The 288,358-nt window shown below is 45.5% G+C and overlaps 41 non-coding genes across 41 annotated transcripts; all 41 read right to left on the bottom strand.

The window, feature by feature from the left end:
* Positions 1-772: 772 nt before the first annotated feature.
* On the bottom strand, positions 773-845 carry TRNAV-AAC (transfer RNA valine (anticodon AAC)). The gene has a single exon. It is a non-coding gene; the product is annotated as a tRNA-Val (tRNA).
* Positions 846-943: 98 nt separating this feature from the next.
* Positions 944-1,016, bottom strand: TRNAV-CAC (transfer RNA valine (anticodon CAC)). Its single transcript has one exon. It is a non-coding gene; the product is annotated as a tRNA-Val (tRNA).
* Positions 1,017-13,874: 12,858 nt separating this feature from the next.
* TRNAG-CCC (transfer RNA glycine (anticodon CCC)) lies at positions 13,875-13,947 on the bottom strand. The gene has a single exon. It is a non-coding gene; the product is annotated as a tRNA-Gly (tRNA).
* A 1,256-nt stretch (positions 13,948-15,203) lies between these two features.
* On the bottom strand, positions 15,204-15,276 carry TRNAV-UAC (transfer RNA valine (anticodon UAC)). Its single transcript has one exon. It is a non-coding gene; the product is annotated as a tRNA-Val (tRNA).
* A 97-nt stretch (positions 15,277-15,373) lies between these two features.
* On the bottom strand, positions 15,374-15,446 carry TRNAV-CAC (transfer RNA valine (anticodon CAC)). The gene has a single exon. It is a non-coding gene; the product is annotated as a tRNA-Val (tRNA).
* Positions 15,447-16,373: 927 nt separating this feature from the next.
* On the bottom strand, positions 16,374-16,446 carry TRNAV-UAC (transfer RNA valine (anticodon UAC)). The gene has a single exon. It is a non-coding gene; the product is annotated as a tRNA-Val (tRNA).
* Positions 16,447-16,539: 93 nt separating this feature from the next.
* On the bottom strand, positions 16,540-16,612 carry TRNAV-CAC (transfer RNA valine (anticodon CAC)). Its single transcript has one exon. It is a non-coding gene; the product is annotated as a tRNA-Val (tRNA).
* A 19,742-nt stretch (positions 16,613-36,354) lies between these two features.
* Positions 36,355-36,427, bottom strand: TRNAV-CAC (transfer RNA valine (anticodon CAC)). The gene has a single exon. It is a non-coding gene; the product is annotated as a tRNA-Val (tRNA).
* A 5,169-nt stretch (positions 36,428-41,596) lies between these two features.
* On the bottom strand, positions 41,597-41,669 carry TRNAV-UAC (transfer RNA valine (anticodon UAC)). The gene has a single exon. It is a non-coding gene; the product is annotated as a tRNA-Val (tRNA).
* A 97-nt stretch (positions 41,670-41,766) lies between these two features.
* TRNAV-CAC (transfer RNA valine (anticodon CAC)) lies at positions 41,767-41,839 on the bottom strand. The gene has a single exon. It is a non-coding gene; the product is annotated as a tRNA-Val (tRNA).
* Positions 41,840-42,755: 916 nt separating this feature from the next.
* Positions 42,756-42,828, bottom strand: TRNAV-UAC (transfer RNA valine (anticodon UAC)). The gene has a single exon. It is a non-coding gene; the product is annotated as a tRNA-Val (tRNA).
* A 99-nt stretch (positions 42,829-42,927) lies between these two features.
* Positions 42,928-43,000, bottom strand: TRNAV-CAC (transfer RNA valine (anticodon CAC)). Its single transcript has one exon. It is a non-coding gene; the product is annotated as a tRNA-Val (tRNA).
* Positions 43,001-43,086: 86 nt separating this feature from the next.
* TRNAV-AAC (transfer RNA valine (anticodon AAC)) lies at positions 43,087-43,159 on the bottom strand. The gene has a single exon. It is a non-coding gene; the product is annotated as a tRNA-Val (tRNA).
* Positions 43,160-55,220: 12,061 nt separating this feature from the next.
* TRNAV-UAC (transfer RNA valine (anticodon UAC)) lies at positions 55,221-55,293 on the bottom strand. The gene has a single exon. It is a non-coding gene; the product is annotated as a tRNA-Val (tRNA).
* A 97-nt stretch (positions 55,294-55,390) lies between these two features.
* TRNAV-CAC (transfer RNA valine (anticodon CAC)) lies at positions 55,391-55,463 on the bottom strand. The gene has a single exon. It is a non-coding gene; the product is annotated as a tRNA-Val (tRNA).
* A 4,001-nt stretch (positions 55,464-59,464) lies between these two features.
* Positions 59,465-59,537, bottom strand: TRNAV-CAC (transfer RNA valine (anticodon CAC)). The gene has a single exon. It is a non-coding gene; the product is annotated as a tRNA-Val (tRNA).
* Positions 59,538-59,623: 86 nt separating this feature from the next.
* On the bottom strand, positions 59,624-59,696 carry TRNAV-AAC (transfer RNA valine (anticodon AAC)). Its single transcript has one exon. It is a non-coding gene; the product is annotated as a tRNA-Val (tRNA).
* A 768-nt stretch (positions 59,697-60,464) lies between these two features.
* Positions 60,465-60,537, bottom strand: TRNAV-CAC (transfer RNA valine (anticodon CAC)). Its single transcript has one exon. It is a non-coding gene; the product is annotated as a tRNA-Val (tRNA).
* A 19,719-nt stretch (positions 60,538-80,256) lies between these two features.
* On the bottom strand, positions 80,257-80,329 carry TRNAV-UAC (transfer RNA valine (anticodon UAC)). Its single transcript has one exon. It is a non-coding gene; the product is annotated as a tRNA-Val (tRNA).
* Positions 80,330-86,061: 5,732 nt separating this feature from the next.
* On the bottom strand, positions 86,062-86,134 carry TRNAV-CAC (transfer RNA valine (anticodon CAC)). The gene has a single exon. It is a non-coding gene; the product is annotated as a tRNA-Val (tRNA).
* A 4,726-nt stretch (positions 86,135-90,860) lies between these two features.
* Positions 90,861-90,933, bottom strand: TRNAV-UAC (transfer RNA valine (anticodon UAC)). Its single transcript has one exon. It is a non-coding gene; the product is annotated as a tRNA-Val (tRNA).
* A 97-nt stretch (positions 90,934-91,030) lies between these two features.
* TRNAV-CAC (transfer RNA valine (anticodon CAC)) lies at positions 91,031-91,103 on the bottom strand. The gene has a single exon. It is a non-coding gene; the product is annotated as a tRNA-Val (tRNA).
* Positions 91,104-91,522: 419 nt separating this feature from the next.
* On the bottom strand, positions 91,523-91,595 carry TRNAV-AAC (transfer RNA valine (anticodon AAC)). Its single transcript has one exon. It is a non-coding gene; the product is annotated as a tRNA-Val (tRNA).
* A 938-nt stretch (positions 91,596-92,533) lies between these two features.
* TRNAV-CAC (transfer RNA valine (anticodon CAC)) lies at positions 92,534-92,606 on the bottom strand. The gene has a single exon. It is a non-coding gene; the product is annotated as a tRNA-Val (tRNA).
* A 4,733-nt stretch (positions 92,607-97,339) lies between these two features.
* Positions 97,340-97,412, bottom strand: TRNAV-CAC (transfer RNA valine (anticodon CAC)). The gene has a single exon. It is a non-coding gene; the product is annotated as a tRNA-Val (tRNA).
* A 14,420-nt stretch (positions 97,413-111,832) lies between these two features.
* On the bottom strand, positions 111,833-111,905 carry TRNAV-AAC (transfer RNA valine (anticodon AAC)). Its single transcript has one exon. It is a non-coding gene; the product is annotated as a tRNA-Val (tRNA).
* A 768-nt stretch (positions 111,906-112,673) lies between these two features.
* Positions 112,674-112,746, bottom strand: TRNAV-UAC (transfer RNA valine (anticodon UAC)). Its single transcript has one exon. It is a non-coding gene; the product is annotated as a tRNA-Val (tRNA).
* Positions 112,747-112,843: 97 nt separating this feature from the next.
* Positions 112,844-112,916, bottom strand: TRNAV-CAC (transfer RNA valine (anticodon CAC)). The gene has a single exon. It is a non-coding gene; the product is annotated as a tRNA-Val (tRNA).
* Positions 112,917-113,002: 86 nt separating this feature from the next.
* On the bottom strand, positions 113,003-113,075 carry TRNAV-AAC (transfer RNA valine (anticodon AAC)). The gene has a single exon. It is a non-coding gene; the product is annotated as a tRNA-Val (tRNA).
* A 768-nt stretch (positions 113,076-113,843) lies between these two features.
* TRNAV-UAC (transfer RNA valine (anticodon UAC)) lies at positions 113,844-113,916 on the bottom strand. The gene has a single exon. It is a non-coding gene; the product is annotated as a tRNA-Val (tRNA).
* Positions 113,917-131,358: 17,442 nt separating this feature from the next.
* TRNAV-CAC (transfer RNA valine (anticodon CAC)) lies at positions 131,359-131,431 on the bottom strand. Its single transcript has one exon. It is a non-coding gene; the product is annotated as a tRNA-Val (tRNA).
* Positions 131,432-132,528: 1,097 nt separating this feature from the next.
* On the bottom strand, positions 132,529-132,601 carry TRNAG-CCC (transfer RNA glycine (anticodon CCC)). Its single transcript has one exon. It is a non-coding gene; the product is annotated as a tRNA-Gly (tRNA).
* Positions 132,602-142,757: 10,156 nt separating this feature from the next.
* Positions 142,758-142,830, bottom strand: TRNAV-AAC (transfer RNA valine (anticodon AAC)). Its single transcript has one exon. It is a non-coding gene; the product is annotated as a tRNA-Val (tRNA).
* Positions 142,831-146,696: 3,866 nt separating this feature from the next.
* On the bottom strand, positions 146,697-146,769 carry TRNAV-CAC (transfer RNA valine (anticodon CAC)). The gene has a single exon. It is a non-coding gene; the product is annotated as a tRNA-Val (tRNA).
* A 1,097-nt stretch (positions 146,770-147,866) lies between these two features.
* TRNAV-CAC (transfer RNA valine (anticodon CAC)) lies at positions 147,867-147,939 on the bottom strand. The gene has a single exon. It is a non-coding gene; the product is annotated as a tRNA-Val (tRNA).
* Positions 147,940-161,732: 13,793 nt separating this feature from the next.
* On the bottom strand, positions 161,733-161,805 carry TRNAV-UAC (transfer RNA valine (anticodon UAC)). The gene has a single exon. It is a non-coding gene; the product is annotated as a tRNA-Val (tRNA).
* A 97-nt stretch (positions 161,806-161,902) lies between these two features.
* TRNAV-CAC (transfer RNA valine (anticodon CAC)) lies at positions 161,903-161,975 on the bottom strand. The gene has a single exon. It is a non-coding gene; the product is annotated as a tRNA-Val (tRNA).
* A 2,249-nt stretch (positions 161,976-164,224) lies between these two features.
* On the bottom strand, positions 164,225-164,297 carry TRNAV-CAC (transfer RNA valine (anticodon CAC)). The gene has a single exon. It is a non-coding gene; the product is annotated as a tRNA-Val (tRNA).
* A 21,236-nt stretch (positions 164,298-185,533) lies between these two features.
* Positions 185,534-185,606, bottom strand: TRNAV-AAC (transfer RNA valine (anticodon AAC)). The gene has a single exon. It is a non-coding gene; the product is annotated as a tRNA-Val (tRNA).
* A 768-nt stretch (positions 185,607-186,374) lies between these two features.
* Positions 186,375-186,447, bottom strand: TRNAV-UAC (transfer RNA valine (anticodon UAC)). Its single transcript has one exon. It is a non-coding gene; the product is annotated as a tRNA-Val (tRNA).
* A 97-nt stretch (positions 186,448-186,544) lies between these two features.
* TRNAV-CAC (transfer RNA valine (anticodon CAC)) lies at positions 186,545-186,617 on the bottom strand. Its single transcript has one exon. It is a non-coding gene; the product is annotated as a tRNA-Val (tRNA).
* Between the last annotated feature and the right edge of the window lie 101,741 nt (positions 186,618-288,358).

Below are 288,358 nucleotides of genomic sequence, written 5' to 3' on the forward strand. Positions count from 1 at the left end.
GGGAAACAAAACCATGCTCCACAAAACATTCTCATGCCTTTGTCCAAAAGCCAAAAAGAAAAAGCACCTAGATGCCTGCTTTCGCACCTTGTTCCTATCAGGTGTTTCTTGAATTAGGAACACTTAGACACTGTCAAAAACACACATGCTTGCCAAAAGCAAAAACGGGTAGAAATAATCACATTGGTAAAAGTAATGCTCATTGAACCAGCAATAGAATATGCTAACTAATGCTAATTAAGCCAACAATATACATTTGTGATCAAAATAAAGAAAAGCCACATGTTTCTGCCTGGGATCAAAACATGGAACTTTTAGGAGGATGGCAAACAGGACAATCACTACACTACAGTAACCAGACAAGAGAGTTTACTGTGGTCATGGAAAACATTAAAGATCAAGCACTCATTGTCAAAAGCACTAGTTTGCAAAAGAAGCGCTGTGTTTCTTCCCAGTTTCAAACCGAGGACCTTTCGTGTGTAAAGCAAACGTGATAACCACTACACTACAGAAACCAACCGATTCAAAAGCAACAAAAAATGCTGTGGTCATGGCAAGCAATAAAGAACAAGCACTGAAAGTCAAAAAGATCGTTTTCCTAGAGAAAACGCTGTGTTTCTGCCCAGTTTCGAACTGGGGACTTGTCTCTTGTGAGGCGAACATGATAACGGCAACACTACAGAAACCGGATGCAAGTGCTTACTGTGGTGACAACAAGCAATCGAGATCAAGAACTGAAAGTCAAAAGCTTGGATACCAAAGAGTAACATCGTGTTTCTGCCCAGTTTTGAACTGGGGACCTTTCGCGTGTTAGGCGAACGTGATAACCGCTACACTACAGAAACCAACCGATTCAAAGAAAACAAAAAATGCTGTGGTCATGGCAAGCAATAAAGAACAAGCACTGAAAGTCAAAAAGATCGTTTTCCAAGAAAAAAAGCTGTGTTTCTGCCCAGTTTCGAACTATGGACCTTTCGCGTGTGAGGCGAACGTGATAACCGCTACACTACAGAAACCAGATGCAAGCGCTTACTCTGGTGACAACAAGCAATCGAGATCAAGAACTGAAAGTCAAAAGCTTGGATACCAAAGGGTAACAGCGTGTTTCTGCCCAGTTTCAAAATGGTGACCTTTCGCGTGTTAGGCAAACGTGATAACCACTACACTACAGAAACCGGCTGCGGAAGGTTACTGTGGTCATGACGAGCCATTGAGAACAAAGACTCAACGTCAAAAGCTTTAATATGAACGCATAATGTCATGCTTCTATCCAGTTTCGAACTGGGGACCGTTCGCGTGTGAGGTGAACGTGACAACCACTACACTTCAGAAACTCCATGCAAAGTTAAATACTGTATGTTTAAACATGCTGAAATGAACTTGAAAAAGAAAAAAACATCCAGCCAAAGTCAAGAGGTCTTCCTCTATGTCTGAAGACAGGACAAAGTGCATTTTGCAACACAGGAACCTTTCATTTGTCAGGCTATTGGAGAAAAAGAACAAACAGGGAAACAAAACCATGCTCCACAAAACATTCTCATGCCTTTGTCCAAAAGCCAAAAAGAAAAAGCACCTAGATGCCTGCTTTCGCACCTTGATCCTATCAGGTGTTACTTGAATTAGGAACACTTAGACACTGTCAAAAACACAAATGCTTGCCAAAAGCAAAAACGGGTAGAAATAATCACATTGGTAAAAGTAATGCTCATTAAACCAGCAATAGAATATGCTAACTAATGCTAATTAAGCCAACAATATACATTTGTGATCAAAATAAAGAAAAGCCACATGTTTCTGCCCGGGATCAAAACAGGGAACTTTCAGGAGGATGGCAAACAGGACAATCACTACACTACAGTAAACAGACAAGAGAGTTTACTCTGGTCATGGCAAGCATTAAAGATCAAGCACTCATTGTCAAAAGCGCTAGTTTGCAAGAGAAACGCTGTGTTTCTGCCCAGTTTCGAACTGAGGACTAGAGTTGAGCGACTTTTGGTTTTTTAGGGTCGCGTTTCGTTTCGTGAAACCCGAGTTTTCCAAAAGTCGGGTCGAGCAAGATCGTCCGATTATAGGGAAAAGTCGGGGTCGTCCCGAAACACGAAACCCAATGTAAGTCAATGGGGAATAAAAGTCGGCAGTGAGAGGAGGACAGGAAACACACCTACAGTGCCCATTTGAATGCCAAAAGCATCAATTCTTCTTACTTAAGCTTGTCAACCTTAATTAACTTCATAATATAAGATACGCACTGAAAAATGGGTGTTATTTGGCTAAAGTTGTGGGGGGGGAGGGCTGGTTGCAGGTTTTCATGTGCCCTGGGCGAAAGAGCGCCCCTTTAACACATACCACAACTCATCATGCTCCGATACGGCAGATAAATAGCGGTATAGTACAATGAAAAATACCTCACTTTTTACATCTCATGACGAGGCCCATCTATTTCTCCATACAGAATCATTGGTCCCATATAATGTTTGAAACAGTATATGATGAGCTCCACATAATGCTACAGTATATGTTGGTCCCCATGGATGAAGCTCCACTGTCTTATGGGCCCAAATAATGCTCCAAACATAATGGGCCCCATTTCTAATGCTCTAGTGTATAATGGGCCCTGTAAATGCTGCTCCAGTGTCTGATGTCCACCTTTGGAATGTTCCAGTGTATGGTGGGCCCCATCTATCATTCTCCAGAGTATAGTGCTCCCCAAAAATTGCTGTCCCAACATTGAAAACAATCAAATAAGTCTCCTCGCTAGGGAATCCCTGTACTTGTCTGGACAGGTGCTGTAGCTTGCTTAAAAGCTCGCCAGCCGTTCTCACGCCCAGTATGGATTGCACGTGATTGCACAAAGGTTAGAAAGGGTACCATATCCCTGGATAACATGTATGGATAGCGTACACATTCAAAATATATGTCTATACAGCATGAGGCAGGCTCAGACGGTGTTAGGCCCAGTATGGATTGCACGTCATTGCACAAAGGTTAGAAAGGGTACCGTATCCCTGGATAACATGTATGGATAGCGTACACATTCAAAATATATGTCTATACAGCATGAGGCAGGCTCAGACGTTGTTAGGCCCAGTATGGATTGCACGTCATTGCACAAAGGTTAGAAAGGGTACCGTATCCCTGGATAACATGTATGGATAGCGTACACATTCAAAATACATGTCTATACAGCATGAGGCAGGCTCAGACGGTGTTAGGCCCAGTATGGATTGCACGTCATTGCACAAAGGTTAGAAAGGGTACCGTATCCCCGGATAACATGTATGGATAGCGTACACATTCAAAATATATGTCTATACAGCATGAGGCAGGCTCAGACGGTGTTAAGCCCAGTATGGATTGCACGTGATTGCACAAAGGTTAGAAAGGGTACCCTATCCCCGGATAACATGTATGGATAGCGTACACATTCAAAATATATGTCTATACAGCATGAGGCAGGCTCAGACGGTGTTAGGCCCAGTATGGATTGCACGTCATTGCACAAAGGTTAGAAAGGGTACCGTATCCCTGGATAACATGTATGGATAGCGTACACATTCAAAATATATGTCTATACAGCATGAGGCAGGCTCAGACGGTGTTAGGCCCAGTATGGATTGCACGTCATTGCACAAAGGTTAGAAAGGGTACCGTATCCCCGGATAACATGTATGGATAGCGTACACATTCAAAGTATATTAAAAACACACATGTGACATGCACAATGTGAACAAGTCTGTTGGACCATGTTCACTCCACCCTGACTGAAACACAAACAAAAAGCACAAAATGACAAATGTGCAAAAATACATTGCAATAAGACATAACAGTAGTCAGCAAGTGCTGATAAAAGGTAATAACAAACACAGGGTATTTAGTCGATACTTTTTTTGCAAAAAAATGTATACCAAGCTGCCTCACCAACGTCAAGGTAACCCGTATTGAAGCAGTCCCTATCTAATGTATTTAATACCTGAACATATGAACTGTGTCTAAATGAGCAGGATTAAGACAGGCGCTTTCTGGTATGGGCACGTGATGCAAGACAGCTCCTTATGTACATGTCACACAAGAGAGGGGTGGGGTCTCTCAAATCATGCATAAGCATGAAAAAAACTGGATTAAAAACACACATGTGACATGCACAATGTGAACAAGTCTGTTGGACCATGTTCACTCCACCCTGACTGAAACACAAACAAAAAGCACAAAATGACAAATGTGCAAAAATACATTGCAATAAGACATAACAGTAGTCAGCAAGTGCTGATAAAAGGTAATAACAAACACAGGGTATTTAGTCGATACGTTTTTTTGCAAAAAAATGTATACCAAGCTGCCTCACCAACGTCAAGGTAACCCGTATTGATAATTGCACATCATTGCACAAAGGTTAGAAAGGGTACCGTATCCCTGGATAACATGTATGGATAGCGTACACATTCAAAATATATGTCTCAGGAGGCAGGCTCAGACGGTGTCAGGCACAGTATTGATTTGACTGCCCAGATTACACAGCGGAGGAGCAGGGAGAGGTAAAGATTGCAAATGCTGGGGCCCTGCCCAAGCAAGGGGGGCCCACTCTTGGGCGTCGGTACTGGCACTGGGCCCCTCATAGTACAGCGGTGTGTCTGACAGTGGGTGTGCACCACCACCGTCAGAGACACTTGATTGCACTATGAGGGACCCTGTGCCAGTGCCCGCGCCCAAGAGTCGGCCTACCCACCTGTCCAGGGCAACGGCACTCGCACGGTGTCGTGCGCTAGGTGGTTACCCCGGCCATGGGGGGGGAGGCAGCACAGTTAGGGAGTTTTAGAAAGTGGCATATGTTGATGTTGGACATTCAGCTGATGCAAAAGGCGAAATAGGTGAAGTACCAGGAAGAGGTGGACCAAAGCAAGCCATTTTTCTGTCACCCTATGTGTCATCAGGGGAAAGTGGGACAAAATCCTTGGAAACCCATGCGTGGTTCATTTTAATGAAGGTTAGATCATCCACATTTTGGGTTGACAGACGGGTCCTTTTTTCTGTCAGGATTGATCCAGCTGCACTGAAGACTCTTTCCGATAGCACACTTGCAGCTGGGCAAGCGAGCTCCTGTAAGGCATATTGGGCCAATTCAGGCCAGGTGTCCAGTTTAGCGGCCCAATAGTCAAAGGGGAATGACCTGTGTGGGAGAACATCGATATGGGAGGAAAAGTAGTTTGTAACCATAGTTGACAACTGCTGTCTCCTGTCACTTTCCATCGATGCAGTATTACCAGTTGTGTGAGCGGTATTTGAAAAATCAGTCCACAACATTGTCATGAAACCCCTGTCTCCAACGCCACTTCTGCTGTGTGCACCACGAACACCTCTGCCAAGCTGCCCCCGGCCCGTACGGCTCGTGTGAGAACCATCACCGCTGCTGTGTGCTGGGAATGCCTCAAGCAACCGATTTACCAGAGTTGCTTGTTTATTAGCCAATATTAGGTCAAGGTTCTCCTGTGGCATGATGTTTTGTAATTTGCCTTTATAGCGTGGATCCAGGATGCTGGCCAACCAGTAGTCGTCATCGTTCATCATTTTGGCAATGCGGGGGTCCCTTTTTAGGATCCGCAAGGCATAATCTGACATGTGGGCCAATGTTCCCGGTGTCAATGATGCACTGCGAGTGCTGGGTGGAGGAGCACTTTCTGGCAAATCCACATCCCTCCAGTCACGCACAAACCCTGTACCAGACCTTGCCACGCCAACATTTTCACTTGCCCCACGAGATGCATCCTCCTCCCCTAAGTAATCATCCCCATCATCCTCCTCCTCCTCCTCTTCTTCCTCCACCTCGTCCAGGAGAGGTCCCTGAGCAGACAATGGCTGAATGTCATCAAGGATTCCCTCCTCCTCTTCCTCCTCATCAACATTGGCTGCAGACGCCTGCTCCTTAAGGTGCGTCAAAGTTTGCATGAGCAGACGCATAAGTGGGATGCTCATGCTTAGGATGGCATCGTCTGCGCTTACCAGCCGTGTGCATTCCTCAAAACACTGAAGGACTTTGCAAAGGTCTTTCAGCTTCGACCACTGCACGCCTGTCAACTCCATGTCTGCTCTCAAAGTGCCTGGCCGTGTATCCTCCCACAAATGCATTATGGCCTGCCTCTGCTCGCACAGCCGCTCCACCATGTGCAGGGTGGAGTTCCACCTTGTTGCAATGTCGATAATGAGGCGGTGGTTGGGAAGGTGGAGCAATCGCTGCAGCTTCTGCATACGAACGGAGTGTACAGGCGACCGGCGGATGTGCGCGCACAGTCTTCGCACCTTCTGGAGCAGGGCTGTTAACTCCGGATAATTTTTGAGGAAGCACTGCACCACCAGGTTCAAGGTGTGAGCCAAGCAAGGTATGTGGCTGAGTTTTGAAAGGGCTATGGCTGCCACAAAATTACGGCCGTTATCACTAACTACCTTGCCTGCCTCAAGATGTACACTGCCCAGCCATGACTCAGTTTGTCGCTTCAAGTACTCGGCCAGCACCTCGGCGGTGTGTCTGTCGCCCAAACACATCATCTGCAACACAGCCTGCTGACGCTTTCCACTAGCTGCTCGATAGGGGGACACATCGTGTGCAACAGTGGCAGCTGCAGATGGAGTGCTCGTACGACTGCGCTCTGTGGACGAGCTTTTGCTTCTGGAGGAGGAGGAGGAGGAGGGTCGAACGCCTACAGCCAACTGTTTCCTATACCATGGGCTAGGCAGCACTGTCCCACCACCGCTGTCCCCTGTGGACCCTGCATCCACCACATTAACCCAGTGCGCAGTGATGGACACGTAACGGCCCTGGCCATGCCGACTGGACCATGCATCAGTTGTGAGGTGCACCTTTCCGCTCACTGACTGCTTGAGTGCATGGACAATGCGGTCTTTCACATGATGGTGGAGGGCTGGGATGGCTTTGCGAGAGAAGAAGTGGCGACTGGGTAGGTCATAGCGTGGTACTGCATAGGCCATGAGTTCGCGGAAAGCTGTGCTTTCCACCAACCGAAAGGGCATCATCTCAAACGAGATTAGTTTGGCAATGTGGGCGTTCAAACCCAGTGTACGCGGATGAGAGACTGAGTACTTTCTTGACCTACTCATAGTGTCTGGGAGGGTGAGCTGGACTTGAGAGCTGCATATGGTGGAAGTAGCGGTGGACAGGGCGGACTGAGAGAGGGTTGATGATGGTGATGGAGTTGGTGTTCTTTCTGATGGCCTAGAATCAGTCTTTCGTTGATATAACAGTGGGATCCCCTGACTGCTGTGGCCTTGCAACGACACCTCAACATTTGCTGCTGTGCTAACCGGTGGGCTTACAGTGGGGGAAACAATGTAGCGTTGCTGACTACCTTCGTTGTGATCAGTTGCACATGTGGCACTTGAGGTTTGGTGTTGTGTCCACGCTTGCAAGTGCATGCTGGTTAAATGTCTAAGCATGCAACTGGTATTCAAATTTTTCAGATTTTTCCCTCGGCTAAAGGTCTTTGCGCACTTCTTACAGATAACCTTGGCCTGATCATGAGGATTTTGTTCAAAAAAGTGCCACACTGCACTCTTCCTACTTTGGCAGACATTTTGCGGCCTAGCACGCTGTGATCTTTTGACCCTCTGGACAAGCTGTCCAGCAACTCTTTTGATGTTTGGAACCTGTCTTTGGAGTGCTTCGGGCCTGCCAGATAACAGCTGTTGCGATGTCGATGTCTGCTGTGGATGCTCCTCATCTGAGCTATTGGAAGCAGCACCTTCTTCCCCCAATGGATGCCAATCTGGGTCAACAACTGGGTCATCCATCACCTCCTCTTCTATGTCATGTGCACCTTTCTCTGTGTCACCATGTATGGTGGTATAGTGTGCGGGAAGGGGCACCTGAGTCTCATCAGGGTCAAAATCTGGCTCTGTACACTGCGAGGACAATGTAGTGCTCTGAGTGAATGTACCAGCAGAATCATCCATCAGCGGCTGTGCATCAGTGCACTCCATGTCAGATTCATCTTGGCCTGGGTAATTCACCATTTGACTTGATAATCCAGGCATGGTATGTGAAAACAGCTCCATGGAGTAATCAGTAGTATGGCCTCCGTCATCCTTCAATCTTGGTTGGGGTGAAGGACACAAGGAAAGTGTAGTTCATGAACATGAGCCTCCAATGACGACTCAGTGCTTTTACTTTTTACAACTGAAGAAGAGGAGGCGATAGAGCTGGAGGCTGAGTCAGCAATGTAAGACAAAACTTTTTCCTGACGCTCTGCCTTTAAAAGCGGTTTGCCAACTCCTAGAAAACTAAGCGTTCGAGGCCTTATGTAGCCAGACGATGACGCAGGGTCAGCACCTCCTGCATTCGGTCCTATATTGCTCTTGCCACTACCATCAGATCCACCACCAACACCATCATTACCAGCTGCCAACCCCTGCCCAATTCCACGGCCTCTTCCACCAGCCTTCCTCATTTTTGGTAGAAATGTAGACAAAATCCAACAAACTATATAGTAATGTAAAACAAGGTACAAGGTGTCTATAGGACAGGGGAGATTTAGAATTTCTGCACACACTTGTGGACAGTGGACACTTTTGGATTGTGTGAGGCCCACTGATATCTGAGCGCTATGTGACACGCTCGATGGCACAGCTGCCTGTGACCAAAGTGACGAGAGGATAATGGAGATTTTGAATCTCTGCGTACACTTTTGGACACTGGACACTTGTGGATTGTGTGCGGCCCACTGATATCTGAGCGCTATGTGACACGCTCGATGGCACAGCTGCCTGTGACCAAAGTGACGAGAGGATAATGGAGATTTTGAATCTCTGCGTACACTTTAGGACACTGGACACTTGTAGATTGTGTGAGGCCCACTGATATCTGAGCGCAATGTGACACGCTCGATGGCACAGCTGCCTGTGACCAAAGTGACGAGAGGATAATGGAGATTTTGAATCTCTGCGTACACTTTTGGACACTGGACACTTGTGGATTGTGTGAGGCCCACTGATATCTGAGCGCTATGTGACACGCTCGATGGCACAGCTGCCTGTGACCAAAGTGACGAGAGGATAATGGAGATTTTGAATCTCTGCGTACACTTTTGGACACTGGACACTTGTGGATTGTGTGAGGCCCACTGATATCTGAGCGCTATGTGACACGCTCAATGGCACAGCTGCCTGTGACCAAAGTGACGAGAGGATAATGGAGATTTTGAATCTCTGCGTACACTTTTGGACACTGGACACTTGTGGATTGTGTGCGGCCCACTGATATCTGAGCGCTATGTGACACGCTCGATGGCACAGCTGCCTGTGACCAAAGTGACGAGAGGATAATGGAGATTTTGAATCTCTGCGTACACTTTTGGACACTGGACACTTGTAGATTGTGTGAGGCCCACTGATATCTGAGCGCTATGTGACACGCTCGATGGCACAGCTGCCTGTGACCAAAGTGACGAGAGGATAATGGAGATTATGAATCTCTGCGTACACTTTTGGACACTGGACACTTGTGGATTGTGTGAGGCCCACTGATATCTGAGCGCTATGTGACACGCTCGATGGCACAGCTGCCTGTGACCAAATTGACGAGAGGATAATGGAGATTTTGAATCTCTGCGTACACTTTTGGACACTGGACACTTGTGGATTGTGTGAGGCCCACTGATATCTGAGCGCTATGTGACACGCTCGATGGCACAGCTGCCTGTGACCAAAGTGACGAGAGGATAATGGAGATTTTGAATCTCTGCGTACACTTTTGGACACTGGACACTTGTAGATTGTGTGAGGCCCACTGATATCTGAGCGCTATGTGACACGCTCGATGGCACAGCTGCCTGTGACCAAAGTGACGAGAGGATAATGGAGATTTTGAATCTCTGCGTACACTTTTGGACACTGGACACTTGTGGATTGTGTAAGGCCCACTGATATCTGAGCGCTATGTGACACGCTCGATGGCACAGCTGCCTGTGACCAAAGTGACGAGAGGATAATGGAGATTTTGAATCTCTGCGTACACTTTTGGACACTGGACACTTGTGGATTGTGTGAGGCCCACTGATATCTCAGCGCTATGTGACACGCTCGATGGCACAGCTGCCTGTGACCAAAGTGACGAGAGGATAATGGAGATTTTGAATCTCTGCGTACACTTTTGGACACTGGACACTTGTGGATTGTGTGAGGACCACTGATATCTGAGCGCTATGTGACACGCTCGATGGCACAGCTGCCTGTGACCAAAGTGACGAGAGGATAATGGAGATTTTGAATCTCTGCATACACTTTTGGACACTGGACACTTGTGGATTGTGTGCGGCCAACTGATATCTGAGCGCTATGTGACACGCTCGATGGCACAGCTGCCTGTGACCAAAGTGACGAGAGGATAATGGAGATTTTGAATCTCTGCGTACACTTTTGGACACTGGACACTTGTGGATTGTGTGAGGCCCACTGATATCTGAGCGCTATGTGACACGCTCGATGGCACAGCTGCCTGTGACCAAAGTGACGAGAGGATAATGGAGATTTTGAATCTCTGCGTACACTTTTGGACACTAGACACTTGTGGATTGTGTGAGGCCCACTGATATCTGAGCGCTATGTGACACGCTCGATGGCACAGCTGCCTTTGACCAAAGTGACTAGAGGATAATGGAGATTTTGAATCTCTGCGTACACTTTTGGACACTGGACACTTGTGGATTGTGTGAGGCCCACTGATATCTGAGCGCTATGTGACACGCTCGATGGCACAGCTGTGACAAAAGTGACTAGAGGACAAGGGAGATTGGATTGCTTTTAAAAAAGCAGTTTGTGGAGCAGTGGGTAAACAGCAATGCAGCGTGTCAGGAAGCCTTAAAAGGCAGCCCAACAACCAACACCACTGATACACCACAATATAGCCTCCCCTTGCACTGCACACACAGTGACTTGTGTGTTGTGCAGGCCAAATCGCTAGCAGCAGAAGCAGTTTTTTTGTCTTCTTCCCTGCCTAACGCTCTCCCTACAGAATCAGCAGCAACCTCTCCCTATACTAAGATCGGCAGAAGTAAGATGGCGGTCGGCGTGCACGCCCTTTTATACCCCCTGTGACGCCCACCAAAGCAAGCCAATCACTTGCATGCCCTTCTGAAAGATGGTGGTGACCCGTGCCTAGGTCATCACGTTGCCCACAGTGTCCGTGGATCCTGATTGGCTGAAAAAGAGCGCAAAACAAACTTTTGAAACGCGACTTTGGCGCGTAAGTCGCCGGCCTCGTGGCCGACCTCATCCTAGGGTCGGGTTTCGTTTCATGAAACCCGACTTTGCCAAAAGTCGGGGAATTTTGAATTTTTTCGACCCGTTTCGCTCAACTCTACTGAGGACCTTTCGCGTGTAAAGCGAACGTGATAACCGCTACACTACAGAAACCAACCAATTCAAACAAACAAAAAATGCTGTGGTCATGACAAGCAATAAAGAACAAGCACGGAAAGGCAAAAAGATCGTTTTCCAAGAGAAAAAGCTATGTTTCGGCCCAGTTTCGAACTGGGGACCTTTCGCGTGTGAAGCGAACGCGATAACCGCTACACTACAGAAACCAGAAGCAAGCGCTTACTGTGGTGACAACAAGCAATCGAGATCAAGAACTGAAAGTCAAAAGCTTGGATACCAAAGGGTAACAGCGTGTTTCTGCCCAGTTTCGAACTGGTGACCTTTCGCGTGTTAGGCGAACGTGATAGCCACTACACTATAGAAACCGGCTGCGGGAAGGTTACTGTGGTCATGATGAGCCATCGAGAACAAAGACTCAACATCAAAAGCTTTAATATCAACGCCTAATGTCATGCTTCTATCCAGTTTCGAACTGGGGACCGTTCGCGTGTGAGGTGAATGTGACAACCACTACACTTTGGTTGTTTAGTTGGAATGTTTAGTTTGCAAAAGAGAAGACTGAGAGGAGACTTAATAGCTGTCTACAAATATCTAAAGGGCTGTCACATTGTAGAAGGATCAACTTTATTCTCATTTGCACAAGGAAAGACTAGAAGCAATGGGATGAAACTGAATGGGAGGAGACACAGATTAGATATTAGAAAAAACTTTTTGACAGTTAGAGTGATCAATGAGTGGAACAGGCTGCCACGAGAAGTGGTGAGTTCTCCTTCAATGGAAGTCTTCAAACAGAGGCTGGACAGACATCTGACTGGGATGATTTAGCGAATCCTGCTTTGAGCAGGGGGTTGGACCAGATGGTCCAGGAGGTCCCTTCCAACTCTACGATTCTATGATTCTATGACTTCAGAAACTCCATGCAAAGCTAAAGATGTTTAGACATGCTGAAATGAACTTGAAAAAGAAAAAAACAGCCAGCCAAAGTCAAGAGGTCTTCCTCTATGTCTGAAGACAGGACAAAGTGCATTTTGCAACACAGGAACCTTTCATTTGTCAGGCTATTGGAGAAAAAGAACAAACAGGGAAACAAAACCATGCTCCACAAAACATTCTCATGCCTTTGTCCAAAAGCCAAAAAGAAAAAGCACCTAGATGCCTGCTTTCGCACCTTGATCCTATCAGGTGTTACTTGAATTAGGAACACTTAGACACTGTCAAAAACACACATGCTTGCCAAAAGCAAAAACGGGTAGAAATAATCACATTGGTAAAAGTAATGCTCATTAAACCAGCAATAGAATATGCTAACTAAGGCTAATTAAGCCAACAATATACGTTTGTGATCAAAATAAAGAAAAGCCACATGTTTCTGCCCGGGATCAAAACAGGGAACTTTCAGGAGGATGGCAAACAGGACAATCACTACACTACAGTAACCAGACAAGAGCATTTACTGTGGTCATGGCAAGCATTAAAGATCAAGCACTCATTGTCAAAAGCGCTAGTTTGCAAGCGGAACGCTGTGTTTCTGCCCAGTTTCGAACTGGGGACCTTTCGCGTGCAAAGCGAACGTGATCATAGAATCATAGAATCGTAGAGTTGGAAGGGACCTCCTGGGCCATCTGGTCCAACCCCCTGCTCAAAGCAGGATTCGCTAAATCATTCAAGTCAGATGTCTGTCCAGCCTCTGTTTGAAGACATCCATTGAAGGAGAACTCACCACTTCTCGTGGCAGCTTGTTCCACTCATTGATCACTCTAACTGTCAAAAAGTTTTTTCTAATATCTAATCTGTGTCTCCTCCCATTCAGTTTCATCCCATTGCTTCTAGTCTTTCCTTGTGCAAATGAGAATAAAGATGATCCTTCTACAATGTGACAGCCCTTGAGATATTTGTAGACAGCTATTAAGTCTCCTCTCAGTCTTCTCTTTTGCAAACTAAACAATCCCAAATCCTGCAACCTTTCCTCATAAGACAGGGTTTGCAGACCGGTCACCATTCTGGTTGCTCTTTTCTGAACTTGCTCCAGTTTGTTGATGTCTTTTTTAAAATGTGGTGCCCAAAACTGGACACAATATTCCAGATGAGGTCTGACCAAAGAGGAGTAGAGGGAAATAATGACTTCACGTGATCTAGACTGTATGCTTCTGTTAATACATCCTAGAATTGCATTTGCTTTTTTTGCTGCTGCATCACACTGTTGACTCATATTCAGTTTGTGATCTATTAGTATACCCAAGTCTTTTTCACATGTGCAGTTGCTTAGGCCTATTCCTCCCATTCTGTATATGCTTTTTTCATTTTTATTGCCCAGATGTAGTACTTTGCATTTGTCCCTGTTAAAAACCATTCTGTTAGTTGCTGCCCAGTTCTCCAGTAACCGCTACACTACAGAAACCAACCGATTCAAACTAAAAAAAAATGCTGTGGTCATGGCAAGCAATAAAGAACAAGCACTGAAAGTCAAAAAGATCGTTTTCCAAGAGAAAAAGCTGTGTTTCTGCCCAGTTTCGAACTGGGGACCTCTCGCGTGGGAGGCGAACATGATAACCACTACACTACAGAAACCAGATGCAATTTCTTACTGTGGTGACAACAAGCAATCGAGATCAAGAACTGAAAGTCAAAAGCTTGGATACCAAAGGGTAACATCGTGTTTCTGCCCAGTTTCGAACTGAGGACCTTTCGCGTGTAAAGCTAACAGGATAACCGCTACACTACAGAAACCAACCGATGCAAACAAACAAAAAATGCTGTGGTCATGGCAAGCAATAAAGAACAAGCACTGAAAGTCAAAAAGATCGTTTTCCAAGAGAAAAAGCTGTGTTTCTGCCCAGTTTCGAACTGAGGACATTTCGCGTGTGAGAAAAACGTGATAACCACTACAGTACAGAAAGCGGATGCAAGCACTTACTGTGGTGACAACAAGCAATCGAGATCAAGAACTGAAAGTCAAAAGCTTGGATACCAAAGGGTAACAGCGTGTTTCTGCCCAGTTTCGAACTGGGGACCTTTCGCGTGTTAGGCGAACGTGATAACCACTACTCTACAGAAACCGGCTGCGGAAGGTTACTGTGGTCATGACGTGCCATCGAGAACAAAGACTCAACGTCAAAAGCTTTAATATCAACGCCTAATGTCATGCTTCTATCCAGTTTTGAACTGGGGACCGTTCGCGTGTGAGGTGAACGTGACAACCACTACACTTAAGAAACTCAATGCAAAGCTAAAGATGTTTAAACATGCTGAAATGAACTTGAAAAAGAAAAAAACATCCAGCCAAAGTCAAGAGGTCTTCCTCTATGTCTGAAGACAGGACAAAGTGCATTTTGCAACACAGGAACCTTTCATTTGTCAGGCTATTGGAGAAAAAGAACAAACAGGGAAACAAAACCATGCTCCACAAAACATTCTCATGCCTTTGTTCAAAAGCCTAAAACAAAAAGCACCTAGATGCCTGCTTTCGCACCTTGATCCTATCAGGTGTTACTTGAATTAGGAACACTTAGACACTGTCAAAAACACACATGCCTGCCAAAAGCAAAAACGGGTAGAAATAATCACATTGGTAAAAGTAATGCTCATTAAACCAGCAATAGAATATGCTAACTAAGGCTAATTAAGCCAACAATATACGTTTGTGATCAAAATAAAGAAAAGCCACATGTTTCTGCCCGGGATCAAAACAGGGAACTTTCAGGAGGATGGCAAACAGGACAATCACTACACTACAGTAACCAGACAAGAGCGTTTACTGTGGTCATGGCAAGCATTAAAGATCAAGCACTCATTGTCAAAAGCGCTAGTTTGCAAGAGGAACGCTGTGTTTCTGCCCAGTTTCGAACTGAGGACCTTTCGCGTGTAAAGCTAACGTGATAACCGCTACACTACAGAAACCAACCTGTTCAAACAAACAAAAAATGCTGTGGTCATGGCAAGCAATAAAGAACAAGCACTGAAAGTCAAAAAGATCGTTTTCCAAGAGAAAAAGCTGTGTTTCTGCCCAGTTTCGAACTGGCGACCTTTCGCGTGTGAGGCGAACGTGATAACCGCTACACTACAGAAACCGGATGCAAGCGCTTACTGTGGTGACAACAGGCAATCGAGATCAAGAACTGAAATTCAAAAGCTTGGATACCAAAGGGTAACAGCGTGTTTCTGCACAGTTTCGAACTGGGGACCTTTCTCGTGTTAGGCGAACGTTATAACCACTACACTACAGAAACCGGCTGTGGAAGGTTACTGTGGTCATGACGAGCCATCGAGAACAAAGACTCAACGTCAAAAGCTTTACTATCAACGCCTAATGTCATGCTTCTATCCAGTTTCGAACTGGGGACCGTTCGCGTGTGAGGTGAACGTGACAACCACTAAACTTCAGAAACTCCATGCAAAGCTAAAGATGTTTAAACATGCTGAAATGAACTTGAAAAAGAAAAAAACAGCCTGCCAAAGTCAAGAGGTTTTCCTCTATGTCTGAAGACAGGACAAAGTGCATTTTGCAACACAGGAACCTTTCATTTGCCAGGCAATTGGAGAAAAAGAACAAACAGGGAAACAAAACCATGCTCCACAAAACATTCTCATGCCTTTGTCCAAAAGCCAAAAAGAAAAAGCACCTAGATGCCTGCTTTCGCACCTTGATCCTATCAGGTGTTACTTGAATTAGGAACACTTAGACACTGTCAAAAACACACATGCTTGCCAAAAGCAAAAACGGGTAGAAATAATCACATTGGTAAAAGTAATGCATATTAAACCAGCAATAGAATATGCTAACTAAGGCTAATTAAGCCAACAATATACGTTTGTGATCAAAATAAAGAAAAGCCACATGTTTCTGCCCGGGATCAAAACAGGGAACTTTCAGGAGGATGGCAAACAGGACAATCACTACACTACAGTAACCAGACAAGAGCGTTTACTGTGGTCATGGCAAGCATTAAAGATCAAGCACTCATTGTCAAAAGCGCTAGTTTGCAAGAGGAACGCTGTGTTTCTGCCCAGTTTCGAACTGAGGACCTTTCGCATGTAAAGTGAACGTGATAACCTCTACACTACAGAAACTAAGCAATTCAAACAAAAAATGCTGTGGTCATGGCAAGCAATAAAGAACAAGCACTGAAAGTCAAAAAGATCGTTTTCCAAGAGAAAAAGCTGTGTTTCTGCCCAGTTTCGAACTGGGGACCTTTCGCGTGTGAGGCGAACGTGATAACCGCTACACTACAGAAACCGGATGCAAGTGCTTACTGTGGTGACAACAAGCAATCGAGATCAAGAACTGAAATTCAAAAGCTTGGATACCAAAGTGTAAAAGCGTGTTTCTGCCCAGTTTCGATCTGGGGACCTTTCGCGTGTTAGGCGAACGTGATAACTAGAGTTGAGCGAAACGGGTCGAAAAAATTCAAAAGTCGGGTTTCATGAAACGAAACCCGACCCTAGGATGAGGTCGGCCACGAGGTCGGCGACTTACGCGCCAAAGTCGCGTTTCAAAAGTTTGTTTTGGGCTCTTTTTCAGCCAATCAGGATCCACGGACAATGTGGGCAACGTGATGACCTAGGCACGGGTCACCACCATCTTTCAGAATGGCATGCAAGTGATTGGCTTGCTTTGGTGGGCGTCACAGGGGGTATAAAAGGGCGTGCACGCCGACCGCCATCTTACTTCTGCCGATCTTAGTATAGGGAGAGGTTGCTGCTGATTCTGTAGGGAGAGCGTTAGGCAGGGAAGAAGACAAAAAAACTGCTTCTGCTGCTAGCGATTTGGCCTGCACAACACACAAGTCACTGTGTGTGCAGTGCAAGGGGAGGCTATATTGTGGTGTATCAGTGGTGTTGGTTGTTGGGCTGCCTTTTAAGGCTTCCTGACACGCTGGCATTTCTGTTTACCCACTGCTCTGCAAACTGCTTTTTTAAAAGCAATCCAATCTCCCTTATCCTCTAGTCACTTTTGTCACAGCTGTGCCATCGAGCGTGTCACATAGCGCTCAGATATCAGTGGGCCTCTCACAATCCACAAGTGTCCAGTGTCCAAAATTGTACGCAGAGATTCAAAATCTCCATTATCCTCTCGTCACTTTGGTCACAGGCAGCTGTGCCATCGAGCGTGTCACATAGCGCTCAGATATCAGTGGGCCTCACACAATCCACAAGTGTCCAGTGTCCAAAAGTGTGCGCAGAGATTCAAAATCTCCATTATCCTCTCGTCACTTTGGTCACAGGCAGCTGTGCCATCGAGCCTGTCACATAGCGCTCAGATATCAGTGGGCCTCACACAATCCACAAGTGTCCAGTGTCCAAAAGTGTACGCAGAGATTCAAAATCTCCATTATCCTCTCGTCACTTTGGTCACAGGCAGCTGTGCCATCGAGCGTGTCACATAGCGCTCAGATATCAGTGGGCCTCACACAATCCACAAGTGTCCAGTGTCCAAAAGTGTACGTAGAGATTCAAAATCTCCATTATCCTCTCGTCACTTTGGTCACAGGCAGCTGTGCCATCGAGCGTGTCACATAGCGCTCAGATATCAGTGGGCCTCACACAATCCACAAGTGTCCAGTGTCCAAAAGTGTACACAGAGATTCAAAATCTCCATTATCCTCTCGTCACTTTGGTCACAGGCAGCTGTGCCATCGAGCGTGTCACATAGCGCTCAGATATCAGTGGGCCTCACACAATCCACAAGTGTCCAGTGTCCAAAAGTGTACGCAGAGATTCAAAATCTCCATTATCCTCTCGTCACTTTGGTCACAGGCAGCTGTGCCATCGAGCGTGTCACATAGCGCTCAGATATCAGTGGGCCTCACACAATCCACAAGTGTCCAGTGTCCAAAAGTGTGCGCAGAGATTCAAAATCTCCATTATCCTCTCGTCACTTTGGTCACAGGCAGCTGTGCCATCGAGCGTGTCACATAGCGCTCAGATATCAGTGGGCCTCACACAATCCACAAGTGTCCAGTGTCCAAAAGTGTGCGCAGAGATTCAAAATCTCCATTATCCTCTCGTCACTTTGGTCACAGGCAGCTGTGCCATCGAGCCTGTCACATAGCGCTCAGATATCAGTGGGCCTCACACAATCCACAAGTGTCCAGTGTCCAAAAGTGTACGCAGAGATTCAAAATCTCCATTATCCTCTCGTCACTTTGGTCACAGGCAGCTGTGCCATCGAGCGTGTCACATAGCGCTCAGATATCAGTGGGCCTCACACAATCCACAAGTGTCCAGTGTCCAAAAGTGTACGCAGAGATTCAAAATCTCCATTATCCTCTTGTCAATTTGGTCACAGGCAGCTGTGCCATCGAGCGTGTCATATAGCGCTCAGATATCAGTGGGCCTCACACAATCCACAAGTGTCCAGTGTCCAAAAGTGTACGCAGAGATTCAAAATCTCCATTATCCTCTCGTCACTTTGGTCACAGGCAGCTGTGCCATCGAACGTGTCACATAGCGCTCAGATATCAGTGGGCCTCACACAATCCACAAGTGTCCAGTGTCCAAAAGTGTGCACAGAGATTCAAAATCTCCATTATCCTCTCGTCACTTTGGTCACAGGCAGTTATGCCATCGAGCCTGTCACATAGCGCTCAGATATCAGTGGGCCTCACACAATCCACAAGTGTCCAGTGTCCAAAAGTGTACGCAGAGATTCAAAATCTCCATTATCCTCTCGTCACTTTGGTCACAGGCAGCTGTGCCATCGAGCGTGTCACATAGCTCTCAGATATCAGTGGGCCTCACACAATCCACAAGTGTCCAGTGTCCAAAAGTGTACGCAGAGATTCAAAATCTCCATTATCCTCTCGTCACTTTGGTCACAGGCAGCTGTGCCATCGAGCGTGTCACAAAGCGCTCAGATATCAGTGGGCCTCACACAATCCACAAGTGTCCAGTGTCCAAAAGTGTGCGCAGAGATTCAAAATCTCCATTATCCTCTCGTCACTTTGGTCACAGGCAGCTGTGCCATCGAGCGTGTCACATAGCGCTCAGATATCAGTGGGCCTCACACAATCCACAAGTGTCCAGTGTCCAAAAGTGTGCGCAGAGATTCAAAATCTCCATTATCCTCTCGTCACTTTGGTCACAGGCAGCTGTGCCATCGAGCGTGTCACATAGCGCTCAGATATCAGTGGGCCTCACACAATTCACAAGTGTCCAGTGTCCAAAAGTGTACGTAGAGATTCAAAATCTCCATTATCCTCTCATCACTTTGGTCACAGGCAGCTGTGCCATCGAGCGTGTCACATAGCGCTCAGATATCAGTGGGCCTCACACAATCCACAAGTGTCCAGTGTCCAAAAGTGTACGCAGAGATTCAAAATCTCCATTATCCTCTCGTCACTTTGGTCACAGGCAGCTGTGCCATCGAGCGTGTCACATAGCGCTCAGATATCAGTGGGCCTCACACAATCCACAAGTGTCCAGTGTCCAAAAGTGTACGCAGAGATTCAAAATCTCCATTATCCTCTCGTCACTTTGGTCACAGGCAGCTGTGCCATCGAGCGTGTCACATAGCGCTCAGATATCAGTGGGCCTCACACAATCCACAAGTGTCCAGTGTCCAAAAGTGTGCGCAGAGATTCAAAATCTCCATTATCCTCTCGTCACTTTGGTCACAGGCAGCTGTGCCATCGAGCGTGTCACATAGCGCTCAGATATCAGTGGGCCTCACACAATCCACAAGTGTCCAGTGTCCAAAAGTGTGCGCAGAGATTCAAAATCTCCATTATCCTCTCGTCACTTTGGTCACAGGCAGCTGTGCCATCGAGCCTGTCACATAGCGCTCAGATATCAGTGGGCCTCACACAATCCACAAGTGTCTAGTGTCCAAAAGTGTACGCAGAGATTCAAAATCTCCATTATCCTCTCGTCACTTTGGTCACAGGCAGCTGTGCCATCGAGCGTGTCACATAGCGCTCAGATATCAGTGGGCCTCACACAATCCACAAGTGTCCAGTGTCCAAAAGTGTACGTAGAGATTCAAAATCTCCATTATCCTCTCGTCACTTTGGTCACAGGCAGCTGTGCCATCGAGCGTGTCACATAGCACTCAGATATCAGTGGGCCTCACACAATCCACAAGTGTCCAGTGTCCAAAAGTGTACGCAGAGATTCAAAATCTCCATTATCCTCTCGTCACTTTGGTCACAGGCAGCTGTGCCATCGAGCGTGTCACATAGCGCTCAGATATCAGTGGGCCTCACACAATCCACAAGTGTCCAGTGTCCAAAAGTGTACACAGAGATTCAAAATCTCCATTATCCTCTCGTCACTTTGGTCACAGGCAGCTGTGCCATCGAGCATGTCACATAGCGCTCAGATATCAGTGGGCCTCACACAATCCACAAGTGTCCAGTGTCCAAAAGTGTACGCAGAGATTCAAAATCTCCATTATCCTCTCGTCACTTTGGTCACAGGCAGCTGTGCCATCGAGCGTGTCACATAGCGCTCAGATATCAGTGGGCCTCACACAATCCTCAAGTGTCCAGTGTCCAAAAGTGTACGCAGAGATTCAAAATCTCCATTATCCTCTCGTCACTTTGGTCACAGGCAGCTGTGCCATCGAGCGTGTCACAAAGCGCTCAGATATCAGTGGGCCTCACAAAATCCACAAGTGTCCAGTGTTCAAAAGTGTACGCAGACATTCAAAATCTCCATTATCCTCTCGTCACTTTGGTCACAGGCAGCTGTGCCATCGAGCATGTCACATAGCGCTCAGATATCAGTGGGCCTCACACAATCCACAAGTGTCCAGTGTCCAAAAGTGTACGCAGAGATTCAAAATCTCCATTATCCTCTCGTCACTTTGGTCACAGGCAGCTGTGCCATCGAGCCTGTCACATAGCGCTCAGATATCAGTGGGCCTCACACAATCCACAAGTGTCCAGTGTCCAAAAGTGTACGCAGAGATTCAAAATCTCCATTATCCTCTCGTCACTTTGGTCACAGGCAGCTGTGCCATCGAGCGTGTCACATAGCGCTCAGATATCAGTGGGCCTCACACAATCCACAAGTGTCCAGTGTCCAAAAGTGTACGCAGAGATTCAAAATCTCCATTATCCTCTCGTCACTTTGGTCACAGGCAGCTGTGCCATCGAGCGTGTCACATAGCGCTCAGATATCAGTGGGCCTCACACAATCCACAAGTGTCCAGTGTCCAAAAGTGTGCGCAGAGATTCAAAATCTCCATTATCCTCTCGTCACTTTGGTCACAGGCAGCTGTGCCATCGAGCGTGTCACATAGCGCTCAGATATCAGTGGGCCTCACACAATCCACAAGTGTCCAGTGTCCAAAAGTGTGCGCAGAGATTCAAAATCTCCATTATCCTCTCGTCACTTTGGTCACAGGCAGCTGTGCCATCGAGCCTGTCACATAGCGCTCAGATATCAGTGGGCCTCACACAATCCACAAGTGTCCAGTGTCCAAAAGTGTACGCAGAGATTCAAAATCTCCATTATCCTCTCGTCACTTTGGTCACAGGCAGCTGTGCCATCGAGCGTGTCACATATCGCTCAGATATCAGTGGGCCTCACACAATCCACAAGTGTCCAGTGTCCAAAAGTGTACGTAGAGATTCAAAATCTCCATTATCCTCTCGTCACTTTGGTCACAGGCAGCTGTGCCATCGAGCGTGTCACATAGCGCTCAGATATCAGTGGGCCTCACACAATCCACAAGTGTCCAGTGTCCAAAAGTGTACGCAGAGATTCAAAATCTCCATTATCCTCTCGTCACTTTGGTCACAGGCAGCTGTGCCATCGAGCGTGTCACATAGCGCTCAGATATCAGTGGGCCTCACACAATCCACAAGTGTCCAGTGTCCAAAAGTGTACACAGAGATTCAAAATCTCCATTATCCTCTCGTCACTTTGGTCACAGGCAGCTGTGCCATCGAGCATGTCACATAGCGCTCAGATATCAGTGGGCCTCACACAATCCACAAGTGTCCAGTGTCCAAAAGTGTACGCAGAGATTCAAAATCTCCATTATCCTCTCGTCACTTTGGTCACAGGCAGCTGTGCCATCGAGCGTGTCACATAGCGCTCAGATATCAGTGGGCCTCACACAATCCTCAAGTGTCCAGTGTCCAAAAGTGTACGCAGAGATTCAAAATCTCCATTATCCTCTCGTCACTTTGGTCACAGGCAGCTGTGCCATCGAGCGTGTCACAAAGCGCTCAGATATCAGTGGGCCTCACACAATCCACAAGTGTCCAGTGTTCAAAAGTGTACGCAGACATTCAAAATCTCCATTATCCTCTCGTCACTTTGGTCACAGGCAGCTGTGCCATCGAGCATGTCACATAGCGCTCAGATATCAGTGGGCCTCACACAATCCACAAGTGTCCAGTGTCCAAAAGTGTACGCAGAGATTCAAAATCTCCATTATCCTCTCGTCACTTTGGCCACAGGCAGCTGTGCCATCGAGCCTGTCACATAGCGCTCAGATATCAGTGGGCCTCACACAATCTACAAGTGTCCAGTGTCCAAAAGTGTACGCAGAGATTCAAAATCTCCATTATCCTCTCGTCACTTTGGTCACAGGCAGCTGTGCCATCGAGCCTGTCACATAGCGCTCAGATATCAGTGGGCCTCACACAATCCACAAGTGTCCAGTGTCCAAAAGTGTACGCAGAGATTCAAAATCTCCATTATCCTCTCGTCACTTTGGTCACAGGCAGCTGTGCCATCGAGCCTGTCACATAGCGCTCAGATATCAGTGGGCCTCACACAATCTACAAGTGTCCAGTGTCCAAAAGTGTACGCAGAGATTCAAAATCTCCATTATCCTCTCGTCACTTTGGTCACAGGCAGCTGTGCCATCGAGCGTGTCACATAGCGCTCAGATATCAGTGGGCCTCACACAATCCACAAGTGTCCAGTGTCCAAAAGTGTACGCAGAGATTCAAAATCTCCATTATCCTCTCGTCACTTTGGTCACAGGCAGCTGTGCCATCGAGTGTGTCACATAGCGCTCAGATATCAGTGGGCCTCACACAATCCACAAGTGTCCAGTGTCCAAAAGTGTACGCAGAGATTCAAAATCTCCATTATCCTCTCGTCACTTTGGTCACAGGCAGCTGTGCCATCGAGCGTGTCTCATAGCGCTCAGATATCAGTGGGCCTCACACAATCCACAAGTGTCCAGTGTCCAAAAGTGTACGCAGAGATTCAAAATCTCCATTATCCTCTCGTCACTTTGGTCACAGGCAGCTGTGCCATCGAGCGTGTCACATAGCACTCAGATATCAGTGGGCCTCACACAATCCACAAGTGTCCAGTGTCCAAAAGTGTACGCAGAGATTCAAAATCTCCATTATCCTCTCGTCACTTTGGTCACAGGCAGCTGTGCCATCGAGTGTGTCACATAGCGCTCAGATATCAGTGGGCCTCACACAATCCACAAGTGTCCAGTGTCCAAAAGTGTACGCAGAGATTCAAAATCTCCATTATCCTCTCGTCACTTTGGTCACAGGCAGCTGTGCCATCGAGCGTGTCACATAGCGCTCAGATATCAGTGGGCCTCACACAATCCACACGTGTCCAGTGTCCAAAAGTGTACGCAGAGATTCAAAATCTCCATTATCCTCTCGTCACTTTGGTCACAGGCAGCTGTGCCATCGAGCGTGTCACATAGCGCTCAGATATCAGTGGGCCTCACACAATCCACAAGTGTCCAGTGTCCAAAAGTGTACGCAGAGATTCAAAATCTCCATTATCCTCTCGTCACTTTGGTCACAGGCAGCTGTGCCATCGAGCATGTCACATAGCGCTCAGATATCAGTGGGCCTCACACAATCCACAAGTGTCCAGTGTCCAAAAGTGTACGCAGAGATTCAAAATCTCCATTATCCTCTCGTCACTTTGGTCACAGGCAGCTGTGCCATCGAGCGTGTCACATAGCGCTCAGATATCAGTGGGCCTCACACAATCCTCAAGTGTCCAGTGTCCAAAAGTGTACGCAGAGATTCAAAATCTCCATTATCCTCTCGTCACTTTGGTCACAGGCAGCTGTGCCATCGAGCGTGTCACAAAGCGCTCAGATATCAGTGGGCCTCACACAATCTACAAGTGTCCAGTGTCCAAAAGTGTACGCAGAGATTCAAAATCTCCATTATCCTCTCGTCACTTTGGTCACAGGCAGCTGTGCCATCGAGCGTGTCACATAGCGCTCAGATATCAGTGGGCCTCACACAATCCACAAGTGTCCAGTGTCCAAAATTGTATGCAGAGATTCAAAATCTCCATTATCCTCTCGTCACTTTGGTCACAGGCAGCTGTGCCATCGAGCGTGTCACATAGCGCTCAGATATCAGTGGGCCTCACACAATCCACAAGTGTCCAGTGTCCAAAAGTGTGCGCAGAGATTCAAAATCTCCATTATCCTCTCGTCACTTTGGTCACAGGCAGCTGTGCCATCGAGCGTGTCACATAGCGCTCAGATATCAGTGGGCCTCACACAATTCACAAGTGTCCAGTGTCCAAAAGTGTACGCAGAGATTCAAAATCTCCATTATCCTCTCGTCACTTTGGTCACAGGCAGCTGTGCCATCGAGCGTGTCACATAGCGCTCAGATATCAGTGGGCCTCACACAATCCACAAGTGTCCAGTGTCCAAAAGTGTACGTAGAGATTCAAAATCTCCATTATCCTCTCGTCACTTTGGTCACAGGCAGCTGTGCCATCGAGCGTGTCACATAGCGCTCAGATATCAGTGGGCCTCACACAATCCACAAGTGTCCAGTGTCCAAAAGTGTACGCAGAGATTCAAAATCTCCATTATCCTCTCGTCACTTTGGTCACAGGCAGCTGTGCCATCGAGCGTGTCACATAGCGCTCAGATATCAGTGGGCCGCACACAATCTACAAGTGTCCAGTGTCCAAAAGTGTACGCAGAGATTCAAAATCTCCATTATCCTCTCGTCACTTTGGTCACAGGCAGCTGTGCCATCGAGCGTGTCACATAGCGCTCAGATATCAGTGGGCCTCACACAATCCACAAGTGTCCAGTGTCCAAAAGTGTACGCAGAGATTAAAAATCTCCATTATCCTCTCGTCACTTTGGTCACAGGCAGCTGTGCCATCGAGCCTGTCACATAGCGCTCAGATATCAGTGGGCCTCACACAATCTACAAGTGTCCAGTGTCCAAAAGTGTACGCAGAGATTCAAAATCTCCATTATCCTCTCGTCACTTTGGTCACAGGCAGCTGTGCCATCGAGCGTGTCACATAGCGCTCAGATATCAGTGGTCCTCACACAATCCACAAGTGTCCAGTGTCCAAAAGTGTACGCAGAGATTCAAAATCTCCATTATCCTCTCGTCACTTTGGTCACAGGCAGCTGTGCCATCGAGCGTGTCACATAGCGCTCAGAAATCAGTGGGCCTCACACAATCCACAAGTGTCCAGTGTCCAAAAGTGTACGCAGAGATTCAAAATCTCCATTATCCTCTCGTCTCTTTGGTCACAGGCAGCTGTGCCATCGAGCGTGTCACATAGCGCTCAGATATCAGTGGGCCTCACACTATCCACAAGTGTCCAGTGTCCAAAAGTGTACGCAGAGATTCAAAATCTCCATTATCCTCTCGTCACTTTGGTCACAGGCAGCTGTGCCATCGAGCGTGTCACATAGCGCTCAGATATCAGTGGGCCTCACACAATCCACAAGTGTCCAGTGTCCAAAAGTGTACGCAGAGATTCAAAATCTCCATTATCCTCTCGTCACTTTGGTCACAGGCAGCTGTGCCATCGAGCGTGTCACATAGCGCTCAGATATCAGTGGGCCTCACACAATCCACAAGTGTCCAGTGTCCAAAAGTGTACGTAGAGATTCAAAATCTCCATTATCCTCTCGTCACTTTGGTCACAGGCAGCTGTGCCATCGAGCGTGTCACATAGCGCTGAGATATCAGTGGGCCTCACACAATCCACAAGTGTCCAGTGTCCAAAAGTGTACGCAGAGATTCAAAATCTCCATTATCCTCTCGTCACTTTGGTCACAGGCAGCTGTGCCATCGAGCGTGTCACATAGCGCTCAGATATCAGTGGGCCTCACACAATCCACAAGTGTCCAGTGTCCAAAAGTGTACGCAGAGATTCAAAATCTCCATTATCCTCTCGTCACTTTGGTCACAGGCAGCTGTGCCATCGAGCGTGTCACATAGCGCTCAGATATCAGTGGGCCTCGCACAATCCACAAGTGTCCAGTGTCCAAAAGTGTACGCAGAGATTCAAAATCTCCATTATCCTCTCGTCACTTTGGTCACAGGCAGCTGTGCCATCGAGCGTGTCACATAGCGCTCAGATATCAGTGGGCCTCACACAATCCACAAGTGTCCAGTGTTCAAAAGTGTACGCAGAGATTCAAAATCTCCATTATCCTCTCGTCACTTTGGTCACAGGCAGCTGTGCCATCGAGCGTGTCACATAGCGCTCAGATATCAGTGGGCCTCACACAATCCACAAGTGTCCAGTGTCCAAAAGTGTACGCAGAGATTAAAAATCTCCATTATCCTCTCGTCACTTTGGTCACAGGCAGCTGTGCCATCGAGCCTGTCACATAGCGCTCAGATATCAGTGGGCCTCACACAATCCACAAGTGTCCAGTGTCCAAAAGTGTACGCAGAGATTCAAAATCTCCATTATCCTCTCGTCACTTTGGTCACAGGCAGCTGTGCCATCGAGTGTGTCACATAGCGCTCAGATATCAGTGGGCCTCACACAATCCACAAGTGTCCAGTGTCCAAAAGTGTACGCAGAGATTCAAAATCTCCATTATCCTCTCGTCACTTTGGTCACAGGCAGCTGTGCCATCGAGCGTGTCACATAGCGCTCAGATATCAGTGGGCCTCACACAATCTACAAGTGTCCAGTGTCCAAAAGTGTACGCAGAGATTCAAAATCTCCATTATCCTCTCGTCACTTTGGTCACAGGCAGCTGTGCCATCGAGCGTGTCACATAGCGCTCAGATATCAGTGGGCCTCACACAATCTACAAGTGTCCAGTGTCCAAAAGTGTACGCAGAGATTCAAAATCTCCATTATCCTCTCGTCACTTTGGTCACAGGCAGCTGTGCCATCGAGCGTGTCACATAGCGCTCAGATATCAGTGGGCCTCACACAATCCACAAGTGTCCAGTGTCCAAAAGTGTACGCAGAGATTCAAAATCTCCATTATCCTATCGTCACTTTGGTCACAGGCAGCTGTGCCATCGAGCCTGTCACATAGCGCTCAGATATCAGTGGGCCTCACACAATCTACAAGTGTCCAGTGTCCAAAAGTGTACGTAGAGATTCAAAATCTCCATTATCCTCTCGTCACTTTGGTCACAGGCAGCTGTGCCATCGAGCGTGTCACATAGCGCTCAGATATCAGTGGGCCTCACACAATCCACAAGTGTCCAGTGTCCAAAAGTGTACGCAGAGATTCAAAATCTCCATTATCCTCTCGTCACTTTGGTCACAGGCAGCTGTGCCATCGAGCGTGTCACATAGCGCTCAGATATCAGTGGGCCTCACACAATCCAAAAGTGTCCACTGTCCACAAGTGTTTGCAGAAATTCTAAATCTCCCCTGTCCTATAGACACCTTGTACCTTGTTTTACATTACTATATAGTTTGTTGGACTTTGTCTACATTTCTACCAAAAATGAGGAAGGCTGGTGGAAGAGGCCGTGGAATTGGGCGGGGGTTGGCAGCTGGTAATGATGGTGTTGGTGGTGGATCTGATGGTAGTGGCAAGAGCAAAATAGGACTGAATGCAGGAGGTGCTGACCCTGCGTCATCGTCTGGCTACATAAGGCCTCGAACGCTTAGTTTTCTAGGAGTTGGCAAACCGCTTTTAAAGGCAGAGCATCAGGAAAAAGTTTTGTCTTACATTGCTGACTCAGCCTCCAGCTCTATCGCCTCCTCTTCTTCAGTTGTAAAAAGTAAAAGCACTGAGTCGTCATTGGAGGCTGAAGTTCATGAACCACACCTTTCCTTGTGTCCTTCACCCCAACCAAGATTGAAGGATGACGCAGGCCATACTACTGATTACTCCATGGAGCTGTTTTCACATACCATGCCTGGATTATCAAGTCAAATGGTGAATTACCCAGGCCAAGATGAATCTGACATGGAGTCCACTGATGCACAGCCGCTGATGGATGATTCTGCTGGTACATTCACTCAGAGCACTACATTGTCCTCGCAGTGTACAGAGCCAGATTTTGACCCTGATGAGACTCAGGTGCCCCTTCCCGCACACTATACCACCATACACGGTGACACAGAGAAAGGTGCACATGACATAGAAGAGGAGGTGATGGATGACCCAGTTGTTGACCCAGATTGGCATCCATTGGGGGAAGAGGGTGCTGCTTCCAATAGCTCAGATGAGGAGCATCCACAGCAGACATCGACATCGCAACAGCTGTTATCTGGCAGGCCCGGAGCACTCCAAAGACAGGTTCCAAACATCAAAAGAGTTGCTGGACAGCTTGTCCAGAGGGTCAAAAGATCACAGCGTGCTAGGCCGCAAAATGTCTGCCAAAGTAGGAAGAGTGCAGTGTGGCACTTTTTTGAACAAAATCCTCATGATCAGGCCAAGGTTATCTGTAAGAAGTGCGCAAAGACCTTTAGCCGAGGGAAAAATCTGAAAAATTTGAATACCAGTTGCATGCTTAGACATTTAACCAGCAAGCACTTGCAAGCATGGACACAACACCAAACCTCAAGTGCCACATGTGCAACTGATCACAACGAAGGTAGTCAGCAACGCTACATTGTTTCCCCCACTGTAAGCCCACCGGTTAGCACAGCAGCAAATGTTGAGGTGTCGTTGCAAGGCCACAGCAGTCAGGGAATCCCACTGTTATATCAACGAAAGACTGATTCTAGGCCATCAGAAAGAACACCAACTCCATCACCATCATCAACCCTCTCTCAGTCCGCCCTGTCCACCGCTACTTCCACCATATGCAGCTCTCAAGTCCAGCTCACCCTCCCAGACACTATGAGTAGGTCAAGAAAGTACTCAGTCTCTCATCCGCGTACACTGGGTTTGAACGCCCACATTGCCAAACTAATCTCATTTGAGATGATGCCCTTTCGGTTGGTGGAAAGCACAGCTTTCCGCGAACTCATGGCCTATGCAGTACCACGCTCTGACCTACCCAGTCGCCACTTCTTCTCTCGCAAAGCCATCCCAGCCCTCCACCATCATGTGAAAGACCGCATTGTCCATGCACTCAAGCAGTCAGTGAGCGGAAAGGTGCACCTCACAACTGATGCATGGTCCAGTCGGCATGGCCAGGGCCGTTACGTGTCCATCACTGCGCACTGGGTTAATGTGGTGGATGCAGGGTCCACAGGGGACAGCGGTGGTGGGACAGTGCTGCCTAGCCCACGGTATAAGAAACAGTTGGCTGTAGGCGTTCGACCCTCCTCCTCCTCCAGAAGCGAAAGCTTGTCCACAGAGCGCAGTCGTACGAGCACTCCATCTGCAGCTGCCACTGTTGCACACGATGTGTCCCCCTATCGAGCAGCTAGTGGAAAGCGTCAGCAGGCTGTGTTGCAGATGATGTGTTTGGGCGACAGACACACCGCCGAGGTGCTGGCCGAGTACTTGAAGCGACAAACTGAGTCATGGCTGGGCAGTGTACAACTTGAGGCAGGCAAGGTAGTTAGTGATAACGGCCGTAATTTTGTGGCAGCCATAGCCCTTTCAAAACTCAGCCACATACCTTGCTTGGCTCACACCTTGAACCTGGTGGTGCAGTGCTTCCTCAAAAATTATCCGGAGTTAACAGCCCTGCTCCAGAAGGTGCGAAGACTGTGCGCGCACATCCGCCGGTCGCCTGTACACTCCGTTCGTATGCAGAAGCTGCAGCGATTGCTCCACCTTCCCAACCACCGCCTCATTATCGACATTGCAACAAGGTGGAACTCCACCCTGCACATGGTGGAGCGGCTGTGCGAGCAGAGGCAGGCCATAATGCATTTGTGGGAGGATACACGGCCAGGCACTTTGAGAGCAGACATGGAGTTGACAGGCGTGCAGTGGTCGAAGCTGAAAGACCTTTGTAAAGTCCTTCAGTGTTTTGAGGAATGCACACGGCTGGTAAGCGCAGACGACGCCATCCTAAGCATGAGCATCCCACTTATGCGTCTGCTCATGCAAACTTTGACGCACCTTAAGGAGCAGGCGTCTGCAGCCAATGTTGATGAGGAGGAAGAGGAGGAGGGAATCCTTGATGACATTCAGCCATTGTCTGCTCAGGGACCTCTCCTGGACGAGGTGGAGGAAGAAGAGGAGGAGGAGGAGGATGATGGGGATGATTACTTAGGGGAGGAGGATGCATCTCGTGGGGCAAGTGAAAATGTTGGCGTGGCAAGGTCTGGTACAGGGTTTGTGCGTGACTGGAGGGATGTGGATTTGCCAGAAAGTGCTCCTCCACCCAGCACTCGCAGTGCATCATTGACACCGGGAACATTGGCCCACATGTCAGATTATGCCTTGCGGATCCTAAAAAGGGACCCCCGCATTGCCAAAATGATGAACGATGACGACTACTGGTTGGCCAGCATCCTGGATCCACGCTATAAAGGCAAATTACAAAACATCATGCCACAGGAGAACCTTGACCTAATATTGGCTAATAAACAAGCAACTCTGGTAAATCGGTTGCTTGAGGCATTCCCAGCACACAGCAGTGGTGATGGTTCTCACACGAGCCGTACGGGCCGGGGGCAGCTTGGCAGAGGTGTTCGTGGTGCACACAGCAGAAGTGGCGTTGGAGACAGGGGTTTCATGACAATGTTGTGGACTGATTTTTCAAATACCGCTCACACAACTGGTAATACTGCATCGATGGAAAGTGACAGGAGACAGCAGTTGTCAACTATGGTTACAAACTACTTTTCCTCCCATATCGATGTTCTCCCACACAGGTCATTCCCCTTTGACTATTGGGCCGCTAAACTGGACACCTGGCCTGAATTGGCCCAATATGCCTTACAGGAGCTCGCTTGCCCAGCTGCAAGTGTGCTATCGGAAAGAGTCTTCAGTGCAGCTGGATCAATCCTGACAGAAAAAAGGACCCGTCTGTCAACCCAAAATGTGGATGATCTAACCTTCATTAAAATGAACCACGCATGGGTTTCCAAGGATTTTGTCCCACCTTCCCCTGATGACACATAGGGTGACAGAAAAATGGCTTGCTTTGGTCCACCTCTTCCTGGTACTTCACCTATTTCGCCTTTTGCATCAGCTGAATGTCCAACATCAACATATGCCACTTTCTAAAACTCCCTAACTGTGCTGCCTCCCCCCCCATGGCCGGGGTAACCACCTAGCGCACGACACCGTGCGAGTGCCGTTGCCCTGGACAGGTGGGTAGGCCGACTCTTGGGCGCGGGCACTGGCACAGGGTCCCTCATAGTGCAATCAAGTGTCTCTGACGGTGGTGGTGCACACCCGCCGTCAGACACACCGCTGTACTATGAGGGGCCCAGTGCCAGTACCGACGCCCAAGTGTGGGCCCCCCTTGCTTGGGCAGGGCCCCAGCATTTGCAATCTTTACCTCTCCCTGCTCCTCCGCTGTGTAATCTGGGCCGTCAAATTTATACTGTGCCTGACACCGTCTGAGCCTGCCTCCTGAGACATATATTTTGAATGTGTACGCTATCCATACATGTTATCCAGGGATACGGTACCCTTTCTAACCTTTGTGCAATGACGTGCAATCCATACTGGGCCTAACACCGTCTGAGCCTGCCTCATGCTGTATAGACATATATTTTGAATGTGTACGCTATCCATACATGTTATCCGGGGATACGGTACCCTTTCTAACCTTTGTGCAATGACGTGCAATCCATACTGGGCCTAACACCGTCTGAGCCTGCCTCATGCTGTATAGACATATATTTTGAATGTGTACGCTATCCATACATGTTATCCGGGGATACGGTACCCTTTCTAACCTTTGTGCAATGACGTGCAATCCATACTGGGCCTAACACCGTCTGAGCCTGCCTCATGCTGTATAGACATATATTTTGAATGTGTACGCTATCCATACATGTTATCCGGGGATACGGTACCCTTTCTAACCTTTGTGCAATGACGTGCAATCCATACTGGGCCTAACACCGTCTGAGCCTGCCTCATGCTGTATAGACATATATTTTGAATGTGTACGCTATCCATACATGTTATCCGGGGATACGGTACCCTTTCTAACCTTTGTGCAATGACGTGCAATCCATACTGGGCCTAACACCGTCTGAGCCTGCCTCATGCTGTATAGACATATATTTTGAATGTGTACGCTATCCATACATGTTATCCGGGGATACGGTACCCTTTCTAACCTTTGTGCAATGACGTGCAATCCATACTGGGCCTAACACCGTCTGAGCCTGCCTCATGCTGTATAGACATATATTTTGAATGTGTACGCTATCCATACATGTTATCCAGGGATACGGTACCCTTTCTAACCTTTGTGCAATGACGTGCAATCCATACTGGGCCTAACACCGTTCTGAGCCTGCCTCATGCTGTATAGACATATATTTTGAATGTGTACGCTATCCATACATGTTATTCAGGGATACGGTACCCTTTCTAACCTTTGTGCAATGACGTGCAATCCATACTGGGCCTAACACCGTCTGAGCCTGCCTCATGCTGTATAGACATATATTTTGAATGTGTACGCTATCCATACATGTTATCCGGGGATACGGTACCCTTTCTAACCTTTGTGCAATGACGTGCAATCCATACTGGGCCTAACACCGTCTGAGCCTGCCTCATGCTGTATAGACATATATTTTGAATGTGTACGCTATCCATACATGTTATCCGGGGATACGGTACCCTTTCTAACTTTTGTGCAATGACGTGCAATCCATACTGGGCCTAACACCGTCTGAGCCTGCCTCATGCTGTATAGACATATATTTTGAATGTGTACGCTATCCATACATGTTATCCGGGGATACGGTACCCTTTCTAACCTTTGTGCAATGACGTGCAATCCATACTGGGCCTAACACCGTCTGAGCCTGCCTCATGCTGTATAGACATATATTTTGAATGTGTACGCTATCCATACATGTTATCCAGGGATACGGTACCCTTTCTAACCTTTGTGCAATCACGTGCAATCCATACTGGGCGTGAGAACGGCTGGCGAGCTGTTAAGCAAGCTACAGCACCTGTCCAGACAAGTACAGGGATTCCCTAGCGAGGAGACTTATTTGATTGTTTTCAATGTTGGGACAGCAATTTTTGGGGAGCACTATACTCTGGAGAATGATAGATGGGGCCCACCATACACTGGAACATTCCAAAGGTGGACATCAGACACTGGAGCAGCATTTACAGGGCCCATTATACACTAGAGCATTAGAAATGGGGCCCATTATGTTTGGAGCATTATTTGGGCCTATAAGACAGTGGAGCTTCATCCATGGGGACCAACATATACTGTAGCATTATGTGGAGCTCATCATATACTGTTTCAAACATTTTATGGGACCAATGATTCTGTATGGAGAAATAGATGGGCCTCGTCATGAGATGTAAAAAGTGAGGTATTTTTCATTGTACTATACCGCTATTTATCTGCCATATCGGAGCATGATGAGTTGTGGTATGTGTTAAAGGGGCGCTCTTTCGCCCAGGGCACATGAAAACCTGCAGCCAGCCCTCCCCCCCACAACTTTAGCCAAATAACACCCATTTTTCAGTGCGTAACTTATATTATGAAGTTAATTAAGGTTGACAAGCTTAAGTAAGAAGAATTGATGCTTTTGGCATTCAAATGGGCACTGTTGGTGTGTTTCCTGTCCTCCTCTCACTGCCGACTTTTATTCACCATTGACTTACATTAGGTTTTGTGTTTCAGGACGACCCCGACTTTTCCCTATAATCGGACGATCTTGCTCGACCCGACTTTTGGAAAAGTCGGGTTTCACGAAACGAAACGCGACCCTAAAAAACCAAAAGTCGCTCAACTCTAGTGATAACCACTACACTACAGAAACCGGCTGCGGAAGGTTACTGTGGTCACGACGAGCCATCGAGAACAAAGACTCAACGTCAAAAGCTTTAATATCAACGCCTAATGTCATGCTTCTATCCAGTTTCGAACTGGGGACCGTTCGCGTGTGAGGTGAACGTGACAACCACTACACTTCAGAAACTCAATGCAAAGCTAAAGATGTTTAAACATGCTGAAATGAACTTGAAAAAGAAAAAAACAGCCAGCCAAAGTCAAGAGGTCTTCCTCTATGTCTGAAGACAGGACAAAGTGCATTTTGCAACACAGGAATCTTTCATTTGTCAGGCTATTGGAGAAAAAGAACAAACAGGGAAACAAAACCATGCTCCACAAAACATTCTCATGCCTTTGTCCAAAAGCCAAAAAGAAAAAGCACCTAGATGCCTGCTTTCGCACCTTGATCCTATCAGGTGTTACTTGAATTAGGAACACTTAGACACTGTCAAAAACACACATGCTTGCAAAAAGCAAAAACGGGTAGAAATAATCACATTGGTAAAAGTAAAGCTCATTAAACCAGCAATAGAATATGCTAACTAAGGCTAATTAAGCCAACAATATACGTTTGTGATCAAAATAAAGAAAAGCCACATGTTTCTGCCCGGGATCAAAACAGGGCACTTTCAGGAGGATGGCAAACAGGACAATCACTACACTACAGTAACCAGACAAGAGCGTTTACTGTGGACATGGCAAGCATTAAAGATAAAGCACTCATTGTTAGAAGCGCTAGTTTGCAAGAGGAACGCTGTGTTTCTGCCCAGTTTCAAACTGAGGACCTTTCGTGTGTAAAGCAAACGTGATAACCGCTACACTACAGAAACCAACCGATTCAAACAAGCAAAAAATGCTGTGGTCATGACAAGCAATAAAGAACAAGCACTGAAAGTCAAAAAGATCGTTTTCCAAGAGAAAAAGCTGTGTTTCTGCCCAGTTTCGAACTGGGGAACTTTCACGTGTGAGGCGAACGTGATAACCGCTACACTACAGAAACCGGATGCAAGCGCTTACTGTGGTGACAACAAGCAATCAAGATCAAGAACTGAAAGTCAAAAGCTTGGATACCAAAGGGTTTCAGCGTGTATCTGCCCAGTTTCGAACTGTGGACCTTTTGCGTGTTAGGCGAACGTGATACCCACTACACTACAGAAACCGGCTGAGGAAGGTTACTGTGGTCATGACGAGCCATCGAGAACAAAGACTCAACGTCAAAAGATTTAATATCAACGCCTAATGTCATGCTTCTATCCAGTTTCGAACTGGGGACCGTTAGCGTGTGAGGTGAACGTGACAACCACTACACTTCAGAAACTCCATGCAAAGCTAAAGATGTTTAAACATGCTGAAATGAACTTGAAAAAGTAAAAAACAGCCAGCCAAAGTCAAGAGGTCTTCCTCTATGTCTGAAGACAGGACAAAGTGCATTTTGCAACACAGGAACCTTTCATTTGTCAGGCTATTGGAGAAAAAGAACAAACAGGGAAACAAAACCATGCTCCACAAAACATTCTCATGCCTTTGTCCAAAAGCCAAAAAGAAAAAGCACCTAGATGCCTGCTTTCGCACCTTGATCCTATCAGGTGTTACTTGAATTAGGAACACTTAGACACTGTCAAAAACACACATGCTTGCCAAAAGCAAAAACGGGTAGAAATAATCACATTGGTAAAAGTAATGCTCATTAAACCAGCAATAGAATATGCTAACTAAGGCTAATTAAGCCAACAATATACGTTTGTGATCAAAATAAAGAAAAGCCACATGTTTCTGCCCGGGATCAAAACAGGGAACTTTCAGGAGGATGGCAAACAGGACAATCACTACACTACAGTAACCAGACAAGAGCATTTACTGTGGTCATGGCAAACATTAAAGATCAAGCACTGAAAGTCAAAAAGATCGTTTTCCAAGAGAAAAGCTGTGTTTCTGCCCAGTTTCGAACTGGGGACCTTTCGCGTGTGAGGCGAACGTGATAACCGCTACACTACAGAAACCGGATGCAAGGGCTTACTGTGGTGACAACAAGCAATCGAGATCAAGAACTGAAAGTCAAAAGCTTGGATACCAAAGGGTAACAGCGTGTTTCTGCCCAGTTTCGAACTGGGGACCTTTCGCGTGTTAGGCTACTTTCACACATCATGTTTTCGGCGTTAGGCGCGATCCGGCGTCGTGCCGGAATGCCGGATCCGGCAAATGTTTTGTAAAACCTGATGTGCCGGATCCGGTTTTCTGCCGGATCCGTCTTGTTCTTGACAGACAAAACCGGATCCGTCTCATCCGGTTTTCTATCTGTTTTTCGACGGATTACGATTATCCGGTTTTTAAAATTGACCCTCAAGGCAGAGTACACTGGCAGGATGACAGAGTGTGAAAGATTTGTGCCCTAACCAAACTTGTGTACCTTCTGGACCAACAGTATATACCTTTGCCAACCAAAGTTGGCTATCTTGTCATGGTCTACTATTTTTAGCTTTAAGCCACAGGTGTGTACCTGGTTGTGTTTTATGCAAAGTATTTAACCTTTTAACAAAAGTTGTGTACATTGTTAGGAAATCACCAACAATAAACACAACTTTTTAGGTGAAATACTTTGCTTCAAACACAACCAGGAACACAACTGTGGCAAAAAGCTAAAATTTACCCACAGTTACATACCTGGTTTTGAATACCTTTTTACCTTTGAAATACCCTGTATTTAACCTTTTTTTTAAACATAGTTCGCCGCAGAAAGAAAAGACAGACAACCTTTGTGAAACGATAATTTAACTTTTATTTAAATTTTTTTTTTTTTTTTAAATGTTTTTAAAGTGCAAAAAACTTTTTTAATAAAGGTTTTAAACCCAATGGGCATTTTTATTAAAAAAAAAAAAAATTACAAATCTGTGTAGTGTGGGGTGGAAATACTGCTGGAGGGGCTGCGGGACACTTCGACACTGGGTGTGTGGAGAGAGGACTGGGATCGTGGTGGGGAAGGAACAGTTAGAGGTGAAGGTGTGGAAAAAGCTACAGAATGGGTGGACATGTTGGAGGCAGAAGAGGTGGTGGGCGGTGGAGTGGAGGGTTGGGCAGGGACTGTAGGAGCAGATGATGTTGATGGAAAGTTGTATGGGGAAGGAGTTTGGTACGGGGAAGGAGTTTGGTACGGGGAAGGAGTTTGGTATGGGGCAGGTTGCTGGAAGTGGGGAGATGTCTGGTACTGGGGAGGTTGCTGGTACTGGTGAGGTTGCTGGTATGTAATAGGAGGGGGAGGATGGAAAGTGGCTGGAGGGGGTGCAGATGTAATAGGAGGGGGAGGATGGAAAGTGGCTGGAGGGGGTGCAGATGTAATAGGAGGGGGAGGATGGAAAGTGGCTGGAGGGGGTGCAGGTGGAGGAACTACAGTCGTGGGAGGTGGAGGTTGGGAGGTAACCTGCTGTAGAGCACCGTGGCACGAATGCATAACATGCATCTGCTGGGTAGGAGATAGTGTTGCCATGCGCTCCACAACAGACCTGAAAAAGGTGTGGTTTGGCGAAGATCTTGCTTCTGAATGCATGGTTTGCAGAAGTGTCTTCACCTCCAGAATGCTGGAGTTGATCTGCTGAAAGCCTGCGGAGATTTGCTCTGACAAGACTTTTAGACAGTTCTGGAAAGAAGCATTCAGATGCAAGAACTCTTGCGCATAACTCTTTTCCTGACCCCTCTGCCGCTGCCGCCCAGTACCCGCAGGTGTAGTAGAGGTGGCAGGGGCAGAAGGGTGGGGTAAAGGGAAAGCGATCTCCTCACCAGCAGCTTCATGTAATGTAGGCGGCCACGATGCTCCTGTGCTGGTGGATGGGACAGATGGGTCGAATGTGTGGGAAGGCTGGGAAGGTGCAGATGTACCGGGGCGGTCGAAGTGTCCCTCGGTGCCGGTCTCCTCAGGGATCGCCTCAGAAGGGTCCAATCGTGCAGGCTCCCGAGTGCTGCTCACCGTGCTGTGGAATAAAGAGAAAAAAAAACAATTAAAATACTGACATGGTATGGCCCGGGCTGAAAAAAAAAAGTTACATCTAACATTTTTTTTCACATGTGGTGTGTAATATTTACCTTCTGGTGAGCATTGTTTCCCGGAGGAACGACAGGGCTTGTGCGTACTTGTACTTGCTCCTGCGTCCTCCAGATCCACTCGGGGCCCGCATCTCTTTATTGAACTCCTTCTTGAAACGATCCCTCACAGACCGCCACCGATTCACAATTCTGTTCCCTGAAACGAGAAAGGAGTGGTTAGTATACAACATCAGTGTTTCCCAAACTCCAGTCCTCATGGTCCCCAGGGGTCATGTTTTCAGGATTTCCATAGTAAATAGAAATCCTGAACACATGATCCGTGGGGACCACGAGGACTGGAGTTCGGGAAACACTGGTTTACATCAAGCAACCGGTACTGTATATACTTACGCTCTTTAATCTGGGCCCGAACATCGAGGTCCTCCCAGCGGCCCACAAGGAGCGAACAGATTTCCTCCCAGAGTCGTCGGGTAACGATCAGGTCAGCGTGGCGGCGGTCAGCCATATTCCAGAGCGGCTCCCTTTCTCTGATGAGATCGATGAGGCGGTCCACATCAATCCCTCCATCCTCACCGTCAGAGTCGGGAGCACGCTGTGAAGGCTGTTAAAGAAAAAGACAAAAATAACATAATTAGCCTCCACAAAAGAAATGAAATAAAAAGTGCAAAAAAACAAAGCAAAAATATTTATACTTACACGATGGTGACCGCCGCGTTGCTGTCGCCGACGACCCTGGGAGGCACTGCGAGGACCTCTTGGCCGAGCACCAGATTGGGAAGACTAGAGAAAAAAACAAAAAATGTTATGTATTTGGATGTAGGCATTTGTTTGCTGTGTGTGGTCTGCAGAACGTTGTTTTCTATGTGTTGTGTGTAGTGTGATGTTGTGTTTCTGCGTTTGATGCAAAAAACTTACCAATTGTGAGCCCACTCCAGGTGTCTGTCCACCCCTTCCTTCTTCTTCTGGGAGCTCCTCTTCATCTTGTGATTCCTGTTTTGAAATAAAAGGCAATGAATAGACATATATTACAGAGATGATGGATTTTGGAAATAAAAACTTACCGTCAAACGCTGACGATGCAAGGGAGGGCTCCCAGAAGAAGACGTGCTGTCCTGTTGATGGCCAGACTCCATGGCTGTGGGTATTGCTGCTGCTGTTGCTGCTGCCAGTGATGCCATTTCTGCTGCTGCTGCTGCTGCATCTCTTTGGCGGCTGTTGAATAAAGAGAAACAAAGGGCCAATGAATATCTTGATATTCCATGGCCCTAGTTTGGAGGAATGGGGGATTTGATAATTACCGTCTCTTATCTGCTGCTGGACTCCCCTCCTCAGCATGTTCCATTTGCTGCTCCATTTGTGGTGGTGCTGATGGTGCTGCTGCTGCAGATGTCTGCTGCCTTCTCCTGCTCCTGGTTCTTGGCTTGGGTGGCATGTTGGGTGTGGCTGAGGGTCCCATTGTCTTGCTTTTATATATCTCCTGTGGGCAGAGCTACTGAGCATGCTCAGACCAAAAAACCGGATTCGGCCGCCGGATCCGGCGCATTGCGGCGCTCATTGCGGCGCTCATTGTGTGAAAAAGCCGGACGCGCCGGATCCGGCGTGTCCGGCTTTTTCGCCGGAGACAAAAAACGTTACAGTAGCCATTTTTTCCAGACGCCGGATCGCGACACATTGCCGGATCCGGCGAAAACCGGATGAAACGCATGGCCATCCGGCGCGATCAGGCGCAAATGCAAGTCAATTGGGGGGAAACCGGAGCCGGCATTGCATTTCGCCGGATCCGGTTTCTGTCAAAAGCGCCGGATCGCGCCTAACGGCGAAAACCTGATGGGTGAAAGAGGCTTTAGGCGAACGTGATAACCACTACACTACAGAAACCGGCTGCCGAAGGTTACTGTGGTCATGACGAGCCATCGAGAACAAAGACTCAGTGTCAAAAGCTTTAATATCAACGCCTAATGTCATGCTTCTATCCAGTTGCGAACTGAGGACCTTTCGCGTGTAAAGCGAACGTGATAACCGCTACACTACAGAAACCAACCGATTCAAACAAACAAAAAATGCTGTGGTCATGGCAAGCAATAAAGAACAAGCACTGAAAGTCAAAAAGATCGTTTTCCAAGAGAAAAAGCTGTGTTTCTGCCCAGTTTCGAACTGGGGACCTTTCACGTGTGAGTCGAACGTGATAACGGCTACACTACAGAAACCGGATGCAAGCGCTTACTGTGGTGACAACAAGCAATCGAGATCAAGAACTGAAAGTCAAAAGCTTGGATACCAAAGGGTAACAGCGTGTTTCTGCCCAGTATCGAACTGTGGACCTATCACGTGTTAGGCGAACGTGATAACCACTACACTACAGAAACCGGCTGCGGAAGGTTACTGTGGTCATGACGAGCCATCGAGAACAAAGACTCAACGTCAAAAGCTTTAATCTCAACGCCTAATGTCATTCTTATATCCAGTTTCGAACTGGGGACCGTTCACGTTTGAGGTGAACGTGACAACCACTACACTTCAGAAACTCAATGCAAAGCTAAAGATATTTAAACATGCTGAAATGAACTTGAAAAAGAAAAAAACAGCCAGCCAAAGTCAAGAGGTCTTCCTCTATGTCTGAAGACAGGACAAAGTGCATTTTGCAACACAGGAACCTTTCATTTGTCAGGCTATTGGAGAAAAAGAACAAACAGGGAAACAAAACCATGCTCTACAAAACATTCTCATGCCTTTGTCCAAAAGCCAAAAAGAAAAAGCACCTAGATGCCTGCTTTCGCACCTTGATCCTATCAGGTGTTACTTGAATTAGGAACACTTAGACACTGTCAAAAACACACATGCTTGCCAAAAGCAAAAACGGGTAGAAATAATCACATTGGTAAAAGTAATGCTCATTAAACCAGCAATAGAATATGCTAACTAAGGCTAATTAAGCCAACAATATACGTTTGTGATCAAAATAAAGAAAAGCCACATGTTTCTGCCCGGGATCAAAACAGGGAACTTTCAGGAGGATGGCAAACTGGACAATCACTACACTACAGTAACCAGACAAGAGCGTTTACTGTGGTCATGGCAAGCATTAAAGATCAAGCACTCATTGTCAAAAGCGCTAGTTTGCAAGAGGAACGCTGTGTTTCTGCCCAGTTTCGAACTGAGGACCATTCGCGTGTAAAGCAAACGTGATAACCGCTACACTACAGAAACCAACCGATTCAAACAATCAAAAAATGCTGTGGTCATGGCAAGCAATAAAGAACAAGCACTGAAAGTCAAAAAGATCGTTTTCCAAGAGAAAAAGCAGTGTTTCTGCCCAGTTTCGAACTGGGGACCTTTCGCGTGTGAGGCAAACGTGATAACCGCTACACTACAGAAACCGGATGTCAACGCTTACTGTGGTGACAACAAGCAATCGAGATCAAGAACTGAAAGTCAAAATCTTGGATACCAAAGGGTAACAGTGTGTTCCTGCCCAGTTTTGAACTGGGGACCTTTCGTGTGTTAGGCGAACGTGTTAACCACTACACAACAGAAACCGGCTGCGGAAGGTCATGACGAGCCATCGAGAACAAAGACTCAACGTCAAAAGCTTTAATATTAACGACTAATGTCATGCTTCTATCCAGTTTCGAACTGGGGACTGTTCGCGTGTGAGGTGAACGTGACAACCACTACACTTCAGAAACTCCATGCAAAGCTAAAGATGTTTAAACATGCTGAAATAAACTTGAAAAAGAAAGACAGCCAGCCAAAGTTAAGAGGTCTTCCTCTATGTCTGAAGACAGGACAAAGTGCATTTTGCAACACAGGAACCTTTCATTTGTCAGGCTATTGGAGAAAAAGAACAAACAGGGAAACAAAACCATGCTCCACAAAACATTCTCATGCCTTTGTCCAAAAGCCAAAAAGAAAAAGCACCTAGATGCCTGCTTTCGCACCTTGATCCTATCAGGTGTTACTTGAATTAGGAACACTTAGACGCTGTCAAAAACACACATGCTTGCCAAAAGCAAAAACGGGTAGAAATAATCACATTGGTAAAAGTAATGCTCATTAAACCAGCAATAGAATATGCTAACTAAGGCTAATTAAGCCAACAATATACGTTTGTGATCAAAATAAAGAAAAGCCACATGTTTCTGCCCGGGATCAAAACAGGGAACTTTCAGGAGGATGGCAAACAGGACAATCACTACACTACAGTAACCAGACAAGAGCGTTTACTGTGGTCATGGCAAGTATTAAAGATCAAGCACTCATTGTCAAAAGCGCTAGTTTGCAAGAGGAACGCTGTGTTTCTGCCCAGTTTCGAACTGAGGACCTTTCGCGTGTAAAGTGAACGTGATAACCGCTACACTACAGAAACCAACTGATTCAAACAAACAAAAAATGCTGTGTTCATGGCAAGCAATAAAGAACAAGCACTGAAAGTCAAAAAGATCGTTTTCCAAGAGAAAAAAAGCTGTGTTTCTGCCCAGTTTCGAACTGGGGACCTTTCGCGTGTGAGGCAAACGTGATAACCGCTACACTACAGAAACCGGAAGCAAGCGCTTACTGTGGTGACAACAAGCAATCGAGATCAAGAACTGAAAGTCAAAAGCTTGGATACCAAAGGGTAACAGCGTGTTTCTGCCCAGTTTCGAACTGGGGACCTTTCGCGTGTTAGGCGAACGTGATAACCACTACACTACAGAAACCGGCTGCGGAATGTTACTGTGGTCATGACGAGCCATCGAGAACAAAGACTCAACATCAAAAGCTTTAATATCAACGCCTAATGTCATGCTTCTATCCAGTTTCGAACTGGGGACCGTTCGCGTGTGAGGTGAACGTGACAACCACTACACTTCAGAAACTCCATGCAAAGCTAAAGATGTTTAAACATGCTGAAATGAACTTGAAAAAGAAAAAAACAGCCAGCCAAAGTCAAGAGGTCTTCCTCTATGTCTGAAGACAGGACAAAGTGCATTTTGCAACACAGGAACCTTTCATTTGTCAGGCTATTGGAGAAAAAGAACAAACAGGGAAACAAAACCATGCTCCACAAAACATTCTCATGCCTTTGTCCAAAAGCCAAAAAGAAAAAGCACCTGGATGCCTGCTTTCGCACTGATAGGAACTGAAGGAGTTAAATTGAGTTCTGTCTATGTTGCATTCTCTTGTTTAAAACCTTATCTGTTCTTCGAGGAGATGTCTCAGACATCTCCCTTGTGAACCAAGGTCAAATACCTCTGCTTTTTTGCCTAAGTGACTTTCTTTGTAGAAAACAAGTTGTGAAATCATTTGTACTGCGCATGTCTGTAAATGTTTAAATTCTTTACTATAAAAGACGGAAGCCTAACTGATAAGCCAGAGGCGTCTTGGCAGGCATCCCGAGTGGTATTATACAGCCCGTGCCTGTGTTATCCTTCTCGACGGAGCAATTGATTAGAGACATATGGTGCTTCACACCTAAGAACATCGGTCCTTCAGATGAAAGAGTAATCTGAGGTATCCCGACAGTTTCCTGGCGCCCGAAACAGGGACCTGATATAGGCACCTCTCCAAGACTACCCGATCTACAGACCACTCCAGTTACTGATGAAATTGTGAACAGCAGACCTAAACACCTGGCCAGGTAAGAGATCAATTTTTCTCTTCTCTGCTCTTTATAATCTATCATTATAACTAAGGTCCGTATAAAGGGGAATCTAGTAGAGGAGGGGGCCGTAAAATCAGGTCCATATAAGAACTCTGAGGAAATCGGGTGTGACACGCATATGTAATTTCTGCTCGAATGAGAGGTTACTGTAGGTTCTGTCTGTGCACAGCTATTTTTAGAAAAAGAGCTGATGCAAATCAAAATGGGAGAGGTCTGACATTACGGAATATAAGGCTGGGTGAACAGTTCATACTGCGCAGCCCGGACGGACAAGTTTTTCACAATAGACGATTCCGCACTAGAAATAGAGGAGGTTGTTGAGTGACTGCCTTGATTTGAAGGACTGTGAAAAGTAGACAAATAAGCTGCACAGTAGGTATTCGTTCAAAGAGTGGTGATATTGCCTAACTGGGTCATGTGACAGCGTCCTTTCGGGGAGGTCACCGCCTAAGCTTAAATCAACACCCTTTACGAATAAACCTTGTGACAGATAAAAGTGTGATAGAATGAGCACAGGACCACGAAATGAGCCTGTGATAGGATATGACTGAAGAACCCCGATAGATGGACACTTTGTTTACAATCCTGTGTGTTGTGGGAGTATTTCTGTTCGGATGCTACATAGCATATAAGTACACAAAACACGTAGTACACCGAGGAACAGACACTCCATTTAGCCTGTTAGCACCTTAGGAAGAAGGTAACGAGGTATAGTAGAGCCTAGTCTTGAGCTTACCCAATACACCACCTAAGGCAGGGGACTAACAGGAAGACAACAAGAGAAACAGGATAAGAATAAAAGATAAAATGGGGAACAGTCAGGGAAAGACACCTGAAGAAGGAAATCGGTTATGTGATATAATTGAGGATAGATATGGAAGTAGTGCAGCAAAGAACCTGGAAAAAGTATTAATCAAATCCAAAGTGCAAGATAGGCAGGCTGTGTGAATCCTTGTATATATGTCTATGAGAACCTCTGAATAAGATGAGAGATGAGTAATTGAGTAAAAAAAAAAAAAAAAAAATAAAAAAAAATCAGTGAATGAGCACGTATGAATGAATCATCACACATCATTTTTGTGTCAAGAGATTTGTGACCTTTCTAGTTGTGGTGGAATCCCGGACAGATGCGTTATAGATAATTCAAATCTACATCTGAGACTGAATGAATTGAGTAATGATATAGTTCGTGTTATATGTGGCATTACATTGTAAAGTTTCCTGAATGCATTTGGCCAGAAAAAGGGCAAGGCATGGTTAATCTCATTATACAGTTATCTGCCCTTACAGTGAAATCCCGTGATTTTGAGTTTCTTTGTAGAAATTGATTTTGATAAGTCTAAAGAACTACAGAATTCTGTGAAGGACGACGCTGCATTCTGACGGGATGGGTGAAGGATGGCGCTGCGCAGTTTTTCTTATCCCTTCGCTCTTATCTCTGCTGAGTGTGAGCTGTGCTCAAAATTCTCTGTAATTCTATCCGTAAGGTACACGCTGAAAGATTTGTGCATTTTAAAGCAACAGTACTTAATTGAAGATTGGAAGTTAAAAGTAAGATATGGTGCCTAATTTAGAAGGGAATTGTAAGTGATTGTTTGGTCATTGTAAGTGATTGCTTGGTCATTAATGTGTTTGAACCTGCTTCTAGTTGTGTGATTGATTTGTATAGCAAATTGTGTCAAATTACAAGAGACAGAGAAGGAAGGAAGCAGTAAAACAAGTGGGACAAATATTGAAAAAGGCAAAAATACCAGAGTGTGAATGTTTGGATGTACAAAAAGGCACAGACAAGGGAAGAAAATAGCAAGTGAATAAATGATGCTTGAGAATGTGCAGCAGTGTGGAAGGTGTATTATGAATGTTTGATTGACAAAGTGTAATCAGAGACCCAGACAAAACAGATGGACTTGTAAACACTGTGGTCAGACTCAGACAAATCCAGACTGAATAGCTACTTGTGTGACCTGTGCTACTGACCTAAGAGAATTGCACTAAATCCTATCCAGACAAGATTATAAGAAGCTGACATAATAGTGTGGATAGTGGGTAGTGGGGACATTGGCCCTTGAGGAGTAAGCTGACAGTAGACATCAGACGACCAACCCCATCAGGACCTAGAAGTGTGACTAGAATAAGAAAGATACAGGTGTATTATCCCTGGAGCCCCTCTGACCAGCTAGCTTTGCTGAAGCAGCTGCCTGCCCCTGAAGACCAACCATTCCCGTTTTACAGACACATAAAGGAAGTACAGCAAACATATAAGTGTACCTGGGCAGACTTAGAGAGGTTGGTGAGTTTAAAGGCAGGTGACGCACTAGATCATATAATTAAGACACACAGATGTGACAAAGAATCAGGCTTGGGGCATGGATGATAAATCTGCACGATCTGGGGAGACGTACTGTGAGTCACTAAGACAATGGGCTGCAGTGGAACAATCAGAGCAGTCTGTACTCCTGACTAATGTGACACAGCAAAGATGAGAGAGAGTAGAGATATACCTTGGACGGTTACAGCTGAAATGGGCAGACATGGGGTACATTTGCATAAACCCACTTGATGTTAGAATACTGGTGAATGCATTCATTGACTGTATGAACAAAGACTTACGAGACGCAGTACAGACAGCCAGACCTGAATGGAGATATGTAGATCTGAAAGACCTCCTTAAGGTAGCTAAAGAAATTGAGCAAACAAGGACAATAAAACGACCTGTCATGTATGCTGGAGCACAAGGAAAAAAGTGGAGACGTAATAGGGAAGGCATGTGAGATGACACTGACGTTTCTTTTGACAATCTATTCCCCACATGACATCCATGCCATACTCCTACAAGTTCAACCAAAACATCTGTCTATGGCCAGACAGCTCCGACTTGAGTGTGCTCTACTAATTCCTGAGTATGTCACTCCTCACAAGATGTAACGTTCTGAATCCAGCCACCCTCCTGCCTGTGGATTCTGAAAAGGGGGAATTGGTGACCGTATTGGCAAGTGAGGAAGGATACTTTGACATGACGCATGAACATGTCTGCATAGAACTGATGAGTCAGGAGACAGTTGGGTTTGCACACATTCATGAAAAACCTGTTCCTAATGCAGACTTTGAGTTTCTTTTTTGTAGATGGCCCCAGATACCACCAGGATGGACGATTCTACACTGGATATGCAGTAGTATCCTCACATGAGGTAATCCGAGCGGAGCCACTCTCTCCTCACATGTCGGCGCAGGAGGCAGAGTTGAAGGCACTCACTGAGGCGTGTAGAGCCGCTGCAGGTAAAGTCGCTAATATTTTCACAGATTCGAAGCCCATTAAAAATGCAGAGCTGGTGAAACAATTGATGGAGGCATTGATGTTACCAGTCCAGGTTGGCATTGTCAAGGTAAAAGCACACACAAAGGTGACTCCGTGGAGGTAGAGGGCAATAGAAGGGCGAACGAGGCTGCTAAAATAGCACAAGGCGGCCTAGAGAGAGCAGTGGACGGTGGCGGGGAGTCAGCGTATTCCAGCCACATTGGGTCTAGAAGTCCTGAAATCCCTCCAGCAAAAGGCTGCCCAAACAGAGAAGGTACACCGGGGGAGACTGGGAGCTGAGCTGAACTCAAATGGAGTATGGGAGAATAAGGATAAAATGTGCCCACCAAAGTCCCTGTTCCCAATCATGGCGCAAGCAGCACATGGCCCCAATCACACCTCAAAAAGTCACATGTGTGCCATGGTAGATGCCTTCTGGATCGCTCCTGGCTTCAGTTGCGCAGCCGCGAAACTTGTACAATCATGCCTCATCTGTGCACAGCACAACCCAGGTAAAACAGTAAAAGTCCCTAAGAAAGCGACACCTAGGCCTCTCTACCCGTTTCAGAGACGGCAGATTGACGACATACAGCTACCAAGGTAGGAGTGTATGCAAATATCCTAGTATGTGTAGATCTCTTCTCTGGATGGCCAGAGGCCTACCCGGTGAAAACGGCTACAGCTCGAGCCACTGCAAAGAAACTGGTGATGGAACTAGTACCACGATTCGGTGTCCCTGAAACAATTGAATCAGACAGAGGTACACACTTTACTGCTGAGGTAATGCAAAATGTAATGCAAATGATCATAGAATCATAGAATCATAGAATCGTAGAGTTGGAAGGGACCTCCTGGGCCATCTGGTCCAACCCCCTGCTCAAAGCAGGATTCGCTAAATCATCCCAGTCAGATGTCTGTCCAGCCTCTGTTTGAAGACTTCCATTGAAGGAGAACTCACCACTTCTCGTGGCAGCCTGTTCCACTCATTGATCACTCTAACTGTCAAAAAGTTTTTTCTAATATCTAATCTGTGTCTCCTCCCATTCAGTTTCATCCCATTGCTTCTAGTCTTTCCTTGTGCAAATGAGAATAAAGTTGATCCTTCTACAATGTGACAGCCCTTTAGATATTTGTAGACAGCTATTAAGTCTCCTCTCAGTCTTCTCTTTTGCAAACTAAACATTCCCAAATCCTGCAACCTTTCCCCATAAGACAGGGTTTGCAGACCGGTCACCATTCTGGTCGCTCTTTTCTGAACTTGCTCCAGTTTGTTGATGTCTTTTTTAAAATGTGGTGCCCAAAACTGGACACAATATTCCAGATGAGGTCTGACCAAAGAGGAGTAGAGGGAAATAATGACTTCACGTGATCTAGACTGTATGCTTCTGTTAATACATCCTAGAATTGCATTTGCCTTTTTTGCTGCTGCATCACATTGTTGACTCATATTCAGTCTGTGATCTATTAGTATACCCAAGTCTTTTTCACATGTGCTGTCACTTAGCCCTATTCCTCCCATTCTATATATGCTTTTTCCATTTTTATTGCCCAGATGTAGTACTTTGCATTTCTCCCTGTTAAAAACCATTCTGTTAGTTGCTGCCCACTTCTCCAGTTTATTTAAATCTTTTTGAATCCTCTCTCTCTCTTCTCTAGTATTAGCTATCCCTCCTAGATTTGTGTCATCAGCAAATTTAATCAGTTTACCCTCAATTCCTTCATCTAAATCGTTGATAAAGATGTTGAACAATACAGGGCCCAGGACAGAGCCCTGTGGTACCCCACTTGAGACATTCTTCCAACTGGATGTGCAGCCATTTACGACCACTCTTTGGGTCCGATCACTAAGCCAGTTATGAATCCACCTAACAGTTGCCTTGTCCATTCCATACTTAATCATTTTTTCAATAAGGATTGTATGAGAGACTTTGTCAAATGCTTTGCTGAAGTCAAGATATACTATATCTACAGCATTTCCTTGATCCACCCAATCAGTGATACCGTCATAGAAGGAAATTAAGTTAGTCTGACATGACTTATTAGTTACAAACCCATGCTGACTCTGTTTAATCACTTCATTCTTATCCAGGTATTGACATACATGTTGTTTAATAATTTGTTCAAAGATCTTTCCTGGTATAGAAGTCAGACTCACCGGCCTATAGTTGCCTGGGTCCACCTTCTTCCCCTTTTTGAAGATAGGAACAACATTTGCTCTTCTCCAGTCTTCTGGCACTTCTCCTGTTCTCCAAGAATTTTCAAAGATTATAGAGAGGGGTTCAAAAATTTCTTCTGCTATCTCCTTCAGTACTCTGGGGTGTAATTCATCTGGACCTGGAGACTTGAATTCATTTAGGCTAGCTAAGTGTTTCCTCACTATCTTTCTGTTTATAGATATCCTGGATTCTTCTATTCCCTTAATAGGACAGTGAATAACAGTTGATGTTACATTTCCTTTCTGAGAGAAAACAGATGCAAAATAGGAATTTAAAAGTTCAGCCTTCTCAACATCCTGTCTTACCATTTCATCATTTTCATCCTGTAAAAATCCTATAGCATCTTTGACTTTTCTTTTACTTTTGACATATCCCCAAAATCCTTTATTATTGCTTTTGACATCTCTTGCAAGCCTCAATTCATTTTCAGCTTTAGCTAATCTGATTTGTGCCCTGCAGGTTCTGCAGACAGCATTATATTCTTCTTTAGATATGCCTCCCTCTTTCCATTTTATAAACATTTTTTTCTTCCTTTTTAGCATGTGCTTAAGTTCTGTGTTCATCCATCCTGGTTTCCTTAACTGCTTCCTATTCTTCCCTCTTTTCGGAATTGTTAACAACTGTGCTTTGAGAATTTCATTTTTCAAGATTTCCCATCCTTCCTGGACATTTTTGTCTTTAAGGATATCCAGCCATTGGATCCCTCCAATTCTCTTTCTGAATCCCTTAAAATCTGCCTTTCTGAAATCTAACCTTGACGTCTGAGTCTTCACAGGTCTTCCGCCTCTAGTTATCCAAAATTCTAAAATAGCATGGTCGCTACCTCCTAGGGTCCCAGCCACTTTTACCTCCTCAACCATTTCCTCCCTGTTTATAAGGATTAGATCCAAGGTAGCAGTTCCCCTTGTTTTCTCCCTGACCTTTTGGAAGATAAAGTTGTCAGCAAGAGAGGATAAGAATTTCCTTGACCTGTTAGTTTTGCCTGAGAGAGATTCCCAACAAATGTCTGGATAGTTGAAATCTCCCATGACAACTATGTCATATTTTTTGGAGAACTTGGCCATTTGATGCATAAAGAGTTCATCCATAGCTTCAGCTTGCACAGGCGGCCTGTAGTAAATGCATACAATGGTGTCCTTTCCATTGTTCTGTCCTTGTATTCTTACCCAAACAGTTTCCACAGAACTCCCAGTCTCTGAAGCTTCAATCTCTGTGCAGATATACGCATTTCTAACATACAATGCGACACCCCCTCCTCGTTTATCAAGTCTGTTTCTTGCAAATAAGTTGTATCCTTCTAGTCTTGTATTCCAATCATGTGTATTGTCCCACCAAGTTTCAGTGATTCCAATGACATCATATTTCTTTTCCTGTGTTAGTAGTTCCAATTCTCCTTGTTTGTTGCCCATGCTTTGTGCATTAGTATAGAAACATTTTAGTTTGTGATTGGTTTCTCTTTCTCCAATATTTTTATTAATTAGATTCTTTCGTCTTTGTTCTTCCTTTCCACTTCTAATAGCAGAGTTCTCAATAGCATTTGTCAGGTGTATGGCTTTTTCTGGTCTTTTGCTTCCCTTCCCATGTTGTTCTAGTTTAAAGCTCTCTTTACAAGTGTAGCAAGGCGACTTCCAAATACATGCTTACCAGTCTTCGTAAGGTGCACCCCATCTCTAGCAAGTAGTCCATCGTATAAGTAGTTCACTCCGTGATCCAGAAATCCAAATCGTTGCTGACGGCACCATCGACGTAGCCAGTTGTTCACCTGCAGAATCTTATTCCACCTCCTTGTTCCATGGCCATCCACTGGGAGGATGGAAGAGAAGACCACTTGCGCTCCCAGTTCTTTCACTTTCTTGCCTAAGTCTTCAAAGTCTCTGCAGATGGTTTCCAGGTCATTTCTTGCAGTGTCATTTGTCCCCACATGTAGTAGCAGGAATGGGTAGTCATCTGTAGGTCTGAAGAGTCCTGATATCCTGTCAGACACATCTTTAATTTTTTCACCTGGAAGACAACACATTTCTCTTGAAGTTATATCCGGTCTGCAGATAGCGGCCTCAGTTCCTCTCAACAGGGAATCCCCCATGACCACCACTCTCCGTTTCTTCTTCACAACATTTTTCTTTCTCCATCCAGGAGGACTCTGAAGGCGTACAAGGTTGCTGCTTGTTGGCAAAGTCTTATCCTGATGTATTTCTTCATTGTTTTCCTGCGTGAGAGCCTGGTACTGGTTTCTGAGCAGTATGGGTGCTGACTGCCTCCTGATCCTCCTGCTTCTCTTGGTCACATGTCTCCATTCCTCTGTTTCTTCAGGTGCACTTCGAATTTCTTCTCTTTCTGTAACATGAAGAGATAATTCTGCTCTGTCCAAGAACTCTTCACCTTCCTTAATGATCTTCAACGTAGCTAACCTCTCTTCGAGATTTTGCAACTTTTCGTCCAACAGGGACACAAGCTTGCATTTGTGGCATGTGAAGTTTGGCTTTTCCACTGGTAAGTCTGTGAACATGTAGCAAGATAGGTGTAGAACAAGCATTTCATACACCCTACCACCCACAGAGTTCAGGGAAGGTAGAGAGAATGAACGGGACACTAAAATTGAAAATACAGAAAACCATGGAACAAACCCATAAACCATGGCCAGAGTGTCTCCCATTAGCATTATTCTCAGTAGGGTACACACCCACGGGGAAAACTAAACTGTCACCCTTCGAGATACTGTTTGGAAGACCACCGAACACAGGGTTGTACTACCCACAGGTCTTAACACTCAATGTGGATAATTTGACAAGTTATGTAATCCAGTTGCAAAAGCATTTAACTCAAATGCATTCTCTAGTTTTCTCTTTCATTCCAGATCCAGATAGTGTGGAAGGAACTCACTGTCTTCAACCTGGTGATTACGTATATGTCAAGAAACACTCCAGAAAGACCCTTGAACCCCGATATCAAGGACCTTACCAAGTACTCCTAACAACGCCTACTTCTGTTAAGTTGGAAGGACGACCAACCTGGATCCACGCATCGCATTGCAAACTAGCCACAGGAGTTAACAAAGCATAAGAGTGCATAATGTTTTGGTTTGGTTTTGTTGCATTATCTGTAATAATGGTAGCTGCGTGGGACAGTCTAAATGCTCCAATGTCCTTGAATAATAAGTTTATACAACATCATGAAAAATTACTGAATGATTGGTCAAATGACACTCAGTCTCCAGCAGATTGCTGGATCTGCACACATTCACCAGTATCAGCCACTAGTATTCCGTTCCTTGTTATTCCTATGCCACCCGAGGAATTATTTGCCTGGACCAGTTGTTCTGATACACTTGCTAATAATGCCACAAATAATGTGAAGTTATGGAACACAACTGTTGGAATACCTATTGTGGGATGGGTAGGATACCCTTGGTGGCAGGGTAATCTTTCAGGAAGTAATACATACCTTCAATATCTGGCATATAAAGGGGGGGCTTGGGTACCCAGGAATAGAACTCGATTAACCTACCTGGGGCAAATTCCAATGTATGGCCTACAAGTTAGTTTTAATGTAACTTCCCACTCTACTGATGCCTTCAAACCAATACTGCTAGAAAGAAGGTTGCATAACACGTCCTGGGAGTATTCCAATTTATTTCCCCAGGGCAATAATGAAACTTGTTTTAATATTTCAGGTAATATACCTTGCAACGAGTCATCTGGATATGAGAAAGGAATTCCCACCTGTGGAAATCCCGATGTAGGGAATTGTAGCCCTTTAGGACAACTTCCAAATTGGTGTATGCTTCAGAATGTATCTGCGCTCATAGATTTAGTTCATAGACTGGTATTACAACATTCAGCCCTATGGGACCTACCTAGTGACATGTACTGGATATGTGGAGACAATGCATATAAATGGTTGCCAGTAGGGGTAAAAGGTGCTTGTACTCTGGGTCGTTTGACTCCAGCTAACTTTGTTATTCCGAATGACCAGTTGAATACTCAGAGCATACCTAAACACACGTTGTACAAAAGAGCTGCTGACAATACACCTCGCCTCTCTGGGAGACCACATATAGTGCAGATGAGTGTGGCTAATAAAATTGTCAGTTCTATTTTTATTTATCCTATGATTACTCAAATGTGGGATAAATTAGTCAGGGCTACAGATTACTTAGATGACCAAATATGGGATATATTGGATATATTGAACACCACCGTTGCTGTCCAAAATCAGCTCATCATAGCCACTAATCAGCATACCATAGTATTAGATTATTTAACTGCAGCGCAAGGAGGTATGTGTCAAGTCATCGGACCAGCTTGCTGTCATTATATAGATCCCAACAGCATTATAAAGTTAAAATTGAAAATAGAGGATGTTCAAAAACTTAGAGATCAGTACGATAAAGACAATGATCGTACTAAGGATAGTTGGTGGTCAGATACATTCTCCTTTCTTAATCCAGCTAATTGGTTTAAGGGTATTGGAGGCTGGATAGCTGGGATTATACTAAGTCTATTACGTATTGTTGTTTGTATCTTCATAATATATGTGCTATTGAAACTTGTTTTTTTGTGTATCTCTGTATGCAAGAAAAGATGTAGAAATAGATAAGGAAGTTTGACTGTAAACAACAAGAATTTAACTATTATTCCTTTGAGTCCTAGATTGACATCTCATTTCTGGCATGAAGGAGCGTACTCTTGCAATGATGGACGTGGCTTCAGTATCTGGGGGATGGAGAAGGTAGAAGACCTGTCTCCCTTGGGCAACCCGTCGGCCTGGGATAGTACCTGGTGAACGAGCCACTATCCGCTGTTGTTGCAGGATCCAGTGTTCCAGATTGTCAAAAATGAAGATGTCAAAGGGGGGAATGATAGGAACTGAAGGAGTTAAATTGAGTTCTGTCTATGTTGCATTCTCTTGTTTAAAACCTTATCTGTTCTTCGAGGAGATGTCTCAGACATCTCCCTTGTGAACCAAGGTCAAATACCTCTGCTTTTTCGCCTAAGTGACTTTCTTTGTAGAAAACAAGTTGTGAAATCATTTGTACTGCGCATGTCTGTAAATGTTTAAATTCTTTACTATAAAAGACGGAAGCCTAACTGATAAGCCAGAGGTGTCTTGGCAGGCATCCTGAGTGGTATTATACAGCCCGTGTCTGTGTTATCCTTATCGACGGAGCAATTGATTAGAGACATATGGTGCTTCACACCTAAGAACATCGGTCCTTCAGATGAAAGAGTAATCTGAGGGTTCCCGACAGCACCTTGATCCTATCAGGTGTTACTTGAATTAGGAACACTTAGACACTGTCAAAAACACACATGCTTGCCAAAAGCAAAAACGGGTAGAAATAATCACATTGGTAAAAGTAATGCTCATTAAACCAGCAATAGAATATGCTAACTAAGGCTAATTAAGCCAACAATATACGTTTGTGATCAAAATAAAGAAAAGCCACATGTTTCTGCCCGGGATCAAAACAGGGAACTTTCAGGAGGATGGCAAACAGGACAATCACTACACTACAGTAACCAGACAAGAGCGATTACTGTGGTCATGGAAAGCATTAAAGATCAAGCACTCATTGTCAAAAGTGCTAGTTTGCAAGAGAAACACTGTGTTTCTGCCCAGTTTCGAACTGAGGACCTTTCGCGTGTAAAGCGAACGTGATAACCGCTACACTACAGAAACCAACCGATTCAAACAAACAAAAAATGCTGTGGTCATGGCAAGCAATAAAGAACAAGCACTGAAAGTCAAAAAGATTGTTTTCCAAGAGAAAAAGCTATGTTTCTGCCCAGTTTCGAAATGGGGACCTTTCGCGTGTGAGGCGAACGTGATAACCGCTACACTACAGAAACCGGATGCAAGCGCTTACTGTGGTGACAACAAGCAATCGAGATCAAGAACTGAAAGTCAAAAGCTTGGATACCAAAGGGTAACAGCGTGTTTCTGCCCAGTTTCGAACTGGGGACCTTTCGCGTGTTAGGCTACTTTCACACATCAGGTTTTCGGCGTAAGGCGCGATCCTGCATCGTGCCGGAATGCCGGATCCGGCAAATGTTTTGTAAAACCTGATGTGCCGGATCCGGTTTTCTGCCGGATCCGTCTTGTTCTTGACAGACAAAACCGGATCCGTCTCATCCAGTTCATCTGTTTTTCTATCCGTTTTTCGACGGATTACGCCGGATCCGGTTTTTAAAATTGACCCTCAAGGCAGAGTACACTGGCAGGATGACAGAGTGTGAAAGATTTGTGCCCTAACCAAACTTGTGTACCTTCTGGACCAACAGTATATACCTTTTCCAACCAAAGTTGGCTATCTTGTCATGGTCTACTATTTTTAGCTTTAGGCCACAGGTGTGTACCTGGTTGTGTTTTATGCAAAGTATTTCACCTTTTAACAAAAGTTGTGTACATTGTTAGGAAATCACCAACAATAAACACAACTTTTTAGGTGAAATACTTTGCTTCAAACACAACCAGGAACACAACTGTGGCAAAAAGCTAAAATTTACCCACAGTTATACCTGGTTTTGAATACCTTTTTACCTTTGAAATACCCTGTATTTAACCTTTTTTTTAAACATAGTTCGCCACAGAAAGAAAAGACAGACAACCATTGTGAAACGATAATTTAACTTTTATTTAAATTTTTTTTTTTTTTTTTAAATGTTTTTAAAGTGCAAAAAACTTTTTTAATAAAGGTTTTAAACCCATTGGGCATTTTTATTAAAAAAAAAAAATTACAAATCTGTGTAGTGTGGGGTGGAAATACTGCTGGAGGGGCTGCGGGACACTTCGACACTGGGTGTGTGGAGAGAGGACTGGGATCGTGGTGGGGAAGGAACAGTTAGAGGTGAAGGTGTGGAAAAAGCTACAGAATGGGTGGACATGTTGGAGGCAGAAGAGGTGGTGGTCGGTGGAGTGGAGGGTTGGGCAGGGACTGTAGGAGCAGAGGATGTTGATGGAAAGTTGTATGGGGAAGGAGTTTGGTATGGGGAAGGAGTTTGGTACGGGGAAGGAGTTTGGTACGGGGAAGGAGTTTGGTACGGGGCAGGTTGCTGGAAGTGGGGAGATGTCTGGTACTGGGGAGGTTGCTGGTATGTAATAGGAGGGGGAGGATGGAAAGTGGCTGGAGGGGGTGCAGATGTAATAGGAGGGGGAGGATGGAAAGTGGCTGGAGGGGGTGCAGATGTAATAGGAGGGGGAGGATGGAAAGTGGCTGGAGGGGGTGCAGGTGGAGGAACTACAGTGGTGGGAGGTGGAGGTTGGGAGGTAACCTGCTGTAGAGCACCGTGGCACGAATGCATTACATGCATCTGCTGGGTAGGAGATAGTGTTGCCATGCGCTCCACAACAGACCTGAAAAAGGTGTGGTTTGGCGAAGATCTTGCTTCTGAATGCATGGTTTGCAGAAGTGTCTTCACCTCCAGAATGCTAGAGTTGATCTGCTGAAAGCCTGCGGAGATTTGCTCTGACAAGACTTTTAGACAGTTCTGGAAAGATGCATTCAGATGCAAGAACTCTTGCGCATAACTCTTTTCCTGACCCCTCTGCCGCTGCCGCCCAGTACCCGCAGGTGTACTAGAGGTGGCAGGGGCAGAAGGGTGGGGTAAAGGGAAAGCGATCTCCTCACCAGCAGCTTCATGTAATGTAGGCGGCCACGATGCTCCTGTGCTGGTGGATGGGACAGATGGGTCGAATGTGTGGGAAGGCTGGGAAGGTGCAGATGTACCTGGGCGGTCGAAGTGTCCCTCGGTGCCGGTCTCCTCAGGGATCGCCTCAGAAGGGTCCAATCATGCAGGCTCCCGAGTGCTGCTCACCGTTCTGTGGAATAAAGAGAAAAAAAACAATTAAAATACTGACATGGTATGGCCCTGGCTGAAAAAAAAAGTTACATCAAACATTTTTTTTCACATGTGGTGTGTAATATTTACCTTCTGGTGAGCATTGTTTCCCGGAGGAACGACAGGGCTTGTGCGTACTTGTACTTGCTCCTGCGTCCTCCAGATCCACTCGGGGCCCGCATCTCTTTATTGAACTCCTTCTTGAAACGATCCCTCACAGACCGCCACCGATTCACAATTCTGTTCCCTGAAACGAGAAAGGAGTGGTTAGTATACAACATCAGTGTTTCACAAACTCCAGTCCTCATGGTCCCCAGGGGTCATGTTTTCAGGATTTCCATAGTAAATAGAAATCCTGAACACATGATCCGTGGGGAACACGAGGACTGGAGTTCGGGAAACACTGGTTTACATCAAGCAACCGTTACTGTATATACTTAAGCTCTTTAATCTGGGCCCGAACATCGAGGTCCTCTCAGCGGCCCACAAGGAGCGAACAGATTTCCTCCCAGAGTCGTCGGGTAACGATCAGGTCAGCGTGGCGGCGGTCAGCCATATTCCAGAGCGGCTCCCTTTGCTCTGATGAGATCGATGAGGCGGTCCACATCAATCCCTCCATTCTCACCGTCAGAGTCGGGAGCACGCTGTGAAGGCTGTTAAAGAAAAAGACAAAAATAACATAATTAGCCTCCACAAAAGAAATGAAATAAAAAGTGCAAAAAAACAAAGCAAAAATATTTATACTTACACGATGGTGACCGCCGCGTTGCTGTCGCCGACGACCCTGGGAGGCACTGCGAGGACCTCTTGGCCGAGCACCAGATTGGGAAGACTAGAGAAAAAAACAAAAAATGTTATGTATTTGGATGTAGGCATTTGTTTGCTGTGTGTGGTCTGCAGAACGTTGTTTTCTATGTGTTGTGTGTAGTGTGATGTTGTGTTTCTGCGTTTGATGCAAAAAACTTACCAATTGTGAGCCCACTCTAGGTGTCTGTCCACCCCTTCCTTCTTCTTCTGGGAGCTCCTCTTCATCTTGTGATTCCTGTTTTGAAATAAAAGGCAATGAATAGACATATATTACAGAGATGATGGATTTTGGAAATAAAAACTTACCGTCAAACGCTGACGATGCAAGGGAGGGCTCCCAGAAGAAGATGTGCTGTACTGTTGATGGCCAGACTCCATGGCTGTGGGTATTGCTGGTGCTGTTGCTGCTGCCAGTGATGCCATTTCTGCTGCGGCTGCTGCATCTATTTGGCGGCTGTTGAATAAAGAGAAACAAAGGGCCAATGAATATCTTGATATTCCATGGCCCTAGTTTGGAGGAATGGGGGATTTGATAATTACCGTCTCTCATCTGCTGCTGGACTCCCCTCCTCAGCATGTTCCATTTGCTGCTCCATTTGTGGTGGTGCTGATGGTGCTGCTGCTGCAGATGTCTGCTGCCTTCTCCTGCTCCTGGTTCTTGGCTTGGGTGGCATGTTGGGTGTGGCTGAGGATCCCATTGTCTTGCTTTTATATATCTCCTGTGGGCAGAGCTACTGAGCATGCTCAGACCAAAAAACCTGATCCGGCCGCCGGATCCGGCGCATTGCGACGCTCATAGGCTTTCATTGTGTGAAAAAGCCGGACGCGCCGGATCCGGCGTGTCCGGCTTTTTCGCCGGAGACAAAAAACGTTACAGTAGCCGTTTTTTCCAGACACCGGATCGCGACACATTGCCGGATCCGGCGAAAACCGGATGAAACGCATGGCCATCCGGCGCAAATGCAAGTCAATTGGGGGGAAACCGGATCCGGCATTGCATTTCGCCGGATCCGGTTTCTGTCAAAAGCGCAGGATCGCTCCTGACGGCGAAAACCTGATGTGTGAAAGAGGCCTTAGGCGAACGTGATAACCGCTACACTACAGAAACCAACCTATTCAAACAAACAAAAAATGCTGTGGTCATGGCAAGCAATAAAGAACAAGCACTGAAAGTCAAAAAGATAGTTTTCCAAGAGAAAAAGCTGTGTTTCTGCCCAGTTTCGAACTGGGGACCTTTCACGTGTGAGGTGAACGTGATAACCGCTACACTACAGAAACCGGATGCAAGCGCTTACTGTGGTGACAACAAGCAATCGAGATCAAGAACTGAAAGTCAAAAGCTTGGATACCAAAGGGTAACATCGTGTTTCTGCCCAGTTTCGAACTGGGGACCTTTCGCGTGTTAGGCGAACGTGATAACCACTACACTACAGAAACCGGCTGTGGAAGGTTACTGTGGTCATGACGAGCCATCGAGAACAAAGACTCAACGTCAAAAGCTTTAATATCAACGCCTAATGTCATGCTTCTATCTAGTTTCGAACTGGGGACCGTTCGCGTGTGAGGTGAACGTGACAACCACTACACTTCAGAAACTCCATGCAAAGCTAAAGATGTTTAAACATGCTGAAATGAACTTGAAAAAGAAAAAAACAGCCAGCCAAAGTCAAGAGGTCTTCCTCTGTGTCTGAAGACAGGACAAAGTGCATTTTGCAACACAGGAACCTTTCATTTGTCAGGCTATTGGAGAAAAAGAACAAACAGGGAAACAAAACCATGCTCCACAAAACATTCTCATGCCTTTGTCCAAAAGCCAAAAAGAAAAAGCACCTAGATGCCTGCTTTCGCACGTTGATCCTATCAGGTTTTACTTGAATTAGGAACACTTAGACACTGTCAAAAACACACATGCTTGCCAAAAGCAAAAACGGGTAGAAATAATCACATTGGTAAAAGTAATGCTCATTAAACCAGCAATAGAATATGCTAACTAAGGCTAATTAAGCCAACAATATATGTTTGTGATCAAAATAAAGAAAAGCCACATGTTTCTGCCCGGGATCAAAACAGGGAACTTTCAGGAGGATGGCAAACAGGACAATCAGTACACTACAGTAACCAGACAATAGAGTTTACTGTGGTCATGGCAAGCATTAAAGATCAAGCACTCATTGTCAAAAGCGCTAGTTTGCAAGAGGAACGCTGTGTTTCTGCCCAGTTTCGAACTGAGGACCTTTCGCGTGTGAGGCGAACGTGATAACCGCTACACTACAGAAACCTGATGCAAGCGCTTACTGTGGTGACAACAAGCAATCGAGATCAAGAACTGAAAGTCAAAAGCTTGGATACCAAAGGGTAACAGCGTGTTTCTGCCCAGTTTCGAACAGGGGACCTTTCGCGTGTTAGGCGAACGTGATAACTAGAGTTGAGCGATACCGTCCGATACTTCAAAGTATCGGATCGGAATGGATCGGCCGATCTTTAAAAAAAGTATCGGTATCGCCGATTCCGATACCGGAAGTCCCATTCAAGTCTATGGGACTTCCGGTATCGGAATAAGAAAAACCCTGTTTTTGCCTTGTACAGCCTCTCTGGGGTCTGTACGGGCCTTTCGGGGGCTGTGCTGGCCTGCCAGGGGGTCTGTGCAGGCTCCGGTGGTCTGTGCCGGCCTGCCGGGGGGCTGTGCAGGCTCCGGGGGGCTGTGCCGGCCTGCCGGGGGGCTGTGCCGGCCTGCCGGTGGCCTGTGCAGGCTCCGGGGGGCTGTGCCGGCCTGCCGGGGGGCTGTGCCGGCCTGCCGGTGGCCTGTGCAGGCTTCGGGGGTCTGTGCAGGCATCGTCCGATGGGACTACAAGTCCCATCGGGCGATGCCTGCTATCATGACAGTGATTGACACATTAGCCAATTATGGGACAGTAGTAGTCCCATCATCCGGCTAATGTGTTGAATGTAAAAAAAAATACATGCTACATACATGCTACATTCATACTACATACTACATACATGCTACATTCATACTACATATATACTACATACATACTACATATATACTACATGCATGCTACATACATACTGCATGCTACATACATACTACATGCTACATACATACTACATATATGCTACATACATACTACATATATACTACATGCATGCTACATACATACTGCATGCTACATACATACTACATGCTACATACATACCACATATATACTACATACATACTACATGCATGCTACATGCTACATACATACCACATACATACTACATACATACTACATACATACTACATGCATGCTACATGCTACATACATACCACATACATACTACATGCATGCTACATACATACTACATGCATGCTACATACATACTACATGCTACATACATACATACTACATATATACTACATGCATGCTACATACATACTACATGCTACATACATACTACATGCTACATACATTCCACATATATACTACATACATACTACATGCATGCTACATGCTACATACATACCACATACATACTACATACATACTACATACATACTACATACATACTACATGCATGCTACATGCTACATACATACCACATACATACTACATGCATGCTACATACATACTACATGCATGCTACATACATACTACATGCTACATACATACATACTACATATATACTACATGCATGCTACATACATACTACATGCTACATACATACTACATATATACTACATGCATGCTACATAGAATCATAGAATCATAGAATCATAGAATCATAGAATCGTAGAGTTGGAAGGGACCTCCTCGACCATCTGGTCCAACCCCCTGCTCAAAGCAGGATTCGCTAAATCATCCCAGTCAGATGTCTGTCCAGCCTCTGTTTGAAGACTTCCATTGAAGGAGAACTCACCACTTCTCGTGGCAGCCTGTTCCACTCATTGATCACTCTAACTGTCAAAAAGTTTTTTCTAATATCTAATCTGTGTCTCTTCCCATTCAGTTTCATCCCATTGCTTCTAGTCTTTCCTTGTGCAAATGAGAATAAAGTTGATCCTTCTACAATGTGACATCCCTTTAGATATTTGTAGACAGCTATTAAGTCTCCTCTCAGTCTTCTCTTTTGCAAACTAAACATTCCCAAATCCTGCAACCTTTCCTCATAAGACAGGGTTTGCAGACCGGTCACCATTCAGCTCGCTCTTTTCTGAACTTGCTCCAGTTTGTTGATGTCTTTTTTAAAATGTGGTGCCCAAAACTGGACACAATATTCCAGATGAGGTCTGACCAAAGAGGAGTAGAGGGAAATAATGACTTCACGTGATCTAGACTGTATGCTTCTGTTAATACATCCTAGAATTGCATTTGCCTTTTTTGCTGCTGCATCACACTGTTGACTCATATTCAGTCTGCGATCTATTAGTATACCCAAGTCTTTTTCACATGTGCTGTCACTTAGCCCTATTCCTCCCATTCTATATATGCTTTTTTCATTTTTATTGCCCAGATGTAGTACTTTGCATTTCTCCCTGTTAAAAACCATTCTGTTAGTTACTGCCCACTTCTCCAGTTTATTTAAATCTTTTTGAATCCTCTCTCTCTCTTCTCTAGTATTAGCTATCCCTCCTAGCTTTGTGTCATCAGCAAATTTAATCAGTTTACCCTCAATTCCTTCATCTAAATCGTTGATAAAGATGTTGAACAATACAGGGCCCAGGACAGAGCCCTGTGGTACCCCACTTGAGACATTCTTCCAACTGGATGTGCAGCCATTTACGACCACTCTTTGGGTCCGATCACTAAGCCAGTTATGAATCCACCAAACAGTTGCCTTGTCCATTCCATACTTAGTCATTTTTTCAATAAGGATTGTATGAGAGACTTTGTCAAATGCTTTGCTGAAGTCAAGATATACTATATCTACAGCATTTCCTTGATCCACCCAATCAGTGATACCGTCATAGAAGGAAATTAAGTTAGTCTGACATGACTTATTAGTTACAAACCCATGCTGACTCTGTTTAATCACTTCATTCTTATCCAGGTATTGACATACATGTTGTTTAATAATTTGTTCAAAGATCTTTCCTGGTATAGAAGTCAGACTCACCGGCCTATAGTTGCCTGGGTCCACCTTCTTCCCCTTTTTGAAGATAGGAACAACATTTGCTCTTCTCCAGTCTTCTGGCACTTCTCCTGTTCTCCAAGAATTTTCAAAGATTATGGAGAGGGGTTCAAAAATTTCTTCTGCTATCTCCTTCAGTACTCTGGGGTGTAATTCATCTGGACCTGGAGACTTGAATTCATTTAGGTTAGCTAAGTGTTTCCTCACTATCTTTCTGTTTATAGATATCCTGGATTCTTCTATTCCCTTAATAGAACAGTGAATAACAGTTGATGTTGCATTTCCTTTCTGAGAGAAAACAGATGCAAAATAGGAATTTAAAAGTTCAGCCTTCTCAACATCCTGTCTTACCATTTCATCATTTTCATCCTGTAAAAATCCTATAGCATCTTTGACTTTTCTTTTACTTTTGACATATCCCCAAAATCCTTTATTATTGCTTTTGACATCTCTTGCAAGCCTCAGTTCATTTTCAGCTTTAGCTAATCTGATTTGTGCCCTGCAGGTTCTGCAGACAGCATTATATTCTTCTTTAGATATGCCTCCCTCTTTCCATTTTATAAACATTTTTTTCTTCCTTTTTAGCATGTGCTTAAGTTCTGTGTTCATCCATCCTGGTTTCCTTAAATGCTTCCTATTCTTCCCTCTTTTCGGAATTGTTAACAACTGTGCTTTGAGAATTTCATTTTTCAAGATTTCCCATCCTTCCTGGACATTTTTGTCTTTAAGGATATCCAGCCATTGGATCCCTCCAATTCTCTTTCTGAATCCCTTAAAATCTGCCTTTCTGAAATCTAACCTTGACGTCTGAGTCTTCACAGGTCTTCCACCTCTAGTAATCCAAAATTCTAAAATAGCATGGTCGCTACCTCCTAGGGTCCCAGCCACTTTTACCTCCTCAACCATTTCCTCCCTGTTTATAAGGATTAGATCCAAGGTAGCAGTTCCCCTTGTTTTCTCCCATACATAGTACATACATACTACATGCTACATACATACATACTACATATATACTACATGCATGCTACATACATACTACATGCTACATACATACTACATATATACTACATGCATGCTACATACATACTACATGCTACATACATACTGCATATATACTACATGCATGCTACATACATACTACATGCTACATACATACTACATATATACTACATGCATGCTACATACATACTACATGCTACATACATACTACATATATACTACATGCATGCTACATACATACTACATGCTACATACATACTACATATATACTACATGCATGCTACATACATACTACATGCTACATACATACCACATATATACTACATGCATGCTACATACATACTACATGCTACATACATACTACATATATACTACATGCATGCTACATACATACTGCATGCTACATACATACCACATATATACTACATACATACAATACATTCATACAGTACATACATAGACATACAGTACATATAACATAGAGTAACATACTTACCAATACTTGTCACATTGTTCCCCGAAGCCATTGTCTTTTCCGGAATAAATATTAACATAACAAACCACAAAAATACTCACCCACGATCCGAAGCAGTCCACGAGTGTGTCCCACGATGATCTTGGGTAGAGAACTGCAGCATCAGCTGATGCTGCCGTTCTCTACGGTCTGCAGGAATCCAATGACGGAAGGTAGGTATCCTTCCGCACTGTATTCCTCCGCCACTTAAAAAAAAAAAGTCCCTAGTCTCACTTTATGCCATTGCTGTGTGGGAATTTCCCATTGGCTAATGTGTCAATCACTGTCATGGTAGCAGGCATCGCCAGATGGGACTTATAGTCCCATCGGACGATGCTTGCACAGACCCCTGGACATCAGCACAGCCCCCCGGCAGGCCGGCACAGCCCCCCGGCAGGCCGGTACAGACCCCCACAGGGTGCACAGACCACCGGCAGGCCGGCACAGACCCCCGGCAGGCCGGTACAGACCCCGGGCTGTCCACACAGTCCCCCGGCAGGCTGGCAGAGACCCCCGGAAGGCCCGAAATGACGGTGCATCATGATGCTCACACACCGCGCATCATTATGACGTCAGGCTGTCAATCAACTTTGAACTTCCGATTCCGATACCGACTTCCGATATTGAAAAAATATCGGAAGTCGGTATCCCGATACAGCAAGTATCGGCCGATACCCGATACTTGCGGTATCGGAATGCTCAACACTAGTGATAACCACTACACTACAGAAACCGGCTGCGGAAGGTAACTGTGGTCATGACGAGCCATCGAGAACAAAGACTCAACGTCAAAAGCTTTAATATCAACGCCTAATGTCATGCTTCTATGCAGTTTCGAACTGGGGACCGTTTGCGTGTGAGGTGAACGTGACAACCACTACACTTCAGAAACTCCATGCAAAGGTAAAGATGTCAAAACATGCTGAAATGAACTTGAAAAAGAAAAAAACAGCCAGCCAAAGTCAAGAGGTCTTCCTCTATGTCTGAAGACAGGACAAAGTGCATTTTGCAACACAGGAACCTTTCATTTGTCAGGCTATTGGAGAAAAAGAACAAACAGGGAAACAAAACCATGCTCCACAAAACATTCTCATGCCTTTGTCCAAAAGCCAAAAAGAAAAAGCACCTAGATGCCTGCTTTCGCACCTTGATCCTATCAGGTGTTACTTGAATTAGGAACACTTAGACACTGTCAAAAACACACATGCTTGCCAAAAGCAAAAACGGGTAGAAATAATCACATTGGTAAAAGTAATGCTCATTAAACCAGCAATAGAATATGCTAACTAAGGCTAATTAAGCCAACAATATACGTTTGTGATCAAAATAAAGAAAAGCCACATGTTTCTGCCCGGGATCAAAACAGGGAACTTTCAGGAGGATGGCAAACAGGACAATCACTACACTACAGTAACCAGACAAGAGCGTTTACTGTGGTCATGGCAAGCATTAAAGATCAAGCACTCATTGTCAAAAGCGCTAGTTTGCAAGAGGAACGCTGTGTTTCTGCCCAGTTTCGAACTGAGGACCTTTTGCGTGTAAAGCGAACGTGATAACTTCTACACAACAGAAACCAACCGACTCAAGCAATCAAAAAATGCTGTGGTCATGGCAAGCAATAAAGAACAAGCACTGAAAGTCAACAAGATCATTTTCCAAGAGAAAAAGCTGTGCTTTTGCCCAGTTTCGAACTGGGGACCTTTCGCGTGTGAGGCGAACGTGATAACCGCTACACTACAGAAACCGGATGCAAGAGTTTACTGTGGTGACAACAAGCAATCGAGATCAAGGACTGAAAGTCAAAAGCTTGGATACCAAAGGGTAACAGCGTGTTTCTGCCCAGTTTCAAACTGGGGACCTTTCGCGTGTGAGGCTAACGTGATAACCACTACACTACAGAAACCGGCTGCGGAAGGTTACTGTGGTCATGACGAGCCATCGAGAACAAAGACTCAACGTCAAAAGCTTTAATATCAACACCTAATGTCATGCTTCTATCCAGTTTCGAACTGGGGACCGTTCGCATGTGAGGTGAACGTGTCAACCACTACACTTCAGAAACTCCATGCAAAGCTAAAGATGTTTAAACATGCTGAAATAAACTTGAAAAAGAAAAAAACAGCCAGCCAAAGTCACGAGGTCTTCCTCTATGTCTGAAGACAGGACAAAGTGCATTTTGCAACACAGGAAACTTTCATTTGTCAGGCTATTGGAGAAAAAGAACAAACAGGGAAACAAAACCATGCTCCACAAAACATTCTCATGCCTTTGTCCAAAAGCCAAAAAGAAAAAGTACCTAGATGCCTGCTTTCGCACCTTGATCCTATCAGGTGTTACTTGAATTAGGAACACTTAGACACTGTCAAAAACACACATGCTTGCCAAAAGCAAAAACGGGTAGAAATAATCACATTGGTAAAAGTAATGCTCATTAAACTAGCAATAGAATATGCTAACTAATGCTAATTAAGCCAACAATATACATTTGTGATCAAAATAAAGAAAAGCCACATGTTTCTGCCCGGGATCAAAACAGGGAACTTTCAGGAGGATGGCAAACAGGACAATCACTACACTACAGTAACCAGACAAGAGCGTTTACTGTGGTCATGGCAAGCATTAAAGATCAAGCACTCATTGTCAAAAGCGCTAGTTTGCAAGAGGAACGCTGTGTTTCTGCCCAGTTTCGAACTGAGTACCTTTCGCGTGTAAAGCAAACGTGATAAACGCTACAATACAGAAACCAACCGATTCAAACAAACAAAAGATGCTGTGGTCATGGCAAGCAATAAAGAACAAGCACTGAAAGTCAAAAAGATCGTTTTCCAAGAGAAAAAGCTGTGTTTCTGCCCAGTTTCGAAGTGAGGACCTTTTGCGTGTGAGGCGAACGTGATAACCGCTACACTACAGAAACCAGATGCAAGCGCTTACTGTGGTGACAACAAGCAATCGAGATCAAGAACTGAAAGTCAAAAGCTTGGATACCAAAGGGAGGAAATGGTTGAGGAGGTAAAAGTGGCTGGGACCCTAGGAGGTAGCGACCATGCTATTTTAGAATTTTGGATAACTAGAGGTGGAAGACCTGTGAAGACTCAGACGTCAAGGTTAGATTTCAGAAAGGCAGATTTTAAGGGATTCAGAAAGAGAATTGGAGGGATCCAATGGCTGGATATCCTTAAAGACAAAAATGTCCAGGAAGGATGGGAAATCTTGAAAAATGAAATTCTCAATGCACAGTTGTTAACAATTCCGAAAAGAGGGAAGAATAGGAAGCAGTTAAGGAAACCAGGATGGATGAACACAGAACTTAAGCACATGCTAAAAAGGAAGAAAAAAATGTTTATAAAATGGAAAGAGGGAGGCATGTCTAAAGAAGAATATGATGCTGTCTGCAGAACCTGCAGGGCACAAATCAGATTAGCTAAAGCTGAAAATGAACTGAGGCTTGCAAGAGATGTCAAAAGCAATAATAAAGGATTTTGGGGATATGTCAAAAGTAAAAGAAAAGTCAAAGATGCTATAGTATTTTTACAGGATGAAAATGATGAAATGGTAAGACAGGATGTTGAGAAGGCTGAACTTTTAAATTCCTATTTTGCATCTGTTTTCTCTCAGAAAGGAAATGCAACATCAACTGTTATTCACTGTCCTATTAAGGGAATAGAAGAATCCAGGATATCTATAAACAGAAAGATAGTGAGGAAACACTTAGCTAACCTAAATGAATTCAAGTCTCCAGGTCCAGATGAATTACACCCCAGAGTACTGAAGGAGATAGCAGAAGAAATTTTTGAACCCCTCTCCATAATCTTTGAAAATTCTTGGAGAACAGGAGAAGTGCCAGAAGACTGGAGAAGAGCAAATGTTGTTCCTATCTTCAAAAAGGGGAAGAAGGTGGACCCAGGCAACTATAGGCCGGTGAGTCTGACTTCTATACCAGGAAAGATCTTTGAACAAATTATTAAACTACATGTATGTCAATACCTGGATAAGAATGAAGTGATTAAACAGAGTCAGCATGGGTTTGTAACTGATAAGTCATGTCAGACTAACTTAATTTCCTTCTATGACGGTATCACTGATTGGGTGGATCAAGGAAATGCTGTAGATATAGTATATCTTGACTTCAGCAAAGCATTTGACAAAGTCTCTCATACAATCCTTACTGAAAAAATGACTAAGTATGGAATGGACAAGGCAACTGTTAGGTGGATTCATAACTGGCTTAGTGATCGGACCCAAAGAGTGGTCGTAAATGGCTGCACATCCAGTTGGAAGAATGTCTCAAGTGGGGTACCACAGGGCTCTGTCCTGGGCCCTGTATTGTTCAACATCTTTATCAACGATTTTGATGAAGGAATTGAGGGTAAACTGATTAAATTTGCTGATGACACAAAGCTAGGAGGGATAGCTAATACTAGAGAGGAGAGAGAGATGATTCAAAAAGATTTAAATAAACTGGAGAAGTGGGCAGCAACTAACAGAATGGTTTTTAACAGGGAGAAATGCAAAGTACTACATCTGGGCAATAAAAATGAAAAAAGCATATATAGAATGGGAGGAATAGGGCTAAGTGACAGCACATGTGAAAAAGACTTGGGTATACTAATAGATCACAGACTGAATATGAGTCAACAGTGTGATGCAGCAGCAAAAAAGGCAAATGCAATTCTAGGATGTATTAACAGAAGCATACAGTCTAGATCACGTGAAGTCATTATTTCCCTCTACTCCTCTTTGGTCAGACCTCATCTGGAATATTGTGTCCAGTTTTGGGCACCACATTTTAAAAAAGACATCAACAAACTGGAGCAAGTTCAGAAAAGAGCGAGCAGAATGGTGACCGGTCTGCAAACCCTGTCTTATGAGGAAAGGTTGCAGGATTTGGGAATGTTTAGTTTGCAAAAGAGAAGACTGAGAGGAGACTTAATAGCTGTCTACAAATATCTAAAGGGCTGTCACATTGTAGAAGGATCAACTTTATTCTCATTTGCACAAGGAAAGACTAGAAGCAATGGGATGAAACTGAATGGGAAGAGACACAGATTAGATATTAGAAAAAACTTTTTGACAGTTAGAGTGATCAATGAGTGGAACAGGCTGCCACGAGAAGTGGTGAGTTCTCCTTCAATGGAAGTCTTCAAACAGAGGCTGGACAGACATCTGACTGGGATGATTTAGCGAATCCTGCTTTGAGCAGGGGGTTGGACCAGATGGCCCAGGAGGTCCCTTCCAACTCTAAGATTCTATGATTCTATGATTCTATGATTCTATGGGTAACAGCGTGTTTCTGCCCAGTTTCGAACTGGGGACCTTTCGCGTGTTAGGCGAACGTGATAACTAGAGTTGAGCAAAACGGGTCGAAAAAATTCAAAAGTCGCCGACTTTTGGCAAAGTCGTGTTTCATGAAACGAAACCCGACCCTAGGATGAGGTCGGCCACGAGGTCGGCGACTTACGCGCCAAAGTCGCGTTTCAAAAGTTTGTTTTGCGCTCTTTTTCAGCCAATCAGGATCCACGGACACTGTGGGCAACGTGATGACCTAGGCACTGGTCACCACCATCTTTCAGAAGGGCATGCAAGTGATTGGCTTGCTTTGGTGGGCGTCACAGGGGGTATAAAAGGGCGTGCACGCCGACCGCCATCTTACTTCTGCCGATCTTAGTATAGGGATTGGTTGCTGCTGATTCTGTAGGGAGAGCGTTAGGCAGGGAAGAAGACAAAAAAACTGCTTCTGCTGCTAGCGATTTGGCCTGCACAACACACAAGTCACTGTGTGTGCAGTGCAAGGGGAGGCTATATTGTGGTGTATCAGTGGTGTTGGTTGTTGGGCTGCCTTTTAAGGCTTCCTGACACGCTGGCATTGCTGTTTACCCACTGCTCCGCAAACTGCTTTTTTAAAAGCAATCCAATCTCCCTTATCCTCTCATCACTTTGGTCACAGGCAGCTGTGCCATCGAGCGTGTCACATAGCGCTCAGATATCAGTGGGCCTCACACAATCCACAAGTGTCCAGTGTCCAAAAGTGTACGCAGAGATTCAAAATCTCCATTATCCTCTCGTCACTTTGGTCACAGGCAGCTGTGCCATCGAGCGTGTCACATAGCGCTCAGATATCAGTGGGCCTCACACAATCTACAAGTGTCCAGTGTCCAAAAGTGTATGCAGAGATTCAAAATCTCCATTATCCTCTCGTCACTTTGGTCACAGGCAGCTGTGCCATTGAGCGTGTCACATAGCGCTCAGATATCAGTGGGCCTCACACAATCTATAAGTGTCCAGTGTCCAAAAGTGTACGCAGAGATTCAAAATCTCCATTATCCTCTTGTCACTTTGGTCACAGGCAGCTGTGCCATCGAGCGTGTTACATAGCGCTCAGATATCAGTGGGCCTCACACAATCTACAAGTGTCCAGTGTCCAAAAGTGTACGCAGAGATTCAAAATCTCCATTATCCTCTCGTCACTTTGGTCACAGGCAGCTGTGCCATCGAGCGTGTCACATAGCGCTCAGATATCAGTGGGCCTCACACAATCCACAAGTGTCCAGTGTCCAAAAGTGTACGCAGAGATTCAAAATCTCCATTATCCTCTCGTCACTTTGGTCACAGGCAGCTGTGCCATCGAGCGTGTCACATAGCTCTCAGATATCAGTGGGCCTCACACAATCTACAAGTGTCCAGTGTCCAAAAATGTACGCAGAGATTCAAAATCTCCATTATCCTCTCGTCACTTTGGTCACAGGCAGCTGTGCCATCGAGCGTGTCACATAGCGCTCAGATGTCAGTGGGCCTCACACAATCCACAAGTGTCCAGTGTCCAAAAGTGTACGCAGAGATTCAAAATCTCCCTTATCCTCTCGTCACTTTGGTCACAGGCAGCTGTGCCATCGAGCGTGTCACATAGCGCTCAGATATCAGTGGGCCTCACACAATCCACAAGTGTCCAGTGTCCAAAAGTGTACGCAGAGATTCAAAATCTCAATTATCCTCTCGTCAGTTTGGTCACAGGCAGCTGTGCCATCGAGCGTGTCACATAGCGCTCAGATATCAGTGGGCCTCACACAATCCACAAGTGTCCAGTGTCCAAAAGTGTACGCAGAGATTCAAAATCTCCATTATCCTCTCGTCACTTTGGTCACAGGCAGCTGTGCCATCGAGCGTGTCACATAGCGCTCAGATATCAGTGGGCCTCACACAATCCACAAGTGTCCAGTGTCCAAAAGTGTACGCAGAGATTCAAAATCTCCATTATCCTCTCGTCACTTTGGTCACAGGCAGCTGTGCCATCGAGCGTGTCACATAGCGCTCAGATATCAGTGGGCCTCACACAATCTACAAGTGTCCAGTGTCCAAAAGTGTACACAGAGATTCAAAATCTCCATTATCCTCTCGTCACTTTGGTCACAGGCAGCTGTGCCATCGAGCGTGTCACATAGCGCTCAGATATCAGTGGGCCTCACACAATCCACAAGTGTCCAGTGTCCAAAAGTGTACGCAGAGATTCAAAATCTCCATTATCCTCTCGTCACTTTGGTCACAGGCAGCTGTGCCATCGAGCGTGTTACATAGCGCTCAGATATCAGTGGACCTCACACAATCCACAAGTGTCCAGTGTCCAAAAGTGTACGCAGAGATTCAAAATCTCCATTATCCTCTCGTCACTTTGGTCACAGGCAGCTGTGCCATCGAGCGTGTCACATAGTGCTCAGATATCAGTGGGCCTCACACAATCCAAAAGTGTCCACTGTCCACAAGTGTGTGCAGAAATTCTAAATCTCCCCTGTCCTATAGACACCTTGTACCTTGTTTTACATTACTATATAGTTTGTTGGACTTTGTCTACATTTCTACCAAAAATGAGGAAGGCTGGTGGAAGAGGCCGTGGAATTGGGCGGGGGTTGGCAGCTGGTAATGATGGTGTTGGTGGTGGATCTGATGGTAGTGGCAAGAGCAAAATAGGACAGAATGCAGGAGGTGCTGACCCTGCGTCATCGTCTGGCTACATAAGGCCTCGAACGCTTAGTTTTCTAGGAGTTGGCAAACCGCTTTTAAAGGCAGAGCATCAGGAAAAAGTTTTGTCTTACATTGCTGACTCAGCCTCCAGCTCTATCGCCTCCTCTTCTTCAGTTGTAAAAAGTAAAAGCACTGAGTCGTCATTGGAGGCTGATGTTCATGAACCACACCTTTCCTTGTGTCCTTCACCCCAACCAAGATTGAAGGATGACGCAGGCCATACTACTGATTACTCCATGGAGCTGTTTTCACATACCATGCCTGGATTATCAAGTCAAATGGTGAATTACCCAGGCCAAGATGAATCTGACATGGAGTGCACTGATGCACAGTCGCTGATGGATGATTCTGCTGGTACATTCACTCAGAGCACTACATTGTCCTCGCAGTGTACAGAGCCAGATTTTGACCCTGATGAGACTCAGGTGCCCCTTCCCGCACACTATACCACCATACACGGTGACACAGAGAAAGGTGCACATGACATAGAAGAGGAGGTGATGGATGACCCAGTTGTTGACCCAGATTGGCATCCATTGGGGGAAGAGGGTGCTGCTTCCAATAGCTCAGATGAGGAGCATCCACAGCAGACATCGACATCGCAACAGCTGTTATCTGGCAGGCCCGGAGCACTCCAAAGACAGGTTCCAAACATCAAAAGAGTTGCTGGACAGCTTGTCCAGAGGGTCAAAAGATCACAGCGTGCTAGGCCGCAAAATGTCTGCCAAAGTAGGAAGAGTGCAGTGTGGCACTTTTTTGAACAAAATCCTCATGATCAGGCCAAGGTTATCTGTAAGAAGTGCTCAAAGACCTTTAGCCGAGGGAAAAATCTGAAAAATTTGAATACCAGTTGCATGCTTAGACATTTAACCAGCAAGCACTTGCAAGCGTGGATACAACACCAAACCTCAAGTGCCACATGTGCAACTGATCACAACGAAGGTAGTCAGCAACGCTACATTGTTTCCCCCACTGTAAGCCCACCGGTTAGCACAGCAGCAAATGTTGAGGTGTCGTTGCAAGGCCACAGCAGTCAGGGAATCCCACTGTTATATCAACGAAAGACTGATTCTAGGCCATCAGAAAGAACACCAACTCCATCACCATCATCAACCCTCTCTCAGTCCGCCCTGTCCACCGCTACTTCCACCATATGCAGCTCTCAAGTCCAGCTCACCCTCCCAGACACTATGAGTAGGTCAAGAAAGTACTCAGTCTCTCATCCGCGTACACTGGGTTTGAACGCCCACATTGCCAAACTAATCTCGTTTGAGATGATGCCCTTTCGGTTGGTGGAAAGCACAGCTTTCCGCGAACTCATGGCCTATGCAGTACCACGCTATGACCTACCCAGTCGCCACTTCTCTCGCAAAGCCATCCCAGCCCTCCACCATCATGTGAAAGACCGCATTGTCCATGCACTCAAGCAGTCAGTGAGCGGAAAGGTGCACCTCACAACTGATGCATGGTCCAGTCGGCATGGCCAGGGCCGTTACGTGTCCATCACTGCGCACTGGGTTAATGTGGTGGATGCAGGGTCCACAGGGGACAGGGGTGGTGGGACAGTGCTGCCTAGCCCACGGTATAGGAAACAGTTGGCTGTAGGCGTTCGACCCTCCTCCTCCTCCTCCTCCAGAAGCGAAAGCTTGTCCACAGAGCGCAGTCGTACGAGCACTCCATCTGCAGCTGCCACTGTTTCACACGATGTGTCCCCCTATCGAGCAGCTAGTGGAAAGCGTCAGCAGGCTGTGTTGCAGATGATGTGTTTGGGCGACAGACACACCGCCGAGGTGCTGGCCGAGTACTTGAAGCGACAAACTGAGTCATGGCTGGGCAGTGTACAACTTGAGGCAGGCAAGGTAGTTAGTGATAACGGCCGTAATTTTGTGGCAGCCATAGCCCTTTCAAAACTCAGCCACATACCTTGCTTGGCTCACACCTTGAACCTGGTGGTGCAGTGCTTCCTCAAAAATTATCCGGAGTTAACAGCCCTGCTCCAGAAGGTGCGAAGACTGTGCGCGCACATCCGCCGGTCGCCTGTACACTCCGTTCGTATGCAGAAGCTGCAGCGATTGCTCCACCTTCCCAACCACCGCCTCATTATCGACATTGCAACAAGGTGGAACTCCACCCTGCACATGGTGGAGCGGCTGTGCGAGCAGAGGCAGGCCATAATGCATTTGTGGGAGGATACACGGCCAGGCACTTTGAGAGCAGACATGGAGTTGACAGGCGTGCAGTGGTCGAAGCTGAAAGACCTTTGTAAAGTCCTTCAGTGTTTTGAGGAATGCACACGGCTGGTAAGCGCAGACGACGCCATCCTAAGCATGAGCATCCCACTTATGCGTCTGCTCATGCAAACTTTGACGCACCTTAAGGAGCAGGCGTCTGCAGCCAATGTTGATGAGGAGGAAGAGGAGGAGGGAATCCTTGATGACATTCAGCCATTGTCTGCTCAGGGACCTCTCCTGGACGAGGTGGAGGAAGAAGAGGAGGAGGAGGATGATGGGGATGATTACTTAGGGGAGGAGGATGCATCTCGTGGGGCAAGTGAAAATGTTGGCGTGGCAAGGTCTGGTACAGGGTTTGTGCGTGACTGGAGGGATGTGGATTTGCCAGAAAGTGCTCCTCCACCCAGCACTCGCAGTGCATCATTGACACCGGGAACATTGGCCCACATGTCAGATTATGCCTTGCGGATCCTAAAAAGGGACCCCCGCATTGCCAAAATGATGAACGATGACGACTACTGGTTGGCCAGCATCCTGGATCCACGCTATAAAGGCAAATTACAAAACATCATGCCACAGGAGAACCTTGACCTAATATTGGCTAATAAACAAGCAACTCTGGTAAATCGGTTGCTTGAGGCATTCCCAGCACACAGCAGCGGTGATGGTTCTCACACGAGCCGTACGGGCCGGGGGCAGCTTGGCAGAGGTGTTCGTGGTGCACACAGCAGAAGTGGCGTTGGAGACAGGGGTTTCATGACAATGTTGTGGACTGATTTTTCAAATACCGCTCACACAACTGGTAATACTGCATCGATGGAAAGTGACAGGAGACAGCAGTTGTCAACTATGGTTACAAACTACTTTTCCTCCCATATCGATGTTCTCCCACACAGGTCATTCCCCTTTGACTATTGGGCCGCTAAACTGGACACCTGGCCTGAATTGGCCCAATATGCCTTACAGGAGCTCGCTTGCCCAGCTGCAAGTGTGCTATCGGAAAGAGTCTTCAGTGCAGCTGGATCAATCCTGACAGAAAAAAGGACCCGTCTGTCAACCCAAAATGTGGATGATCTAACCTTCATTAAAATGAACCACGCATGGGTTTCCAAGGATTTTGTCCCACCTTCCCCTGATGACACATAGGGTGACAGAAAAATGGCTTGCTTTGGTCCACCTCTTCCTGGTACTTCACCTATTTCGCCTTTTGCATCAGCTGAATGTCCAACATCAACATATGCCACTTTTTAAAACTCCCTAACTGTGCTGCCTCCCCCCCATGGCCGGGGTAACCACCTAGCGCACGACACCGTGCGAGTGCCGTTGCCCTGGACAGGTGGGTAGGCCGACTCTTGGGCGCGGGCACTGGCACAGGGTCCCTCATAGTGCAATCAAGTGTCTCTGACGGTGGTGGTGCACACCCGCCGTCAGACACACCGCTGTACTATGAGGGGCCCAGTGCCAGTACCGACGCCCAAGTGTGGGCCCCCCTTGCTTGGGCAGGGCCCCAGCATTTGCAATCTTTACCTCTCCCTGCTCCTCCGCTGTGTAATCTGGGCCGTCAAATCCATACTGTGCCTGACACCGTCTGAGCCTGCCTCCTGAGACATATATTTTGAATGTGTACGCTATCCATACATGTTATCCAGGGATACGGTACCCTTTCTAACCTTTGTGCAATGACGTGCAATCCATACTGGGCCTAACACCGTCTGAGCCTGCCTCATGCTGTATAGACATATATTTTGAATGTGTACGCTATCCATACATGTTATCCGGGGATACGGTACCCTTTCTAACCTTTGTGCAATGACGTGCAATCCATACTGGGCCTAACACCGTCTGAGCCTGCCTCATGCTGTATAGACATATATTTTGAATGTGTACGCTATCCATACATGTTATCCGGGGATACGGTACCCTTTCTAACCTTTGTGCAATGACGTGCAATCCATACTGGGCCTAACACCGTCTGAGCCTGCCTCATGCTGTATAGACATATATTTTGAATGTGTACGCTATCCATACATGTTATCCGGGGATACGGTACCCTTTCTAACCTTTGTGCAATGACGTGCAATCCATACTGGGCCTAACACCGTCTAAGCCTGCCTCATGCTGTATAGACATATATTTTGAATGTGTACGCTATCCATACATGTTATCCGGGGATACGGTACCCTTTCTAACCTTTGTGCAATGACGTGCAATCCATACTGGGCCTAACACCGTCTGAGCCTGCCTCATGCTGTATAGACATATATTTTGAATGTGTACGCTATCCATACATGTTATCCAGGGATACGGTACCCTTTCTAACCTTTGTGCAATGACGTGCAATCCATACTGGGCCTAACACCGTCTGAGCCTGCCTCATGCTGTATAGACATATATTTTGAATGTGTACGCTATCCATACATGTTATCCAGGGATACGGTACCCTTTCTAACCTTTGTGCAATGACGTGCAATCCATACTGGGCCTAACACCGTCTGAGCCTGCCTCATGCTGTATAGACATATATTTTGAATGTGTACGCTATCCATACATGTTATCCGGGGATACGGTACCCTTTCTAACCTTTGTGCAATGACGTGCAATCCATACTGGGCCTAACACCGTCTGAGCCTGCCTCATGCTGTATAGACATATATTTTGAATGTGTACGCTATCCATACATGTTATCCGGGGATACGGTACCCTTTCTAACCTTTGTGCAATGACGTGCAATCCATACTGGGCCTAACACCGTCTGAGCCTGCCTCATGCTGTATAGACATATATTTTGAATGTGTACGCTATCCATACATGTTATCCGGGGATACGGTACCCTTTCTAACCTTTGTGCAATGACGTGCAATCCATACTGGGCCTAACACCGTCTGAGCCTGCCTCATGCTGTATAGACATATATTTTGAATGTGTACGCTATCCATACATGTTATCCAGGGATACGGTACCCTTTCTAACCTTTGTGCAATCACGTGCAATCCATACTGGGCGTGAGAACGGCTGGCGAGCTGTTAAGCAAGCTACAGCACCTGTCCAGACAAGTACAGGGATTCCCTAGCGAGGAGACTTATTTGATTGTTTTCAATGTTGGGACAGCAATTTTTGGGGAGCACTATACTCTGGAGAATGATAGATGGGGCCCACCATACACTGGAACATTCCAAAGGTGGACATCAGACACTGGAGCAGCATTTACAGGGCCCATTATACACTAGAGCATTAGAAATGGGGCCCATTATGTTTGGAGCATTATTTGGGCCTATAAGACAGTGGAGCTTCATCCATGGGGACCAACATATACTGTAGCATTATGTGGAGCTCATCATATACTGTTTCAAACATTTTATGGGACCAATGATTCTGTATGGAGAAATAGATGGGCCTCGTCATGAGATGTAAAAAGTGAGGTATTTTTCATTGTACTATACCGCTATTTATCTGCCGTATCGGAGCATGATGAGTTGTGGTATGTGTTAAAGGGGCACTCTTTTGCCCAGGGCACATGAAAACCTGCAGCCAGCCCTCCCCCCCACAACTTTAGCCAAATAACACCCATTTTTCAGTGCATAACTTATATTATGAAGTTAATTAAGGTTGACAAGCTTAAGTAAGAAGAATTGATGCTTTTGGCATTCAAATGGGCACTGTTGGTGTGTTTCCTGTCCTCCTCTCACTGCCGACTTTTATTCACCATTGACTTACATTAGGTTTTGTGTTTCGGGACGACCCCGACTTTTCCCTATAATCGGACGATCTTGCTCGACCCGACTTTTGGAAAAGTCGGGTTTCACGAAACGAAACGCGACCCTAAAAAACCAAAAGTCGTTCAACTCTAGTGATAACCACTACACTACAGAAACCGGCTGCGGAAGGTTACTGTGGTCATGACGAGCCATCGAGAACAAAGACTCAACGTCAAAAGCTTTATTATCAACACCTAATGTCATGCTTCTATCCAGTTTCGAACTGGGGACCGTTCGCGTGTGAGGTGAACGTGATAACCGCTACACTACAGAAACCAACCGATTCAAACAAACAAAAAATGCTGTGGTCATGGCAAGCAATAAAGAACAAGCACTGAAAGTCAAAAAGATCATTTTCCAAGAGAAAAAGCTGTGTTTCTGCCCAGTTTCAAACCGGGGACCTTTCGCGTGTGAGGCGAACGTGCTAACCGCTACACTACAGAAACCGGATGCAAGTGCTTACTGTGGTGACAACAAGAAATCGAGATCAAGAACTGAAAGTCAAAAGCTTGGATACCAAATGGTAACAGCGTGGTTCTGCCCAATTTCGAACTGGGGACCTTTCGCGTGTTAGGCGAACGTGATAACCACTACACTACAGAAACCGGCTGCGGAAGGTTACTGTGGTCATGACGAGCCATCGAGAACAAAGACTCAACGTCAAAAGCTTTAATATCAACGCCTAATGTCATGCTTCTATCCAGTTTCTAACTGGGGACCGTTCGCGCGTGAGGTGAACGTGACAACCACTACACTTCAGAAACTCCATGCAAAGCTAAAGATGTTTAAACATGCTGAAATGAACTTGAAAAAGAAAAAAACAGCCAGCCAAAGTCAAGAGGTCTTCCTCTATGTCTGAAGACAGGACAAAGTGCATTTTGCAACACAGGAACCTTTCATTTGTCAGGCTATTGGAGAAAAAGAACAAACAGGGAAACAAAACCATGCTCCACAAAACATTCTCATGCCTTTGTCCAAAAGCCAAAAAGAAAAAGCACCGAGATGCCTGCTTTCGCACCTTGATCCTATCAGGTGTTACTTGAATTAGGAACACTTAGACACTGTCAAAAACACACATGCTTGCCAAAAGCAAAAACGGGTAGAAATAATCATATTGGTAAAAGTAATGCTCATTAAACCAGCAATAGAATATTCTAACTAAGGCTAATTAAGCCAACAATATACGTTTGTGATCAAAATAAAGAAAATCCACATGTTTCTGCCCGGGATCAAAACAGGGAACTTTCAGGAGGATGGCAAACAGGACAATCACTACACTACAGTAACCAGACAAGAGCGTTTACTGTGGTCATGGCAAGCATTAAAGATCAAGCACTCATTGTCAAAAGCGCTAGTTTGCAAGAGGAACGCTGTGTTTCTGCCCAGTTTCGAACTGAGGACCTTTCGCGTGTAAAGCGAACGTGATAACCACTACACTACAGAAACCAACCGATTCAAACAAACAAAAAATGCTGTGGTCATGGCAAGCAATAAAGAACAAGCACTGAAAGTCAAAAAGATCGTTTTCCAAGACAAAAAGCTCGTTTTCCAAGACAAAAAGCTGTGTTTCTGCCCAGTTTCGAACTGGGGACTTTTCGCGTGTGATGCGAAAGTGATAACCGCTACACTACAGAAACCGGATGCAAGCGCTTACTGTGGTGACAACAAGCAATCGAGATCAAGACCTGAAAGTCAAAAGCTTGGATACCAAAGGGTAACAGCGTGTTTCTGCCCAGTTTAGAACTGGGGACCTTTGGTGTGTTAGGCGAACGTGATAACCACTACACTACAGAATCCGGCTGCGGAAGGTTACTGTGGTCATGACGAGCCAACGAGAACAAAGACTCAACGACAAAAGCTTTAATGTCAACGCCTAATGTCATGCTTCTATCCAGTTTCGAACTGGGGACCGTTCGCGTGTGAGGTGAACTTGACAACCACTACACTTCAGAAACTACATGCAAAGATAAAGATGTTTAAACATGCTGAAATTAACTTGAAAAAGAAAAAAACATCCAGCCAAAGTCAAGAGGTCTTCCTCTATGTCTGAAGACAGGACAAAGTTCAGTTTGCAACACAGGAACCTTTCATTTGTCAGGCTATTGGAGAAAAAGAACAAACAGGGAAACAAAACCATGCTCCACAAAACATTCTCATGCCTTTGTCCAAAAGCCAAAAAGAAAAAGCACCTGGATGCCTGCTTTCGCCCCTTGATCCTATCAGGTGTTACTTGAATTAGGAACACTTAGACACTGTCAAAAACACACATGCTTGCCAAAAGCAAAAACGGGTAGAAATAATCACATTGGTAAAAGTAAAGCTCATTAAACCAGCAATAGAATATGCTAACTAAGGCTAATTAACCCCTTCACCCCCAAGGGTGGTTTGCACGTTCATGACCGGGCCAATTTTTACAATTCTGACCACTGTCCCTTTATGAGGTAATAACTCTGAAACGCTTCCATGGATCCCGGTGATTCTGACAATGTTTTCTCGTGACATATTGTACTTCATGTTAGTGGTAAAATTTCATTCAAATAACTTGCGTTTATTTGTGAGAAAAATGGAAATTTGGCGAAAATTTAGAAAATTTCGCAATTTTCCAACTTTGAATTTTTATGCCCTTAAATCACAGAGATACGGCACACAAAAAACTTGATAACTAACATTTCCCACATGATTACTTTACATCAGCACAATTTTGGAACCAAAATTTTTTTTTGTTATGAAGTTATAAGGGTTAAAAGTTGACCAGCGATTTCTCATTTTTACAACACCATTTTATTTTTAGGACCACATCACATTTGAAGCCACTTTGAGGGGTCTATATGATAGAAAATACCCAAAAGTGACACCATTCTAAATACTGCACCCCTTAAGGTGCTCAAAACCACATTCAAGAAGTTTATTAACCCTTTAGGTGCGTCACATGAAATTTTTTGAATATTTAAAAAAAAATGAACATCTAACTTTTTTCGTAAAAAAAATACTTCAGGTTCAATTTTTTTTATTTTACCAAGGGTAACAGGAGAAATTGAACTGCAAAAGTTATTGTGCAGTTTGTCCTGAGTACGCAGATACCTGATATGTGGGGGGGAACGACTGTTTCGGCGCATGGCAGAGCTCAGAATGGAAGGAGCGCAGTTTGACTTTTTCAATGCAAAATTGGCTGGAATTCAGATTGGACGCCATGTCACGTTTGGAGAGTCCCTGATGTACCTAAACAGTGGAAACCCCCTACAAGTGACCCCATTTTGGAAACTAGACCCCCCAAGGTACTTATCTAGATGTGTGGTGAGAACTTTGAACCCCCATGGGCTTCACAGAAGTTTATAACATAAAGCCATACAATTAAAAAATCATATTTTTTTCCACAAAAATGATCTTTTCACCCTCAATTCTTATTTTCCCAAGGGTAACAGGACCCTAAAAGTTATTGTGCAATTTGTCCTGAGTACGCTGATACCCCACATGTGGGGGTAAACCACTATTTGGGCGCATGGCAGAGCTCGGAAGGGAAGCAGCGCCACTTGACGTTTTTGGCTGGAATTGAGATCGGACACCATGTCGCGTTTGGAAAACCCCTGATGTACCAAAATAGTGGAAACCCCCCACAAATGACACCATTTTGGAAACTAGACCCCCTAAGGAACTTATCTAGATGTGTGGTGAGCACTTTGACCCCCCCAGTGCTTCACAGAAGTTTACAACGCCCGGGCGTGAAAATAAAAAATTCTTATTTTTTCCACAAACATGATCTTTTAGTCACCATTTTTTTATTTTCCCAAGGGTACCAGGAGAAATTGGACCCCAAACGTTGTTGTCCAATTTGTCCTGAGTATGCTGATACCCCATATGTGGGAGAAAACTACTGTATGGGCACACGTCGGGGCTCGGAAGGGAAGTAGTGACGTTTTGGAATGCAGACTTTGATGGAATGGTCTGCGGGTGTCATGTTGCCTTTGGAGAGCCCCTAATGTACCTAAACAGTGGAAACCCCCCACAAATGACACCATTTTGTAAACTAGACCCCCCAAGGAACTTATCTAGATGTGTGGTGAGCACTTTGACCCCCCCAGTGCTTCACAGAAGTTTACAACGCCCGGGCGTGAAAATAAAAAATTCGTATTTTTTCCACAAACATGATCTTTTAGTCACCATTTTTTTATTTTCCCAAGGGTACCAGGAGAAATTGGACCCCAAAAGTTGTTGTCCAATTTGTCCTGAGTATGCTGATACCCCATATGTGGGAGAAAACTACTGTATGGGCACACGTCGGGGCTCGGAAGGGAAGTAGTGACGTTTTGGAATGCAGACTTTGATGGAATGGTCTGCGGGTGTCATGTTGCCTTTGGAGAGCCCCTAATGTACCTAAACAGTGGAAACCCCCCACAAATGACACCATTTTGTAAACTAGACCCCCCAAGGAACTTATCTAGATGTGTGGTGAGCACTTTGACCCCCCCAGTGCTTCACAGAAGTTTACAACGCCCGGGCGTGAAAATAAAAAATTCATATTTTTTCCACAAACATGATCTTTTAGTCACCATTTTTTTATTTTCCCAAGGGTACCAGGAGAAATTGGACCCCAAAAGTTGTTGTCCAATTTGTCCTGAGTACGCTGATTTCCCATATGTGGGAGAAAACTACTGTATGGACACACGTCGGGGCTCGGAAGGGAAGCAGTGACGTTTTGGAATGCAGACTTTGATGGAATGGTCTGCGGGTGTCATGTGCGTTTGGAGAGCCCCTGATGTACCTAAACTATTGAAACTCCCCACAAGTGACCCCATTTTGGACACTAGACCCCCACGGAACTTTTCTAGATGTGTGGTGAGCACTTTGAACCCCCAAGTGCTTCACAGAAGTTTATAACGCTCGGACGTGAAAATAAAAAAATCATTTTTTTCCACAAAAATGATATTTTTGCCCCCAATTTTTTATTTTCCTAAGGGTAACAGGAGAAATTGGACCCCAAAAATTGCTTTGCAATTTGTCCTGAGTAGGCTGATACCCTACATGTGGGGGTAAAACACTGTTTGGGCGCATAGCAGAGCTTGGAAGGGAAGGAGCACCATTTGACTTTTTCAACTCAGAATTGGCTGGAATTGAGATCAGACGCCATGTTGCATTTGGAGAGCCCCTGATGTGCCCAAACAGTGGAAACCCCCAATTCTAACTCCAACCCGAACCCCAACACGCCCCTAACCCTAGCCCTAACCCTAGCCCTAACCCTAGCCCTAGCCCTAACCCTAGCCCTAACCCTAGCCCTAACCCTAACCATACCCTAACCCTACCCCAACACACCACTAGCCCTAACCCTAGCCCTAACCCTAATGGAAAATGGAAATAAATACATTTTTTTATTTTATTATTTTTCCCTAACTAAGGGGGTGATAACGGGGGGTTTGATTTACTATTTATGGCGGTTTTTATGTTTGGCGGCTGTCGCACGCTAAAAGACGCTTTTTATTGTAAAAATAGTTTTTGCATCACCACATATTGAGAGCTATAATTTTTCCGTATTTTGACCCACTAAGTCATGTGAGGTCTTATTTTTTGCGGGACGAGTTGACGTTTTTATTGGTACCATTTTCGGGCACGTGAAATTTTTTGATCGCTTTTTATTCCGATTTTTGTGACGCAGAATGAACAAAAACCAGCGTTTCATGAATTTCTTTTGGGGGGGTGCGTTTACACCGTTCCGCGTGCGGTAAAATTGATAAAGCGGTTTTATTCTTCGGGTCAGTACGGTTACAGCGATACCTCATTTAGGTCTTTTTTTATGTTTTTGTCGGTTTTATGCAATGAAAACTATTTTATATAAAAAATAATTATTTTTGCATCGCTTTATTCTGCGAGTTATAACTTTTTTATTTTTTCACTGATGATGCTGTATGGCGGCTCGTTTTTTGCGGGACAAGATGACGTTTTCAGCGGTACCATGGATATTTATATGCGTCTTTTTGATCGCGCGTTATTGCACTTTTTGTTTGGCGGTATGATAATAAATCATTATTTTTTGCTTCGTTTTTTATTTTTGTTTTTTAAGGGGTTCGCTAAAGGGGTTAACTATTGGGACAGTTTTATAGGGCAGGTCGTTACGGACGCGGCGATACCTAATATGTGTACTTTTATTGTTTTTTTTTTATTATTTTCAAAAAATGAATTTATTCGGGAATATTTTTTTTTTTTTTTACTAATTTATTTGGCGATTTTTTTTAATTTATTTTTACACTTTTTTTAATTTTTTTTTTACTTTATTACATAGTCCCAGGTGGGACATCACTGTCCTGTGACAGATCGCTGATCTGTCACATCACAGATCACTGTGACAGATCAGCAATCTGTCACAGGCAGTGCACAAAGCTTCCTCATGCCTGCGCTTTGCAGGCACTGAGGAAGCCAGCTTCCCCAGTCCCCCGAAGGCCCCCGTCGCCATCTTGGATTCGGGGCCTGGAGGAAAGGAGCCCCCCGCAGCAGCGCTGCACATTGCGCTGCCGTGGGGGGGCTCAGGGAAGCACGGAGGGAGCCCCCTCCCTGCCGATGCTTCCCTTTAACCCCCGGTACACCGCAATCATGTTTGATCGCGGTGTGCAAGGGGTTAACGTGTCGGGGGCGGTCCGTGACCGCCCCTGACACATTGTGCCGGGTGTCAGCTGTGATAATCAGCTGACACCCGGCCGCGATCAGCGGCGCTCACCACGTGGGCGCCGCTGATCGCGGTAGACGTACTATCCCGTCCCCGGTCATACGGGCCCGGGTACTGTGGACGGGATAGTACGTCTCATGTCAGGAAGGGGCTAAGCCAACAATACACGTTTGTGATCAAAATAAAGAAATGCCACGTGTTTCTGCCCGGGATCAAAGCAGGGAACTATCAGGAGGATGGCAAACAGGACAATCACTACACTACAGTAACCAGACAAGAGCGTTTACTGTGGTCATGGCAAGCATTAAAGATCAAGCACTCATTGTCAAAAGCGCTAGTTTACAAGAGAAACGCTGTGTTTCTGCCCAGTTTCAACTAAGGACCTTTCGCGAGTAAAGCGAATGTGATAACCGCTACACTACAGAAACCAACCGTTTAAAAAAAAACAAAAAATGCTGTGGTCATGGCAAGCAATAAAGAACAAGCACTGAAAGTCAAAAAGATTGTTTTCCAAGAGAAAAAGCTGTGTTTCTGCCCAGTTTCGAACTGGGGACCTTTCGCGTGTGAGGCGAACGTGATAACCGCTACACTACAGAAACCTGATGCAAGCATTTACTGTGGTGACATCAAGCAATCGAGATCAAGAACTGAAAGTCAAAAGCTTGGATACCAAAAGGTAACATCGTGTTTCTGCCCAGTTTTGAACTGGGGACCTTTCATGTGTTAGGCGAATGTGATAACCACTAAACTACAGAAATCGGCTGCGGAAGGTTACTGTGGTCATGACGAGCCATCGAGAACAAAGACTCAACGTCAAAAGCTTTAATATCAACGCCTAATGTCATGCTTCTATCCAGTTTTGAACTGGGGACCGTTCGCGTGTGAGGTGAACGTGACAACCACTACACTTCAGAAACTCCATGCAAAGCTAAAGAAGTTTAGACATGCTGAAATGAACTTGAAAAAGAAAAAAACATCCAGCCAAAGTCAAGAGGTCTTCCTCTATGTCTGAAGACAGGACAAAGTGCATTTTGCAACACAGGAACCTTTCATTTGTCAGGCTATTGGAGAAAAAGAACAAACAGGGAAATAAATCCATGCTCCACAAAACATTCTCATGCCTTTGTCCAAAAGCCAAAAAGAAAAAGCACCTAGATGCCTGCTTTCGCACCTTGATCCTATCAGGTGTTACTTGAATTAGAAACACTTAGACACTGTCAAAAACACACATGCTTGCCAAAAGCAAAAACGGGTAGAAATAATCACATTGGTAAAAGTAATGCTCATTAAACCAGCAATAGAATATGCTAACTAAGGCTAATTAAGCCAACAATATACGTTTGTGATCAAAATAAAGAAAAGCCACATGTTTCTGCCCAGGAGCAAAACAGGGAACTTTCAGGAGGATGGCAAACAGGACAATCACTACACTACAGTAACCAGACAAGAGCGTTTACTGTGGTCATGGCAAGCATTAAAGATCAAGCACTCATTGTCAAAAGCGCTAGTTTGCAAGAGGAACGCTGTGTTTCTGCCCAGTTTCGAACTGAGGACCTTTCTCGTGTAAAGCGAACGTGATACCCGCTACACTACAGAAACCAACTGATTCAAACAAACAAAAAATGCTGTGGTCATGGCAAGCAATAAAGAACAAGCATTGAAAGTCAAAAAGATCGTTTTCCAAGAGGAAAAGCTGTGTTTCTGCCCAGTTTCGAACTGGGGACCTTTCGCGTGTGAGGCGAACGTGATAACCTCTACACTACAGAAAGCGGATGCAAGTGCTTACTGTGGTGACAACAAGCAATCGAGATCAAGAACTGAAAGTCAAAAGCTTGGATACCAAAGGGTAACAGCGTGTTTCTGCCCAGTTTCGAACTGGGGACCCTTCGCGTGTTAGGCGAACGTGATAACCACTACACTACAGCAACCGGCTGCGGAAGGTTACTGTGGTCATGACGAGCCATCGAGAACAAAGACTCAACGTCAAAAGCTTTAAAATCAACGCCTAAGGCTAGTTTCACACTTGCTTTTTTTTTGCAGCGCGTTTTTCCCGCAAAAAAACGCATTGAAAAAACGCATACAAAAGCATACAACTGCTGCGTTTTTTTCAAGCATTTTTATGAGCATGCATGAAAAAAACGCAGCGTTTTTATGCGTTTGTATGCGTTTTTAGTGCATTTTTACCGCGTTTGCGTTTTTTTCCAACATTAGGTGGCCCCTCACACTAACCCAAACCATGACTTTACTAACCCTAACCCTGACCCTAACCCTAACCCTAACCCTGACCCTAACCCTAACCCTAACCCTTAACAAAACCATACTTAACCCTAACCCTGACCCTAACCCTGACCCTAACCCTAACCCTAACCCTAACCCTGACCCTAACCCTTACCCTGACCCTAACCCTAACCCTAACCCTGACCCTAACCCTAACCCTAACCCTGACCCTAACCCTAACCCTGACCCTAACCCTAACCCTGACCCTAACCCTTAACCCTCCGTCAGGCACAATAGATCTGACAGGCACACAGTAATTAGTTTCACTTCTCTCTCCTTGCCCACTTATCAGAAAACCCCACCCCTCCTAGTTATCTCCTGACTCTACAGGCTCTGTGAAACCTGATATCACAGTGACTCAGCAGACCTTCTAGTGAGCAGATATCAACACTTTGGCTTCTCAGGCACATTGCGCCTGATTTCAACACAAATTGAAAGGTTAGTATTTTCTTTTTTTATTCATCACGATTGTGTATTTAGCTTGTTTTATGAAGGATTAATGCTAAGTTAGTGTACATAAGTACTGTTTTCTTAGACAAAAGGAGGGTGGCTTCTAAGGCACATTGCGCCCTAACACATACTCTTTCTCTTTTGCTTCAGATTTTCTGCTGCAATGGCCAGAAAACAGTATGATTCATCTAAACCCTTTCATTTAGAAGAAATGAAGATTTTTTTGTTAGAAGATGATGAGGAAGAACCAGCAGTAACTGAGGATTTAGAGGAATCTAGTGACATTTCATCTGAAGATGAGGTAGCAGAATGTAACACTGATTCTGGAACAGAGCAGGATGGTGATGACACTGATACAGAGGAAACAGACACAGATCTAGCTTATTATTTGGGCAAAGATAAAAATACAAAGTGGAACAAAAAGGCACCCAAGAACAAACAGCGCAGAGCATCCCACAATATTATTACACACCTTCCTGGAGTTATTGGAAGTGCTAGAAAAGCTAAAACTGCAGTGGAATGTTGGAGTAATCTAATTACAGATAGCATGTTGGAAACTATTGTTCGGTTCACTAACCAGTATATTGACACAATCAAAGAGCAATTCTCCAGAGAGAGGGACATCAAAAACACTGATGTGATTGAACTCAAGGCATTTATTGGCTTGTTATACCTAGCTGGTGCTTTCAGAGCAAATAGGCAAAGTTTGGAGGAGCTGTGGGGGACAGACGGTGATGGCATCGAAAAATTCAGCCTTGTGATGAATCTGAAACGATTCAAAGTCCTGATCCGTTGCCTCCGTTTCGATGATCTTCTGCTGTAATTGAAACCACTGAAGATGAGTAGAAAATAATTAAGTAACATCTAAGTGCAATATCCTTTAAGTTTTTTTCCATAATTTTATATTTAAGCAATAGTTAAGTAAAGATAACTGGAGCCTATTTGGCGGTACTACCGAAAAGTGGTACTTTTAGTTTTAATAAGTTTATGGTTAATAAATGTTTTTTTTGCATCTGATTTGGTGTAATCTCTTTTAATACATTCCTATGAAGGTCACTGACTACTTCTATAGTCCTGAAATTGAAATATGTAGCTACTATAGGTGGTTTTCTGACCTGTGCTTGTCAGGCACATTGCGCATGAACTGAGGAGAATCTATATTGCGCCTGACGGAGGGTTAACAAAACCATACTTAACCCTAACCCTGACCCTAACCCTGACCCGAACCCTAACCCTGACCCTAACCCTGACCCTAACCCTAACCCTAACCCTAACCCTGACCCTAACCCTTAACCAAACCATACTTAACCCTAACAGTGACCCTAACCCTGACCCTAACCCTTAACCAAACCATACTTAACCCTAACCCTGACCCTACCCTGACCCTAACCCTAACCCTAATCCTAACCCTGACCCTAACCCTTAACAAAACCATACTTAACCCTAACCCTGACCCTAACCCTTAACCAAACCATACTTAACCCTAACCCTGACCCAAACCCCAACCCTAACCCTGACCCTGACCCTAACCCTAAACCCCCTTAACTAACCCTAACTCTAACCCAAACCCCTAAATTCCATGGTTAACAAAAAAAAACGCATGTGCAAAAAAACGCATACATGAGCATGCCAGTGCGCACATATGCGCATCCATAGGCTATAATGGCCATTTTTAGCGCAAAACGTGCGCATATGTGCGCATGCGCTTTTTTGCAGGGCCAAAAAATGCAACATGCTGCGTCTGGAAAATACAAACGCACACCCCAAAAAAAACGCAGCGCATGAAAATCGCATACATGCGCTTACAAGCGCGCAGGTATGCGCACCCATGTTAAATATAGGGGAAAAAACGCATGCGCACATATGCGTTTTTTTCCAGCGCTAAAAAACGCAAATGTGAAACCAGCCTAATGTCATGCTTCTATCCAGTTTCGAACTGGGGACCGTTCGCGTGTGAGGTGAACGTGACAACCACTACACTTCAGAAACTCCATGCAAAGCAAAAGATGTTTAAACATGCTGAAATGAACTTGAAAAAGAAAAAAACAGCCAGCCAAAGTCAAGAGGTCTTCCTCTATGTCTGAAGACAGGACAAAGTGCATTTTGCAACACAGGAACCTTTCATTTGTCAGGCTATTGGAGAAAAAGAACAAACAGGGAAACAAAACCATGCTCCACAAAACATTCTCATGCCTTTGTCCAAAAGCCAAAAAGAAAAAGCACCTAGATGCCTGCTTTCGCACCTTGATCCTATCAGGTGTTACTTGAATTAGGAACACTTAGACACTGTCAAAAACACACATGCTTGCCAAAAGCAAAAACGGGTAGAAATAATCACATTGGTAAAAGAAATGCTCATTAAACCAGCAATAGAATATGCTAACTAAGGCTAATTAAGCCAACAATATACGTTTGTGATCAAAATAAAGAAAAGCCACATGTTTCTGCCCGGGATCAAAACAGGGAACTTTCAGGAGGATGGCAAACAGGACAATCACTACACTACAGTAACCAGACAAGAGCATTTACTGTGGTCATGGCAAGCATTAAATATCAAGCACTCATTGTCAAAAGCGCTAGTTTGCAAAAGGAACGCTGTGTTTCTGCCCAGTTTCGAACTGAGGACCTTTCGCGTGTAAAGCAAACGTGATAACCACTACACTACAGAAACCAACCAATTCAAACAAACAAAAAATGCTGTGGTCATGGCAAGCAATAAAGAACAATCACTGAAAGTCAAAAAGATCGTTTTCCAAGAGATAAAGCTGTGTTTCTGCCCAGGTTCGAACTGGGGACCTTTTGCGTGTGAGGCGAACGTGATTACCACTACACTACAGAAACCGGACGCAAGCGCTTACTGTGGTGACAACAAGCAATCGAGATCAAGAACTGAAAGTCAAAAGCTTGGATACCAAAGGGTAACAGCGTGTTTCTGCCCAGTTTCAAACTGGGGACCGTTTTCGAACTGGGGACGTTTAGGCGAACGTGATAACCACTACACTAAAGTAACCGCCTGCGGAAGGTTACTGTGGTCATGACGAGCCATCGAGAACAAAGACTCAACGTCAAAAGCTTTAATATCAACGCCTAATGTCATGCTTCTATTCAGTTTCGAACTGGGGACCTTTCGCGTGTGAGGCAAACGTGATAACCGCTACACTACACTACAGAAAACGGATGCAAGGGCTTACTGTGGTGACAACAAGCAATCGAGATCAAGAACTGAATGTCAAAAGCTTGGTTACCAAAGGTTAACAGCGTGTTTCTGCCCAGTTTCGAACTGGGGACCTTTCGCGTGTTAGGCGAACGTGATAACCACTACACTACAGAAACCGGCTGTGGAAAGTTATTGTGGTCATGACGAGCCATCGAGAACAAAGACTCAACGTCAAAAGCTTTAATATCTACACCTAATGTCATGCTTCTATCCAATTTCGAACTGGGGACCGTTCGCGTGTGAGGTGAACGTGACAACCACTACACTTCAGAAACTCCATGCAAAGCTAAAGATGTTTAAACATGCTGAAATGAACTTGAAAAAGAAAAAAACAGCCAGCCAAAGTCAAGAGGTCTTCCTCTATGTCTGAAGACAGGACAAAGTGTATTTTGCAACACAGGAACCTTTCATTTGTCAGGCTATTGGAGAAAAAGAACAAACAGGGAAACAAAACCATGCTCCACAAAACATTCTCATGCCTTTGTCCAAAAGCCAAAAAGAAAAAGCACCTAGATGCCTGCTTTCGCACCTTGATCCTATCAGGTGTTACTTGAATTAGGAACACTTAGACACTGTCAAAAACACACATGCTTGCCAAAAGCAAAAACGGGTAGAAATAATCACATTGGTAAAAGTAATGCTCATTAAACCAGCAATAGAATATGCTAACTAAGGCTAATTAAGCCAACAATATACGTTTGTGATCAAAATAAAGAAAAGCCACATGTTTCTGTCCGGGATCAAAACAGGGAACTTTCAGGAGGATGGCAAACAGGACAATCACTACACTACAGTAACAAGACAAGAGCGTTTACTGTGGTCATGGCAAGCATTAACGATCAAGCACTCATTGTCAAAAGCACTAGTTTGCAAGAGGAACGCTTTGTTTCTGCCCAGTTTCGAACTGAGGACCTTTCGCGTGTAAAGCGAACTTGATAACCGCTACACTACAAAAACCAGCCGATTCAAGCAAGCAAAAAATGCTGTGGTCATGGCAAGCAATAAAGAACAAGCACTGAAAGTCAAAAAAATCGTTTTCCAAGAGAAAAAGCTGTGTTTCTGCCCAGTTTCGAACTGGGGACCGTTCGCGTGTGAGGCGAACGTGATAACCGCTACACTACAGAAACCAGATGCAAGCGCTTACTGTGGTGACAACAAGCAATCGAGATTAAGAACTGAAAGTCAAAAGCTTGGAAACCAAAGGGTAACAGCGTGTTTCTGCCCAGTTTTGAACTGGGGACCTTTTGAGTGTTAGGCGAACGTGATAACCACTACACTACAGAAACCGGCTGTGGAAGGTTACTGTGGTCATGGCGAGCCATCGAGAACAAAGACTCAACGTCAAAAGCTTTAATATCAACGCCTAATGTCATGCTTCTATCCAGTTTGGAACTGGGGACCGTTCGCGTGTGAGGTGAATGTGACAACCACTACACTTCAGAAACTCCATGCAAAGCTAAACATGTTTAAACATGCTGAAATGAACTTGAAAAAGAAAAAAACAGCCAGCCAAAGTCAAGAGGTCTTCCTCTATGTCTGAAGACAGGACAAAGTGCATTTTGCAACACAGGAACCTTTCATTTGTCAGGCTATTGGAGAAAAAGAACAAACAGGGAAACAAAACCATGCTCCACAAAACATTCTCATGCCTTTGTCCAAAAGCCAAAAAGAAAAAGCACCTAGATGCCTGCTTTCGCACCTTGATCCTATCAGGTGTTAGTTGAATTAGGAACACTTAGGCCTGTTTCACACTTGCTTTTTTTTGCAGCGCATTTTTCCCGCAAAAAAACGCATTGAAAAACGCATACAAAAGCATACAACTGCTGAGTTTTTTTCAAGCATTTTTATGAGCATGCATGAAAAAAACGCAGCGTTTTTATGCGTTTGTATGCGTTTTTAGTGCGTTTTTACCCCGTTTGTGTTTTTTTCCAACATTAGGTGGCCCCTCACACTAACCCAAACCATGACTTTACTAACCCTAAACCCTAACCCTGACCCTAACCCTAACCCTAACCCTAACCCTTAACCAAACCATACTTAACCCTAACCCTGACCCTAACCCTTAACCAAACCATACTTAACCCTAACCCAAACCCTAACTAACTTTAACCCTAACCCTAACCCTGACCCTAACCCTAACCCTAACCCTAACCGTTAACCAAACCATACTTAACCCTACCCCTAACCCTAACCCTGACCCTAACCCTTAACCAAACCATACTTAACCCTAACCCTGACCCTAACCCTAACCCTAACCCTGACCCTAACCCTAACCCTAACCCTTAACCAAACCATACTTAACCTTAACCCTAACCCTAACCCTGACCCTAACCCTAACCCTGACCCTAACCCTTAACCAAACCATACTTAACCCTAACCCTGACCCTAACCCTAACCCTAACCCTGACCCTAACCCTAACCCTAAACCCCCTTAACTAACCCTAACTTTACCCAAACCCCTAAATTCCATTGTCTAAACTAATGGTAAAAAAAAAAACGCATGTGCAAAAAAACGCATACATAAGCATGCCAATGCGCACATATGCTCACCATAGACTTATAATGGGTGTCTTGCTGTAAAAAAACGCATTGCGCGCATGCGTTTTTTTGAGGCAAATCGGACGCACAAAAAATGCAACAAGTTGCATTTTGTGTGCCCGAGCGCATACCGCAAAAAAACGCATGCGCGGTAAAACGCGTACAAACGCATGTGTATGCGCACATAAGCGCATCCCATGCAAAGTATAGGAAAAAAAAACGCATGCACTATTTAGCGCTAAATTACCGCGAAAAAAAACGCAAATGTGAAACCAGCCTAACAGCGTGTTTCTGCCCAGTTTCATACTGGGGACCTTTCGCGTGTTAGGCGAACGTGATAACCACTACACTACAGAAACCGGCTGCGGAAGGTTGCTGTGGTCATGACGAGCCATCGAGAACAAAGACTCAACGTCAAAAGCTTCAATATCAACGCCTAATGTCATGCTTCTATCCAGTTTCGAACTGGGGACCTTTTGCGTGTTAGGCGAACGTGATAACCACTACACTACAGAAACCGGCTGCGGAAGGTTACTATGGTCATGACGAGCCATCGAGAACAAAGACTCAACGTCAAAAGCTTTAATATCAACGCCTAATGTCATGCTTCTATCCAGTTTCGAACTGGGGATCATTCGCGTGTGAGGTGAACGTGACAACCACAACACTTCAGAAACTCCATGCAAAGCTAAAGATGTTTAAACATGCTGAAATGAACTTGAAAAAGAAAAAAACAGCCAGCCAAAGTCAAGAGGTCTTCCTCTATGTCTGAAGACAGGACAAAGTGCATTTTGCAACACAGGAACCTTTCATTTGTCAGGCTATTGGAGAAAAAGAACAAACAGGGAAACAAAACCATGCTCCACAAAACATTCTCATGCCTTTGTCCAAAAGCCAAAAAGAAAAAGCACCTAGATGCCTGCTTTCGCACCTTGATCCTATCAGGTGTTAGTTGAATTAGGAACACTTAGGCCTGTTTCACACTTGCTTTTTTTTGCAGCGCATTTTTCCCGCAAAAAAACGCATTGAAAAACGCATACAAAAGCATACAACTGCTGCGTTTTTTTCAAGCATTTTTATGAGCATGCATGAAAAAAACGCAGCGTTTTTATGCGTTTGTATGCGTTTTTAGTGCGTTTTTACCGCGTTTGTGTTTTTTTCCAACATTAGGTGGCCCCTCACACTAACCCAAACCATGACTTTACTAACCCTAACCCTAACCCTAACCCTAACCATTAACCAAACCATACTTAACCCTAACCCTGACCCTAACCCTTAACCAAACCATACTTAACCCTAACCCAAACCCTAACTAACTTTAACCCTAACCCTAACCCTGACCCTAACCCTAACCCTAACCCTGACCCTAACCCTAACCCTTAACCAAACCATACTTAACCCTAACCCTGACCCTAACCCTTAACCAAACCATACTTAACCCTAACCCAAACCCTAACTAACCTTAACCCTAACCCTAACCCTGACCCTAACCCTAACCCTAACCCTGACCCTAACCCTTAACCAAACCATACTTAACCCTAACCCTGACCCTAACCCTGACCCTAACCCTTAACCAAACCATACTTAACCCTAACCCTGACCCTAACCCTGACCCTAACCCTAACCCTAACCCTAACCCTGACCCTAACCCTAACCCTAACCCTGACCCTAACCCTAACCCTAACCCTAACCCTAACCCTGACCCTAACCCTTAACCAAACCATACTTAACCCTAACCCTGACCCTAACCCTGACCCTAACCCTAACCCTAACCCTGACCCTAACCCTTAACCAAACCATACTTAACCCTAACCCTGACCCTAACCCTAACCCTAACCCTTAACCAAACCATACTTAACCCTAACCCTGACCCTAACCCTTAACCAAAACATACTTAACCCTAACCCAAACCCCAACTAACCTTAACCCTAACCCTAACCCTGACCCTAACCCTAACCCTAACCCTAACCCTGACCCTAACCCTTAACCAAACCATACTTAACCCTAACCCTGAACCTAACACTGACCCTAACCCTTAACCAAACCATACTTAACCCTAACCCTGACCCTAACCCTGACCCTAACCCTCACCCTAACCCTGACCCTAACCCTAACCCTAACCCTGACCCTAACCCTAACCCTAACCCTGACCCTAACCCTTAACCAAACCATACTTAACCCTAACCCTGACCCTAACCCTGACCCTAACCCTAACCCTAACCCTAACCCTTAACCAAACCATACTTAACCCTAACCCTGACCCTAACCCTGACCCTAACCCTAACCCTAACCCTAACCCTGACCCTAACCCTTAACCAAACCATACTTAACCCTAACCCTGACCCTAACCCTAACCCTAACCCTGACCCTAACCCTTAACCAAACCATACTTAACCCTAACCCTGACCCTAACCCTAACCCTGACCCTAACCCTAACCCTAATCCCCCTTAACTAACCCTAACTTTACCCAAACCCCTAAATTCCATTGTCTAAACTAATGGTAAAAAAAAAAACGCATGTGCAAAAAAACGCATATATAAGCATGCCAATGCGCACATATGCTCACCATAGACTTATAATGGGTGTCTTGCTGTAAAAAAACGCATTGCGCGCATGCGTTTTTTTGAGGCAAATCGGACGCACAAAAAATGCAACAAGTTGCATTTTGTGCGCCCGAGCGCATACCACAAAAAAACGCATGCGCGGTAAAACGCGTACAAACGCCTGTGTAAGCGCACATAAGCGCATCCCATGCAAAGCATAGGAAAAAAAAACGCATGCACTATTTAGCGCTAAATTACGGCGAAAAAAAACGCAAATGTGAAACCAGCCTTAGACACTGTCAAAAACACACATGCTTGCCAAAAGCAAAAACGGGTAGAAATAATCACATTGGTAAAAGTAATGCTCATTAAACCAGCAATAGAATATGCTAACTAAGGCTAATTAAGCCAACAATATACGTTTGTGATCAAAATAAAGAAAAGCCACATGTTTCTGCCCGGGATCAAAACAGGGAACTTTCAGGAGGATGGCAAACAGGACAATCACTACACTACAGTAACCAGACAAGAGCGTTTACTGTGGTCATGGCAAGCATTAAAGATCAAGCACTCATTGTCAAAAGCGCTAGTTTGCAAGAGGTACGCTGTGTTTCTGCCCAGTTTCAAACTGAGGCCCTTTCACGTGTAAAGCGAACGTGAAAACCACTACACTACAGAAACCAACCGATTCAAACAAACAAAAAATGCTGTGGTCATGGCAAGCAATAAAGAACAAGCACTGAAAGTCAAAAAGATCGTTTTCCAAGAGAAAAAGCTGTGTTTCTGCCCAGTTTCGAACTGGGGACCTTTCGCATGTGAGGCGAACGTGATAACCGCTACACTACAGAAACCAGATGCAAGCGCTTACTGTGGTGACAACAAGCAATCGAGATCAAGAACTGAAAGTCAAAAGCTTGGATACCAAAGGGTAACAGCGTGTTTCTGCCCAGTTTCGAACTGAGGACCTTTCGCGAGTTAGGCGAACGTGATAACCACTACACTACAGAAACCGGCTGCGGAAGGTTACTGTAGTCATGACGAGCCATCGAGAACAAAGACTCAACGTCAAAAGCTTTAATATCAACGCCTAATGTCATGCTTCCATCCAGTTTCGAACTAGGGACCGTTCACGTGTGAGGTGAACATGACAACCACTACACTTCAGAAACTCCATGCAAAGCTAAAGATGTTTAACCCCTTCACGACCTATGATGCCTACGTAGGCGTCATGAAAAGCAGTGCCCAAACAACCTATGACGCCTACGTAGGCGTCATGCTATAAATAGCCCCCCTGCGGGTCGAGTGACCGGGGTCACTGAAAGGTCACCCGACCCGCACACAAAGGACCCTTCAGAGTTAACACCTGGGGGTGTGGCTTAGCCCCCACGTGCCTACGATCGCTCTGATTGGCTGTTAAAAGTGAAACTGCCAATCAGAGCGATTGTAATATTTCACCAATGAAAATTGGTGAAATATTACAATCCAGCCATGGCCGATGCTGAAATAGCATCGGACATGGCTGGACACCGAGACCCGACCCCCCCCCACACCGACTGACGGCACCGATCGGCTGCCGCCACCTTCTGACGGCACCGATCGGCACCCGCCGTCATGATCTGCCCCCCCGCCTTCTCTCCGCCCCCCCTGCCCTCCGATCATCCCCTCTCACCCTCCGATCACCCCCTCACCCTCCTTTGTGCCTCCGATCTCCCGCTATCCGTCCCGGTGTCCTGCCGTCCAGCGTCATGGGCGCCGCCATCTTGCAAGATGGCGGGCGCATGCGCAGTGCGCCGAATCGAATCTGCAACGCTGCAGATTCATTTATTTTGATCACTATGATAAACTTTCATAGTGATCAAAATAAATAAAAAGTAAATCACCGCCCCCTTTATCACCCCCATAGGTAGGGACAAATAATAAAATATATATATTTTTTTTTCCATTAGGGTTAGGTCCAGGGCTAGGGTTAGGGCTAGGGTTAGGGCTAGGGTTAGGGTTAGGGTTAGGGTTAGGGTTGGACTAAGGGTTAGGGTTGGACTAGGGGTTAGGGTTGGACTAGGGGTTAGGGTTGGACTAGGGGTTAGGGTTGGACTAAGGGTTAGGGTTGGACTAAGGGTTAGGGTTGGACTAAGGGTTAGGGTTGGACTAAGGGTTAGGGTTGAATTTAGGGTTAGGGTTGAATTTAGGGTTAGGGTTGGAATTGGGATTAGGGTTGGGGTTGGGATTACGGTTAGGCTTGTGGTTAGAGTTAGAGTTGGGATTTCGTTAGGGGTGTGTTGGGATTAGGGTTGTGGTTAGGGTTATGATTAGGGTTGGGATTAGGGTTAGGGGTGTGTTGGCGTTAGTGTTGGAGATAGAATTGAGGGGTTTCCACTGTTTAGGCACATCAGGGGCTCTCCAAACGCGACATGGAGCCACCATTTATTACAGCCAATTTTGCGTTCAAAAAGTCAAACGGTGCTCCCTCCATTTCGAGCCCCGACGTGTGCCCAAACAGTGGTGTACCCCCACTTATGGGGTATCGGGGTACTCAGGAAAAATTGCACAACAACTTTAGGGGTCTAATTTCTCCTGTTACCCTTGGGAAAATAAAAAATAGTGGGCTAAAAATCACTTTTTGAGGAAAAAAAATATTTTTTTATTTTCACAGCTCTGCGTTATAAACTTCTGTGAAGCACTTGGGGATTCAACGTGCTCACCACACATCTAGATAAGTTCCTTGGGGGGTCTAGTTTCCAAAATGGGGTCACTTGTGGGGGGTTTCCACTGTTTAGGTACATCAGGGGCTCTGCAAACGTAACATGACGCCCACAGACCATTCCATCAAGTCGGCATTTCAAAGCGTCACTACTTCCCTTCCGAGCCCCAACGTGTGCCCAAACAGTGGTCCCCCCCATATATGGGGTACCAGCATACTCAGGACAACCTGGACAACAACTTTTGGGGTCCAATTTATCCTGTTACCCTTGTGAAAATAAAAAATAGTGGGCTAAAAATCACTTTTTGAGGAAAAAAAAATATTTTTTTATTTTCACAGCTCTGCGTTATAAACTTCTGTGAAGCACTTGTGGGTTCAAAGTGCTGACCTCACATCTAGATTAGTTCCTTAGGTGATATAGTTTCCAAAATGGGGTCACTTGTGGGGGGTTTCCACTGTTTAGGTACATCAGGGGCTCTGCAAATGTAGCATGACGCCCACAGACCATTCCATCAAGTCTTCATTTCAAAGCATCACTACTTCCCTTCCGAGCCCCAACGTGTGCCCAAACAGTGGTCCCCCCCCCACTTATGGGGTACCAGCGTACTCAGGACACACTGGACAACAACTTTTGGGGTCCAATTTATCCTGTTACCCTTGTGAAAATAAAAAATAGTGGACTAAAAATAATTTTTTGAGGAAAAAAAAATATTTTTTTATTTTCACGGCTCTGCGTTATAAACTTCTGTGAAGCACTTGGGGGTTCAACGTGCTCACCACACATCTATATTAGTTTCTTGGGTGATCTAGTTTCCAAAATGGGGTCATTTGTGGGGGGTTTCCACTGTTTAGGTACATCAGGGGCTCTGCAAACATAACATGACGCCCACAGACCATTCCATCAAGTCGGCATTTCAAAACGTCACTACTAGTGTTGAGCATTCCGATACCGCAAGTATCGGGTATCGGCCGATACTTGCTGTATCGGAATTCCGATACCGACTTCCGATATTTTTTCAATATCGGAATTCGGCATCGGAATCGGAAGTTCAGTTGATTGACGGCCTGACGTCATCATGATGCGCGGTGTGTGCGCATCATGATGCGCCGTCATTTCGGGCCTTCCGGGGGTCTCTGCCGGCCTGCCGGGGGGCTGTGCCGGCCTGCCGGGGGGCTGTGTGGACTGCCCGGGGTCTGTACCGGCCTGCCGGGGGGCTGTGCCGGCCTGCCGGTGGTCTGTGCACCCTGTGGGGGTCTGTACCGGCCTGCCGGGGGGCTGTGCCGGCCTGCCGGGGGGCTGTGCTGATGTCCGGGGGTCTGTGCAAGCATCGTCCGATGGGACTACAAGTCCCATCGGGCGATGCCTGCTACCATGACAGTGATTGACACATTAGCCAATGATGGGACAGTAGTAGTCCCATCATCCGGCTAATGTGTTAAATGTTAAAAAAAAAATAAATAAATAAATAAAAAAAAAATACTACATACATACTACATGCATGCTACATACATACTACATGCTACATACATACTACATATATACTACATACATACTACATACATGCTACATACATACTACATACATACTACATACATACTACATGCTACATACATACTACATGCATGCAACATACATACTACATATATACTACATACATGCTACATACATACTGCATGCTACATACATACTACATACATACTACATACATACTACATGCATGCTACATACATACTACATATATACTACATGCATGCTACATACATACTACATGCTACATACATACTACATATATACTACATACATACTACATACATGCTACATACATACTGCATGCTACATACATACTACATACATACTACATACATACTACATGCATGCTACATACATACTACATGCATGCTACATACATACTACATGCATGCTACATGCATGCTACATACATACTACATGCTACATACATACCACATACATACTACATACATACTACATACTACATATATACTACATGCATGCTACATACATACTACATGCTACATACATACCACATACATACTACATACATACTACATACTACATATATACTACATGCATGCTACATACATACTACATGCTACATACATACCACATACATACTACATACATACTACATATATACTACATACATGCTACATACATACTACATGCTACATACATACCACATACATACTACATACATGCTACATATATACTACATGCATGCTACATACATACTACATATATACTACATGCATGCTACATACATACTACATGCTACATGCATGCTACATACATACTACATACATACTACATGCTACATACATACCACATATATACTACATACATACAATACATTCATACAATACATACATAGACATACAGTACATATAACATAGAGTAACATACTTACCAATACTTGTCACATTGTTCCCCGAAGCCATTGTCTTTTCCGGAATAAATATTAACATAACAAACCACAAAAATACTCACCCACGATCCGAAGCAGTCCACGAGTGTGTCCCACGACGATCTTGGGTAGAGAACTGCAGCATCAGATGATGCTGCCGTTCTCTACGGGCTGCAGGAATCCAATGACGGAAGGTAGGTATCCTTCCGCACTGTATTCCTCCGCCACTTAAAAAAAAAAAAGTCCCTAGTCTCACTTTATGCCATTGCTGCGTGGGAATTTCCCACACAGCAATGGCATAAAGTGAGACTAGGGACTTTTTTTTTTTTTAAGTGGCGGAGGAATACAGTGCGGAAGGATACCTACCTTCCGTCATTGGATTCCTGCAGCCCGTAGAGAACGGCAGCAACAGCTGATGCTGCAGTTCTCTACCCAAGATCGTCGTGGGACACACTCGTGGACTGCTTCGGATCGTGGGTGAGTATTTTTGTGGCTTGTTATGTTAATATTTATTCCGGAAAAGACAATGGCTTCGGGGAACATTGTGACAAGTATTGGTAAGTATGTTACTCTATGTTATATGTACTGTATGTCTATGTATGTATTGTATGAATGTATTGTATGTATGTAGTATATATGTGGTATGTATGTAGCATGTAGTATGTATGTAGTATGTATGTAGCATGCATGTAGCATGTAGTATGTATGTAGCATGCATGTAGTATATATGTAGTATGTATGTAGCATGCATGTAGTATATATGTAGCATGTATGTAGTATGTATGTGGTATGTATGTAGCATGTAGTATGTATGTAGCATATATGTAGTATGTATGTAGCATGTAGTATGTATGTAGTATGTATGTAGTATGTATGTGGTATGTATGTAGCATGTAGTATGTATGTAGCATGCATGTAGTATATATGTAGTATGTATGTAGCATGTAGTATGTATGTAGTATGTATGTAGTATGTATGTGGTATGTATGTAGCATGTAGTATGTATGTAGCATGCATGTAGTATATATGTAGCATGTAGTATGTATGTAGTATGTATGTGGTATGTATGTAGCATGTAGTATGTATGTAGCATGCATGTAGCATGCATGTAGTATGTATGTAGCATGCATGTAGTATGTATGTAGCATGCATGTAGTATGTATGTAGTATGTATGTAGTATGCATGTAGCATGCAGTATGTATGTAGCATGTATGTAGTATGTATGTAGTATATATGTAGTATGTATGTAGCATGTAGTATGTATGTAGCATGCATGTAGTATATATGTAGTATGTATGTAGCATGCATGTAGTATGTATGTAGTATGTATGTAGTATGTATGTATCATGCAGTATGTATGTAGCATGTATGTAGTATATATGTAGTATGTATGTAGCATGTAGTATGTATGTAGCATGCATGTAGTATGTATGTAGTATTTTTTTTTTTTTTTTAACATTTAACACATTAGCCGGATGATGGGACTACTACTGTCCCATCATTGGCTAATGTGTCAATCACTGTCATGGTAGCAGGCATCACCCGATGGGACTTGTAGTCCCATCGGACGATGCCTGCACAGACCCCCGGAGCCTGCACAGCCCCCCGGCAGGCCGGCACAGCCCCCCGGCAGGCCGGCACAGCCCCCCGGAGCCTGCACAGCCCCCCGGCAGGCCGGCACAGCCCCCCGGCAGGCCGGCACAGACCACCGGCAGGCCGGCACAGACCACGGGAGCCTGCACAGACCCCCTGGCAGGCCGGCACAGCCCCCCGAAAGGCCCATACAGACCCCAGAGAGGCTGTACAAGGGCAGGAAAGGGTTTTTCTTATTCCGATACCGGAAGTCCCATAGACTTGAATGGGACTTCCGGTATCGGAATCGGCGATACCGATACTTTTTTTAAAGATCGGCTGATACCATCCGATACGATACTTTGAAGTATCGGACGGTATCGCTCAACTCTAGTCACTACTTCCCTTCTGAGCCCCAACGTGTGCCCAAACAGTGGTCCCCCCCATATATGTGGTACCAGCGTACTCAGGACAACCTGGACAACAACTTTTGGGGTCCAATTTATCCTGTTACCTTTGTGAAAATAAAAAATAGCAGGCTAAAAATTTATTTTTTGAGGGAAAAAAATATTTTTATTTTAACGGCTCTGCGTTATAAACTTCTGTGTAGCACCTGGGGGTTCAAAGTGCTCACTATGCATCTAGATAAGTTCCTTAGAGGGTCTAGTTTCCAAAATGGGGTCATTTGTGGGGGAGCTCCAAAGTTTACGCACACAGGGGCTCTGCAAACACAACATGGTGTCCGCTAACGATTGGAGCTAATTTTCCATTCAAAAAGTCAAATGACGCTCCTTCCCTTCTGAGTCATGCCGTGCGCTCAAACAGTGGTTTTCCCCCACATATGGGGTACCAGTGTACTCAGGACAAACTGGACAACAACTTTTGGGGTCCAATTTATCCTGTTACCCTTGGGAAAATAAAAAATAGCGGGCTAAAAAATCATTTTTGAGGAAAAAAAAATATTTTTTTATTTTCACTGCTCTGCGTTATAAACTTCTGTGAAGCACTTGGGGGTTCAAAGTGCTCACCACACATCTAGATAAGTTCCTTCGGGGGTCTAGTTTCCAAAATGGGGTCACTTGTGGGGGAGCTCCAATGTTTAGGCACACAGGGGCTCTCCAAATGCGACATGGTGTCCGCTAACGATTGGAGCTAATTTTCCAATCAAAAAGTCACATGGCGCTCCTTCCCTTCCTGGCCTTGCGGTGCGCCCAAACAGTGGTTTATGACCACATATGAGATATTGATGTACTCAGAAGAAATTGCCCAACAAATTTTAGGATCCATTTTATCCTGTTGCCCATGTGAAAATGAAAAAACTGAGGCCAAATAAAATTTTTGTGAAAAAAAAAGTACTTTTTTTTTTTACAGATCAATTTGTGAAGCATCTGGGGGTTCAAAGTGCATACTATGCATCTAGATAAGTTCTTTGGAGGGTCTAGTTTCCAAAATGGGCTCACTTGTGGGGGAGCTCCAATGTTTAGGCACACAGGTACTCTTAAAACAAGACATGGCAACCACTAAACATTCAAGCATATTTTACATTCATAAAGTAAAATGGCGCTCCTTGCCTTCTGAGCCCTGCCGTGCGCCCAAACAGTGGTTTATGACCACATATGAGGTATCAGTGTACTCAGGAGAAATTGCCCAACAAATTTTAGGATACATTTTATCCTGTTACCCATGTGAAAATGAAAAAACTGATGCTAAAATAAAATTTTGGTTGGAAAAATTAAAATGTCCATTTTTTCATTCCATGTTGCTTTAGTTCCTGTGAAGCACCTGAAGGGTTAATAATCTTCTTGAATATAGTTTTGAGTAGCTTGAGGGGTGCAGTTTTTAGAATGGTGACACTTCTGGGTATTTTCTGCCATATAGAACCCTCAAAGTGACTTCAAATGTGAGGTGGTCCCTAAAAAAAATGGTTTTGTAAATTTTGTTGTAAAAATGAGAAATTGCTGGTCAACTTTTAACCCTTATAACTTCCTAACGAAAAAAAATGTTGTTTCCAAAATTGTGCTGATGTAAAGTAGACATGTGGGAAATGTTATTTATTAACTATTTTGTGACACATAACTCTCTGGTTTAACAGAATAAAAATTCAAAATTTGAAAATTGCAAAATTTTCAAAATTTTTGCCAAATTTCCATTTTTTTCACAAATAAACGCAAAAATTATTGACCTAAATATACCACTATCATGAAGCCCAATATGTCACGAAAAAACAATCTCGGAATCGCTAGGATGCGTTGAAGCGTTCCTGAGTTATTACCTCATAAAGGGACATTGGTCAGAATTGCAAAAAATGGCCAGGTCATTAAGGTCAAAATAGGCTGGGTCATGAAGGGGTTAAACATGCTGAAATGAACTTGAAAAAGAAAAAAACAGCCAGCCAAAGTCAAGAGGTCTTCCTCTATGTCTGAAGACAGGACAAAGTGCATTTTGCAACACAGGAACCTTTCATTTGTCAGGCTATTGGAGAAAAAGAACAAACAGGGAAACAAAACCATGCTCCACAAAACATTCTCATGCCTTTGTCCAAAAGCCAAAAAGAAAAAGCACCTAGATGCCTGCTTTCGCACCTTGATCCTATCAGGTGTTACTTGAATTAGGAACACTTAGACACTGTCAAAAACACACATGCTTGCCAAAAGCAAAAACGGGTAGAAATAATCACATTGGTAAAAGTAATGCTCATTAAACCAGCAATAGAATATGCTAACTAAGGCTAATTAAGGCTACTTTCACACATCAGGTTTTCGGCGTCAGGCGCGATGCGGCGTCGTGCCGGAACGCCGGATCCAGCAAATGTTTAGTAAAACCGGATGTGACGTATCTGGTTTTCTGCCGGATCCGTCTTTTTCTTGACAGACAAAACCGGATCCGTCTCATTTGGTTCATCCGTTTTTCTATCCGTTTTTCGACGGATTACGCCGGATCCGGTTTTTAAAATTGACCCTTGTGGCCTTCCGAACGGGATTGGCTACTGGAAAACTATATATAGAGTGTTCCTACAGCCCTTCTTTGACAGGTTGTCGAAGAGAAAGTGCAGGTTGGAGAGAAGAGCAAGTTACTGGCGAAGATGGATGTTGTCATTGGAAATATTTTGAAGAATTTGGCGGTTTTTATAGCGGAGGCGAATCGTTTGAGGGTGATTGTTCTGGAGAAGGAGAGAGCGAGACAGCAGCGCATCAGGCATCGTAGACGACGTTTGTGGATCCACCCCATCACAGCCAAGAGAATGACGCGTGGGGTCTATTCTACACTCTGCATGGACCTTCGACGAAACCCGGATAAATTTTTTGGATATGTTAGGATGAAAATGGAGAATTTTGATTACTTGGTGGAGCGCATTGCACACCTCATAAGAAAAGCGAACACCTATTGCCGCTTCTCTGTTTCACCCGCAGAGCGTCTGATGGTGACTTTAAGGTAAGCCACATTTATTGGATGTGATCGCATCAGAGCACACTTTCACTGCAATCTTGTTGGTGGTAGTTTGTATCTCCAAGTGTTATAGCTCAGTTTTGGTATGTAATGCTGTGATTTAAAACTAATTTATTGTTTTTTAATTCCCCACAGATTTCTTGCAACTGGAGAATCCCTTTCGTCACTGCATTTCCAGTACAGACTCGGGATTTCCACCATATCTGGAATTGTGAAGTACACATGCCGTGCACTGTGGGACTCCTTAGCTGAAGAGTTTTTACCAGAGCCCACAACAGAGAGGTGGATTGAAATTGCTGACAAGTTTCAACAGATATGTCAGTTTCCCAACTGCTTGGGCGCTGTGGACGGGAAACATTTCCGCATTGTAAAGCCAGCTGGATCGGGATCGGAATATTTCAATTACAAGAAATATTTTTCAATTGTCCTCATGGCCATCGCTGACGCGGAATACAAATTTATTGCGGTTGATATTGGGGCCTATGGCCGCTCCAATGACTCTCAAGTTTTCAAACTGTCTGCCATGGGGCATAAACTGTATGGAAACACCTTCCAGTTCCCACCACCTACCGCTGCCGCAAACATCTGGTCCACCTATGCCATTTGTCTGTGTAGGGGATGAAGCCTTCCAGCTGTCAGAACACCTTTTGAAACCGTACTCTAGCAGAGGATTGACAATACCAAAACACATTTTTAATTACCGCCTCACAAGAGCAAGAAGAATGGTTGAATGTACCTTTGGTATTCTGACAGCCAAATGGCGGGTCCTATTGACTGCGATCAACCTCAAGACAGAAACTGTGGACGAGGTGATCAAAGCGTGCGTGGTACTCCACAATTTTGTTATCTGCAAGGAACCCATTTCCATTGAGGACACCTCTGAAGAAACCACCTTGCAAGATTACCATGACATTACCACTAGAAGTTCTGTGACGGTTTCAGTGATGAGGGACAATTTTGCACAATACTTTATGTCACCTCAAGGCAGAGTACACTGGCAGGATGACAGAGTGTGAAAGATTTGTGCCCTAACCAAACTTGTGTACCTTCTGTACCAACAGTATATACCTTTGCCAACCAAAGTTGGCTATCTTGTCATGGTCTCTATTTTTAGCTTTAGGCCACAGGTGTGTACCTGGTTGTGTTTTATGCAAAGTATTTCACCTTTTAACAAAAGTTGTGTACATTGTTAGGAAATCACCAACAATAAACACAACTTTTTAGGTGAAATACTTTGCTTCAAACACAACCAGGAACACAACTGTGGCAAAAAGCTAAAATTTACCCACAGTTATATACCTAGTTTTGAATACCATTTCACCTTTTAAATACCCTGTATTTAACCTTTTTCGCCGCAGAAAGAAATGACAGACAACCAGTGTAAAATAATTTAACTTTTATTGAAAAATGTTTTTTTTAGTAAACTTTTTTAAAATTTTAATAAACTTGTTTAATAAAGCTTTGAAACCATAAAACTGGTCATTTTTATTTAAATACACACATTATAAATCTGTGCAGTGTGTGGTGGAAATACTGCTGGAGGGGCTGCGGGACACTTCGACACTGGGAGTGTGGAGAGAGGACTGGGATTGTGGTGGGGAAGGAACAGTTAGAGGTGAAGGTGTGGAAAAAACTACAGAATGGGTGGACATGTGGGAAGCAGAAGAGGTGGTGGGTGGTGGAGTGGAGGGTTGGGCAGGGACTGTAGGAGCAGATGATGTTGATGGCAAGTTGTATGGGGAAGGAGTTTGGTACGGGGCAGGTTGCTGGAAGTGGGGAGATGTCTGGTACGGGGCAGGTTGCTGGAAGTGGGGAGATGTCTGGTACGGGGCAGGTTGCTGGAAGTGGGGAGATGTCTGGTACTGGGGAGGTTGCTGGTACTGGGGAGTTTGCAGGTACTGGGGAGGTTGCTGGTACTGGGGAGGTTGCTGGTACTGGGGAGGTTGCTGGTGCTGGGGAGGTTGCTGGTACTGGGGAGGTTGCTGGTGCTGGGGAGGTTGCTGGTGCTGGGGAGGTGGATGGTATGTAATAGGAGGGGGAGGATGGAAAGTGGCTGGAGGGGGTGTAGATGTAATAGGAGGGGGAGGATGGAAAGTGGCTGGAGGGGGTGTAGATGTAATAGGAGGGGGAGGATGAAAAGTGGCTGGAGGGGGTGCAGGTGGAGGAACTACTGTGGTGGGAGAAGGAGGTTGGGAGGTAACTTGCTGGAGAGCAGCGTGGCATGAATGCATTACATGCATCTGCTGGGCAGGAGAGAGCGTTTCCATGCGCTCCACAACAGACCTGAAAAAGGTGTGGTTTGGCGAAGATCTTGCTTCTGAATGCATGGTTTGCAGAAGTGTCTTCACCTCCAGAATGCTGTAGTTGATCTGCTGAAAGCCTGCGGAGATTTGCTCTGACAAGACTTTTAGACAGTTCTGGAAAGATGCATTCAGATGCAAGAACTCTGGCGCATAAGTCTTTTCCTGACCCCTCTGCCGCTGCCACCCAGTACCCGCAGGTGTACTAGAGGTGGCAGGGGCAGAAGGGTGGGGTAAAGGGAAAGCGATCTCCTCACCAGCAGCTTCATGTAATGTAGGCGGCCACGATGCTCCTGTGCTGGTGGATGGGACAGATGGGTCGAATGTGTGGGAAGGCTGGGAAGGTGCAGATGTACCGGGGCGGTCGAAGTGTCCCTCGGTGCTGGTCTCCTCAGGGATCGCCTCAGAAGGGTCCAATCGTGCAGGTTCCCGAGTGCTGCTCACCGTGCTGTGGAATAAAGAGAAAAAAAAACAATTAAAATAGTGACATGGTATGGCCCTGGCTGAAAAAAAAAGGTTACATCTAAACATTTTTTTGTCACATGTGGTGTGTAATATTTACCTTCTGGTGAGCATTGTCTCCCGGAGGAACGACAGGGCTCGTGCGTACTTGTACTTGCTCCTGCATCCTCCAGATCCACTCGGGGCCCGCATCTCTTTATTGAACTCCTTCTTGAAACGATCCCTCACAGACCGCCACCGCTTCACAATTCTCTCCCCTGAAACGAGAAAGGACAAAGTGGTTAGTATACAACATCAGTGTTTCCCAAACTCCAGTCCTCATGGTCCCCAGGGGTCATGTTTTCAGGATTTCCAAAGTAAATAGAAATCCTGAACACATGATCCGTGGGGACCACGAGGACTGGAGTTCGGGAAACACTGGTTTAAATCAAGCAACCGGTACTGTATATACTTACGCTCTTTAATCTGGGCCCGAGCTTCGAGGTCCTCCCAGCGGTCCACAAGGAGCGAACAGATTTCCTCCCAGAGTCGTTGGGTAACGATCAGGTCAGCGTGGCGGCGGTCAGCCATATTCCAGAGCGGCTCCCTTTCTCTGACGAGATCGATGAGGTGGTCCACATCAATCCCTCCATACTCACCGTCAGAGTCGGGAGCACGCTGTGAAGGCTGTTAAAGAAAAAGACAAAAATAACATAATTAGCCTCCACAAAAGAAATGAAATAAAAAGTGCAAAAAAAACAAAGCAAAAATATTTATACTTACACGCTGGTGACCGCCGCGTTGCTGTCGCCGACGACCCTGGGAGGCACTGCGAGGACCTCTTGGCCGAGCACCAGATTGGGAAGACTAGAGAAAAAAACAAAAAATGTTATGTCTTTGGATGTAGGCATTTGTTTGCTGTGTGTGGTCTGCAGAACATTGTTTTCTATGTGTTGTGTGTAGTGTGATGTTGTGTTTCTGCGTTTGATGCAAAAAACTTACCAATTGTGAGTCCACTCCAAGTGTCTGTCCACCCCTTCCTTCTTCTTCTGGGAGCTCCTCTTCATCTTGTGATTCCTGTTTTGAAATAAAAGGCAATGAATACACATATATTACAGAGATGATGGATTTTTTAAATAAAAACTTACCGTCAAACGCTGACGATGCGAGGGAGGGCTCCCAGAAGCTGTGCTGTCTTCCTCATGGCCAGACTCCATGGCTGTGGGTGGTGTTTCTGCTGCTGCATCTATTGGGCGGCTGTTGAATAAAGAGAAACAAAGGGCCAATGAATATCTTGATATTCCATAGCCCTAGTTTGGAGGAATAGGGGATTTGATAATTACCGTCTCTCATCTGCTGCTGGACTCCCCTCCCGTTGTTCAGCATGCTGCTCCATTTGGGGTGGTGCTGATGATCCTGCTGCTGCAGATGTCTGCTGCCTTCTCCTGCTCCTGGTTCTTGGCTTGGGTGGCATGTTGGGTGTGGCTGAGGGTCCCATTGTCTTGCTTTTATATATGTCCTGTGGGCAGAGCTACTGAGCATGCTCAGACCAAAGAAGCCGGATCCGGCTGTCGCCGGATCAGGTGCATTGCGGCGCTCATAGGCTTTCATTGTGTCCGGCTTTTTCGCCAGAGACAAAAAACGTTACAGTAGCCGTTTTTTCCAGACGCCGGATCGCGTCACATTGCCGGATCCGGCGAAAATCGGATAAAACGCATTGCCATCCGGCTCGATCCGGCTCTAATGCAAGTCAATGGGGGGGAATCCGGATCCGGCATTGCATTTCGCCGGATCCGGTTTTAGTCAAAAGCGCCGGATCGCGCCTGACGCCGAAAACCTGATGTGTGAAAGAGGCCTAAGCCAACAATATACGTTTGTGATCAAAATAAAGAAAAGCCACATGTTTATGCCCGGGATCAAAACAGGGAACTTTCAGGAGGATGGCAAACAGGACAATCACTACACTACAGTAACCAGACAAGAGCATTTACTGTGGTCATGGCAAGCATTAAAGATCAAGCACTCATTGTCAAAAGCACTAGTTTGCAAGAGGAACGCTGTGTTTCTGCCCAGTTTCGAACTGAGGACCTTTCGCATGTAAAGCAAACGTGATAACCGCTACATTACAGAAACCAACCGATTCAAACAAGCAAAAAATGCTGTGGTCATGGCAAGCAATAAAGAACAAGCACTGAAAGTCAAAAAGATCGTTTTCCAAGAGAAAAAGCTGTTTTTCTGCCCAGTTTCAAACTGGGGAACTTTCGCGTGTGAGGAAAGCATGATAACCGCTACACTACAGCAACCAGATGCAACCGCTTACTGTGGTGTCAACAAGCAATCGAGATCAAGAACTGAAAGTCAAAAGCTTGGATACCAAAGGGTAACAGCGTGTTTCTGCCCAGTTTCGAACTGGGGACCTTTCGCGTGTTAGGCGAACGTGATTACCACTACACTACAGAAACCGGCTGTGGAAGGTTACTGTGGTCATGACGAGCCATCGAGAACAAAGACTCAACGTCAAAAGCTTTAATATCAACACCTAATGTCATGCTTCTATCCAGTTTCGAACTGGGGACCGGTCGCGTGTGAGGTGAACGTGACAACCACTACACTTCAGTAACTCCATGCAAAGCTAAAGATGTTTAAACATGCTGAAATGAACTTGAAAAAGAAAAAAACATCCAGCCAAAGTCAAGAGGTCTTCCTCTATGTCTGAAGACAGGACAAAATGCATTTTGCAACACAGGAACCTTTCATTTGTCAGGCTATTGGAGAAAAAGAACAAACAGGGAAACAAAACCATGCTCCACAAAACAATCTCATGCCTTTGTCCAAAAGCCAAAAAGAAAAAGCACCTACATGCCTGCTTTTGCACCTTGATCCTATCAGGTGTTACTTGAATTAGGAACACTTAGACACTGTCAAAAACACACATGCTTGCCAAAAGCAAAAACGGGTAGAAATAATCACATTGGTAAAAGTAATGCTCATTAAACCAGCAATAGAATATGCTAACTAAGGCTAATTAAGCCAACAATATACGTTTGTGATCAAAGCAAAGAAACGCCACATGTTTCTGCCCGGGATCAAAACAGGGAACTTTCAGGAGGATGGCAAACAGGACAATCACTACACTACAGTAACCAGACAAGAGCGTTTACTGTGGTCATGGCAAGCATTAAAGATCAAGCACTCATTGTCAAAACCGCTAGTTTGCAAGAGGAACGCTGTGTTTCTGCCCAGTTTCGAACTGAGGACCTTTCGCGTGTAAAGCGAACGTGATTACCGCTACACTACAGAAACCAACCAATTCAAGCACGTAAAAAATGCTGTGGTCATGGCAAGCAACAAAGAACAAGCACTGAAAGTCAAAAAGATCGTTTTCCAAGAGAAAAAGCTGTGTTTCTGCCCAGTTTCGAACTGGGGACCTTTCGCGTGTGAGGCAAATGTGTTAACCGCTACACTACAGAAACCAGATGCAAGCGCTTACTGTGGTGACAACAAGCAATCGAGATCAAGAACTGAAAGTCAAAAGCTTGGATACCAAAGGGTAACAGCATGTTTCTGCCCAGTTTCGAACTGGGGACCTTTCGCGTGTTAGGCGAACGTGATAACCACTACACTACAGAAACCATCTGTGGAAGGTTACAGTGGTCATGACGAGCCATCAAGAACAAAGACTCAACGTCAAAAGCTTTAATATCAACACCTATTGTCATGCTTCTATCCAGTTTCAAACTGGGGACCGTTCGCGTGTGAGGTGAACGTGACAACCACTACACTTCAGAAACTCCATGCAAAGCTAAAAATGTTTAAACATGCTGAAATGAACTTGAAAAAGAAAAAAACAGCCAGCCAAAGTCAAGAGGTCTTCCTCTATGTCTGAAGACAGGACAAAGTGCATTTTGCAACACAGGAACCTTTCATTTGTCAGGCTATTGGAGAAAAAGAACAAACAGGGAAACAAAACCATGCTCCACAAAACATTCTCATGCCTTTGTCCAAAAGCCAAAAAGAAAAAGCACCTAGATGCCTGCTTTCGCACCTTGATCCTATCAGGTGTTACTTGAATTAGGAACACTTAGACACTGTCAAAAACACACATGCTTGCCAAAAGCAAAAACGGGTAGAAATAATCACATTGGTAAAAGTAATGCTCATTAAACCAGCAATAGAATATGCTAACTAAGGCTAATTAAGCCAACAATATACGTTTGTGATCAAAATAAAGAAAAGCCACATGTTTCTGCCCGGGATCAAAACAGGGAACTTTCAGGAGTATGGCAAACAGGACAATCACTACACTACAGTAACCAGACAAGAGCGTTTACTGTGGTCATGGCAAGCATTAAAGATCAAGCACTCATTGTCAAAAGCGCTAGTTTGCAAGAGGAACGCTCTGTTTCTGCCCAGTTTCGAACTGAGGACCTTTCGCGTGTAAAGCGAACGTGATAACCGCTACACTACAGAAACCAACCAATTCAAGCAAACAAAAAATGCTGTGGTCATGGCAAGCAATAAAGAACAAGCACTGAAAGTCAAAAATATCGTTTTCCAAGAGAAAAAGATGTGTTTATGCCCAGTTTCGAACTGGGGACTATTCGCGAGTGAGGCCAACGTGATAACCGCTACACTACAGAAACCGGATGCAAGCGCTTACTGTGGTGACAACAAGCAATCGAGATCAAGAACTGAAATTCAAAAGCTTGGATACCAAAGGGTAACAGCGTGTTTCTGCCCAGTTTCGAACTGGGGACCTTTCGCGTGTTAGGCGAACGTGATAACCACAACACTACATAAACCGGCTGCGGAAGGTTACTGTGGTCATGACGAGCCATCGAGAACAAAGACTCAACGTCAAAAGCGTTAATATCAAAGCCTAATGTCATGCTTACATCCAGTTTCGAACTGGGGACCGTTCGCGTGTGAGGCGAACGTGATAACAGCTACACTACAGAAAGCAGATGCAAGCGCTTACTGTGTTGACAACAAGCAATCGAGATCAAGAGCTGAAAGTCAAAAGCTTGGATACCAAAGGGTAACAGCGTGTTTCTGCCCAGTTTCGATCTGGGGAACTTTCGCGTGTTAGGCGAACGTGATAACCACTACACTACAGAAACCGGCTGCGGAAAGTTACTGCGGTCATGACGAGCCGTCGAGAACAAAGACTCAACGTCAAATGCTTTAATATCAACACCTAATGTCATGCTTCTATCCAGGTTCGAACTGGGGACCGTTCGCGTGTGAGGTGAACGTGACAACCACTACACTTCAGTAACTCCATGCAAATCTAAAGATGTTTAAACATGCTGAAATGAACTTGAAAAAGAAAAAAACATCCAGCCAAAGTCAAGAGGTCTTCCTCTATGTCTGAAGACAGGACAAAGTGCATTTTGCAACACAGGAACCTTTCATTTGTCAGGCTATTGGAGAAAAAGAACAAACAGGGAAACAAAACCATGCTCCACAAAACAATCTCATGCCTTTGTCCAAAAGCCAAAAAGAAAAAGCACCTAGATGCCTGCTTTCGCACCTTGATCCTATCAGGTGTTACTTGAATTAGGAACACTTAGACACTGTCAAAAACACACATGCGTGCCAAAAGCAAAAACGGGTAGAAATAATCACATTGGTAAAAGTAATGCTCATTAAACCAGCAATAGAATATGCTAACTAAGGCTAATTAAGCCAACAATATACGTTTGTGATCAAAATAAAGAAAAGCCACATGTTTCTGCCCGGGATCAAAACAGGGAACTTTCAGGAGGATGGCAAACAGGACAATCACTACACTACAGTAACCAGACAAGAGCGTTTACTGTGGTCATGGCAAGCATTAAAGATCAAGCACTCATTGTCAAAAGCGCTAGTTTGCAAGAGAAACGCTGTGTTTCTGCCCAGCAGGGCTGCCATTAGGAATTTCAGGGCCCCATACTGTAAAAATGTTTGGACCCCCTTGAGACTCCGTCCAGGCTCCACCCCAGCCCTGCCTCCACCCCTCAAGAGTCCCACTACCCACTCTTGGAAAAACTCCACTTCTGCACCACGTCCTCACCAATCACACATTAACATTTCCCAGATCATACATATAGCCAGCAGCTTTTGTTCTGGCCAAAAGAATTTTAAGCCGCCACCACAACAAGGTAGACTCTTTTGGATGAGCTCTACTGTACTGTAACTTATTAATCATTTGTTAAAATACCCAATACTCTGTTTAGGTATATTTTTCTTTTTCTTTAACCCCTTCACTACCAAGGGTGGTTTGCACGTTAACTACCGGGCCCATTTTTACAATTCTGACCACTGTCCCTTTATGAGGTAATAACTCTGAAACGCTTCCATGGATCCCGGTGATTCTGACAATCTTTTCTCGTGACATATTGTACTTCATGTTAGTCATAAAATTTCATTCATATATCTTGCGTTTATTTGTGAGAAAAACGGAAATTTGGCGAAAATTTTGAAAATTCCGCAATTTTCCAACTTTGAATTTTTATGCCCTTAAACCACAGAGATATGGCACACAAAAAACTTAATAAGTAACATTTGCCACATGTTTACTTTACATCAGCACAATTTTGGAACCAAAATTTTTATTTGTTAGTAAGATATAAGGGTTAAAAGTTGACCAGCGATCTCTCATTTTTGCAACACCATTTTATTTTTACGGACTACATCACATTTGAAGCCACTTTGAGGGGTCTATATGATAGAAAATACCCAAAAGTGACACCATTCTAAAAACTGCACCCCTTAAGGTGCTTAAAACCACATTCAAGGAGTTTATTAACCCTTCAGGTGCGTCACAGGAATTTTTTGAATATTTAAAAATAATTAACATTTAACTTTTTTTCACAAAAAAAATTACTTCAGGTTCAATTTTTTTTATTTTACCAAGGGTAACAGGAGAAATTGGACTGCAAAAATTATTGTGCAATTTGTCCTGAGTACGCTGATACCTGATATGTGGGGGGGAACCACTGTTTCGGCGCATGGCAGAGCTCAGAAGGGAAGGAGCGCCGTTTGACTTTTTCAATGCAAATTGGCTGGAATTCTGATCGGACGCCATGTCGCGTTTGGAGAGCCCCTGATGTACCTAAACAGTGGAAACCCCCCACAAGTGACCCCATTTTTGAAACTAGACCCCCCAAAGAACTTATCAAGATGTGTGGTGAGAACTTTGAACCCACAAGGGCTTCACAGAAGTTTATAACGCCCAGGCGTGAAAATAACAAAACATTTTTTTTCCACAAAAATGATATTTTTGCCCCAAAATTTTTATTTTCCTAAGGGCAACAAGAGAAATAGGACCCCAGAAGTAGTTTTGCAAATTGTCCTGAGTAGGCTGATACCCCATATGAGGGGGTAAAACACTGTTTGGGTGCATGGCAGAGCTTGGAAGGGAAGGAGCACCATTTGACTTTTTCAACGCAGAATTGGCTGGAATTGAGATCAGACGCCATGTTGCGTTTGGAGAGCACCTCATGTACGCAAATAGTGGAAACCCCCAATTCTAACCCTAGCCCTAGCCCTAACCCTAACCCTAGCCCTAACCCTAGCCCTAACCCTAACCCTAGCCCTAGCCCTAACCCTAGCCCTAGCCCTAACCCTAGCCCTAATGGGAAAATGGAAATAAATACATTTTTTTAATTTTATTATTTTTCCCTAACTAAGGGGGTGATAATGGGGGGTTTGATTTACTATTTATGGCGGTTTTTATGTTTGGCAGCTGTCGCACGCTAAAAGACTCTTTTTATTGTAAAAATAGTTTTTGCATCACCACATATTGAGAGCTATAATTTTTCCATATTTTGACCCACCGAGTCATGTGAGGTCTTATTTTTTGCGGGACGAGTTAACGCTTTTATTGGTATCATGTTTGGGCATGTGACATTTTTTTATCGCTTTTTATTTCGTTTTTTGGGACGCAGAATGAACAAAAACCAGCGTTTCATGAATTTCTTTTGGGTGGTGCGTTTATGCCGTTCCGGGTGCGGTAAAATTTATAAGGCAGTTTTATTCTTCGGGTCAGTACGGTTACAGCGATACCTCATTTAGGTCTTTTTTTATGTTTTGGCGCTTTTATGCAATGAAAACAATTTTATATAAAAAATAATTATTTTTGCATCACTTTATTCTGCGAGCTATAACTTTTTTATTTTTTCGCTGATGATGCTGTATGGTGGCTTGTTTTTTGCTGGACAAGATGACGTTTTCAGCGGTACCATGGATATTTATATGCGTCTTTTTGATCGCGCGTTATTGCACTTTTTGTTCGGCGGTAGGATAATAAATCATTATTTTTTGCTTCGTTTTTTATTTTTATTTTTTAAGGGGTTCACTTAAGGGGTTAACTATTGGGACAGTTTTATAGGGCGGGTCGTTACGGACGCGGCGATACCAAATATGTGTACTTTTATTGTTTTTGGGTTTTTTTATTTGCAAAAAATGAATTTTTTGGGGAATATTTTTTTTTTTTTTTTTAATTTATTTAGCGATTTTTTTTTAACTATTTTTACACTTTTTTTAATTTTTTTTTTACTTTATTACAATGTCCCAGGGGGGACATAACTGTCCTGTGACAGATCGCTGATCTGTCAGATCACTGTGACAGATCAGCGATCTGTCACAGGCACTGCACAGGCTTCCTCATGCCTGCGCTTTGCAGGCACTGAGGAAGCCAGCTTCCTGCAGGCCCCCGGGGGTCCCCGTCGCCATATTGGATCCAGGGACCTGCAGGGAAAGAGCCCCCCGCAGCAGCACTGCACATTGCGCTGCCGTGGGGGGCTCAGGGAAGCACGGAGGGAGCCCCCTCCCTGCCGATGCTTCCTTTTAACCCCCGGTACACCGCGATCGTGTCCGTGACCGCCCCTGACACATTGTGCCGGGTGTCAGCTATGATAATTAGCTGACACTCGGCCGCGATCAGCGGCGCTCACCACGTGGGCGCCGCTGATCGCGATGACGTAATATTCCGTCCATGGTAATTAGGTCCAGGGTCACATGGACGGAATATTACGTCAATTGTAGGTAAGGGGTTAAGGAAATGAGTCACATACTTTTTTAAAAAATAATTGAAACCAGATTGTGATTTTTTTTATAATCTGTATTTCTGATTGTAGATTATTGTATTGTTTTCTGTACATGTATGAAGCTGTCGGTGGATATCGATCTGCGCTCGGACCGCAGTGCATGGACGGGCCGCCGGTCTCCTGACTAGAACTCAGCAGCCTCACAGCATGTATGAGGATGCAGGCCAGGAGATCGGCGCCCAGTCCATGCACCGCAGTGCGAGCGCAGAACAATCTAATATAGAAAGCTCAAAGTGTGTGTGTGTATGTCCGGGATAGGCATCTGCACTGTCGCAGCTACAGCCACAAAATGTCACACGTCACACGTCTGGACCCGAGAGTGTCCTAGGCTATGTTGTGAGGCAAAATTTTAACCCCGTGCGTTCCAATTCACCAATTTTGCCCCTATCTACATAATGAGGAAAAAGTGTGTGCGCGTCAAGCCCCGCCCCTCATTGTGATGTTATAATGCCCCTATTTGCATACTGGGGAACCAGTGTGTGCGCATCAAGCCCCGCCCCTCATTATGATGTCACTATGGTTGACTATGGGATGGAGGATGTGTGATGGGTATATGGGTACTGGACTATGGGATGGAGGATATGTATGATGGGTATATGGGCATGGGACTATGGGATGGCGGATAATTATAATTTGCTATAACTAACCACAGTTAGTTACTATGCCCGGGCAGCGCCGGGCTCTTCAGCTAGTTTCCCAAATAAAGATGTTTCCCAGTCATATATACCCACTTTCTATTTTTCCATCAATATGGCCGTGTGAGGGCTTGTTTTTTGCAGGACGAGTTGTACTTTTGAATGACATGATTGGCTTTATCAAATAGCGTACTCGAAAATGGGAAAAAAATTCAAAGTGCGTTGAAATTGAAAAAAGTGGAATTCTAGAATTTTTTTGGTCGTCTCAGCAGCCTCCAATCTCCACATGTCAGCAGCCTTCCATCTCCACATGTCAGCAGCCTCCCATCTCCAAACGTCAGCAGCCTCCCATCTCCACACGTCAGCAGCCTCCCATCTCCTCACCTCAGCAGCCTCCCATATCTTCAGCAGCCTCCCATCTCCTCACCTCAGCAGCCTCCCATCTCCACACCTCAGCAGCCTCCCATCTCCTCTCCTCAGCAGCCTCCCATCTCCACACCTCAGCAGCCTCCCATCTCCACACCTCAGCAGCCTCCCATCTCCTCTCCTCAGCAGCCTCCCATCTCCTCTCCTCAGCAGCCTCCCATCTCCTCTCCTCAGCAGCCTCCCATCTCCTCACCTCAGCAGCCTCCCATCTCCTCACCTCAGCAGCCTCCCATCTCCTCAGCAGCCTCCCATCTCCTCAGCAGCCTCCCATCTCCTCACCAGCCTCCATCTCCTCACCTCAGTAGCCTCCCATCTCCTCTCCTCAGCAGCCTCCCATCTCCACACGTCAGCAGCCTCCCATCTCCACACCTCAGCAGCCTCCCATCTCCACACGTCAGCAGCCTCCCATCTCCTCACCTCAGCAGCCTCCCATCTCCTCAGCAGCCTCCCATCTCCTCACCTCAGCAGCCTCCCATCTCCACACCTCAGCAGCCTCCCATCTCCTCTCCTCAGCAGCCTCCCATCTCCACACCTCAGCAGCCTCCCATCTCCACACCTCAGCAGCCTCCCATCTCCTCTCCTCAGCAGCCTCCCATCTCCTCTCCTCAGCAGCCTCCCATCTCCTCACCTCAGCAGCCTCCCATCTCCTCAGCAGCCTCCCATCTCCTCACCAGCCTCCATCTCCTCACCTCAGTAGCCTCCCATCTCCTCTCCTCAGCAGCCTCCCATCTCCTCTAATCAGCAGCCTCCCATCTCCTCACCTCAGCAGCCTCCCATCTCCTCACCTCAGCAGCCTCCCATCTACTCAGCAGCCTCCCATCTCCTCAGCTGCCTCCCATCTCCTCACCAGCCTCCATCTCCTCACCTCAGTAGCCTCCCATCTCCTCTCCTCAGCAGCCTCCCATCTCCACACCTCAGCAGCCTCCCATCTCCACACCTCAGCAGCCTCCCATCTCCTCACCTCAGCAGCCTCCCATCTCCTCAGCAGCCTCCCATCTCCTCACCAGCCTCCCATCTCCTCACCAGCCTCCATCTCCTCACCTCAGTAGCCTCCCATCTCCTCTCCTCAGCAGCCTCCCATCTCCACACCTCAGCAGCCTCCCATCTCCACACCTCAGCAGCCTCCCATCTCCACACCTCAGCAGCCTCCCATCTCCACACCTCAGCAGCCTCCCATCTCCTCTCCTCAGCAGCCTCCCATCTCCACACCTCAGCATCCTCCCATCTCCTCTCCTCAGCAGCCTCCCATCTCCACACCTCAGCAGCCTCCCATCTCCACACCTCAGCAGCCTCCCATCTCCTCTCCTCAGCAGCCTCCCATCTCCACACCTCAGCATCCTCCCATCTCCTCTCCTCAGCAGCCTCCCATCTCCACACCTCAGCAGCCTCCCATCTCCTCTCCTCAGCAGCCTCCCATCTCCTCTCCTCAGCAGCCTCCCATCTCCTCACCTCAGCAGCCTCCCATCTCCTCAGCAGCCTCCCATCTCCTCACCAGCCTCCATCTCCTCACCTCAGTAGCCTCCCATCTCCTCTCCTCAGCAGCCTCCCATCTCCTCTAATCAGCAGCCTCCCATCTCCTCACCTCAGCAGCCTCCCATCTCCTCACCTCAGCAGCCTCCCATCTACTCAGCAGCCTCCCATCTCCTCAGCTGCCTCCCATCTCCTCACCAGCCTCCATCTCCTCACCTCAGTAGCCTCCCATCTCCTCTCCTCAGCAGCCTCCCATCTCCACACCTCAGCAGCCTCCCATCTCCACACCTCAGCAGCCTCCCATCTCCTCACCTCAGCAGCCTCCCATCTCCTCAGCAGCCTCCCATCTCCTCACCAGCCTCCCATCTCCTCACCAGCCTCCATCTCCTCACCTCAGTAGCCTCCCATCTCCTCTCCTCAGCAGCCTCCCATCTCCACACCTCAGCAGCCTCCCATCTCCACACCTCAGCAGCCTCCCATCTCCACACCTCAGCAGCCTCCCATCTCCACACCTCAGCAGCCTCCCATCTCCTCTCCTCAGCAGCCTCCCATCTCCACACCTCAGCATCCTCCCATCTCCTCTCCTCAGCAGCCTCCCATCTCCACACCTCAGCAGCCTCCCATCTCCACACCTCAGCAGCCTCCAATCTCCTCTCCTCAGCAGCCTCCCATCTCCTCTCCTCAGCAGCCTCCCATCTCCTCTCCTCAGCAGCCTCCCATCTCCTCTCCTCAGCAGCCTCCCATCTCCACACCTCAGCATCCTCCCATCTCCTCTCCTCAGCAGCCTCCCATCTCCACACCTCAGCAGCCTCCCATCTCCACACCTCAGCAGCCTCCCATCTCCTCTCCTCAGCAGCCTCCCATCTCCTCTCCTCAGCAGCCTCCCATCTCCTCTCCTCAGCAGCCTCCCATCTCCTCACCTCAGCAGCCTCCCATCTCCTCACCTCAGCAGCCTCCCATCTCCTCAGCAGCCTCCCATCTCCTCAGCAGCCTCCCATCTCCTCACCAGCCTCCATCTCCTCACCTCAGTAGCCTCCCATCTCCTCTCCTCAGCAGCCTCCCATCTCCACACGTCAGCAGCCTCCCATCTCCACACCTCAGCAGCCTCCCATCTCCACACGTCAGCAGCCTCCCATCTCCTCACCTCAGCAGCCTCCCATCTTCTCAGCAGCCTCCCATCTCCTCACCTCAGCAGCCTCCCATCTCCACACCTCAGCAGCCTCCCATCTCCTCTCCTCAGCAGCCTCCCATCTCCTCACCTCAGCAGCCTCCCATCTCTTCAGCAGCCTCCCATCTCCTCACCTCAGCAGCCTCCCATCTCCACACCTCAGCAGCCTCCCATCTCCTCTCCTCAGCAGCCTCCCATCTCCACACCTCAGCAGCCTCCCATCTCCACACCTCAGCAGCCTCCCATCTCCTCTCCTCAGCAGCCTCCCATCTCCTCTCCTCAGCAGCCTCCCATCTCCTCTCCTCAGCAGCCTCCCATCTCCTCACCTCAGCAGCCTCCCATCTCCTCACCTCAGCAGCCTCCCATCTCCTCAGCAGCCTCCCATCTCCTCAGCAGCCTCCCATCTCCTCACCAGCCTCCATCTCCTCACCTCAGTAGCCTCCCATCTCCTCTCCTCAGCAGCCTCCCATCTCCACACGTCAGCAGCCTCCCATCTCCACACCTCAGCAGCCTCCCATCTCCACACGTCAGCAGCCTCCCATCTCCTCAACTCAGCAGCCTCCCATCTCCTCAGCAGCCTCCCATCTCCTCACCTCAGCAGCCTCCCATCTCCACACCTCAGCAGCCTCCCATCTCCTCTCCTCAGCAGCCTCCCATCTCCACACCTCAGCAGCCTCCCATCTCCACACCTCAGCAGCCTCCCATCTCCTCTCCTCAGCAGCCTCCCATCTCCTCTCCTCAGCAGCCTCCCATCTCCTCTCCTCAGCAGCCTCCCATCTCCTCACCTCAGCAGCCTCCCATCTCCTCAGCAGCCTCCCATCTCCTCACCAGCCTCCATCTCCTCACCTCAGTAGCCTCCCATCTCCTCTCCTCAGCAGCCTCCCATCTCCTCTCCTCAGCAGCCTCCCATCTCCTCACCTCAGCAGCCTCCCATCTCCTCAGCAGCCTCCCATCTCCTCAGCAGCCTCCCATCTCCTCAACAGCCTCCCATCTCCTCACCAGCCTCCATCTCCTCACCTCAGTAGCCTCCCATCTCCTCTCCTCAGCAGCCTCCCATCTTCTCACCTCAGCAGCCTCCCATCTCCTCACCTCAGCAGCCTCCCATCTCCTCAGCAGCCTCCCATCTCCTCAGCAGCCTCCCATCTCCTCACCAGCCTCCATCTCCTCACCTCAGTAGCCTCCCATCTCCTCTCCTCAGCAGCCTCCCATCTCCACACGTCAGCAGCCTCCCATCTCCACACCTCAGCAGCCTCCCATCTCCACACGTCAGCAGCCTCCCATCTCCTCACCTCAGCAGCCTCCCATCTCCTCAGCAGCCTCCCATCTCCTCACCTCAGCAGCCTCCCATCTCCACACCTCAGCAGCCTCCCATCTCCTCTCCTCAGCAGCCTCCCATCTCCTCACCTCAGCAGCCTCCCATCTCTTCAGCAGCCTCCCATCTCCTCTCCTCAGCAGCTTCCCATCTCCTCTCCTCAGCAGCCTCCCATCTCCACACCTCAGCAGCCTCCCATCTCCACACCTCAGCAGCCTCCCATCTCCTCACCTCAGCAGCCTCCCATCTCCTCACCTCAGCAGCCTCCCATCTCCTCAGCAGCCTCCCATCTCCTCAGCAGCCTCCCATCTCCTCACCAGCCTCCATCTCCTCACCTCAGTAGCCTCCCATCTCCTCTCCTCAGCAGCCTCCCATCTCCACACGTCAGCAGCCTCCCATCTCCACACCTCAGCAGCCTCCCATCTCCACACGTCAGCAGCCTCCCATCTCCTCACCTCAGCAGCCTCCCATCTCCTCAGCAGCCTCCCATCTCCTCACCTCAGCAGCCTCCCATCTCCACACCTCAGCAGCCTCCCATCTCCTCTCCTCAGCAGCCTCCCATCTCCACACCTCAGCAGCCTCCCATCTCCACACCTCAGCAGCCTCCCATCTCCTCTCCTCAGCAGCCTCCCATCTCCTCTCCTCAGCAGCCTCCCATCTCCTCTCCTCAGCAGCCTCCCATCTCCTCACCTCAGCAGCCTCCCATCTCCTCAGCAGCCTCCCATCTCCTCACCAGCCTCCATCTCCTCACCTCAGTAGCCTCCCATCTCCTCTCCTCAGCAGCCTCCCATCTCCTCTCCTCAGCAGCCTCCCATCTCCTCACCTCAGCAGCCTCCCATCTCCTCACCTCAGCAGCCTCCCATCTCCTCAGCAGCCTCCCATCTCCTCAGCAGCCTCCCATCTCCTCACCAGCCTCCATCTCCTCACCTCAGTAGCCTCCCATCTCTTCTCCTCAGCAGCCTCCCATCTCCACACCTCAGCAGCCTCCCATCTCCACACCTCAGCAGCCTCCCATCTCCTCACCTCAGCAGCCTCCCATCTCCTCAGCAGCCTCCCATCTCCTCACCAGCCTCCATCTCCTCACCTCAGTAGCCTCCCATCTCCTCTCCTCAGCAGCCTCCCATCTCCACACCTCAGCAGCCTCCCATCTCCACACCTCAGCAGCCTCCCATCTCCACACCTCAGCAGCCTCCCATCTCCTCTCCTCAGCAGCCTCCCATCTCCTCTCCTCAGCAGCCTCCCATCTCCACACCTCAGCAGCCTCCCATCTCCACACCTCAGCAGCCTCCCATCTCCTCACCTCAGCAGCCTCCCATCTCCTCACCTCAGCAGCCTCCCATCTCCTCACCTCAGCAGCCTCCCATATCCACACCTCAGCAGCCTCCCATCTCCACACCGCAAGAAACGACCTGGAAACCATCTGCAGAGACTTTAAAGACTTAGGCAAGAAAGTGAAAGAACTGGGAGCGCAGGTGGTCTTCTCTTCCATCCTCCCAGTGGATGGCCATGGAACAAGGAGGTGGAATAAGATTCTGCAGGTGAACAACTGGCTACGTCGATGGTGCCGTCAGCAACGATTTGGATTTCTGGATCACGGAGTGAACTACTTATACGATGGACTACTTGCTAGAGATGGGGTGCACCTAACGAAGATTGGAAAGCAGGTATTTGGAAGTCGCCTTGCTACACTTGTAAGGAGAGCTTTAAACTAGAACAACATGGGAAGGGAAGCAAAAGACCAGAAAAAGCCATACACCTGACAAATGCTACTGAGAACTCTGCTATTAGAAGTGGAAAGGAAGAACAAAGACGAAAGAATCTAATTAAAAAAAATATTGGAGAAAGAGAAACCAATCACAAACTAAAATGTTTCTATACTAATGCACAAAGCATGGGCAACAAACAAGGAGAATTGGAACTACTAACACAGGAAAAGAAATATGATGTCATTGGAATCACTGAAACTTGGTGGGACAATACACATGATTGGAATACAAGACTAGAAGGATACAACTTATTTGCAAGAAACAGACTTGATAAACGAGGAGGGGGTGTCGCATTGTATGTTAGAAATGGGTATATCTGTACAGAGATTGAAGCTTCAGAGACTGGGAGTTCTGTGGAAACTGTTTGGGTAAGAATACAAGGACAGAACAATGGAAAGGACACCATTGTAGGCATTTACTACAGGCCGCCTGTGCAAGCTGAAGATATGGATGAACTCTTTATGCATCAAATGGCCAAGTTCTCCAAAAAATATGACATAGTTATCATGGGAGATTTCAACTATCCAGACATTTGTTGGGAATCTCTCTCAGGCAAAACTAACAGGTCAAGGAAATTCTTATCCTCTCTTGCTGACAACTTTATCTTCCAAAAGGTAAAGGAGAAAACAAGGGGAACTGCTACCTTGGATCTAATCCTTATAAACAGGGAGGAAATGGTTGAGGAGGTAAAAGTGGCTGGGACCCTAGGAGGTAGCGACCATGCTATTTTAGAATTTTGGATAACTAGAGGCGGAAGACCTGTGAAGACTCAGACGTCAAGGTTAGATTTCAGAAAGGCAGATTTTAAGGGATTCAGAAAGAGAATTGGAGGGATCCAATGGCTGGATATCCTTAAAGACAAAAATGTCCAGGAAGGATGGGAAATCTTGAAAAATGAAATTCTCAAAGCACAGTTGTTAACAATTCCGAAAAGAGGGAAGAATAGGAAGCATTTAAGGAAACCAGGATGGATGAACACAGAACTTAAGCACATGCTAAAAAGGAAGCAAAAAATGTTTATAAAATGGAAAGAAGGAGGCATATCTAAAGAAGAATATAATGCTGTCTGCAGAACCTGCAAGGCACAAATCAGATTATCTAAAGCTGAAAATGAATTGAGGCTTGCAAGAGATGTCAAAAGCAATAATAAAGGATTTTGGGGATATGTCAAAAGTAAAAGAAAAGTCAAAGATGCTATAGGATTTTTACAGGATGAAAATGATGAAATGGTAAGACAGGTTGTTGAGAAGGCTGAACTTTTAAATTCCTATTTTGCATCTGTTTTCTCTCAGAAAGGAAATGTAACATCAACTGTTATTCACTGTCCTATTAAGGGAATAGAAGAATCCAGGATATCTATAAACAGAAAGATAGTGAGGAAACACTTAGCTAACCTAAATGTATTCAAGTCTCCAGGTCCAGATGAATTACACCCCAGAGTACTGAAGGAGATAGCAGAAGAAATTTTTGAACCCCTCTCCATAATCTTTGAAAATTCTTGGAGAACAGGAGAAGTGCCAGAAGACTGGAGAAGAGCAAATGTTGTTCCTATCTTCAAAAAGGGTAAGAAGGTGGACCCAGGCAACTATAGGCCGGTGAGTCTGACTTCTATACCAGGAAAGATCTTTGAACAAATTATTAAACAACATGTATGTCAATACCTGGATAAGAATGAAGTGATTAAACAGAGTCAGCATGGGTTTGTAACTAATAAGTCATGTCAGACTAATTTAATTTCCTTCTGTGATGGTATTACTGATTGGGTGGATCAAGGAAATGCTGTAGATATAGTATATCTTGACTTCAGCAAAGCATTTGACAAAGTCTCTCATACAATCCTTATTGAAAAAATGACTAAGTATGGAATGGACAAGGCAACTGTTAGGTGGATTCATAACTGGCTTAGTGATTGGACCCAAAGAGTGGTCGTAAATGGCTGCACATCCAGTTGGAAGAATGTCTCAAGTGGGGTACCACAGGGCTCTGTCCTGGGCCCTGTATTGTTCAACATCTTTATCAACGATTTAGATGAAGGAATTGAGGGTAAACTGATTAAATTTGCTGATGACACAAAGCTAGGAGGGATAGCTAATACTAGAGAAGAGAGAGAGAGAGGATTCAAAAAGATTTAAATAAACTGGAGTAGTGGGCAGCAACTAACAGAATGGTTTTTAACAGGGAGAAATGCAAAGTACTACATCTGGGCAATAAAAATGAAAAAAGCATATATAGAATGGGAGGAATAGGGCTAAGTGACAGCACATGTGAAAAAGACTTGGGTATACTAATAGATCACAGACTGAATATGAGTCAACAGTGTGATGCAGCAGCAAAAAAGGCAAATGCAATTCTAGGATGTACAGAAGCATACAGTCTAGATCACGTGAAGTAATTATTTCCCTCTACTCCTCTTTGGTCAGACCTCATCTGGAATATTGTGTCCAATTTTGGGCACCACATTTTAAAAAAGACATCAACAAACTGGAGCAAGTTCAGAAAAGAGCGACCAGAATGGTGACCGGTCTGCAAACCCTGTCTTATGAGGAAAGGTTGCAGGATTTGGGAATGTTTAGTTTGCAAAAGAGAAGACTGAGAGGAGACTTAATAGCTGTCTACAAATATCTAAAGGGCTGTCACATTGTAGAAGGATCAACTTTATTCTCATTTGCACAAGGAAAGACTAGAAGCAATGGGATGAAGCTGAATGGGAGGAGACACAGATTAGATATTAGAAAAAACTTTTTGACAGTTAGAGTGATCAATGAGTGGAACAGGCTGCCACGAGAAGTGGTGAGTTCTCCTTCAATGGAAGTCTTCAAACAGAGGCTGGACAGACATCTAACTGGGATGATTTAGCGAATCCTGCTTTGAGCAGGGGGTTGGACCAGATGGCCCAGGAGGTCCCTTCCAACTCTACGATTCTATGATTACATCTATGATTACATCTATGATTACATCTATGATTACACCTCAGCAGCCTCCCATCTCCACACCTCAGCAGCCTCCCATCTCCACACCTCAGCAGCCTCCATCTCCTCACCTCAGCAGCCTCCCATCTCCTCACCTCAGCAACCTCCCATCTCCTCAGCAGATTGCCATCTCCTCACCTCAGTCCCCTCTGCAACTTCCTGCAAGTCCTGGCACACTGCCCGCCTCCTCTGCCTCTGCCGATTTCAGCATCTTCTGTCTCCCAGAAACATGACATGTTGCTGCTCTGCTGGAGAATGAAGAAGAGCGCGCAGTGTGTCACATGACCTGCATCAGGACCATGATGCACTTGGTCCTGCTGCTGCTTTAAAGGTACAGCACTGAATTCTGGCCGCCGCATTCACTAACAACACTGTAGGTGTATCTTTAAATCACCGCGGTGTTGTTAGGTATCTGGCTTGCAGCGGCCATGACCTATTGCACCTGTAGCCCAAACAGCAGTATCAAGAGAGGAGGGCCCGGCCTGCCAGCGCTTCCGGGCCCCTCCTTTTGCTACTGTTCATGGGGCCCCATACAGTAGTAAGGGCAGTAATGCCCTGATGGCTGCCCTGCTGCCCAGTTTCGAACTGAGGACCTTTCGCGTGTAAAGAGAAAGTGATAACCGCTACACTACAGAAACCAACCGATTCAAAAAAAAACAAAAAATGCTGTGGTCATGGCAAGCAATAAAGAACAAGCACTGAAAGTCAAAAAGATCGTTTTCCAAGAGAAAAGCTGTGTTTCTGCCCAGTTTCGAACTGAGGACCTGTCACGTGTGAGGCGAACGTGATAACCGCTACACTACAGAAACCGGATGCAAGCGCTTACTGTGGTGACAACAAGCAATCGAGATCAAGAACTGAAAGTCAATAGCTTGGATACCAAAGGGTAAGGCTAGTTTCACACTTGCTTTTTTTTGCAGCGCGTTTTTCCCGCAAAAAAACGCATTTAAAAAACGCATAAAAAAGCATACAGATGCTGCGTTTTTTTCAAGCATTTTTATGAGCATGCATGAAAAAAATGCAGCGTTTTTATGCGTTTGTATGCGTTTTTAGTGCGTTTTTACCGCGTTTGCGTTTTTTTCCAACATTAGGTGGCCCCTCACACTAACCCAAACCATGACTTTACTAACCCTAACCCTGACCCTAACCCTAACCCTAACCCTGACCCTGACCCTAACCCTAACCCTAACCCTAACCCTGACCCTAACCCTGACCCTAACCCTAACCCTAACCCTAACCCTGACCCTAACCCTAACCCTAACTCTTAACCAAACCATACCCTGATCCTAACCCTAACCCTAACCCTGACCCTAACCCTAACCCTTAACCAAACCATACCCTGATCCTAACCCTAACCCTGACCCTGACCCTAACCCTAACCCTAACCCTGACCCTAACCCTAACCCTAACCCTGACCCTAACCTTAACCCTGACCCTAACCCTAACCCTGACCCTGACCCTAACCCTAACCCTTAACAAAACCATACCCTGATCCTAACCCTAACCCTGACCCTGACCCTAGCCCTGACCCTAACCCTAACCCTAACCCTTAACCAAACCATACCCTGATCCTAACCCTAACCCTGACCCTAACCCTAACCCTTAACCAAACCATACCCTGATCCTAACCCTGACCCTGACCCTAACCCTAACCCTAACCCTAAACCCCCTTAACTAACCCTAACTCTAACCCAAACCCCTAAATTCCATTGTCTAAACTAATGGTAAAAAAAAAACGCATGTGCAAAAAAACGCATACATAAGCATGCCAATGCGCACATATGCTCACCATAGACTTATAATGGGTGTCTTGCTGTAAAAAAATGCATTGCGCGTGCATGCATTGTTTTGAGGCAAGTCGGACGCTCAAAAAATGCAACAGGTTGCATTTTGTGCACCTGAGCGCATACCGCAAAAAAACGCATGCGCGGTAAAAAGCGTACAAACGCATGTGTATGCGCACATAAGCGCATCCCATGCAAAGTATAGGAGAAAAAAAACGCATGCGCTATTTAGCGCAAAAATACCGCGAAAAAAAACGTAAATGTGAAACCATCCTATCAGCGTGTTTCTGCCCAGTTTCGAACTGGGGACCTTTCACGTGTTTGGCAAACGTGATAACCACTACACTACAGAAACCGGCTGCGGAAGGTTACTGTGGTCATGATGAGCCATCGAGAACAAAGACTCAACGTCAAAAGCTTTAATATCAACACCTAATGTCATGCTTCTATCCTGTTTCTAACTGGGGACCGCTCGCATGTGAGGTGAACGTGACAACCACTACACTTCAGAAACTCCATGCAAAGCTAAAGATGTTTAAACATGCTGAAATGAACTTGAAAAAGAAAAAAACAGCCAGCCAAAGTCAAGAGGTCTTCCTCTATGTCTGAAGACAGGACAAAGTGCATTTTGCAACACAGGAACCTTTCATTTGTCAGGCTATTGGAGAAAAAGCACAAACAGGGAAACAAAACCATGCTCCACAAAACATTCTCATGCCTTTGTCCAAAAGCCAAAAAGAAAAAGCACCTAGATGCCTGCTTTCGCACCTTGATCCTATCAGGTGTTACTTGAATTAGGAACACTTAGACACTGTCAAAAACACACATGCTTGCCAAAAGCAAAAACGGGTAGAAATAATCACATTGGTAAAAGTAATGCTCATTAAACCAGCAATAGAATATGCTAACTAAGGCTAATTAAGCCAACAATATACGTTTGTGATCAAAATAAAGAAAAGCCACATGTTTCTGCCCGGGATCAAAACAGGGAACTTTCAGGAGGATGGCAAACAGGACAATCACTACACTACAGTAACCAGACAAGAGCATTTACTGTGGTCATGGCAAGCATTAAAGATCAAGCACTCATTGTCAAAAGCGCTAGTTTGCAAGAGGAACGCTGTGTTTCTGCCCAGTTTCAAACTGAGGACCTTTCGCGAGTTAAGTGAACGTGATAACCGCTACACTACAGAAACCAACCGATTCAAACAAGCAAAAAATGCTGTGGTCATGGCAAGCAATAAAGAACAAGCACTGAAAGTCAAAAAGATCATTTTCCAAGAGAAAAAGCTGTGTTTCTGCCCAGTTTCGAACTAGGGACCTTTCACGTGTGAGGCGAACGTGATAACCTCTACACTACAGAAACCGGATGCAAGTGCTTACTGTGGTGACAACAAGCAATCGAGATCAAGAACTGAAAGTCAAAAGCTTGGATACCAAAGGTTAACAGCGTGTTTCTGCCCAGTTTCGAACTGTGGAGCTTTCACGTGTTAGGCGAACGTGATAACCACTACACTACAGAAACCGGCTGCAGAAGTTTACTGTGGTCATGACGAGCCATCGAGAACAAAGACTCAATGTCAAAAGCTTTAATATCAACGCCTAATGTCATGCTTCTATCCAGTTTCGAACTGGGGTTCGTTCGCATGTGAGGTGAACGTGACAACCACTACACTTCAGAAACTCCATGCAAAGGTAAAGATGTTTAAACATGCTGAAATGAACTTGAAAAAGAAAAAAACAGCCAACCAAAGTCAAGAGGTCTACCTCTATGTCTGAAGACAGGACAAAGTGCATTTTGCAAAACAGGAACCTTTCATATGTCAGGCTATTGGAGAAAAAGAACAAACAGGGAAACAAAACCATGCTCCACAAAACATTCTCATGCCTTTGTCCAAAAGCCAAAAAGAAAAAGCACCTAGATGCCTGCTTTCGCACCTTGATCCTATCAGGTGTTACTTGAATTAGGAACACTTAGACACTGTCAAAAACACACATGCTTGCCAAAAGCAAAAACGGGTAGAAATAATCACATTGGTAAAAGTAATGCTCATTAAACCACCAATAGAATATGCTAACTAAGGCTAATTAAGCCAACAATATACGTTTGTGATCAAAATAAAGAAAAGCCACATGTTTCTGCCCGGGATCAAAACAGGGAAATTTCAGGAGGATGACAAACAGGACAATCACTACACTACAGTAACCAGACAAGAGCATTTAATGTGGTCATGGCAAGCATTAAAGATCAAGCACTCATTGTCAAAAGCACTAGTTTGCAAGAGGAACGCTGTGTTTCTGCCCAGTTTCAAACTGAGGACCTTTCGCGTGTAAAGCGAACGTGATAAACGCTACACTACAGAAACCAACCGATTCAAACAATCAAAAAATGCTGTGGTCATGGCAAGCAATAAAGAACAAGCACTGAAAGTCAAAAAGATCGTTTTCCAAGAGAAAAAGCTGTGTTTCTGCCCAGTTTCGAACTGGGGACCTCTCGCGTGGGAGGCGAACATGATAACCACTACACTACAGAAACCAGATGCAATTTCTTACTGTGGTGACAACAAGCAATCGAGATCAAGAACTGAAAGTCAAAAGCTTGGATACCAAAGGGTTAGGCCTGTTTCACACTTGCTTTTTTTTGCAGCGCGTTTTTCCCGCAAAAAAACGCATTGAAAAACGCATACAAAAGCATACAACTGCTGCGTTTTTTTCAAGCATTTTTATGAGCATGCATGAAAAAAACGCAGCGTTTTTAAGCGTTTGTATGCGTTTTTAGTGCGTTTTTACCGCGTTTGCGTTTATTTCCAACATTAGGTGGCCACTCACACTAGCCCAAACCATGACTTTACTAACCCTAACCCTGACCCTAACCCTAACCCTAACCCTAACCCTGACCCTAACCCTAACCCTAACCCTAACCCTTAACCAAACCATACTTAACCCTAACCCTTACCCTAACCCTAACCCTAACCCTAACCCTGACCCTAACCCTTAACCAAACCATACTTAACCTTAACCCTAACCCTAACCCTGACCCTAACCCTAACCCTAACCCTAACCCTGACCCTAACCCTTAACCAAACCATACTTAACCCTAACCCTAACCCTAACCCTTAACCAAACCATTCTTAACCCTAACCCTGACCCTAACCCTAACCCTTACCCTGACCCTAACCCTAACCCTAACCTTTAACCAAACCATACTTAACCTTAACCCTAACCCTAACCCTAACCCTAACCCTGACCCTATCCCTAACCCTAACCCTTAACCAAACCATACTTAACCCTAACCCTAACCCTAACCCTGACCCTAACCCTTAACCAAACCATACTTAACCCTAACCCTGACCCTAACCCTAACCCTGACCCTAACCCTAACCCTAACCCTAACCCTTAACCAAACCATACTTAACCTTAACCCTAACCCTAACCCTAACCCTAACCCTGACCCTAACCCTAACCCTGACCCTAACCCTTAACCAAACCATACTTAACCCTAACCCTGACCCTAACCCTAACCCTAACCCTAACCCTGACCCTAACCCTAACCCTAAACCCCCTTAACTAACCCTAACTTTACCCAAACCCCTAAATTCCATTGTCTAAACTAATGGTAAAAAAAAAACGCATGTGCAAAAGAACGCATACATAAGCATGCCAATGCGCACATATGCTCACCATAGACTTATAATGGGTGTCTTGCTGTAAAAAAACGCATTGCGCGCGCATGCGTTTTTTTGAGGCAAATCGGACGCACAAAAAATGCAACAAGTTGCATTTTGTGCGCCCGAGCGCATACCGCAAAAAAACGCATGCGCGGTAAAACGCGTACAAACGCATGTGTATGCGCACATAAGCGCATCCCATGCAAAGTATAGGAAAAAAAAACGCATGCACTATTTAGCGCTAAATTACCGCGAAAAAAAACGCAAATGTGAAACCAGCCTAACAGCGTGTTTCTGCCCAGTTTCATACTGGGGACCTTTCGCGTGTTAGGCGAACGTGATAACCACTACACTACAGAAACCGGCTGCGGAAGGTTACTGTGGTCATGACGAGCCATCGAGAACAAAGACTCAACGTCAAAAGATTTAATATCAACGCCTAATGTCATGCTTCTATCCAGTTTCGAACTAGGGACCGTTCGCGTGTGAGGTGAACGTGACAACTAGAGTTGAGCGAAACGGGTCGAAAAAATTCAAAAGTCGCCGACTTTTGGCAAAGTCGGGTTTCATGAAACGAAACCCGACCCTAGGATGAGGTCGGCCACGAGGTCGGCGACTTACGCGCCAAAGTCGCGTTTCAAAAGTTTGTTTTGCGCTCTTTTTCAGCCAATCAGGATCCACGGACACTGTGGGCAACGTGATGACATAGGCACGGGTCACCACCATCTTTCAGAAGGGCATGCAAGTGATTGGCTTGCTTTGGTGGGCGTCACAGGGGGTATAAAAGGGCGTGCACGCCGACCGCCATCTTACTTCTGCCGATCTTAGTATAGGGAGAGGTTGCTGCTGATTCTGTAGGGAGAGCGTTAGGCAGGGAAGAAGACAAAAAAACTGCTTCTGCTGCTAGCGATTTGGCCTGCACAACACACAAGTCACTGTGTGTGCAGTGCAAGGGGAGGCTATATTGTGGTGTATCAGTGGTGTTGGTTGTTGGGCTGCCTTTTAAGGCTTCCTGACACGCTGGCATTGCTGTTTACCCACTGCTCCGCAAACTGCTTTTTTAAAAGCAATCCAATCTCCCTTATCCTCTCGTCACTTTGGTCACAGGCAGCTGTGCCATCGATCGTGTCACATAGCGCTCAGATATCAGTGGGCCGCACACAATCCACAAGTGTCCAGTGTCCAAAAGTGTACGCAGAGATTCAAAATCTCCATTATCCCCTCGTCACTTTGGTCACAGGCAGCTGTGCCATCGAGCGTGTCACATAGCTCTCAGATATCAGTGGGCCGCACACAATCCAAAAGTGTCCACTGTCCACAAGTGTACGCAGAGATTCAAAATCTCCATTATCCTCTCGTCACTTTGGTCACAGGCAGCTGTGCCATCGAGCGTGTCACATAGCGCTCAGATATCAGTGGGCCGCAGACAATCCACAAGTGTCCACTGCCCACAAGTGTACGCAGAGATTCAAAATCTCCATTATCCTCTCGTCACTTTGGTCACAGGCAGCTGTGCCATCGAGCGTGTCACATAGCGCTCAGATATCAGTGGGCCGCACACAATCCACAAGTGTCCAGTGTCAAAAAGTGTACGCAGAGATTCAAAATCTCCATTATCCTCTCGTCATTTTGGTCACAGGCAGCTGTGCCATCGAGCGTGTCACATAGCGCTCAGATATCAGTGGGCCTCACACAATCCACAAGTGTCCAGTGTCCACAAGTGTACGCAGAGATTCAAAATCTCCATTATCCTTTCGTCACTTTGGTCACAGGCAGCTGTGCCATTGAGCGTGTCACATAGCGCTCAGATATCAGTGGGCCTCACACAATCCACAAGTGTCCACTGTCCACAAGTGTACGCAGAGATTCAAAATCTCCATTATCCTTTCGTCACTTTGGTCACAGGCAGCTGTGCCATCGAGCGTGTCACATAGCGCTCAGATATCAGTGGGCCGCACACAATCCACAAGTGTCCAGTGTCCTAAAGTGTACGCAGAGATTCAAAATCTCCATTATCCTCTCGTCACTTTGGTCACAGGCAGCTGTGCCATCGAGCGTGTCACATATCGCTCAGATATCAGTGGGCCGCACACAATCCACAAGTGTCCACTGTCCACAAGTGTGTGCAGAAATTCGAAAACTCCCCTGTCCTATAGACACCTTGTACCTTGTTTTACATTACTATATAGTTTGTTGGATTTTGTCTACATTTCTACCAAAAATGAGGAAGGCTGGTGGAAGAGGCCGTGGAATTGGGCGGGGGTTGGCAGCTGGTAATGATGGTGTTGGTGGTGGATCTGATGGTAGTGGCAAGAGCAAAATAGGACCGAATGCAGGAGGTGCTGACCCTGCGTCATCGTCTGGCTACATAAGGACTCGAACGCTTAGTTTTCTAGGAGTTGGCAAACCGCTTTTAAAGGCAGAGCATCAGGAAAAAGTTTTGTCTTACATTGCTGACTCAGCCTCCAGCTCTATCGCCTCCTCTTCTTCAGTTGTAAAAAGTAAAAGCACTGAGTTGTCATTGGAGGCTCATGTTCATGAACCACACCTTTCCTTGTGTCCTTCACCCCAACCAAGATTGAAGGATGATGCAGGCCATACTACTGATTACTCCATGGAGCTGTTTTCACATACCATGCCTGGATTATCAAGTCAAATGGTGAATTACCCAGGCCAAGATGAATCTGACATGGAGTGCACCGATGCACAGCCGCTGATGGATGATTCTGCTGGTACATTCACTCAGAGCACTACATTGTCCTCGCAGTGTACAGAGACAGATTTTGACCCTGATGAGACTCAGGTGCCCCTTCCCGCACACTATACCACCATACACGGTGACACAGAGAAAGGTGCACATGACATAGAAGAGGAGGTGATGGATGACCCAGTTGTTGACCCAGATTGGCATCCATTGGGGGAAGAGGGTGCTGCTTCCAATAGCTCAGATGAGGAGCATCCACAGCAGACATCGACATCGCAACAGCTGTTATCTGGCAGGCCCGGAGCACTCCAAAGACAGGTTCCAAACATCAAAAGAGTTGCTGGACAGCTTGTCCAGAGGGTCAAAAGATCACAGCGTGCTATGCCGCAAAATGTCTGCCAAAGAAGGAAGAGTGCAGTGTGGCAGTTTTTTGAACAAAATCCTCATGATCAGGCCAAGGTTATCTGTAAGAAGTGCACAAAGACCTTTAGCCGAGGGAAAAATCTGAAAAATTTGAATACCAGTTGCATGCTTAGACATTTAACCAGCATGCACTTGCAAGCGTGGACACAACACCAAACCTCAAGTGCCACATGTGCAACTGATCACAACGAAGGTAGTCAGCAACGCTACATTGTTTCCCCCACTGTAAGCCCACCGGTTAGCACAGCAGCAAATGTTGAGGTGTCGTTGCAAGGCCACAGCAGTCACGGAATCCCACTGTTATATCAACGAAAGACTGATTCTAGGCCATCAGAAAGAACAACAACTCCATCACCATCATCAACCCTCTCTCAGTCCGCCCTGTCCACCGCTACTTCCACCATATGCAGCTCTCAAGTCCAGCTCACCCTCCCAGACACTATGAGTAGGTCAAGAAAGTACTCAGTCTCTCATCCGCGTACACTGGGTTTGAACGCCCACATTGCCAAACTAATCTCGTTTGAGATGATGCCCTTTCGGTTGGTGGAAAGCACAGCTGTCCGCGAACTCATGGCCTATGCAGTACCATTCTATGACCTACCCAGTCGCCACTTCTTCTCTCGCAAAGCCATCCCAGCCCTCCACCATCATGTGAAAGACCGCATTGTCCATGCACTCAAGCAGTCAGTGAGCGGAAAGGTGCACCTCACAACTGATGCATGGTCCAGTCGGCATGGCCAGGGCCGTTACGTGTCCATCACTGCGCACTGGGTTAATGTGGTGGATGCAGGGTCCACAGGGGACAGCGGTGGTGGGACAGTGCTGCCTAGCCCACGGTATAGGAAACAGTTGGCTGTAGGCGTTCGACCCTCCTCCTCCTCCTCCTCCAGAAGCGACAGCTCGTCCACAGAGCGCAGTCGTACGAGCACTCCATCTGCAGCTGCCACTGTTGCACACGATGTGTCCCCCTATCGAGCAGCTAGTGGAAAGTGTCAGCAGGCTGTGTTGCAGATGATGTGTTTGGGCGACAGACACACCGCCGAGGTGCTGGCCGAGTACTTGAAGCTACAAACTGAGTCATGGCTGGGCAGTGTACATCTTGAGGCAGACAAGGTAGTTAGTGATAACGGCCGTAATTTTGTGGCAGCCATAGCCCTTTCAAAACTCAGCCACATACCTTGCTTGGCTCACACCTTGAACCTGGTGGTGCAGTGCTTCCTCAAAAATTATCCGGAGTTAACAGCCCTGCTCCAGAAGGTGCGAAGACTGTGCGCGCACATCCGCCGGTCGCCTGTACACTCCGTTCGCATGCAGAAGCTGCAGCGATTGCTCCACCTTCCCAACCACCGCCTCATTATCGACATTGCAACAAGGTGGAACTCCACCCTGCACATGGTAGAGCGGCTGTGCGAGCAGAGGCAGGCCATAATGCATTTGTGGGAGGATACACGGCCAGGCACTTTGAGAGCAGACATGGAGTTGACAGGTGTGCAGTGGTTGAAGCTGAAAGACCTTTGTAAAGTCCTTCAGTGTTTTGAGGAATGCACACGGCTCGTAAGCGCAGACGACGCCATCCTAAGCATGAGCATCCCACTTATGCGTCTGCTCATGCAAACTTTGACGCACCTTAAGGAGCAGGCGTCTGCAGCCAATCATAGAATCATAGAATCATAGAATCATAGAATCGTAGAGTTGGAAGGGACCTCCTGGGCCATCTGGTCCAACCCCCTGCTCAAAGCAGGATTCGCTAAATCATCCCAGTCAGATGTCTGTCCAGCCTCTGTTTGAAGACTTCCATTGAAGGAGAACTCACCACTTCTCGTGGCAGCCTGTTCCACTCATTGATCACTCTAACTGTCAAAAAGTTTTTTCTAATATCTAATCTGTGTCTCCTCATGTTGATGAGGAGGAAGAGGAGGAGGGAATCCTTGATGACATTCAGCCATTGTCTGCTCAGGGACCTCTCCTGGACGAGGTGGAGGAAGAAGAGGAGGAGGAGGAGGAGGATGATGGGGATGATTACTTAGGGGAGGAGGATGCATCTCGTGGGGCAAGTGAAAATGTTGGCGTGGCAAGGTCTGGTACAGGGTTTGTGCGTGACTGGAGGGATGTGGATTTGCCAGAAAGTGCTCCTCCACCCAGCACTCGCAGTGCATCATTGACACCGGGAACATTGGCCCACATGTCAGATTATGCCTTGCGGATCCTAAAAAGGGACCCCCGCATAGCCAAAATGATGAACGATGACGACTACTGGTTGGCCAGCATCCTGGATCCACGCTATAAAGGCAAATTACAAAACATCATGCCACAGGAGAACCTTGACCTAATATTGGCTAATAAACAAGCAACTCTGGTAAATCGGTTGCTTGAGGCATTCCCAGCACACAGCAGCTGTGATGGTTCTCACACGAGCCGTACGGGCCGGGGGCAGCTTGGCAGAGGTGTTCGTGGTGCACACAGCAGAAGTGGCGTTGGAGACAGGGGTTTCATCACAATGTTGTGGACTGATTTTTCAAATACCGCTCACACAACTGGTAATACTGCATCGATGGAAAGTGACAGGAGACAGCAGTTGTCAACTATGGTTACAAACTACTTTTCCTACCATATCGATGTTCTCCCACACAGGTCATTCCCCTTTGACTATTGGGCCGCTAAACTGGACACCTGGCCTGAATTGGCACAATATGCCTTACAGGAGCTCGCTTGCCCAGCTGCAAGTGTGCTATCGGAAAGAGTCTTCAGTGCAGCTGGATCAATCCTGACAGAAAAAAGGACCCGTCTGTCAACCCAAAATGTGGATGATCTAGCCTGCATTAACATGAACCACGCATGGGTTTCCAAGGATTTTGTCCCACCTTCCCCTGATGACACATAGGGTGACAGAAAAATGGCTTGCTTTGGTCCACCTCTTCCTGGTACTTCACCTATTTCGCCTTTTGCATCAGTTGAATGTCCAACATCAACATATGCCACTTTCTAAAACTCCCTAACTGTGCTGCCTCCCCCCCATGGCCGGGGTCACCACCTAGCGCACGACACCGTGCGAGTGCCGTTGCCCTGGACAGGTGGGTAGGCCGACTCTTGGGCGCGGGCACTGGCACAGGGTCCCTCATAGTGCAATCAAGTGTCTCTGACGGTGGTGGTGCACACCCGCCGTCAGACACACCGCTGTACTATGAGGGGCCCAGTGCCAGTACCGACGCCCACGAGTGGGCCCCCCTTGCTTGGCAAGGGCCCCAGCATTTGCAATCTTTACCTCTCCCTGCTCCTCCGCTGTGTAATCTGGGCCGTCAAATCCATACTGTGCCTGACACCGTCTGAGCCTGCCTCCTGAGACATATATTTTGAATGTGTACGCTATCCATACATGTTATCCAGGGATACGGTACCCTTTCTAACCTTTGTCCAATGACGTGCAATCCATACTGGGCCTAACACCGTCTGAGCCTGCCTCATGCTGTATAGACATATATTTTGAATGTGTACGCTATCCATACATGGTATCCGGGGATAAGGTACCCCTTCTAACCTTTGTGCAATGACGTGCAATCCATACTGGGCCTAACACCGTCTGAGCCTGCCTCATGCTGTATAGACATATATTTTGAATGTGTACGCTATCCATACATGTTATCCAGGGATACGGTACCCTTTCTAACCTTTGTGCAATCACGTGCAATCCATACAGGGCCTAACACCGTCTGAGCCTGCCTCATGCTGTATAGACATATATTTTGAATGTGTACGCTATCCATACATGTTATCCGGGGATACGGTACCCCTTCTAACCTTTGTGCAATGACGTGCAATCCATACTGGGCCTAACACCGTCTGAGCCTGCCTCATGCTGTATAGACATATATTTTGAATGTGTACGCTATCCATACATGTTATCCGGGGATACGGTACCCCTTCTAACCTTTGTGCAATGACGTGCAATCCATACTGGCCCTAACACCGTCTGAGCCTGCCTCATGCTGTATAGACATATATTTTGAATGTGTACGCTATCCATACATGTTATCCAGGGATACGGTACCCTTTCTAACCTTTGTGCAATCACGTGCAATCCATACTGGGCGTGAGAACGGCTGGCGAGCTGTTAAGCAAGCTACAGCACCTGTCCAGACAAGTACAGGGATTCCCTAGCGAGGAGACTTATTTGATTGTTTTCTATGTTGGGACAGCAATTTTTGGGGCGCACTATACTCTGGAGAATGATAGATGGGGCCCACCATACACTGGAAAATTCCAAAGGTGGACATCAGACACTGGAGCAGCATTTACACTGCCCATTATACACTAGAGCATTAGAAATGGGGCCCATTATGTTTGGAGCATTATTTGGGCCCATAAGACAGTGGAGCTTCATCCATGGGGACCAACATATACTGTAGCATTATGTGGAGCTCATCATATACTGTTTCAAACATTATATGGGACCAATGATTTTGTATGGAGAAATAGATGGGCCTCGTCATGAGATGTAAAAAGTGAGGTATTTTTCATTGTACTATACCGCTATTTCTCTGCCGTATCGGAGCATGATGAGTTGTGGTATGTGTTAAAGGGGCGCTCTTTCGCCCAGGGCACATGAAAACCTGCAGTCAGCCCTCCCCCCCCACAAATTTAGCCAAATAACCCCCATTTTTCAGTGCGTAACTTGTATTATGAAGTTAATTAAGGTTGACAAGCTTAAGTAAGAAGAATTGATGCTTTTGGCATTCAAATGGGCACTGTAGGTGTGTTTCCTGTCCTCCTCTCACTGCCGACTTTTATTCCCCATTGACTTACATTGGGATTCGTGTTTCGGGACGACCCCGACTTTTCCCTATAATCGGACGATCTTGCTCGACCCGACTTTTGGAAAAGTCGGGTTTCACGAAACGAAACGCGACCCTAAAAAACCAAAAGTCGCTCAACTCTAGTGACAACCACTACACTTCAGAAACTCCATGCAAAGATAAAGATGTTTAAACATGCTGAAATGAACTTGAAAAAGAAAAAAACAGCCAGCCAAAGTCAAGAGGTCTTCCTCTATGTCTGAAGACAGGACAAAGTGCATTTTGCAACACAGGAACCTTTCATTTGTCAGGCTATTGGAGAAAAAGAACAAACAGGGAAACAAAACCATGCTCCACAAAACATTCTCATGCCTTTGTCCAAAAGCTAAAAAGAAAAAGCACCTAGATGCCTGCTTTCGCACCTTGATCCTATCAGGTGTTACTTGAATTAGGAACACTTAGACACTGTCAGAAACACACATGCTTGCCAAAAGCAAAAACGGGTAGAAATAATCACATTGGTAAAAGTAATGCTCATTAAACCAGCAATAGAATATGCTAACTAATGCTAATTAAGCCAACAATATACGTTTGTGATCAAAATAAAGAAAAGCCACATGTTTCTGCCCGGGATCAAAACAGGGAACTTTCAGGAGGATGGCAAACAGGACAATCACTACACTACAGTAACCAGACAAGAGCATTTACTGCGGTCATGGCAAGCATTGAAGATCAAGCACTCATTGTCAAAAGCGCAAGTTTGCAAGAGAAACGCTGTGTTTCTGCCCAGTTTTGAACTGAGAACCTTTCGCGTGTAAAACGAACGTGATAACCTCTACACTACAGAAACCAACTGATATAAAAAAAACAAAAAATGCTGTGGTCATGGCAAGCAATAAAGAACAAGCACTGAAAGTCAAAAAGATCGTTTTCCAAGAGAAAAAGCTGTGTTTCTGCCAAGTTTCGAACTGGGGACCTTTCGCGTGTGAGGCAAACATGATAACCGCTGCACTACAGAAACCGGAAGCAAGTGCTTACTGTGGTGACAACAAGCAATCGAGATCAAGAACTGAAAGTCAAAAGCTTGGATACCAAAGGGTAACAGCGTGTTTCTGCCCAGTTTCGAACTGGGGACCTTTTGCGTGTTAGGCGAACGTGATAACCACTACACTACAGAAACCGGCTGCGGAAGATTACTGTGGTCATGACGAGCCATCGAGAACAAAGACTCAACGTCAAAAGCTTTAATATCAACGCCTAATGTCATGCTTCTATCCAGTTTCGAACTGGGGACCGTTTGCGTGTGAGGTGAACGTGACAACCACTACACTTCAGAAACTCCATGGAAAGGTAAAGATGTCTAAACATGCTGAAATGAACTTGCAAAAGAAAAAAACAGCCAGCCAAAGTCAAGAGGTCTTCCTCTATGTCTGAAGACAGGACAAAGTGCATTTTGCAACCCAGGAACCTTTCATTTGTCAGGCTATTGGAGAAAAAGAACAAACAGGGAAACAAAACCATGCTCCACAAAACATTCTCATGCCTTTGTCCAAAAGCCAAAAAGAAAAAGCACCTAGATGCCTGCTTTCGCACCTTGATCCTATCAGGTGTTACTTGAATTAGGAACACTTAGACACTGTCAAAAACACACATGCTTGCCAAAAGCAAAAACGGGTAGAAATAATCACATTGGTAAAAGTAATGCTCATTAAACCAGCAATAGCATATGCTAACTAAGGCTAATTAAGCCAACAATATACGTTTGTGATCAAAATAAAGAAAAGCCACATGTTTCTGCCCGGGATCAAAACAGGGAACTTTCAGGAGGATGGCAAACAGGACAATCACTACACTACAGTAACCAGACAAGAGCGTTTACTGTGGTCATGGCAAGCATTAAAGATCAAGCACTCATTGTCAAAAGCACTAGTTTGCAAGAGGAATGCTGTGTTTCTGCCCAGTTTTGAACTGAGGACTAGAGTTGAGCGATACCGTCCGATACTTCAAAGTATCTTATCGGATGGTATCGGCCGATCTTTAAAAAAAGTATCGGTATCGCCGATTCCGATACCGGAAGTCCCATTCAAGTCTATGGGACTTCCGGTATCGGAATAAGAAAAACCCTTTCCTGCCCTTGTACAGCCTCTCTGGGGTCTGTACGGGCCTTTCGGGGGGCTGTGCCGGCCTGCCAGGGGGTCTGTGCAGGCTCCGGTGGTCTGTGCCGGCCTGCCGGGGGGCTGTGCAGGCTCCGGTGGGCTGTGCCGGCCTGCCGGGGGGCTGTGCCGGCCTGCCGGGGGGCTGTGCAGGCTCCGGGGGGCTGTGCCGGCCTGCCGGGGGGCTGTGCCGGCCTGCCGGGGGGCTGTGCAGGCTTCGGGGGTCTGTGCAGGCATCGTCCGATGGGACTACAAGTCCCATCGGGCGATGCCTGCTACCATGACAGTGATTGACACATTAGCCAATGATGGGACAGTAGTAGTCCCATCATCCGGCTAATGTGTTAAATGTAAAAAAAAAAAAAAAAAAAAAAAAATTACATGCTACATACATACAACATGCATACTACATACATGCTACAGTCATACTACATACATGCTACATTCATACTACATAAATACTACATGCAACATACATACTACATATATACTACATACTACATACTACATACATACTACATGCATGCTACATACATACTACATGCTACATACATACTACATATATACTACATGCATGCTACATACATACTGCATGCTACATACATACTACATATATACTACATGCATGCTACATACATACTACATGCTACATACATACCACATATATACTACATACATACAATACATTCATACAATACATACATAGACATACAGTACATATAACATAGAGTAACATACTTACCAATACTTGTCACATTGTTCCCCGAAGCCATTGTCGTCTACGGAATAAATATTAACATAACAAACCACAAAAATACTCACCCACGATCCGAAGCAGTCCACGAGTGTGTCCCACGACGATCTTGGGTAGAGAACGGCAGCATCAGATGATGCTGCCGTTCTCTACGGGCTGCAGGAATCCAATGACGGAAGGTAGGTATCCTTCCGCACTGTATTCCTCCGCCACTTAAAAAAAAAAAGTCCCTAGTCTCACTTTATGCCATTGCTGTGTGGGAATTTCCCACGCAGCAATGGCATAAAGTGAGACTAGGGACTTTTTTTTTTTTAAGTGGCGGAGGAATACAGTGCGGAAGGATACCTACCTTCCGTCATTGGATTCCTGCAGCCCGTAGAGAACGGCAGCATCATCTGATGCTGCCGTTCTCTACCCAAGATCGTCGTGGGACACACTCGTGGACTGCTTCGGATCGTGGGTGAGTATTTTTGTGGTTTGTTATGTTAATATTTATTCCGTAGACGACAATGGCTTCGGGGAACAATGTGACAAGTATTGGTAAGTATGTTACTCTATGTTATATGTACTGTATGTCTATGTATGTATTGTATGAATGTATTGTATGTATGTAGTATATATGTGGTATGTATGTAGTATGTATGTAGTATGTATGTAGCATGCATGTAGCATGCAGTATGTATGTAGCATGCATGTAGTATATATGTAGTATGTATGTAGCATGCATGTAGTATATATGTAGTATGTATGTAGCATGTATGTATGTGGTATGTATGTAGCATGTAGTATGTATGTAGCATGCATGTAGTATATATGTAGTATGTATGTATGTATGTAGCATGTAGTATGTATGTAGCATGCATGTAGTATGTATGTAGCATGCATGTAGTATGTATGTAGCATGCATGTAGCATGTATGTAGTATGTATGTAGTATGTATGTAGTATGTAGCATGTATGTAGTATGTATGTAGCATGTAGTATGTATGTAGCATGCATGTAGTATATATGTAGTATGTAGTATGTATGTGGTATGTATGTAGCATGCAGTATGTATGTAGCATGTATGTAGTATGTATGTAGTATATATGTAGTATGTATGTAGCATGCATGTAGTATGTATGTAGCATGCATGTAGTATGTATGTAGCATGCATGTAGCATGTATGTAGTATGTATGTAGTATGTATGTAGTATGTAGCATGTATGTAGTATGTATGTAGCATGTAGTATGTATGTAGCATGCATGTAGTATATATGTAGTATGTAGTATGTATGTGGTATGTATGTAGCATGCAGTATGTATGTAGCATGTATGTAGTATGTATGTAGTATATATGTAGTATGTATGTAGCATGCATGTAGTATGTATGTAGTATTTTTTTTTTTTAACATTTAACACATTAGCCGGATGATGGGACTACTACTGTCCCATCATTGGCTAATGTGTCAATCACTGTCATGGTAGCAGGCATCGCCCGATGGGACTTGTAGTCCCATCGGACGATGCCTGCACAGACCACCGGCAGGCCGGCACAGCCCCCCGGCAGGCCGGCACAGCCCCCCGGAGCCTGCACAGCCCCCCGGCAGGCCGGCACAGCCCCCCGGCAGGCCGGCACAGCCCCCCGGAGCCTGCACAGCCCCCCGGCAGGCCGGCACAGCCCCCCGGCAGGCCGGCACAGACCCCCACAGGGTGCACAGCCCCCCGGCAGGCCGGTACAGACCCCGGGCAGTCCACACAGCCCCCCCGGCAGGCCGGCACAGCCCCCCGGCAGGCCGGCAGAGACCCCCGGAAGGCCCGAAATGACGGCGCATCATGATGCGCACACACCGCGCATCATGATGACGTCAGTCTGTCAATCAACTTTGAACTTCCGATTCCGATGCCGAATTCCGATATTGAAAAAATATCGGAAGTCGGTATCGGAATTCCGATACAGCAAGTATCGGCCGATACCCGATACTTGCGGTATCGGAATGCTCAACACTACTGAGGACCTTTCGCGTGTTAAGCAAACGTGATAACCGCTACACTACAGAAACCAACCGATTCAAACAAACAAAAAATGCTGTGGTCATGGCAAGCAATAGAGAACAAGCACTGAAAGTCAAAAAAGATCGTTTTCCAAGAGAAAAAGCTGTGTTTCTGCCCAGTTTCGAACTGGGGACCTTTCGCGTGTGAGGCGAACGTGATGAACGCTACACTACAGAAACCAGATGCAAGCGCTTACTGTGGTGACAACAAGCAATCGAGATCAAGAACTGAAAGTCAAAAGCTTGGATACCAAAGGGTAACAGCGTATTTCTGCCCAGTTTCGAACTGGGGACCTTTCTCGTGTTAGGCGAACGTGATAACCACTACACTACAGAAACCGCCTGCAGAAGGTTACTGTGGTCATGACGAGCCATCGAGAACAAAGACTCAACGTCAAAAGCTTTAATATCAACGCCTAATGTCATGCTTCTATCCAGTTTCGAACTGGGGACCGTTCGCGTGTGAGGTGAACGTGACAACCACTACACTTCAGAAACTCCATGCAAAGCTAAAGATGTTTCAACATGCTGAAATGAACTTGAAAAAGAAAAAAACAGCCAGTCAAAGTCAAGAGGTCTTCCTCTATGTCTGAAGACAGGACAAAGTGCATTTTGCAACCCAGGAACCTTTCATTTGTCAGGCTATTGGAGAAAAAGAACAAACAGGGAAACAAAACCATGCTCCACAAAACATTCTCATGCCTTTGTCCAAAAGCCAAAAAGAAAAAGCACCTAGATGCCTGCTTTCGCACCTTGATCCTATCAGGTGTTACTTGAATTAGGAACACTTAGACACTGTCAAAAACACACACGCTTGCCAAAAGCAAAAACTGGTAGAAATAATCACATTGGTAAAAGTAATGCTCATTAAACCAGCAATAGAATATGCTAACTAATTCTAATTAAGCCAACAATATACGTTTGTGATCAAAATAAAGAAAAGCCACATGTTTCTGCCCGGGATCAAAACAGGGAACTTTCAGGAGGATGGCAAACAGGACAATCACTACACTACAGTAACCAGACAAGAGCGTTTACTGTGGTCATGGCAAGCATTAAAGATCAAGCACTCATTGTCAAAAGCGGTAGTTTGCAAGAGGAACGCTGTGATTCTGCCCAGTTTCAAACTAAGGACCATTCGCATGTAAAGCAAACGTGATAACCACTACACTACAGAAACCAACCGATTTAAACAAAAAAAAAATGCTGTGGTCATGGCAAGCAATAAAGAACAAGCACTGAAAGTCAAAAAGATCGTTTTCCAAGAGAAAAGGCTGTGTTTCTGCCCAGTTTCGAACTGGGGACCTTTCGCGTGTGAGGCGAACGTGATAACCGCTACACTACAGAAACCGGATGCAAGCGCTTACTGTGGTGACAACAAGCAATCGAGATCAAGAACTGAAAGTCAAAAGCTTGGATACCAAAGGGTAACAGCGTGTTTCTGCCCAGTTTCGATCTGGGGACCTTTCGCGTGTTAGGCGAACGTGATAACTAGAGTTGAGCGAAACGGGTCGAAAAAATTCAAAAGTCGGGTTTCATGAAACGAAACCCGACCCTAGGATGAGGTCGGCCACGAGGTCGGCGACTTACGCGCCAAAGTCGAGTTTCAAAAGTTTGTTTTGTGCTCTTTTTCAGCCAATCAGGATCCACGGACAATGTGGGCAACGTGATGACCTAGGCACGGGTCACCACCATCTTTTAGAAGGGCATGCAAGTGATTGGCTTGCTTTGGTGGGCGTCACAGGGGGTATAAAAGGGCGTGCACGCCGACCGCCATCTTACTTCTGCCGATATTAGTATAGGGAGAGGTTGCTGCTGATTCTGTAGGGATAAAAAAAAAAATAAAAATAATAAAAAACAAACAAAAAAAAAAAAAAACCACAAGGGTTGCCATGACGTGGCGGGATGGCTTGTACATTATTTTGATCAAAATTATGTTTACTAAATACCCTTATTATTATCATTACCTTTGTGCATTATTTGCAGTATATTTTTTACTTTTTAGTTATATTTGTGTGTTTTTGGCTTTTTGTTTTCTCTGGTTAATGGTTATGTGTTAATATGCACTTACATTGTGCATACACATTAACTTACTTTTCTCAGTTCAGATTTGTTTTTTTATTCATTTCATTGTGCATTCAGTGCATGTATGGGTGTGACCGCCCTCTTTCTGAGCTGGGAAAGCCATCCAGTCTGGCCTAAGCTGTTACTAGTGGTTCAGTTGCTCGACCCTTATTCACATTCACGCCACTTGGCAAGTGAAAAGGTTTTAAATACTAGAGTAGGGACTGTCCCACAAGGGTTGCCGTGACGTGGCGGGATGGCTTGTACTTTATTTTGATCAAAATTATGTTTACTAAATACCCTTATTATTATCATTACCTTTGTGCATTATTTGCAGTATATTTTTTACTTTTTAGTTATATTTGTGTGTTTTTTGCTTTTTGTTTTCTCTGGTTAATGGTCATGTGTTAATATGCACTTACATTGTGCATACACATTAACTTACTTTTCTCAGTTCAGATTTGTTTTTTATTCATTTCATTGTGCATTCAGTGCATATATGGGTGTGACCACCCTCTTTCTGAGCTGGGAAAGCCATCCAGTCTGGCCTAAGCTGTTACTAGTGGTTCAGTCGCTCGACCCTTATTCACATTCACGCCACTTGGCAAGTGAAAAGGTTTTAAATACTAGAGTAGGGACTGTCCCACAAGGGTTGCCGTGACGTGGCGGGATGGCTTGTACATTATTTTGATCAAAATTATGTTTACTAAATACTCTTATTATTATCATTACCTTTGTGCATTATTTGCAGTATATTTTTTACTTTTTAGTTATATTTGTGTGTTTTTTGCTTTTTGTTTTCTCTGTTTAATGGTCATGTGTTAATATGCACTTACATTGTGCATACACATTAACTTACTTTTCTCAGTTCAGATTTGTTTTTTATTCATTTCATTGTGCATTCAGTGCATATATGGGTGTGACCGCCCTCTTTCTGAGCTGGGAAAGCCATCCAGTCTGGCCTAAGCTGTTACTAGTGGTTCAGTCGCTCGACCCTTATTCACATTCACGCCACTTGGCAAGTGAAAAGGTTTTAAATACTAGAGTAGGGACTGTCCCACAAGGGTTGCCGTGACGTGGCGGGATGGCTTGTACATTATTTTGATCAAAATTATGTTTACTAAATACCCTTATTATTATCATTACCTTTGTGCATTATTTGCAGTATATTTTTTACTTTTTAGTTATATTTGTGTGTTTTTTGCTCTTTGTTTTCTCTGGTTAATGGTCATGTGTTAATATGCACTTACATTGTGCATACACATTAACTTACTTTTCTCAGTTCAGATTTGTTTTTTATTCATTTCATTGTGCATTCAGTGCATATATGGGTGTGACCGCCCTCTTTCTGAGCTGGGAAAGCCATCCAGTCTGGCCTAAGCTGTTACTAGTGGTTCAGTCGCTCGACCCTTATTCACATTCACGCCACTTGGCAAGTGAAAAGGTTTTAAATACTAGAGTAGGGACTGTCCCACAAGGGTTGCCGTGACGTGGCGGGATGGCTTGTACATTATTTTGATCAAAATTATGTTTACTAAAAACCCTTATTATTATCATTACCTTTGTGCATTATTTGCAGTATATTTTTTACTTTTTAGTTATATTTGTGTGTTTTTTGCCTTTTGATTCTGTAGGGAGAGCGTTAGGCAGGGAAGAAGGCAAAAAAACTGCTTCTGCTGCTAGCGATTTGGCCTGCACAACACACAAGTCACTGTGTGTGCAGTGCAAGGGGAGGCTATATTGTGGTGTATCAGTGGTGTTGGTTGTTGGGCTGCCTTTTAAGGCTTCCTGACACACTGGCATTGCTGTTTACCCACTGCTCTGCAAACTGCTTTATTAAAAGCAATCCAATCTCCCTTATCCTCTAGTCACTTTTGTCACAGCTGTGCCATCGAGCGTGTCACATAGCGCTCAGATATCAGTGTGCCTCACACAATCCACAAGTGTCCAGTCTCCAAAATTGTACGCAGAGATTCAAAATCTCCATTATCCTCTCGTCACTTTGGTCACAGGCAGCTGTGCCATCGAGCGTGTCACATAGCGCTCAGATATCAGTGGGCCTCACACAATCCACAAGTGTCCAGTGTCCAAAAGTGGGCGCAGAGATTCAAAATCTCCATTATCCTCTCGTCACTTTGGTCACAGGCAGCTGTGCCATCGAGCCTGTCACATAGCGCTCAGATATCAGTGGGCCTCACACAATCTACAAGTGTCCAGTGTCCAAAAGTGTACGCAGAGATTCAAAATCTCCATTATCCTCTCGTCACTTTGGTCACAGGCAGCTGTGCCATCGAGCGTGTCACATAGCGCTCAGATATAAGTGGGCATCACACAATCCACAAGTGTCCAGTGTCCAAAAGTGTACGCAGAGATTCAAAATCTCCATTATCCTCTCGTCACTTTGGTCACAGGCAGCTGTGCCATCGAGCGTGTCACATAGCGCTCAGATATAAGTGGGCATCACACAATCCACAAGTGTCCAGTGTCCAAAAGTGTACGCAGAGATTCAAAATCTCCATTATCCTCTCGTCACTTTGGTCACAGGCAGCTGTGCCATCGAGCGTGTCACATAGCGCTCAGATATCAGTGGGCCTCACACAATCCACAAGTGTCCAGTGTCCAAAAGTGGGCGCAGAGATTCAAAATCTCCATTATCCTCTCGTCACTTTGGTCACAGGCAGCTGTGCCATCGAGCCTGTCACATAGCGCTCAGATATCAGTGGGCCTCACACAATCTACAAGTGTCCAGTGTCCAAAAGTGTACGCAGAGATTCAAAATCTCCATTATCCTCTCGTCACTTTGGTCACAGGCAGCTGTGCCATCGAGCATGTCACATAGCGCTCAGATATAAGTGGGCATCACACAATCCACAAGTGTCCAGTGTCCAAAAGTGTACGCAGAGATTCAAAATCTCCATTATCCTCTCGTCACTTTGGTCACAGGCAGCTGTGCCATCGAGCGTGTCACATAGCGCTCAGATATCAGTGGGCCTCACACAATCCACAAGTGTCCAGTGTCCAAAAGTGTACGCAGAGATTCAAAATCTCCATTATCCTCTCGTCACTTTGGTCACAGGCAGCTGTGCCATCGAGCGTGTCACATAGCGCTCAGATATCAGTGGGCCTCACACAATCCACAAGTGTCCAGTGTCCAAAAGTGTGCGCAGAGATTCAAAATCTCCATTATCCTCTCGTCACTTTGGTCACAGGCAGCTGTGCCATCGAGCCTGTCACATAGCGCTCAGATATCAGTGGGCCTCACACAATCCACAAGTGTCCAGTGTCCAAAAGTGTACGCAGAGATTCAAAATCTCCATTATCCTCTCGTCACTTTGGTCACAGGCAGCTGTGCCATCGAGCGTGTCACATAGCGCTCAGATATCAGTGGGCCTCACACAATCCACAAGTGTCCAGTGTCCAAAAGTGTGCGCAGAGATTCAAAATCTCCATTATCCTCTCGTCACTTTGGTCACAGGCAGCTGTGCCATCGAGCCTGTCACATAGCGCTCAGATATCAGTGGGCCTCACACAATCCACAAGTGTCCAGTGTCCAAAAGTGTGCGCAGAGATTCAAAATCTCCATTATCCTCTCGTCACTTTGGTCACAGGCAGCTGTGCCATCGAGCCTGTCACATAGCGCTCAGATATCAGTGGGCCTCACACAATCCACAAGTGTCCAGTGTCCAAAAGTGTACGCAGAGATTCAAAATCTCCATTATCCTCTCGTCACTTTGGTCACAGGCAGCTGTGCCATCGAGCATGTCACATAGCGCTCAGATATCAGTGGACCTCACACAATCCACAAGTGTCCAGTGTCCAAAAGTGTACGCAGAGATTCGAAATCTCCATTATCCTCTCGTCACTTTGGTCACAGGCAGCTGTGCCATCGAGCGTGTCACATAGCGCTCAGATATCAGTGGGCCTCACACAATCCACAAGTGTCCAGTGTCCAAAAGTGTACGCAGAGATTAAAAATCTCCATTATCCTCTCGTCACTTTGGTCACAGGCAGCTGTGCCATCGAGCCTGTCACATAGCGCTCAGATATCAGTGGGCCTCACACAATCTACAAGTGTCCAGTGTCCAAAAGTGTACGCAGAGATTCAAAATCTCCATTATCCTCTCGTCACTTTGGTCACAGGCAGCTGTGCCATCGAGCGTGTCACATAGCGCTCAGATATCAGTGGGCCTCACACAATCCACAAGTGTCCAGTGTCCAAAAGTGTACGCAGAGATTCAAAATCTCCATTATCCTCTCGTCACTTTTGTCACAGGCAGCTGTGCCATCGAGCGTGTCACATAGCGCTCAGATATCAGTCGGCCTCACACAATCCACAAGTGTCCAGTGTCCAAAAGTGTACGCAGAGATTCAAAATCTCCATTATCCTCTCGTCACTTTGGTCACAGGCAGCTGTGCCATCGAGCGTGTCACATAGCGCTCAGATATCAGTGGGCCTCACACAATCTACAAGTGTCCAGTGTCCAAAAGTGTGCGCAGAGATTCAAAATCTCCATTATCCTCTCGTCACTTTGGTCACAGGCAGCTGTGCCATCGAGCGTGTCACATAGCGCTCAGATATCAGTGGGCCTCACACAATCTACAAGTGTCCAGTGTCCAAAAGTGTACGCAGAGATTCAAAATCTCCATTATCCTCTCGTCACTTTGGTCACAGGCAGCTGTGCCATCGAGCGTGTCACATAGCGCTCAGATATCAGTGGGCCTCACACAATCTACAAGTGTCCAGTGTCCAAAAAGTGTACGCAGAGATTCAAAATCTCCATTATCCTCTCGTCACTTTGGTCACAGGCAGCTGTGCCATCGAGCATGTCACATAGCGCTCAGATATCAGTGGGCCTCACACAATCCACAAGTGTCCAGTGTCCAAAAGTGTACGCAGAGATTCAAAATCTCCATGATCCTCTCGTCACTTTGGTCACAGGCAGCTGTGCCATCGAGCGTGTCACATAGCGCTCAGATATCAGTGGGCCTCACACAATCCAAAAGTGTCCACTGTCCACAAGTGTGTGCAGAAATTCTAAATCTCCCCTGTCCTATAGACACCTTTTTCCTCTTTTTTCTTATTACTATATAGTTTGATGGATTTTGTCTACATTTCTACCAAAAATGAGGAAGGCTGGTGGAAGAGGCCGTGGAATTGGGCGGGGGTTAGCAGCTGGTAATGATTGTGTTGGTGGTGGATCTGATGGTAGTGTCAAGAGCAAAATAGGACTGAATGCAGGAGGTGCTGCCCCTGCGTCATCGTCTGGCTACATAAGGCCTCGAACGCTTAGTTTTCTAGGAGTTGGCAAACCGCTTTTAAAGGCAGAGCATCAGGAAAAAGTTTTGTCTTACATTTCTGACTCAGCCTCCAGCTCTATCGCCTCCTCTTCTTCAGTTGTAAAAAGTAAAAGCACTGAGTCGTCATTGGAGGCTCATGTTCATGAACCACACCTTTCCTTGTGTCCTTCACCCCAACCAAGATTGAAGGATGACGCAGGCCATACTACTGATTACTCCATGGAGCTGTTTTCAAATACCATGCCTGGATTATCAAGTCAAATGGTGAATTACCCAGGCCAAGATGAATCTGACATGGAGTGCACTGATGCACAGCCGCTGATGGATGATTCTGCTGGTACATTCTCTCAGAGCACTACATTGTCCTCGCAGTGTACAGAGCCAGATTTTGACCCTGATGAGACTCAGGTGCCCCTTCCCGCACACTATACCACCATACACGGTGACACAGAGAAAGGTGCACATGACATAGAAGAGGAGGCGATGGATGACCCAGTTGTTGACCCAGATTGGCATCCATTGGGGGAAGAGGGTGCTGCTTCCAATAGCTCAGATGAGGAGCATCCACAGCAGACATCGACATCGCAACAGCTGTTATCTGGCAGGCCCGGAGCACTCCAAAGACAGGTTCCAAACATCAAAAGAGTTGCTGGACAGCTTGTCCAGAGGGTCAAAAGATCACAGCGTGCTAGGCCGCAAAATGTCTGCCAAAGTAGGAAGAGTGCAGTGTGGCAGTTTTTTGAACAAAATCCTCATGATCAGGCCAAGGTTATCTGTAAGAAGTGCGCAAAGACCTTTAGCCGAGGGAAAAATCTGAAAAATTTGAATACCAGTTGCATGCTTAGACATTTAACCAGCATGCACTTGCAAGCGTGGACACAACACCAAACCTCAAGTGCCACATGTGCAACTGATCACAACGAAGGTAGTCAGCAATGCTACATTGTTTCCCCCACTGTAAGCCCACCGGTTAGCACAGCAGCAAATGTTGAGGTGTCGTTGCAAGGCCACAGCAGTCAGGGAATCCCACTGTTATATCAACGAAAGACTGATTCTAGGCCATCAGAAAGAACACCAACTCCATCACCATCATCAACCCTCTCTCAGTCCGCCCTGTCCACCGCTACTTCCACCATATGCAGCTCTCAAGTCCAGCTCACCCTCCCAGACACTATGAGTAGGTCAAGAAAGTACTCAGTCTCTCATCCGCGTACACTGGGTTTGAACGCCCACATTGCCAAACTAATCTCGTTTGAGATGATGCCCTTTCGGTTGGTGGAAAGCACAGCTTTCCACGAACTCATGGCCTATGCAGTACCACGCTATGACCTACCCAGTCGCCACTTCTTCTCTCGCAAAGCCATCCCAGCCCTCCACCATCATGTGAAAGACCGCATTGTCCATGCACTCAAGCAGTCAGTGAGCGGAAAGGTGCACCTCACAACTGATGCATGGTCCAGTCGGCATGGCCAGGGCCGTTACGTGTCCATCACTGCGCACTGGGTTAATGTGGTGGATGCAGGGTCCACAGGGGACAGCGGTGGTGGGACAGTGCTGCCTAGCCCACGGTATAGGAAACAGTTGGCTGTAGGCGTTCGACCCTCCTCCTCCTCCTCCTCCTCCAGAAGCGAAAGCTCGTCCACAGAGCGCAGTCGTACGAGCACTCCATCTGCAGCTGCCACTGTTGCACACGATGTGTCCCCCTATCGAGCAGCTAGTGGAAAGCGTCAGCAGGCTGTGTTGCAGATGATGTGTTCGGGCGACAGACACACCGCCGAGGTGCTGGCTGAGTACTTGAAGCGACAAACTGAGTCATGGCTGGGCAGTGTACATCTTGAGGCAGGCAAGGTAGTTAGTGATAATGGCCGTAATTTTGTGGCAGCCATAGCCCTTTCAAAACTCAGCCACATACCTTGCTTGGCTCACACCTTGAACCTGGTGGTGCAGTGCTTCCTCAAAAATTATCCGGAGTTAACAGCCCTGCTCCAGAAGGTGCGAAGACTGTGCGCGCACATCCGCCGGTCGCCTGTACACTCCGTTCGCATGCAGAAGCTGCAGCGATTGCTCCACCTTCCCAACCACCGCCTCATTATCGACATTGCAACAAGGTGGAACTCCACCCTGCACATGGTGGAGCGGCTGTGCGAGCAGAGGCAGGCCATAATGCATTTGTGGGAGGATACACGGCCAGGCACTTTGAGAGCAGACATGGAGTTGACAGGCGTGCAGTGGTCGAAGCTGAAAGACCTTTGTAAAGTCCTTCAGTGTTTTGAGGAATGCACATGGCTGGTAAGCGCAGACGACGCCATCCTAAGCATGAGCATCCCACTTATGCGTCTGCTCATGCAAACTTTGACGCACCTTAAGGAGCAGGCGTCTGCAGCCAATGTTGATGAGGAGGAAGAGGAGGAGGGAATCCTTGATGACATTCAGCCATTGTCTGCTCAGGGACCTCTCCTGGACGAGGTGGAGGAAGAAGAGGAGGAGGAGGAGGAGGAGGATGATGGGGATGATTACTTAGGGGAGGAGGATGCATCTCGTGGGGCAAGTGAAAATGTTGGCGTGGCAAGGTCTGGTACAGGGTTTGTGCGTGACTGGAGGGATGTGGATTTGCCAGAAAGTGCTCCTCCACCCAGCACTCGCAGTGCATCATTGACACCGGGAACATTGGCCCACATGTCAGATTATGCCTTGCGGATCCTAAAAAGGGACCCCCGCATTGCCAAAATGATGAACGATGACGACTACTGGTTGGCCAGCATCCTGGATCCACGCTATAAAGGCAAATTACAAAACATCATGCCACAGGAGAACCTTGACCTAATATTGGCTAATAAACAAGCAACTCTGGTAAATCGGTTGCTTGAGGCATTCCCAGCACACAGCAGCGGTGATGGTTCTCACACGAGCCGTACGGGCCGGGGGCAGCTTGGCAGAGGTGTTCGTGGTGCACACAGCAGAAGTGGCGTTGGAGACAGGGGTTTCATGACAATGTTGTGGACTGATTTTTCAAATACCGCTCACACAACTGGTAATACTGCATCGATGGAAAGTGACAGGAGACAGCAGTTGTCAACTATGGTTACAAACTACTTTTCCTCCCATATTGATGTTCTCCCACACAGGTCATTCCCCTTTGACTATTGGGCCGCTAAACTGGACACCTGGCCTGAATTGGCCCAATATGCCTTACAGGAGCTCGCTTGCCCAGCTGCAAGTGTGCTATCGGAAAGAGTCTTCAGTGCAGCTGGATCAATCCTGACAGAAAAAAGGACCCGTCTGTCAACCCAAAATGTGGATGATCTAACCTTCATTAAAATGAACCACGCATGGGTTTCCAAGGATTTTGTCCCACCTTCCCCTGATGACACATAGGGTGACAGAAAAATGGCTTGCTTTGGTCCACCTCTTCCTGGTACTTCACCTATTTCGCCTTTTGCATCAGCTGAATGTCCAACATCACCATATGCCACTTTCTAAAACTCCCTAACTGTGCTGCCTCCCCCCCCATGGCCGGGGTAACCACCTAGCGTACGACACCGTGCGAGTGCCATTGCCCTGGACAGGTGGGTAGGCCGACTCTTGGGCGCGGGCACTGGCACAGGGTCCCTCATAGTGCAATCAAGTGTCTCTGACGGTGGTGGTGCACACCCGCCGTCAGACACACCGCTGTACTATGAGGGGCCCAGTGCCAGTACCGACGCCCAAGAGTGGGCCCCCCTTGCTTGGGCAGGGCCACAGCATTTGCAATCTTTACCTCTCCCTGCTCCTCCGCTGTGTAATCTGGGCCATCAAATCCATACTGTGCCTGACACCGTCTGAGCCTGCCTCCTGAGACATATATTTTGAATGTGTATGCTATCCATACATGTTATCCAGGGATACGGTACCCTTTCTAACCTTTGTGCAATGACGTGCAATCCATACTGGGCCTAACACCGTCTGAGCCTGCCTCATGCTGTATAGACATATATTTTGAATGTGTACGCTATCCATACATGTTATCCGGGGATACGGTACCCTTTCTAACCTTTGTGCAATGACGTGCAATCCATACTGGGCCTAACAACGTCTGAGCCTGCCTCATGCTGTATAGACATATATTTTGAATGTGTACGCTATCCATACATGTTATCCGGGGATACGGTACCCTTTCTAACCTTTGTGCAATGACGTGCAATCCATACTGGGCCTAACACCGTCTGAGCCTGCCTCATGCTGTATAGACATATATTTTGAATGTGTACGCTATCCATACATGTTATCCGGGGATACGGTACCCTTTCTAACCTTTGTGCAATGACGTGCAATCCATACTGGGCCTAACACCGTCTGAGCCTGCCTCATGCTTTATAGACATATATTTTGAATGTGTACGCTATCCATACATGTTATCCGGGGATACGGTACCCTTTCTAACCTTTGTGCAATGACGTGCAATCCATACTGGGCCTAACAACGACTGAGCCTGCCTCATGCTGTATAGACATATATTTTGAATGTGTACGCTATCCATACATGTTATCCGGGGATACGGTACCCTTTCTAACCTTTGTGCAATGACGTGCAATCCATACTGGGCCTAACACCGTCTGAGCCTGCCTCATGCTGTATAGACATATATTTTGAATGTGTACGCTATCCAAACATGTTATCCGGGGATACGGTACCCTTTCTAACCTTTGTGCAATGACGTGCAATCCATACTGGGCCTAACACCGTCTGAGCCTGCCTCATGCTGTATAGACATATATTTTTAATGTGTACGCTATCCATACATGTTATCCGGGGACACGGTACCCTTTCTAACCTTTGTGCAATGATGTGCAATCCATACTGGGCCTAACACCGTCTGAGCCTGCCTCATGCTGTATAGACATATATTTTGAATGTGTACGCTATCCATACATGTTATCCGGGGATACGGTACCCTTTCTAACCTTTGTGCAATGACGTGCAATCCATACTGGGCCTAACACCGTCTGAGCCTGCCTCATGCTGTATAGACATATATTTTGAATGTGTACGCTATCCATACATGTTATCCGGGGATACGGTACCCTTTCTAACCTTTGTGCAATGACGTGAAATCCATACTGGGCCTAACACCGTCTGAGCCTGCCTCATGCTGTATAGACATATATTTTGAATGTGTACGCTATCCATACATGTTATCCGGGGATACGGTACCCTTTCTAACCTTTGTGCAATGACGTGCAATCCATACTGGGCCTAACACCGTCTGAGCCTGAATCATGCTGTATAGACATATATTTTGAATGTGTACGCTATCCATACATGTTATCCGGGGATACGGTACCCTTTCTAACCTTTGTGCAATGACGTGCAATCCATACTGGGCCTAACACCGTCTGAGCCTGCCTCATGCTGTATAGACATATATTTTGAATGTGTACGCTATCCATACATGTTATCCAGGGATACGGTACCCTTTCTAACCTTTGTGCAATGACGTGCAATCCATACTGGGCCTAACACCGTCTGAGCCTGCCTCATGCTGTATAGACATATATTTTGAATGTGTACGCTATCCATACATGTTATCCAGGGATACGGTACCCTTTCTAACCTTTGTGCAATGACGTGCAATCCATACTGGGCCTACCACCGTCTGAGCCTGCCTCATGCTGTATAGACATATATTTTGAATGTGTACGCTATCCATACATGTTATCCAGGGATACGGTACCCTTTCTAACCTTTGTGCAATGACGTGCAATCCATACTGGGCCTAACACCGTCTGAGCCTGCCTCATGCTGTATAGACATATATTTTGAATGTGTACGCTATCCATACATGTTATCAGGGGATACGGTACCCTTTCTAACCTTTGTGCAATGACGTGCAATCCATACTGGGCCTAACACCGTCTGAGCCTGCCTCATGCTGTATAGACATATAATTTGAATGTGTACGCTATCCATACATGTTATCCGGGGATACGGTACCCTTTCTAACCTTTGTGCAATGACGTGCAATCCATACTGGGCCTAACACCGTCTGAGCCTGCCTCATGCTGTATAGACATATATTTTGAATGTGTACGCTATCCATACATGTTATCCAGGGATACGGTACCCTTTCTAACCTTTGTGCAATCACGTGCAATCCATACTGGGCGTGAGAACGGCTGGCGAGCTGTTAAGCAAGCTACAGCACCTGTCCAGACAAGCACAGGGATTCCCTAGCGAGGAGACTTATTTGATTGTTTTCAATGTTGGGACAGCAATTTTTGGGGAGCACTATACTCTGGAGAATGATAGATGGGGCCCACCATACACTGGAACATTCCAAAGGTGGACATCAGACACTGGAGCAGCATGTACAGGACCCATTATACACTAGAGCATTAGAAATGGGGCCCATTATGTTTGGAGCATTATTTGGGCCCATAAGACAGTGGAGCTTCATCCATGGGGACCAACATATACTGTAGCATTATGTGGAGCTCATCATATACTGTTTCAAACATTATATGGGACCAATGATTCTGTATGGAGAAATAGATGGGCATCGTCATGAGATGTAAAAAGTGAGGTATTTTTCATTGTACTATACCGCTATTTATCTGCCGTATCGGAGCATGATGAGTTGTGGTATGTGTTAAAGGGGCGCTCTTTCGCCCAGGGCACATGAAAACCTGCAGCCAGCCCTCCCCCCCCACAACTTTAGCCAAATAACACCCATTTTTCAGTGCGTAACTTATATTATGAAGTTAATTAAGGTTGACAAGCTTAAGTAAGAAGAATTGATGTTTTTGGCATTCAAATGGGCACTGTAGGTGTGTTTCCTGTCCTCCTCTCACTGCCGACTTTTATTCCCCATTGACTTACATTGGGTTTCGTGTTTCGGGACGACCCCGACTTTTCCCTTTAATCGGACGATCTTGCTCGACCCGACTTTTGGAAAAGTCGGGTTTCACGAAACGAAACGCGACCCTAAAAAACCAAAAGTCGCTCAACTCTAGTGACAACCACTACACTACAGAAACCGGCTGCGGAAGGTTACTGTGGTCATGACGAGCCATCGAGAACAAAGACTCAACGTCAAAAGCTTTAATTTCAACGCCTAATGTCATGCTTCTATCCAGTTTCGAACTGGGGACCGTTCGCGTGTGAGGTGAACGTGACAAGCACTACACTTCAGAAACTCCATGCAAAGCTAAAGATGTTTAAACATGCTGAAATGAACTTGAAAAAGAAAAAAACAGCCAGCCAAAGTCAAGAGGTCTTCCTCTATGTCTGAAGACAGGACAAAGTGCATTTTGCAACACAGGAACCTTTCATTTGTCAGGCTATTGGAGAAAAAGAACAAACAGGGAAACAAAACCATGCTCCACAAAACATTCTCATTCCTTTGTCCAAAAGCCAAAAAGAAAAAGCACCTGGATGCCTGCTTTCGCACCTTGATCCTATCAGGTGTTACTTGAATTAGGAACACTTAGACACTGTCAAAAACACACATGCTTGCCAAAAGCAAAATCGGGTAGAAATAATCACATTGGTAAAAGTAATGCTCATTAAACCAGCAATAGAATATGCTAACTAAGGCTAATTAAGCCAACAATATACGTTTGTGATCAAAATAAAGAAAAGCCACATGTTTCTGCCCGGGATCAAAACAGGGAACTTTCAGGAGGATGGCAAACAGGACAATCACTACACTACAGTAACCAGACAAGAGCGTTTACTGTGGTCATGGCAAGCATTAAAGATCAAGCACTCATTGTCAAAAGCGCTAGTCTGCAAGAGAAACGCTATGTTTCTGCCCAGTTTCGAACTGAGGACCTTTCACGTGTAAAGCGAACGTGATAACCGCTATACTACAGAAACCAACCGATTCAAACAAACAAAAAATGCTGTGGTCATGGCAAGCAATAAAGAACAAGCACTGAAAGTCAAAAAGATCGTTTTCCAAGAGAAAAAGCTGTGTTTCTGCCCAGTTTCGAACTGGGGACCTTTCGCGTGTGAGGCGAACGTGATAACCGCTACACTACAGAAACCAGATGCAAGCGCTTACTGTGGTCACAACAAGCAATCGAGATCAAGAACTGAAAGTCAAAAGCTTGGATACCAAAGGGTAACTGCGTGTTTCTGTCCAGTTTCGAACTGGGGACCTTTCGCCTGTTAGGCGAAAGTGATAACCACTACACTACAGAAACCGGCTGCGGAAGATTACTGTGGTCATGACGAGCCATCGAGAACAAAGACTCAACATCAAAAGCTTTAATATCAACACCTAATGTCATGCTTCTATCCAGTTTCGAACTGGGGACCGTTCGTGTGTGAGGTGAACGTGACAACCACAACACTTCAGAAACTCCATGCAAAGGTAAAGATGTTTAAACATGCTGAAATGAACTTGAAAAAGAAAAAAACAGCCAGCCAAAGTCAAGAGGTCTTCCTCTATGTCTGAAGACAGGACAAAGTGCATTTTGCAACACAGGAACCTTTCATTTGTCAGGCTATTGGAGAAAAAGAACAAACAGGGAAACAAAACCATGCTCCACAAAACATTCTCATGCCTTTGTCCAAAAGCCAAAAAGAAAAAGCACCTAGATGCCTGCTTTCGCACCTTGATCCTATCAGGTGTTACTTGAATTAGGAACACTTAGACACTGTCAAAAACACACATGCTTGCCAAAAGCAAAAACGGGTAGAAATAATCACATTGGTAAAAGTAATTCTCATTAAACCAGCAATAGAATATGCTAACTAAGGCTAATTAAGCCAACAATATACGTTTGTGATCAAAATAAAGAAAAGCCACATGTTTCTGCCCGGGATCAAAACAGGGAACTTTCAGGAGGATGGCAAACAGGACAATCACTACACTACAGTAACCAGACAAGAGCGTTTACTGTGGTCATGGCAAGCATTAAAGATCAAGCACTCATTGTCAAAAGCGCTAGTCTGCAAGAGAAACGCTGTGTTTCTGCCCAGTTTCGAACTGAGGACCTTTCATGTGTAAAGAGAACGTGATAACCACTACACTACAGAAACCAACCGATTCAAACAAACAAAAAATGCTGTGGTCATGGCAAGCAATAAAGAACAAGCACTGTAAGTCAAAAAGATCGTTTTCCAAGAGAAAAAGCTGTGTTTCTGCCCAGTTTCGAACTGGGGACCTTTCGCGTGTGAGGCGAAACTGATAACCGCTACACTACAGAAACCGGATGCAAGCGCCTACTGTGGTGACAACAAGCAATCGAGATCAAGAACTGAAAGTCAAAAGCTTGGAAACCAAAGGGTAACAGCATGTTTCGAACTGTGGACCTTTCGCGTGTTATTCGAACGTGATAACCACTACACTACAGAAACCAGCTGAGGAAGGTTACTGTGGTCATGACGAGCCATCGAGAACAAAGACTCAACGTCAAAAGCTTTAATATCAACACCTAATGTCATGCTTCTATCCAGTTTCGAACTGGGGACCGTTCGCGTGTGAGGTGAACGTGACAACCACTACACTTCAGAAACTCCATGCAAAGCTAAAGATGTTTAAACATGCTGAAATGAACTTGAAAAAGAAAAAAACAGCCAGCCAAAGTCAAGAGGTCTTCCTCTATGTCTGAAGACAGGACAAAGTGCATTTTGCAACACAGGAACCTTTCATTTGTCAGGCTATTGGAGAAAAAGAACAAACAGGGAAACAAAACCATGCTCCACAAAACATTCTCATGCCTTTGTCCAAAAAGAATAAGCACCTAGATGCCTGCTTTCGCACCTTGATCCTATCAGGTGTTACTTGAATTAGGAACACTTAGACACTGTCAAAAACACACATGCTTGCCAAAAGCAAAAACGGGTAGAAATAATCACATTGGTAAAAGTAATGCTCATTAAACCAGCAATAGAATATGCTAACTAAGGCTAATTAAGCCAACAATATACGTTTGTGATCAAAATAAAGAAAAGCCACATGTTTCTGCCCGGGATCAAAACAGGGAACTTTCAGGAGGATGGCAAACAGGACAATCACTACACTACAGTAACCAGACAAGGGCGTTTACTGTGGTCATGGCAAGCATTAAAGATCAAGCACTCATTGTCAAAAGCGCTAGTTTGCAAGAGGAACGCTGTGTTTCTGCCCAGTTTTGAACTGAGGACCTTTCGCGTGTAAAGAGAACGTGATAACCGCTACACTACAGAAACCAACCGATTCAAACAAACAAAAAATGCTGTGGTCATGGCAAGCAATAAAGAACAAGCACTGAAAGTCAAAAAGATCGTTTTCCAAGAGAAAAAGCTGTGTTTCTGCCCAGTTTCGAACTGGTGACCTTTCGCGTGTGAGGCGAACGTGATAACCGCTACACTACAGAAACCGGATGCAAGCGCTTACTGTGGTGACAACAAGCAATCGAGATCAAGAACTGAAAGTCAAAAGCTTGGATACCAAAGGGTAACAGCGTGTTTCTGCCCAGTTTCGATCTGGGGACCTTTCGCGTGTTAGGCGAACGTGATAACTAGAGTTGAGCGAAACGGGTCGAAAAAATTCAAAAGTCGGGTTTCATGAAACGAAACCCGACCCTAGGATGAGGTCGGCCACGAGGTCGGCGACTTACGCGCCAAAGTCGCGTTTCAAAAGTTTGTTTTGCGCTCTTTTTCAGCCAATCAGGATCCACGGACAATGTGGGCAACGTGATGACCTAGGCACGGGTCACCACCATCTTTCAGAATGGCATGCAAGTGATTGGCTTGCTTTGGTGGGCGTCACAGGGGGTATAAAAGGGCGTGTACGCCGACCGCCATCTTACTTCTGCCGATCTTAGTATAGGGAGAGGTTGCTGCTGATTCTGTAGGGAGAGCGTTAGGCAGGGAAGAAGACAAAAAAACTGCTTCTGCTGCTAGCGATTTGGCCTGCACAACACACAAGTCACTGTGTGTGCAGTGCAAGGGGAGGCTATATTGTGGTGTATCAGTGGTGTTGGTTGTTGGGCTGCCTTTTAAGGCTTCCTGACACGCTGGCATTGCTGTTTACCCACTGCTCCGCAAACTGCTTTTTTAAAAGCAATCCAATCTCCCTTATCCTCTCGTCACTTTGGTCACAGGCAGCTGTGCCATCGATCGTGTCACATAGCGCTCAGATATCAGTGGGCCGCACACAATCCACAAGTGTCCAGTGTCCAAAAGTGTACGCAGAGATTCAAAATCTCCATTATCCTCTCGTCACTTTGGTCACAGGCAGCTGTGCCATCGAGCGTGTCACATAGCGCTCAGATATCAGTGGGCCTCACACAATCCACAAGTGTCCAGTGTACAAAAGTGTGCGCAGAGATTCAAAATCTCCATTATCCTCTCGTCACTTTGGTCACAGGCAGCTGTGCCATCGAGCCTGTCACATAGCGCTCAGATATCAGTGGGCCTCACACAATCCACAAGTGTCCAGTGTCCAAAAGTGTACGCAGAGATTCAAAATCTCCATTATCCTCTCGTCACTTTGGTCACAGGCAGCTGTGCCATCGAGCGTGTCACATAGCGCTCAGATATCAGTGGGCCTCACACAATCCACAAGTGTCCAGTGTCCAAAAGTGTACGTAGAGATTCAAAATCTCCATTATCCTCTCGTCACTTTGGTCACAGGCAGCTGTACCATCGAGCGTGTCACATAGCGCTCAGATATCAGTGGGCCTCACACAATCCACAAGTGTCCAGTGTCCAAAAGTGTACGCAGAGATTCAAAATCTCCATTATCCTCTCGTCACTTTGGTCACAGGCAGCTGTGCCATCGAGCGTGTCACATAGCGCTCAGATATCAGTGGGCCTCACACAATCCACAAGTGTCCAGTGTCCAAAAGTGTACGCAGAGATTCAAAATCTCCATTATCCTCTCGTCACTTTGGTCACAGGCAGCTGTGCCATCGAGCGTGTCACATAGCGCTCAGATATCAGTGGGCCTCACACAATCCACAAGTGTCCAGTGTCCAAAAGTGTACGCAGAGATTCAAAATCTCCATTATCCTCTCGTCACTTTGGTCACAGGCAGCTGTGCCATCGAGCGTGTCACATAGCGCTCAGATATCAGTGGGCCTCACACAATCCTCAAGTGTCCAGTGTCCAAAAGTGTACGCAGAGATTCAAAATCTCCATTATCCTCTCGTCACTTTGGTTACAGGCAGCTGTGCCATCGAGCGTGTCACAAAGCGCTCAGATATCAGTGGGCCTCACACAATCCACAAGTGTCCAGTGTTCAAAAGTGTACGCAGAGATTCAAAATCTCCATTATCCTCTCGCCACTTTGGTCACAGGCAGCTGTGCCATCGAGCGTGTCACATAGCGCTCAGATATCAGTGGGCCTCACACAATCCACAAGTGTCCAGTGTCCAAAAGTGTACGCAGAGATTCAAAATCTCCATTATCCTCTCGTCACTTTGGTCACAGGCAGCTGTGCCATCGAGCGTGTCACATAGCGCTCAGATATCAGTGGGTCTCACACAATCCACAAGTGTCCAGTGTCCAAAAGTGTACGCAGAGATTCAAAATCTCCGTTATCCTCTCGTCACTTTGGTCACAGGCAGCTGTGCCATCGAGCGTGTCACATAGCGCTCAGATATCAGTGGGCCTCACACAATCTACAAGTGTCCAGTGTCCAAAAGTGTGCGCAGAGTTTCAAAATGTCCATTATCCTCTCGTTACTTTGGTCACAGGCAGCTGTGCCATCGAGTGTGTCACATAGCGCTCAGATATCAGTGGGCCTCACACAATCCACAAGTGTCCAGTGTCCAAAAGTGTACGCAGAGATTCAAAATCTCCATTATCCTCTCGTCACTTTGGTCACAGGCAGCTGTGCCATCGAGCGTGTCACAAAGCGCTCAGATATCAGTGGGCCTCACACAATCCACAAGTGTCCAGTGTCCAAAAGTGTACGCAGAGATTCAAAATCTCCATTATCCTCTCGTCACTTTGGTCACAGGCAGCTGTGCCATCGAGCGTGTCACAAAGCGCTCAGATATCAGTGGGCCTCACACAATCCACAAGTGTCCAGTGTCCAAAAGTGTACGTAGAGATTCAAAATCTCCATTATCCTCTCTTCACTTTGGTCACAGGCAGCTGTGCCATCGAGCGTGTCACATAGCGCTCAGATATCAGTGGGCCTCACACAATCCACAAGTGTCCAGTGTCCAAAAGTGTACGCAGAGATTCAAAATCTCCATTATCCTCTCGTCACTTTGGTCACAGGCAGCTGTGCCATCGAGCGTGTCACACAGCGCTCAGATATCAGTGGGCCTCACACAATCCACAAGTGTCCAGTGTCCAAAAGTGTACGCAGAGATTCAAAATCTCCATTATCCTCTCGTCACTTTGGTCACAGGCAGCTGTGCCATCGAGCGTGTCACATAGCGCTCAGATATCAGTGGGCCTCACACAATCCACAAGTGTCCAGTGTTCAAAAGTGTACGCAGAGATTCAAAATCTCCATTATCCTCTCGTCACTTTGGTCACAGGCAGCTGTGCCATCGAGCGTGTCACATAGCGCTCAGATATCAGTGGGCCTCACACAATCCACAAGTGTCCAGTGTCCAAAAGTGTACGCAGAGATTCAAAATCTCCATTATCCTCTCGTCACTTTGGTCACAGGCAGCTGTGCCATCGAGCGTGTCACATAGCGCTCAGATATCAGTGGGCCTCACACAATCCTCAAGTGTCCAGTGTCCAAAAGTGTACGCAGAGATTCAAAATCTCCATTATCCTCTCGTCACTTTGGTCACAGGCAGCTGTGCCATCGAGTGTGTCACATAGCGCTCAGATATCAGTGGGCCTCACACAATCCACAAGTGTCCAGTGTCCAAAAGTGTACGCAGAGATTCAAAATCTCCATTATCCTCTCGTCACTTTGGTCACAGGCAGCTGTGCCATCGAGCGTGTCACATAGCGCTCAGATATCAGTGGGCCTCACACAATCCACAAGTGTCCAGTGTCCAAAAGTGTACGCAGAGATTCAAAATCTCCATTATCCTCTCGTCACTTTGGTCACAGGCAGCTGTGCCATCGAGCGTGTCACATAGCGCTCAGATATCAGTGGGCCTCACACAATCCACAAGTGTCCAGTGTCCAAAAGTATACGCAGAGATTCAAAATCTCCATTATCCTCTCGTCACTTTGGTCACAGGCAGCTGTGCCATCGAGCGTGTCACATAGCGCTCAGATATCAGTGGGCCTCACACAATCCACAAGTGTCCAGTGTCCAAAAGTGTACGCAGAGATTCAAAATCTCCATTATCCTCTCGTCACTTTGATCACAGGCAGCTGTGCCATCGAGCGTGTCACATAGCGCTCAGATATCAGTGGGCCTCACACAATCCACAAGTGTCCAGTGTCCAAAAGTGTACGCAGACATTCAAAATCTCCATTATCCTCTCGTCACTTTGGTCACAGGCAGCTGTGCCATCGAGCGTGTCACATAGCGCTCAGATATCAGTGGGCCTCACACAATCCTCAAGTGTCCAGTGTCCAAAAGTGTACGCAGAGATTCAAAATCTCCATTATCCTCTCGTCACTTTGGTCACAGGCAGCTGTGCCATCGAGCGTGTCACATAGCGCTCAGATATCAGTGGGCCTCACACAATCCACAAGTGTCCAGTGTTCAAAAGTGTACGCAGAGATTCAAAATCTCCATTATCCTCTCGTCACTTTGGTCACAGGCAGCTGTGCCATCGAGCGTGTCACATAGCGCTCAGATATCAGTGGGCCTCACACAATCCACAAGTGTCCAGTGTCCAAAAGTGTACGCAGAGATTAAAAATCTCCATTATCCTCTCGTCACTTTGGTCACAGGCAGCTGTGCCATCGACCCTGTCACATAGTGCTCAGATATCAATGGGCCTCACACAATCTACAAGTGTCCAGTGTCCAAAAGTGTACGCAGAGATTCAAAATCTCCATTATCCTCTCGTCACTTTGGTCACAGGCAGCTGTGCCATCGAGCGTCTCACATAGCGCTCAGATATCAGTGGGCCTCACACAATCCACAAGTGTCCAGTGTCCAAAAGTGTACGCAGAGATTCAAAATCTCCATTATCCTCTCGTCACTTTGGTCACAGGCAGCTGTGCCATCGAGCGTGTCACATAGCGCTCAGATATCAGTGGGCCTCACACAATCCACAAGTGTCCAGTGTCCAAAAGTGTACGCAGAGATTCAAAATCTCCATTATCCTCTCGTCACTTTGGTCACAGGCAGCTGTGCCATCGAGCGTGTCACATAGCGCTCAGATATCAGTGGGCCTCACACAATCTACAAGTGTCCAGTGTCCAAAAGTGTGCGCAGAGATTCAAAATCTCCATTATCCTCTCATCACTTTGGTCACAGACAGCTGTGCCATCGAGTGTGTCACATAGCGCTCAGATATCAGTGGGCCTCACGCAATCCACAAGTGTCCAGTGTCCAAAAGTGTACGCAGAGATTCAAAATCTCCATTATCCTCTCGTCACTTTGGTCACAGGCAGCTGTGCCATCGAGCGTGTCACATAGCGCTCAGATATCAGTGGGCCTCACACAATCCACAAGTGTCCAGTGTCCAAAAGTATACGCAGAGATTCAAAATCTCCATTATCCTCTCGTCACTTTGGTCACAGGCAGCTGTGCCATCGAGCGTGTCACATATCGCTCAGATATCAGTGGGCCTCACACAATCTACAAGTGTCCAGTGTCCAAAAGTGTACGCAGAGATTCAAAATCTTCATTATCCTCTCGTCACTTTGGTCACAGGCAGCTGTGCCATCGAGCGTGTCACATAGCGCTCAGATATCAGTGGGCCTCACACAATCCACAAGTGTCCAGTGTCCAAAAGTGTACGCAGAGATTCAAAATCTCCATTATCCTCTCGTCACTTTGGTCACAGGCAGCTGTGCCATCGAGCGTGTCACATAGCGCTCAGATATCAGTGGGCCTCACACAATCTACAAGTGTCCAGTGTCCAAAAGTGTACGCAGAGATTCAAAATCTCCATTATCCTCTTGTCACTTTGGTCACAGGCAGCTGTGCCATCGAGCGTGTCACATAGCGCTCAGATATCAGTGGGCCTCACACAATCTACAAGTGTCCAGTGTCCAAAAGTGTACGCAGAGATTCAAAATCTCCATTATCCTCTCGTCACTTTGGTCACAGGCAGCTGTGCCATCGAGCATGTCACATAGCGCTCAGATATCAGTGGGCCTCACACAATCCACAAGTGTCCAGTGTCCAAAAGTGTACGCAGAGATTCAAAATCTCCATTATCCTCTCGTCACTTTGGTCACAGACAGCTATGCCATCGAGCGTGTCACATAGCGCTCAGATATCAGTGGGCCTCACACAGTCCACAAGTGTCCAGTGTCCAAAAGTGTACGCAGAGATTCAAAATCTCCATTATCCTCTCGTCACTTTGGTCACAGGCAGCTGTGCCATCGAGCGTGTCACATAGCGCTCAGATATCAGTGGGCCTCACACAATCCACAAGTGTCCAGTGTCCAAAAGTGTACGCAGAGATTAAAAATCTCCATTATCCTCTCGTCACTTTGGTCACAGGCAGCTGTGCCATCGAGCCTGTCACATAGCGCTCAGATATCAGTGGGCCTCACACAATCTACAAGTGTCCAGTGTCCAAAAGTGTACGCAGAGATTCAAAATCTCCATTATCCTCTCGTCACTTTGGTCACAGGCAGCTGTGCCATCGAGCGTGTCACATAGCGCTCAGATATCAGTGGGCCTCACACAATCCACAAGTGTCCAGTGTCCAAAAGTGTACGCAGAGATTCAAAATCTCCATTATCCTCTCGTCACTTTGGTCACAGGCAGCTGTGCCATCGAGCGTGTCACATAGCACTCAGATATCAGTGGGCCTCACACAATCCACAAGTGTCCAGTGTCCAAAAGTGTACGCAGAGATTCAAAATCTCCATTATCCTCTCGTCACTTTGGTCACAGGCAGCTGTGCCATCGAGCCTGTCACATACCGCTCAGATATCAGTGGGCCTCACACAATCTACAAGTGTCCAGTGTCCAAAAGTGTACGCAGAGATTCAAAATCTCCATTATCCTCTCGTCACTTTGGTCACAGGCAGCTGTGCCATCGAGCGTGTCACATAGCGCTCAGATATCAGTGGGCCTCACACAATCCACAAGTGTCCAGTGTCCAAAAGTGTACGCAGAGATTCAAAATCTCCATTATCCTCTCGTCACTTTGGTCACAGGCAGCTGTGCCATCGAGCGTGTCACATAGCGCTCATATATCAGTGGGCCTCACACAATCCACAAGTGTCCAGTGTCCAAAAGTGTACGAAGAGATTCAAAATCTCCATTATCCTCTCGTCACTTTGGTCACAGGCAGCTGTGCCATCGAGCGTGTCACATAGCGCTCAGATATCAGTGGGCCTCACACAATCTACAAGTGTCCAGTGTCCAAAAGTGTGCTCAGAGATTCAAAATCTCCATTATCCTCTCGTCACTTTGGTCACAGGCAGCTGTGTCATCGAGCGTGTCACAAAGCGCTCAGATATCAGTGGGCCTCACACAATCCACAAGTGTCCAGTGTCCAAAAGTGTACGCAGAGATTCAAAATCTCCATTATCCTCTCGTCACTTTGGTCACAGGCAGCTGTGCCATCGAGCGTGTCACATAGCGCTCAGATATCAGTGGGCCTTACACAATCCACAAGTGTCCAGTGTCCAAAAGTGTACGCAGAGATTCAAAATCTCCATTATCCTCTCGTCACTTTGGTCACAGGCAGCTGTGCCATCGAGCGTGTCACATAGCGCTCAGATATCAGTGGGCCTCACACAATCCACAAGTGTCCAGTGTCCAAAAGTGTACGCAGAGATTCAAAATCTCCATTATCCTCTCATCACTTTGGTCACAGGCAGCTGTGCCATCGAGCGTGTCACATAGCGCTCAGATATCAGTGTGCCTCACACAATCCACAAGTGTCCAGTGTCCAAAAGTGTACGCAGAGATTCAAAATCTCCATTATCCTCTCGTCACTTTGGTCACAGGCAGCTGTGCCATCGAGCGTGTCACATAGCGCTCAGATATCAGTGGGCCTCACACAATCCACAAGTGTCCAGTGTCCAAAAGTGTACGCAGAGATTCAAAATCTCCATTATCCTCTCGTCACTTTGGTCACAGGCAGCTGTGCCATCGAGCGTGTCACATAGCGCTCAGATATCAGTGGGCCTCACACAATCCACAAGTGTCCAGTGTTCAAAAGTGTACGCAGAGATTCAAAATCTCCATTATCCTCTCGTCACTTTGGTCACAGGCAGCTGTGCCATCGAGCGTGTCACATAGCGCTCAGATATCAGTGGGCCTCACACAATCCACAAGTGTCCAGTGTCCAAAAGTGTACGCAGAGATTCAAAATCTCCATTATCCTCTCGTCACTTTGGTCACAGGCAGCTGTGCCATCGAGCGTGTCACATAGCGCTCAGATATCAGTGGGCCTCACACAATCCTCAAGTGTCCAGTGTCCAAAAGTGTACGCAGAGATTCAAAATCTCCATTATCTTCTCGTCACTTTGGTCACAGGCAGCTGTGCCATCGAGCGTGTCACATAGCTCTCAGATATCAGTGGGCCTCACACAATTCACAAGTGTCCAGTGTCCAAAAGTGTACGCAGAGATTCAAAATCTCCATTATCCTCTCGTCACTTTGGTCACAGGCAGCTGTGCCATCGAGCGTGTCACATAGCGCTCAGATATCAGTGGGCCTCACACAATCCACAAGTGTCCAGTGTCCAAAAGTGTACGCAGAGATTCAAAATCTCCATTATCCTCTCGTCACTTTGGTCACAGGCAGCTGTGCCATCGAGCGTGTCACATAGCGCTCAGATATCAGTGGGCCTCACACAATCTACAAGTGTCCAGTGTCCAAAAGTGTACGCAGAGATTCAAAATCTCCATTATCCTCTCGTCACTTTGGTCACAGGCAGCTGTGCCATCGAGCGTCTCACATAGCGCTCAGATATCAGTGGGCCTCACACAATCTACAAGTGTCCAGTGTCCAAAAGTGTACGCAGAGATTCAAAATCTCCATTATCCTCTCGTCACTTTGGTCACAGGCAGCTGTGCCATCGAGCGTGTCACATAGCGCTCAGATATCAGTTGGCCTCACACAATCCACAAGTGTCCAGTGTCCAAAAGTGTACGCAGAGATTCAAAATCTCCATTATCCTCTCATCACTTTGGTCACAGGCAGCTGTGCCATCGAGCGTGTCACATAGCGCTCAGATATCAGTGGGCCTCACACAATCCACAAGTGTCCAGTGTCCAAAAGTGTACGCAGAGATTCAAAATCTCCATTATCCTCTCGTCACTTTGGTCACAGGCAGCTGTGCCATCGAGCGTGTCACATAGCGCTCAGATATCAGTGGGCCTCACACAATCTACAAGTGTCCAGTGTCCAAAAGTGTACGCAGAGATTCAAAATCTCCATTATCCTCTCGTCACTTTGGTCACAGGCAGCTGTGCCATCGAGCCTGTCACATAGCGCTCAGATATCAGTGGGCCTCACACAATCTACAAGTGTCCAGTGTCCAAAAGTGTACGCAGAGATTCAAAATCTCCATTATCCTCTCGTCACTTTGGTCACAGGCAGCTGTGCCATCGAGCGTGTCACATAGCGCTCAGATATCAGTGGGCCTCACACAATCCACAAGTGTCCAGTGTCCAAAAGTGTACGCAGAGATTCAAAATCTCCATTATCCTCTCATCACTTTGGTCACAGGCAGCTGTGCCATCGAGCGTGTCACATAGCGCTCAGATATCAGTGGGCCTCACACAATCTACAAGTGTCCAGTGTCCAAAAGTGTACGCAGAGATTCAAAATCTCCATTATCCTCTCGTCACTTTGGTCACAGGCAGCTGTGCCATCGAGCGTGTCACATAGTGCTCAGATATCAGTGGGCCTCACACAATCCACACGTGTCCAGTGTCCAAAAGTGTACGCAGAGATTCAAAATCTCCATTATCCTCTCGTCACTTTGGTCACAGGCAGCTGTGCCATCGAGCGTGTCACAGAGCGCTCAGATATCAGTGGGCCTCACACAATCTACAAGTGTCCAGTGTCCAAAAGTGTGCGCAGAGATTCAAAATCTCCATTATCCTCTCGTCACTTTGGTCACAGGCAGCTGTGCCATCGAGTGTGTCACATAGCGCTCAGATATCAGTGGGCCTCACACAATCCACAAGTGTCCAGTGTCCAAAAGTGTACGCAGAGATTCAAAATCTCCATTATCCTCTCGTCACTTTGGTCACAGGCAGCTGTGCCATCGAGCGTGTCACATAGCGCTCAGATATCAGTGGGCCTCACACAATCCACAAGTGTCCAGGGTCCAAAAGTGTACGCAGAGATTCAAAATCTCCATTATCCTCTCGTCACTTTGGTCACAGGCAGCTGTGCCATCGAGCGTGTCACATAGCGCTCAGATATCAGTGGGCCTCACACAATCCACAAGTGTCCAGTGTCCAAAAGTGTACGCAGAGATTCAAAATCTCCATTATCCTCTCGTCACTTTGGTCACAGGCAGCTGTGCCATCGAGCGTGTCACATAGCGCTCAGATATCAGTGGGCCTCACACAATCTACAAGTGTCCAGTGTCCAAAAGTGTACGCAGAGATTCAAAATCTCCATTATCCTCTCGTCACTTTGGTCACAGGCAGCGGTGCCATCGAGCGTGTCACATAGCGCTCAGATATCAGTGGGCCTCACACAATCCACAAGTGTCCAGTGTCCAAAAGTGTACGCAGAGATTCAAAATCTCCATTATCCTCTCGTCACTTTGGTCACAGGCAGCTGTGCCATCGAGCGTGTCACATAGCGCTCAGATATCAGTGGGCCTCACACAATCTACAAGTGTCCAGTGTCCAAAAGTGTACGCAGAGATTCAAAATCTCCATTATCCTCTCGTCACTTTGGTCACAGGCAGCTGTGCCATCGAGCGTGTCACATAGCGCTCAGATATCAGTGGGCCTCACACAATCTACAAGTGTCCAGTGTCCAAAAGTGTACGCAGAGATTCAAAATCTCCATTATCCTCTCGTCACTTTGGTCACAGGCAGCTGTGCCATCGAGCATGTCACATAGCGCTCAGATATTAGTGGGCCTCACACAATCCACAAGTGTCCAGTGTCCAAAAGTGTACGCAGAGATTCAAAATCTCCATTATCCTCTCGTCACTTTGTTCACAGGCAGCTGTGCCATCGAGCCTGTCACATAGCGCTCAGATATCAGTGGGCCTCACACAATCTACAAGTGTCCAGTGTCCAAAAGTGTACGCAGAGATTCAAAATCTCCATTATCCTCTCGTCACTTTGGTCACAGGCAGCTGTGCCATCGAGCGTGTCACATAGCGCTCAGATATCAGTGGGCCTCACACAATCCACAAGTGTCCAGTGTCCAAAAGTGTACGCAGAGATTCAAAATCTCCATTATCCTCTCGTCACTTTGGTCACAGGCAGCTGTGCCATCGAGCGTGTCACATAGCGCTCAGATATCAGTGGGCCTCACACAATCCACAAGTTTCCAGTGTCCAAAAGTGTACGCAGAGATTCAAAATCTCCATTATCCTCTCGTCACTTTGGTCACAGGCAGCTGTGCCATCGAACGTGTCACATAGCGCTCAGATATCAGTGGGCCTCACACAATCTACAAGTGTCCAGTGTCCAAAAGTGTGCGCAGAGATTCAAAATCTCCATTATCCTCTCGTCACTTTGGTCACAGGCAGCTGTGCCATCGAGCGTGTCACATAGCGCTCAGATATCAGTGGGCCTCACACAATCCACAAGTGTACAGTGTCCAAAAGTGTACGCAGAGATTCAAAATCTCCATTATCCTCTCGTCACTTTGGTCACAGGCAGCTGTGCCATCGAGCGTGTCACATAGCGCTCAGATATCAGTGGGCCTCACACAATCCACAAGTGTCCAGTGTCCAAAAGTGTACGCAGAGATTCAAAATCTCCATTATCCTCTCGTCACTTTGGTCACAGGCAGCTGTGCCATCGAGCGTGTCACATAGCGCTCAGATATCAGTGGGCCTCACACAATCCACAAGTGTCCAGTGTCCAAAAGTGTACGCAGAGATTCAAAATCTCCATTATCCTCTCGTCACTTTGGTCACAGGCAGCTGTGCCATCGAGCGTGTCACATAGCGCTCAGATATCAGTGGGCCTCACACAATCCACAAGTTTCCAGTGTCCAAAAGTGTACGCAGAGATTCAAAATCTCCATTATCCTCTCGTCACTTTGGTCACAGGCAGCTGTGCCATCGAACGTGTCACATAGCGCTCAGATATCAGTGGGCCTCACACAATCTACAAGTGTCCAGTGTCCAAAAGTGTGCGCAGAGATTCAAAATCTCCATTATCCTCTCGTCACTTTGGTCACAGGCAGCTGTGCCATCGAGCGTGTCACATAGCGCTCAGATATCAGTGGGCCTCACACAATCCACAAGTGTACAGTGTCCAAAAGTGTACGCAGAGATTCAAAATCTCCTTTATCCTCTCGTCACTTTGGTCACAGGCAGCTGTGCCATCGAGCGTGTCACATAGCGCTCAGATATCAGTGGGCCTCACACAATCCACAAGTGTCCAGTGTCCAAAAGTGTACGCAGAGATTCAAAATCTCCATTATCCTCTCGTCACTTTGGTCACAGGCAGCTGTGCCATCGAGCGTGTCACATAGCGCTCAGATATCAGTGGGCCTCACACAATCCACAAGTGTCCAGTGTCCAAAAGTGTACGCAGAGATTCAAAATCTCCATTATCCTCTCGTCACTTTGGTCACAGGCAGCTGTGCCATCGAGCGTGTCACATAGCGCTCAGATATCAGTGGGCCTCACACAATCTACAAGTGTCCAGTGTCCAAAAGTGTACGCAGAGATTCAAAATCTCCATTATCCTCTCGTCACTTTGGTCACAGGCAGCTGTGCCATCGAGCGTGTCACATAGCGCTCAGATATCAGTGGGCCTCACACAATCTACAAGTGTCCAGTGTCCAAAAGTGTACGCAGAGATTCAAAATCTCCATTATCCTCTCGTCACTTTGGTCACAGGCAGCTGTGCCATCGAGCATGTCACATAGCGCTCAGATATCAGTGGGCCTCACACAATCCACAAGTGTCCAGTGTCCAAAAGTGTACGCAGAGATTCAAAATCTCCATGATCCTCTCGTCACTTTGGTCACAGGCAGCTGTGCCATCGAGCGTGTCACATAGCGCTCAGATATCAGTGGGCCTCACACAATCCAAAAGTGTCCACTGTCCACAAGTGTGTGCAGAAATTCTAAATCTCCCCTGTCCTATAGACACCTTTTTTCTCTTTTTTCTTATTACTATGTAGTTTGATGGATTTTGTCTACATTTCTACCAAAAATGAGGAAGGCTGGTGGAAGAGGCCGTGGAATTGGGCGGGGGTTAGCAGCTGGTAATGATTGTGTTGGTGGTGGATCTGATGGTAGTGTCAAGAGCAAAATAGGACCGAATGCAGGAGGTGCTGACCCTGCGTCATCGTCTGGCTACATAAGGCCTCGAACGCTTAGTTTTCTAGGAGTTGGCAAACCGCTTTTAAAGGCAGAGCATCAGGAAAAAGTTTTGTCTTACATTGTTGACTCAGCCTCCAGCTCTATCGCCTCCTCTTCTTCAGTTGTAAAAAGTAAAAGCACTGAGTCGTCATTGGAGGCTCATGTTCATGAACCACACCTTTCCTTGTGTCCTTCACCCCAACCAAGATTGAAGGATGATGCAGGCCATACTACTGATTACTCCATGGAGCTGTTTTCACATACCATGCCTGGATTATCAAGTCAAATGGTGAATTACCCAGGCCAAGATGAATCTGACATGGAGTGCACTGATGCACAGCCGCTGATGGATGATTCTGCTGGTACATTCTCTCAGAGCACTACATTGTCCTCGCAGTGTACAGAGCCAGATTTTGACCCTGATGAGACTCAGGTGCCCCTTCCCGCACACTATACCACCATACACGGTGACACAGAGAAAGGTGCACATGACATAGAAGAGGAGGTGATGGATGACCCAGTTGTTGACCCAGATTGGCATCCATTGGGGGAAGAGGGTGCTGCTTCCAATAGCTCAGATGAGGAGCATCCACAGCAGACATCGACATCGCAACAGCTGTTATCTGGCAGGCCCGGAGCACTCCAAAGACAGGTTCCAAACATCAAAAGAGTTGCTGGACAGCTTGTCCAGAGGGTCAAAAGATCACAGCGTGCTAGGCCGCAAAATGTCTGCCAAAGTAGGAAGAGTGCAGTGTGGCACTTTTTTGAACAAAATCCTCATGATCAGGCCAAGGTTATCTGTAAGAAGTGCGCAAAGACCTTTAGCCGAGGGAAAAATCTGAAAAATTTGAATACCAGTTGCATGCTTAGACATTTAACCAGCATGCACTTGCAAGCGTGGACACAACACCAAACCTCAAGTGCCACATGTGCAACTGATCACAACGAAGGTAGTCAGCAATGCTACATTGTTTCCCCCACTGTAAGCCCACCGGTTAGCACAGCAGCAAATGTTGAGGTGTCGTTGCAAGGCCACAGCAGTCAGGGAATCCCACTGTTATATCAACGAAAGACTGATTCTAGGCCATCAGAAAGAACACCAACTCCATCACCATCATCAACCCTCTCTCAGTCCGCCCTGTCCACCGCTACTTCCACCATATGCAGCTCTCAAGTCCAGCTCACCCTCCCAGACACTATGAGTAGGTCAAGAAAGTACTCAGTCTCTCATCCGCGTACACTGGGTTTGAACGCCCACATTGCCAAACTAATCTCGTTTGAGAAGATGCCCTTTCGGTTGGTGGAAAGCACAGCTTTCCACGAACTCATGGCCTATGCAGTACCACGCTATGACCTACCCAGTCGCCACTTCTTCTCTCGCAAAGCCATCCCAGCCCTCCACCATCATGTGAAAGACCGCATTGTCCATGCACTCAAGCAGTCAGTGAGCGGAAAGGTGCACCTCACAACTGATGCATGGTCCAGTCGGCATGGCCAGGGCCGTTACGTGTCCATCACTGCGCACGGGGTTAATGTGGTGGATGCAGGGTCCACAGGGGACAGCGGTGGTGGGACAGTGCTGCCTAGCCCATGGTATAGGAAACAGTTGGCTGTAGGCGTTCGACCCTCCTCCTCCTCCTCCTCCTCCTCCAGAAGCGAAAGCTCGTCCACAGAGCGCAGTTGTACGAGCACTCCATCTGCAGCTGCCACTGTTGCACACGATGTGTCCCCCTATCGAGCAGCTAGTGGAAAGCGTCAGCAGGCTGTGTTGCAGATGATGTGTTCGGGCGACAGACACACCGCCGAGGTGCTGGCCGAGTACTTGAAGCGACAAACTGAGTCATGGCTGGGCAGTGTACATCTTGAGGCAGGCAAGGTAGTTAGTGATAATGGCCGTAATTTTGTGGCAGCCATAGCCCTTTCAAAACTCAGCCACATACCTTGCTTGGCTCACACCTTGAACCTGGTGGTGCAGTGCTTCCTCAAAAATTATCCGGAGTTAACAGCCCTGCTCCAGAAGGTGCGAAGACTGTGCGCGCACATCCGCCGGTCGCCTGTACACTCCGTTCGCATGCAGAAGCTGCAGCGATTGCTCCACCTTCCCAACCACCGCCTCATTATCGACATTGCAACAAGGTGGAACTCCACCCTGCACATGGTGGAGCGGCTGTGCGAGCAGAGGCAGGCCATAATGCATTTGTGGGAGGATACACGGCCAGGCACTTTGAGAGCAGACATGGAGTTGACAGGCGTGCAGTGGTCGAAGCTGAAAGACCTTTGTAAAGTCCTTCAGTGTTTTGAGGAATGCACATGGCTGGTAAGCGCAGACGACGCCATCCTAAGCATGAGCATCCCACTTATGCGTCTGCTCATGCAAACTTTGATGCACCTTAAGGAGCAGGCGTCTGCAGCCAATGTTGATGAGGAGGAAGAGGAGGAGGGAATCCTTGATGACATTCAGCCATTGTCTGCTCAGGGACCTCTCCTGGACGAGGTGGAGGAAGAAGAGGAGGAGGAGGATGATGGGGATGATTACTTAGGGGAGGAGGATGCATCTCATGGGGCAAGTGAAAATGTTGGCGTGGCAAGGTCTGGTACAGGGTTTGTGCGTGACTGGAGGGATGTGGATTTGCCAGAAAGTGCTCCTCCACCCAGCACTCGCAGTGCATCATTGACACCGGGAACATTGGCCCACATGTCAGATTATGCCTTGCGGATCCTAAAAAGGGACCCCCGCATTGCCAAAATGATGAACGATGACGACTACTGGTTGGCCAGCATCCTGGATCCACGCTATAAAGGCAAATTACAAAACATCATGCCACAGGAGAACCTTGACCTAATATTGGCTAATAAACAAGCAACTCTGGTAAATCGGTTGCTTGAGGCATTCCCAGCACACAGCAGCGGTGATGGTTCTCATACGAGCCGTACGGGCCGGGGGCAGCTTGGCAGAGGTGTTCGTGGTGCACACAGCAGAAGTGGCATTGGAGACAGGGGTTTCATGACAATGTTGTGGACTGATTTTTCAAATACCGCTCACACAACTGGTAATACTGCATCGATGGAAAGTGACAGGAGACAGCAGTTGTCAACTATGGTTACAAACTACTTTTCCTCCCATATCGATGTTCTCCCACACAGGTCATTCCCCTTTGACTATTGGGCCGCTAAACTGTACACCTGGCCTGAATTGGCCCAATATGCCTTACAGGAGCTCGCTTGCCCAGCTGCAAGTGTGCTATCGGAAAGAGTCTTCAGTGCAGCTGGATCAATCCTGACAGAAAAAAGGACCCGTCAGTCAACCCAAAATGTGGATGATCTAACCTTCATTAAAATGAACCACGCATGGGTTTCCAAGGATTTTGTCCCACCTTCCCCTGATGACACATAGGGTGACAGAAAAATGGCTTGCTTTGGTCCACCTCTTCCTGGTACTTCACCTATTTCGCCTTTTGCATCAGCTGAATGTCCAACATCAACATATGCCACTTTCTAAAACTCCCTAACTGTGCTGCCTCCCCCCCCATGGCCGGGGTAACCACCTAGCGTACGACACCGTGCGAGTGCCATTGCCCTGGACAGGTGGGTAGGCCGACTCTTGGGCGCGGGCACTGGCACAGGGTCCCTCATAGTGCAATCAAGTGTCTCTGACGGTGGTGGTGCACACCCGCCGTCAGACACACCGCTGTACTATGAGGGGCCCAGTGCCAGTACCGACGCCCAAGAGTGGGCCCCCCTTGCTTGGGCAGGGACACAGCATTTGCAATCTTTACCTCTCCCTGCTCCTCCGCTGTGTAATCTGGGCCATCAAATCCATACTGTGCCTGACACCGTCTGAGCCTGCCTCCTGAGACATATATTTTGAATGTGTATGCTATCCATACATGTTATCCAGGGATACGGTACCCTTTCTAACCTTTGTGCAATGACGTGCAATCCATACTGGGCCTAACACCATCTGAGCCTGCCTCATGCTGTATAGACATATATTTTGAATGTGTACGCTATCCATACATGTTATCCGGGGATACGGTACCCTTTCTAACCTTTGTGCAATGACGTGCAATCCATACTGGGCCTAACAACGTCTGAGCCTGCCTCATGCTGTATAGACATATATTTTGAATGTGTACGCTATCCATACATGTTATCCGGGGATACGGTACCCTTTCTAACCTTTGTGCAATGACGTGCAATCCATACTGGGCCTAACACCGTCTGAGCCTGCCTCATGCTGTATAGACATATATTTTGAATGTGTACGCTATCCATACATGTTATCCGGGGATACGGTACCCTTTCTAACCTTTGTGCAATGACGTGCAATCCATACTGGGCCTAACACCGTCTGAGCCTGCCTCATGCTTTATAGACATATATTTTGAATGTGTACGCTATCCATACATGTTATCCGGGGATACGGTACCCTTTCTAACCTTTGTGCAATGACGTGCAATCCATACTGGGCCTAACAACGTCTGAGCCTGCCTCATGCTGTATAGACATATATTTTGAATGTGTACGCTATCCATACATGTTATCCGGGGATACGGTACCCTTTCTAACCTTTGTGCAATGACGTGCAATCCATACTGGGCCTAACACCGTCTGAGCCTGCCTCATGCTGTATAGACATATATTTTGAATGTGTACGCTATCCATACATGTTATCCGGGGATACGGTACCCTTTCTAACCTTTGTGCAATGATGTGCAATCCATACTGGGCCTAACACCGTCTGAGCCTGCCTCATGCTGTATAGACATATATTTTTAATGTGTACGCTATCCATACATGTTATCCGGGGATACGGTACCCTTTCTAACCTTTGTGCAATGACGTGCAAACCATACTGGGCCTAACAACGTCTGAGCCTGCCTCATGCTGTATAGACATATATTTTGAATGTGTACGCTATCCATACATGTTATCCGGGGATACGGTACCCTTTCTAACCTTTGTGCAATGACGTGCAATCCATACTGGGCCTAACACCGTCTGAGCCTGCCTCATGCTGTATAGACATATATTTTGAATGTGTACGCTATCCATACATGTTATCCGGGGATACGGTACCCTTTCTAACCTTTGTGCAATGACGTGAAATCCATACTGGGCCTAACACCGTCTGAGCCTGCCTCATGCTGTATAGACATATATTTTGAATGTGTACGCTATCCATACATGTTATCCAGGGATACGGTACCCTTTCTAACCTTTGTGCAATGACGTGCAATCCATACTGGGCCTAACACCGTCTGAGCCTGCCTCATGCTGTATAGACATATATTTTGAATGTGTACGCTATCCATACATGTTATCCAGGGATACGGTACCCTTTCTAACCTTTGTGCAATGACGTGCAATCCATACTGGGCCTAACACCGTCTGAGCCTGCCTCATGCTGTATAGACATATATTTTGAATGTGTACGCTATCCATACATGTTATCCAGGGATACGGTACCCTTTCTAACCTTTGTGCAATGACGTGCAATCCATACTGGGCCTAACACCGTCTGAGCCTGCCTCATGCTGTATAGACATATATTTTGAATGTGTACGCTATCCATACATGTTATCAGGGGATACGGTACCCTTTCTAACCTTTGTGCAATGACGTGCAATCCATACTTGGCCTAACACCGTCTGAGCCTGCCTCATGCTGTATAGACATATATTTTGAATGTGTACGCTATCCATACATGTTATCCGGGGATACGGTACCCTTTCTAACCTTTGTGCAATGACGTGCAATCCATACTGGGCCTAACACCGTCTGAGCCTGCCTCATGCTGTATAGACATATATTTTGAATGTGTACGCTATCCATACATGTTATCCGGGGATACGGTACCCTTTCTAACCTTTGTGCAATGACGTGCAAACCATACTGGGCCTAACAACGTCTGAGCCTGCCTCATGCTGTATAGACATATATTTTGAATGTGTACGCTATCCATACATGTTATCCAGGGATACGGTACCCTTTCTAACCTTTGTGCAATGACGTGCAATCCATACTGGGCCTAACACCGTCTGAGCCTGCCTCATGCTGTATAGACATATATTTTGAATGTGTACGCTATCCATACATGTTATCCGGGGATACGGTACCCTTTCTAACCTTTGTGCAATGACGTGCAATCCATACTGGGCCTAACACCGTCTGAGCCTGCCTCATGCTGTATAGACATATATTTTGAATGTGTACGCTATCCATACATGTTATCCGGGGATACGGTACCCTTTCTAACCTTTGTGCAATGACGTGCAATCCATACTGGGCCTAACACCGTCTGAGCCTGCCTCATGCTGTATAGACATATATTTTGAATGTGTACGCTATCCATACATGTTATCCAGGGATACGGTACCCTTTCTAAACTTTGTGCAATCACGTGCAATCCATACTGGGCGTGAGAACGGCTGGCGAGCTGTTAAGCAAGCTACAGCACCTGTCCAGACAAGTACAGGGATTCCCTAGCGAGGAGACTTATTTGATTGTTTTCAATGTTGGGACAGCAATTTTTGGGGAGCACTATACTCTGGAGAATGATAGATGGGGCCCACCATACACTGGAACATTCCAAAGGTGGACATCAGACACTGGAGCAGCATGTACAGGGCCCATTATACACTAGAGCATTAGAAATGGGGCCCATTATGTTTGGAGCATTATTTGGGCCCATAAGACAGTGGAGCTTCATCCATGGGGACCAACATATACTGTAGCATTATGTGGAGCTCATCATATACTGTTTCAAACATTATATGGGACCAATGATTCTGTATGGAGAAATAGATGGGCCTCGTCATGAGATGTAAAAAGTGAGGTATTTTTCATTGTACTATACCGCTATTTATCTGCCGTATCGGGGCATGATGAGTTGTGGTATGTGTTAAAGGGGCGCTCTTTCGCCCAGGGCACATGAAAACCTGCAGCCAGCCCTCCCCCCCCCCACAACTTTAGCCAAATAACACCCATTTTTCAGTGCGTAACTTATATTATGAAGTTAATTAAGGTTGACAAGCTTAAGTAAGAAGAATTGATGTTTTTGGCATTCAAATGGGCACTGTTGGTGTGTTTCCTGTCCTCCTCTCACTGCCGACTTTTATTGCCCATTGACTTACATTGGGTTTCGTGTTTCGGGACGACCCCGACTTTTCCCTTTAATCGGACGATCTTGCTCGACCCGACTTTTGGAAAAGTCGGGTTTCACGAAACGAAACGCGACCCTAAAAAACCAAAAGTCGCTCAACTCTAGTGATAACCACTACACTTCAGAAACTCCATGCAAAGATAAAGATGTTTAAACATGCTGAAATGAACTTGAAAAAGAAAAAAACAGCCAGCCAAAGTCAAGAGGTCTTCCTCTATGTCTGAAGACAGGACAAAGTGCATTTTGCAACACAGGAACCTTTCATTTGTCAAGCTATTGGAGAAAAAGAACAAACAGGGAAACAAAACCATGCTCCACAAAACATTCTCATGCCTTTGTCCAAAAGCCAAAAAGAAAAAGCACCTAGATGCCTGCTTTCGCACCTTGATCCTATCAGGTGTTACTTGAATTAGGAACACTTAGACACTGTCAAAAACACACATGCTTGCCAAAAGCAAAAACGGGTAGAAATAATCACATTGGTAAAAGTAATGCTCATTAAACCAGCAATAGAATATGCTAACTAAGGCTAATTAAGCCAACAATATACGTTTGTGATCAAAATAAAGAAAAGCCACATGTTTCTGCCCGGGATCAAAACAGGGAACTTTCAGGAGGATGGCAAACAGGACAATCACTACACTACAGTAATCAGACAAGAGCATTTATTGTGGTCATGGCAAGGATTAAAGATCACGCACTCATTGTCAAGAGCGCTAGTTTGCAAGAGAAACACTGTGTTTCTGCCCAGTTTCGAACTTAGGACCTTTCGCATGTAAAACGAACGTGATAACCTCTACACTACAGAAACCAACCTATTCAAACAAGCAAAAAATGCTGTGGTCATGGCAAGCAATAAAGAACAAGCACTGAAAGTCAAAAAGATCGTTTTCCAAGAGAAAAAGCTGTGTTTCTGCCCAGTTTCGAACTGGGGACCTTTCGCGTGTTAGGCGAACGTGATAACCACTACACTACAGAAACCGGCTGCGGAACGTTACTGTGGTCATGATGAGCCATCGAGAACAAAGACTCAACGTCAAAAGCTTTAATATCAACGCCTAATGTCATGCTTCTATCCAGTTTCGAACTGGGGACCGTTCGCGTGTGAGGTGAACGTGACAACCACTACACTTCAGAAACTCCATGCAAAGCTAAAGATGTTTAAACATGCTGAAATGAACTTGAAAAAGAAAAAAACAGCCAGCCAAAGTCAAGAGGTCTTCCTCTATGTCTGAAGACAGGACAAAGTGCATTTTGCAACACAGGAACCTTTCATTTGTCAGGCTATTGGAGAAAAAGAACAAACAGGGAAACAAAACCATGCTCCACAAAACATTCTCATGCCTTTGTCCAAAAGCCAAAAAGAAAAAGCACCTAGATGCCTGCTTTCGCACCTTGATCCTATCAGGTGTTACTTGAATTAGGAACACTTAGACACTGTCAAAAACACACATGCTTGCCAAAAGCAAAAACGGGTAGAAATAATCACATTGGTAAAAGTAATGCTCATTAAACCAGCAATAGAATATGCTAACTAAGGCTAATTAAGCCAACAATATATGTTTGTGATCAAAATAAAGAAAAGCCACATGTTTCTGCCCGGGATCAAAACAGGGAACTTTCAGGAGGATGGCAAACAGGACAATCACTGCACTATAGTAACCAGACAAGAGCGTTTACTGTGGTCATGGCAAGCATTAAAGATCAAGCACTCATTGTCAAAAGCGCTTGTTTGCAAGAGGAACGCTGTGTTCCTGCCCAGTTTCGAACTAAGGATCTTTCGCATGTAAAGCGAACGTGATAACCGCTACACTACAGAAACCAACCGATTCAAACAACCAAAAAATGCTGTGGTCATGGCAAGCAATAAAGAACAAGCACTGAAAGTCAAAAAGATCGTTTTCCAAGAGAAAAAGCTGTGTTTCTGCCCAGTTTCGAACTGGGGCCCTTTCGCGTGTGAGGCAAACATGATAACCGCTACACTACAGAAACCGGATGCAAGCGCTTACTGTGGTGACAACAAGCAATCGAGATCAAGAACTGAAAGTCAAAAGCTTGGATACCAAAGGGTAACAGCGTGTTTATGCCCAGTTTCGAACTGGGGACCTTTTGCGTGTTAGGCGAACGTGATAACCACTACACTACAGAAACCGGCTGCGGAAGGTTACTGTGGTCATGACGAGCCATCAAGAACAAAGACTCAACGTCAAAAGCTTTAATATCAACGCCTAATGTCATGCTTCTATCCAGTTTCGAACTGGGGACCGTTCGCGGGTGAGGTGAACGTGACAACCACTACACTTCAGAAACTGCATGCAAAGCTAAAGATGTTTAAACATGCTGAAATGAACTTGAAAAGAAAAAACAGCCAGCCAAAGTCAAGAGGTCTTCCTCTATGTCTGAAGACAGGACAAAGTGCATTTTGCAACACAGGAACCTTTCATTTGTCAGGCTATTGGAGAAAAAGAACAAACAGGGAAACAAAACCATGCTCCACAAAACATTCTTATGCCTTTGTCCAGAAGCCAAAAAGAAAAAGCACCTAGATGCCTGCTTTCGCACCTTGATCCTATCAGGTGTTACTTGAATTAGGAACACTTAGACACTGTCAAAAACACACATGCTTGCCAAAAGCAAAAACGGGTAGAAATAATCACATTGGTAAACGTAATGCTCATTAAACCAGCAATAGAATATGCTAACTAAGGCTAATTAAGCCAACAATATACGTTTGTGATCAAAATAAAGAAAAGCCACATGTTTCTGCCCGGGATCAAAACAGGGAACTTTCAGGAGGATGGCAAACAGGACAATCACTACACTACAGTAACCAGACAAGAGCGTTTACTGTGGTCATGGCAAGCATTAAAGATCAAGCACTCATTGTCAAAAGCGCTAGTTTGCAAGAGGAACGCTGTGTTTCTGCCCAGTTTCGAACTGAGGACCTTTCGCGTGTAAAGCAAACATGATAACCGCTTCACTACAGAAACCAACCGATTCAAACAAACAAAAAATGCTGTGGTCATGGCAAGCAATAAAGAACAAGCACTGAAAGTCAAAAAGATCGTTTTCCAAGAGAAATAGCTGTGTTTCTGCCCAGTTTCGAACTGGGGACTTTTTGCGTGTGAGGCGAATGTGATAACCGCTACACTACAGAATCCGGATGCAAGCGCTTACTGTGGTGACAACAAGCAATCGAGATCAAGAACTGAAAGTCAAACGCTTGGATACCAAAGGGTAACTGCGTGTTTCTGCCCAGTTTCGAACTGGGGACCCTTCTCGTGTTAGGCGAACGTGATAACCACTACACTACAGAAACCAGCTGTGGAAGGTTACTGTGGTCATGACGAGTGTAAAATAATGCATATCCTGTAAAATACTCAGGACTAGTTACCAGATAAAAATATAGTGGTTTATTTGGATTCTTCCATCAAAGAAAGGTTATTACAGAAAAACAGGTGAATAAAAATAAGTGAAAGAGATATTGTCCATTGTTCATAGCAAAGCAGCATGTATTCTTCTTTCTCTCCGGGATCTCACATGGCAAATGGCGTCTGTCTCTCAGTTCGGCTTCTTCGTAATAAAGTAACATACCAGCTGTTGAGTTATGTCATCTTGCGTCTGTGTCTCATGATGGTGAGGGAAGAAGAAGAGCGACCTCTACAGTTAGCCATGAATTATATACGTCTCCTAAAGCACGTGGTCTCTACATATATGGAGTTTGACATTTACCTCAAGGCTAAACTTAAATATGTAGTGAGCTGACATTTCTACCATGAGCCAAGCTTAAAAATAGCCTATTTCATGTAAGCTAAAGCATTCTACAGAACTGGGTGTAATAAGAAATATTTAACGAATTATTAATATTTAACAATTCCCCCTTTTGAGGGAGACAGACATTAATTGGAACCCTCAAATATAACGATCTTTTTTCTTCTTTTCTTCTTCTTTGACAAAATAATTTAATATCAATAATAATAATAATAATAATAATAATAATAATAATAATAATATTAGATTACCGTTATAAGTACTCAATGACATAATTGATGTGAATTCATGTTATGGTAAGCCGTGAACAATATTCATATAAAATATGTATAATTATACTTCCCTAAGTCTAAATTGAAGCATCTCAGGTCCAGTCATCATCATCTGATGTCATCTGGTCTTCATTTTGATGTCTTCTGTCTTCTTCTTGGTTCTTTTAAAAACACAGTTTTTCTATAGCATATAGAAATTGTGTTGTGTATCAAATCAAAGTCCATAATTTCAAATGTTAATACGAAAACAAAGTCTATGCAGCTTTAATATCTGTGCAGTGTTATCTTTAAAAACCTGGGCTTATATTGGCTCGCCTTGGATATTCTGGAATCCTCCATCGGTACTGGTCTTTGAACAGGTGTGACGTCTTTGGTCAGCAAAGCAAGGGTTAAAATGACTCTTCCTTGCTAAACATAGCACCATAACCAGTCCTTGTCCTAATGCACAGGACATATGTCAGGGTTAATTACCTTCATTGTTCACCAGCTTTACATCGAAGCTTTACAGGTGATTGAAAACTTCTGGAACTTGATAAGAACGTGATAACACAGTTCACATCAGCATCGTAGGATCATCGTCCTCTGGTTGTCAGGTTAGACACTTTAATTGTGACTGTCGGTGGTGGATACTGCACTTGTGACTGTCAGTGGTGGATACTGCACTTGTAATTAACACAGTCTTACTGAGAAGTCATAGCTTTGTTACCTTCTGGGACTTCTGGATCGCGGCATTCTTCTTCTTGCAACTGATAATAATCAATTTTAATATGAAAAGTCTTTATTAACGTAATTTCAGTATCTTGCTTGAAGTCTTCATTCTCTATTCTATACCAAATCTGGTAATTTCCCTATCCCATAATATCACAGCGTACCATAGCAATCAGTAATATCCATATAATTATTATCAGAATTTGTACCATATATGGATTTCAATATTTGAAATAATAAACGATAATACATTATTATCCGCATTTTTCATGTGATAGAACATTTTTTTATGTCATAGGTGTAATTACCTTTTTCAACCCATAGGTGTCACTGTGTTTTATGTAACCAGTGTTATCATCTTTATTAATAAGGAATATATTCATTATACTAATAATATGTAGGAATGTAAAGCCATGAACCAAAATAAGAATATATGAGTGAGCGAATGAATGAATAAAAGAATTGTTGCATATAACTCAGAAGTGAAACATTTTCCTTAGTAATAGAACCATATAATTGCTATATTTAATGAAGCAATATTCTCAGTAGATATTACTTTACTAAATATTGGTGAAAGAATTAAAAATAATGAAAAATAAGAATAAAAATAAAAATAAGAATAAGGCCTTTATGTTGATGCAGAGTAGTTATGTCTTCAGTAACATATACCCTTAATATTTCCATGATCTGGATTATTTCATAATTGTCATAAACTTGTGTTACCAAAATATTCAAATTATGCAACTTTGCATGTAATTCCTCTTAGTGTAAAGAAATGAATCCTTATAATACTTGTTATTATACCCAATACTTATACCATTGCACCTTATTAATATTTTTTCCTATTAAAATGTGTGAAGAAGAAGTATTAATCAAATGTGATGATGTAGTCAGGATAAAAAACATATTTTCCCCCTTAATACCAAAAAATATTGTTTCATGAAATAATTCATTTATCAAAACCAAAATTAAAAATAATTAATTTATAAATTGTGTAAATATTATACTTGCTTATACCATTATTTGTCTGAAGATGTGTAACCATTAAAATTAATTTGAATATCATAAAATTATCCTTTGGAAAAATTAATTTGCATAAACCATTTTGATGTGCGATTGCACTTTGCACTTATCCACTATTAACTAAATCAAAAAATAATAATTACTATAGAAATATAGAAATATATGTTGTATAGATAATATTTCATTATGTATCTTAATATTCTAATAATTTCCTAAAGATAAAAGCTTTTGGGGTTTTTTTTTTCTTTCCTCATTCAGAATCCTGAGGCCTCACAAACGTATCACATTACTCGCTCAGCAGCTGCTCATACACTCAGTCACTGTCACTCAGACTGTGTAGTTTAAACCAAATACCTCACATACGAAGGTGTGATGAATACACGTATTTTAACCCAAATTATCCTAATTATCAATGCATTGTAAACTATTTCAATTTAGTCTCTTAATATTTCTTTGAATATTCCTCCACATGACATAAATATATGTTGTATAGCTATACTTGACATTTAGGCCTGGAAAAAAAATTCCATTGGTTTGCAAAAGTTGAGACCCCCTTATAAATTATTTTCCTAAGGAACAGGGACATAGTATACTGGTATACTTGTATTATTAGAACAAGGTTCAAATTCCCCTGCTGTGGTTGTCATTCAAACCATGCAGTAAAGCACACACCCAGAACATTTTAAAAAGCAATTAGTTATTTCCTTTTAAGGGTTAGATATAAAATCATGCAATTATTGCAACTTCCTGTGTAAATAAAGGCATAAATCCTTGTAAGAGAATTTTTCCCGATTAAGTCCTGCTTTGAAATGAAAATTCTAAGGAAACATAAAAAATAAGGTTAATATCATATTCATATTCTATATATTATTACTGATGTAGATTTTAATTTTCATTAAAAAATACAGTTCTACTATTCCTACTTCTACAAACACTCTATATATACTGTATGACTATGTATATATCCACAAACCATAAAACTACAGGATTATACTCTATAACTCACTAATTGTATAACACTGTTACACAATATATATTACTTTTTTCCTAGCCAATTCCTACACCCATACTTATTTCTCTGCAAAAAATATCCTGAAAGGTTCTTGCCATTTTAAAGCTGATAGATTCTTGGAGCAGAGTATTCAGTTTACAGGCCATGATGTCACTCACCACCTGTTTCTGTCTGTTAAATTCGGCCATCTTGGTTACAGGAAGAAGATCAGAACTCATCATTTTTCTTAATTCCATTTGTGTCTTTTCGGTGTTCCTTTGCATCATTCCATATGGCTTATAACAAACATGTGATTTTCTTTTTCTTTCTTCGTAGATTTGATTTTGGGGAAATCTCATTTTAGAAGGCTTTGCTAATACAAGCTTCTGATAAGATTTTACTCTGCCTGTCTTTACAAAATTAGCACAATTTACTTTCCTCTCACGATTCTCGTGTTTTCTGGCAAAATCAAGGGATTGCGCACATTCAAACAAAGAATCTTTTTGTGACGCAATAACACGAGATGCAGGATTTAGAAACCAAAATTTGCTTACAAAACTCCTTATGAGGGACGGTGTTTTGACATTCTCACTCAGCATTCTATACAAACGTTCATATATGGACATGAACGTAAAAATACATTCCTTCCGACCAATCCTTAATTTTTGAAGAATATCAATATCTGGATGATTTTCATTTGATGAACAAAAAATGAGAATTTTTAATCTGTCTTTATCAGTTAAATTCTCATGTGTTTCACCAGATAACTTTAAAGACAATCTCCTAGCAAAATTTACAGGGATCCACATTTTGAACAACTGATTCTTCTCCTCGTTAGATAAATCAAATTTATCAGAACAACTTTCAAAAATCTCAGAGTTTCTACAAACATCTATTTTGTTGTCATAAGCAGGAATTATTTGGCATATCTTTATCAAAGTTTTCCTTCGGATTTGGGCCTGTGAGTCGTCTATTTTTAGTGGTACGTCTTTCCCTTGTACGTCCTCTACGTCAGTTCTGAAGTCTCCTCCTACTTCTCCATCTTGTTCCACGTCTGCAAGGTCACCTTCAATAGCTGCTACTTGTAACTGTTTCTCCACATTACAGTGAATCTCGGGAACATCACAACAATCATTTTTAGATTTCTCTGACACAGATCTATGAAATATATCTACCATCTGTAGAATATTTTTTAATCTCTCTCTTTCTCTATTGAAAAACTTAGAATCTAACCTCTGATTCTCGAGTTCACACTCGGCATATAAACTTAACCATAAAACTTCTGAATTAGAATTGTCTACAGACTTAAATTTCAATTTACTCTGCTTAGCAAGACAATTAATGACATCCATTTTATCTTACCTTGAAATGTCTCAGCTTGTTCCTTTGATGGACAACGCTGGGTTCCTGTTGTCTTGGTTTCAGCACGTCTGGCACTTTGGCACTTGTAGTACTTCTCAATCTATCTGGCAATTCTTACTTCTAGGTTCTGTGTGATTCTTGTAAGTAGTGGAATTCCCGATAACTTGCACATATGATTTGACGTTAGCAAAGTCCAATCCCCCGTGTGGGCAAGTTGAGGGAAATCCGCAAAAAAGTACAAAAATTCAGATCTGGCTGGCTCTCCAATGTAAAATAATGCATATCCTGTAAAATACTCAGGACTAGGTACCAGATAAAAATATAGTGGTTTATTTGGATTCTTCCATCAAAGAAAGGTTATTACAGAAAAACAGGTGAATAAAAATAAGTGAAAGAGATATTGTCCATTGTTCATAGCAAAGCAGCATGTATTCTTCTTTCTCTCCGGGATCTCACATGGCAAATGGCGTCTGTCTCTCAGTTCGGCTTCTTCGTAATAAAGTAACATACCAGCTGTTGAGTTATGTCATCTTGCGTCTGTGTCTCATGATGGTGAGGGAAGAAGAAGAGCGACCTCTACAGTTAGCCATGAATTATATACGTCTCCTAAAGCACGTGGTCTCTACATATATGGAGTTTGACATTTACCTCAAGGCTAAACTTAAATATGTAGTGAGCTGACATTTCTACCATGAGCCAAGCTTAAAAATAGCCTATGTCATGTAAGCTAAAGCATTCTACAGAACTGGGTGTAATAAGAAATATTTAACGAATTATTAATATTTAACATAGTCCGGTGGCTCTGGCTGACGGGATGATGTGGGATATTAGGGGTAGTAGTCCGGTGGCTCTGGCTGACGGGATGATGTGGGATATTAGGGGTAGTAGTCCGGTGGCTCTGGCTGACGGGATGATGTGGGATATTAGGGGTAGTAGTCCGGTGGCTCTGGCTGACGGGATGATGTGGGATATTAGGGGTAGTAGTCCGGTGGCTCTGGCTGACGGGATGATGTGGGATATTAGTGGTAGTAGTCCGGTGGCTCTGGCTGACGGGATGATGTGGGATATTAGGGGTAGTAGTCCGGTAGCTCTGGCTGACGGGATGATGTGGGATATTAGGGGTAGTAGTCCGGTGGCTCTGGCTGATGGGATGATGTGGGATATTAGGGGTAGTAGTCCGGTGGCTCTGGCTGATGGGATGATGTGGGATATTAGGGGTAGTAGTCCGGTGGCTCTGGCTGATGGGATGATGTGGGATATTAGTGGTAGTAGTCCGGTGGCTCTGGCTGACGGGATGATGTGGGATATTAGTGGTAGTAGTCCGGTGGCTCTGGCTGACGGGATGATGTGGGATATTAGGGGTAGTAGTCCGGTGGCTCTGGCTGACGGGATGATGTGGGATATTAGGGGTAGTAGTCCGGTGGCTCTGGCTGACGGGATGATGTGGGATATTAGTGGTAGTAGTCCGGTGGCTCTGGCTGACGGCATGATGTGGGATATTAGGGGTAGTAGTCCGGTGGCTCTGGCTGACGGGATGATGTGGGATATTAGTGGTAGTAGTCCGGTGGCTCTGGCTGACGGGATGATGTGGGATATTAGGGGTAGTAGTCCGGTGGCTCTGGCTGACGGGATGATGTGGGATATTAGGGGTAGTAGTCCGGTGGCTCTGGCTGACGGGATGATGTGGGATATTAGGGGTATTAGTCCGGTGGCTCTGGCTGACGGAATGATGTGGGATATTAGGGGTAGTAGTCCGGTAGCTCTGGCTGACGGGATGATGTGGGATATTAGGGGTAGTAGTCCGGTGGCTCTGGCTGATGGGATGATGTGGGATATTAGGGGTAGTAGTCCGGTGGCTCTGGCTGATGGGATGATGTGGGATATTAGGGGTAGTAGTCCGGTGGCTCTGGCTGATGGGATGATGTGGGATATTAGTGGTAGTAGTCCGGTGGCTCTGGCTGACGGGATGATGTGGGATATTAGTGGTAGTAGTCCGGTGGCTCTGGCTGACGGGATGATGTGGGATATTAGGGGTAGTAGTCCGGTGGCTCTGGCTGACGGGATGATGTGGGATATTAGGGGTAGTAGTCCGGTGGCTCTGGCTGACGGGATGATGTGGGATATTAGTGGTAGTAGTCCGGTGGCTCTGGCTGACGGCATGATGTGGGATATTAGGGGTAGTAGTCCGGTGGCTCTGGCTGACGGGATGATGTGGGATATTAGTGGTAGTAGTCCGGTGGCTCTGGCTGACGGGATGATGTGGGATATTAGGGGTAGTAGTCCGGTGGCTCTGGCTGACGGGATGATGTGGGATATTAGGGGTAGTAGTCCGGTGGCTCTGGCTGACGGGATGATGTGGGATATTAGGGGTATTAGTCCGGTGGCTCTGGCTGACGGAATGATGTGGGATATTAGGGGTAGTAGTCCGGTAGCTCTGGCTGACGGGATGATGTGGGATATTAGGGGTAGTAGTCCGGTAGCTCTGGCTGACGGGATGATGTGGGATATTAGGGGTAGTAGTCCGGTAGCTCTGGCTGACGGAATGATGTGGGATATTAGGGGTAGTAGTCTGGTGGCTCTGGCTGACGGGATGATGTGGGATATTAGTGGTAGTAGTCCGGTAGCTCTGGCTGACGGGATGATGTGGGATATTAGGGGTAGTAGTCCGGTGGCTCTGGCTGATGGGATGATGTGGGATATTAGGGGTAGCAGTCCGGTGGCTCTGGCTGACGGGATGATGTGGGATATTAGTGGTAGTAGTCCGGTAGCTCTGGCTGACGGGATGGTGTGGGATATTAGGGGTAGTAGTCCGGTAGCTCTGGCTGACGGGATGATGTGGGATATTAGGGGTAGTAGTCCGGTGGCTCTGGCTGATGGGATGATGTGGGATATTAGGGGTAGTAGTCCGGTGGCTCTGGCTGATGGGATGATGTGGGATATTAGTGGTAGTAGTCCGGTGGCTCTGGCTGATGGGATGATGTGGGATATTAGTGGTAGTAGTCCGGTGGCTCTGGCTGACGGGATGATGTGGGATATTAGGGGTAGTAGTCCGGTGGCTCTGGCTGACGGGATGATGTGGGATATTAGGGGTATTAGTCCGGTGGCTCTGGCTGACGGGATGATGTGGGATATTAGGGGTAGTAGACCGGTGGCTCTGGCTGATGGGATGATGTGGGATATTAGGGGTAGTAGTCCGGTGACTCTGGCTGACGGGATGATGTGGGATATTAGGGGTATTAGTCCGGTGGCTCTGGCTGACGGGATGATGTGGGATATTAGGGGTAGTAGTCCGGTGGCTCTGGCTGACGGGATGATGTGGGATATTAGGGGTAGTAGTCCGGTGGCTCTGGCTGACGGGATGATGTGGGATATTAGGGGTAGTAGTCCGGTGGGTCTGGCTGACGGGATGATGTGGGATATTAGGGGTATTAGTCCGGTGGCTCTGGCTGACGGGATGATGTGGGATATTAGGGGTAGTAGTCCGGTAGCTCTGGCTGACGGAATGATGTGGGATATTAGTGGTAGTAGTCCGGTAGCTCTGACTGACGGGATGATGTGGGATATTAGGGGTAGTAGTCCGGTGGCTCTGGCTGACGGGATGATGTGGGATATTAGGGGTAGTAGTCCGGTGGCTCTGGCTGACGGGATGATGTGGGATATTAGGGGTATTAGTCCGGTGGCTCTGGCTGACGGAATGATGTGGGATATTAGGGGTAGTAGTCCGGTAGCTCTGGCTGACGGGATGATGTGGGATATTAGGGGTAGTAGTCCGGTAGCTCTGGCTGACGGGATGATGTGGGATATTAGGGGTAGTAGTCCGGTAGCTCTGGCTGACGGAATGATGTGGGATATTAGGGGTAGTAGTCTGGTGGCTCTGGCTGACGGGATGATGTGGGATATTAGTGGTAGTAGTCCGGTAGCTCTGGCTGACGGGATGATGTGGGATATTAGGGGTAGTAGTCCGGTGGCTCTGGCTGATGGGATGATGTGGGATATTAGGGGTAGTAGTCCGGTGGCTCTGGCTGACGGGATGATGTGGGATATTAGTGGTAGTAGTCCGGTAGCTCTGGCTGACGGGATGGTGTGGGATATTAGGGGTAGTAGTCCGGTAGCTCTGGCTGACGGGATGATGTGGGATATTAGGGGTAGTAGTCCGGTGGCTCTGGCTGATGGGATGATGTGGGATATTAGGGGTAGTAGTCCGGTGGCTCTGGCTGATGGGATGATGTGGGATATTAGTGGTAGTAGTCCGGTGGCTCTGGCTGACGGGATGATGTGGGATATTAGTGGTAGTAGTCCGGTGGCTCTGGCTGACGGGATGATGTGGGATATTAGGGGTAGTAGTCCGGTGGCTCTGGCTGACGGGATGATGTGGGATATTAGGGGTATTAGTCCGGTGGCTCTGGCTGACGGGATGATGTGGGATATTAGGGGTAGTAGACCGGTGGCTCTGGCTGACGGGATGATGTGGGATATTAGGGGTAGTAGTCCGGTGACTCTGGCTGACGGGATGATGTGGGATATTAGGGGTATTAGTCCGGTGGCTCTGGCTGACGGGATGATGTGGGATATTAGGGGTAGTAGTCCGGTGGCTCTGGCTGACGGGATGATGTGGGATATTAGGGGTAGTAGTCCGGTGGCTCTGGCTGACGGGATGATGTGGGATATTAGGGGTAGTAGTCCGGTGGGTCTGGCTGACGGGATGATGTGGGATATTAGGGGTATTAGTCCGGTGGCTCTGGCTGACGGGATGATGTGGGATATTAGGGGTAGTAGTCCGGTAGCTCTGGCTGACGGAATGATGTGGGATATTAGTGGTAGTAGTCCGGTAGCTCTGACTGACGGGATGATGTGGGATATTAGGGGTAGTAGTCCGGTGGCTCTGGCTGACGGGATGATGTGGGATATTAGTGGTAGTAGTCCGGTGGCTCTGGCTGACGGGATGATGTGGGATATTAGGGGTAGTAGTCCGGTGGCTCTGACTGACGGGATGATGTGGGATATTAGGGGTATTAGTCCGGTGGCTCTGGCTGACGGGATGATGTGGGATATTAGAGGTAGTAGTCCGGTGGCTCTGACTGACGGGATGATGTGGAATATTAGGGGTAGTAGTCCGGTGGCTCTGGCTGACGGGATGATGTGGGATATTAGGGGTAGTAGTCCGGTGGCTCTGGCTGACGGGATGATGTGGGATATTAGGGGTAGTAGTCCGGTAGCTCTGGATGACGGGATGATGTGGGATATTAGGGGTAGTAGTCCGGTGGCTCTGGCTGACGGGATGATGTGGGATATTAGGGGTAGTAGTTCGGTTGCTCTGGATGACGGGATGATGTGGGATATTATAGTGAATGTGGCTATGCGGAGTGAGCTATGCCTTTCTATTGCTGCTGATACGTTTACTCCATTAATCTCGACTACATATATTGACTATGTTACCGCCAATGCAAGATTTTTTGGCGTTAAGTGTTCTTTTGCCATATGTTTGTGGTAATGCATATGTTTTTTTTTTATCTGTATATACATAGAAGTTATATCTGCTTGAGCATAATTTTGTAGCCCTTTGTGGATGGGTCTTTTTGATCCTGGCCTGTCCACATATATATTGGGTGAGATCGTTAAATCAAGTGTTAATTTCTTTAGTTCCACTTTGCGTATTGTGCATTTAAACCCTTTTTGGTTGGGGGCTTCTCTTGACCCTGTGCCTTTTTCATGTATTAGGTGACCTAGGTACATTTAGGGTTAAGTCTTGCAGATACATTGCTCAAATAAGACAGGGGGCGGGTTTGATAGGAGCCCGAGTGGCCATCTGATCTGGCGCATGCGCGGTAATTTATCATGCCTGCGTGATGATTAGAGGTGGTGAGCTGAAGGACGACCAGACATCACGAACTACGCTTGCACAGTGTTCCATCGTCTTTCCTTTGATCGATCATCATATCACGCTGCGCGAACTCGCCCCTGCATGATGAACAGAGGTGGTGAGTTGAAGTACGCCGACACCGTTAACGGCGCCTGCGCAGTATGGTATCACCCTCTCTCTGTCCGGTCTCACGTGCGCCTGTGCGATGAATCATTGAATCATCATGGTCATCTGTGCATCCTGCTCATCTCTAATACATTTTTTTTGTTCATTCATTTACAGTTGGAGCAGCCAGAACTTCCTCATCTTTATGTAGCTGCACTGTTATGAAAGAGTCACCGTAGGAGGCAAACACAAAAATAGTCGCTACGTCCAGAAAACCAGAGAAGTTGGCCGCTATCAGATTGCAGACCCCTGAACCTATCAACACAACTAGCAGTAGCCGTGGGGGGTTCCTACGGTGCCCTAGACCCCTCGATCACAGCCGGAGAGCTAAATAGCCTAAAGACAGAAAGGGAAATCTAAACTGCCCCAGAGCAGACCCCAAAGTAATAGGCAGCCCCCAACATATAATGACGGTGAAGCAAGATGAAAAAACACTTACACAGATAGAAAGATAGGCTGAGCAAACGATGGGGCCCAATCTAACTAAATAGGACAGGAAAGGAAGGTTGCTGTCTGCAATCTGCCAAAACCCTATCAAAGACAAAAGCCAACAGACTGATATGGAAAAAGGCCCTGAAGACGCTAGGCTTCAAAAATACTATATCAGTACTCAGGTATTTTCTGAAGACAGAGCTAATAGGAATTCAGCTCACCCCAGCAGGGAATGGCAGAAATCCAGAAAAACAAAGCAAAACAAAATCAAAACACAAATGCAAAAAGCAGAGCAGAAAACTTAGCTTTTGAGGAGCAGGAATCCAGACTGGTCTCCAAGAATCCCTCAGAGAAATCACCCGCAAGGCAGAAGGGTGTCGCCGGCCTTATATCCAGTCTGTAACTCCACTCAGCCAGTCATCATCATTAGGCTCAGGTGCTTGATAATCAGGCTCACTACCTTCCTTTACCAGAAGAGGGAGTTCACCAGACCTCAGCAGCGAAGGGGAAAATGAACTCACAACACTGCACTATATGACATCTAGCTTTTTTTTATGTCTGTAAGGTCATGTTCACACATTGCCTAAATATTGATTGTTTTTTTGTTTTCTGCAGGATCCGCACCAAACTACACGATAAAAATCTTCTCTGATTATCGCATTTTTGATGCATTTTATGATTTTTGCCTTAGTTGATGCTTTTTTTGGTGCAGATTTGAAGCAACATTTTTATGATAGTGAAAAGCTGTGACTCCTTTACAGCGTTGGATGTATCCATACGTCCAGGTTGGTAGGTACTTACCGACCTTGGATGTATGGATATGTCCAGGCGATTTTGCGTGCAGAGACGCTGTGCGCGAGCAATTACCGCTGGTTGTCAGCAGATTCTGACACTTTAACCACCTAAGTGGTGCAATTGATATCGAATGCAGTATTAAGAAGGCAGGCAGAGGGAGGGAACCACCTCTGCCCTCCGATCGGCACCTCCGCGATATCATTGCGGGGCTCGATGGTTGCCATTGTGACCCAATTTTGTCATGACAAGATCCGGGTCCCCAGGCACTGGCAAGATAGATCATGCTCAGTGCATGATTTAACTAACTCGTGACTGCAAGGCTGACAGGTTATCTCACATCAATGAGGAATACTGTAGGAGAGAAAAGCGCGAATAGGGTCTTGTCCGATGGAGATGATAGGGTATGCAATCAGATTGCACTCACCTGATGTATCTTTACATTAGAGCGTGGAAACTAATCAGAGTTGACAGCTGCTGCAGATCCACTGGTTAAAACCGGTGACCAAAACGTAGTATCACACTAGGAAAAGTTTGTGGATATCACCCGTGCTGCTGTACAAATCACGATCCATCCGATTGTAAGATAGAATTGGTGGTTTATTCACTCAACGCATTTCGAAGTCAATATAGCACCTCCTGAAGAAGAAGTCGTATTGACTTCGAAACCACGCGATGAGTGAATAGACCACCAATTCTATCTTACAATCTATCCACAAACTTTTTCCAGTTTGAGGCCACCTCACATGACTGTCTGCAGAAATATGGAAAAATTATAGCTCTCAAAATAGGGCGATGCAAAAGTTGTTTTTACAGTAAAAATCGTCTTTTAGTGTGTGACAGCAACCAAACAAATAAAACAATATAAATTTGCTATCCCTGTAGTCGCACCGCCCCAAAAAATAAAGTTGTCTCAACACATATACAGCACAAGGAACGGTGTAAAAAATAAATAAAACTAATTCTTCACCTGCTGCTGATTTTTTTCCATTCTGCCTCCGAAAGATTGCAGTAAGGCTCGGCTCGGCTCAAGTTAAGCTAGTTTCACAATAGCGTTATTGCTCGCAGCGCAAGGCGCCGCTAAGCCCCGCCCCCTGCCGCACCCCCTCCGGTCATCTCCGCCTAGTGTCGCACAGCACTGCATGCGATCTGCACACCCTATCTGTAGCATAGGGTGCACAGACCGTGTGCTGGCCATGCGCTAGTAGGATTTTGCGCACGCTGCGCCCTTTTGACGGTGCTCCGAGCGCACCAAAATGCAACATGGTGCGTTCGGCGGGCATCGGCGCACCGTCAAAAGGGTGCAGCGCACGCAAAATCCTGCTAGCGCACGGTCAGCGCACGGTCTGCACACCCTATGCTAAAGATAGGGTGTGCAGATCGCATGCAGCGCTGTGCGACACTAGCCGGAGATGACTGGAGGAGGCACGGCAGGGGGCGGGGCTTAGCGGCACCTTGCGCTGCGGACATAAACGCAAGTGTGAAACTAGCCCCAGGGGCTAAAATAAAATTTTTGCAGTAAAAATTAGATTTTTTTCATTTTTACAGCTCAATGTTATAAACTACTGTGAAGTACCTGGCGGTTTAAGTTGCTCACCACACATCTAGATAAATTCCTTGAGCGGTCTAGTTTCAAAATGGTGTCACTTTGTGGAGAGTTTCTACTGTTTAGGCACATCAGGGGCTCTCCAAACACGACATAGCGTCTGCTAATTATTCCAGCAAGTTTTCTGTTCAAAAAGTCAATTGGTGCTCCTTCCCTTCTGAGCCCTGCCATGTGCCCAAACAGTAGATTTCCCCCACATATTGTGAATCAGCATACTCAGGAGAAATTGCAAAACAAATTGTATGGTGCAATTTCTCCTGTTACCCTTGTGAAGATGCAAAATTTTGGGTTAAAAAACATTTTTGTGGGAAAAATTAGATTTTTTTACTTTCACAGTTCAATGCTCTAAACTTCTGTAAAGCACCTGGGGGTTCAAGGTGCTCACCACACATCTAGATAAGTTCCCTGAGAGGTCTAGTTTCCAAAATAGTGTAATTTGTACTTCCACTGTTTAAGCACATCAGGGAATCTACAAACGTGACATGGTTTCCCCTAATTATTCCAGCAAATTTTACATTCAAAAAGTCAAATGGTGCTCTTTCCCTTACGAGCCCTGCCGTGTGCCCAAACAGTGGTTTCCCCCCACATATGGGGAATCGGAATACTCAGGAGAAATTGCGCAAAAATTTCTGGCTCCATTTTTTCCTGTTACTAGTGATGGGCGAGTAGCATCGATGCTCGTGTCTCCCCGAGCACGCTCTGGTGATCTCCGAGTGTTTTGGTAAACTCGGAGATTTAGTTTTCCTCGTCTCAGCTGCATGATTTGCGACTTGTAGACAGGCTGAATACATGTGGGAATTCCCTAACAAACAGGCATTCCACACATGTATTCAAGCTGTCTAGCAGTCTCAAATCATGTAGCTGAGGAGACGAAAACTAAATCTCTGAGCACGCCAAAATACTCGGAGACCACCCGAGCTGCGAGTATACTCGCTCATCACTACCTGTTACCTTTGCAATAATAAAAAATTTTGTTCTGCAAATTAAAATTTTTGTTAAGGAAAAGTTAAATTGTCATTTTCTCCTTAAACATTCTATAAATTCCTGTGAAACACCTGAAAAAATAACACCTTCTTCTTATCATGTGGTGCGCCGTCGGCCTGTATCACCCTTCGGGGTGGAGTATCACGCTGTACTCTGCATCAATTTGCTACGGGACAATAAACACTTCCCACCATGATTACATCACGGGAGGGTGTGCCATGCCTAGATTATTTAAATCTTGCCTGAACCGGCACATGCGTGATCAACATGCCTTATGGTGGGAATCTCACTGCGCTAAAATGTGGACTAGGAGGCCTCGCCAACCACCATCCATCCCATCAACCTCATTTGCTGCTTCTTCCTCCTCCATCACCTTTCCAAGTCTTCTCATACAGATCTCCGGCCGCAGAAACTACAATTATTTACCTACCACAGTGGGGGTGAGTGAGAGCTGGCCAACTGTTACAGAAGTTCCGGAAGTGGACATGACTGCTTTTTTTGTGTTACCTAGCTGGGTTACCTGTGGTAGAAGGTGGAAGGCCTATTATACTATTTCTACTCTTTGGAAATTGATGCCACTTTTGTGCTGTGTGACAATTATTTTTTTTGAAATGTGGAGACGCCAAGTTGGGTTTCCATCTAGTGGGTTGTCCATGTAAGTAGGGCTACCTATATTACTATCCTTATATTTTTATATCAATAGTTGTCTATGAAAGTGATATTTGTGCCATCTGAGTGTGGCTGGGAAACTAGAAGAAATTGAGCTGTTGCATGAGGTATGAGGTCTCCCAACTAAGAAGGATTACACCACTCCCTTATCCACCAGGTCCTTATTGAAACTTCAATTCCTAACTGTAAATGCTAGGCCAGACCCTGATATCTCATGCATGGTCCATGGCAGGCTTCTACTGTACCATTACAACTGGTTCTACTATGGGTCAATTGATCAGTCAACTACCTGTGTTACTTTCCTTACATTTTCTACTAATATTACTGTATGAAACTGATGTTTGTGCCATCTGAATGTGGCTGGATTAAAAGAAAAAAAAAGTTGGAGGTGTTGCATTAGATATGAGGTCTCCTGGGAAAGAAGGCTTAAACCACTCCCTTAACCAACAGGTCCTCTTTGAAACATCAATTCCAAGCATTAAATGCTGGGCCAGACCCTGATAACTCATGCTTGGCCCACGGCTGACTGCTGCTGTGCCATTTTCAAATTTCTACTGTGAGTCAATTGATGCCACCTTTCATGGTCTCTTCCCCTAATGTTAGCTGTTTGGGAATCTTTTTGTTACCCCTTAAAGTGTTGTCTATGCGTTTGGTTTTGCCTCCCATTGAATCTAATGACTTCTATACCAGGAAAGATCTTTGAACAAATTATTAAACAACATGTATGTCAATACCTGGATAAGAATGAAGTGATTAAACAGAGTCAGCATGGGTTTGTAACTAATAAGTCATGTCAGACTAACTTAATTTCCTTCTATGACGGTATCACTGATTGGGTGGATCAAGGAAATGCTGTAGATATAGTATATCTTGACTTCAGCAAAGCATTTGACAAAGTCTCTCATACAATCCTTATTGAAAAAATGATTAAGTATGGAATGGACAAGGCAACTGTTAGGTGGATTCATAACTGGCTTAGTGATCGGACCCAAAGAGTGGTCGTAAATGGCTGCACATCCAGTTGGAAGAATGTCTCAAGTGGGGTACCACAGGGCTCTGTCCTGGGCCCTGTATTGTTCAACATCTTTATCAACGATTTAGATGAAGGAATTGAGGGTAAACTGATTAAATTTGCTGATGACACAAAGCTAGGAGGGATAGCTAATACTAGAGAAGAGAGAGAGGATTCAAAAAGATTTAAATAAACTGGAGAAGTGGGCAGCAACTAACAGAATGGTTTTTAACAGGGAGAAATGCAAAGTACTACATCTGGGCAATAAAAATGGAAAAAACATATATAGAATGGGAGGAATAGGGCTAAGTGACAGCACATGTGAAAAAGACTTGGGTATACTAATAGATCACAGACTGAATATGAGTCAACAGTGTGATGCAGCAGCAAAAAAGGCAAATGCAATTCTAGGATGTATTAACAGAAGCATACAGTCTAGATCACGTGAAGTCATTATTTCCCTCTACTCCTCTTTGGTCAGACCTCATCTGGAATATTGTGTCCAGTTTTGGGCACCACATTTTAAAAAAGACATCAACAAACTGGAGCAAGTTCAGAAAAGAGCGACCAGAATGGTGACCGGTCTGCAAACCCTGTCTTATGAGGAAAGGTTGCAGGATTTGGGAATGTTTAGTTTGCAAAAGAGAAGACTGAGAGGAGACTTAATAGCTGTCTACAAATATCTAAAGGGCTGTCACATTGTAGAAGGATCAACTTTATTCTCATTTGCACAAGGAAAGACTAGAAGCAATGGGATGAAACTGAATGGGAGGAGACACAGATTAGATATTAGAAAAAACTTTTTGACAGTTAGAGTGATCAATGAGTGGAACAGGCTGCCACGAGAAGTGGTGAGTTCTCCTTCAATGGAAGTCTTCAAACAGAGGCTGGACAGACATCTGACTGGGATGATTTAGCGAATCCTGCTTTGAGCAGGGGGTTGGACCAGATGGCCCAGGAGGTCCCTTCCAACTCTACGATTCTATGATTCTATGATTCTAATGGGGTTAAGGTACGTTCCGCGAGCAGTTCGGCGAACGGAGGTTAGTTCTGGGAATCCGAACTGAACCAAACCTTTTCAGGCTCTGCTGCATATAATACTATTACTGTATTATTGTCTGCAACTTTTTATTGTAGGATAATAAATCTGCAGATTATGTCATATATGCTATTTACATGCAATTTTGGCGGCCTTGTATTTTTATAATAATATACTCTGAGGCTCCTCAAGGCTCTGTCCTAGGACCCCTACTATTCTCCATCTACACCTTTGGCTTGGGACAGCTCATAGAATCCCACGGTTTGCAGTATCACCTCTACGCCGATGACACGCAGATCTACCTATCTGGACCCAACCTCGCCTCCTTACTGACTGAAATCCCACACTGTCTGTCTGCTATCTCAGCCTTCTTCTCTGCTCGCTTTCTCAAACTGAGCATGGACAAAACAGAATTCATCATCTTTCCCTCATCTCACTCTACCCCTCCACCAGACCTATCTATCAATGTCAACGGCTGCTCTCTTTCCCCAGTCCCGCACGCTCGGTGCCTTGGGGTGATCCTCGACTCTGCGCTCGCTTTCAAACCACATATCCAAGCCCTCGCCTCTTCCTGCCGCCTCAAACTCAAAAATATTTCCCGGATCCGCTCATTCCTCATCCACGAAACCACAAAAACACTAGTGCACGCTCTTATCATCTCCCGCCTCGACTACTGCAACCTCCTACTCTCTGGCCTCCCCTCTAGCACTCTGGCTCTGCTCCTGTCCATCCTACACTCTGCTGCCCGACTAATCCACCTGTCTCCCCGCTATTCCCCAGCCTCCCCCCTATGCCAGGCCCTTCACTGGCTTCCTATTGCCCAGAGGCTCCAATTCAAAACCCTAACCATGACATACAAAGCCATCCACAACCTGTCTCCTCCATACATCTGTGACATGGTCTCTAGGTACCTACCCGCACGCAACCTTCGATCATCTCAAGATCTCCTTCTCTACTCCCCCCTTATCTCATCTTCTCACAACCGCATACAAGTCTTCTCCGGTGCTTCCCCCATACTCTGGAATTCTCTGCCGCAACACATCAGACACTCACCATCAATGGAAACCTTCAAGAAGAACCTGAAGACCCACCTGTTCCGACAAGCCTACAGCCTGCAATGATCCTCGGTCTACTGAACCACAGCAGGACCTACTCTACCCTCTCCTACTGTATCCTCACCCATCCCTGTAGACTGTGAGCCCTTGCGGGCAGGGTCCTCTCTCCTTATGTACTTGTGTGTCCCTTGTCTTACACATGTTTACTAAACTTGTCTATATTTCCCCTTTTCACATGTAAAGCGCCATGGAATAAATGGTGCTACATAAATGCATAATAATAATAATAATAATAATAATAATAATAATAATAATAATAATATAATACGTAATGTACCTCCACTGCTATTAAGTAATGTACATGCCATAATTCAGACATTTCTATGGGTTCTTTACTCTAGATTACATAACCAAGGTGGATATTGTTATGTATATGTAAAATATTTTCTGCCTGAGGTGGGGATGTCTGGTCTTTTGACCCCTGCAAAACTTGTATTTATAAATTTATCCACAAGAAATTAGTAATATTTATCTCTTTTCATGGGGTATATGCTGCGCTTTTTCTGATACAGTTGTGCTACTTGTAGTTTCAATGTAATTTTAGCTGATCTTTCACTTGTACGTATTATCTATGTTATTGTCTATCTAATATATAAAGCTCAAAGTGTGTGTATGTATGTATGTATGTATGTGTGTATGTATGTATGTACTGTATGTGTGTGTGTATGTCCGGGATAGGCATCCGCACCGTCGCAGCTACAGCCACAAAATTTGGCCCAGTCACACGTCTGGACCCCGAGAGCGTCCTAAGCTATGTTGTGAGGCAAAATTTTAACCCCGCGCGTTCCAATTCACCAAAGAATTTTGCCCCTATCTACATACTGGGGGAAAAAGTGTGTGTGCGTCAAGCCCCGCCCCTCATTATGATGTCACAATGGTTGACTATGGGATAGAGGATGTATGATGGGTATATGGGCACTGGACTATGGGATGGAGGATATGTATGATGGGTATATGGGCATGGGACTATGGGATGGAGGATGTGTGATGGGTATATGGGCACGGGACTATGGGATGGCGGATATGTATGATGGGTATATGGGCACGGGACTATGGGATGGCGGATATGTATGATGGGTATATGGGCACGGGACTATGGGATGGAGGATATGTATGATGGGTATATGGACACGGGCCTATGGGATGGAGGATGTGTGATGGGTATATGGGCACGGGACTATGGGATGGCGGATATGTATATGGGCACAGGACTATGGGATGGAGAATGTGTGATGGGTATATGGGCACTTGGCTATGGGATGGAGGATATTTATGACGGGTATATGGGTATGGGACTATGAGATGAAGGATGTGTGATGGGTATATGGGCATTCGACTATGGGATGACAAATATGTATGATGGGTATATGGGCATGGGACTATGGGATGGAGGATGTGTGATGGGTATATGGGCACTCGACTATGGGATGGAGGATATGTATGATGGGTATATGGGCACGGGCCTATGGGATCGTGGATATGTATGATGGGTATATGGGCACGGGACTATGGGATGGAGGAAAATTATAATTTGTTATAACTAACCACAGTTAGTTACAATGCCCGGGCAGCGCCGGGCTCTTCAGCTAGTATATAAATATATATAAAACTCAAAATCTGTAGTAGCCCGCTCTATACAAATCCACAGTTCTCACCCGATTTGGGTGAAATTTGGCACACCCACAGGAGTAGAATACTGTGTACGTTAAATCTCGCTAGTGTCCCCCCGTCATGAGATTGGGGCTCCTGGAGTTAGGCCCTATGCATATAATGGAGAAATGTGAAGGTGAAAGTAAAAGTGCTGAGGGTAAAACAACAGTTGTAACTGACAAATTAGTAAAATGCCAAAATAATAAAAAATTTGAAGTGGAAAAAAAATTACTGCAGCACTCTGAAAATGTCAATTTTAGGGTGACACTGAAAATTTTACTTTAGCTACCATAACCAACAATTTAAAATATTTTCTGTGAGCGAAGCTGCGAGTATTCTACTAGCATTCAATAAAGTTTAATATTTTTGACAATTACAGGATATTCACTCAATTCACTCACTCAATGATCCTCCACGGCCCCTCACAAAAATGGCCACATGTTGGACCTTATTTCACCCCCTCTGTTCCCTTACTAATCTCACTAACTCACCCCTCCCCCTGTCTGACCACAACCTACAGACATTCTCTTCCCTCTCCTCTCCTAGTGCGCAACCCCCAGTCCACAAACTCACTCACCATTGCAGAAATCTCAAACACCTCAATTTACACTCAATATCTGAGTCCCTTCTCCCTCTTTCAGACATAGCTTTCTTACATGACACAGATGCTGCTGCCACTTTATATAACACCACAATAATAGCAGTACTCAATTTGGCCGTCCCACTCATGCACAGCAAAACTCGTACAATCAACAGGCAACCCTGGCTGACCAGCCTGACCAAAGAACTGAGACAGGCTTCCAGGGTTGCTGAGCAGAGATGGAAGAGATCCCGCTCTGTTGAGCACTTTATCGCATACAAGCAGTCCCTCGCCAGCTTCAAGTCCACGCTCACTGCCGCAAAACAAACTTACTTCTCATCTCTCATATCCTCCCTGTCTCATAACCCTAAACAGCTTTTCAATACTTTCAATTCTCTAGTCCGTCCCCCAGCACCTCCTCATTCTCTCATTTCTGCTGAAGACTTTGCCTCTTTCTTTAAGCTAAGATTCATAACATCAGAGAAAGCTTTGGCACACAGTCCCCATTGCCCCTACTTTGAACTGCTCAGCACTGTTCTTCCAAAATCAGCTTCTCCACCATGACAGAAGATCAGTTCTCGACCCATTTGTCAAGATCACATCTCACCACTTGCATGCTTGACCTGCTTCCGTCCCACATCATCCCTAACCTCGCCACAGTCTTCATCCCATCCTTAACACATCTATTCAACCTTTCACTTGCAAATGGTGTCTTCCCCTTATCTTTTAAACATGCCTCAATCACACCCATCCTCAAAAAGCAAGACGTGCATGAGAATATTTGGAACGGTAACTGAGGAGAAAGAAGCAGCAGAAGTGCTTGAAAAAATGGCTGGTGTTTGGCAAGGGCTGGTGGTTGGCATTTTCAAGGAGTGAGATTCCAAGATTAAGAGTTGCCTAGTCTGGACCTTTTTTTGAGACCGCAAAGTATGACGCAACTCACGTTACCTGCCAAATTTGCAAAAAATTACTCATTAGAGGCAAAAATTTGACTACTACATGCATGAACCGGCAAATGTGCGATCTCACTGCGCTAAAGTGCAGTCTAGCAAGCTTCAAGTTTTGGGTCTCTAAGCTGGATACATGGCCAGAGCTTAGCCAGTATGCATTGGAGGTGCTGGCTTGCCCTGCTGCCAGTGTATTATCGGAACGCGTGGTGTACTAACAGACCGTCGCACGCGACTTTCTTCAGATAACGTCGACCGGCTTACTTTTCTGAAAATGAACAAGGCCTGGATCTCCCCAGAATTTGCCAGTCCTCTTCCCGACTAAATAATTGTTTGGCAACTGTATCCAGGTCTCCTGCTGTGTTCATGTCACCTGAACTATAATCCCTGGGCTTCAACACAGCCAGTTGTCGCTCAGATGTGTCGTGTGCACAGAGAAAAACACTAGCTCCTGTGTTAGTGGGGTTCAGTAACGCCAGCTGCTCCCTTGCTGTGTGGACGGCAAAGTCTCCTGCTCCATCCACATTCAAACTACTACTGATTTTTAACCCTGCTCCACTTAGGCCTCTGGCTCCACTGTCTCTAGTATTTCCCCTGGCCTCCAACCCCGCCAATGACAGCTCTAAAGTGGCGTCTGCATAATCCACACTTGTTCCAGTGTTACTTGGCCTCAGTCACGTCAGTTGATCCCCTGATGTGTGTCCGGCAAGGTCTCCTGCTCTGTCCACATTCCCATTACTAGTAGTGTGAATGAGGACAGAGCAGGAGACCTTGCCGGACACACATCAGGGGATCAATAGACGGGACTGCGCCTAAGTAACACAGGAACAAGTGTGGATTGTGCTGATGCCACTTCAGAGCTGTCACTGGCTGGGTTGGAGGCCAGGGGAAATACTAGAGACAGTGGAGCCGGAGGCCATAGTGGAGCACGGTTACAATCAGTTGTAGTCTACTACCTCTATAAAACGTGCGGCAAGTTGGCCTCAGCCAGCTCTATGCCTCATCCTGGGCTCCAACAACGCCAGTTGGTGTTCAGAAGTGCCATCTTCACAGAGAAAAACACACTAGCTCCTGTGTCAGTGGGGTTCAGTAATGCCAGCTGTTCCCCTGCTGTGTAGATGGCAAAGTCTCCTGCTGCCTCCACATACCAACACCATCAGGCCTCAGCCAGCTCCATGCCTCATCCTGGGCTCCAACAACGCCAGATGGTGTTCAGAAGTGCCGTCTTCACAGAGAAAAACACACTAGCTCCTGTATCAGTAGGGTTCAGTAATGCCAGCTGTTCCCCTGCTGCGTAGACGGCAAAGTCTCCTGCTGCCTCCACATGCCAACACCATCAGGCCTCAGCCTGCTCCATGCCTCATCCTGGGCTCCAACAACGCCAGTTGGTGTTCAGAAGTGCCGTCTTCACAGAGAAAAACACACTAGCTCCTGTGTCAGTGGGGTTCAGTAATGCCAGCTGTTCCCCTGCTGTGTAGACGGCAATGTCTCCTGCTCCATCCACATGCAAACTACTATAGATTTGTAACTTTGGTCAACTTAGGCCTCTGGCTCCACTGTCTCTAGTATTTCCCCTGGCCAACAACCACGCCAGTTACAGCTGTGAAGTGGTGTCTGCACAATCCACACTTGTTCCTGAGTTACTGTGGCTCAGTCCCGTCAGTTGATCCCCTGATGTGTGTCCGGCAAGGTCTCCTGCTCTGTCCACATTCACATTACTAGTAGTGTGAATGAGGACTGAGCAGGAGAGCTTGCCAGACACACATCAGGGGATCAACAGATGGGACTGAGCCACAGTTACACAGGAACAAGTGTGGATTGTGCAGACGCCACTTCACAGCTGTAACTGGGGGGTTGTTGGCCAGGGGAAATACTAGAGACAGTGGAGCCGGAGGCCATAGTGGAGCACGGTGACAATCAGTAGTAGTCTACAACCTCTATAAAACCAGCTGCAAGTTGTCCTCCGCCTGCTGCATGCTTCATCCTGGGCTACAACACAGCCAGCTGTAGCCTGGAAGTGCCGTCCGCACAGATAGAAACACTCGCTCCTGTGTTAGTGGGGTTCAGTAATGCCAGCTGCTCACTACTCAGCGTGAGCTGCACTCACACACAGTCAGAGACCTCTCAGACAGCCGTGAACAGTGCAGCTAAGTGGGCACTAGCACTGAAAGGCTGCAGAAAGGCTCCGCTGTCTACTACTACTGTTTGCAAACAACGTATATGGATACGGATGGAAGCACACAAGATAGAATTTTTTAAAAATAAGCAGCTCAAAAAGAAAAATATGTATGAGGCAGCAGTGAGGCACGCTGGGCGGCCTACAACCAGATGTGGCTGCAGGACCCACTCCACAGCATGAGCAGCACTCACACAGCCCTTGCAGACAGCTGTGAACACTGCTGCTAGGGAAAAGCAAGCTACAGTGGTGGTTTATGTAGCCTGGGTAAAGCACAATATTGTTTTGAGAATCGCTATTTCTAAATGTCCCTCACAGTCTTGAACAGCAGCCTGTCCCTAACTGAATTCACAGCAGAGTGACCAGAAATGGCGGCGGTGGTGGCTTTTATAGTGCATCATGACATCATTTCAGCAGCCAATCACAGCCATGCCAATAGTTAACATGCCTACATGCCTAACAGGATGTGCCCACACTGCTGAGGATTCCCATTGGCTGAATCAAAGCGAGCGGGCTGATAGCATTATGGGAACTTCCGATTCCGGTATCCGATATGAAAAAAGTATCGGAAGTCAGTATTGGAATTCCGATGCAGCTAAGGCTAGTTTCACACTTGCTTTTTTTTGCAGCGCGTTTTTCCCGCAAAAAAACGCATTGAAAAAACGCATACAAATGCATACAAACGCTGCGTTTTTTTCAAGCATTTTTATGCGCATGCAGGAAAAAAATGCAGCGTTTTTGTGCGTTTGCGTTTTTTTACAGATTTTGGAAAAACCCCCCAAAAAAGAAAAAAAAAACATTCAACAACACACAAGACCAATGGGACTTCATTGTGGGTGTGGTATGTTTATATATAGACCCTGTCTACAGTATTCTTCACATTTGCTTGATTCTTCTCGTGACCATGGATCTGCGCTGGAAGAGTTTTCACTTCAACTTGGATTTGGACATCGCGATGGCTCAGGCGTATGCAGTTGCTTGCCATGAACAAAGGAAGAGAGAGAGGCAGCGAAGACGGCGGCGTATGTGGATACATCCGATTGTTGAACTCCGGGAGAGCCGTGGGGCATACCACACCCTCTACAGCGAGCTCCAGGCAAACCCGGAGAAATTTACAGATTATATCCGGATGTCCCAAGAAAGTTTCAGGGATTTGCTTGCTCGTGTCCAACAATCCATCCGGAGACAGGACACACAGCTCCGTCGTGCGATTCCTCCTGAGGAACGGCTACTGGTGACATTACGGTATGTAATATTTAAAAACCAAGGGGTGCGGTCTGATGTTTTTTTTTTAAATTTAGTATTCAAAACCTTGGGTAATTAGTTTTTGTGAATGTACTAATATTTTATTTTATAGTTTTTTAAAATAATATACATAAATATTAATTTAACTTCTTTCTCTGTTCACAGATTCCTGGCGACTGGAGAAACCCTATCTTCACTACACTTCCAGTACCGTATTGGAATCTCTACCTTGTCTGGAATTGTTGCTGACACCTGCCGGGCTCTCTGGAATGTTCTTTGTCCAGAATTTATGCCCCTGCCCACCGCTGAAAAGTGGATGGAAATTGCTGACAAATTCTGGACAGTATGCAATTTTCCCAACTGTTTGGGAGCTGTTGATGGTAAACACATACGGATCATCAAACCCAAAAGAACGGGATCTGAGTACTATAATTACAAAAAGTACTTTTCAATAGTACTCATGGCCATTGCGGATGCCGGATGTATGTTTGTAGCAGTGGACATTGGAGCATTTGGCCGTGGTAATGACTCACAGGCTTTTAAAAACTCAGACATGGGCCGGAGGTTGTATGGCAACCAATTTAATTTCCCTATGCCACGGCCTCTTCCTCTCACCGAAGCTCCGCCACTGCCCTTTGTAATGGTTGGCGATGAGGCTTTTCAAATGTGCGGAAACTTACTGAAACCCTACTCCAGCCGGGACTTGGACCACACCAAAAAAATATTTAATTACAGGCTGACCAGGGCCAGAAGAACTGTCGAGTGTGCTTTTGGGATTCTTGTCTCCAGATGGCGAATTCTGGGCACGGCCATTAATCTTAAACTTGAAACAGTCGATGAGGTGGTGAAGGCCTGTGTGGTTCTACATAACTTTGTGATGGGTAAAGAGCACCCGACCTTTGAACTGGACGATGATGCTCCTAACCCATTGCCTGAATTCACTCAGCACACTCTTAGGTCATCCGTTGAAGTTGGCCAAATGAGGGACCAATTTGCGGCCTACTTTATTTCTGATGTAGGACGGGTGCACTGGCAAGATGAAATGGTGTAATGTTTTTGTTTGTTTATGGTAATAAAAAACCTTATTTGATACCATTACTGAGTGCACTATATTTTTTAAACTACAATTAAATAAAAAACTTCCCATGTATAACTGAATTTTTTGATGTTCACACACCTGGGCAGGTAAATACACATATGAGTTAAAATGCAGCATTGCTAGTCTGCGTGAAATATATTGGAACGAGCAAAGCTGCAGGCCATGAATCAGGAAACCAATTTTTTTCAAGAGAAAATTGTCCAACTAATTGAAAAAAAAGTATGTGATTTTTTCAAAACACAACCCTCAAAACCCAACCCCAATGAAAGTCAATGGGGAATACAAGTCAGCATTGAGTGGATGAATGTAATCAGCTCAATTCCAACTTTTATTTAAAATTGTGGTAGTGTAGAAATAGACAAGTTTCTAGAGTTATTACACTAGGCCTTGGAATGACTATACTAGGCCGTGGTATTTCAAATATGAGTATAGTAGGCCTTGGGCCTACTAGTATAGTCATATGTGAAATACCACGGCCTAGTATAGTCATTCCAAGGCCTAGTGTAATAACTCGATTTTTACCAACTAGCATCTTGTTTCACAAAAAACAAACCGGTGAAACTTTTTAATAAAGAAACTTATTTTTTAGACAAGTTTCAACAGTTTGTTTTTCATGAAACCAGATCCAAGTTGGTAAAACTCGAGTTATTACACTAGGCCTTGGTATGACTATACTAGTCCGTGTTATTTCAAATATGACTATACTAGGCCTTGGGTTGGTTTTTAACATGTATTTACCCATCAGTGTGTGTGAGCGGCGCAAACAACATTAATGAAACTTTGTAATGGTGAACCACAAATGTAAATTTATTTTTAATCACAAAAATAAACCAAAAAATTATTTTTTCCGGCGTTTGGGGGCAGATGGTTTCAATTTGGGGGTGTGCAGGGAATATACAACACTTGCAGTTGAAGACGGTGTTTGAGGGGAAGGGGCAACAAAACTTGTGGGGGAAGGTAGTCCAGTTAAGGGAATTAAACTAGGAACACTTGGAGGAGAGGAAATCTGTTCAGGTACATTTGTTGTAATGACATGTCGCCGTAGGCTTGTGTGCCTGGACCGACTTTGGCCCAATGCCCGCCTCGATTGATTTCGCCTTGAACTTGGGGCAAATATTGAGTGTAGGTCCCCCGTCTGCTGGGGTGGCTGCTGCTGCTGCTGAGGTGGCTGCTGCTGCTGCTGAGGTGGCTGCTGCTGCTGAGGTGGCTGCTGCTGCTGAGGTGGCTGCTGCTGCTGAGGTGGCTGCTGCTGAGGTGGCTGCTGCTGCTGAGGTGGCTGCTGCTGCTGCTGAGGTGGCTGCTGCTGCTGCTGAGGTGGCTGCTGCTGCTGAGATGGCTGCTGCTGAGGTGGCTGCTGCTGCTGAGGTGGCTGCTGCTGCTGCTGAGGTGGCTGCTGCTGCTGCTCTTGGTTGGCAGTGCTCGTCCTTGCAGGAGGACTGGTGGCGGCAGTGATGGTCCAGGTTTGCGGAGTGGTGGTGGCAGGGCTACTACATGTTGTTGTAGCGGCAGGGCTGTTCCATGTTTGCCTAGTGGTGGCTGAGCTCCACGCATGCATGGGAGTGGCGGTGGTGCTCCAGACAGGAGCAGCGCTTGCCATGGTGGTGTCGGTGAAGTGACCAGCTGCACTCAGACTTGTGGTGGTGTAACGGTGGGTGTCCTGGCTTTGAATAGAGGTGTCCGTGCAGTGGTATGCAGCACAAGTCGGTAGTGAGGTGAAGCGAGTCAATGGTGGCACAGGTGGAAATGACACCACTGACTGCTGACCGTACCGATTATGCTGCATAGCCTGCAAGAAAGCATTGTTGCAGGCCTGCAGCACATTCAGCTGTTGCTCAGGACTAAGGTGTTCCGCCATGCCCTTTTCAATCTTACTAAAAAAATGGTGTGCTGGTCTGTTGAGGTCGGCCTCCAGACGGTCAAGGCGCTGTTCTACAGAATTGAAGCGGTGTTCAAAGTGGTTAAAACCACGTTCCATGAGTGCAAAACCGCTTTCAACTCTGTCGGACAGCGACTTGAGGCTGGAATTAAAGGCCTCGCTCAAATGCATAAACTTGGGCAAGACATTCCTGTCCAAGGCCCTCTGCCGCTGGCGGGTAGTGCCCGCATAACCAGTGGCAGAGACCTGGGACAGGGGAACACCTGATGGCCCAGCTTCCTGGTCACCAGCTGTGTGTGTGGCTGACCTGCAAGGTGCTTCCTGGCTGTCGGATGGCTGGGACGGGTCAGAGGACGTCCGAGGAAGGACCGCTCCAGGGCCAGGTTGCAGGGTGCTGCTCCAGGTGCTGTGGAAGAAAGGAAAATCATTACTACCATGCCTTTACAAGAAGCATCAGCTGTGGATTAGAAAAACACAGATTAATAAAAATAAAAACCCAAAATTTATAATACTTACGATCTCGTGGCAAGGACCGGTCTTAGGAACTGCAACGCGTGATAGTGACGGTATCTAGTTCTGGTCCTTGACGCAGATCCACTGTGAACCTGGCCCTCAGCACGAACATCACTGTTGAAGCGGTCCTTGATCGAACGCCAACGTGTTCGGACTTTGTCCACTGTTGGGAAAAAAAAAACAGTGCCGTCAAGGACAACAGTCACTGCGGCACAATATAGCAATACAATACTCAAAGCCGTCACTGTAGAGCCCGATGACACTGTTGGGTTTCCTGCTAGAATATACCTAGCACGAAACCCAACAGTGTCATCAAGGACAACAGTCACTGCGGCACAATATAGCAATACAATACTCAAAGCAGTCACTGTAGAGCCCGATGACACTGTTGGGTTTCCTGCTAGAATATACCTAGCACGAAACCCAACAGTGCCGTCAAGGACAACAGTCACTGCGGCACAATACAGAGCAGGGAAATACTCACTAAACGCCTTTTTGGAGGATGCTGTGGCGCTGTCCCAGCCATCCATCAACGCTGCGGCCACCTCATTCCATAGCCGCCGGGTCACCACAATGTCCTTGTGCAGCCGGTCACGGCTGTCCCACAACGGCGCACGCTCCTGGACCAGGCTGATGAGCTGCTCATTATCCAGGTAGACGTCTTCATCCCGTTGTGGAACCTAGACAAAACACATTCATTAGAATAATCAAATTTAAATTGAATAAAAAGTTACAAAAAAAAGAAACATAAAAAAGAGTAAAAATAGAAGATAAAAAATAAAGAACATTACAAATCATTTGATACATACATTCCGTATCACCACCGGGACTTGGCTTCGCTGCTCCTGCTCTTCGCCCTCACTAGTCCCGTCCGCAGAAGATGATGATGATGATGTCTTAAAAAAGTTGAAAAAAACGTAAGAGATTTGGAGAAGCAGCAGATATACTTACCAGATGCACGAAAATAATCACCTCACGGTCTGCTTGCGCCAATTCCTGCCGCGATGGGGAATACTCGGATTCTGAAGACATACTGCATGTAAAAATAATAAAAATCATTAGTACATACAGAATTTAAAAGGACAGGCATATAATGTAATATACTCACATTCTTGCGCTGATAGAAGATGTGTCCTTGGTGACTGTCTGCTCTCCAATCTGTCAGTGTAGTAGTGGCAGAGTTTTGGCAGGCACCTCCTTTATATAGACTTTTTTTTTTTGACTTTAGAAGTTTATAACTAGTACAACAAGTGGACACCACCCAAAAAACGCAGCGCTAAAAAAACGCATACATGCGCATGCCAGTGCGCACGTATGCGCATCCATAGGCTATAATGGCCATTTTTAGCGCAAAACGTGCGCATACGTGCGCATGCGCTTTTTTGCAGGACCAAAAAATGCAACATGTAGCGTCTGTAAAATACAAACGCACACCCCAAAAAAACGCAGCGCATGAAAATCACATACGTGCGCATGCCAGCGCGCAGGTATGCGCACCCATGTTAAATATAGGGGAAAAAACGCATGCGCACGTATGCGTTTTTTTCAAGCGCAAAAAAACGCAAATGTGAAACCAGCCTTATATCGGCTGATACCCGATACTTGCGGTATCGGAAAGCTCAACACTAGTGCTGAACCCAATCATAAATGGCCTGTACCTTGGCCGGGTCCATATCAATAGTTGACGGAGACAAAATAAATCCCAAACATGAAATCCTCTGTACCCCAAAAAGACATTTCGATCCCTTAACATACAGGGAGTTTTCCCTCAAAATCCGGAACACAGTCCGAACATGTTCCACATGAGAGTCCCAATCTCTGGAAAAGATCAAAATATCATCCAAATAGATGATCAGAAACTTATCCACAAAGTCCAGGAAAATATCATTCATGAAGCACTGGAAGACAGAAGGGGTGTTAGTGAGCCCAAAGGGCATCACCAGGTACTCAAAATGTCCCTCCGGAGTATTAAATGCCATCTTCCATTCATCCCCCTGCTTAATGCGAATAAGATTATACGCCCCCCTGAGGTCAAGCTTGGTAAACCAGCAAGCACCTTCAACTCTAGAAAATAGGTCAGAAATCAGGGGTAACGGATACTGATATTTATCAGTAATTTTGTTAAGGGAGCGATAGTCAATACAGGATCTTAATGAACCATCCTTCTTGGCCACAAAAAAAAACCCAGCACCCAAGGGTGAAGAGGATGGTCTAATATGACCCTTCTCCAACGACTCCTTAATATAAGAACGCATAGCCTCATGTTCGGGTACAGGTAAATTAAAAAGTCGACCCTTGGGAAATTTACACCCCGGACTCAGCTCAATTGCACAGTCATAACTCCTATGAGGAGGCAAAGACGCAGACTTACTCTCACTAAATACATCATAAAAGTCCGCCAAATAGTCAGGAACCTCATGCGACTGGGGAGAGGTGGAGAAAACAGGAGTGTCACTAAGAGCACACCGACAACCCCAACTCACCACAGACACAGATTTCCAATCGAAAACTGGATTATGGATTTGCAACCAGGGGAATCCCAGAACGATGGTATCATGCAAATTATGCAACACCAAAAATCTGCAATTTTCTTGATGGTCTGGGGCGACCCGCATTACCACCTGGGTCCACCTACTGGACCCTACATAAGGGGGGTCCTGATATCAAACCTGCCTAGCAGCGGAGGTTGGCACCCTAAACAAATGCGAGATTGGCGCCTCCGCTCTACGACGGCTGTACCCTAAATCTTACGGTGAGAAATACTTGTCTCCTCCCGCTCATTTTCTAAATTACACCTTAGGGGAGTGTATAATCTTATCCGTATTCGGGAATGGGATGAGTGGAAAATGGCATTTCTTACCTCTGAGAGTTTGTTTGAGAATTTGGTCATGCCCTTTGGTCTCACTAATGCGTCAGCAGTTTTTCAGAATTTTATTAACCATGTATTTTCTGATTTCATTGTGTGCTTTATGGTGGTTTATTTAGATGATATCCTTGTAGTTTCATCTGACAAGCAAGATCACATGGGTCATCTACGTGCAGTTCTCCAGAGCTTACAGGAGAACTCTCTTTTTGATAAGCCTGAAAAGTGCTAATTTTTCATCCAAGAGCAGTCCTTTCTGGAGTTCATCCTTTCTGCCAAGGGGTTTCGTATGGACCCTGGGAAGGCACGGGCCATTGTAGATTGGGTGCAACCCTAGAGACCTTAAGGGTCTTTCAGCATTTTTGGGGGTTTGTCAATTATTACAGGAAATTCATTAAGGGGTTTTCGCAGGTGATCAAGCCCCTCACTGATCTTACTCATAAGGGGGCTGATATTAAAAACTGGTCAGCTCCAGCAGTGGCACTGATTTCTTCATTAAAGGAATGTTTAATGTCTGCCCCTGTTTTGGTTCAGTCCGATCCATTTGAACCATTCATTGTTGAGGTAGATGCATCGGATGTGGGGGTGGGAGCGTTGTTGTGCCAAGGACCCATCACTTTAACTAACTTAAGACTTTGTGCCTTTTTCTCTAAGAAATTTTCTCCTGCAGAGAGAAATTATGATGTCGGGAAGCGGGAGTTATTAGCCATCAAAAAATGGAGGTACTTTTTGGAGGGGGCTGTTCATCGGATCTCAGTGATTACAGACCACAAGAACATGTCCTACATTGAGACTGCTAAACATTTGACTCCTAGACAGGCAAGGTGGTCGCTTTTTTTTATGCTCTCGCTTTTTTATCACCTTTCGACCTGGTTCCAAGAATATCAAGGCTGATGCCTTATCTCGCAGCTTGGATCCGATATCATCTCCCGAACCTCCTTCCTCCATTCTTCAGCATGGGGTGGTCGTGGCAGGGGTGTCCTTAGAATTGGAGCAGGAGATTCATGAGGCTCAGTCTCTTGCTCCTCCATCATTGCCTGTTAACAAGCTCTTCGTTCCTGTTCAGTACCGGTTGAGAGTGCTTCGGGAGTTCCACGATTCTGCTCTTAGTGGGCATCCTGGAATCCCGGCCACTCGAAGAGCTATTGCTGGGCTGTTTTGTGGTCCTCTATGGCCTCTGATGTCACCATGTTTGTGACCTCTTGTGATATGTGTGATAACTGTCCTGCCAGGGAAATGGTACCATTGCCAATTCCGGATAGACCTTGGACTCATTTGTCCATGGACTTTCTCACTGATCTACCTCCTTCTAATGGCAAAACTGGTCTGGGTGTTGGTTGACAGACTCAGTAAACAGGCGCATTTTGTACCTTTGGCAGGTCTGCCTAATGCAGAAACACTATCTAAGAAAAATTGTACAAACGGGCTTTGGGAAATTTAAAATGGCACAATCACAAGGACAAAGTGGTAGCAAGACCTCAGCCTCTTTTTCGGAGAAAACATCCCCAAAGTCCTTCAGGTACTCCAGAATACCCTCTGGACTAATGGCAGACACAAAAACAGACCGGGAACATGGAAAGACAGGACTCAAAACCTGGTCTGGATCATGACACCGATGCTCCGCTACAGAAATAAAGTGTCAATCTTGTGATGTACTGTGTGTCTCATTCAGTTCACCCACCTGTGGGTCAGAATCCTTCACAGCATGCAGAACTCCAATCCATCGCAGGCACACACAAATGATATCAAAGTCCAAGTTCATTTTTACGAAAACTTTACTTAATTCGTGCATCTTCAAAGCAAATTTAATCCAACAGTCTTCAAACGTCATGAGAAATTCTTCTGAGCTCTCCCTCATCTTTTCTATCATCACAACCTCCGGCAACATGGTATGCTGTCCTGCAGTTCCCTTTGTAATCAAGCTAGCTGATTCTACGTGCTCCCCTTCCACTTTCTCCATCTTGGGCGAAAATTCATAATGCCACTGCAAATCCTGGTCAGACCGTAAGTCCCGGACGTTGCAGAAGTTACCCCACAGCCTAGCCACTGATCCTTTCAGGCTGCCTAGATCCACTTTTGCCTCACAGTCTTTCATTCTTCAGAACTCTCCTTTCCAGTTCTTCTTATCTCTCTCTCTTAACAACAATTCAAACTCTGCACTGCTGCTCTGATCAACTCTCTGCAACAACTCACTACTTCCTAGAGAACTTTTCCTAACCTCTAGCTAACTCCTCCCATACTATCTTCCTATTGGTTAACCATTTATCTGTTAATACTCTGGGTAATTATTCACTGCAGAGGCACGGCGGTGCCTGCTCCCACCACTGCGCCACCAATCAGTCCTTGTCATACCCACAGGAGCTCTGATCCTGTGCAAGCAGTACCTCTGATCATATCGGTTAATCCACTTCTCTTTGAAATATTGCCTAGCAGTGATCATTACTACCCGGTGACTACCGAAACTCTACTATAAAAGGGCGACTATGTGATAAAGGCCTTTGTTAGGCCGAAACGTCAGCTGTCACTTCATCACCGTAAAACTAAATAAAAAGTTCACTTTGAGCATATCCCATGTGTGCAGTGATTTAATATTGAACTCATGTATATGGGGCCACTGGCTCCTTTTCACTAGCACCGAAGAATCAACCTTCTAGTCGAGTGCTAACCATCCCTAGTTTCTAATACTCTGGGTAAAACCAGTTCTTATCTTAACCTGACATCTGCATCTAACTCTATAGTGCCCCCCTTAAGGCTAACCCGAAACTACACTATAATAACCCTTATCAATGCTGACCTATCTCTAATACTAGATGTCCCTCTCCTTGTCCCTAACATACAAAGATATAAACACAGGTACATCAGTTCACATCAGGACAGTGTCAGCTATCATCATATTATACAGTGTACATAATAAACATATAACACTTACCCGGTTTCATTAGGCAGGCATGCACAGGAATGCAGGGCACAAACCAGCCACCTGCACATCCCCTACACATCCACATTTCATCTTCAATGCCCTTGGTGATGGAAGGAGGTTTGCACTCAAAATTTCACAATACATGGCCCCATTTAGTCTTTCATGCACACGGATCAGTGGTCCTGGTCTCTTTGCAGAGAAACAGCCCTAAAGCATGATTTTGCCACTCCCATGCTTCATAGTAGGCATGGTGTTCTTTAGATGCAATTTAGCATTCTGTCTACTCCAAACACGGAGTTTTGTTTCTACCAAACAGTAATATTTTGGTTTCATCAGACCATATGACATTCTCCCAGATCCGTGGAAGCGGTTCAGAGTTATTACCTCATAAAGGGACAGTGGTCAGAATTGTAAAAATTGGCCCGGTCATGAACGTGCAAACCACCCTTGGGGCTTAAGGGGTTAATTAGTACAAATTAAATTGTGAAAAAAAATTCTTCTGAATCCGAAATTTTGTGAAATTGAAAACTAATTTGATGGACCTTGAAGTGATTAGCTCATCTCTAAATTCTTCAGATTGGTACAACACAAATCTGTAATTTGGGCAGGTCCTTTAGCCCCGGGTTTGTGGTTGATCACAAGCCTTATACTCAACAAAAGTGAGAAAAGTTCTTACCATTATAAAAATTAAATAATTTTAACTCAATATCAATAAATGTGAGGCTGTGATTTAACATAAAATGTTTTGTAAAGGATTTTTCCACCTTTGATGTAAGATTGTAAATCCACAATAAAAAACCAAATTATAAAAGAAGAAGAAAGTCTTAAAAGAATAAAATGAGAAAAAAAATAAAAGAGCAATGACAGGACAACATGGCACAACCATTACTGATCTACAGATGCCACCCGTACAGTGTGAGTCTGCAGCTTATATCACATTTCTAGATGCTGGGATGAAAATGTATTGGCCCCGGAGATTAATTATCTTCATATAATGTTTAATGTAGATACTAATACATTTTGTTTTGGAAAATGGAAACTCATAATATACTGTATACAGGGTGGGCCATTTATATGGATACACCTAACTAAAATGGGAATGGTTGGTGATATCAACTTCCTGCTTATGGCACATTAGTATATGGGAGGGGGGAAACTTTTCAAGATGGGTGGTGACCATAGCGGCTATTTTGAAGTTGGCCATTTTGCATCCAACTTTATTTTTTCCAATGGGAAGAGGCTCATATGACACATCAAACTTATTGAGAATTCCACAAGAAAAACAATGGTGTGCTTGGTTTTAACGTAACTTTATACTTTCATGAGTTATTTATAAGTTTATGACCACTTATAAAATGTGTTCAAAGTGCTGCCAATTGTGTTGGATTGTCAATGCAACCCTCATGTGACATCATTTGAAGTGTGACATAGTGTAAGAAATATACCAGAAATAGTCCAGAAATCAGTCAGATGGTAAGAACAATCAGCCTTCTGATTTTACTTGCCTATCTTTTCTTACCTTGCTCTTTAACCATGCTCACATTTGCTCACCATTTTTGCTCCATTAATTCTAACTCTCCTTCGCTATCCCCAAACCCCTGCACCATTGAACCAAATAACTATTTTCCCCTCTCTTACACCCCTTACTCTCTTCATCTGCAGACCTGTTGCTTAACCTCAGACCTGTCCTACTAAAATATAACATAAGCAGGTCACTCTCCTTCACGCACCTGCTTTCCCTTTCTCTGCTTCCTTTCACTGTTGGCAACATATCCCCCAGTCCTGCCCCCCCCGCCTCACACATCCTACTAATCCTTACCCCCATCTTTCTCACACTAAAAGAAACTACCACAATCCCTCACACTTAATATCTGTGCCACTGACTCCCACCCCCTTGCTTCCTCTCTCTGGAGCACTTTGGTATGCCCGCTCCGTCTGCAACAAGCTCCACGTGATCCACAATCTCTTTACTTCCCGCAACCTTTCCTTCCTGGCCCTCACTGAGACCTGACTGATGCCCCCTGACATGGCCTCCCCTGCTGCACTGAGTTACGGTGGCCTCCACTTTACCCACACTCCTCGCTCTGACAACAGACATGATGGAGGAGTTTGTTTCCTTCTTTCTAAAACCTGCTCCTCCAACCTTATCCAACCCCCACCCTCCCTTATCCTCCCTTCTTTCTAGGTCCATTCTGTCCGTTTCTACTCTCCCTCTAAACTCCAAATGACTATCATATACCGACCACTGGGCTCAGCTACTGCCTTCATTGACCAACTTTCCATGTGGCTTTTTCACTTTCTCTCTGGTGACATCCCCATCATCATCATGGGTGACTTTAATATCCCTATTGACACCCACCAGCCAGCAGCCTCCAAACTCCTGTCACTTACTTCATCCTTTGAACTTACTCAGTGGTCCTCCTCAGCCACCCACACAGATGGACATACATTAGACCTCGTCTTCACCCGCCTCTGTTCCCTATCTAATCTCACAACCTTTCCCCTCCCCCTATCTGGCTACCACCTACTTACATTCTCATCCCTGTCCTCCTCACCTACCCCCATGTCTAGCCACTAGCACATCCTCGCAGGAACCTCGCACACCTAGACATTCACAGACTCTCAGAATCTCTTCTACCTCTGTCCTCCATATCTTCACTCCACGACACAGACAGCGCCACTGTTTTTTATAATGCCACCCTTACATCAGCCATAGACTCATTCACCCCTCTCACGCATGGCAAAGTGCGACAAATCAACAGGCAACCTTGGCACAACAATATCACCAAAAAACTTTGAAAATCATCAAGGGTCGCGGAGCAACATTCGATGAAAGCATGCCTGCCAGACGACTTCACTGCTTTCACACAAGCTACACTTGCCTTCAAATTAGCCCTCACCTCTGCTAAACAGACCTATTTCACAAACCTTGCATCTTCATTATCCTACAACTCAAAACAACTGTTCAGCACATTCAAATCTCTCCTCCGCCCACCACTGCCACCTCCAACTCCCCTCTTCTCTGCCGAGGACTTTGCCACCTACTTCAAAAATAAGATTGACCAAACAAGGCAAACCTTTACTCTTCCACCACCTCAAACACTCCATATACCAGACCTCTGCCCTTCCCTAATAACCTCCCTTTCCAACATCACTGAAGGAGAGCTTACTCACCACCTGTGCACTTGACCCCATCCCCTCCCAGCTGCCTCACTAACACGCTCATTCCAGCCCTAACCCATCTCTTCAACCTATCGCTATCTTCCGCAACCATCCCATCCTCAAAAAAACTAACCTTGATCCAACTGCTATGCCCAGCTATCGCCCCATATCACTGCTCCAGTTTGCTTCCAAACTCCTTGAGCAGCATGGCCATGCTCAGCTTTCCTCCCAACTCTCATCTAACTCTATGCTTGACAACCTCCTATCTGGCTTCCACCCCCACCACTCCACAGAAACTGCCCTGACGAAAATTACTAATGACTTACTCACATATTGCTACAGATTCTTTCATCTCTTGGCATCAAAGACCTTGCCCTGTCCTGGATCGCCTCTTACCTTTCCAAGAACACATTTATCATTTCCCACTCCCACACTACCTCCTCATCCCGCCCTCTCACTGTTGGAATCCCTCAAAGCTCTGTCCAGGGGCCCCTACTCATAAAGTCCCATGGCTTCCAGCACACCTGTATGCTGATGACAATCAGATCTACCTCTCTGTCCCAGATGTCACCTCTCTGCTGTCCCGAATCCCGGAGTGTCTATCAGTCATATCCTCCTTCTTCACCTCTCGCTTCCTAAAACTCAATGTAGACAAAACCAAACTCATCATCTTTCCTCCATCTCACGTATCTTCCCTACTCGATCTATCTATTATGGTAAACGGCATCACGCTCTCTCCCACTCCTGAAATATGCTGCCTCGGAGTAACTCTCAACTCTGCCCTGTCCTTCAAACCACACGTCCAAACTCTTGCCACCTCCAACTCAAAAATATTTCCAGAATCAGTCCCTTCCTCAACTCTCAATCTACTAAAACTCTTGTGCATGTCCTCATCATCTCCCACCTTGATTACTGCAAGACCCTCCTCTGTGGCCTCCCTGACAACTCTCTTGTACCACATCAGTCTGTCCTCAACTCTGTTGCCCAACTAATCCACCTCTTTCCTCGCTACTCCCCTGTTTCTCCCCTCTGCAAATTTCTCCACTGGCTCCCAATTCCCAAACGAAACCAGTTCAAACTACTAACACTGACCTAAAAAGCCATCCACTATCTGTCCCCTCCCTATATCTCTGAACTAATCTCCCAATATCTTCCCTCACATAATCTTCAATCCTTCCAAGACTTTCCACTTTCCTCCACACTTATTCGTTCCTCACACAACAGCCTCACCACCCCCAGAGCTGCTGCACCCCCGACCTTCTGTCTCTTCCCCACTATCCCGTAGAGTGTAAGTCCACAAGGACAGGGTCCCCTCCCCTCTGTGCCAGTCTGTCACTACAAATTTGTTTACTGTAAACGATATCTATAACTTTGTATGTAACCCCACTTCTCGTGTACAACACCATGGAATTAGTGGCGCTATATAAATAATAATAATAATAACAACATAGAACCATGAGGACAAGGACAATCTGGAGTCTCAGGAGCAGTAGGACAGATGAAGTGGAACTCAGCAGGGATGGCAGCTAGGGATGGGCGAATCTACTCGTTAGGACTCGTTACTCTGCGAGTAGTAGGGGACTCGCAGGACTCGGTACTCTGCGAGTTTCCAAGCGATTACTCGCACAGTAACGAGTCCAAAGTAAATCAATGGCAATCCTAGTTTTGGTCCGTTTTGTATTCTACTCAAATTCTCAGATCAATGCTTTCTGCTTTCAGAGTTTAAATCCGAGTTTTGCTTTCAGAGTTTAAATCCGAGTTTTGCCTTCAGAGTTTAAATCCGAGTTTTGCTTTCTGAGTTTAAATCCGAGAGCATTCAGAGTTTTGCTAACTCGCTATCACTGTAGGATCATTTTTGACAGTCAATCCGGGTCCAGCAGCAGAGGAATCGCTGCAAACTCGCTTCCCCATTAATTAACATTGGACTCGCTAGACTCGCAACGAGTAGCGAGTCCTGCACTCGAACTCGTTAGAGTCTAGCGATTCTGAGTAATTTAGGATTCGCCCATCCCTAATGGCAGCCAGTTGAAACACATTATGCACAGAAAGTGGAGCACACCAAATATAGGACTCCAGAGTCTCAATCCTAAGACACAGGTGTGTATCGTAGTGGGCTTCAAATAGTCCTAAACAGATAACCTTATTGAGCCACACAAGTCAGCTTTCAAAACCTGACATGGATTACAAAAGAGGACAGTGAACCCAGGGGAAGGAAGCAGAGTCAGAGATACAGGTGCGCTATTCCCTTATATCGCAGGTCAGTATAAAGACGGTCACCAAGGGGTTTAATGTTATACATTCACACTACTGGATAGTGAACGCTTGGTCAATTTTAACACAGGTTTTTTTCTAATTTGTACAGAAAACACTTTAATTAAAATGGAAGAGACCTAAAAAAAATACAAACATATATACTAGGGAAGAAGCTATGTGGAAATATAAAATGGTACCTTCACAGACAGAACGGAGACAGGGTGGGTAAGATAGAAAAGTTACAGGGGTTGTCCAGAGAATAAGAAGTTCTCCACTATCTATGTGAAAGGTGATCACTTTATTGATCAGTGGGGTCTAAGCACTGGGACCTTCACCGATCAAAAGAAGGAGGTGATTTTACCCTCTACACATGTTGACCCCCTGCTCTAATCAGGCCCTAAGGGGCTGGTAAGCATTGCACTTACTTTTCTGGCAGCCCAATACAGAATAAATAGAGCGGCAGTCACTCTACGGACCTGCTTCTCCAATTTATAATTGGGATAAAAGTGCCCCATTGGCACATTATAGTTCCCAAAATGTAACCCCTCTGAAGTGCCAGCTCACCAACTGGTGTGCGACGTGACCATGTGCTGCAACGCCACTGTATATGTTGGCAAGGCTTTGTGAGCAGCAGAGGGTAGTACCTGAATACCAGCTACACCATACCTGTTGGTATTCTGCTCAGCCTTCGCACATAAGAAGCCACGAGTGGGCATGGGTGACTGACGTCATTTGTGAAGTTCCACAAAATTTTGAGAAATCAACCAAGATGGTGATCAGCAATGAGGAAGATGAGGGACACCAGACCCCACAATGCAGATGAGCTGAAGGCTGCTATCAAAGCGACCTGGGCTTCCATAACCCCTCAGCAGTGCCACAGGCTGATCGCCTCCAAGCCACGCCGCATTGATGCAGTAACTGATGCACAAGGAGCCACGACCATGTATTGAGTGCATTTACTGAACAGACATTTCAGGAGGACAACATTTCAGATTTTACAATCATATTTCATGCTGGTGTTATAAAGTATTCTAATTTACTGAGATAATGACTTTTGGGTTTTCATTGGCTGTAAGCCATAATCATCAACATTACCAGAAATAAACCCGTGACATAGATCACTCTGTGTGTAATGTCTCTGTAATGTCAGTAACTTTTTGATGATCTTCTAATTCTTTGAGAAGCACCTACAGTATATATATAGAAATGAAAGCAATTTTTTACAAATAGTGTCCATATATACTGTATATATACAGTGGGGAAAAAAGTATTTAGTCAGTCAGCAATAGTGCAAGTTCCACCACTTAAAAAGATGAGAGGCGTCTGTAATTTACATCATAGGTAGACCTCAACTATGGGAGACAAACTGAGAAAAAAAAATCCAGAAAATCACATTGTCTGTTTTTTTTTCATTTTATTTGCATATTATGGTGGAAAATAAGTATTTGGTCAGAAACAAGCAATCAAGATTTCTGGCTCTCACAGACCTGTAACTTCTTCTTTAAGAGTCTCCTCTTTCCTCCACTCATTACCTGTAGTAATGGCACCTGTTTAAACTTGTTATCAGTATAAAAAGACACCTGTGCACACCCTCAAACAGTCTGACTCCAAACTCCACTATGGTGAAGACCAAAGAGCTGTCAAAGGACACCAGAAACAAAATTGTAGCCCTGCACCAGGCTGGGAAGACTGAATCTGCAATAGCCAACCAGCTTGGAGTGAAGAAATCAACTGTGGGAGCAATAATTAGAAAATGGAAGACATACAAGACCACTGATAATCTCCCTCGATCTGGTGCTCCACGCAAAATCCCACCCCGTGGGGTCAGAATGATCACAAGAACGGTGAGTAAAAATCCCAGAACCACGCGGGGGGACATAGTGAATGAACTGCAGAGAGCTGGGACCAATGTAACAAGGCCTACCATAAGTAACACACTACGCCACCATGGACTCAGATCCTGCAGTGCCAGACGTGTCCCACTGCTTAAGCCTGTACATGTCCGGGCCCGTCTGAAGTTTGCTAGAGAGCATTTGGATGATCCAGAGGAGTTTTGGGAGAATGTCCTATGGTCTGATGAAACCAAACTGGAACTGTTTGGTAGAAACACAACTTGTCGTGTTTGGAGGAAAAAGAATACTGAGTTGCATCCATCAAACACCATACCTACTGTAAAGCATGGTGGTGGAAACATCATGCTTTGGGGCTATTTCTCTGCAAAGGGTCCAGGACGACTGATCCGGGTACATGAAAGAATGAATGGGGCCATGTATCGTGAGATTTTGAGTGCAAACCTCCTTCCATCAGCAAGGGCATTGAAGATGAAACGTGGCTGGGTCTTTCAACATGACAATGATCCAAAGCACACCGCCAGGGCAACGAAGGAGTGGCTTCGTAAGAAGCATTTCAAGGTCCTGGAGTGGCCTAGCCAGTCTCCAGATCTCAACCCTATAGAAAACCTTTGGAGGGAGTTGAAAGTCCGTGTTGCCAAGCGAAAAGCCAAAAACATCACTGCTCTAGAGGAGATCTGCATGGAGGAATGGGCCAACATACCAACAACAGTGTGTGGCAACCTTGTGAAGACTTACAGAAAACGTTTGACCTCTGTCATTGCCAACAAAGGATATATCACAAAGTATTGAGATGAAATTTTGTTTCTGACCAAATACTTATTTTCCACCATAATATGCAAATAAAATGAAAAAAAAAACAGACAATGTGATTTTCTGGATTTTTTTTTCTCAGTTTGTCTCCCATAGTTGAGGTCTACCTATGATGTAAATTACAGACGCCTCTCATCTTTTTAAGTGGTGGAACTTGCACTATTGCTGACTGACTAAATACTTTTTTTCCCCACTGTATATATATATATATATATATATATATATTACCTGGATAAGAATGAAGTGATTAAACAGAGTCAGCATGGGTTTGTAACTAATAAGTCATATCAGACTAACTTAATTTCCTTCTATGATGGAATCACTGATTGGGTGGATCAAGGAAATGCTGTAGATATTGTATATCTTGACTTCAGCAAAGCATTTGACAACGTCTCTCATACAATCCTTATTGAAAAAATGACTAAGTATGGAATGGACAAGGCAACTGTTAGGTGGATTCATAACTGGCTTAGTGATCGGACCCAAAGAGTGGTCGTAAATGGCTGCACATCCAGTTGGAAGAATGTCTCAAGTGGGGTACCACAGGGCTCTGTCCTGGGCCCTGTATTGTTCAACATCTTTATCAACGATTTAGATGAAGGAATTGAGGGTAAACTGATTAAATTTGCTGATGACACAAAGCTAGGAGGGATAGCTAATACTAGAGAAGAGAGAGAGAGGATTCAAAAAGATATAAATAAACTGGAGAAGTGGGCAGCAACTAACAGAATGGTTTTTAACAGGGAGAAATGCAAAGTACTACATCTGGGCAATAAAAATGAAAAAGCATATACAGAGTGGGAGGAATAGGGCTAAGTGACAGCACATGTGAAAAAGACTTGGGTATACTAATAGATCACAGACTGAATATGAGTCAACAGTGTGATGCAGCAGCAAAAAGGCAAATGCAATTCTAGGATGTATTAACAGAAGCATACAGTCTAGATCACGTGAAGTCATTATTTCCCTCTACTCCTCTTTGGTCAGACTTCATCTGGAATATTGTGTCCAGTTTTGGGCACCACATTTTAAAAAAGACATCAACAAACTGGAGCAAGTTCAGAAAAGAGCGACCAGAATGGTGACCGGTCTGCAAACCCTGTTTTATGAGGAAAGGTTGCAGGATTTGGGAATGTTTAGTTTGCAAAAGAGAAGACTGAGAGGAGACTTAATAGCTGTCTACAAATATCTAAAGGGCTGTCACATTGTAGAAGGATCAACTTTATTCTCTGTTATGATTGAGTCAACGTAGGAGGCAAACACAAAAATAGTAGCTACGTCCAGAAAACAAGAGAAGTTGGCAACTATCAGATTGCAGACCCCTGAACCTATCAACACAACTAGCAGTAGCCGTGGGGGGTTCCTACGGTGCCCTAGACCCCTCGATCACAGCCGGAGAACTGAATAGCCTAAAGGCAGAAAAGGAAATCTAAACTGCCCCAGAGCAGACCCCAAAGCAAAGTCAGCCCCCAACATATGACGGTGAGCAAGATGAAAAGACAATACACAGACAGAAAGATAGGCTGAGCAAACGATGGGGCCCAATCTAACTAAATAGGAAAGGAAAGGAAGGTTGCTGTCTGCAATCTGCGAAAACCCTGAAAATGACAAAAGCCAACAGACTGATATGAAAAAAGACCCTGAAGACGCTAGGCTTCAGAAAATACTATATCAGTACTCAGGTCTTTTCTGAAGATGCAGCAAAAAGGAATTCAGCTCACCCCAGAAGGGAGAGGCAGAAATCCAGAAAAAACAGGGCAAAACAAAAGCAAAACACAAATGCAAAACAAAGTAGAAAACTTAGCTTTAGAAGAGCAGGACTTCAGACTGGTCTCTAAGAATCCCTCAGAAAAATCACCAGCTAGGAAAAAGGGCGTTGGCAGCCTTATATCCAGTCAGTGACTCCACTCAGCCAGTCCTCATCATTAGGCTCAGGTGTTTGATAATCAGGCTCACTACCTTCCTTAGCCAGAAGAGGGAGTTCACCAGACCTCAGTGACAAAGGGGAAAATGAACTCACAACAGTACCTCCCCCTTGAGGAGGGGTCACCGAACCCTCAACCACGCCACCAGGGCGATCAGGGTGAGCCCGATGAAAGGCACGCACTAATCTTTTGGCATGAATATCAGAGGCAGAGACCCAGGAATTATCCTCCTGACCATAACCCTTCCACTTAACCAAATACTGGAGTCTCCGTCTAGCCAGACGGGAATCCAATATTTTCTCTACCTCATATTCCATGTTACCTTCGACCAGTACAGGGTCTGGAGGGGCCACCACCGGAACAACTGGTTCAACAAACCTCTTCAACAAGGACTTATGGAACACATTGTGGATTTTAAATGTGACAGGAAGAGCCAAACGAAAAGAGACCGGATTAATAATCTCCAAAATCTTGTAAGGTCCAATAAATCTAGGCTTAAACTTAGGAGAAGCCACCTTCATAGCAATATTTTTTGATGATAACCACACCATATCACCAACTTTAAACTGGGGACCAATGGTCCTATGGCGGTTGGAAAAACGCTGGGTCTTTTCTTGTTAAAGAGATAACTTATCCACTACTTGGTCCCAGATCAGGTGCATTCTCTCCACCACAGTGTCAACACCTGGGCAGGCAGAAGGCTCCACCTGCCCTGAAGAAAATCGAGGATGAAACCCATAGTTACAAAAAAAAGGTGACATCAAAGTGGCAGAACTAGCCCTATTATTTAAGGCAAATTCGGCCAAGGGCAAAAATGAAACCCAATCATCCTGATCAGCGGAAATAAACCATCTCAAATACGACTCCAAGGTCTGGTTTGTTCTCTCTGTCTGCCCATTGGTCTGAGGGTGAAAAGCAGAGGAGAAGGACAACTGAATTCCTAGCTTGGAACAGAAAGTCCTCCAAAATCTAGACACAAACTGAACTCCTCTGTCAGATACAATGTTCTCAGGAATCCCGTGCAAGCGAACCACCTGTTGCAAAAACAGGGGCACCAACTCAGAGGAAGATGGCAACTTGGGGAGTGGTACAAGATGAACCATCTTAGAGAACCTATCACAAATCACCCAAATAACAGTCATTCTCTGAGATACAGGCATATCAGAGATTAAATCCATTGAAATATGGGTCCATGGCCTCCTGGGAACCGGCAAAGGCATCAACAACCCACTAGAGCGAGAACAAGGTTTAGACCGGGAGCACGTCCCACAGGACTGCACAAAATCCTGACATCACGAGACAAGGAGGGCCACCAAAAAGACCGACTCACTAGATCTCTAGTACCAAAAATACCTGGATGACCAGCTAGTGCAGAGCAATGAACTTCAGACATCACTCTCTTCTTCCACTGGTCCGGAACATACAACTTTCCACTGGGACAACGCTCAAGTTTGCCCTCCTGGCACTCTTCCAGAGCACGTCTCAAGTCGGGCGAGATGGCAGAAAGAACTACCCCTTCGCCTAAGATGGTAGCAGGTTTGGTCACCACGGGAGAATCAGCAAGGAAGCTCCTAGAGAGGGCGTCTGCCTTGACGTTCTTAGTTCCAGGAAGAAAAGAGACCACAAAATCAAAACGTGTAAAAAACAAGGCCCACATAGCCTGTCTGGGGTTCAAGCGTTTAGCCGACTCTAGGTAAATCAAATTCTTGTGGTCGGTGAGGACCACGACTTGATGTTTAGCTCCCTCCAACCAATGTCTCCACTCCTCAAATGCCCATTTTATGGCCAACAGTTCCCGATTCCCCACATCGTAGTTACGTTCCGATGGAGAGAACTTTCGGGAAAAGAAAGCACAGGGATTCATTTTAGATGTTACAGGATCCTTTTGGGACAAAACAGCTCCTGCACCAATCTCAGAAGCATCCACCTCTACCTGGAACGGGAGTGAGACATCAGGTTGCCATAAAACCGGGGCGGAGGTGAATCTTCGCTTCAGCTCCTGAAAGGAAGAAACAGCCTCCGGAGACCAATTCAACACATCAGCACCCTTCTTAGTCAGATCAGTCAATGGCTTGGCAATACTAGAAAATTTTGCTATAAATTTCCGATAAAAATTAGCAAAACCCAAAAACTTCTGGAGGGCCTTCAAAGAAGTGGGCTGAACCCAATCATAAATGGCCTGAACCTTGGCCGGGTCCATTTCAATAGTTGACGGAGACAAAACAAATCCCAAAAAAGAAATCCTCTGTACTCCAAAAAGGCATTTCGATCCTTTGACATACAGGGAATTCTCCCTCAAGATCCGGAACACAGTCCGAATATGTTCCACATGAGAATCCCAATCCTTGGAGAAAATCAAAATATCATCCAAATAGATAATCAAAAACTTATCGACAAAGTCTCGGAAAATATCATTCATGAAGCACTGGAAGACAAAAGGGGCATTAGTGAGCCCAAAAGGCATCACCACGTACTCAAAATGTCCCTCCGGAGTATTAAACGCCGTCTTCCATTCATCTCCATGCTTAATGCGGATAAGATTATACGCCCCCCTGAGGTCAAGCTTGGTAAGCCAGCAAGCACCTTTAACTCTAGAGAATAGATCCGAAATCAGGGGTAACGGATACTGATATTTAACAGTAATTTTGTTGAGGGCACGATAATCAATACAAGGCCTTAATGATCCATCCTTTTTGGCCACAAAAAAAAACAGCACCCAAGGGTGAAGAGGATGGTCTAATATGACCCTTCTCCAACGCCTCCTTAATATAGGATCGCATAGCCTCATGCTCGGGCACAGATAAATTGAAGAGCCGACCCTTGGGAAATTTGCACCCCGGGCTCAATTCAATTGCACAGTCATAACTCCTATGAGGAGGCAAAGACGCAGACTCATTCTCACTAAATACATCATAAAAGTCTGCCAAATAGTCAGGAACATCATGCGACTGAGGGGAGGTGGAAAACACCGGAGCCTCACTAAAGGCACACCGACAACCCCAACTCACCACAGACACAGATTTCCAATCCAAAACTGGATTATGAATTTGTAACCAGGGAAACCCCAGAACAATGGTATCATGCAGATTATGCAACACCAAAAATCTGCAATTTTCTTGATGGTCTGGGGCGACCCGCATTACCACCTGGATCCAAAACTGAGGTTTATTTTTTGCCAAAGGTGTAGCATCAATCCCCCTCAAAGGGATAGGCGTCTGCAGAGGTGTCATCGGAAATCCACAACGTTTAGCAAAATCCAAGTCCATTAGGTTTAGGGCTGCTCCCGAATCCACAAAAGCCTTGGCGGAAAATGTGGACAGGGAGCAGATCAGAGTAATTGCCAGAAGAAACTTAGGCTGAACACCACCAACAGAAAACGTGTGTGCAAAGCGTTTCTCTCGTTTAGGACAGACAGAAATAACGTGTGAGGCATCTCCACAGAACAAGCACAGCTTATTACGCCTTCTGAACTCCTGACGCTGCTCCCTGGACAAAACTCTATCACATTGCATAGGTTCTGACACCTGTTTAACTGGTGGCAAAACCTCTCGTGCAATCCTGCGTTCACGCAAACGCCGATCAACCTGAATGGCTAATGACATGGAATCGTCCAGACCAGAAGGAACAGGAAATCCCAGAAATCCCACCATAGTATCTTTCACGGCTTCTGACAAACCCTTCCGAAAGAGAGCAGCCAAGGCACTATCATTCCAGGTAGTAAGGACCGCCCACTTTCGGAATTTTTGGACAGTACAATTCTGCAGAATCTCGACCCTGGCTCAATGCCAACAGGGTCTTTTCAGCCTGATCAATAGCATTAGGTTCATCATACAACAACCCCAAGGCTTGAAAGAATGCATTCACATTAGTCAGAATAGGATCATCAGGTTTCAAAGAAAACGCCCAATCCTGGGGATCGCCACGCAGCAAAGAGATGACAATTTTAACCTGCTGCGCGGAGCTCCCTGACGAGTTAGGCTTCAAGGCAAAAAATAATTTACAATTATTTTTGAAATTCAAAAATTTAGATCGATCCCCAAAAAATACCTCAGGTGTAGGGATCTTTGGTTCAACAGCATGCGAATGAGCAAGGTAGGCGGAAATTCCCCGCACTTCCACAGCGAGCTGCTCCACACGATCAGACAATTGCTTTATCTCCATTGAGAGAAAAAAAAAATTCCCCCTACAGCCTCAGAGATATAGAGGAAAGAATATACACTTTTTTTTTTTTTTTATACAATTCTTTCCTGCTATTGAGTACCCTAGGATCTGCGGTGTGGCTGGTGATTCTGTTATGATTCAGTCACCGTAGGAGGCAAACACAAAAATAGTAGCTACGTCCAGAAAACAAGAGAAGTTGGCAACTATCAGATTGCAGACCCCTGAACCTATCAATACAACTAGCAGTAGCCGTGGGGGGTTCCTACGGTGCCCTAGACCCCTCGATCACAGCCGGAGAGCTGAATAGCCTAAAGGCAGAAAAGGAAATCTAAACTGCCCCAGAGCAGACCCCAAAGTAATAGGCAGCCTCCAACATATAATGACGGTGAAGCAAGATGAAAAGACAATACACAGACAGAAAGATAGGCTGAGCAAACGATGGGGCCCAATCTAACTAAATAGGAAAGGAAAGGAAGGTTGCTGTCTGCAATCTGCAAAAACCCTGAAAATGACAAATGCCAACAGACTGATATGGAAAAAGACCCTGAAGACGCTAGGCTTCAAAAAATACTATATCAGTACTCAGGTCTTTTCTGAAGACGGAGCAAAAAGGAATTCAGCTCACCCCAGCAGGGAGTGGCAGAAATCCAGAAAAAACAGGGCAAAACAAAAGCAAAACACAAATGCAAAAACAAAGCAGAAAACTTAGCTTTAGAAGAGCAGGACTTCAGACTGGTCTCTAAGAATCTCTTGTCAGTTTTTCTTTTCCGGCCACATCTAGGGAGGTTAGCCACAGTGCCATGGGCTTTACACTTCTTGATGACACGGCGCACGGTAGACACAGGAACATTCAGGTCTTTGGAGATAGACTTGTAGCCTTGAGATTGCTCATGCTTCCTCACAATTTGGTTTCTCAAGTCCTCAGACAGTTCTTTGGTCTTCTTTCTTTTCTCCATGCTCAATGTGGTACACACAAGGACACAGGACAGAGGTTGAGTCAACTTTAATCCATGTCAACTGGCTGCAAGTGTGATTTAGTTATTGCCAACACCTGTTAGGTGCCACAGGTAAGTTACAGGTGCTGTTAATTACACAAATTAGAGAAGCATCACATGATTTTTCGAAGAGTGCCAATACTTTTGTCCACCCTCTTTTTTATGTTTGGTGTGGAATTATATCCAATTTGGCTTTAGGACAATTCTTTTTGTGTTTTTTCATTTAAGACACCTTAAATGAAGATAATAATACCAAAGAATTTGTGTTTGCAATCACTTTCAGTAAGAAACTGAGTATTATCTGACAGATTTGCAGGGGTGTCAATACTTTTGGCCACAACTGTATATAAAGTAACTCATAATATTAGTGTGCGTTTGGAACACTCAAAGAAGAGGGAAATCTAAATTGGGTGGTTAAAGGAAAAAAAAAAAAAAAAGTCAAAATCAAATTGCAGCCTGTGAACAGCTGTGCAGAGTAGCCGCAATAGTAAAAGCACAAATCAGAGAGCAGTACCTGTAAATATAATGCGATGCGAAGTCCTCACTCCAGTAAGCGGTGCAGGTTAAAATAGCGCTTTTTGCTCCAGCGCTTGGAAAAAGAGGGGGGGGGGTTTACACAGGTGTATAGACTAGTTGCAGGGGCTGCCCCGGCCGGTGGCAGCCTCCTGTCAGTGTACCTCCAGCTGTGGAGCAAACGTGAGCGGCCTCTCGTGCTCCCAGCATCTGTGAGCTGCTCCAGGTATACAGGACCTTCGTGATGTGAGTCAGCAGAGGACCACTTGCTGGTGGTTGCGGCGGGGACCAATGGACTTTCCAACATGTTTCAAAGACTAACTGTCTTCTTCCTCAGGTACTGTATATCTTTACAGGTACTGCTCTCTGATTTGTGCTTTTACTATTGCGGCTACTCTGCACAGCCGTCCACAGGCTGCAATTTGACTTTGATTTTTTTTTTTTTTCCTTTAACCACCCAATTTAGATTTCCCTCTTCTTTGAGTGTTCCAAACGCACACTAATATTATGAGTTATTTTACCTTATTTCTTTGACACTCTTGTGACAGGTGTCTTAGCGTTTGCTGCTGGAATTACACTCATACACAAGCGCCACTGAATCTCCACTTGTATTTAAAGTATGTTACTATCTAAATCCAATTATTTATGGACAAATAATGTTAACCCCAATATATAACAACAGGACTACAATTGTATACTCCAGATAATACTAAAATTTACCAAGAAATGGAGTTCCATACAAAAAAATAATAAAAAATGTTTTTATCATATGCAATATTTAACACATGTAACAAACAAGTAAAAAACCCTAAAAAGATCCTTTTTTAAAAAAATTACATAGTTCCAGGGCATATAAGAATAATTAGTAATATCAAAGCACATAAGTCACCAATTCAAATGATATATAAAATATCCAAAAAAGTGCGTCTTTAGTGAAACCGCAGGCATACAATTAAGTACAAAGGGAATCCACCCTCACTATGTAAACTGCCCAGCGCTAACCGCAAAGAAAACATTCATTATCATCAAAGGTGCTTATTAGTGCTTACCCATAAGTAATGTTGCTGTAGTGCCCTGGAGTCAAGTAACACCCCTTGACGCGCGTTTCACGTTAGCTTTTTCAAAAAGCTTTTGCACTACAGCAAATGGAACTCCATTTCTTGGTAAATTTTAAATATTATAGTTGAAACTATATAGCCAGTGTTTGATAAATGCTGCCTGTGAACGAGGCAGCTTGTATCAACTGTCGGATTTCCTATAAAGAGGTTATTTCATGATGACAAGGTATCACCAACCTGCTATCATCTTCCACGACGTGTTGCCTCACAGGAGTCCCCTCCCTCAGCTCAACCACTTAGATGCTGCAGCCACGATTGGCCACAGCATGTAAATGGTGAACTGCAATCCATTCCCTGCAGTTTTAGAATACTCCCTACAAGAGGGTTGAAAAGAGTCCCCCTAGCCTTTTACATAGGGCTGACACTAACATTCAACTGCACCTTTTGAGGTCCATCTGCCTTCAATACCAAAGCTACAAGAGCCATATCTTACATACATATTTACCAGTTGATCATTTGCTAAGTTGTGAAATTCACGGATGTGTGGCATGATACACTGCGTATCTATATGTGGGGTAGTCCTATTCAGTTGGGTTACCTGGATGGGGCATTTGCCTTTTATCCATTTGTAACACACCTCAATAAATGGGAAAATCCCTAAATTCATTTTATTAATCACCATTTGAATATATCACGATTCAGATATTTGGCAGAATTACAAAATCTATTTACCCCACCAACACCAATCACCTCACTACCCTGATACCCCACAAATAGCAGTTGCATTCCCTGCCTCTGCTTTTATACAGGTTATGAAAATCCCTCCTAATTAATTGTGCTATACCATGTGATGATGTGATAGCTGCTTTGCACTATGGGGAATCCTGAGCAGTTGCACCTGAGGTCACGATAGTCTTTATTGACGTATTCTTCTGCTTTGTGAAAAATGACAGTAGACATTTCTTTTTTTTAGAATTTGTGCGAATCAAAATGCAAATTACTTGAATTCACAGAAACCAGTGTAGTTCCTAAATTTCTAAAAGTACAATAAAAAATAATTACCGTATTTTTCGGACTATAAGACGCACCGGACCATAAGACGCACCCCAATTTTCTGAAGGAAAATAGGGAAAAAAAAAATAATGTGTCAAATGGGGGTCCGTCTTACAGTCCGAATTCAGCTTACCTGGGAAGGGATCCGGCACAGGTGGAGAAGTAGTCACAGGGGTCATTCAGTGGTCCAGGCTCGTGCGGTGGCGGCGGCTCTGTGCTGGGGCAGCTGCGCTGGGGCTGGGGCGGGTGGGCTGTGCTGGGGCAGCTGCGCTGGGGCTGGGGCAGGTGGGCTGTGCTGGGGCAGCTGTGGCAGGGGCAGCTGTGCTGGGGCAGCTGTGGCAGGGGCAGCTGTGCTGGGGCAGCTGTGGCAGGGGCAGCTATGCTGGGGCAGCTGGGGCAGGGGCAGCTGTGCTGGGGCAGCTGGGGCAGGGGCAGCTGGGGCAGGGGCAGCTGTGCTGGGGCAGGGGAAGCTATGCTGGGCTCTGCGGGCGGCGCTCTGCGGTGCGTTGGTGGCAGCGGGCTGTGCTCCGGTGCAGGGGCGGCGGCTCCGCTGGCGTTTCTTCGCAGCCCGGAGGCCCCCGCAGCACCCCTTGCTGGGCGCCGCCATGTTGCGGTGGCCTCCGGGAGCATGGACGCCGGCAAGATGGCCGCCGGTCCGGGGACCACCGAGATCTCGGGGGACCACCGCACCGCAGAGCCTCGCCCGCTGCCACCACCGCATCAGGTAAACCATGCATTGCGACCGTAAGACGCACCCCCCACTTTCCCCCAAAATTTTTGGGGAAAAAAGTGCGTCTTATGGTCCGAAAAATACGGTATATTCTGGTAACATAATAGCCAAAAAAATCAATGTAAATACTTTTATGCTTACAAAATTACAAAAGTATTCTTGGAGTGATACCTTTATTGGCTAACCAGAAAAAATATACTTGCAAGCTTTGAGAACACAGAGGCTCCTTCTACAGGCAGGTTTACAAATGAATTAAAAAGCTAAGAGCACCAACATTTAAGAGATATTGCATATTGCAGCAGGACATTTGCTCATGAGGTGGAAGGGTGATGCCTCCTAAAGATAAGCTAAGGAAATCAAATTAGGGATTTTGTTACAAATGGAGAGGAGGTGGGAATGTTCTCTTAGTTATCTAGAGTCCTTCTGTTAAGGATGTGAGTTGTGTCCATGTAGTGAATCATAAATTCAGGTATTAAATTTAGTCCTATTGCCAAAGAATTAAATATCCTTATTAGTTTGTGTGACGACACAGCATTTAATCTTAATTATCCAGACGTCTATTTTCAGTAAGCCTGGAGGCAGAAGTTTATCTTTATGTTGACTCTTCTTGTAGGTTTTATTGATATTAGTAAATTGATGAATGGTTGTTATTTACCTCTTATATCAGTTCCTATGGTTTATTGTACTGTTATCTTTGCAAAACAAGGATGCAGGGTCACTGAACAATGATATTTGATGATATCTTATTTACACATTATACCAGGCCATGCAGTTTGTTGACTTGCAAGCATTGAATGATAAACTAATTAATCAAACAATGTGAATTAATATCATCACACCTTTCCAATGACCTGTAAATAATGGTTTGAAGAACAGTTGTGAAGTATAAAAACGATATGCCTCTGTAACAATATACATCCAAATATCCAAGACAACCAAGCGATCCAAAGATCCAAAGAACCAGAGAATCTTTGCAAAACCACAGCCATGAACCCTCTACAGGATAGCTGCCAGATCATGATTCCACCACGAAGGGCACAGAGTTGACATTTTACAGGATGCCAGCTAAAAGGGACCACAGTCCCGGCTGAAAGACTACAGATCTGCTCCATTGACCATCACAGAACCCATGGATACATTTAGGGAGGTCAGGATGTGGACCCACTGCTTACGTGAGTCCCACGGAGTATATACAGTATGATTATAGGATTATTAATGGATAGGCATCGTATAGATGCCTCTCTATTACTAAGGCAAGGGCTTAATGTCATCTGACAATACAAAGGTGACATCAACCCCACAAATATTACCACCATTTACACCACCACAGGGCAAGTGGGAAGAGCCATGCAAAACACAAGAATTGGTGTATCTAATAGATGCGTATTTTCTGGGGTGGCTGGGGGCTGCTATTACATGGCTTCTTACAGCCTGAGAATAACAGCCCCTAGCTGTCTGCTTTAGCTTGACTAGTTATCAAAAATGGGGGGAACCCACACCATTTTTCCTTTTTCTATTTACCTCTATTCTTGATAACCAGCCTTGATAAAGCTGACAGCTGAGGGTTGCAGCCCGCAGCTGTGAGTTTTGCCTGGCTGGTTATCAAAAATACAGGGGAATGCACATCGTATTTAAAATAAAAATTTTTATTTATAGTACCAGCTGTTATCAGTGACAGCAGGAGTAGACGCATGGGAGTAGTGGTCCCATCAGTCGATGCCTGTGATGACTTTTTACCTCCCCTGAATGATACTTGCCACTTGTGCCAAGTTTCATTCAGCGAAGTATAAAGGTCTGAGACCCTACTTGAGCACCAACAAGGGTTGTGCCACGTTATATATTTTCACAAGTTTTTACTTCCGGTCAAAGCTGCGGGCTCACGCTGTCATCCGACAGCATGGAAACCGCAGCTCTCTGATCATTGGTATTAACCCCTTAACAACCGCTGATATGCCTTTTAACGGCGGCAATTAGGAATACTTATTCCTCAGCGCCGCTTTTTAATGGTGCTGAGAAATAAGGTTATAGCACCCCCCAGCGTTTGAAATTCTCCAGGGTTTCGGCTACCGGGGGTAGTTGAGACCCCGGAAAACATAATTTGGTTGGTTTTTACTGACCCCAGTGTTGCTATCACCGTTATTCACGGAATAACAGTGACCGCAAAAAAAAATCTGATTTCCCATTCAATTTCTCTCTTCTCTGATATGATCTAGCAAATCAGAGGAGAGAGAAATGGAGGCCCCCAAGTTCCCCCAGTACCACCTGTGTCCCTGGACCCTCCTGCATTTCCTCGTCCTGTCCCCTGGCCATCGGCATCTTCTTCTGGGTAGAAAATGGTCGGCTGGCACCCAGCAACTATAGGAAATTTTTCCTGTTGGTTCATTTTAATTACTGTGATAGACCATAAGCTTTAAGGGGCCGCAGTGATCAAAATAAAAAAATAGTAAATCAAACCCACTTTTATCACCCCCTTAGTTAGGTAAAAAGAATAAAATAAAAAATGTATTTATTTCCATTTTTCCATTATGCTCAGGGTTGAGCTAGGGTTAGGGTAGGGCTAGCGCTAGGGTTGGGCTAGGGTTAGGGTTGGTCTAATGTTAGGACTAGGGATAGGGTTGAGGCTAGGGTTAGGGTTGGGCTAGGGTCAGGGTTTGGGCTAGGGTTAAGGTTGGGGCTAGGGCTAGCGTCAGGGTTAGGATTGGGGTTAGGATTGTGTTGGTGTTAGGGTTGTGGTTAAGGCTTGGAATGTAGTTAGCTTTAGGATTATGGTTATGGTTGGGATTAGGGTTAGGGGTATGTTAGGGTTAGGGTTGTGGTTAGGGTTATGGTTAGGGTTATGGTTAGGGTTGAGATTAGGGTTAGAGGTAATTTGGGGTTAGGGTTGGAGGTAGAATTGGGGGGTTCCACTGTTTAACTACATCAGGGGGTCTCCAAATGCGACTTGGCAGCCACCATAGATTCCAGCTGATTTTGCATTCAAAAAGTCAAATGGTGATCCCTCCCTTCTGAGCCTTGCCATGCGCCCAAACAGTGGCTTTCCCCCACATTCAGGGTATCGGCGTACTCAGGAGAAATTGCACAACAAATTTTGTGGTCTGTTTTCCCTGATACCCGTGTGAAAATAAAAAAAATGGTTCCAAAGTAAATTTTTTGTGAACAAAGTAAAATGTTCATTTTTTTCCTTCCACATTGGTTTAGTTTTCATGAAGCACCTGAAGGATTAATAAACTTCTTGAATGCAATTTTTAGAATGATGTCCATTTTTGGTATTTTCTGTTATATTGACCCCACCAAATTCACTTCAAATGTGAGATGGTCCCTAAAAAAATGGTTTTGGAAATTTTGTTGGAAAAAATGAGAAATCGCTGGTCAATTTTTAACCCTTACAATGTCCTAACAAAAAAATCTTGTTTCCAAAATTATGCTGATGTAAAAGTTGACACCAATCTCTGATTTAAGTGTACAAAAATTAAAAGTTTCAAAATTGCTAAATTTTCAAAATTTTTGCTAAATTTCCATTTTTTTCATAAATATGCGCAAATTATATCAAAGAAATTTTTACCACTAACATAAAGTACAATATGTCATGAGAAAACATTCTCAGGATCAGTGGGAAATGTTGTAGCATTCCAGAGCTATAACGTCATAAAGTAACAGTGGTCAGAATTGTAAAAATTGGCTTGGTCATTAAGTACCAAATTGGCTCTGTCACTAAGGAGTTAATCTTACCACCGATCATACGCATTGTTTTCCACACTGTGATGCACATGACAGGGTGACAAACACTGGATGTTGACTATTCAAGGAAAGTTCAATTTAGCTTCAACAAATTTGATCATCAGCAGTAGTTTATCTTCTTATATTCTGTTTTTAGCGATAAAAATGAAATAACACTTAGGTAAGAAAATAAAACTCATTAATCCTGCACTGGATGTCAAGATGGCGAAGACCTCCGCAGCCACCATGTTCTTCCCCTTCACACTGAGGTAGGTTGGGACAAATGTCACCCACACACTACAGAATATCAGGATACTGAAACTTATGTTCTTGGCTTCATTAAATCTGTCTGGGAAATCTTTGGCCAGAAATGCAGCCCCAAGACAAATCAGAGCCAGTAAACCAATGTAACCGATATTCAAGAAGAAGAAGGTGGTTGACCCTTGATTACACAACAGTAGAACAGTGTCCAGCTCTGTGTCAACATCTAAATAGGGTGGATAGAACTTGATCCATAAGACTGATAGCAGAATTTCACCCAAAGAGCAGAGGAATACAAAGGTGATGGAAATCCTCGATCTTAAGAGTTTCTTAACCTTGCTTCCGGGCTGAGTAGCTTTGAAGGCAATGATGACTGTCAAAGTTTTGGCCAATACAGAAGAAATGGAGACAGTGAAGACAATTCCGAAGGCAGCTTGTTGGAGAAGACAACAAACCTGTGATGGTCGCCCAATAAATAGCAAAGTGCACATGAAGCAAAGTGCAATGGAAATGAGGAGAATATAGCTGAGGATGCGATTATTGGCTTTTACTATCGGTGTTTCTCGATACCTCCAAAAAATTCCCAGAATTACACTTGTCATGATGAAAAAAAGTATTGAAACACTTGTCAAAGTGGCTCCTACTATGTCACCGTATGAAAGAAAATCAACATCTTTGGGGACACACCCGGATCTATCAACATTGGAGTTTTCATATTCAAAACATTTCAGGCAGCTTTGTGAGTCTGTGGATGAAATATTGTGATCATTAACATAGAAAGAATCAACATGAAATACGTGTATAAATATTCTGAACAAGTGTTTGATATCCCCTATGAAAAGAAGTAAGAAAATGGAGAAGAAGAAGAAAAGAGGAAGATTAAAAAGTGGATTAAGGGAAAAGGAAGAAAAAGAAAAGAAGTAGAACAAAGGAAAATGAAGAGGAAGGAGAAAAAAGTAACAAAGATGAAGACAACAAAAAGGAGCATGAAAGGTAGTGTGAGTAAAATGGAAGGAGGGATGAGTAGTAGGTGGATCATGATGAGGAGGGAGAGGAGAAAAAGAATAAGAACAAGAGGAGAAAGTAGGAAAATGGAGGAAGTAAAAAAGAATAAAGAAAGGAAGAAGAAAAGGAAGAAGGTGAAAGAAAAGAGGACAATAACAATAAGAAGAAGGAAGAAGAAAGAAATAGAAAGAAAAAAACTAGAGTGAGAAATACAGAGTAAGGAGAAAAGAGGAATAAAAAAAAAACTAGGCAAGGACACAATGAAGAGAATATACAAAAGAAATGAGAATGAAAGAAAATAGCAAAGATTAATAGAAGAGAATGTTGACGAATAAGAAGAGAAATAAGAAGGGGAAGATTAAAAAATGTGGAGGAAGAGCACACGTACAGAAATAAGAAAAGGATGTAAAAGAAGAGATAAAGAAGGAAGAGTGGAATAAAAGAGTCACAATAATGAGAAAAATAGCATACAGTTGTGGCCAAAAGTATTGACACCCCTGCAATTCTGTCAGATAATACTCAGTTTCTTCCTGAAAATGATTGCAAACACAAATTCTTTGGTATTATTATCTTCATTTTATTTGTCTTAAATGAAAAAACACAAAAAGAATTGTCCTAAAGCCAAATTGGATATAATTCCACACCAAACATAAAAAAGAGGGTGGCAATAACTAAATCACACTTGAAGCCAGTTGACATGGAGTAAAGTTGACTCAACCTCTGTCCTGTGTCCTTGTGTGTACCACATTGAGAAAAGAAAGAAGACCAAAGAACTGTCTGAGGACTTGAGAAACCAAATTGTGAGGAAGCATGAGCAATCTCAAGGCTACAAGTCCATCTCCAAAGACCTGAATGTTCCTGTGTCTACCGTGCGCAGTGTCATCAAGAAGTGTAAAGCCCATGGCACTGTGGCTAACCTCCCTAGATGTGGACAGAAAAGAAAAATTGACAAGAGATTTCAACGCAAGATTGTGCGGATGTTGGATAAAGAACCTCGACTAACATTCAAACAAGTTCAAGCTGTCCTGCAGTCTGAGGGTACAACAGTGTCAACCCGTACTATCCGTCGGCGTCTGAATGAAAAGGGACTGTATGGTAGGAGACCCAGGAAGACCCCTCTTCTTACCCCGAGACATAAAAAAGCCAGGCTGGAGTTTGCCAAAACTTACCTGAAAAAGCCTAAAACATTTTGGAAGAATGTTCTCTGGTCAGATGAGACAAAAGTAGAGCTTTTTGGGCAAAGGCATCAACATAGAGCTTACAGGAGAAAAAAAGAGACATTCAAAGAAAAAAACATGGTCCCTACAGTCAAATATGGCGGAGGTTCCCTGATGTTTTGGGGTTGCTTTGCTGCCTCTGGCACTGGACTGCTTGACCGTGTGCATGGCACTATGAAGTCTGAAGACTACCAACAAATTTTGCAGCATAATGTAGGGCCCAGTGTGAGAAAGCTGGGTCTCCCTCAGAGATCATGGGTCTTCCAGCAGGACAATGACCCAAAACACACTTCAAAAAGCACTAGAAAATGGTTTGAGAGAAAGCACTGGAGACTTCTAAGGTGGCCAGCAATGAGTCCAGACCTGAATCCCATAGAACACCTGTGGAGAGATCTAAAAATGGCAGTTTGGAGAAGGCACCCTTCAAATATCAGGGACCTGGAGCAGTTTACCAAAGAAGAATGGTTTAAAATTCCAGCAGAGCATTGTAAGAAACTCATTGATGGATACCGGAAGCGGTTGGTCGCAGTTATTTTGGCTAAAAGTTGTGCAACCAAGTATTAGGCTGAGGGTGCCAATACTTTTTGTCTGGCCCATTTTGGGAGTTTTATGTGAAATGATCAATGTTTTGCTTTTTGCTTCCTTCTCTTCTGTGTTTTTTCATTTATGACAAATTAAATGAAGATAATAATACCAAAGAATTTGTGTTTGCAATCATTTTCAGGAAGAAACTGAGTATTATCTGACAGAATTGCAGGGGTGTCAATACTTTTGGCCAAAACTGTAACCTACTAATGTATTTCTCCATATTTAGGTATTATGTAAGTAGCATGTGTCAAAGAAAATATGGAAGTAAACAGTGCTACCCATGCTCTTAGGACCTCACAACCTCAGGATTTTCCCTTTCTAGTTTCACCACTCTCCCTAATTCACTAACCGGAAGCAGAGATATAGGATAAAAGGGTAACTGTGGCACCTATGTTCTGATGTCTGAGGAGACCAAAAGGTGGTTCTGCTACACAAGAGAACACCAGTATTATAGCTGAGATTTCATAGATGGGGGTTGACCTATAGATTCTGCATTGGGGCCGGGAAGCTTTATAGAAGAACACAGTAAGTTATCATTGTTTGCCAGGCTACAGATCCTCAGCCAAGTCATGGTCATTGTCTCTGCTTGCTCATATTACAGATTGTCTCTTGCTTTCCTTCTAATCAGTCCTGAGGCTGCAGTGATAACAGGACTTTCTTAGCTAGAAGGTTCCTGTAGTGCCAGCATCTCTGAACGCTGCCCCTCTCCCTCGGCAGGGACCCCAACTCACAACCTTGGCTCCCATCAAGCTCTCCCTCCACCTTCTTTGCCTGATTCTGCCCAGGATACAAGTGCGGTGTGCAGATTTCTGAGAACTGTGCATAGGGCTCGTGTGCGCACGCTCCCCTGTTCTTAAAGGGGCCGATCGCATCATCCTAAAGTGTCCCCAGCCAATGACTGGTAGACATTTATTGATTACCTCACGTCCACCTGCATTGAGGTGACCGTGTAACATTGTTAGTGTGTTCCTGTTGTGTCTCACAAATGGGAACAACCTGTAATGTATATTTCTCTGTGTTTAGTTCTTCCTCCAATCAGCAAAATTCCCTGTTGTTGCTAGGTAGAATTAGACTGTGTGAAAATTGTCCCTATGTCCCTCCCGTAGTTGAGCTCTGTATTAGGTTGCTCCTCCCTTCTTCAGTTTAATCTACAGCACCCATTACTCAAGACTCATGTGTACTGCCCTGTACAGATTATTCCTTTTTACCTATTGTCCATTGTAAACTAATAAAACATTTTGGAAGATTACAGCAACGTTTCTCCTGGTCTTTCTACAGTTGCATTGCCAATGGAGTTAAAACTACCTGAGGATGCCTGGTGGTGTAAGTACAAGTTACACAATTATCTAAGAAGCTGATGGTTAGAACACTTGGGATTTACAGTCATCAGGAAGAGACAGAATAGTAAAAAGGAGTAGCTGTTACCAGGAACAGTATACAGCTCTAATCCAAGAAGAGAATTTCTTTTAAGGTTAATGTAAAGCCACCACAACAGCAGCTTACATAGACTGCAGACATTCTCTGTGCTCTTCACTTCAGAAAACTGCACAGTGAAAGATTTAACCTGTTACTAAGAACAGTTCACAGCCTGTAATCCAGAGAAAGGATCCATCTATAAGCTATTGAGTAGCTGCAATTTACATAGACTTGTAGTCCTGTGCTGTCCAGCTCAGCCAGTTGCAACTTTGTATTGGTGTCCTTGACAACCAGGAGCAGAACAGGCCCCACCCTTGCTCTCCTGCCACTATGTCCAAGACTAAAAGAACCCTTTCACTGCCAGTTCTGCAGCAGCAAGAAATGGAAACAGAACTTTTCACTGTTCGCAGTGAAATATCCAAACGATCAACCAATCCTATATGGAAAGTCAAAGAGACCTAGAATCCACCAAAGGTGAATTGCTACACCACACAACTTCCCTATGGAAAAGAGTACTAGACCAAGCTACTGTCTAGACTGTGCCCAGCTCTCACGAGTTACCACCAGTCGGAGCCCTTGAACAATTGTATTCTGCATACCAGTCTTATAAAGACACTTGTAAAGAATACATCTCTACTCTGCTGAAATTAACTACGCAAGAGTTACTAAAGGAATGCCAGGTCTTCCAACAGCTCAATGCCAAACGAGACTGCACCGTTCGTGACATTGTGAACAAGATAGAAGCAAAAATCCCACAAATGTCAGAAGTGACATTGCACAGATCCAGGTCTGCTAGGATCTCAAAGCACTCAATCATTTCAAGCTCATCAAGGTACTTAACCATCGGTGAGCAGTTCATAAGAGCGTGTGCCGAAGCAGAATCTATGAAAGTGCAAGCCATTTTCGGCCAAAAGAAAGCAGAGAGGGAAATAGAATCTACATGCAAGAAAGCAGACATTGCACGCATGGAAGCTTAATCTACACACGAGAAAGCGGAAATAGAAGCCCTGCAGAAGGAATATGAACACGCAGCAGCCGTAGAAAAACTAAAGGTCTTCGAGCTGGCTCTAGGTGGAAGCCAAAGAGGCATCCTCAATTTGTACGAACTCGACAAAGAAGACCCACTTAAGCGCACAAGAAATTACGTGCTGAGCCAAACCAACGAACCCCTGACCACTAACAACATTTCCATCAGCACCGACCTCTCTCTAGAGCATCAGGACGTTGATCCGCCTGCAGCTCCCAGCTTTCAAGGTCAGTCCAATATACCACAAACATTCAAACCCGAACCTCCTTCATGGCCTGACCCTACACCTCAGCAAATGCCATACGCCAACGTCTACATGCAACCTAATATGCCGACAAGGCACTACGCTCCTGACAACTGTGTGGTTCCAGCCCCGCATACAACAGAGATCATATGCCACAAACCGGTTGCTGGTCTAAATGCCTACGCCACTCCATATCTTCCGATGTTCTTGAACCAAAAAGCTACGACCCACGCTAACAGCATCACTCAGCCAGCAAATATTTCTCCAAAGTCAGAAAGAACAGACATGTCCGATTTTGCGAGGTACATGATACGCCGAGAACTCACCAACACTGGTCTCACAAGGTTCGGCGACCAGCCTGAGAATTACAGAGGTTGAAAATGTGCCTTTAAAGCCACAATTAGTGACCTGCTGAAGAGCTGGATCTGCTAATCAGGTGGCTCGGACCTCAATCCACAGAGCTGGTCAAGAGGCTCAGATCCATCCACATCAGCAATCTAGCAGCTGGTCTCATGGCTGCATGGGACAGACTAGAACATAGCTTTGGCAGTCCTGAAGCCATAGAGAATGCACTGTTTAAGCGTCTACAGGATTTTTCCAAAATATCTAGCAAGGACAGTTCAAAATTCCTAGAGCTCAGCGACCTGCTCCTAGAGCTCCTAGAGCTCCAGTTAGCCAAGGCAGACACGCACCTACCTGGCCTCAGCTACCTGGAAACCGCTTGTGGGGTGAAACCCATAGTTGCCAAGTTACCCTACAGCATACAAGAAATGTGGACCATATGAGGGTCAAACTTCAAAAGACAATACGAAGTCCCTTTTCCAACATTTTCCTATTTCTGTGACCTCATCAAGGAGATTGCAGAGTGCAAAACCGATTCCAGCTTCTGCTATGAAGAACCCAGCAGCTCTGCATCATCCCCTAAGTATGAGAGTTCTTGATCTCACAACAGTAACCGCAGCGGTCTGGTATCTGCAAAAAAGACAGAAGTTCTGCCTACACCAACTTCAGCGCCAAACAAAGGCAATGAAGGTGAGAAGGTTGAAAATCCGAACCGCCAGTGTCCAATTCACAAATTGCCACCTCCCCTGAAGAAGTGCATTGGCTTCAGGAAGAAAGCCCTTCAAGAATGAAAGGAGCTCTTGAAGAAGTTTGGAGTATGCTTCAGGTGCTGCACCTCTACCGAACATCTTGCGAAGGACTGTGTCATCGCCATCAAGTGTCTAGAGTGCGACAGTGAAGACCACGTACAAGCGCTCCATCCATCATGGCCTGACTCTGCATCTACACCTTCTCTCACCACAAACCATGGCGGGGAGAGTTCAGACCAAGCGACAAGCCAAGTTGCGGTATCTTCCTCATGCACCAAAATCTGCAGAGAAGGTCTTCGAGACAAGTCCTGCACGAAGATTTGCCTGGCAAGGTTGTATCCCAAGGGTCATCCAGAGAAGGCAGTCAAGGTGTACGTTAGTCTTGACAACCAGAGCAACAAATCACTGGCCAGGTCAGAACCCTTCAGCTTATTTGACTTAAAAGGAGATATCTATCCTTACACTTTGGGCACCTACAACGGCGTTATAAAAACCTCTGGAAGAAGGGCCAGTGGCCTCACAATAACTTCACTTGAGAAGGACGCCATGGAGATGCCACTACCTATGCTTGCTGAGTGTAACCAAATTCCATTCAACAGGGAAGAAATCCCAACGTCAGAAGTTGCTCTTCAGCATCCTCATTTCAGAATGATAGCCAAAGAGATATCACCCCTGGATGACAAGGCAGACATCCTAATTCTCCTCGGCAGAGACATTATACAACTGCACAAGATGCGTCAACAAATCCACGGACTACTCAATGAACAATACGCCCAGCGCCTCGAGCTAGGCTGGGTTATCATTGGCAATGTCTGTATCGACTAGACACAGGATCCAAGCAACATCTCCTCTTACAAAACCCTTATCACGTCAGATCACCATGACTTGTCCCTCCTGCCAGACCCATGTCACTACTGGATGAAGAAGTCAAACGACATTAAGTGTCAACAACAACCATCTGACAATTCAAGACTGCTCTATCCTCGAGACTACAACCTCGAGGGAAGAGTACTCGGTCCTACAACAAAGGACAACAACTCACCACCTACAGAGAGAAGACAAGGTGATCATCAGGATCAGGAGCATCAAACCCACTGACTACAACTATAAAATCTGGGTAGCTCCCTCACCTTCTCTTCCCGCAAAGACTGAGTTGCCAAGGGATTCACAGCAAGCAACTGTTAAGGTCACAGCCTTTGACGCCTATCTCCATCACAAGCCTGGTCAAGCCGAAGCCGTGCTAGACTTCAGTGCTCAGAGTAAGAGCCCCTCTCTCAAGAGCTTATCTTTTACCAATAATGCTAGCGTTTTCCCCACGCAATGCAGCCTCAGCACACTGACGGATGTAGAACAAGACACGTTCACTTCCCAAGCATCACCTTGTGATGAACTCGTTAATGTACTTGCACCAAGAGAACCATAGTCTAGGAAGGATCTCAAGCCAACCCGCCTTACAAGTTGTTTGTCCAATGTGCCAGTACGGAAACTGAGATCTCGTCATCACCCTGGACATCCTTCCAGCTGGTCAGTCATCGTGCCTGCTGACATGAATTTCTGGTTCATCATCTGCTGGCTCCTTCGAGCAATAGTCACAAGAACTTGGCTCGTCACTGGACTCTGCCACGGCGGGGAGCATACCTTCGCATTTTACTGCTGGGCTAGGACTCAGGATTATCAGAATCCAACTGAACTTTAGCTTCCCCTTGTGGACTGGAACTTCTACTGTTGAGTTGGTGGAAGAGTTGGCATATTTCGGCTTCCGCAATCCAAAGATGGGTTTTCTATTGGACTCATTTTTCATTTTTTATTCAAGGTCTAACATTTTACTACAAGTATAGACTTGATTTCTGCATTATGTTGCATTGTTTTTCTTCTCTCCTCTCATTGCAGGTTTCACGACTTCGAGGGACAGAGTTGTCTCCTTATCTCTCACAAGGACTTGTGAAATATGACGATTTCAGATGGGGAGTGTTGTGTCCCATGAATGGGAACAACCTGTAATGTATATTCCTCTGTGTTTAGTTCTTCCTCCAATCAGCAAAATTTCCTGTTGTTGCTAGGTAGAATTAGACTATGTGAAAATTGTCCCTATGTCCCTCCTGTAGTTGAGCCCTGTATTAGGTTGCTCCACCCTTCTTCTTCAGTTTAGCCTACAGCAGCCATTACTCAAGATGCATGTGTACTCCCCTGTTCAGATTACTCCTTTTTACCTACTGTCCATTGTAAACTAACACAAGATTTTGGAAGAAAACAGCATCGTTTCTCCTGGTCTTTCTACAGTTGCATTGCCAGTGGAGTTAAAACTACCTGAAGACGCCTGGTGGTGTAAGTACAAGTTACACAATTATATAAGAAGCTGATAGTTAGAACACTTGGGATTTGCAGTCATCAGGAAGACTCAGAATAGTTCCCAAACACGCTTTCTAGTTCTCAGGTCCCAGTCTGCTAGTTCACGCTAGTGTCTGTCCTTTCCTTACCCCCCTTGCCAGTACTTTCCTTCTCAGTCTGTATTAGAGCCAGATCTGCCAGCAACTGCCGTGCCAGTCTGTACATCAGCTGGATCTGCCAGCACTTGCCGTGCCAACCTGTGCATCAGTCATACCAGTCCACTCCTGCCAGTGCCTGCCTGCATCAGCTGTCCTCACCTTTCAGGCTGTTCCAGCTCTTCTCTTGGGGGTCAGCTGCCCTGCGTCCATGGTCTGTCCTGGAGTGGCACCTGGTGATCATCTGGAGCCAAGCCTAATCCCACCATCAGAGGCTTTAGTGAAAAGTCAGGTGTTCACCTAGTCACATCCCTCCAGGCTCTCCTCGGGCCACAGCACAGTGGTTCCACCACTCCTGTTACAGTTTGCACAGGCCATGGAATTCACTAGCAATCAAGCTTACCATTTCTTAGCCCTGCACCAGGATGCCTCCCACCAAAAAGAGCATTTTCTCCTACCTGCGGACAGTAACCACCCATCTAGATATGCTGACTACTCAGGCCGCATCCACACCTACCCAAGCTTCCACCAACTCAGCTGTGTCCCATCAGCCTGCCAGCTAAGTGATTGCTACCAGAACCCATCTGTCTGCTCCTCCTCATTATGGCGGTGACCCTGCCTATGTTAGGGGTTTATTAATCAGTGCAAGCTGCATTTTAACTCTTGGCTCATCAGTTTGTCTCAGATGGGACTAAAGTGGCTGTCATCATGTCTCATCTCTCTGGCTAAGCTCTGTCATGGCTCAATCCCCTATGGAAGAGAGGGTATCCTCTTGTGTTGAAACTCCAGTCCTTTCTAGAAGCCCTCCAGAAGGTCTTCAATGAGCCTGGCCGTGTCTCCTCAGCAGCATCTTCTATCTTCAGACTGCACCAGGGAAATCTCACAGTGGGCCAGTACACTGTTTAATTCCATACACTGTCTTCTGAACTCACCAGTAATAAAGAGGATTTGGTGGCCACCTTCTGGGAGAGCCTCTCTGGGAGAATCAAGGACAAGCTCACTGGTCGTGATCTATAGATCTCACTGTATGACCTGGTTTTTCTGGCAACTTGAATCTACATCAGATTTCAGGAGTGGTCCAAGGAGGTGATCCACGAGAGAAAACCAGCATGCCTAGCTCCTATCTTTTAAAGACCAATCATACAGCAAGCCCAAGCTTCAGCATCCTCCCCGGAATCTGTGCAAATAGATTAGGTGAAGATAGCTAAGCATCATCAGGAAACCCATTGCACCGAGGGAAGCTGCTTCTATTGTGGCAGTCAGGAGAATGCAATCAGCTCCTGTCCAGAGAAACTGGGAAATTCCAGCACCTAAGGTCAGTTGGAGAGGTCACCCTGGGTGAGTATCACTCCTCCCCATCTCTGATTATGATGGTATTTGTTTCCTGTGGCAACATCCATTTTGTCAGGTAAGCCTACCTGGACACTGGTTCTGCAGGTAATCTCATCCAACAAGCCATTGTGAAGCTGTATAAAATCCCAATCCAAAGTCTACAGGATCCATTGGTGGTATCATCAGTGAATGGAAAACCTCTTTCAAAGACAACTTTTTTGTTACCAAGCCATAAAACTTCGGGTAGGAATGCTATACTCAGAGAAAGTTCCTCTATATGTGCTGTCAGGTGTGTCTCACCCTCTGCTTCTAGGTCTGCCATTGCTTCAAAGACATGAGCCTGTCTTAGACTGGAAATCCAGAGAAGTACTCCATTGGGGACAGGAATGTCATGTTCCCATTCGTCCTGCTTGACCCCTGGCCTCTCCATCTAATTTACTAATTTACCTGGCTTGCCTGTTGCATATTGGGTGTACACTGACGTCTTCAACAAGAAGGAGGCTGAAATGCTACCACCTTATAAGACATATGACTGTCCTAATGATCTTTTCGCTGGCTCCTCTCCTTCATGGGACCTTGTCTACCCTTTATCTCAGGCTGAGACCCGAGCCATGTCCGAGTACATTAAAGAGAATCTCAACAGAGGATTTTTCTGAAAGTCTTCCTCCCGGCCAGAGGAGGATTCTTCTTTGTTAAGAAAAGGGGATTCAACCAGATTACAATCAAGAATAAATATCCTACTCCTCTCTTTTCTTTTTTTTTATAACAATATCTTTTGAAAGGAGGAGGAGCGCCGAGAGATGGCTGCTCTGGCATGAGGCTCCTGAGTTTTTTACCCTGTTTAATTGTTAATTCTCCCTTTGGTTCACTCACCATTGCGTAGCTACAGGATTCGGCAGAGCTGGGAGTAGTGTGGAGACTGCGATCAGCTGGGACCGGTGTCTTTCTGTCCTCGTGGAGCTCCATGCCTGGATTCAGCTGGGAGAGAGTGAAGCTGCTGGCTGCCTGCCAACTTTCCTACAACTTGTACCCATTTCCAGCAAGCAGATGATCCCAGGATAGGAAACCTGGTGGAGTGTGCGGTGCTGGAGTTGTTCTGGAGATCTTGTGGTCCACGTGGAGCTGTAGGGCTACAGGATTCGGCAGAGCTGGGAGTAGTGTGGAGACTGCGACCAGCTGGGACTGGTGTCTTTCTGTCCTCGTGGAGCTCCGTGCCTGGTTTCAGCTGGGAGAGAGTGAAGCTGCTGGCTGCCTGCCAACTTTCCTACAACTTGTACCCATTTCCAGCATGCAGATGATCCCGGGATAGGAAAGCTGGTGGAGTGTGCGGTGCTGGAGATGTTCTGGAGATCTTGTGGTCCAGGTGGAGCTGAAGGGGTGAGCTGGGCAGGTTTGGGCTAACTGTTGGCGTGTCCCCTGATGTCCCTGTCTTGTTGCACCCATGCCCTCCCCCCAGCAGTGCTGGGAGCACCCTTTATGGAAAGTTGTACATTTAACTCTGCTAAGCTGTGACTGTTCAGTCTTTATAGCTACAAGCTGAGTGTAATCATGGCCACTGCACTCTGTAAACCTACTCTTATGATTTCAAGGGACGATTTATTATTCTGGAATCATCCACAATTTCTCATGGACTCCCCTTCTTGGAGCATGATTGCTAATTCAACAATTGAGTACATAAAATCCATTACTTCTGTGAAACCTGTGGAGGTGTACTGCAAGAGAGGTAGGAGAGGAGGAGTCCTGGCACGCCTTCGGAGGAGAGGGTTCAGAACAGCTCTTCCTTCACTCCACTTGGCTAATGTCCGTTCCTTAGCTAACAAAATGGAGGATCTGAACTTACTTTGTAACATGAGATCTGATATGGCCAATTCAGCTGCTCTTTGTTTTACTGAGACCTGGTTGAATGAGACCATCCCTGATTGTAGTCTGGATCTACCTGGTTTTGTTATCTACAGAGCTGACCGTGATTGTGTAGCTTCAGGTAAACAAAGGGGGGGGTGGGGTATGTCTCTACATCAACACCAGATGGTGCTATGATGTTAACATACTGGGAAAAGGTTGCTCTCCAGATCTAGAGTACCTTGCACTCAATTGTAGACCATTTTACTCTCCAAGAGAGTTTTCATCTATGGTTCTGGTTGCAGTATATATTCCCCCCCAAGCATCTGTTAAAGCTGCTATTGGTGAATTAGCTTGCAAAATATCAGAATGGGAGAAAGGATCTCCAGAAGCATTTGTGATCGTAATGGGGGACTTTAACAAAGGAAAACTCAACCTGGATCTCCCCAAATTTACTCAACATATAAACTGCTTCACGAGAGAGAACAATACGCTTGATCACTGCTATACAGTCATAAAAGGGGCCTACAGGGCAGTGAGGAGAGCAGCAGTGGGCTTTTCAGATCATTGTCTAATTCATTTAATTCCAGCCTACAGGCAAAGGTTGAAAACATCCAAACCTACAGTTTATACAAAGAAGACATGGTCTGAGGAGGCAAAATTGCAACTACAAGCATGCTTTGAATGCACGGACTGGGAGGTATTCCAGGAAACATGCTCGGGTCTGGATGAATGGGTTGATGCAGTGTCCTCATATATCCGTTTTTGTGAAGACACGTTTATTCCATCCAAATCTGTCCACTTTCGGGGAAACAACAAGCCGTGGTTTACAAATAAAGTCAGGTTGATCCGTAAGAGAAAAGAGGAGGCTTATAAAGCAGGCGATATTACTGAATTCAAGAAACTTAGGAACTCGATATCTAAAGAGATCAAGTTAGCCAAACACGAGTATGCAAAGATTCTGGAGGAAAGGTTCTCATCAAAAGATAATAGATCTGCATGGAGAGGATTAAGAGAGGTCACCAATTATAAAAGCCACCCCACTATAGTGAACCCCAGCAGAAGTCTGGCAGCAGAGTTAAATGAATTCTACTGCAGATTTGAGGCAAGCTCTACACACAGTGGCTATTCATCTCTAAGCTCCTCAGTCTGTTCATATAAAGATCATTCATTGTGCAACACCCAAGTAGTGATCTCCGAGGCAGAGGTGATACGCATCCTGAAGGGACTTAAGGTCAAAAAGGCACCTGGCCCTGATGGTGTATCTCCAATGTGTCTGAAAGTATGTGCTACCCAGCTTGCCCCTATACTGACAAATATATACAATGTGTCACTGAAAGAGTGCGTTGTACCTCAGTGTTGGAAAAATTCCACAATTATCCCTGTCCCCAAGAAAGTGGGATCCTCTGAGTTGAACGACTATAGACCAGTAGCACTCACATCTGTAGCTATGAAAGTCTTCAAAAGAATTATGATGTCCCACCTGATAAAATTCACGCAGAAGCTATGGGACCCGCTTCAGTTTGTCTATAAGGAGAATCGTTCGGCAAACGACACTGTCAATCTGGGACTGAAGTACATTTTGGATCATACAAATGAACTGCACTCATATGTCCGGATTCTTTTCATGGACTTTAGCTCAGCGTTCAATACCATTGATCCGAATTTACTTCATAAGAAAATGGTAGCTCTTGGAGTCCCTCTCAACTTATGCTTGTGGATTTATAACTTCCTGACAGCCAGGATACAGAGTGTAAAAGTTGGACCATTCACTTCGGACACCTTGGTCACAAACATCGGGGCACCTCAGGGGTGTGTTTTGTCCCCGTTACTGTTTTCTCTCTATACGAATGATTGCATCTCTTCATCAGACTCAGTAAAAATCTTGAAATTTGCCGATGATATGACACTGATTGGTCTCATCGGGGGAAATGCTGAAGACTTGTATCGGAGTGAGGTGGAAAGAATATGTGACTGGTGTAAAGCCAATAATCTTGTACTCAACACTAAAAAAACTGCTGAGATGGTTGTGGATTTTAGGAAAGATCAACATGAGATACTTCCAATCTACATCCATGACGAAGTGGTTCTTAGGGTCACAGAGACCAAATTCCTTGGTGTTATCATCTCTCATGATCTTAAATGGGGGGAAAACGTGGATGCTGTTATAAGAAAAGTACAACAGAGGATGATCTTCCTGCGTCAGCTGAAAAGATATGGTTTGTCTAAGAATCTGCTGATCTTATTCTTTAATGCTGTCATCAGATCTGTGATTTGTTCCTCTCTGATAGTCTGGTATGGGGGAGCCACTGCGCATGACAAACTCCGCTTACAAAGGACTTTCAGAACAGCAGAGAGAATTATAGGTTCCCCCCTGCCTAAAATCCAGGATCTTTATGATAAGAGTATTCGATCCCACGAATTGAAAATTTCATCCGATCCCTCTCACCCGGGACACTCCTCATTCCAACTACTCCCTTCAGGACGTCGCTTCAGAGTCCCCAAATGCAGCACCAACCGCCATATGAACAGCTTCTATCCACTCTCTGTTCAACAATTAAATCGTCATGTGTAGACTATATACTGTATCTGTCTTGTTAGATGTTACTTGTTGTATCTGTTGTTATATATTATGTTGCCTCTTTGCCACAAAGAATTCCTTGTATATATGTAATATGTACTTGGCGATAATAAATTTGATTGATTGATTATTTGGTTTTAAAAGAATAACAACATGTTTACACAACACAAATAGACTAATCAGAACGTACATTGTAAGAGAATAACATAACATACAGGACTAAACAATATATTGAAAAATATCCAAACAACCAGGAAAATATTTCAAAATCAGAGCTTAGTAATATTTTCAGGATGGTCTCGCCAAGCTCTCTCACTTACCATAAATGTAGGCATCTTATTATTTTTCTATGCTAACATTTTTTTCAAGTACACAAGTTCTATTTATTCAATGAATGATTTCTCCCATTATGGGTATTCCAGAGGATTTCCAATATCTAGTGATCACAAGTATTCTACTGTATGTTTAGAATCAATAGAATGAATTCCCAATAAGAGCAGCGCTAAAGATGGTGAAGGTTGCACTGTGTAGTAAATTAATGATGAAATAAGTGTGAAGACCACCTTCCAGATGGGGGCTAATAGCAGGCAGGTCCAAAGAGTATTGAGTAGAGAACCCTTAGAGCCACAATTAAGCCAGCATAATTGTGAGGATGCGGGAAATAGCATATGTAATCTCACTGGGGTGTACTAACATCTCAGCACAGTTTTCATATATGATTCTAAATAGGAAGCACATGTGCGAGTGGCTAATGCCAATGAGCTGGACCATTAATTATTTGGAAATGTTTTGTTTAAAAACTTTTCCCAAGTTAAAAAGGGGTTGACTTAATAAAGACATTTTTTTTGTGTCCAATAAATTATATATAGGTTTCAGACCACTTGAAGTAGATGTTGTTTTAGATAAGGCTGAAATTAGTTCTGATTTCACATTTCTCAGAAGAAATGAGAACTTCTGGAGTGCTTGTCTTATGCGTAGATATTTATAGAACTCACTATTAGGGATTCTGAAACAAGAGTGTAAGGACTCAAAAGTATGGAGAGTATAACCGTCAAATAAGTCTTTAATCAGTTCTATGACCTTTTTTTCATTCTTGGATATTTAGATCTCCTATTAGGATTTCTAGAGTTTCCAATGGAGCTATGGACAAAATAGGAGTGGAAGCAGTCAAACTTTTTTTTATGAAAGAGTTTCCAACTATGTAAGCAAGAGATCGTTAGAGGAAGTGCGACTAACTTACGGTACTTGAAGGCTCCACCAAGGATGCATAACACAAAGCTTGTAAATTGTTACAAACTGCATTGTGCGATTCAATTTGAACCCAGTTGCTTATCTTTCCGACTCTTCACCACCCTTTGACTAGGTCGAGTTGGGAAGCCATATAATAATCTAGGATGTTTGGAAAACCAAGTCCACCTAGCTTCTTAGGTCTTTTTAACAGGTGATTGGACAAGCGAGGTCTTTTATTTTTCCACTAGAAAGTGTGTGGTGCTTGCAGGTACGCAGGATGCAGTGACTAGTCGAGAGACAATTTGGTGCTTTCTATAATAACGTTTATAGGACTAGAGGGAACTTTCCTCAGTCACGGCCTGATCAACAAAAAAGGGGTAACAAGGATCGCCCTCGCAGGGGCTCTAAACAAGCAAACACAAACGGATAGAACACGACTACGTCCAGCACTAGCCGGTCACTACAGGGCCGCGGTATGGCCGACTACGGGCCCTTAATTATATAGTCAACTTAGCCGTCCAGACATCCCTCACCGTTCGGGATGGTGGTCTTTCGGCGTAGTAGTCGCTGGGCCCAGTTGCTGAGGCGTTGACGGAGTCTTCGCGCGCTCCGGTGCTCTGATGACACTGGAACCTCACAGGCCCCGGCGGAGTCTTTGGATGGATGGGCCGCAGCCCCCGGGCTGGGGCAAGTGGCAGCGATGTGTGGTAGCAAAGGACAGGCCACCTGTGCAGCTAACGGCTGCGATGGGGAATCCGCAGCAAGCAGAGGTTCGGCCCCTGCTGCGGACCGGAGCGGGACAGTGGTGGCCGCCGACGGCACTGGGCTTTCCGTGTCCATGGGTGAGGGCAGAGCGGCCGCGGGCAGCGGGGGACAGGCCACAGTCGCGGGTTGGAGTGAGGCGGCAGCGGCCGCTGGTGTCCGCGGGCAGGCTGCAGCCGCAGGCAGGAGCGAGGCGGCAATGGCCGCTGGTGGCCGCGGGCAGGCTGCAGCAGCGGGCTGGAAGAAGGCGGCAGCGGCCGCTGGTTGATGTGGGGCAGCAGTTCTCGGACGGTCGTCTCGGTGCCGTCCCGCTAATGTCCAGGGGAAGTATATCTCCTGTCTCTGGCCTCCTTCCTGACTCTGGTGAGTCGCTCTGGCTCTCAGTCACTCCCACGATCTCCTGCTCCTTCTGTCTCGTTCTGCTGACTCATCGCCCCAGGAATTCCTCCACCTCCTTTATACTGGTCCCTCCACCAGCCGAGCGGCCATGCGAACCTTTTATAGCCCCGTCCTTCCGGGACCTTCCTGACCTCCAATCCAAGCTGGAGAAGGACCTGAGCATGTGACCTCCGATCTCCAATGAGAGATCGTCCCATGGGCATGCTCAGTGGACTGAAAGGAGGACTTAGTCCCTGGAGTGGCTCGCTGCTGACCAGCATGCGTTGCTATAGCTGGACCAGAGGTGACAGCAGCAACCAGAAATACAGAGCTGGTCTGAGCAGAGTGTGCTGAGCAGCCTCCTCTGTGGCCGGAGAGGAATGAGAGACAGCCGAATGCAAGGCTCGGGATTCCTGCTGTGCAGCGACAGGAACCCAATGTCTAACAACACGAAAGGTGGATTGTAACAATTGCTTTCGCTGTTTGGACCAGCCATAGTGTAAGAATCGGGTGTTCTTGTAATGCTGCGTGAACCGGTTATCAGCCTAAGTATGTAACAATACAGACACAGAGAGCTATTAAATGCATAAAGCGTGTGAGAACATGATGCGAGGAACCTGGTTATGGTAAAAAATTTTGAATGGGCAACACAGGGATAGTTAGGTTTCTGTGTGGAGGCGGTAGGCCAGTCTGTACAAATGCGTTTTTAGGGCATGCTTAAAACTGTGGGGATTGGGGATTAATCGTATTAACCTGGGTAATGAATTCCAAAGAATTAGTGCAGCACGTGAAAAGTCTTATGCTGTTTGAACTCTGTAATGCCCCTGCGGTCTTTCAAGAACTGGTGAACGACATCTTCAGGGACATCCATTACACATGTGTGGTAGTTTACCTAGGTGACATCTTGATGTTTTTACAGATCTGCCTGCACACTGGAGGGATATTTGCCAGGTTCTACAGAGATTAAGGAAGAACCGTCTGTTTGACAAGCATGAAAAAGTGCATCTTCGAGCAGATTTCTCTTCCATTTCTTTGACCTGTGTTAAAAAGACTTGGGTATACTTATAGATCACAGATTGCACATGAGTCAATAGTGTGATGCAGCAGCAAAAAGTCAAACAAAGTTCTGGAATGTATTAGTAGAAGCATACAGTCTAGATCACATGAAATAATTATCCCCCTCTACTCCTACTTCGTCAGACCACATCTGGAATACTGTGTCCAGTTCTGGTCACCACATTGTAAAAAAGACATTGAAAAACTAGAGCAAGTTCAGAGAAAAGCTGCCAGGATGGTGAGCAGACTGCAAAGTATGTCCTACGAGGAATGATTAAAGGATCTGGGAATGTCTGCAAATATCTGAAGAGATTTCACAGAATAGAGGATCATCCTTATTCTCATTTGCAAACGGAAACATGAGAGGCAATGCCATGAGACTGAATGGGAGAAGATACAGATTAGATATTAGAAAACATTTTTTGACAGTGAGGGTAATCAATAAGTGGAACAAGATGCCATGAGGGGTGGTGAGTTCTCCTTCAATGAAAGCCTTCAGACAGAGGCTGGAAAGACATCTGTCTGAGATGGTTTAGTGAATTCTGCATTGAGCAGGGGGTTGGACATGATGACCATTGAGGTCCCTTCCAACTCTAACATTCTATGATTCTATGATCAGATATGAGACCGGCCTGAAAATGTATCCCAAGAAGGACTATTACCGCAGTACATTGTACATTTTTCCTCTCGAACTGCTCCTATTTCTGCCTTCACCCACAAAGGGACCAACCCTAAGATATGGACTGCAGAGGCAAAGAACGCCTTTGTGTCTTTGAAACAGAGCGGGTCAATCAAATCCTTACTAACTTTCTGCGGCACTTTGTCAGTGTGCACCACAGTGACTGAGCTGAACTCCTGCCTTGGGCTGAATTCTCACACAACAACCATATGAGTGAATTCTCTGTTAAATCTGGTATAGAACACCAAGAGCAACTTATTGAAATACTCTGAACGGATGAAAAGACACCCAGACATGAGGTGTCTGGATCTGCCTCTGTTTTATTCTAGGGTCAAGCATTGGCTGTTGTCTAAGTATGTCTGTCTCCAGATACTCACTTCATTGGTCTGTTTGAGGTTCTAATTCAGAATAATCTGGTAGCCTACAGTTCAAACTCCTGGCCTCTTTACAGATCCCCAATTCCTTTCATGTGTCTCTACTCAAACCTGCCATCCTCAGTCCTTTTTTCAAAGATTCTGGTACCACTCCAGCTCCAGTCAGCACTGAAAATGTTTTCAAGGTAGAGAAGATTCTGGCCACCAAAAGGGTAAGAGGAAAAACCTATTTTGGGCAGCACGGTGGCTCAGTGGTTAGCGGTCCTGGGTTCGAATCCCACCAAGGACAACATCTGCAAGGAGTTTGTATGTTCTCCCCGTGTTTGCGTGGGTTTCCTCCGGGCACTCCGGTTTCCTCCCACACTCCAAAGACATACTGATAGGGAATTTAGATTGTGAGCCCCATCGGGGACAGTGATGAAATGTGTGCAAACTGTAAAGCGCTGCGGAATATGTTAGCGCTATATAAAAATAAAGATTTATAAAAAAAATAAAGATTATTATTTTCTTGTGCACTGGAGTGGGTTTGGAATTGATGAGAGGTCCAGGGAAAGTATCCATGACCCTCTCCTCCTGGAGAGATTTCTTGCAGGCTTGAAAAAGAGGGGGCATGAAGGAGGGTACTGTAGCGCTGGCATGGCATCGTGCATGCTGCCCCTCATCCCAGGCAGGGATGCCAACTCACTGTTGTCGCTCCCATCCAGCCCTCCCTCCTCCTTCCTAGTCTGCTGCTGCCCAGGCACTGTGCATTGGTCAGGCATGCTACCCCTTCTTAAAGGGGCCACACAAGCTGTCCTAAAGTGTCTCCAGCCAATGGCTGGGAGACACTTACCATTTAAGGCACCTCCATCTGCATGGAGGTGCCTTTGCAATGTTTTTACTCTGCTCCCAAACACGCTTGCTGATAGTTCTCAGGTCCCAGTCTGCTAGTTCCCGCTAGTGTCTGTCCATCCCTAACCTCCTTGCCAATATATTCCATGTTAGTCTGTATTCTCCAGCATCTGCCGTGACAGTTTGTATATCAGATGGAACTGCCTGCACTTGTCATGTCAATCTGTATATCAGCTAGACACCCCTGTATCTGGCATCCCAGTCTGCAAATCAGTCGGGTGCACCTGCACCTACCATGCCAGTCTGTATATCAGACGGACCTGTTTGCACCTGTCATGCCAGTCTGTACATCAGACGGATCCGCCAGTGCTTGCCATGCCAAGCTGTGTATCAGCCATAATAATCCACTCCTTCCACTGCCTGCCAGTTCCAGCCACTAATCCCTTGGGGGGTCAGCTGTTTTTTCCTGGAGTAGCACCTGGTGTTTATCGGGAGCCAAGCCTAACCACATCAGAGGCTCTAGAGAATAGTCATGTGATCACTTATGCTGCTCGGGCCATGGAACAGTGGTTCCACCAGTCTTGTTACAGTTTCCTGTACATGCACAAACATAGCTTGTCTTAGGTAACATTATTTTTCCTATCTATCTATTGTGAGACAGTGACCGGCATTGTGGTGCATGGCTGGTGTGTGGCGCAAAGGAGGAGGTCTTCTGCGCTGTAAGCCTGGGATGTTCTCTGGGACTTGTAGTGAGCATCCCTGTGATGCAACCCGGAGTATTTTGTCTTTAGTGCACATGAGCACTAATATGTCATTTAGTGCACCTGGTCTGTGTTGTGGGTAGCTATGAGAGATGAGAGGATCTGGCTACCCATATTACCTCACCTCTGGGTGAAGGTGCTCACTGTACCCCTGTTTTCCTTCAGGACCTGCAGATGTTTGAGGACCTGCATTGAGGTCATGACCATGTGACCACCTGTGGGTGTGGTTACAAGCTATGTATTGGAGGTGTGTTTAGCACATGGCAGAGAGTGTGTGGGAGTCTGTCAGGGTTGACAGATCTCCCTGTGTCCAGGCTGGACACTATAGAGTGGTATGTGAGATACCTCCGGAGTGGACGGTCAGACAACCAAGATTGATACTGACCGGGGTCAGTGAGGGACTTTGGAGACCCGTGTGTATGACTGGAGCGGTTGAGTGCTCCTGTGGAGTCCAGAAGGCAATGAGGGTCTGGGCTGACAGGACCTATATGAAGCCAGGCTGGGAAAACTGCGGACCTCATAAGCAGGTAACCCTGAGCCTGGGGAATTATGTGTGTTTGGCTCCAGACCTAGCCTGAATCCTGAACAAATAACCAGACCTGTGTGACCACAGGTCTGACGGAGCTAAGCCCTGCTTATGAACATTGTTATTTTGTTTTGCCGGATCTAAAGGCTGTTTTACCTTGTGTTTGTGCTGCTGGGGTTATGGAGCAATAAACCCAGATGAACTTTTAAGAAAATACAGTCCTCCTGCATGTTATATCACTGCCAAGCGAGTACATCCCAACCCACTAGTGATCGCTATGTCACACTATCTATCATGTCCAGGGAGGAAATAAATAGCTGCAGTAATTCATGTCTCTTCCTACTCTGTTCTATTCTGTACTGAAATAAATAAAATATGCAATCTACACATGCGTGAAGTTAATAAATGTAAAGTCATGTAGTGTCTAGGGACTGTGGGCACCTAGCAGATTCCTGGAACTAGGGGGCATCCTAGGCTATCACTGTCCTCAGGATTACTATGGAAAATGGAAATGCCAGGGTCATATACCTACTGTACCAATGCTCCTATCTTAACCTTTATCTGTTCCCTCCCCCACCCAGACAGGTATGAGGTCAAACTGTATAGGACTACACTAACCAGACTGACAGGGGTAGACAGACAGGGATAAAAGAAAACTATAATCATACATATACAACAGAGAGGAAAATAGGAAGGAGAATCCAAATGAGAGAGAAGGATAAGGATAAACAAAACCAACTCCACACAGAAATCTCCTGACCAACTCTCCAACTGCCTACTCCAAACACTGAACTTCTTCATAACTAAACCAGGAAATGTGAACTATCACTGACACTTCCCAATTGCCAATGGCAATCATATACTTTATAAAAATTGAAGAGTAAGGAATGCTCTCTGCTGTTAAATAGGTGCTAAAGGGTAAAAAAAAATCAATAAATTAGAGAAACTCTGCCACACAAAAAAGTAGTAAATTTGATAAATTTATTGACGCAAAAAGAATATACTTCTCAATAATGGACCCGATGGAATACAGACACATTGGTATCAACGTTTCGGCGTAATGTTTACTTTCTCAAGAAATGTCTGTTACTGCAAAAATAAGACATGAATGTTATAATACAAATCAAAGATAAATAAATCAAAAATATTTTCATTGGTCCTCCAATCCATGAAAGAAAAACATATTTGTGATTTACCAATAGTTCTATGGAAAAACCACAAGACATAAACAATAATAATAGTTTAATAATGGCGGGGAGGTTACATAGGTTTCGACGATGGAATACTGAACCATTAGGCAAAGGTATAAGCTTGCAAGTTTTTGAAAAGAGCCAGGAAGAAAAAAAAGCAATATACTGTATATCAGAGGGGAGTGGCCATCACTGAACAGCTGAGACAATCCATGATCAACTGAATTGATTAACCATTTCAATGACATAGCAAGCAAAACCTATGCTGGTTAATAGGATGGTGAAGCAGTTCAAATCAGTGCAGGAGTTCATGCAATCAAATCTTCTGGCCACTCTCTGTCGCGTTATCTCAGTGACAGGTAACATCAGCGCAAACTGGATGGACACAGTGGCACAGATGGAGAAGTGATTGGCTGAAAAAAAAGCAACAGTGAACAGAGTCCTAGTGGGTATAACGTTTTCTTATTTGCGTTTTACATCTCCCCTACATTATCTACCCTATTGGGGTCCATTATGGATGTGTCCATAAATATTTTTCAACCCAAGCTTTTCACCCTTCGCACATACTTCAGTGTCACCGACCTGTTATATTGGACATTTCACCCTTAGGGCACCGGACACAATCGTAACAGCATGGAGGTTCCCCTTCTCGCTTTGCCTTTCTGTATCCAGGTTTGCACGCTTCATTGCATATTGACGGAGGCACCTGTGAATGGAAAATATCTTACCTAAGTGTATGAACCCTTAATAAACAAATGAAGATGATGAATTGAAAGAAAACTTCACAAATAAGCATTTTATGGGAACATTTCCAAAGTTTAACTACAAGCGTTTGTGAGGAGTTACCCAGTGCAATGTAAGAATATGCATTTCTATGAATTTAACTCTGTTTAACCACTTTTCTTTTTTCATCACGACCTTCAAAAAGTCATTTTTATTTTCCACTCCTAAGAAAAAAAAAATCTGCAGGCATCCATTTCTCAGCCATAGAGAATTACGTGATCGGTGAACATGTCTTTGAACATGAATGGAAGCTAGGCGCAGGCTCAGTGAAGAGTGGTGATGTCACCACTAGTTACTGAGCATGCGCCAGCTGCTTCCATTCATTCCCCAATAGCTTACAGTCGGAGCGGCTGTGTTAGCAGTGCTCCGGCTGTAAACTGATTAACACCCCCGAGATGGATTACGCCATGGGACAGGACTGAGCGCCGGACAGGTAATGTATATTGTTGGTTTATTATTTTATAATTTTTTACAGGAGAACAATGGCGTCGCTATGGAATTAGGAGTATAGTAAAGATTTAAACACTGTGTGTGGTGTATTTTTTCATTAAAATACTTTGTTCGTATTGTGTGTGTGTTTATTTAACCCTTGAATAACTCTAGGATTAGTAATGGATAGGTGTCTTCTGGGCTTTGCACTGTGCCTGAAAAGTAGTATTCCCCAACATATGGGGTATCGGCGCATTCAGAAGAATTTGCACAACAAATTGTTTGGTGCAATTTCTCCTGTTACCCTTGTGAAAATAAAAAAAACTTGGGGCTAAAATAATATTTTTGTGGGGAAAATGTGTTTTTTTTTTAAATTTTGAATGATATAAACGTTTGTGAAGCATCTGGGGTTTAAAGGTGCTCACCACACATCTAAATACTTTCCTTGAGGGGTCTAGTTTCTAAAATGGGGTCACTTGTGGAGGGTTTCTATTGTTTAGGAACATCAGGGGCTCTCCAAACGGGACATGGCTTCCGCTAATGATCTGAGCACATTTTTATTCCAAAAGCCCGGCCATGCACCAAAACAGTAGTTTTCTCCTTCATATGTGGTATCATCGTACTCAGGAGGAATTGCACTAGAAATTGTATGGTGCAATTTCACTTTTTGAATGTGGTTTTGAGCACCTCGAGGGGTGCAATTTTTAGAATGGTGTCACTTTTGGGTATTTTCTGTCATGTACACCCCTCAAAGTCACTTCAAATGTAAAGCGATCACTAAAAAAATGGTTTCGTAAATTTTGTTGGAAAAATGAGAAAACGCTGGTCAACTTTTAACCCTTATAATTTCCTAACAATAAAAAAAAGTTGTTTCAAATATTGTGCTGATGTAAAGTCGACATTTGTAAAATGTTATTTATTAACTATTTTGAGTGAAATAACTCTGATTTAAGGGCATTTGAAAATTGCAAAATTCTCCAAATTTTCTCCAAATTTCTGTTTTTATCACAAATAAACGCAAGTTATTTCAAATAAATTTTACGGCTATTTTGAAGTACAATATGTCATGAGAAAACAAAGTCGGAATCACCGGGATCCATGGAAGGGTTCCAGAGTTATTACCTTAAGAGACAGTGGTCAGAATTGTAAATGGTAAATATGTTAAACTGAAATTTCTTATTTTTCAACAAAAAAAAATCAATTTTGGTTTGCTTAAATTACACTTTTTTACATCCTTTTCAATTTTACTTGATTTACCACTCGTTAAACAGGAAAAAATGTTTCTTAACATTTTTTTCCTGTAAAATGCAATTTCTCATGGGTTTGGAATGATTTCTTGTCACTTCTAAAAGTGGAGTAAAACTCTGACCCCATTGTTCTGAGCAGTGATCTGGGGGTCAGAGACGCTTCCAGGGGTCTTCATCATGATGTTCTCCTTCCATTCAGCACTTTCCCATCCATTTGAACATTTTCACTGCCCCTCAGACCTCATTGTAGGGTCTGCCGGAAAAAAGCTCGGCTTTCCTATTGACTCCCATTATACTCGTTACTGGAAACGAGCATGCAAGTATGAGGAATTGCTTGGTTCGAGTAACAAGCACCCGAGCAATTTAGTGCTCGCTCATCTCTAATTACTACATAATGTATTGGGGAATAAAAGGATGAATTGAAAAAATTGGCAATGATAACAATTAGAGTTGAGCGACTTTTGGTTTTTTACGGTCGCGTTTCGTTTCGTGAAACCCGACTTTTCCAAAAGTCGGGTCGAGCAAGATCGGCCGATTATAGGGAAAAGTCGGGGTCGTCCCGAAACACGAAACCCAATGTAAGTCAATGGGGAATAAAAGTCGGCAGTGAGAGGAGGACAGGAAACACACCTACAGTGCCCATTTGAATGCCAAAAGCATCAATTCTTCTTACTGAAGCTTGTCAACCTTGATTAACTTCATAATACAAGTTACGCACTGAAAAATGGGGGTTATTTGGCTAAAGTTGTGGGGGGGAGGGCTGGCTGCAGGTTTTCATGTGCCCTGGGCGAAAGAGCGCCCCTTTAACACATACCACAACTCATCATGCTCCGATACGGCAGAGAAATAGCGGTATAGTACAATGAAAAATACCTCACTTTTTACATCTCATGACGAGGCCCATCTATTTCTCCATACAGAATCATTGGTCCCATATAATGTTTGAAACAGTATATGATGAGCTCCACATAATGCTACAGTATATGTTGGTCCCCATGGATGAAGCTCCACTGTCTTATGGGCCCAAATAATGCTCCAAACATAATGGGCCACATTTCTAATGCTCTAGTGTATAATGGGCCCTGTAAATGCTGCTCCAGTGTCTGATGTCCACCTTTGGAATGTTCCAGTGTATGGTGGGCCCCATCTATCATTCTCCAGAGTATAGTGCTCCCCAAAAATTGCTGTCCCAACATTGAAAACAATCAAATAAGTCTCCTCGCTAGGGAATCCCTGTAATAGTCTAGACTCCTCGTCGTCCCCATCTTCCATCTCACTGTACAGTATTTCAACTTTGCAAGTGCTGTGATCCTGGGCAAGCAGGGGGGGCCCACTCGTTGGCGACGGCACTGGCACAGGGCCCCTGATAGTACGGTGGTGTGTCTGATGGCGGGTGGGCCGAACCTGCACTTTCATCTGCAGCTTCCTCTTTGTCACCGTGTAAGATGGAACTGTATATGGGAAGGGTAACCTGAGTTTCATCAGGGTCAGATTCAGGCCGGGTAGCGTGCGAGGGGAATGTAGTGGTCTGGGTCAATGTACCAGCAGATTCATCGAGCAGTGGCTGGGCATCAGTGCACTTGTGTCGCCCCCAGGAGTACGGTCGCCACAGTGGCATTACATTCTTCCTAGGGAGTGTGATGTCATGCTTGGGAGCAACGAAGGATCTCTCTAGCAGGTTAACTGATTGGGCGGCGTTATTCCCACGAGTCATGACCCTCCAAACAGCGTTCATGAAGGCAAAGTGTTTGTTTTACGTGGGCAGTATGGTTGCAAAGCTGAACCTTAAAGGAATGTCCAGAAGGGCACCACCAGGAGTGGAGCCTACGGTTAAATTCGACTCCACCTGGGAAACCTCAACCATGCCAGCTACAGAACAGATGCACACATTGCAAGCTTAATTCCGTTAACGAACGAGACTCCGTCATGCCCCGCGGTCCGAGTCCGGCTTACTAGAGGGACACGTGAGGCTCTGGCACATGAGATTGGCCAATAACTGGTGTGTCATGCCCTTACATGTCCGTGGCTGCATGTGCGCTACACTGAAAAGGCCAGCGTTTGTCGCTTACAGGTGCAGATAACCTGCTGAACAACGTTAGTGATGGGGATCACTGATTACAATTATTGCCCGCGAACAATGATTTCCCAGTAAGTGCAGGTCAACCGCAGTTCCGGAATTAGGCCTAACCGTCATTCCTGAAAAAATGAAAAACTTACGTGTGCAAACCACAGGTGCTGTAGCTTGCTTAACAGCTCGCCAGCCGTTCTCACGCCCAGTATGGATTACACGTGATTGCACAAAGGTGAGAAAGGGTACCGTATCCCCAGATAACATGTATGGATAGCGTACACATTCAAAATATATGTCTCAGGAGGCAGGCTCAGACGGTGTTAGGCCCAGTATGGATTGCACGTGATTGCACAAAGGTTAGAAAGGGTACCGTATCCCCGGATAACATGTATGGATAGCGTACACATTCAAAATATATGTCTATACAGCAGGAGGCAGGCTCAGACGGTGTTAGGCCCAGTATGGATTGCACGTGATTGCACAAAGGTTAGAAAGGGTACCGTATCCCCAGATAACATGTATGGATAGCGTACACATTCAAAATATATGTCTCAGGAGGCAGGCTCAGACGGTGTTAGGCCCATTATGGATTGCACGTGATTGCACAAAGGTTAGAAAGGGTACCGTATCCCTGGATAACATGTATGGATAGCGTACACATTCAAAATATATGTCTCAGGAGGCAGGCTCAGACGGTGTTAGGCCCAGTATGGATTGCACGTGATTGCACAAAGGTTAGAAAGGGTATCGTATCCCCGGATAACATGTATGGATAGCGTACACATTCAAAATATATGTCTCAGGAGGCAGGCTCAGACGGTGTTACGCCCAGTATGGATTGCACATGATTGCACAAAGGTTAGAAAGGGTACCGTATCCCTGGATAACATGTATGGATAGCGTACACATTCAAAATATGTCTATACAGCAGGAGGCAGGCTCAGACGGTGTTAGGCCCAGTATGGATTGCACGTGATTGCACAAAGGTTAGAAAGGGTACCGTATCCCCGGATAACATGTATGGATAGCGTACACATTCAAAATATATGTCTATACAGCAGGAGGCAGGCTCAGACGGTGTCAGGCACAGTATGGATTTGACGGCCCAGATTACACAGCGGAGGAGCAGGGAGAGGTAAAGACTGCAAATGCTGGGGCCCTGCCCAAGCAAGGGGGGCCCACTCGTGGGCGTCGGTACTGGCACTGGGCCCCTCATAGTACAGCGGTGTGTCTGACGGCGGGTGTGCACCACCACCGTCAGAGACACTTGATTGCACTATGAGGGACCCTGTGCCAGTGCCCGCGCCCAAGAGTCGGCCTACCCACCTGTCCAGGGCAACGGCACTCGCACGGTGTCGTGCGCTAGGTGGTGACCCCGGCCATGGGGGGGGAGGCAGCACAGTTAGGGAGTTTTAGAAAGTGGCATATGTTGATGTTGGACATTCAGCTGATGCAAAAGGCGAAATAGGTGAAGTCCCAGGAAGAGGTGGACCAAAGCAAGCCATTTTTCTGTCACCCTATGTGTCATCACGGGAAGGTGGGACAAAATCCTTGGAAACCCATGCATGGTTCATTTTAATGAAGGTTAGATCATCCACATTTTGGGTTGACAGACGGGTCCTTTTTTCTGTCAGGATTGATCCAGCTGCACTGAAGACTCTTTCCGATAGCACACTTGCAGCTTGGCAAGCGAGCACCTGTAAGGCATATTGGGCCAATTCAGGCCAGGTGTCCAGTTTAGCGGCCCAATAGTCAAAGGGGAATGACCTGTGTGGGAGAACATCGATATGGGAGGAAAAGTAGTTTGTAACCATAGTTGACAACTGCTGTCTCCTGTCACTTTCCATCGATGCAGTATTACCAGTTGTGTGAGCGGTATTTGAAAAATCAGTCCACAACATTGTCATGAAACCCCTGTCTCCAACGCCACTTCTGCTGTGTGCACCACGAACACCTCTGCCAAGCTGCCCCCGGCCCGTACGGCTCGTGTGAGAACCATCACCGCTGCTGTGTGCTGGGAATGCCTCAAGCAACCGATTTACCAGAGTTGCTTGTTTATTAGCCAATATTAGGTCAAGGTTCTCCTGTGGCATGATGTTTTGTAATTTGCCTTTATAGCGTGGATCCAGGATGCTGGCCAACCAGTAGTCGTCATCGTTCATCATTTTGGCAATGCGGGGGTCTCTTTTTAGGATCTGCAAGGCATAATCTGACATGTGGGCCAATGTTCCAGGTGTCAATGATGCACTGCGAGTGCTGGGTGGAGGAGCACTTTCTGGCAAATCCACATCCCTCCAGTCACGCACAAACCCTGTACCAGACCTTGCCACGCCAACATTTTCACTTGCCCCACGAGATGCATCCTCCTCCCCTAAGTAATCATCCCCATCATCATCCTCCTCCTCCTCTTCTTCCTCCACCTCGTCCAGGAGAGGTCCCTGAGCAGACAATGGCTGAATGTCATCAAGGATTCCCTCCTCCTCTTCCTCCTCATCAACATTGGCTGCAGACGCCTGCTCCTTAAGGTGCGCCAAAGTTTGCATGAGCAGACGCATAAGTGGGATGTTCATGCTTAGGATGGCGTCGTCTGCGCTTACCAGCCGTGTGCATTCCTCAAAACACTGAAGGACTTTACAGAGATCTTTCAGCTTCGACCACTGCACACCTGTCAACTCCATGTCTGCTCTCAAAGTGCCTGGCCGTGTATCCTCCCACAAATGCATTATGGCCTGCCTCTGCTCGCACAGCCGCTCCACCATGTGCAGGGTGGAGTTCCACCTTGTTGCAATGTCGATAATGAGGCGGTGGTTGGGAAGGTGGAGCAATCGCTGCAGCTTCTGCATACGAACGGAGTGTACAGGCGAACGGCGGATGTGCGCGCACAGTCTTCGCACCTTCTGGAGCAGGGCTGTTAACTCCAGATAATTTTTGAGGAAGCACTGCACCACCAGGTTCAAGGTGTGAGCCAAGCAAGGTATGTGGCTGAGTTTTGAAAGGGCTATGGCTGCCACAAAATTACGGCCGTTATCACTAACTACCTTGCCTGCCTCAAGATGTACACTGCCCAGCCATGACTCAGTTTGTCGCTTCAAGTACTCGGCCAGCACCCCTTCGGTGTGTCTGTTGCCCAAACACATCATCTGCAACACAGCCTGCTGACGCTTTCCACTAGCTGCTCGATAGGGGGACACATCGTGTGCAACAGTGGCAGCTGCAGATGGAGTACTCGTACGACTGCGCTCTGTGGACGAGCTTTCGCTTCTGGAGGAGGAGGAGGAGGAGGAGGGTGGAACGCCTACAGCCAACTGTTTCCTATACCGTGGGCTAGGCAGCACTGTCCCACCACCGCTGTCCCCTGTGGACCCTGCATCCACCACATTAACCCAGTGCGCAGTGATGGACATGTAACGGCCCTGGCCATGCCGACTGGACCATGCATCAGTTGTGAGGTCCACCTTTCCGCTCACTGACTGCTTGAGTGCATGGACAATGCGGTCTTTCACATGATGGTGGAGGGCTGGGATGGCTTTGCGAGAGAAGAAGTGGCGACTGGGTAGGTCTTAGCGTGGTACTGCATAGGCCATGAGTTCGCGGAAAGCTGTGCTTTCCACCAACCGAAAGGGCATCATCTCAAACGAGATTAGTTTGGCAATATGGGCGTTCAAACCCAGTGTACGCGGATGAGAGACTGAGTACTTTCTTGACCTACTCATAGTGTCTGGGAGGGTGAGCTGGACTTGAGAGCTGCATATGGTGGAAGTAGCGGTGGACAGGGCGGACTGAGAGAGAGTTGATGATGGTGATGGAGTTGGTGTTCTTTCTGATGGCCTAGAATCAGTCTTTCGTTGATATAACAGTGGGATTCCCTGACTGCTGTGGTCTTGCAACGACACCTCAACATTTGCTGCTGTGCTAACCGGTGGGCTTACAGTGGGGGAAACAATGTAGCGTTGCTGACTACCTTCGTTGTGATCAGTTGCACATGTGGCACTTGAGGTTTGGTATTGTGTCCACGCTTGCAAGTGCATGCTGGTTAAATGTCTACGCATGCAACTGGTATTCAAATTTTTCAGATTTTTCCCTCGGCTAAAGGTCTTTGCGCACTTCTTACAGATAACCTTGGCCTGATCATGAGGATTTTGTTCAAAAAAGTGCCACACTGCACTCTTCCTACTTTGGCAGACATTTTGCGGCCTAGCACGCTGTGATCTTTTGACCCTCTGGACAAGCTGTCCAGCAACTCTTTTGATGTTTGGAACCTGTCTTTGGAGTGCTACGGGCCTGCCAGATAACAGCTGTTGCGATGTCAATGTCTGTTGTGGATGCTCCTCATCTGAGCTATTGGAAGCAGCACCCTCTTCCCCCAATGGATGCCAATCTGGGTCAACAACTGGGTCATCCATCACCTCCTCTTCTATGTCATGTGCACCTTACTCTGTGTCACCGTGTATGGTGGTATAGTGTGCGGGAAGGGGCACCTGAGTCTCATCAGGGTCAGAATCTGGCTCTGTACACTGCGAGGACAATGTAGTGCTCTGAGTGAATGTACCAGCAGAATCATCCATCAGCGGCTGTGCATCAGTGCACTCCATGTCAGATTCATCTTGGCCTGGGTAATTCACCATTTCACTTGATAATCCAGGCATGGTATGTGAAAACAGCTCCATGGAGTAATCAGTAGTATGGCCTGCGTCATCCTTCAATCTTGGTTGGGGTGAAGGACACAAGGAAAGGTGTGGTTCATGAACATGAGCCTCCAATGATGACTCAGTGCTTTTACTTTTTACAACTGAAGAAGAGGAGGCGATAGAGCTGGAGGCTGAGTCAGCAATGTAAGACAAAACTTTTTCCTGATGCTCTGGCTTTAAAAGCGGTTTGCCAACTCCTAGAAAACTAAGAGTTCGAGGCCTTATGTAGCCAGACGATGACGCAGGCTCAACACCTCCTGCATTCGGTCCTATTTTGCTCTTGCCACTACCATCAGATCCACCACCAACACCATCATTACCAGCTGCCAACCCCCGCCCAATTCCACGGCCTCTTCCACCAGCCTTCCTCATTCTTGGTAGAAATGTAGACAAAATCCAACAAACTATATAGTAATGTAAAACAAGGTACAAGGTGTCTATAGGACAGGGGAGATTTTGAATTTCTGCAGACACTTGTGGACACTGGACACTTTTGGATTGTGTGAGGCCCACTGATATCTGAGCGCTATGTGACAGGCTCGATGGCACAGCTGTTACCAAAGTGACTAGAGGATAAGGGAGATTTTGAATCTCTGCACACACTTTTGGACACTGGACACTTTTGGATTGTGTGAGGCCCACTGATATCTGAGTGCTATGTGACAGGCTCGATGGCACAGCTGTGACCAAAGTGACTAGAGGATAAGGGAGATTTTGAATCTCTGCACACACTTTTGGACACTGGACACTTTTGGATTGTGTGAGGCCCAATGAATATCTGAGCGCTATGTGACAGGCTCGATGGCACAGCTGTGACCAAAGTGACTAGAGGATAAGGGAGATTTTCAATCTCTGCACACACTTTTGGACACTGGACACTTTTGGATTGTGTGAGGCCCACTGATATCTGAGCGCTATGTCACAGGCTCGATGGCACAGCTGTGACCAAAGTGACTAGAGGATAAGGGAGATTTTGAAACTCTGCACACACTTTTGGACACTGGACACTTTTGGATTGTGTGAGGCCCACTGATATCTGAGTGCTATGTCACAGGCTCGATGGCACAGCTGTGACCAAAGTAACTAGAGGATAAGGGAGATTTTGAATCTCTGCACACACTTTTAGACACTGGACACTTTTGGATTGTGTGAGGCCCAATGAATATCTGAGCGCTATGTGACAGGCTCGATGGCACAGCTGTGACCAAAGTGACTAGAGGATAAGGGAGATTTTGAATCTCTGCACACACTTTTGGACACTGGACACTTTTGGATTGTGTGAGGCCCACTGATATCTAAGCGCTATGTCACAGGCTCGATGGCACAGCTGTGACCAAAGTAACTAGAGGATAAGGGAGATTTTGAATCTCTGCACACACTTTTAGACACTGGACACTTTTGGATTGTGTGAGGCCCAATGAATATCTGAGCGCTATGTGACAGGCTCGATGGCACAGCTGTGACCAAAGTGACTAGAGGATAAGGGAGATTTTGAATCTCTGCACACACTTTTGGACACTGGACACTTTTGGATTGTGTGAGGCCCACTGATATCTGAGCGCTATGTCACAGGCTCGATGGCACAGCTGTGACCAAAGTGACTAGAGGATAAGGGAGATTTTGAATCTCTGAACACACTTTTGGACACTGGACACTTTTGGATTGTGTGAGGCCCAATGAATATCTGAGCGCTATGTGACAGGCTCGATGGCACAGCTGTGACCAAAGTGACTAGAGGATAAGGGAGATTTTGAATCTCTGCACACACTTTTGGACACTGGACACTTTTGGATTGTGTGAGGCCCACTGACATCTGAGCGCTATATCACAGTCTCGATGGCACAGCTGTGACCAAAGTGACTAGAGGATAAGGGAGATTTTCAATCTCTGCACACACTTTTGGACACTGGACACTTTTGGGATTGTGCGAGGCCCACTGATATCTAAGCGCTATGTCACAGGCTCGATGGCACAGCTGTGACCAAAGTGACTAGAGGATAAGGGAGATTTTGAATCTCTGCACACACTTTTAGACACTGGACACTTTTGGATTGTGTGAGGCCCAATGAATATCTGAGCGCTATGTGACAGGCTCGATGGCACAGCTGTGACCAAAGTGACTAGAGGATAAGGGAGATTTTCAATCTCTGCACACACTTTTGGACACTGGACACTTTTGGATTGTGTGAGGCCCACTGATATCTGAGCGCTATGTCACAGGCTCGATGGCACAGCTGTGACCAAAGTGACTAGAGGATAAGGGAGATTTTGAATCTCTGCACACACTTTTGGACACTGGACACTTTTGGATTGTGTGAGGCCCAATGAATATCTGAGCGCTATGTGACAGGCTCGATGGCACAGCTGTGACCAAAGTGACTAGAGGATAAGGGAGATTTTCAATCTCTGCACACACTTTTGGACACTGGACACTTTTGGATTGTGTGAGGCCCACTGATATCTGAGCGCTATGTGACAGGCTCGATGGAACAGCTGTGACCAAAGTGACTAGAGGATAAGGGAGATTTTGAATCTCTGCACACACTTTTGGACACTGGACACTTTTGGATTGTGTGAGGCCCAATGAATATCTGAGCGCTATGTGACAGGCTCGATGGCACAGCTGTGACCAAAGTGACTAGAGGATAAGGGAGATTTTGAATCTCTGCACACACTTTTGGACACTGGACACTTTTGGATTGTGTGAGGCCCACTGATATCTGAGCGCTATGTCACAGGCTCGATGGGACAGCTGTGACAAAAGTGACTAGAGGATAAGGGAGATTGGATTGCTTTTAAAAAAGCAGTTTGCGGAGCAGTGGGTAAACAGCAATGCAGGAATGTCAGGAAGCCTTAGAAGGCAGCCCAACAACCAACACCACTGATACACCACTATATAGCCTCCCCTTGCACTGCACACACAGTGACTGGTGTGTTGTGCAGGCCAAATCGCTAGCAGCAGAAGCAGTTTTTTGTCTTCTTCCCTGCCTAACGCTCTCCCTACAGAATCAGCAACCTCTCCCTATACTGAGATCGGCAGAAGTAAGATGGCGGTCGGCGTGCACGCCCTTTTATACCCCCTGTGACGCTCACCAAAGCAAGCCAATCACTTGCATGCCCTTCTGAAAAATGGTGGTGACCCCTGCCTATGTCATCACATTGCCCACAGTGTCCGTGGATCCTGATTGGCTGAAAAAGAGCGCAAAACAAACTTTTGAAACGCGACTTTGGCGCGTAAGTCGCCGACGTCGTGGCCGACCTCATCCTAGGGTCGGGTTTCGTTTCATGAAACCCGACTTTGCCAAAAGTCGGCGACTTTTGAATTTTTTCGACCCATTTCGCTCAACTCTAGTAACAATGTTTTTTTCATTCCATTTTTACAACTTTAACAAGGTAGTTTAAATGATCTGAAAACTTAATCCTGAGGATGAGTTCTATTAGGCTGAGGTAACACTTGCGTGTATAATGCAAGAAACTCACTTGAAAACCCGGGACTTCTGCCTGCTGTTCGTATCGGAGCATTTAGCTGCACAAAAAAAAGACATGCAGCCGCACACTCCAGTCCCGAGTACCGGCGGCAGTGACTGGTATTGAGGCGCAAGTTTCTCGCATAGCACATGCAAGTGTGACCCCAGCCTTACAGTGATACCAAGTTAAAATCTCTATTGTGGCATTACTGTACTTGCATAAAAAAAGCTTACATTCAGCTCAAGGTCAACAATAGAAATCATGGCGCTCATAGCTCAAAATACTCAATGGGGCCACCCAAGAGAACAGCGGGACCATTGGCAGAGTCAAAGCGCAGGCAGGGTTATTCCACATCAGAAGATTCGGGTGGCCAATCATGAGAGCATCTCTCTGCTTATCTAGAGGGTAAATCTGCTGACATTTCTGGCTATAAGGGCCGCCGGGCCCAATAATCGGGATAAAAAGTATAAAAGTGGGTACATGCTGAGCATTTGGCACCAAGCCTCTCCCCATTCATAGTACCATGGTCTGACTCTTTTGAAGGTAGATTACGCCGCTGATACAGGTTGTTCTATATGTAGGCAAACCACAGTGACATCATAATGAGTCAGGTGAGCAGCTGTGATATTTGGTAAGATCCGATGATATCACAACTAGAGTTGAGCGAAATGGGTCGGCCAGATTCATAAATCGCCGACTTTTGCCAAAGTCGGGTTTCGCCGAGCGAAACCCGACCATAACGTGAGGTCGGCCATGCGGTCACCGACCTGAGCGCCAAAGTTGGGTTTCCCAAAATGCTTCCAGCCTCTTTTCTCAGCCAATAATCAAGGACGCACACTGTGGGCAATGTGATGACATGGGAAGCGGCCACCACCATCTTAGAGAAGGACATTCAAGTGATTGGCTTGCTCTGTGTGGCGTCACAGTGGCTATAAAAGCCCTGACCGCCATTTTACTTCTGCCGTTCTTAGCATAGGGAGAGGTTGCTGCTGCTCGTTCTCAATAGGGAGAGTGTTTTGGCAGGAAAAAAAAAAAAATCTGTGCTTCTGCTGATAGCGATTTTCACTGTACAGTTAGTGTGCAGTGACAGGGGAGGAATTTTTTGTGTGCAGCAGCACTGGTTATTAGGCTGCCTTATTAGGCTACATGATAGCTGCATTGCTGTGTGCACACTACTGTGCAGGCTGCTTTTTTCAAAGCACTCCTACTTTTATTCATTTTGGCTGCACAGCTACCGAACGTTCATTTTTTCACACACCATATAGAGGTGTACGCTCCTCACACACTACCATGTACCGGCTGGTATCACGGACAAATACATGCTATCTGTGTGTGACTCCAGAAAAAAATAGATTGAGATTGAAATTTTTCCATACATACACCGCATAGAGCTGTCCACTTCTCAAACAGTATCGTATTTCTGCTGTTTGGATTACGGTCAAATCTATACAGAGACAGCGTGTGTGTGTGAGTCCGTAAATACATATACGGACATTTCCATTTTTCCATACACCGTATAGAGCTGTCCGCTTCTCAAACAGTATCGTATATCTGCTGTTTGGATTATGGTCAAATACATACAGAGACAAAGTGTGTGTGTGAGTCCGTAAATACATATACGGACATTTCCATTTCTATTTCCACCATATAGAGCTGTCCGCTTCTCAAACAGTATCGTGTTGTGAATTCGCATTCTGGCCTACCTCTGGTTACTACTGAAGGTAGTGGAGCTGGTCAAATTGACAGAGGGGTTGTGATTTCTCTTTCTGGGCTCCCTCTGGTGGTTACTGGAGGTAATGGAGCTGATCTGATTAACAGAGGCTTGCCACCTGATAATGAGGAAGACGATTGGAGATCTGGGGTTTCAGACTGGATTTAAGACAGCCGACTCCCTCTATCCCTGCTGGTAATTTTTCCTGCCTTCTGAGGTCTTAGTTTCCAGCTCAGTCCTTGCATGCTTACCTAAGTGTTCTTTTGCTATTGATCACATTTGATCTGGTATTGTCTATTTCAGTTTTGTGTGGGTCAGCAAGCTCCGGCTGGGGTTGTGCTGAATTACCATCCACATGTTACTGCTTGTGCCAGTTTGTTTTTGTCCCTTATTAGATTGGCCTCTATATACAGTCATGGCCAAAAGTATTGACACCCCTGCAATTCTGTCAGATAATACTCATTTTCTTCCTGAAAATGATTGCAAACACAAATTCTTTGGTATTATTATCTTCATTTAATTTGTCTTAAATGAAAAAACACAAAAAGAATTGTCCTAAAGCCAAATTGGATATAATTCCACACCAAACATAAAAAAGAGGGTGGACAAAAGTATTGGCACTGTGCGAAAAATCATGTGATGCTTCTCTAATTTGTCTAATTAACAGCACCTGTAACTTACCTGTGGCACCTAACAGGTGTTGGCAATAACTAAATCACACTTGCAGCCAGTTGACATGGATTAAAGTTGACTCAACCTCTGTCCTGTGTCCTCGTGTGTACCACATTGAGCATGGAGAAAAGAAAGAAGACCAAAGAACTGTCTGAGGACTTGAAAAAACAAATTGTGAGGAAGCATGAGCAATCTCAAGGCTACAAGTCCATGTCCAAAGACCTGAATGTTCCTGTGTCTACCGTGCGCAGTGTCATCAAGAAGTTTAAAGCCCATGGCACTGTGGCTAACCTCCCTAGATGTGGATGGAAAAGAAAAATTGACAAGAGATTTCAACGCAAGATTGTGCGGATGTTGGATAAAGAACCTCCACTAACATCCAAATAAGTTCAAGCTGCCCTGCAGTCCGAGGGTACAACGGTGTCAACCTGTACTATCCGTCGGCATCTGAATGAAAAGGGACTGTATGGTAGGAGACGCAGGAAGACTCCACTTCTTACCCCGAGACATAAAAAAGCCAGGCTGTAGTTTGCCAAAACTTATCTGAAAAAGCCTAAAACATTTTGGAAGAATGTTCTTTGGTCAGATGAGACAAAAGTAGAGCTTTTAGGGCAAAAGCATCAACATAGAGTTTACAGGAGAAAAAAAGAGGCATTCAATGAAAAGTACACGGTCCCTGCAGTCAAACATGGCGGAGGTTCCCTGATGTTTTGGGGTTGCTTTGCTGTCTCTGGCACTGGACTGCTTGACCGTGTGCATGGCATTATGAAGTCAGAAGACTACCAACAAATTTTGCAGCATAATTTAGGGTCCAGTGTGAGAAAGCTGGGTCTACCTCAGAGGTCATGGGTCTTCCAGCAGGACAATAACCCAAAACACACTTCAAAAAGCACTAGAAAATGGTTTGAGAGAAAGCACTGGAGACTTCTAAGGTGGCCAGCAATGAGTCCAGACCTGAATCCCATAGAACACCTGTGGAGAGATCTAAAAATGGCAGTTTGGAGAAGGCAACCTTCAAATATCAGGGACCTGGAGTAGTTTGCCAAAGAAGAATGGTCTAAAATTCCAGCAGAGCATTGTAAGAAACTCATTGATGGTTACCAGAAGCGGTTGGTTGCAGTTATTTTGGCTAAAGGTTGTGCAACCAAATATTAGGCTGAGGGTGCCAATGCTTTTGTCAGGCCCATTTTTGGATTTTTGTGTGAAATGATCAATGTTTTGCTTTTTGCTTAATTCTCTTTTGTGTTTTTTCATTTAAGACAAATTAAATGAAGATAATAATACCAAAGAATTTGTGTTTGCAATCATTTTCAGGAAGAAACTGAATATTATCTGACAGAATTGCAGGGGTGTCAATACTTTTGGCCATGACTGTATACCAGAGTGCTGATATAGTGGGCGAAGTCGGGCGACCAGTATTTTTCTATCAGACGTGTTGGACTTTTTTGCAGGGTTTTTTGCGTGATTGCGGACAGTGTCTTTCCTGTCCTGTCTAGTCAGAGTGGGCCCCATCATTTGCTCAGTCTATTTTCCTGCCTGCGTTTGTGTTTTCATCTTGTCTCACCGACAATATATGTTTGGGGGCTATCTATTCCTTTGGGGTCTGCTCTGGGGCAGTTTAGATTTCCCCTTTCTTGCTTTAGGCTTAGTTAGCTCTCCGGCTGCACCGAGGCATCTAGGATCATCGTAGGCACGCTCCACGGCTACTGCTAGTTGTGTGGATAGGATCAGGGGTCTGCAATCCGCTTAGTTACCAACATTTCTGGTTTTCTGTGGCTTAGCTTGGTCTTGCTCTCCACCTCGGTGACCCCAATCATAACAGTATCGTATATCTGCTGTTTGGATTACGGTCAAATACATACAGAAACAAAGTGTGTGTGTGAGTCTGTAAATACATATATGGACATTTCCATTTTTCCATACACCATATAGAGCTGTCCGCTTCTCAAACAGTATCGTATATCTGCTGTTTGGATCACGGTCAAATACATACAGAGACAAAGTGTGTGTGAGTCCGTAAAAACATAATGAACATTTCCATTTTTCCACACACTGTATAGAGCTGTCCGCTTCTCAAACAGTATCGTATATCTGCTGTTTGGATTACAGTCAAATACATACTGGGAGAGCGTCTGTGACTAAGGAAATATATACGGAGATTTAAATTTTTCCTTCCACCTTATTCAGTTGTATGCTCCTCATACAGTACCATATAGCTGCTGGTATTTTTGGTACATTTTCCCAAACATGAGGAAGTATGGTGGAAGAAGCCGCGGACATAGGCGGGGGGGCAACTGGTACTGATGGTGATGGTGGTGCATCTGCTGGTTATGCCAAAAGCACAATAGCAGCTAAGGCAGGAGTTGCTGAGCCTGCGTCATCATCTGGCTCAAGAAGGCCTGTAAGGTTCCCTTTTCTGGAAGTAGGTAAACCGCTTTTAAAGCCGGAGCATGAGGAACAGGTTTTGGCTTACATTACCGAAACTGCCTCCAGCTCTATCACCTCCTCTTCCGAAGTTTTAAAAACTGCAAGCACTGAGTCGTCAGTGCAGGCTTCTAGTGAGGAACAACACCTTTCCTTGAGTCCTTCACCCCCACCAAAAGTGAAGGATGCGGCAGGCCACATTTCAGATTACTCCATGGAGCTTGTTATGAATGGGTCACCGAGGAGGAAAAAAACAACAAGTTAAGTCTCAGAAAACCAGAGAGGTTGGTAACTATGCAGATTGCAGATCCCTGATCTTAACCACACAACTAGCAGCAGTCGTGGAGCGTTCCTACGATGATCCTAGATGCCTCGTCACTAGAGTTGAGCGAAACGAGTCGAAAAAATTCAAAAGTCGCCAACTTTTGGCAAAGTCGGGTTTCATGAAACGAAACCTGACCTTAGGATGAGGTTGGCCACGAGGTCGGCGACTTACGCGCCAAAGTCGCGTTTCAAAAGTTTGTTTTGCGCTCTTTTTCAGCCAATCAGGATCCACGGACACTGTGGGCAACGTGATGACATAGGCATTGGTCACCACCATCTTTCAGAAGGGCATGCAAGTGATTGGCTTGCTTTGGTGGGCGTCACAGGGGGTATAAAAGGGCGTGCACGCCGACCGCCATCTTACTTCTGCCGATCTTAGTATAGGGAGAGGTTGCTGCTGATTCTGTAGGGAGAGCGTTAGGCAGGGAAGAAGACAAAAAAACTGCTTCTGCTGCTAGCGATTTGGCCTGCACAACACACCAGTCACTGTGTGTGCAGTGCAAGGGGAGGCTATATAGTGGTGTATCAGTGGTGTTGGTTGTTGGGCTGCCTTCTAAGGCTTCCTGACATTCCTGCATTGCTGTTTACCCACTGCTCCGCAAACAGCTTTTTTAAAAGCAATCCCAATTTTTTTTTTTTGTCCTCCTGAGAAGACAAAAAAACTGCTTCTGCTGCTAGCAATTTGGCCTGCACAACACACCAGTCACTGTGTGTGCAGTGCAAGGGGAGGCTATATAGTGGTGTATAAGTGGTGTTGGTTGTTGGGCTGCCTTCTAAGGCTTCCTGACATTCCTGCATTGCTGTTTACCCACTGCTCCGCAAACTGCTTTTTTAAAAGCAATCCAATCTCCCTTATCCTCTAGTCACTTTTGTCACAGCTGTGCCATCGAGCCTGTCACATAGCGCTCAGATATTCATTGGGCCTCACACAATCCAAAAGTGTCCAGTGTCCAAAAGTGTGTGCAGAGATTCAAAATCTCCCTTATCCTCTAGTCACTTTGGTCACAGCTGTGCCATCGAGCCTGTCACATAGCGCTCAGATATCAGTGGGCCTCACATAATCCAAAAGTGTCCATCCAGTGTCCAAAAGTGTGTGCAGAGATTCAAAATTTCCCTTATCCTCTAGTCACTTTGGTCACAGCTGTGCCATCGAGCCTGTCACATAGCGCTCAGATATCAGTGGGCCTCACACAATCCAAAAGTGTCCAGTGTCCAAAAGTGTGTGCAGAGATTCAAAATCTCCCTTATCCTCTAGTCACTTTGGTCACAGCTGTGCCATCGAGCCTGTCACATAGCGCTCAGATATCAGTGGGCCTCACACAATCCAAAAGTGTCCATCCAGTGTCCAAAAGTGTGTGCAGAGATTCAAAATCTCCCTTATCCTCTAGTCACTTTTGTCACAGCTGTGCCATCGAGCCTGTCACATAGCGCTCAGATATTCATTGGGCCTCACACAATCCAAAAGTGTCCAGTGTCCAAAAGTGTGTGCAGAGATTCAAAATCTCCCTTATCCTCTAGTCACTTTGGTCACAGCTGTGCCATCGAGCCTGTCACATAGAGCTCAGATATCAGTGGGCCTCACACAATCCAAAAGTGTCCAACCAGTGTCCAAAAGTGTGTGCAGATTCAAAATCTCCCTTATCCTCTAGTCACTTTTGTCACAGCTGTGCCATCGAGCCTGTCACATAGCACTCAGATATTCATTGGGCCTCACACAATCCAAAAGTGTCCAGTGTCCAAAAGTGTGTGCAGAGATTCAAAATCTCCCTTATCCTCTAGTCACTTTTGTCACAGCTGTGCCATCGCGCCTGTCACATAGCGCTCAGATATTCATTGGGCCTCACACAATCCAAAAGTGTCCAGTGTCCAAAAGTGTGTGCAGAGATTCAAAATCTCCCTTATCCTCTAGTCACTTTGGTCACAGCTGTGCCATCGAGCCTGTCACATAGTGCTCAGATATCAGTGGGCCTCACACAATCCAAAAGTGTCCAGTGTCCAAAAGTGTGTGCAGAGATTCAAAATCTCCCTTATCCTCTAGTCACTTTGGTCACAGCTGTGCCATCGAGCCTGTCACATAGCGCTCAGATATCAGTGGGCCTCACACAATCCAAAAGTGTCCAGTGTCCAAAAGTGTGTGCAGAGATTCAAAATCTCCCTTATCCTCTAGTCACTTTTGTCACAGCTGTGCCATCGAGCCTGTCACATAGCGCTCAGATATTCATTGGGCCTCACACAATCCAAAAGTGTCCAGTGTCCAAAAGTGTGTGCAGAGATTCAAAATCTCCCTTATCCTCTAGTCACTTTTGTCACAGCTGTGCCATCGCGCCTGTCACATAGCGCTCAGATATTCATTGGGCCTCACACAATCCAAAAGTGTCCAGTGTCCAAAAGTGTGTGCAGAGATTCAAAATCTCCCTTATCCTCTAGTCACTTTGGTCACAGCTGTGCCATCGAGCCTGTCACATAGTGCTCAGATATCAGTGGGCCTCACACAATCCAAAAGTGTCCAGTGTCCAAAAGTGTGTGCAGAGATTCAAAATCTCCCTTATCCTCTAGTCACTTTGGTCACAGCTGTGCCATCGAGCCTGTCACATAGCGCTCAGATATCAGTGGGCCTCACACAATCCAAAAGTGTCCAGTGTCCAAAAGTGTGTGCAGAGATTCAAAATCTCCCTTATCCTCTAGTCACTTTGGTCACAGCTGTGCCATCGAGCCTGTCACATAGTGCTCAGATATCAGTGGGCCTCACACAATCCAAAAGTGTCCAGTGTCCAAAAGTGTGTGCAGAGATTCAAAATCTCCCTTATCCTCTAGTCACTTTGGTCACAGCTGTGCCATCGAGCCTGTCACATAGCGCTCAGATATCAGTGGGCCTCACACAATCCAAAAGTGTCCAGTGTCCAAAAGTGTGTGCAGAGATTCAAAATCTCCCTTATCCTCTAGTCACTTTGGTCACAGCTGTGCCATCGAGCCTGTCACATAGCGCTCAGATATCAGTGGGCCTCACACAATCCAAAAGTGTCCAGTGTCCACAAGTGTCTGCAGAAATTCAAAATCTCCCCTGTCCTATAGACACCTTGTACCTTGTTTTACATTACTATATAGTTTGTTGGATTTTGTCTACATTTCTACCAAAAATGAGGAA

This window comes from Dendrobates tinctorius, unplaced genomic scaffold (assembly GCF_039654945.1).
Source record: "Dendrobates tinctorius isolate UK_male_01 unplaced genomic scaffold, ASM3965494v1 ptg000332l, whole genome shotgun sequence".
Lineage (NCBI taxonomy): Eukaryota > Metazoa > Chordata > Amphibia > Anura > Dendrobatidae > Dendrobates > Dendrobates tinctorius.